The sequence below is a fragment of the Schistocerca piceifrons genome, chromosome 3 (assembly GCF_021461385.2).
Source record: "Schistocerca piceifrons isolate TAMUIC-IGC-003096 chromosome 3, iqSchPice1.1, whole genome shotgun sequence".
Taxonomy (NCBI): Eukaryota; Metazoa; Arthropoda; class Insecta; order Orthoptera; family Acrididae; genus Schistocerca; species Schistocerca piceifrons.
In genome coordinates, this window is record NC_060140.1 from 952,971,120 (window position 1) to 953,259,477 (window position 288,358).

At 43.0% G+C, this 288,358-nt stretch overlaps 1 protein-coding gene across 1 annotated transcript; it reads left to right on the forward strand.

Moving 5' to 3' along the window:
• Nucleotides 1-54,563: 54,563 nt before the first annotated feature.
• Nucleotides 54,564-236,151, forward strand: LOC124789263 (L-ascorbate oxidase-like). Its single transcript, XM_047256560.1, has 11 exons — nt 54,564-54,678; nt 104,912-105,072; nt 114,265-114,475; nt 128,414-128,640; nt 138,953-139,050; nt 139,162-139,352; nt 153,134-153,321; nt 167,192-167,381; nt 191,175-191,378; nt 196,387-196,578; nt 236,012-236,151. The coding sequence occupies exons 1-11, from the start codon at nt 54,564-54,566 to the stop codon at nt 236,149-236,151; spliced, it is 1,917 nt and encodes a 638-aa protein (XP_047112516.1).
• Nucleotides 236,152-288,358: the final 52,207 nt, after the last annotated feature.

Consider the following 288,358-nt stretch of genomic DNA (forward strand, 5'->3'; position numbering starts at 1 on the left):
TACTTTAAAATAACAATACCAGAGAAGGAAAGTTGCTGCTCACCATATAGTGGAGATGCTGAGTTGCGATAGGCACAACAAAAAGATTCACACAATTATAGCTTTCGGCCATTAAGGCCTTTGTCATCAGTAGACATACATACACACACACACACACACACACACACACAAACACAACTTGCACACACACCTGTAGTCTCAGATAACTGAAACCACACTGCGAGCTGCAGCACCAGCGCATGATGGGAGTGGCGACTGGGTGGGGGTAAGGAGGAGGCTGGGGCGGGGTGGGGGAGGGATAGTATGGTGAGAGTGGCACACTGTGAAGTGTTGCAGTTTAGATGGAGGGCAGGAGAGAAAGGTGCAGAGGGGGGAGGAGGTAGTTAGTGGAAAGGAGAGAAATAAAAAGATATGAAAAGACTGGGTGTGGCAGTGAAATGACGGCTGTGTAGTGCTGGTATGGAAACAGGGAGGGGGTGGATGGGTGAGGACAGTGACTAACGAATGCTGAGGCCAGGAGGGTTACGGGATTGTAGGATATATTGCAGGGAAAGTTCCCACCTGAGCAATTCACAAAAGCTGGTGTTGGTGGGAAGGATCCATATGGCACAGGCTGTGAAGCAGTCATTGAGGGATATCAGCATGTTCAGCAACAGGGTGGTTCACTTGTTTTTTGGCCACAGTTTGTCAGTGGCCATTCATGTGGTTGGTTGTCATGCCTACATAGAATGCAGCACAGTGGTTGCAGCTTAGCTTGTAAATCACATGATTGGTTTCACAGGTAGCCCTACCTTTGATGGGATAGGTGATGTTAGTGACTGGACTGGAGTAGGTGGTGGTAGGAGGATGTATGGGACAGGTCTTGCATCTAGGTCTATTACAGGGGTACGAGCCATTAGGTAAGGAATGAGATTTTCACTCTGCAGCGGAGTGTGCGCTGATATGAAACTTCCTGGCAGATTAAAACTGGCAGAAGTAAAGCTGTGAGTACCGGGCGTGAGTTGTGCTTCGGTAGCTCAGATGGTAGAGCACTTGCCCGTGAAAGGCAAAGGTCCCGAGTTCAAGTCTCGGTCGGGCACACAGTTTTAATCTGCCAGGAAGTTTCATTAGGTAAGGGTTTGGGAGCAGGTGTTGTGTAAGGATGGACGAGTATATTGTGTAGGTTTGGTGGACAGTGGAATACCGCGGTAGGAGGGGTGGGAAGGATAGTGGGCAGGACATTTCTCATTTCAGGGCATGACAAGATGTAATTCAGTTACTCCAGTCCCGGGTGGTACTGAGTTATGAGGGTAATGCTCCTCTGTGGCCGGACTGTGGGACTTTGGGAGGTGGTGGGAGACTGGAAAGATAAGGCATGGGAGATTTGTTTTTGTACAAGGATGAGAGGATAATTATGGTCAGTGAAGGCTTCAGTGAGACCCTCGGTATACTTTGAGAGGGACTGCTCGTCACTGCAGATGCAACAACTATGGGTGGCTAGGCTGTACGGAAGGGACTTCTTGGTACGGAATGGGTGGTAGCTGTCAAAGTGGAGGTATTGCTGGTGCTTAGTAGGTTTGATATCGACGGAGGTACTGATGCAGCCATCTCTCAGGTGGAGGTCAACATCTAGGAAGGTGATGTTGGGTTGATTAGGACCAGGTGAAGCAAATGGGGGAGAAGTTGTTGAGGTTCTGGAGGAATGTGAATAAGGTGTCCTCACCTTCAATCCAAATAGCAAAGATGTCATCAATGAATCTGAACCAGGTGAGGGGTTTAGGATTCTGGGTTTTTAGGAAGGATTCCTCTAGATGGCCCATGAATGGGTTAGCATGGGATGGTGCCATGTGGGTGCCCATAGCCATACTGCAGATTTGTTTGTAGGTATGCCTTCAAAGGAGAAGTAATTGTGGGTGAGGATATAGTTGGTAATGGAGAGTAGGAAGGAGGTTGTTGGTTTGAAATCCATAGGGCATCTGGAAAGGTAGTGTCTGATAGTAGTAAAGCCATGGGCATTAGGAATGTTAGTGTACAGGGAGGTGGCATCAATAGTGACGAGCAGGGTACCAACTGGTAAAGGGACAGGAACTGTGGACAGTCGGTTGAGGAAATGGATGGTATCTTTTATATAGGAGGATAGGTTCCGGGTAAGGTTGAAGGTGTTGGTCTACGAGAGCAGAGATTCTCTCAGTGGGACTACAGTAACCGGCCACAATGGGGCGTCCTGGAAAGTTGTGTTTATGGACTTTAGGAAGCATGTAGAAGGTGGGAGTGCTGGGAGTGGTAGGGGTAAGCAGAAAGATGGACTCTGGGGAGAGGTTCTGGGATGGGCTGAAGGATTTGAGTAGTGACTGAAGATCCTGCTGGATCACTGGAATGAGATCACTGTGGCATGGTTTGTAGGTGGAAGGATCTGACAGCTGATGGAGTCCTTCTGCCACGTAATCCTTGCGGTTCAAAACAGCGGTGGTGGAGCCTTTGTCTGCAGGTAGGATTATGAGGTCGGGATCAGTTTTTAGATGGTGGACTGCGGTTCTATCTGCAGATGTAAGGTTAGCTTGCATATTGAGGGATTTGGGGAATGATGGTGAGGTAATGTTCGAGGGTAAGAAATTCTGGGAAATTAACAGGGAGTGGTTTGGAGGCAGTGGGGGTGGATCACAGTTGGATAGAGCAGTGAATTGAGTTAGACAAGGTTCAATATTGGTCTTTGGTTGAGTCTGATTGGTCGGGTTGGTAGCGAAAATACACAATATACTTATCCATCCTTACACAACCCCTGCTCTCAATCCCTTACCTCATGGCTCGTACCCCTGTAATAGACCTAGGTGCAAGACCTGTCCCATACATCCTCGTACCACCACCTACGCCAGTCTGGTCACTAACATCACCTATCCCATCAAAGGTAGGGCTACCTGTGAAACCAGTCATGTGATTTACAAGCTAAGCTGCAACCACTGTGCTGCATTCTATGTACGCATGACAACCAACAAACTGTCTGACCACATGCATGGCCACTGACAAACTGTGACCAAAAAACAAGTGGACCACCCTGCTGCTGACCTTGCTGCCGAACATGATATCCCTCATCTCAATGACTGCTTCACAGCCTGTGCCATATGGGTCCTTCCCACCAACACCAGCTTTTCTGAATTGTGCAGGTGGGAACTTTCCCCCACAACACATCCTACAATCCCGTAACCCTCCTGGCCTCGACATTCATTAGTCACTGTCCTCACCCATCCAACCCCCTCCCTGTTCCCATTCCAGCACTACACAGCCGTCATTTCACCGCCACACCCAGTCTTTTAATTTATTTTTATTTCTCTCTTTTCCATTACTTACCCCTTCCCCCCTCCGCACATTCTCTCCTGCCCTCCGTCTAAACTGCAACACTTCACTGTCCGCCATTCCCACCATACTATCCCTCCCCCTTCCCCCTCCCCCCCCCCCCCAGCCTTCTCCTTACCCCCACCCACTCGCCACTCCCATCATGCACTGGTGCTGCTGCTCGCAGTGTGGTTTCAGTTCTCTGAGACTGCAGATATGTATGCAAGTTGCATTTGCGTTAGTGCATGTGTGTGTGTGTGTGTGTGTGTGTGTGTGTGTGTGTGTGTGTGTGTGTGTGTGTGTGTGTGTGTGTGTACTGCCGACAAAGGCCTTAATGGCCTAAAGCTATAATTGTGTGAATCTTTTTGTTGTGCCTATCGCGACTCAGCTTGCTTTAAAATAATATTTTTTTAAAAATCTATCCAAAAAATTTATACAACATTTTAAACTAGGCAGTCTGAAACGTAGACGATTCACATAGTGAGCTATTTTTTTTAAGACACAAAGTTTCTATTATGGCTATGTGCTTGTGAATGTGTCATATCTTCAAAATAAGGATAATGATATACATGACTATGAAGTGCAAGAAAAGGAAAAGTACTAAATAAGGAAATCTCAAAGTGACAATGAAAGCAACAGGTGATGCAGGCAAAAGTATTTATAATAAGCTGCCCTGCCAAATAAAGGATTTAAGCTCCATAAATTATCTTTATTTCACATAAGAATTATATTAAGTATGAGTGAATGTTTATAATATAGGCCCTAAGTAAACTCAAGAAAACAGTTTCACGAAGAAAATACACAACAATGCGTAAAAATCTCTTTCTATGTTTTTAATTTGACTGTCATTTATTTTTATATTTACTGTAATTATGTGTTAATGTACTACTAAGTGGGACATGAAATTAAAATGTAATATAATTGTGTAATCTGACTGTTTATAAAATTATACAACTCACCCAATATTCTGAGCTAGTTAATTTCAGATGGAACCAGCAGGCTGAGCTGGGTTCTGGATGATCAGGCCATGACTAGCCCAGAGTGTCAACCTGGAAAAATTCTCGGAATTAGAACAGTACATAAACTCATTATAGCTGTTACATCCACTGACTTAAAAAATGATTATGATTAAAAACGTTTCCTCATGTTATTTATTGCAACAATAAAATATGGAATCAACAAAAACACAAGGAAATTAGATGAAAAATTCTTGGAGACACATTAAGTTTTCAGTTTCAGAATCTTTCAGAGTTAAAAAAGAAATTTAATGAGTTAATGATCTCTCACTGATTTCCTTCCTTTTGGCGTAGGATAAATTTATAGAAGAATGGGGGAAAAACCTCATGTGAGAACATCAAAGGAAATTATTTGGACAAGACAAAAAAGATTTGAAGTAAAATCCCTCATTTTCACCAATGTTACTGCTGTAATTTCTCTAGTAATCCTGCCAGACATATCAATGAATGCTGCTGTGTTACACCTGTGTCTGGTAGGGTCACTGTGAATGGTGACTAGCACACAGTATCTCCAACCTGGCAGTCGCAGGGCCCCATCATTCTCTCCAATTTTAGGCCAAGTGGCTGCAACGCTGGTCTCATTTCTGTTTGATAACTAATGTGTAGCTCCCCATGGCCAACTGAAGTACTGATGATGAATCCATGTTATATTGGCTGTACCTGGATATTCTTCAGCTGACTAATTTCTTTATGATGGTTGGGCCTGTTTGGGATTTTTATAATGATGTCCACCTTCTGCTATGAAGTTCTACCTCAGCGGGCTGTAATCCAGTTCAGCCCAGCAATATATTTCATCTTCAGTTATTGTATTAATTCTGATTGTTTTCATTTGTAGTCCTGCATAATTCACTGAGTCAGTAATGATTATGAACTTCTGTATTTCAGTGTACTCAATGAAGTGTCCATAAAAGTCTTTTGTGAGACACTGCGGACTACAAAAGTTTTCAAAGAGAAAATACATTAAATTTACACACAAAAGAAAAGAGCATAATGAAACAGTATGTAAATATATCACGATAAGAGAAACTGAAATAGTTGGGAAAATGGACTCACTCAAATGGGCTACATAACATGGTGAACAAAAATGTAGTAAAACAAATATAATTTTCATGCAAACTGACACTAAAGCAGTGCAATAAAAAAATATATCTTCCTAGGCAAAAATCAAACTTTGTACTACAGTTAGCATTGCCACCTATCCAGTTTTCAGCAGGATTATCCCAGGATTTAAGGTACTGTCCTGGATCCCATGTAAAGGCACTTGGGAAACACTTCTATCCCCCCCCCCCCCCCCTTGCTCTGAATTTGTGAGTCGTGCAAATGGTGTGGGAATATCCACCCCCACTCACTACCTATAATTCAAAATACACATTTGCCTGTTAAATAGGGATTATTGGATAGTTAAGTCGCCATTGCATTTCACACCAAGTTTGAGCAGTTTAGAATTAGAAAGGATCGGAGTTCAGAAAAGATGTGTTGTCCTTTCTCTAATGATGAAGACAGTTCACCAAGTTCACCTGATCTGAAAAAGATAGTTAAAATCTATATGGATTTCAACAAATACTGGATACAGAATGAGATTTTCACTCTGCAGCGGAGTTTGTGCTGATATGAAACTTCCCGGCAGATTAAAACAGTGTGCCGGACCGAGACTCGAACTCGGGACCTTTGCCTTTTGCGGGCAAGTGCTCTACCAACTGAGCTGCCTAAGCACTTTATAATGATACTTGGGTAGCTCAGTTGGTTCTACAGCACATTTTGCCCCTGTCTGAAACTGCTGTTAGGAAACTAGAAAACTGCTCAGTTATTTCTGTTGATTTGTACAAATTTATAAGGGAACTTAGAAGCAAACTAGAGAGAACAGGATAAACAATAACTTCTTAGGAAAGAAAGTTCATGAAATCCTAGAAGAAATAACAAAATCACAGTGGATGAGTTTTGAAAATGACGCACAATTTTTCTAGACACATTGCATTGCTTATTTGTCCGAAAGGTATGACATTTCTGAGAAAAATATGTTTAACCTACTTATAAGTTTTTTCCTTAAAGAACAAGAAGATTTTAGTCTGCAATGGCAGTTAATTTTAAAGGCTACGAACAATCTGAATTTCATTACAGATGATCAGCTATACAATGAATTCTGTATCTCGTTGAATGCATTTGGTGGACTTGGTGAAAGTGGAACAGAAGACCAGATTTGGGTGGATCCCTTTAAGCAGCAGACCACAGTTAATTGTTTAGACTTATATCATATATATTTTCAGTTCCTACCAATAATTCATTTCCTGAAAAAAAAAATCTTCAGTATGACAAGGAAACAGTGATCAGGAGAAAGAAATTAAATGTCCATGGTCTTAGTGAAAAGAGAAGTTCAAATAAAAGAGAACTTTGTGAAAGTTGTGGTGAATTCTTGAATTTTCTGAAAGAGAGACAGGACAATGAAGGGCTACTGAAAACAGCAAAGAGCAATACAAATTATGTATTCAAAAATACAAAATATTGATCATGTTAATGTTGGACATTTTTATCTCTCTTTTTCCTCTGAGCTCTGAATTGAACTTATTGTAGTAGCTGTAAATAGTCATGTAAAAAAACATTTCATTTCTAAATAGCAAATAAGACTGAAAAGGAGAAGATTTCATTTTTCGTTCCTGTGTTAACACAATATTAAAACAAAAATACGATAGAATGGTTATATTACTTATGATATTTGTAATAACTGGAATGAAATGCCATCCACTTACATCAATCAGCATATGAAGTGATTGTGAGAAACAAGTAAGAAAAAGAATGTAGGCTATCAAGATGTTAGGCTTCATGTGATCTTAGTGACCAAATTATTAACAGAAATGCATTATTTAAAAACAAGCTTAAAAGTATTTTAACTGAGAATGAATTTATTTATTATAGGGATTTTTTGATCATGTAGCAGCAGGTGTTCTATGCATTTTTGCTTTGCTTCCTGTTCTAGTTCATTGTCTGTTTAACTCCTTTTGATGATTGTATTTTTCACACAGTGGAATATTGTAGTGGTATTCATATGTAATATCACTATGTGTAATTGTAAATTACCATATGAGCTATTCAACATCTTTATCCAATAATAATTTTAATAGATCTATGGAAATTGTGTATAAATGGATAATCCATAAAAATTGAACTTCTGTTTTCACATTGGCTCATAGCATACAAAGAAGAGAATGTAATAAATAAAATAATGTAAGTTCTTCCTTGTTAAAGCTCCTACTGGAAATAGAACACACTGCAGTGTTATGCTCACTTTAATAAAAAAAACATTATGTCAGCACATGAGAATACTATATACCCATTCCCCGCACCTGCCCCTCCCCTGTCCACCCTACACTGCTTACATCTGCGTGAAATGTTCTTTCAACAGCACCTAATGGTCTGTGGTGGAGGGTAATTTTGGTACAACTATCTGATCTCTCCAATCCTGTTCCACTCATGAATAGTGTGTGGGAAGAAAGATTGTTGGTAAGCCTCTGTATTGGCTCCAATTTCTCAAATTTTCTCCTTGCGGTCAATACGCGAGATGTATGTGGGGGGAAGTAATATTTTGTCTGACTCCACCTGAAAAGTGCTGTCTCGAAATTTCAATAGTAAATCTCTCTGTGATGCATGTCTCTCTTGTAATGTCTGCCAGTGGAGCTTGTTTAGCATCTCTGTAATGCTCTCTCGCCAGGTAAACTATCCTGTGACAAAATACACCACTCTTCGTTGGATCTTCTCTATCTCCTCTGTCAGTCCTACCTGATGGGGATCCCAGACAGATGAACAATACCCAAGAATGGGGCTAACAAGCACCTTACAAGCCACTTCTTCCTTGGATGAGTTACATTTCCTTAAGATTCTTCTGACGAATCTGTGTCTTGTGTCTGCTTTTCCCACTGTCTGTTTTATATGGTCATTCCACTTAAGGTCACTCTAGATAGTTACACCTAGATATTTTATGGCAGATGCTGTCTCCAGCTGTTTTTCATCAATAGTGTAGTTGTACAGTAGTGGATTTCTTTTCCCATGTATGCGCAATATGTTACATTTATTTATGTTCAGTGTCAACTGGCAGAGTCTGCACCATTCGTCAATTCTCTGCAGGTCATTCTGCAAATTCTTACTATCTCCTGGCGTTGCTAGTTTGGTATAAACAATTGCATGATTTGCAAATAGCCTTAAAGAGCATCCAATGCTTTCTACTAAATCATTTATATATATTGTGAATAGCAACGGTCCTATCACACTTCCCTGTGATACTCCGGATACATCATACTGTGAACACTGCATACTACTGCCCACTTTTTAATACAAAATACAAGTGTATTACCACAAAAGGTGCACATTTTCAATCCGGGATGTGATTGTGCTTCATAACAACACTCGACCCCACATACCTGCCTGAACTCAACAAAAAATCAAGAGATTAATCTGCACCATGTTAGAACATCCTCCCTACAGGCTGGATTTATCACCCTGTAATTTTCATTTTTTTGAACCACCAAAGGAAACAGCCAGAGCACATGGATTTGATGACAATGGCACTGTTGAAGTGTTCATGTGCAATTGACTGCTGTCATAGCTACATTCATCTTATGAATATGCGATCAAGAAACTGCCTATCCATTGGAAAAAATGTGTTTCCCATTCAAGCGACTATAAAGAAAAATAAGTTTGTGTGTATGAATTTTTCTGAAGCTTAAGGAAACCTTAGAAAACTCTAGTTTATATTGGATTCACCCTCAGATAGTAAATATATTTTAACCTTGCTGAACTGGCGCTAAGAATCACGTAATTGGACAGTATTAAATGACTGTATGAAAAGTATGCTCAAGCATAGAAAGCTAGGAAAGTTGGTGGGGTAGATATTGGTGAGCTCTGACTTAAATACAGGCTAATGTGGTGATATGCTGCATATACACACAGTCAATGATTAGTGAACCCACAGCTGAATGACTAATTTGCTTACGAGACAATCCTGAAAAACCCAGTCATGGAATTAAATATATTAACTGTTCTTTCACTTTATGTATTTGAAACAATCTTTACTTGGGTATTATAAAAAGGACAGATTGCTTCTTACCACAAAGATGTCACATTGAGTCGGAGACAGCCACAATGAAAAGACTGTTACACACTTAGCACAGAATATGCCTGCAGCAACTGGAGAGAGTGTTCCTGTATTCGTGAGATGTGCTTGCTTGTATGAATGTGTGCATGTGTTTTTTTCTTTTCCGAAGAAGGCTTTGGCTGAAAGCTAAGTATGTATCAGTCTTTTCATTGTGCCTATCTGCAACTCAGTGTGTCATCTTTACAGTGAGTAGCAATCTATCTTTTTCATAATGTTGTTGATATTCCAACCTGAACTACTTAGAATTAGTTCCTCCAATGCTACGTAGGATACTGGGCAACAAGTTTACTCCAGTGAACTTGATCAGCTACCAGGTTTTCAGCTTCCTTCCATTTCATTACATGCATTGAAAATCCCTTGCAAAAGTTCATTTCCAGGAGTCACAAGCTCTTCTTCTTCTACTTCTGTGTGCATTTGTTGTTTTCAACAATCGTTCATAATTGGTGATTCTTCCATTTTTTGTGCATACCACATGCCCTGCGAGCATGTCTTTTTTCAGTAGCAATTTTGTGCAGACTTCTTCACCATTTAAAAGTTTTGATGTAGAAATTTATGGATGTTTTTATACATGAGACATGACTTCATTGGTTTTTTGTTGAAAAGAGAAATAATAAAAGATAAGGAAATGAAACACAATAAGAGTAAATTTAAAAACAATTACAACATGAAGCAAAACAATAATGTTAAAAAGAAGCACTTCACTGTCACCAAAACTGGAAGGACCTTTACTGGGATAGGTAGTCTGTTGTTGAAGGGGGAAAATGTTGGTAGGTGGTATAAGGATGGAGGGTTTATGTGTGGCATTGATGGGATAGGAGTGGCTATTGGGAGATAACAAGGAATGAGTAGATGGGAGCACTGACAAGGCTAAAACTTCATAGGGGAAAGGGGTTACAAAAGAAGGGGAAAAGTTAGAAAGAGGGTAGGAAAATATGGAGAGGGAGGGAGAGGAGGCCCTGATGAGGTGGAACAGTGGCTTTGATTTAAAGTCGGTAAGGTGGGTAAATGTCAGAACAGAGTTCATGATCTGAGAGGGGGAGATGGTTGAAATTTCTTTGAGGGAGTATGTGGAGGGTGTATAGGTGTAGAGATTGTGGGATGTGTTGGTAGAGGTGTGGTAGTGTACTGAGATTGCAAAGAAGAGGGGAAACTTAGGATTATTGGAGTCAAGTCGGTCCACAGTGAAGTTGCTCAGAGGGACTCATCGTGAGTGAGGAGAGGTGTAATTTGATGAGTTGGTAAAGGATCTTTGTAGGGGAAGGTAAACAGGTGTGAAAAATGAAGTGATTGGCATAGCGTTCATGGGTTTGGAGGTGCTTACAGAATTCAGGTGGAGTGAACATCTATGCAACATTTGCATAGCAAAGAATGGGTCAGATCAAGGTTTTCAGGGAGGGTAGGACAGTGGAGGGGTGAATCCCTAGGTTCAGCCAGTTAGTAGTTTCAGTCTATTGTGGGCTTTCTGTTGGATAGTTAGTAGGCAAGGTTTCCACATTAGCTGCTGGTCAATGGTTAGTCCAAGATACTTCAGTTTATCAGTTAATTGAAGAGAACAGTTGTACGTGGTATGGTAGAAGTCATGGAGGATGTGAGTGGTGTGTCCTCTAATTATTACCTGGATTTTGGAATGGCTGATCTTGAGGAGTCATTAGTTACACCAGGAGGTTAACTGATTGAAGTATATTTTGAGGGATTGTTGGGATTTCTGGAGTGTAGACAGAGGGTGAGGAAAGTGGTGCCTTCAACATACTGAAGAAGGCAGGCAGGTGGAGGTCCTTTAGGCATGTCAGTAGTTGGAGCAGATGGAGGGAAGGAGAGATGATGGAGTGTTGGGGCATGCCTGCAGTGGGATTGAAGGTACAGGAATTGGTGTTGTTAAATGTGACAAAGGACCAGCATCAGAGAGGAAGGATGCACTAAGGTAGAAATAATTAATTTGAAGTGCATAAGTCTGGAGTCTGAAAAGGAGACGGTAATGCCACACACACTCATAGGCTTTTTCTACATGGATGGGGACAAAAATAGTGGATTTGTGGGTGTTGAACTGATGGGATAGGATATGTGTGAGGTGCAGGAGCTGGTTGTCAGAGTAGAAGCCAAAAGCCGCACTAATGAGAAAAGGTGGTGTTGCTTCAGGCATTGATGAATGAGTTGGGAGAGGACAAACACTAAGGTGCAGCAGATAGGGTGGTGGGATAAGGTATCAGTAAGGGGTTTTATGGTTTGAGGGAAAGTAGGGTTTTGGAGGCTTTTCACAGTTCGGGGTAATAACCTGTGGAGAGAGGATAGTGATATAAATGGTTGCAAGGCTGACCAGAAAGGAGACAGGGTATTCTTTAAGGCATTGAGAGGTAATGTGGTCATGACCAGGGGATGTGTTGCATTTTCTGAGAAGTACTTGTTTTATTTCACGTCCTGTAACTGGGCTGTTTAATTCTGTTTGTGATATGTTGTTGAAGTGCTGGAAGCTGGAAGGCAGGGGTTGGACAATGATATAATTGGAGTGTAGTGTTGAGTCTGATGTATGTCTGGTGCCAATACAGGCGATTTTTAGCAGTGAGTAAATTCCTATTGTATCTCTGCATTTGCTGGTGGTGTGTGAGTGCATCCTGGGCACTAGTCCTCAGGAAGGAGTGGTATAAGCAATGGGATTCTTGGAAAAGGAGTATGGCCTATGGGGGGAGAGTGGGATGATGAGTATATATATGGCCTCGGTAGGGATGTTGGTGGATACAGAGTTCAGCAATGTCAGGTTGTTGGAAGGTTAGTGGGTGGCTTGCAGGGTAGGTAGCTCTGGATTCCCAGTAGGCTTTCCAGTTGGCAAGGGAGTAGCCATGGATAACTTTTGGATGAAGACTAGGATGGCGTGCATGAGGATGAGACAGTGTGTAGGAGATTGTGAGGGGAACAGGTGGATGGTATGGGTGTAGGTATGAAAGGATGAAAGTACTGAGATTTTGTCGGGACAGGGTGACCATTAAAAGCACTGTGTTGGTGGGTAGGGAGCATATATTGTGGTATAAGATGCTGTATTGCTGTTTCATCTTGATGAAATCATAGGATGTGGTTCGCTTGGGTGGGAGTGTGAAGAGTTTTGAGTGAGAATGCCGAGATGGGTGAAAACAAAATGGACTTTGTTTCGAGAGTAGGTGGCTTGGGTATTGAGGTGGAAAATGTCTTAGTCAGCGAGGGAAATTTCCTGTAGTATGTGTGGTCATTGGAGGTAATGGGTATTTTGGAGGACTGTGGTGAGTAAATCGATGGCATCTTTGGCAGAGGGACATGGCAGAGAGTTACTGGAATGGATAGTGTGATTATTGGGACGGACAGTCATAGTTAATTCTTGTCTGATGGATGAGGGTCTTGCATTGCATTTGGCAGAATAGGTCAAGTGGGTAAAATTGAAAGTAATACAGGTAGGATGGGAGGTGAGGTTTGGACAGCTTTACAGTGAGGACAGGTGAGTGGATTTTTACAATTTGGAATGAGGTGCTCGTAGGGAAACGCATCAAGTTTAAGGTAAAAAAACTTAAGATGTTGTATGGGGCTTCCGCTGGTTATCCTGCTCACATTCCATCGGAAGTCAATTTCTTCCCCAACTTGCTGTAGCATTGAAGGTGTAACTTGCTCAGTGGCGGCAAAAATTCTTGCTCTAAGTTCAGGTAGAGAAGCCGGCACAGGAGGTACAAACACGATATCCTTGACGAATCCCCATAAAAAAATCGAGTAGTGTCAGGTCTGGGGAACGTGGGGGCCATGTAATTGGCATATCATGGCCAATCCATTGACCCGGGAAGCGGTCACTGAGAAGATCCCGGATGTCAGCCAGGTAGCGGGATGGTGCACCATCTTGCATGAAGTAAATATTTCGTTCTTGGTCATTCTCATCGATTTTGGTATGAAAATTGTTGTACCATATCCAGGTACACTATCCTGTTGATGATTCTCTCACAGAAACAAAGGGGCAGTACACTCGGTTCTTACTCAATGCACAAAAAGCTTTCAGTTTATGGCTATCACGAACATGTTGCAGTGTTTGATGTGGATTTTCATGGCCTGAAATCCTAAAATTATGTGTGTTAACCTTGTCAGTTAAGTGAAAAGTCGACTCGTTAGCAAAGATGGTTTTGTCCAAGTAATGTTCATCCTCATGTTACGTATCGATTTAATATGTCCACAGAGAAGTTCTTGTGAGCAATTTTATCAGTGTCTTATTGGTTATACAATCGTCAACCTGTATGATTTCAAACGCAAATGGTTTCTCAACACACGCCAAACAATCGTATATGGGATTTGCAGTTTGCGAGATGCATACTGGGTCTATTTCGTAAGGATGTTGACAAAACGTTGTCTCACTTGCTCAACGACGTCGACAGACGTGCTTGGACGATCTGCTTACCGAACACCCTATTTCTACAAAACATTTATGCCATTCGTAAAATGTAGGCCTACTAGGAGGATGTTTAGCGTACTTGGTACGGAAATTACGCTGAAGTGTTGTTGCCGATTTCGATTCTTCAAACCGAAACACACAGCCAGCACGCTTGGCTCCAGTGAAGGCAGCCATCTTTAACGCATCTGCCGCTAGCGCTCCATACGGTGCGATTCAGCACTAGCGACGTACGCGAGACAAAAATTGATCTATTTCTCTACACATTGACGCTACAATCACCTCCTTAGGTACAATGAATTAATTTATATGAAATTACAAAGTTCCAGAATAGAAGAATAATGTACAAGCACTATTTAATCATTAACAAAGAGGAAATCATAAGTTGTTTGTAACACTTTTGCCACAGTAAATAGTGATGGGGTTGCAGAATCCACAGGTATACATGAGTCGAATAGCAGCAACTTACACGCTTAAGTGATGGAAGTCATGGGACAGCGATATGTGATGGCAGCATTGCGTACACAAGGCAAAAAAGGGCAGTGCATCGGCAAACCTCTCATTTTACTCAGGTGATTCATGTAAAAAGATTTCCCATGTAATTATGGGGATGGGAATTAACAGGCTTTGGATGTGGAATAGTATTTGGAGCTAGATGCAAGGGATATTCCATTTCGGAACTTGTTACGGATTCAATGTTTCGAGATGCACAGTGTCAAGAGTGTACCAAGAATACCGAGTTTCAGGCTTTACCTGCCACCAGTGGCAACATAGTGTCCAACGGCCTTCACTTGACGACTGACAGCAGTGGGGTTTGCGTGGAGTTGTCAGTGCTAACAGACAAGCAACACTGCGTGAAATAACCGCAGAAATCAATGTGGAATGTACGAAGAAGATATTCTTCAAGACAGTGCGAGGAAATTTGGCTTTAACTGGCTATGGCAACAGATGACTGACGACCGACGCGAGGGCCCTAACAGCACAATATCACCTGCAGTATCTCTTCTGGGCTCGTGGGCACATCGTTTGGACTCTAGACGACTGGAAAACTGTGGCCTTGTCAGATGAGTCCTGATTTAAGTTGGTAAGACCTTATGGTACGGTTCGATGGTGGCGCAGACCCTGCGAAGCCCTGGACCCAAATTGTGAACAAGTCACTATGCAAGGTAATGGTGGCTCCATAATAGTGCGGGCTGCGTTTACATGGAATGGACTGGGCCCTCTCGTCCATCTGAACCGATCATTGAACGGAAATGGTTATGTTCTGCTACCCGAAGACTATTTGCAGCCATTTTTATGGACAATAGTGCACCGGGCCATGGATAATGTCTTGAAAAGACAACAGTAATATTAAAACAAAGTTAATGGAACGTCGTCAAATCCAGCTAAGCTGAGGAAATGATGTTAGGAAACGAGATACTTAAAGTAGTAGATGAGATTTGCTATCTGGTATCAAAATAACTGATGATGATGATGATGATGATCAATGTAGGTAGGGTACAGAATGCAGACTTGCAGTAGAAGGAAAAGCATTTCTGTAAAAGAGAAATTTGGTAAAATCGAATATAAATGTAAATGTTAGGATGTGTGTTTTGAAGATATTTGTCTGCAGAGCAGACTTGTGCGGAATTAAAACGTGGATGATAAACGTAAAAAAAAGACGAGAATAGGAGGTTTTGAAATGTGTTGCTACAGAATAATGCAAAGATTAGATTGGTAGATCCAGTAAGTAATGAGGAAGTACTGAACCGAATTGTGGAAAAGAGAAATGTATGTCATAACTTGACTAAAAGAAGAAATCTGTTGATACGACACATCCTTAGGCACCAAGGAATCGTTAATTTTCCTTAATTTTTTCCACCTTCAAAGACTCTTCAGTGCAGGATCTATGAATACGATTCATTTAATGCAATATAATTTTGTTGGGACAGACAGCTTGAAACGTCCCCTTTGAAAAATTATACAAGACTGTGCTTAACCTGACACACAATATTTTTAGCGCAACGCAATCTGACTTTCAAAAACCCCTACAAAAGAATGGCCCTGACTAACATTAACCTATACCTTTCACAAATCTCTTACCTCACCAAAAATCTTCGTTACTCGAACTACTGCAACACAGCGAGTGCCACTACTGCCAGCTAAATAAAAGATTCAAACTACGGAAGGCACTAACTACTGATAGGCATAGTTAGCAAATGAAAGATTTTAATAGAGAACAAACAATGTATTTACCTTAATAGTCATAATTGACATCCAGTCTTACAAATTTCAAAACTCCGCCATCTCTCTCCCCACATCCACCACTGCTGGCAGCTCACCTCCAACTGCGCAACCCTACGCGCTGTTCACATCCAGCTGCCGCTGCCCAACACTACAATGGCAGACAACAATGCAAACTAGCCACAGACTGCACACAGCACAGCCTGTGATTTTCATACAGAGCGCTACGTAACGTTGCCAACAAGAAAACATAAACAGCCTACTTACATAGCCCCCATGCTCCCCACAAAAAAATTTTACAAATTGTTTTGGGCACTGGCCAACACAGATTTGAAAAAAAATTTCATAATTACAGTAAGAAAAATATCAAATGCACACACTTATTAATACAATGTTGGTCAAAAGCTAAAATTTTCTCACAGTCCATAAAGACGGTCCTGATCATTCATCACAGTAAAACTGCAGTGTTTTTTTTTTTCTCAAAGTCTGAGCAGTAAAAGAAAATGCACACGGAAGTAGTGGATTTCCATGCAGCTTGAAGAAGTAGTGTTGTCCTTCCAATGGAAAGACAGTGCTGACTCTCGACATGTAGACAGGTAATGGGCCACAACAGAGCAAACCCACCGCAGAGTCAGTCGAAGTTTTGAAGAATATTGGTAGGTAAGTCATCACAGAGTAGACCCACTGTAGTCCTGGTAGAGATTACAGTATTGATGGGCCACCAGAGGTGCAGACCCAGTGCAGTCCTTGTAGAAATAATGGTATTGGTGGGCCATCAAAGATGCAGACCCACTGTAGTCCTTGTAGAGATGGCCAGCAACCATCTGTTGCGACTGTGCAGGTACACAATCACCATCGAAGAGTCTTGCGGACAATATAGCAAGTCCATAAACCACCACTCGTGCACTCACAAAAAATTTTTTTTGAAATGTCCTTAGAACCAGCAATGCTGTTATCCAGTCCCTTGCTGAATTTTTAACACACGTGCAAACACTAACAGTCCCAACTTCTCACATACTGTGCATATATTATGGCCAACAGAAACATGTGCAGTGAAATGATACTTAATTTGAAGAACTGGTAACAATTACAATTTGATAACATAAAAATACAATAACAAAGGTACAAAATACATCATTAAGGAACATAACAATACAGATAACATTTGTAGTAATAGGGGCTTTACAAAAGAATAGAAATAAACATATACATCAGTGTTACAGGAATTATGACATAAGTACATACACAAAAGATCAGAATAACTTTTGAAACATCAACTTCACACATGAGCATTAAAACAAAACAGAATAAACAATGTCTAAACATCTTTACAAAGAAAATATCATAATATTTGAAAAATTCTACAACATAAATCTTATTAGCTAAACACATAAAGACAGGAAAAAGATAAATACACAAGGGTACATAAACACATAGCGGAATAATACAAAAGGAAAGAACAGGGTTCGTTTTCAGTGTGACATTTGGTACTGCAGTCCAACCCAAAACTTCATTCCATAGATCTTTTGTCTTATTTCAACATTTGTTTCCACCAAAAAAATCCTATTCAAGCATGCTTTCCGTATTTATATGTTCTCATATTTCTTACCTCATTATTTATTTTCCATTATCTTACCTCATCATTTATTTCCAAGAAAATCCTACCTAAACCTGTTGTCCCTAAACCCTACTTTTTTGTTCATATCCTCTTTCAAAATACTTTTTTGGCCAAACTATTTTCTTATAGCTTCTCAATGCATTTCTTCCAATTCATCACAACTTATTCTCTTATATAGTCTACCCCCTCTTAAGCTAACTTAAATCTACTGAGCTCAGATGCTAAACTAAGGGACGAGGCAATGCAGCAGCACAAAACAATTAACACAAACATCAATGACAAAAAATTCAAATTGGCAAAGCAATTGCAATATTACAACTAATATAAGGCACTGTGCAGCAAACAAGAAAAATAAATCCGTAGTAAAACTGGCTTAGCAGAGTAACCCAAAGTCAAATTCAGTAACACTATGCCTGGCAAACAGCAGCAGCAAATGAAATAACTTATATCTAAACATGACATAGCTCAAGCAGAAAAAAATATTACACTAAAGACAACAATGCAGATAAGGGAAAAGTCTATTCAGATCTTAATATCTATGTCATTAAAGTGGTGCACCACAACTTATTCTACAAAATAAATTACCAAGTACTTGAAAAGAAAATTATGAATGCAGTTCCTGTGAAGGTAAATGTCTTTTTGTGCTCCCTCATTTTTTTGAAAAAATTATTATTTACTCGATCTGTAGACAGAAAATATTTGTATTAGTACATCTATAAAATTTTATTTTAACCAATGTTGCAGTGCAGCTAGAAACTAGATATTAAACAAAATGAGTAAATAAATACGTAAAGCAAGCCATATGGCATTTCTCTCAATTAGCAAGACAATAGCCGTGAAATGTTTCTCGTCGTTTCATTAGGCATGTTAGTAAATATCATAAATTAAGAGCTCCACAGTATAATCATATGTTTTCATGTTCGACCGTGTCGTTTTTTGCGATGCTTTCTACAAAGGAGTGTCAATAGCGAGGATAATGGCCTCCCTTTTTTTTTTCACCTGTGCCTCTGAAAGGCACTCACTAATGAATTCTTTCCAGGCGACTGTCGCCCATCTGGGTGCCCACGACGCATTACGTGCAGGTGGTCACTTAACTTTCTTACGGAAATATTTACGACAGCAGTTTCCGCTACAGTGACAGTCTCATATAAAAATATTTCACAGGTCAAGAATTTGCATTACAAGTGTGTAGAAACAAAATCCTATTGATATAACAGAGTCCAAAAAATTTTCGTCGGCATTGTAATACATTCACGCATTTACATACATTTCATAACTCTTAAAGTACGATTCTTGGTTTCCAACAACCTTTTTCACAAACCAGAGTCCCTAACCACTACTCATTATTCCTTACCTTATTCGTCGACACTTCTTCAATATTTCATCATAACAGATACGTAGCATACTCAAATAACTCATATAGCATCAGCTTATTGATCATAAACATACCTCAACAGCATAATACACATAGTCATCGTAATAATTACATTATAACACCTCAGTCAACTCTCAAACTCGTCGTAGCTTCCTCCAATAATTTCAAAACCTAAAAAAATTCTCTGCTCATGTCAAAAGTGTCATCTGCCTCAAACGTACTTTAAAAATCATAATCCCATACCAAATACATCATTCAAAGCTCTCATAGTATCACAATGGTTCCGAAAAAATATGAAGAGTTCACAAAGTACTGACAAAATACAATTTCATAAGTGTGAAGTTATCCAACTGTGTAATTACGTAAACATTTGTCACTGATGTAGTAAAAAAGTTTGTCTCTCTCAGTTAAATGATCAGATAGCTGTGTAATTCTGTGTTAGAGAAATATGGTACCGATGTGTAAAGTTGTGTAAGCAAATACCCAGGCACAGCTCGTGGTTTCTATACGGGGGAAGGCTGTGGCATTTATTGATCAGAGCCGACATAGACCTCGGGTTACGCTACAGATTAGTCTGACATAAACAACTAAGAATTCAGGGGGAGGGGGTGGGCAGATCACGCTCTACCCATAATTTTACGTACTGTATCTTCTATAATCAGGTATTAAATATCATTAGAAGCTAACTTCGTGTTAAAATCTTTGGTTAGTGTTTTTATACGTCATTATTGCATTTTCTGACACTTTGCAGCAAATCATATGAAAAGACGCGTTTCGGAGAGATCTTTAATGCGGGTCTGGAAGCACCAAGTTCTTTCACTTTCATCCTATGGCCGTGTTCCAAGTTTTTACCTATTAATTTGCACACTGAATTCATATTGCGCTTGTTTCACACTCGCAGTATGTTGCAGGTATTCACCAGCAAGTAAAACTCACTAAAATCCTGCAAAATATACTCCGAAAAAGAAACTTGCTAATATCACACGGTATCAACAAAAGCAGTCAGCATCAGCAAGCAAGGAAGGTAAAGTAACGGGACAAATTTCGCGCGTTTTGTCCTCTAACCACTTATGAAACTCTCGCTAGATGGCAGTACTGGTACGTTACTGTAGTGTAGTGCACTCTGGCGGGATATTTGCAAACTTATTCTAAATGTGGATAAAATAGCCAATAGCAGAAACAAAACAACTATGTAAAACATTATCAAAACAATAATACTAAATGTCGATTAATGACGCATCGAAGCGTAGTAGAGATATGCAGAGACAGATATTGGATAGCGAAGTTTCGGCCACTCTACATTCCTTTATTACATCGATAGTAGAACCTGAAAAATATGTGGTGGTTGGTACGACACCCTTAGGCTGCAAGCTCTGAGCCTTCGGGTCGCCCATAAAGAGCAGTACTTTGTAGAAGCCACGCCCCCAAACCGCTACTACATGCAGCTTACGGACGTTTCAAGGCGCAGCCTAAACACTACTAACCATTCGGAAAACATCTATCGATACAAACAGTTCCAAAAATGTTGACCGTCGTTATTTTAATCGGAACGGGAAATATGCGAAATTCGTCCTGATAATTTAAATTATGTAATACGTTCTTGCGAAATTTACTTTAACATATATTTTGGGGCGGCTCCGCCTCAGAGCCTTTAATTACGAGCCGCGCCTGCAAATACCATATTAGCTAGGGCTCCTTGTGCTTGCCAAACACATGGTACACAAAGTAAGCGTGTACCCCCCTGAGGATTAATGTAATTATACCCTCAGGTTCTACAGATTACAGCAATGGAATGAAATGTATCACGGAAAACCTTTGTATCATTGTACTTCAAATATCTTTAAAAATAAATGATTTAAGTGCAAAATTAATCACTCAAATACGCGTCCTGTAGTGCTAAATGTGCGTCTTGTTGCAACATAATCTCTGTGGAAGTGTCGAGTTATCGTCCTCCGAAAGATAAGTTCTGCAGAAGTCAATGTACTTACCTCATGATAAACAAAAGTGAAATGCTTTGCGTATAGATATCTTAGTTATTACGCTTATTGCCGTGATGAGGAAAGTACTGTGCTGTGATGTATTGTTGTGCTACAGAAAAGGCTGTCTCACTGTAGCTATACCACAAAAGTTACTACTAAAACATGTTTTACTTTCCAGAATAATTCAGAAAAAACTGTGCAGATATAAAACAGATACACCGCAAAAGCAACATTGTAAATTGTCACTCATTAGTAGCGTCGTGATAAAATCGTGTAGCTGTCACAGAAACCAAATACGAAGTCATCTTTAATCTCACACAAACTACTTCAAATAAGGAATGTCTTTTCAAGTAAACCAAAATGTTGCATTAAAATCTCATTAGCAGTATATGTTCTAAGTATGTAAGCCTTATAGTCGTTACGTAATCGAGCAACTAACAAGCAAGAATGTACACACACAGTAACACTGTGTCGTCTGTTCACAATAACAATGCATTCGTAATTTCTGTTTAAAAATGTTCCCTAGGTTCTAGACTGGATATTTAACTTCAAACATTGTTGCATGTTAACAGTTTCTAAGTCTAACAAAGCATACTAGTAACGTGAAGTGAAAAATTTTATAGCAAAGACTAAGTTAAAAAGCAGATTATCTCTCAATAAACGGTTTTACAAGTGAAATGTGGTGCAATCCTTTACTCTTCCTACTACTCAGAATTTCAACTTAAGCGCAATTATCATGCAGTATACGTCGGTAAACAATACTGGAATTTTTCTCAAGGTTAGCGTCTATGTTATTTTTCTCTGAGCCAGCCGGTGCAGGTGACTGCCTGTGGTGCGAGTCATTGTCTGTTTCTTTGTTGGCGCGCGTCATTATTGGGATTAGGAGACCTAGCTTCTACAAATTCACCTTGTCGAAAGGGCCCTGCTCTATTTGAATTCCTCCAGTTTTGATGCAATTCAGGTCTGTCGTTACGATCATATCGTCTGTCGTCATGTCGGTAGATTCCATAGTTTCTTTCTTGTCGGTCACGTGGTGGAGAATTTCTCCCTGAATCGTAACTGCGCGCTGGACCGTTGCGTCTAAAGTTATTCTGTCTCCCTTGATAATAATTATTTTGGTTCCCAAATTGTCTGTTTCTCTGATTGTCTCTGTGATAGTCACTACCGCGGAGAGGTGATCTTTCCCTGTAATTAGTACTACTCTGCCAACGGTTGTCATACGGGTGGTATCTGTTTTGGTCACGATATGTGTTGTGAGAATAGCCTTGTCATGTCAAGTTATTATTTCTTTCATCGCGGAATTGTGACAGATGTGACCTGTAATTGTTGTGCTCCTGTTTTCGCGTTCCACGATTGTCAGTGTCAATTTCCAGTTCTTGTAACAGTCCCTGAAAAGCTTCAATGCCGTCTTTGCAAAGTCCTGCTAAAATAATATGTCGTAAATGTTCAGGCAATTTGATTAAGCAAATGCAGATGAGTTCTGAGGGGCTGTATGGGTTTGAAAGATACTGATTCTTATGCAACGTGTCTTCAAAATATTTGACAAGACTGGAAAATTCAGATTGTTCAAAGTGTTTCATCATCATGATGCTACGTTTTACTCGGTCTTGTGTAGCTTGAGACCAATATGCTGAGAGGAAGGCATGGTAAAATTCTCCTTCACTGTGACAATCGTGAATGACCGATCGCATTCTTACAGCTGGTTCATTCTCTAAATAGCCACACAAATTCTAATCTGTGTTCTAACGACCAGTTGGGAGGAAAACAATGAGAGAATTGATGGAGCCATGCTTGTGGATGAATGTCGTTGCCATAATTCTTAAATGTTTTGAATTTACGTGTAGTAATGAACAGCTTATAGTCAAAGTCACCATGTCAGCGAGTCGCATATCGGTCATTGTTACATCGTTTCGGCGGTTCCATTTCAAAATTCGGTGCACCTTGCCAATTTCTTTCATAATTTCCGAAATGCGCTGTGTTATTATTTTGTGGCTGTTCCGTATTTCTATGTCCCTCTTCCCGTATTGGGGTGCGAGTGTCCTCTGAAATATGTAATTCTTGTTTTACTTGTGCCAACTCATCTTGCACTTCGCGGATTTCTCTTTTGTACTGTGTATTGATTTGATTTTGATTTTGTTTGATTTTTCTAATTTCTTCGCACTCTTCAGTGTCAGTCAAGGCTACAGGTGTTGTGTCATTCAGATCATCATCTACCTTTGTAGATAAGTTAGTGAACTGATCTGAAAGTTCGGCTACTTTATCCGATAGTGAAATTATTTCCTCTGTATGTTTTTCTGAACCAAGTTTCAGAGTGTCCATTTGTGTTGAAATCGTATCTACTGTGTCCTTTAAGTTTTCCTGAGTTTTTGCAAGTGGCGTAACCGTATCGGTAGATCCAACTGAGTCAATTTTAGCTTGCAAGGTCTCATGATTTTCATGAACAATAATTTGCAGTTCTTTTATGGCTGCTTCGTGATTCTGTAATGCATTTTCATGCCGCGAAAAAATAGGTTGAAAATGCTCACAAATTTGTATTTTTACGTCATTACCGGCTTTTTGACATTTCGATTCAATGTTATGTAACTCAGTAGTTAAATCTTCATGTGTTTGTTCAAGAGTTTGTTCCAATGAGTCTAACTTTTGAAGCTGTTGCTGTGTTTGTCTCTGGTGTTGTTCCATTGTGTCTAACTTTTGAAGATTTTGTTCCATTGTGTCTAACTGTTGCTGTGTTTGTCTCTGGTGTTGTTCCACTGTGTCTAACTTTTGAAGATTTTGTTCCATTGTGTCTAACTTTTGAAGATTTTGTTCCATTGTGTCTAACTGTTGCTGTGTTTGTCTCTGATTTTGTTTCATTTGCTGCATTAATTGCAATAATAATGTATTAGTGTCTGGAATCTGTTCCTCTATGCTTTTCGGCAGTGCATTTGCACCGGCAACATTTACATTTTGACGAGCAGAAAATGTGTCTTGACTTATTTGAGAAAACGGTGGGGACCCAAAACCTGAGTTTGCAGTATTTGCAATATTGTGTTCTGTCATTTCGGATTCCTGAGGCGAGCTGTTCCCGACCAATCGATCGATAATGCTTCCCTGTTCACTAATTGTTCCACTGTCTACGCCATTATTTGCCGCCCGCTCCATTTCCCTATGCACAATTACCAAATTACCACTTTGAATGTCTTAATTCATTACACAGTGGTGCTGATAAGCTACGCTCGTCATCACTATTATTTCTCAGTTTACTTTGTAGCATAGTGTTACGTTTTTCACACGCCATTATTGTCACAATATTTCACACGATAACACAGAAAAGCACAATTTGAAGAGCAAAAATAAGAGAACACATTAACATAGCACTGAAAATAATATCTAGTTAATTGCAGCTGCGAAATACTTGGTGCAAATCTACATGCATGCCATAACTGTTTTACTGTACAACAATGAAAAACTACAACTACAAAGGAAATTCTCTCTATGATTACGCACTAGCAATAAACAATAGCTACACTAATTACACAAACTACAAGAAAAAATCAGAAGATTCCAGTGAGGTATTCTGGCAGGGTCGCCATATGAAACGTCCCCTTTGAAAAATTATACAAGACTGTGCTTAACCTGACACACAATATTTTTAGCTCAACGCAATCTGACTTTCAAAAACCCCTACAAAAGAATGGCCCTGACTAACATTAACCTATACCTTTCACAAATCACTTACCTCACCAAAAATCTTCGTTACTCGAACTACTGCAACACAGCGAGTGCCACTACTGCCAGCTAAATAAAAGATTCAAACTACGGAAGGCACTAACTACTGATAGGCATAGTTAGCAAATGAAAGATTTTAATAGAGAACAAACAATGTATTTACCTTAATAGTCATAATTGACATCCAGTCTTACAAATTTCAAAACTCCGCCATCTCTCTCCCCACATCCACCACTGCTGGCGGCTCACCTCCAACTGCGCAACGCTACGCGCTGTTCACATCCAGCTGCCGCTGCCCAACACTACAATGGCAGACAACACTGCAAACTAGCCACAGACTGCACACAGAGCGCTATATCGTTGCCAATAAGAAAACATAAACAGCCTACTTACAAGCTGAGAAGCATTTCCTTCACCATGTCTGATCCACGGCAAGGTAGACCTTAATCTAATTGAAAGCGTCACTTCCGTACTGGTAGCTGAATTATTAATTAAAAAATAGAAGCATAAGTAGTGTAGAAGAAATTTGGTGAAATTTAAGAAATTTCCGTATTGTCATTCATGGTGTTAAAGAATCAAATGTACAGTGCTCGTGCAGCCACATAGATTTAGACGTTCACATGGGGTGGAAGGGAGGGGAGGGGGGTAGCGTAAGGAAACAATTGGCCCGTATTGGCATCTAGGGTACGGATTTTTCACTCATTTCAAAATTCTGACGCATTTTTCAGAAATTATTGTCTGTGAGTCTACAAAACCACAGATTTTTCCGAGAGATAGGAGAAATACTGTGAATTTGGCAGTCACTATATAATTTAAGGTTATTCGATAGGTCAAGCTCTTTACGGGAAGATAAGTCACATTCTCGGCGCGGTGGCGATTCCTGCACTATGTTACAGCGAAAGAGGCTGCGAATCTTTACGAAACATTGCCGAAATAGTACCCAGTCTTTCTTCTGTCATTTGCTCAGACAGCCGTTACTGAGCTGCAGAAAATAGTTGAACCGGCAGCCAGCATAGGGTTTGCCGAAAATTGCCTCTGAACACCCCTTTCCTCCCCCACCATCGGTTTGAAGACTTTAATACGTCTTGGCGACATCCATCCCCAAATCCCGCTAGTTCAGCCCCTCCCTCTTCAGCTACACTTGATCAGAATAGTGGCTTACCTTTAGTCCGAGGGCAATCAAGGCCGTAGGGGAGGAATGTATATGGAGTGTATAGACCTACAGCGTACTGCTCATGTCACCAACATCAAAGCTAAATTTTCACATGGTGTTGGTAGGACGATGCATTACATTTTTCGCTAAGACCCAGATTTCGATTGTACACGTATTTGTCTTGTTTTCAAACATTTATTTATTAATAACAGCAATGATGTTGAATTATTGCTGCTATGGCTGCAACCTGAAATAGGTCCATGGAGGAAAAGATCTAATTCATCTAGTGATTAATATAGATACACATTGTGGCAATAACATCGTACAGCAAATTTTTGTAGATGTATAGCCATAAACATTGACGGAAAAAAATCGCAACGTCAAGAAGGAGCTATGCGACATGAAAGAAAGGTGGTAGGTATGTTTCTACATCTGAAAGATGATTTCTGTTCAAATTTCGCGACAGTCGCATAAGAGTGGTGCTATTGTCGCCACTATGAGGACGCACATCAGGTTTGTTTTAAACAGTCGCTGTAATGGCCGTGAACGTTACTTACCTTTGAGATTAGATGTGGTGAGTTGACGTTAGTCAAGAATGCCTTTAAGCCGACAAAGACGCCGTTATCAACATAATGTCGTGTAATAGGGCTACAAGAAGATGGATGTTACTTTTGCGATATTGCAGAAAGACTTGGAAGGAATGTGGACACTGTACATTATTCCTGGCATCGGTTGTCATAGAAATGGCCGGCCGCTGTGGCGGAGCGGTTCTATAATATAGTAATATGTACCTTGTATACCCCAATGAAGGATGTTCGCATGTTAGATATCAAAGTAATTTACCTTCAAAAAAGAGATTACTGGACACCCATCACTCTTCTGAGATACAATAAGCTTAGTGTTTCTTCTGTAGCGCTTGGTTCTTGAGGTACAACGTGTCCTCAAACTCTCCGAATCAGCAATATCAATAATGGAAGTTGTAGAATCTAGTACACTCTTGGATATATTTCTGCTTATCGCCACGTGGACACACAAAGAAATTGTGCCGATGGAGCTTGTCAGCTGACTCGTTACACGTTACTTCGGTTAAATCGTGCTAATTATCTATGGATACTGGAATGAGCGAATAAACTTACTGGCAAGGGGACGTTCAAGTTTTTAACCAAGTGATTACTGTGGTTTTCACTTAAAGCATGCTGTAATCATACCGGTACTTAGTATTTTTAGACCTGAACATACAGTGGTTATGTAGTACATGGAACATTGGTCACAATTTTATTCCATTACGTCTACTATCAGCAATTCCCGAGAGTCAGAGTGGATCATCACAGCTTAATGCACTCCAATATTGCTCATCCAGTGGCAACTCTCATCCTGAACTTGCCAGAATGCCTCTCTCACTGGACTCGCATTCAGGAGGACGACGGTTCAATCCCGCGTCCGGCCATCCTGATTTAGGTTTTCCGTGATTTCCCTAAATCGCTCCAGGCAAATGCCGGGATGGTTCCTCTCAAAGGGCACGGCCGACTTCCTTCCCTGTCCTTCCCTAATCCTATGAGACCGATGACCTCGCTGTCTGGTCTCCTTCCCCAACACAACCAACCAACCAACCAATGCCTCTCTCTAGGCCAACACAACCAGTTTCTCCCAACACCTTCCCCAATGATATTCTCTCAGTAGACGGTACAAACGTTCTTTGTTGCATTTGCTCCTCTGACCAACTTGAAACAGAAGAAAAGGCTCAGCGTGTTCTCGTCTCTCTCTCTCTCTCTCTCTCTGTCTCTCTCTCTCTCTCTCTCTCTCTCTCTCTCTCTCTCTCTCTCTCTCCCCTCACAAACAGCTTTTGTTGAATTTTCGAGAACATACCTTCACCGAAGAGTCAAGCAGTATATTGCTCCCTCCTACGTATATCTCTCGAAGAGACCATGAGGATAAAATCAGAGAGATTAGAGCCCACTCAGAGGCATACCGACAACCTTTCTTTCCACGAACAATAAGAGACTGGAATAGAAGGGAGAACCGATAGAGGTACTCAAGGTACCCTCCGCCACACACCGTCAGGTGGCTTGCGGAGTATCGATGTAGACGTAGAACTTTCTTCAAATATATAGAATCATGGCATATTTTCAAGCAAATCACTTCAAGTATCGAATTACATCATAAGCAATGCTGTTTTATGGGCAACTTGATGCAGTTGCGACTCGTCTCGTCTGAAAATTTGTGCTGGGACAGAATGATTTCGCTCGCTTTGGCGATGTAATTTTCTTAGAGTTCGTTTCACTCTATTGAAACAGCACGAGACAAGTAAAATGTGGGAAAAGAACATGTAAAAATTTGTAACTTTCCGCATCTCATGTATGTCTGGTGTATTTGTGTAGACAGTAAAGTACATATTCAGTATGTTCGGAAGGTGGCGGCAAAAATCATCCATCAGCAAGAGACAACAGCAGAGCGCCAGAACCAGAGACCACGGTGCACCAGCTGATTGCTAGAATGCTAGAAGAACGACCGACGGCTAAGTGTTGCTCATTGTTAATTGTTACAGAATAATGGTGGTGCCGTACATTTGTCTACGTAATGGTTCAGCTATGGTTTTTTGCCCGAGGAAAGGGAGTTACTATCGAGGAGCAGTGAGAGACACTGAAGAGCAACTAAGCTTGTGCGTAGTGGGTCGGAAGGCCTGGACATTTAGTGGCTGTTTGTTCGCTAACTTGAGCCGATGCAGTTACCTATCGATATTAATTCAACCCCCCCATGAACGATGGACCTTGCCGTTGGTGGGGAGGCTTGCGTGCCTCAGCGATGCAGATAGCCGTACCGTAGGTGCAACCACAACGGAGGGGTATCTGTTGAGAGGCCAGACAAACGTGTGGTTCCTGAAGAGCGGCAGCAGCCTTTTCAGTAGTTGCAGGGGCAGCAGTCTGGATGATTGACTGATCTGGCCTTGTAACATTAACCAAAATGGCCTTGCTGTGCTGGTACTGCAAACGGCTGAAAGCAAGGGGAAACTACAGCCGTAATTTTTCCCGAGGACACGCAGCTTTACTGTATGTTAAATCATGATGGTATGCTCTTGGGTAAAATATTCCAGAGGTAAAATAGTCCCCCATTCGGATCTCCGGGTGGGGACTACTCAGGAGGACGTCGTTATCAGGAGAAAGAAAACTGGTGTTCTACGGATCGGAGCGTGGAATGTCAGATCCCTTAATCGGGCAGGTAGGTTAGAAAATTTAAAAAGGGAAATGGATAGGTTGAAGTTAGATATAGTGGGAATTAGTGAAGTTCGGTGGAAGGAGGAACACGAGTTTTCGTCAGGCGAATACAGGGTTATAAATACAAAATCAAATAGGGGTAACGCAGGAGTAGGTTTAATAATGAATAAAAACATAGGAGTGCGGGTAAGCTACTACAAACAGCATAGTGAACGCATTATTGTGGCCAAGATAGACACGAAGCCCACGCCTACTACAGTGGTACAAGTTTATATGCCAACTAGCTCTGCAGATGACGAAGAAATTGAAGAAATGTATGATGAAATAAAAGAAATTAATCAGATAGTGAAGAGAGACGAAAATTTAATAGTCATGGGTGACTGGAATTCGGTAGTAGGAAAAGGGAGAGAAGGAAACGTAGTAGGTGAATATGGATTGGGGCTAAGAAATGAAAGAGGAAGCCGCCTGATAGAATTTTGCACAGAGCACAACTTGCTTCAAGAATCATAAAAGAAGGTTGTATACATGGAAGAAGCCTGGAGATACTGACAGGTTTCAGATAGATTATATAATGGTAAGACAGAGATTTAGGAACCAGCTTTTAAATTGTAAGACATTTCCAGGGGCAGATGTGGACTCTGACCACAATCTATTGGTTATGACCTGTAGATTAAAACTGAAGAAACTGCAAAAAGGTGGGAATTTAAGGAGAGGGGACCTGGATAAACTGAAAGAACCAGAGGTTGTACAGAGTTTCAGGGAGAGCATAAGGGAACAATTGACAGGGATGGGGGAAAGAAATACAGTAGAAGAAGAATGGGTAGCTTTGAGGGATGAAATAGTGAAGGCAGCAGAGGATAAAGTAAGTAAAAAGACGAGGGCTAATAGAAATCCTTGGGTAACAGAAGTAATATTGAATTTAATTGATGAAAGGAGAAAATATAAAAATGCAGTAAATGAAGCAGGGAAAAAGGAATACAAACGTCTCAAAAACGAGATCGACAGGAAGTGCAAAATGGCTAAGCAGGAATGGCTAGAAGACAAATGTAAGGATGTAGAGGCTTATCTCACTAGGGGTAAGATAGATACTGCCTACAGGAAAATTAAAGAGACCTTTGGAGATAAGAGAACCACTTGTATGAACATCAAGAGTTCAGATGGAAACCCAGTTCTAAGCAAAGAAGGGAAAGCAGAAAGGTGGAAGGAGTATATAGAGCGTCTATACAAGGGCGATGTACTTGAGGACAATATTATGGAAATGGAAGAGGATGTAGATGAATATGAAATGGGAGATACGATACTGCGTGAAGAGTTTGACAGAGCACTGAAAGACCTGAGTCGAAACAAGGCCCCGGGAGTAGACAACATTCCATTAGAACTACTGACAGTCTTGGGAGAGCCAGTCCTGACAAAACTCTACCATCTGGTGAGCAAGATGTATGAAACAGGCGAAATACCCTCAGACTTCAAGAAGAATGTAATAATTCCAATCCCAAAGAAAGCAGGTGTTGACAGATGTGAAAATTACCGAACAATCAGTTTAATAAGCCACAGCTGCAAAATACTAACACGAATTCTTTACAGACGAATGGAAAAACTAGTACAAGCCGACCTCGGGGAAGATCAGTTTGGATTCCGTAGAAATACTGGAACACGTGAGGCAATACTGACCGTACGACGTATCTTAGAAGCTAGATTAAGGAAAGGCAAACCTACGTTTCTAGCATTTGTAGACTTTGAGAAAGCTTTTGACAATGTTGATTGGAATACTCTCTTTCAAATTCTAAAGGTGGCAGGGGTAAAATACAGGGAGCGAAAGGCTATTTACAATTTGTACAGAAAGCAGATGGCAGTTATAAGAGTCGAGGGACATGAAAGGGAAGCAGTGGTTGGGAAGGGAGTAAGACAGGGTTGTAGCCTCTCGCCGGTGTTATTCAATCTGTATATTGAGCAAGCAGTAAAGGAAACAAAAGAAAAATTCGGAGTAGGTATTAAAATCCATGGAGAGACAGCAAAGGACTTGGAAGAGCAGTTGAACGGAATGGACAGTGTCTTGAAGGGAGGATATAGGATGAACATCAACAAAAGCAAAACGAGGATAATGGAATGTAGTCGAATTAAGTCGGGTGATGTTGAGGGTATTAGATTAGGAAATGAAACACTTAAAATAGTAAAGGAGTTTTGCTATTTGGGGAGCAAAATAACTTATGATGTTCGAAGTAGAGAGGATATAAAATGTAGACTGGCAATGGCAAGGAAAGCGTTTCTGAAGAAGAGAAATTTGTTAACATCGAGTATAGATTTAAGTGTCAGGAAGTCATTTCTGAAAGTATTTGTATGGAGTGTAGCCATGTATGGAAGTGAAACATGGACGGTAAATAGTTTGGACAAGAAGAGAATAGAAGCTTTCGAAATGTGGTGCTACAGAAGAATGCTGAAGATTAGATGGGTAGATCACATAACTAATGAGGAAGTATTGAATAGGATTGGGGAGAAGAGAAGCTTGTGGCACAACTTGACCAGTAGAAGGGATCGGTTGGTAGGACATGTTCTGAGGCATCAAGGGATCACCAATTTAGTATTGGAGGGCAGTGTAGAGGGTAAAAATCGTAGGGGGAGACCAAGAGATGAATACACTAAGCAGATTCAGAAGGATGTAGGTTGCAGTAGGTACTGGGAGATGAAGAAGCTTGCACAGGATAGAGTAGCATGGAGAGCTGCATCAAACCAGTCTCAGGACTGAAGACCACAACAACAACAACAACAACAACATGTTGTTGTTGTTGTTGGCCACGATTTGTTTTTTACAAATGCGTGGTCTCGATGCCGAGTATGGTCGATGTCGTGAGTGCGGCGAACATATGCGCCTCACAAGTGTATCTTGTCGCCGTACTCACGACTTATTCGTATGGCGGTGCAGCAAACAGCGGTTGTGGCGGTCCATTAGACGAGGGACGTGGTTAGAAAAATCTAAGTTCGCCTTGAGAGACATTATGAAAATCACGTACTGTTGGTGTTTGAGATATCCTGTGTGGCTGTGTGTCCATGAACGTCGTGTGAGTAAGCGTACAGTTGTGGATTGGTACTCTTTTTGTAGGGACGTTTGTGGGGAATACATGAATTACAGAGGGCTGTTGGGGGCCGGGTGTTACGGTCGAAATTGACGAGTCGCATTTTGGCAAAAGGAAATACAACAGGGGGGAACCTCCGGTGGGATTACGGGGTTGGGGGGCTGTAGTTTCAGGTCAAGAGTGTGACGATGTAGTGTTTAGAGTAGTACCCAATCGAAGGAAGGAAGTTTTGGTCAGCTTAATTGAAGATCACGTTGCAGAGGGTTCCACTGTAATTTCAGATGGTTTTTCTTCATATAGGGATTTAGGGGAAAGGGGTTATCAGCATCTCGTAGTTAATCACAATATTGGGTCCATATCATGGTCCACAGGGGCTAGCACAAATAGCATAGATGGTTATTGGTCAGCTGTGAAATCTCTTGTAGGGCAGGGAAACGCCGGATTTCTGCACTTCCAAGTCATTTAGACGAATATTCATGGAGGCGTAGTATTCCCCAAACATCCTGCCAGTTTAAATGTTTTGTTAAACGTGCTGGTCAGATGTGCCGTCTGAAATATATTAGCTAATTTTACATTAGGATGAGGGGTGGGGGGTGGGGGTGGGGTGAATGTGTGTGTCTGTACATGTATGTATGTATGTGTGTGTGTGTGTGTTTTAGTAATGTTTTGTTTGTTGTGTGTTTGGGTATGTGATTTTTGTTGATGTCTTTCTGGGCGAGCTTCGATCCTTTTAAGCAGTTCCCGTGCGGTAAGTTCAGTTTTCCATTTTTTCTGTTATTGGATTGCTGAATTGGACTATTTTGACGTATTTCATTGTGTTACACCACTACGTTTGTTTTCGTGCGCTCCAGTACGTAATAGAACTTTCACAGCTATCGTTCTTCTTTCGTTTCCCAGCACTAGTATCAGTACGATTTTTTCGAATCTGTACTAGCAATATTAAAGACGGAACGCCCGACACAACTAAAATTTGTATCCCGTCCTTCAGTTGACCTTTACACTGACACAACCTATTCGAAAAGAACGACATATGTAACATTTATGAGATTTCCCTATACATGTCAACTGGAGAGCAGGATACAAATGTTATGTATAGCTATATAGCTCGACTAAAGAATAGGATACTATTGTCACTGCTCTGATCAAAACTATAACTTTCGGTCGATACTATTAGCATTGAAGGTGAAAATAAAAAACTGTACCCCATAGTGAAGTACGGGATACAAATTGTATATGTGTAGTCTTATTGCCTCTTCGCGTAGTTCAACTGAGGTACATGTTGCAAATGTAACGTACGTCCATTTCCACGTTTTCGTTAGCAGTGTGAAACGTCCCCTTAGAAAAATTAATGAATTACTGCGCTGATAAACCTCTTAGGTTATTTGCTTTTCAAACAGCTGAGCAAAACTGAACGTACTCAGACATTACTCTCTTTACTTATTCTGATCAACACTAAAGTGACACACAATATTTTAGCGCAACGCAATCTGACTTTCAATAATCCCTACAAAAGAATGGCCCTGACTAACAATAACCTATACCTTTCATGAATCACTTACCTCAAAAAAATCTTCGTTACTCGAACTACTGCAATACAGCGTGCGCCAATACTGCCAGCTGAATAAAAGATTCTAACTACCGAAGGCACTAACTACTGATAGGCATAGTTAGCAAATGAGAGATTTTGATAGAGAGCAAACAATAGTGTTCAAAAGTCATAATATATATATATCAGTTTATGACATCCAGTCTTACAAATTTACTGTCACTGATGGACACACGTCCAGATCATCCGCTCTCAAAACTCCGCCATCTCTCTCCCCACATCGACCACTGCTGGCGGCTCACCTCCAACTGCGCAACGCTACGCGCTGTTAACAGCCAACTGCCCAACACTACAATGGCAAATATTCCAACAATGACAACCAGCCTCAGACTGGACACAGCACAGTCAGTGATTTTCATACAGAGCGCTTCGTGGCGTTACCAATATAAAAACCTAAACAGCCTACTTACAAGTGTACATATATTATATAGGTCAACGGAAATATGGGATACAAATATTATGTACGTAGCTGCTTCTGCCATCAGTAGTGCTACAATCTACTTAAGAACAGACTATTAGTGGTAGCGGAGGCGAAAGAAACAACACATGTAAAATTTGTATCCCGTGCTTCAGTTGACCTATATAGTTCAACTGAACAAATAACGAAAACGAAGAAATCGACGTACGCTAAACTTTGTATCCCGTATTGCATTTAATCAATACAGTTCGAATGAGGTTCGAGATACAACCCATGTATATGTGACATGAAGTATACTATGCTACCAATATTTCAATCAATTTTTTTCCCATTTATTTTCCACAGAAATAATACGATACAAAGAAGCGATATTCTTAACGTGAAAATACTACTTGTCAACCATAATTTTTGCCTCTCGTATTCCTTTGTTTCTCAACACTTGTCAGCTGTTAAATCTGTGTAATAAATGATCTCTGACATCATTGGTCAAAGCCGACGGGTTGTATCCCGTGCTTCACTAGACCCCAAAATTCATACATCTGAAACATATTTGGATATTTGGTGAAGGCAGTACGCACAAGTAAGAATGCAGCAAAACATATCAACCTTTACTGTGATTTTACTAAAAGTTCAATAGGGAAGCGAGTGCATTTAAGGTCTGACACTTCTGTTAAAGAGCAGTCAGACGTGTGTATTGCTAGTAGTGATACTTGGCTGCTCTAAAAGGTTACGAGTGAGAAAATTAAATTATTTCTGTTATAGGAACAGTTATAGAGCGCTACCGCTTACATACATGTTTAGACAAAATAATTTCAGTTTAATTTCGATCAATTTATGGTATTTAATCTTTGATGTTACTGGCAGTGTACCCAATACTCAACTGAATTTTTCCGTTAGCGTGTTGATGTCATTATAGGAGGAACTACCTGTTAAAAGTCACTGCAATTGACCTTAACATAATAATAATACATAACGGAAAGTTATTTAAAAACTATATCGATAACAATTACGCAAATAGTTGCCGTTTGTGTGCTCGGTCGCTCCCCAGAACCCGAACTTCCGTGCATCGAGAACGTTACCACTGCGTTCCTTCACATTATAAATTATAATTCTTAGGACTGTTCAAAAATAACTTTTTTCTCTATTTCTTCTCTTATTGGGACTGGGTTGTGTCTGCTAGCAACAGGGCTAGTTACGTGAAGTCATAGGTGGCAATTTCGGCACAGTGAAGAGAAAGAAGAAAAAGAGTGTTTTCATTCAACCATTACGGAAGAAAGCGTCGCGATCTCTACATTTCAGGAGTGTGTGTTATGGAGCTTTGTTTTATTCACTCTATTCTCGGTTTGATGGCGAAAAGCAACCCAATTGGAGGGGGTGAATGGTAAGGGTCGTAAAATAATTCCTAAAATTGCATACCATGCAACTCTTTAAGATAACACATACAAAATAACTTTAAATATCGCCTTTGCTGTTATCTTTGTCACAAAAAATAGTAACTACTGACAAAAAAGAGTTCTTTTTATATCTTTCAGCAAATTTGGGCTCTTTTATTGTGAGAAAATACAGATGCGTAGCGCGTATTGCTTTATTGAGCGTTTAGTTTTAATAAGAACTCGCCCGTCTGTTTTTTTTACAAAGGTCTTTGAATGACGCCGTCACTTCTATCTTGTACATATTAAAAAAAAAACCTCATAATACGACGGCGGTGAAATTTTTTAGCGCATTTAAAATCTCGATCTTCAGTCGTCATTATGTTCAAAAAAATGGTTCAAATGGCTCTGAGCACTATGGGACTTAACATCTATGGTCATCAGTCCCCTAGAACTTAGAACTACTTAAACCTAACTAACCCTAGGACAGCACACAACACCCAGTCATCACGAGGCTGAGAAAATCCCTAACCCCGCCGGGAATCGAACCCGGGAACCCGGGCGTGGGAAGCGAGAACGCTACCGCACGACCACGAGATGCGGACTGTCATTATGCAGCATGTTCCAGGGTGTAGGGGCCTATGATTATTACAAAGGTGGACAGATAACTACTGTTACGACAGGGAAGTTTCTCCATTTCGATCTAGTAAGAAATTTGTACTACGTAGTCTGTATGTCTGCCACTGGAAGCAAGTGTCTGTTCCACGTCTATTTTCTGCGTCAGTTCATCAACGTATATCCTCTTAATGGTATGGGCGGTAACGGGATAGAATTCAGCTCTATTAACTGTCACTGCATTACCTACTGCCACTGATGACACTTCTGGTTCCGTTATAAAGATGACGACGCAGATTGTACACAACTCCCGAGAAAGAAATAAGTGTGTGGTTCGTGAAGGGAAACGGAACTGTGCCCATTCGATGTAAGCTGTTCATGGCAATATTCACGAAATACGAGACAGATATCCTTTGTAGTTAACATATCTTTTCTGTGGGTATTGCTGTCGTTCATTTACGCATTGCAGGGTATTTCAGCTACTATCATTGTGTAACAGATTCTCGCCGATGACAACCCCCTCTGATATTGCAACTGGCCGGAGACATTTGCAAATAGGTGTCTTATGAACGGTCTTTCTGGGAGAAGAAATGACGTAGAACAGCAAAATAGTGACACAGGTACTTGAGAAAATGGTGCGAAACACCTCCTTAGCATCGAAATTTAACGGGAGCAGTTATTGGTAGACTTTACACCTGTGTGAGAAACTAACTGTTCGTCTACAATCCTCTCTCTTTCACTGGACGATAATTTCTTGGTAGATCGACGGTGTTTGAATAAGATATTTTTCCTGACGCGTAACACCTCTGGTGAAATAGCCGGAATCTGTAACGTTTTTCATGGATGTATCCAGCTCCTCCACAGACGTTCATAAAAGAACGCTACAGAGGCGCCCCACAATTAAGCGACAAATGTGTCACAGTGCGATAACGTAAAATTTTGACGAACAGTTCCTCATACAAATTCAAGGTAGATGTATTAATTCGGCGTTGAACTCTACTTGCAAGTACCTTCCACCCCTCTCGTCTTTTCACTTTCTCCTGTTTCGCAAGACGGTTTTGTAGTGAAACACGCAGCTCATGTCGGCATTGCCGGGACTTCATTTCCAAACAGACAGACAGCAATGACTAGGTGTAAGAACTTGAGATATATATGACAGTACTACCTGTTCCCGAAAGAACAGTTACCGTTGATGACCACGCAGCTTCGCTACAAATGAAATGATAATTAAATGGACACCTTAGCTGCAAACAGGCGTTGATGTACTTCACTGAGATATGCAAGGCTCACGTAATTTTACGGCCTTTTCTTTGATTCTGTTGCCATTATTAACGCGACTTCTGCAAACTCCTTGCTTTTCTTATTATGGGTGGAGGTAATACGGACCAGAACAAGGAAATTTTGTCAAGAAAACATGGGCTCTAGAGTGCAGATCTTAAGAGCTGTGAGTACTAGTTCAGTAGAAGAGATGTGCTTCACACTGACGAAGGTTCTTAACGCATGGACTCTAGAGCCCACGCTTACTGGAATTTTTTTCTTGTTTTGGTCCGTACTACTTCTCAAAATATGGAAGGTAAAGCGCTTGCAGTAGAAGAGATTTGTCTCACAGTATCGAAGAAAAAGGAAGTGCTGATAGCTCTTAAGGTACGCATTTCAGAGCACATGTTTAGTAGACTTTTTCTGCTTCGGATGATCTTTCGAGTCATATCCCTCAATACTGACTATTTCTCCTGAGAGACACTGTATACTATTTCCACTAGTACCACGACTAGTAAAGAAGGTGGAGTTCAGATCAATATTCGATTTGTTACATGCAATTTTTTTTATCGAAGTCAACTATGCATCTATTTTAATTTATTTTACAGGGATGTGTGGGGCAACTTTCAATTTAACTGAATTTTTGTTACTTCTGATGCAAACAAACCAATTTTTTCGTTCACATTTAGAAATTATAATTATACTAGCGACCCACCCCAGCTTCGCAGTGGGGTAGCATTAGGTATCTTTGATCGAGCAACATGTCTGGCGCAGAGGGAATTTTGTTTGCAGGCCACCTGAGTAAAGTTACGATTAAAATTCAGAGAACAGCGTTAGACAACTGAATATTAACTCCGAATTCTAGTGTAACTTAAACGATTTAAGCAGCTCACGCCAAGAGAGTTCTCCAGAGTGACGACTTAACCGACAAACATTATTATAATCAGTCAGTTTGGAGAAAATGTATAAATTATACACACAAACCCTTCCTCGTTAATCACGTTATCTATGAGTAAAAACTGTACCAAATTTCCTGCAGTAGATCCTGAGATGGACCTTCCCCCGTGGCGGGGGACTTAAAGTCATCATAGTTAAGCCAGTCTGCACGAAATATTTATGTGTTATATACACATATTTTGCGCGTGAATCAGTCTGCCTATTAGTGAAAACCATATCAAGATCACTACAATAGTTCCTGAGATGGGTGGCCTTCACATCCAGACAGAAAAACGCGGCGGGGACTTTACAACATGTAGCGAAGTATCTTGCACATACGTGTTATCTTTCATAATATCTTCATTCTGCCTAACACAAATACGGTCATCTTCCATCACTCCACTATACTTCCAATTTATTTTGTATTATTGTCTGAGTTCCCAATTGTACACTTACTCTTGGACATCTCACGAAAATTTGCACTAAACGATCGTAATTTACGAGTGATTTAGTGGTGAACATATCTCGACAATTATAAAACATACAGAAGTAGCTGTTAACCAATTTGCAGATGAAGTATGAAATTTGAATCGTCTAAAAATTGGCCTTTGGGATGTCGCTGTTCAGTCAGAATGGACTCCAAGTAAGAGAATTTCGTTTTCGCCATGATGCTTCAGGAAAATCGTTGTGGCTAGTGCAATTTGTGGTGCTCTTTTAAAGCACTATTTATATTCACTAAATTAATGTAAAAGTTATAAACTTCGGCTTATTCGCTCTTTTTTTTAGTTATGGCAACAACAAACAACCGTCTCCAAGTAAAATTTCTCGGCTAGTCGAAGTTTAAAAATATGCCCAAAATTACAGATAATCTCTTAAAATGAAGAGATAAATTCTGAGCACAGTCTGTATTACTGAAACGGCTAACCGAATTCATGGGGCATGATAGACGGTCTCAGTTGCAAGTTGCCTATCTAGCGCCTTCCTGGAGCAACAAAAAATTTGTTTTCAATACTTCATAAAATTATTTACCAAATTCAATAGCTGTCATAATCCACTCATTACGAAGTATAAGGTGAGGTAAAGTTTCGCGCTCTGGTCCCACCGGGCCAGTTGAACCCGACCGACCGCCGTGCCACCCTCTACCAATGGCGTCGACGATTGCTGTGTGGAGGGGCACGTGGTCATCACACCGCTGTCCCAGCCGTTGTCGGGTTTCTTGAATTTGGAAACGCTACTAATAGGTCGAAGTACTGGGTGCTATTGACAAGGGATTTCAAATTGAGTCCGTATTTCTGGATTTTCAGAAGGCTTTTGACACTGTACCACGCAAGCAACTTCTAGTAAAATTGCGTGCTTATGGAATATCGTCTCAGTTACGTGCTGGATTTATAATTTCCTGGGAGTGGTCGAGCGGTTCTAGGCGCTTCAGTCTGGAACTGTGCGACCGCTACGGTCGCAGGTTCGACTCCTATCTCGGGCATGAATATGTGTGATGTCTTTAGGTTGGTTAGGTTTAAGTAGTTCTAAGTTCTAGGGGACTGATGACCTCAGATGATAAGTCCGACAGTGCTCAGAGCCATTTGTTCATAATTTACTGTCAGAGAGGTCACAGTTCGTAGTAACACACGGAAAGTCATCGAGGAAAACAGAAGTGATTTCTGGCGTTCCCCAAGGCAGCGTTATAGGCTCTCTGTTGTTCCTAATCTATACTAACTACAAACATCAAAAAATGTTTCGCATCACCTCGGTTCCGAGAGTTCCGCAACCTGTACAGAAAATTGGAATAGAGATCAACATAAACATCATTTCTGCCCGTTTCACTGCTCATGAAAACCACACATTCCCTGTTGTGCCACCATACAGCGAGACCTTCAGAGGTGGTGGTCCAGATTGCTGTACACACCAGTACCTCTAATACCCACCAGCACGTCCTCTTGCATTGGTGCATGCCTGTAATCGTCGTGGCATACTATCCACAAGTTCATCAAGGCACTGTTGGTCCAGATTGTCCCACTCCACAACGGCGATTTGGCATAGATCCCTCAGAGTGGTTGGTGGGTCACGTCGTCCATAAAGAGCCTTTTTCAATCTATCCCAGGCATGTTCCGTATGGTTCATGTCTGGAGAACATGCCAGCCGCTCTAGTCGAGCGATGTCGTTATTCTGAAAAAAGTCATTCACAAGATGTGGACGATGGAGGCGTGAATGCCTCGCCAGTATGCTGCCTATACGGTTGCACTATCGGTCGGAGGACGGCATTCACGTATCGTACAGCCGTTACGGCGCCTTCCATGACCACCAGCGGCGTACGTCGACCGCACATAATGCCACCCCAAAACAGCAGGGAACCTCCACCTTGCTGCACTCGCTGGACAGTGTGTCTAAGGCATTCAGCCTGACCGGGTTGCCTCCACACACGTCTCCGACGTTTGTCTGGTTGAAGGCATATGTTACACTGCGGTGAAAAGAACTTGACGCCAGTCCTGAGCAATCCATTTGGCATGTTGTTGGGCCTACCTGTACCGTGCTGCATGGTGTCGTGGTTGCAAAGATGGACCTCGCCATGGACGTCGAGAGTGAAGTTGGGCATCATGCAGCCTATTGCGCACAGTTTGAGTCGTAACACGACGTCCTGTGGCTGCACGAAAAGCATTATTCAACATGGTGGCGATGCTATCAGGGTTGCTCCGAGCCATAATCCGTAGGTAGCGATCATCCACTGCAGTAGTAGCCCTTCGGCGGCCTGAGCGAGGCATGTCATCGACAGTTCCTGTCTCTCTCTCTATCTCCTCCATGTCCGAACAACATCGCTTTGGTTCACTCGGAGACGCCTGGACACTTCCCTTGTTGAGAGCCGTTCCTGGCACAAAATAACAATGCAGACGCGATCGAACCGCGGTATTGACCGTCTCGGCACGTTTGAACTTCAGACAACACGAGCCGTGTACCTCCTTCCTGGCGGAACGACTGGAACTGATCGGCTGTCGGACACCCTCCGTCTAATAGGCGCTGCTCATGCATGGTTGTTTACATCTCTGGGCGGGTTTAGTGACATCTCTGAACAGTCAAAGGGACTGTGTCTGTGATACAATATCCATAGTCAACGTCTATCTTCAGGAGTTGTGGGAACCGGGGTGATGCAAAACTGTTTTTGATGTATCTCTATTGTTCAAGAAATATTCTTTCTGTCTTACAGACATAAACAAAAAGTTACATAATAAAATTCATGCTGGAAATCACATTCATATAGCTTCTGATGAACGCTGAATGGAAAGGATGATACTTTGGTGGTTTATTCTAAGGATTCTTGATTGGCTGATTCCAGCTTCAGTCACAATATTTTTTCTTTTATTTTTCATTCGTGCCTTGTCGCGCAAGTCATCTTCTGATAAAACATTGTTACAGTTTTTTGCTACCGTTTTCCGCAGTATAGGAGGCCGATTGGATGCCTCTAAGCATGTAACTTCATAGCTTTCTTGGCGTTCTTACCTCGTTTCTTCACTGCACAGAATACGTCACAAACGGAAAGCACCTGTAATCCTCACACCACGCAACGGTCAGGACTGGTAGGCAGTGTTCCCGGCATCAGGTCATTCCCTCTTCAACGATGTTTTTGACTTCAGCAGAAGAGAGACATTGTCTTGACAGATACTGTGGAATCTAGGTTCATTAGATTAGATTAGATTTACTTTCATTCCAATTGATCCGTAGTGAGGTGGTCCTCCAGGATGTGGAACATGTCAGAAAAACAACAATACATGACAAATATTTACAACTAAAACAAATAAGCTAATGTACCATTCCACAGGTCCCAAGTGGAATGATCGTCATTTTTTAATGAACACTTAAGAGTCATTTTACAAATACTAATGCACTGAATTTAAAATAAAAAAGTTTTTTATTTATTTATAAGGTAATAAACATGTAATACAACTACTGTAATACTTATTTACAATGAACACATTACTGCACTGAAATGGTGCAGAAGTTAGATTATACTTACACACACACACACACACACACACACACACAAATTTTCAATGAACACATTACTGCACTGAAATTGTGCAGAAGTTATGTTGTACTTATATACAAATCAGTTGGTTGTACTAAGAAATTCATCAATGGAGTAGAAGGAGTTGGCCACCAATAAATCCTTTAGGCTTCTCTTAAACTGAATTTCATTGGTTGTTAAGCTTTTTATGGCTGCTGGCAAGTTATTGAAAATGTGTGTTCCTGAATAATGCACACCTTTTTGTACAAGACTAAGTGACTTTAAATCGTTGTGAAGATTATTCTTGTTTCTAGTATTGATTCCATGAATTGAGCTGTTGGTTTGAAAAAGTGATATATTTTTAATGACAAATTTCATTAAGGAATAAATATATTGGGAAGCAGTAGTTAGTATCCCTAGTTCCCTAAACAGGCTTCTGCAGGATGTTCTTGAGTTCACACCACATATAACTCTTACTGCACGTTTTTGTGCCCGGAAAACTTTAGCTTGGCTTGATGAATTACCGCAAAAAATAATCCCATATGACATTATGGAATGAAAGTAAGCATAGTATGCCAGCTTTTTCATTTTTATATCCCCTGTGTCTGACAAAATTCGCATTGCAAACAGAGATTTGTTAAGACGCTTCAGCAGTTCTGTGGTGTGTTACAGCAGTTCATAAAATAACATAGCTATTTTTTCGAAAATTTTGCAACTGTTATTAAAAAAGAATTATCACGTAACTCCTTTTTCGGAGAGATTTTGAATCCCGTTGAAAAGTTGTCTCACTCCACTAAAAATTACCGTAGTTACCTCGGTATCTCCGTAGAAAAAAAAAAAAATGTACCGGAGTTACCAGTGCAACAGAATACAGATTACTTGGACGTTTGGGTACTGTCATGTTCTGAAAACTTCGATTTGATACCTGGATTACTTAGCGAAATAATTGAGATGTCCACGCTAAGTGGTTCCCTCAGTGTGCATGTACATTTCATTTCACTTACCGTTTGGATGTTTATTACGTCCTTAAATGACGCTTAACCGCTATATTTACGCACTTCGTAATTCTGTGTCAACGTGTACTCAAGTTCTCAGTCGTATTCTGTGTTTAACATTTCTATACTTCTATTTGATTCTGTATTGTCCTCCGCGTACTGGCCGTTCACGATAGTTGTAACCTAAATGGTACCGGAAACTTTGTACCAGATTAAACATGTGGGCCGGACAGACTCGAACGCGGGAACTTTGCCTTTCGTGGACAAGTGATCTACCGGCTTAGCTGCCCAAGCACGACTCCCGACCCCTCCAGACAGCTTCGATTCCGCCACTACCTCGTCTCCCACTTACGTAATTCCTTAGTTATGAACTGCGATATAATTCTACCGTCATTTGAAACCTACAGCCCGGTTCATCTCATTTGTTCACTAACCAGTATCTATTACAATGCACTGTTCTGTGATTTCTCTATGTTTTACTTTTGTCTTCGACGACAGTAATGATCGGTTAACAAAATAAATAAATTAAGACGTTTACAGTTCACGTTTTCATTGCCAGTGGGAAAATAAATTAGAATAAGGCAGACGGTTTGTATGCGATCGAATGCAGTTATCGAAAAAACAAGTAACACCGCGAAAATATAGAAAAAAGGGTAAATGAATTCCTGTGGAAGTTGGTAAGATCTGGGAAAGAGGGATAGGTGAATGAGCCCTGGTGAAATGATAATCTGCAAAGGAAGACAGAAACATCGTTCTGCAACAAGGAGAAGGCTTGCCGGTGTGGCCGAGCGTTTCTAGGCGCTTCAGTTTGGAACTGCAGCGACCGCTACGGTCGCAGGTTCGAATCCTGCTTCGGGCATGGATGTGTGTGATGTTCTTAGGTTAGTTAGGTTTAAGTAGTTCTAAGTATAGGGGACTGATGACCTCAGATGTTAAGTCCCATAGTGCTTAGAGCCATTTGGACCATTTGAACAAGGAGAAGGCTATGTTTCTGCTGACACATTAAAAATAGTTTGTGGTATAGGATATCTAGCAGAATTCTAGAATACATGGAGTGTGGTGAAACGCATGAGCGTGTCAAGGAGGGAATGAAATACACAAACATAGTGCAGGAAGCCAAATACAGGAATGAAGATCTTAATGGCAGCGACGGCGGAGAAGGAAGACTTCGGAGCGGCGTAGCTGCCAGATGACGCAACCCTCCTTTCTGGGGATTAAATGAGAAGAGAACCACTGCCTTGTGGTGGAGGAGAAACTCCAAAGGCTAAGGGAGACAACCCCAACAGAAAATCCTTTCTTGCGTTAGGCCTAGCAAGCCAGTAGGAAAGTCTTCATATATTGCTTTCAAAACACAGACGAGCCTCGGAACGAACCACTCAGGATTTGACCCCACTGCTTCTTCAAGTACTGGTGCAAATGATGGGAGACCTGATGATATTCATCAGTACAAGAAGATGAAACCAACTGGACTAAAAAATAATCTAAATATTGACACCCTTAATATATTAACCCTCAATGGAGAAATGGAAGAAATGACAGATATACTAACAGAGAGGAAGTTAAATATATTGGGATTAAGCGAAACAAAGTGGAAGGGAAAAGGTGAGAAGAATTTGAGAGGAGGAGGAAAACTGTACTGGAGTGGGAATAACAGGTCTGGGAGAAATGGTGTGGCAGTGATGGTGAATAAGAATGTACAAAGCTGTATTGAAAATATGAGATATATATCAGACAGGATCATAATCTTAAACCTCAAGTGGGATGTAGCGAAGAAGAGAAGACGGACTTTGAAAATGTGTTAGAAAACCATGCATAGCGTGTTACAAAAAGGTACGGCCAAACTTTCAGGAAACATTCCTCACACACAAAGAAAGAAAAGATGTTATGTGGACATGTGTCCGGAAACGCTTAATTTCCATGTTAGAGCTCATTTTAGTTTCGTCAGTATGTACTGTACTTCCTCGAGTCACCGCCATGATTTCATACGGGATACTCTACCTGTACTGCTAGAACATGTGCCTTTACAAGTACGACACAACATGTGGTTCATGCACGATGGAGCTCCTGCACATTTCAGTCGAAGTGTTCGTACGCTTCTCAACAACAGATTCGGTGACCGATGGATTGGTAGAGGCGGACCAATTCCATGGCCTCCACGCTCTCCTGACCTCAACCCTCTTGACTTTCATTTATGGGGGCATTTGAAAGCTCTTGTCTACGCAACCCCGGTACCAAATGTAGAGACTCTTCGTGCTCGTATTGTGGACGGCTGTGATACAATACGCCATTCTCCTTTCTTGCGTTAGGCCTAGCAAGCCAGTAGGAAAGTCTTCATATATTGCTTTCAAAACACAGACGAGCCTCGGAACGAACCACTCAGGATTTGACCCCACTGCTTCTTCAAGTACTGGTGCAAATGATGGGAGACCTGATGATATTCATCAGTACAAGAAGATGAAACCAACTGGACTAAAAAATAATCTAAATATTGACACCCTTAATATATTAACCCTCAATGGAGAAATGGAAGAAATGACAGATATACTAACAGAGAGGAAGTTAAATATATTGGGATTAAGCGAAACAAAGTGGAAGGGAAAAAGTGAGAAGAATTTGAGAGGAGGAGGAAAACTGTACTGGAGTGGGAATAACAGGTCTGGAAGAAATGGTGTGGCAGTGATGGTGAATAAGAATGTACAAAGCTGTATTGAAAATATGAGATATATATCAGACAGGATCATAATCTTAAACCTCAAGTGGGATGTAGCGAAGAAGAGAAGACGGACTTTGAAAATGTGTTAGAAAACCATGCATAGCGTGTTACAAAAAGGTACGGCCAAACTTTCAGGAAACATTCCTCACACACAAAGAAAGAAAAGATGTTATGTGGACATGTGTCCGGAAACGCTTAATTTCCATGTTAGAGCTCATTTTAGTTTCGTCAGTATGTACTGTACTTCCTCGAGTCACCGCCATGATTTCATACGGGATACTCTACCTGTACTGCTAGAACATGTGCCTTTACAAGTACGACACAACATGTGGTTCATGCACGATGGAGCTCCTGCACATTTCAGTCGAAGTGTTCGTACGCTTCTCAACAACAGATTCGGTGACCGATGGATTGGTAGAGGCGGACCAATTCCATGGCCTCCACGCTCTCCTGACCGCAACTCTCTTGACTTTCATTTATGGGGGCATTTGAAAGCTCTTGTCTACGCAACCCCGGTACCAAATGTAGAGACTCTTCGTGCTCGTATTGTGGACGGCTGTGATACAATACGCCATTCTCCAGGGCTGCATCAGCGCATCAGGGATTCCATGCGACGGAGGGTGGATGCATGTATCCTCGCTAACGGAGGACATTTTGAACATTTCCTGTAACAAAGTGTTTGAAGTCACGCTGGTACGTTCTGTTGCTGTGTGTTTCCATTCCATGATTAATGTGATTTGAAGAGAAGTAATAAAATGAGCTCTAACATGGAAAGTAAGCGTTTCCGGACATATGTCCACATAAAACATTTTCTTTCTTTGTGTGTGAGGAATGTTTCCTGAAAGTTTGGCCGTACCTTTTTGTAACACCCTGTAGAGAGTGCTAATATAGTGATGGGAGATTTTAATGCACAGGTAGGCAAAGACAGAAAGGGATTTGAGCAAGTATTGGGATGTTTTGGGTATGGAGGCAGAAATGAAGAAGGGGAAAGACTCCTGGATTTGTGCCAGAGGAATGGAATGAAAATAGCAAACAGCTGGTTTATGAAGAGAGAAAGTCATGTTATCACCAGATACAGTTGGGATGGAAGAACCAAGAGTGTAATTGGTAATATTCTAGTAGATAGGGAATGGGGAGAGAAAGTAACAAATGTGAAGGTAATTCCAAGTGTGAGTGCAGATGGAGACCATAGATTACTGGTGGGACAATGGAAAATGAATCAGTGTGTGAAAAATAGAAAACAGAAGAAAGTGATGAGGATACGGGATTGGAAACTGAAGGAGAGTGAAAGTGCTGAGAAGTACAGAGAATTAATCGCACAAAAATTTCCAAAAGAAGTTTTCTGCGATGTAGAAAAAGAATGGAGTTTGTTCAAAGACACTTTAGTCGAAGCAGCACAAAAAGTATGTGGCAGATCATCTGGAAAGGAAAAAATAAGACAGCCAAGTTGGTGGGATGATACCACAATCCAAGCAGTTAGAAGAAAAAATGGAGCATGGAGAAAGTGATAGAAAACTAAAAATGACGAAGACCATAAAAGATATGTAGAGGAAAAGAAGAAGTGCAAAGAAATAGTGGAAACAGCAAAGAAAAAGGCATGGGAAGAGTTTACAAAAAAACTTGAAGAAGATGTGAAGAACAATAAGAAAATGTTCTATAAAATGATGAAAAATAAAAGGAAGGCTTCTGAAGTACCAGTAAAGATGGAAACAGAGGACGGTACCCTTATTGAAGATCCAGGGAATATAAAAGATCTCTGGAAAGAACATTTTAAGAAGCTGTTAAACGCTGAGGAGCAGGTACATGAGGAAACAACAAATAATGGAGAAATTGAGAGAAGTTGGGAAGCAGAATTAGGACAAATTACACGGGAAGAAATGGAAAAACGCTGTGAAGAAGATGAATGGGGGGAAAGCCCCAGGACCTGATGAAGTATCAGTGGACATGATAAGAGCTGCAGGTCCAGTGGGAATGCAGTGGCTGTATAGAGTACCATCAAGTGTGTGGAGAAATAGTACAATACCTGACGACTGGAGAACAGGAGACATTGTTCTTATCTTCAAGAAACGCAATAAAAGACTTTGTAAAAACTACAGAGGAATAACCCTTATGAGTCATACAGCCAAGATTTTTGAAAGAATTTTACTAAATCGAATAAGTGAAAAGATAGAAAAGGAGCTGAGTGAAGAACAGCATGGGTTTAGGAAAGGAAGAAACACAATCGACCTGATATTTTCTATCTGTCAACTGATGGAAAAAAGTTGGGAGTATAACAAAAGGGTGATAATGGTTTTTATAGACATAGAAAAGGCATATGACTCAGTTGACAGGGAAAGACTCTGGGAAGAAAGGAAGAAGATAGATATAGAAGACGAATACATTAATGTTATAAAGAAAATGTACAGAGGACACAGTCGTAGAATTAGAACACCATTGGGGAGCTCTGAATACTTCGAAATAAGACAAGGTTTTAAGCAAGGAAGTAGTCTATCTCCTGCACTTTCTAATGTTGTGATGGAGGGAATGAATAGGGCAGTTAAAGATATAGTAAAAGAAAAAGACAAAAAGATGATTTTTGCAGATGATATGGTAGTATGGGGTGATAAAGAGGTAGATGTACAGTTACAGCTTGATGCGTGGAAGGAAATAATGAAAAGGTATGGATTAAAAATAAATAAAGATAAGAGTGAAGTAATGGTATTTGGAAGAGAGAAAGGAATCAATGGAAATATTACCTTGAATGGAGAACCCCTCAAAGTGGTAGAAAGTTTTACTTACTTAGGGAGTGAAATATCTAGGGATGGAAGAATAACGAACGAAATTAATACGAGGTTACAGAAGGGAGGCAATTTCTACCAAACAATAAAACACCTGATCTGGAATAATGAAGTCTCAGAAAGAGCAAAACTCCTTATGTATAAGAATTATTCCATTCCTATTGTCACCTATGGTGGAGAAACATGGACAATGACAGAAAGGGACTGGAGCAGACTGCAAGCAGGGGAAATGAAATTTCTCAGAGCAGTTAAGGGAAAAACAAGAATGGACAGAGTAAGGAATGTAGAGATTAGAAAGGACCTCAAACAAGAAAGTATGAGAGAAGAAATTGCAAGAAAGAGAGTAAGATGGTATGGGCATGTTAAGAGGATGCATGGGCAGAGACTCCCCAAAATTATGGAAGAACTAAAGATGGATGGAAAAAGACCTAGAGGGCGCCCAAGAACACGGTGGAAAATGGGAGTGAGAATATCTGTAGAAAGGAGAGGTGTGACCTGGCAGCAAGTGGAGGAAGAAAAGTGGTGGGAGGACCGAGCCAAGTGGAGAGGACTCGTCAGCACCCAGACCCGGCAGTAGCTGCAGCGGGATTCGGATATGGATGGATGGATGGATGGATAGCAATTTAAGCGAAACGTAGCCGTAAATTTGTGTTGACTCCTCAGAGTGCTCTGTATGGATTTTGTTATTCATTTCAGATTATCGATTTCGGGACGCCTTGTCCCATCATCAAATGAAGATGAAAAATTATGTTCATCAATCGGAAAATAAGGTATGTCTAATGTGGGAATGTTTTGGCATGTACTGTTTTCAGTTGATGAACCCTCATTTGTTTTCATTGTAATCGGTGTTTCAAACAGATTCAAGATTCTGCCCATTTCACAAGAGTGTATCTTCTACATGAACTAAGCCAGAAAGTTGGAGTTAATTTTAACGTACGCAGCGGTTACCGAGTCGCCAGTTGTAGGTTGTTAGTTGATGTGGTTCCCGGAAAGAGTCACCGTGGTGCAGCTATCTCACTCGCTCGCTCGCTAGCGCGTTCATGACACAGTGTGCAAAACGCCGCAACGTAAGGCTTCTTGCGTCCTGAACTGCACGTCTGTGCCTCAATGATGGTTAGGGCGCAAGGTAAGTACAGATCTCGTATTACACCATTGGTGTCGAACGTCGCCCGGTCTCGCAGTATGTGACTTGTTTTGTTTTGTTTTCGAAAGACTCCGTCCATGTTATCTGCACTTCCGACAACTTTGTACGAACAGCAACACCATGTAGCAATAGGAGTCAAGGCAGTAGCAAAAGTGTAGGAGGATTTGGAATATTATCTGGACTTTTGTCGTGTGTCCAGTGCTGGGCACACTGAACATTTGTGAAAGTTGAATGAAAACTTTGGTGATAAACATAACTGTAAAAAGTTATACCCTTAAAAATCGGATGGTTCCATGTAGTCCTATGCGTCATTTGGAGAAACAGGATAATGAGACATGCGTTAAGTCGTCTGGGAATAACTTACTTGGTACCAGAGGGAGCTGTAGAGGGTGTAACGGTCCAGTTACACACGCTTTTATTTTTATTTTTCGCTAAAATATTAATTTCAAATGTAAAAGCTAGGATTATGAATATCAAACTGTTGCTGAATAGTGGGAGAAGCTTGAGAAGTAGGAAAAAACCTTTCATTCACAATTTTGGAAAAAAATTATTGCATGCACATTGCAAAGAACATCCAAACCGCCAACCAGATTCACTTTCGAAGGGATGCAGTACCCAGGAAACTGATGAGAATGCTGTAGCATGGCATCCACAACCAGCATTTGTTTTTTGAAGAAGCAGCACAGGTATGACATTTTAATAGTTAGTCGTTTTATTGGATTTATAGCTGTGTCACACCTGTTGCAGTTGCCATTAACATTTTTTAAAGACTGTTTGGAAGCTTTTTCCCGAGGCGCAGCGCCAGTGAAGTTTACGAAGAATATGTTGTTGTTGTTGTTGTTGTCTTCAGTCCTGAGACTGGTTTGTTGCAGCTCTCCATGCTACTCTATCCTGTGCAAGCTTCTTCATCTCCCAGTGCCTACTGCAACCTACATCCTTCTGAATCTGTTTAGTGTATTCATCTCTTGGTCTCCCTCTACAATTTTTACCCTCCACGCTGCCCTCCAATACTAAATTGGTGATCCCTTGATGCCTCAGAATACGCCCTACCAAGCGATCCCTTCTTCTAGTCAAGTTGTGCCACAAATTTCTCTTCTCTCCAATTCTATTCAATACCTCCTCATTAGTTATGTGTTCTACCCATCTAATCTTCAGCATTCTTCTGTAGCACCACATTTCGAAAGCTTCTATTCTCTTCTTTTATAAACTATTTATCGTCCACATTTCACTTCCATACATGGCTACACTCCATACAAATACTTTCTGAAACGACCTCCTGACACTTAAATCTATACTCGATGTTAACAAATTTCTCTTCTTCACAAACGCTTTCCTTGCCATTGCCAGTCTACATTTTATATCCTCTCTACTTCGACCATCATCAGTTATTTTACTCCCCAAATAGCAAATCTCATTTGCTACTTTAAGCGTCTCATTTCCTAATCTACTTCATGCAGCATCACCCGATTTAATTCGACTACATTCCATTATCCTCGTTTGCTTTTGTTGATGTTCATCTTATATCCTCCTTTCAAGGTCCTTTGCTGTCTCAGAGAATTACAATGTCATCGGCGAACCTCAAATTTTTTATTTCTTCTCCATGGATTTTAATTCCTACTCCGAATTTTTCTTTTGTTTCCTTTACTGCTTGCTCAATATACAGATTGAATAACATCGGGGAGAGGCTAAAACCCTGTCTCACTCCTTTCCCAACCACTGCTTCCCTTTCATGTCCCTCGACTCTTATAACTGCCATTTGGTTTCTGTACAAATTGTAAATAGCCTTTCGCTCCCTGTATTTTACCCCTGCCAGCTTTAGAATTTGAAAGAGAGTATTCCAGTCAACATTGCCAAAAGCTATCTCTAACAAGGGGAGGCCGCCAATTGTGAAATTCAGATTCGATTCATACTGCGCATAATAAAAGCTCATGGCCAGAGGTGTAATGTGGCAAAGCACCAAGATGCACTTCTCAGCCGTTGCCGAGAAAACCGACAGTTAAAAGAAACTGTTGCGGTGAAATACTCTCTACGATTAATAGTTTTCTACAGCATCGTGGCGCAGCGGTAAGCGCTCGGGTTCGTAATGAAAGTCGTTTGTCGTGCAAAAACTGGCGACTTTGAACATCATTATGTTTTCCGCAAACAAAGTTCTATTTCACAAATGTTATTAATTGTCTTCATAATGTTAACCACGTATAGTTAACGGAAGACGTAGAAACGGTATTCCGAAACGAATACGTGTAGCGTAAGTCAAACGTTCGAATTAGAATAGAGACCCCACGAACACAAATTTGCTGCGGCATGTATGAAATATAAACTCCGTTACTCGCTCGTTACACTTGAAGGACAGATGTTGAATGGGCCGAAACGAGCCGCCGCATAACAGCGTAGTTCCCTGCTAACTTCGAAAGAAGGTAGATGGGGTGCCTAGCGCAACTTATAACATCGTCGAAAATCAGTGCGGACGGGAGAGCTTTGGTACACCCAGTTAAAAAAACGGAAAAATGGAAGCGGTACAATTGGAGAGCGATCCGCCTTCACCAACATGCGTAAGCAATTCAATAATAGTTTATATATTTGAATTACAAAAATCTAATAAAAAAATTGCATGGCGCGAGATTCGATCCGGCGACCTTCGGATTACGAACCCGAGCGCTTACCGCTGCGCCACGACGCTGTAGAAAATTATTAATCGTAGAGAGTATTTCACCGCAACGGTTTCCTTTAACTGTCGATTTTCTCGACAACGGCTGAGAAGTGCATCTTGGTGCTTTGCCACATTACACCTCTGGCCATGAGCTTTTATTATGCGCAGTATGAATCGAATCTGAATTTCACAATTGGCGGCCTCCCCTTGTAAGTCTACAAATGCTAGAAACGTAGGTTTGCCTTTCCTTAATCTATTTTCTCAGATAAGTCGTAGGGTAATATTGTGTCTTAAATCAGTTATCGATAGTTATTTTTCAAGCTAAGTGATGTAGGGATGGTTACTTACTTTCATTCACTTTGAGCAGTGTGTAGTTTTCAAATCACTGCGTGAAGCTAAGAAAAACATTTATTCCTTGTTTTAACATTTTGTTTTCAGTTATTTTGTTAGCGGAGTCCGTAGCGGCGGAATATTTTTTAATTCAGTCACATGCTTAAGCTAGAGCACCAGTTATGAATTCCATATTGGTAACTTAAATCTTCCAGGTGATTTTCATTTAGGCGCCTCAAGACAAAGTATGAAGTGCAGTGTTACGGATCTTCAGCGCTCGGAATTAGAGGCAGTCTTAAATAAAATTTAAATAAATTAAAGCGTCAAATTAACGAAGGGGAATATTGCCCCAGGGAAGTGTGGTAGGTCCGCTGTTGTTTTCTATCTACGTAAATGATCTTTTGGATAGGGTGGATATCAATGTGCGGCTGTTTGCTGATGATGCTGTGGTGTACGGGAAGGTGTCGTCGTTGAGTGACTGTAGGAGGATACAAGATGACTTGGACAGGATTTGTGATTGGTGTAAAGAATGGCAGTTAACTCTAAATATAGATAAATGCAAATTAATGCAGATGAACAGGAACAAGAATCCCGTAATGTTTGAATACTCCATTAGTAGTGTAGCGCTTGACACAGTCGCGTTGATTAAATATTTGGGCGTAACATTGCAGAGCGATATGAAGTGGGACAAGCATGTAATGGCAGTCGTGGGGAAGGCGGATAGTCGTCTCCGGTTCATTGGTAGAATTTTGGGAAGATGAGGTTCATCTGTGAAGGAGACCGCTTATAAAACACTAATACGACCTATTCTTTAGTACTGCTCGAGCGTTTGGGATCCCTATCAGGTCGGATTGAGGGAGGACATGGAAGCAATTCAGAGGCGGGCTGCTAGATTCGTTACTGGTAGGTTTGATCATCACGTGAGTGTTACGGAAATGCTTCAGGAACTCGGGTGCGAGTATCTGGAGGAAAGGAGGCGTTCTTTTCGTGATCGCTACTGAGGAAATTTAGAGGACCAGCATTTGAGGCTGACTGCAGTACAATTTTACTGCCGCCAACTTACATTTCGCGGAAAGACCACAAAGATAAGATAAGAGATATTAGGGCTCGTACAGAGGCATATAGGCAGTCATTTTTCCCTCGTTCTGTTTGGGAGTGGAACAGGGAGAGAAGATGCTAGTTGTGGTACGAGGTACCCTCCGCCACGCACCGTGTGGTGGATTGCGGAGTATGTATGTAGATGTAGAGGTGCGAGTGCTGCTCTGTGATGAAGAGGTTGACACAAGAGAGGAATTCGTGGTGAATCGCATCAGACGAGTCAAAAGACTGATGACACAAAACAAATTTAAAAAAAATCTTGAGTCGATATTATCGTTATGTGCCCTGGCGGTGACTAATTTGTTTGTTCAGTGTGTTTCGTTGTAGTCTCTTGACAGGAACGGGACTTAACGGAGTGGACGTACGATACACGAAGTGGGGAAGAAGGCCACAGCATTGGGGTCTGTGAAATGGAGGTCTAAGTAAAGGGTGCGGTTAACGGTTAGCTGGTGGCAAACCATTAGTAATGTCCCGCTGGGCCGTAGGCCTGTGCGACAGTCCGTGGACGCCGCACCGCGGGATGGCAGCCAACATTGCCGCCCTCGTCTTCATGGTCGCCGCCGCTTCCTGCACTCATGCCTGTAAGTACCACACACACAGTACTAACGCACACGTCCCAGTACTCACCTCCTCACGGATGTTTTCTGGCAGCCTGTCGCCATGTACCTACAATCCACATGAATTACAGACCCATACCACTGGCGTCAATTTGCAGTAAGATTCTAGAACATACACTGTACTGTGTTCGAACATTGGGAAACACATCGAAGAAAACGTTCTACTGACATACAGGGTGGTCCATTGATAGTGACCGGGCGAAATATCTCACGAAATAAGCACCAAACGAAAAAACTACAAAGAACGAAACTCGTCTAGCTTGAAGGGGGAAACCAGATGGCGCTGTGGTTGGCCCGCTAGATAGCGCTGCCATAGGTCAAACGGATATCAACTGCGTTTTTTTTTTAAATAGGAACCCCCATTTTTTATTACATATTCGCGTAGTACGTAAAGAAATATGAATGTTTTAGTTGGACCACTTTTTTCACTTTGTGACAGATGGCGCTGTAATAGTCACAAACGTGTAAGTACGTGGTATCACGTAATACTCCGCCAGTGCGGACGGTATTTGCTTCGTGATACATTACCCGTGTTAAAATGGACCGTTTACCAATTGCGGAAAAGGTCGATATCGTGTTGATGTATGGCAGTTGTGATGAAAATGCCCAATGGGCGTGTGCTGTGTATGCTGCTCGGTATCCTGGACATCATCCAAGTGTCCAGACCGTTTGCTGGATAGTTACGTTATTTAAGGAAACAGGAAGTGTTCAGCCACATGTGAAACGTCAACCACGACCTGCAACAAATGATGATTTCCAAGTAGGTGTTTTAGCTGCTGTCGCGGCTAATCCGCACATCAGTAGCAGACAAATTGCGCGAGAATCGAGAATCTCAAAAACGTCGGTGTTGAGAATGCTACATAAACATCGATTGGACCCGTACCGTATTTCTATGCACCAGGAATTGCATAGCGAAGACTTTGAACGTCGTGTACAGTCCTGCCACTGGACACAAGAGAAATTACGGGACGATGGCAGATTTTTTGCACGCGTTCTATTTAGCGACAAAGCGTCATTCACCAACAGCGGTAACATATACCGGCATAATATGCACTACTGGCAGCGGAAAATCCACGATGGCTGCGACAAGTAGAACACCAGCGACCTTGGCGGGTTAATTATGGGAGGAAGGATAATTGGCCCCCATTTTATAGATGACAATCTAAATGGTGCAATGTATGCTGATTTCCTACATAATGTTCTACCGATGTTGCTACAAGATGTTTCACTGCATGACAGAATGGCGATGTACTTCCAACATGACGGATGTCCGGCACATAGCTCGCGTGCGGTTGAATAGCATATCTCATGACAGGTGGATTGGTCGTCGAAGCACCATACCATGGCCCCCACGTTCATCGGATCTGACGTCCCCGGATTTATTTCTGTGGGGAAAGTTGAAGGATATTTGCTGTCGTGATCCACCGACAACGCCTGGCAACATGAATCAGCGCATTGTCAATGCATGTGCGAACATTACGGAAAGCGAACTACTCGCTGTTGAGAGGAATGTCGTTACACGTATTGCCAAATGCATTGAGGTTGACGGACATCATTTTGAGCATTTATTGCATTAATGTGGTATTTACAGGTAATCACGCTGTAACAGAATGCGTTCACAGAAATGATAAGTTCACAAAGGTACATGTATCACATTGGAACAACCGAAATAAAATGTTCAAACGTACCTACGTTCTGTATTTTAATTTAAAAAACCTACCTGTTACCAACTGTTCGTCTAAAATTGTGAGCCATATGTTTGTGACTATCACAAAGCGAAAAAAGTGGTCCAACTAAAACATTCATATTTCTTTACGTACTACACGAATATGTAATAAAAATGGGGGTTCCTATTTTAAAAAAACGAAGTTGATATCTGATCTATGACAGCGCCATCTAGCGGGCCAACCATAGCGCCATCTGGTTTCCCCCTTCAAGCTAGACAAGTTTCGTTCTTTGTAGTTTTTTCGTTTGACGCTTATTTCGTGAGATATTTGGCCTGGTCTCGATCAATGGACCACCCTGTATAGTCGGCACGGATTCAGGAAATGTTCTTCTTATGAAACGCTACTAGCTCTTTATTCTCATTAACTAATGAGAACTACCAACAGATGATCTCAAACTGATTCCATATTTCTAGTTTTCCAGAAGGATTCTGACAAAGTTCTTTACAAGCGGCTTTTGGTAAAATTGTGTGCCTATGGAGTATCGCTTCAGTTATGCGACTGGATTCGTGATTTCACGTCAGAAAGGTCACAATTCCTAGTAATTGACGGGAAGTCATCGAGTGGAACAGAGGTGACATCTGGCGTTCCCCAAGAAAGTGTGGTAGACACTCTGCTATTTCTAATCTACATAAGTTATTTGGGAGACAATATGAACTGCTATCTTGGATTGTTTGCAGACGAATCTGTCATTTATCGTCTAGTAAAGTCATCCGAAGATTCAGTTCAAATTAGAAAATTATTTAGACAGCATATCTTTGTGGTGCGAAAACTGTCAATTGACCTTGAACAATAAAAAGTGTGAGGTCCTACACAGGAGTATTAAAAAGATCCGTTGCGTTTCTGTTACGCCATACTGTCTATTGACCTTGAACAATAAAAATTGTGAGGTCCTATGCAGGAATATTAAAAAGATCCGTTGCGTTTCTGTTACACCATAGCCACACGAATTTAAAGACTGCCAGTTCAATTAATCTAGGTTTAACGCACTTGTTAACCCTGACAAAAATTGTAACGATGACATAGCGAATGTTATGGTTAAGGAGAAACAAAGACTGAGTTTTATCAGTTGCGAATCCTCTAAAGAGAACACCTACACAATGATTGTACGTCCTCTGTTAGAGTAGTGTTGCGTGGCATGGGACTCTCACGAGATAGGATTGATGGAGGATAGCGAAGAATATAAAACAAGTCCTACTCTTTTTCTGCTATCACGGAATAAGGAGAGAGAGAGTCACGGATATGATACGCGAGTTGGTTCAAAAATGGTTCAAATGGCTCTGAGCACTATGGGACTTAACATCTATGGTCATCAGTCCCCTAGAACTTAGAACTATTTAAACCTAACTAACCTAAGGACAGCACACAACACCCAGTCATCACGAGGCAGAGAAAATCCCTGACCTTGCCGGGAATCGAACCCGGGAACCCGGGCGTGGGAAGCGAGAACGCTACCGCACAACCACGAGATGCGGACCGCGAGTTGGTGTGGCAATGATTAAAATAGAGGCGGTTTTCTTTTCCGCGAGATCTTTTCACAAAATATCGATCACTAACTTTCTTCTCCGAATGCGAACGTGTTTTGTTGATTCCCACTTACATAGGGAGAAGCGGCCATTGTAATAACTCAAGAGATATATATCAGTGGTCGCACGGAAAGGTTTAGATAATCATTTTCTCAAGTACTATTAGAGTGTGGAAAGGTTGAGAAACAGAATGAAAGGCATTCTGTGAACTCTCTCCCAAGGATTTATATATGAATTGCAGATCACTCATGTAGATGTAGATGCAGACAACTGTCGTATTTAAATAGAGCGAATCCGAACTCCAGCGACAAAATTTAGCTTGCTCAGGGATATTTTTTGAGCATTTTGGTTCAAGGGACACGTGCTCATCCGTGTAAGTTACATCTGCATCTACATGAGTACGCGGCAATTCAGACTTAAGTGTTTGGCAGATGGTTCATAGGCCCAATTTCAGACTATTTTTCGGCCGTCCCACTTTCGAATATCACGTGCGAACGCCCAAAATCTTTCACTGCGAGCTCTCAATTATTTTATTACGATGGTCATTTTTCGCTATATAGTTTGGAGTCAACTATTTCCGCATTAGGAGGAGAAAAATGGTTATTGAAATTTCGTGAAAAGACCTCGCCAAACGAAAACGCCTTTGTTTTAATGATTGTTAACCAAACTGCCTTATCATATCCGCTATTTTGCAACAACACAAAACAAGCTGCCCTTTTTTCAACTTATTCGATGCCCTCCGTCAATCCTATTTAGTAAGAATCCAACTCCGCGCAGTAGTATTGCAGAAGAGGACTGACAAGGGTATTCTGCATCTACATCTACACCTACATCTACATCTGTACTCTGCATACTATTGTGAAGTGCATGGCAGAGGGTACGTGCCAGTTATTGGGGCTTTTTCCCGTTCCTTTCGCACATGGGGCACAGGAAGAATGATGGTTCACATGTCTCTGTGCAAACGGTAATTAGTCTATGTATGTGAAATAGAGGACAGAGAAAGAAAAGAAAGGGAAGAGATAAGCGCGAATTCGTGTCTTCCAGCCGCACAGGGAGTTATTGTAATGCAATGGAGAAAGTTGAACATTTGTGCCGGACCGTCCAGCTTACCACACGGTCCAATGCATCATCGATCGTCTTTTAAGCTCCCCCTCCCCCCTATGTTAGTGCGCTGAAACAGACGTCAAGGAGCCGTCGTACTCTTAGAGAAATGAATATATTTTAGTGTTGTCTGTTCTGTGGGACATGTCCGACAGAACAGACACCACCCAAATTTATACATTTCTCTGTTAGTCTAATCTTGTCTTCGCGATACCTATGGAAACGATACGTAGGGGATTGTAGTATATTCCTAGATTCATCACTTAAAAGTTGGTGCCAGAAACTTTCTACGTAGATTCTCACGGGATAGAATGTATCTATCTTCAAGCGTGTACCAGTTCAGTTATTTTAGCATCTTCGTTACACTCTCTAATGGGGTGGAGTAACATGTGAACGTTCGTGCTGTCCTATGCGTCCGGTCAGTATCCTCTGTTAGATTTGTCGCGGGTCCAACACACTTGAACAATATTCCAAAATGAGCAATACGAATATTTTGTATGCTGTCTCCTTTTTAGTTGTTGTTGTTGTTGTGGTCTTCAGTCCTGAGACTGGTTTGATGCAGCTCTACATGCTACTCTATCCTGTGCAAGCTTTTTCATCTCCCAGTACCTACTGCAACCTACATCCTTCTGAATCTGCTTAGTGTATTCATCTCTTGGTCTCCCTCTACGACTTTTACCCTCCACGCTGCCCTCCAATACTAAATTGGTGATCCCTTGATGCCTCAAAACATGTCCTACCAACCGATCCCTTCTTCTAGTCAAGTTGTGCCACAAACTTCTCTTCTCCCCAATCCTATTCAATACCTCCTCATTAGTTACGTGATCTACCCATCTTATCTTCAGCATTCTTCTGTAGCACCACATTTCGAAAGCTTCTATTCTCTTCTTGTCCAAACCAGTTATCGTCCATGTTTCACTTCCATACATGGCTACACTCCATACGAATACTTTCAGAAATGACTTCCTGACACTTAAATCAATACTGGATGTTAACAAATTTCTCTTCTTCAGAAACGCTTTCCTTGCCATTGCCAGCCTACATTTTATATCCTCTCTACTTCGACCATCATCAGTTATTTTGCTCCCCAAATAGCAAAACTCCTTTACTACCTTAAGTGCCTCATTTCCTAATCTAATTCCCTCAGCATCACCCGACTTAATTCGACTACATTCCATTATCCTTGTTTTGCTTTTGTTGATGTTCATCTTATATCCTCCTTTCAAGACACTGTCTATTCCATTCAACTGCTCTTCCAAGTCCTTTGCTGTCTCTGACAGAATTACAATGTCATCGGCGAACCTCAATGTTTTTATTTCTTCTCCATGGATTTTAATACCTACTCCGAATTTTTCTTTTGTTTCCTTTACTGCTTGCTCAATATACAGATTGAACAACATCGGGGAGAAGCTACAACCCTGTCTTACTCCCTTCCCAACCACTGCTTCCCTTTCATGTCCCTCGACTCTTATAAGTACCATCTGGTTTCTGTACAAATTGTAAATAGCCTTTCGCTCCCTGTATTTTACCCCTGCCACCTTCAGAATTTGAAAGAGAGTATTCCAATCAACATTGTCAAAAGCTTTCCCTAAGTCTACAAATGCTAGAAACGTAGGTTTGCCTTTCCTTAATCTTTCTTCTAAGATAAGTCGTAAGGTCAGTATTGCCTCACGTGTTCCAGTGTTTCTACGGAATCCAAACAGATTTTCCCCGAGGTTGGCTTCTACTAGTTTCTCCATTCGTCTGTAAAGAATTCGTGTTAGCATTTTGCAGCTGTGACTTATTAAACTGATAGTTCGGTAATTTTCACATCTGTCAACACCTGCTTCCTTTGGGATTGGAATTATTATATTCTTCTTGAAGTCTGAGGGTATTTCGCCTGTTTCATACATCTTGCTCACCAGATGGTAGAGTTTTGTCAGGACTGGCTCTCCCAAGGCCGTCAGTAGTTCCAATGGAATGTTGTCTACTCCGGGGGCCTTGTTTCGGCTCAGGTCTTTCAGTGCTCTGTCAAACTCTTCACGCAGTATCATATCTCCCATTTCATCTTCATCTACATGCTCTTCCATTTCCATAATATTGTCCTCAAGTACATCGCCCTTGTATAGACCCTCTATATACTGCTTCCACCTTTCCGCTTTCCCTTCTTTGCTTAGAACTGGGTTTCCATCTGAGCTCTTGATATTCATACAAGTCTTTCTCTTATCTCCAAAGGTCTCTTTAATTTTCCTGTAGGCAGTAGCTATCTTACCCCTAGTGAGATAGGCCTCTACATCCTTACATTTGTCCTCTGGCCATCCCTGCTTAGCCATTTTGCACTTCCTGTCGATCTCATTTTTGAGACGTTTGTATTCCTTTTTGCCTGCTTCACTTACTGAATTTTTATATTTTCTCCTTTCATCAATTAAATTCAATATTTCTTCTGTTACCCAAGGATTTCTACTAGCCCTCGTCTTTTTACCTACTTGATCCTCTACTGCCTTCGCTACTTCATCCCTCAAAGCTACCCATTCTTCTTCTAATGTATTTCTTTCCCCCATTCCTGTCAATTGTTCCCTTATGCTCTCCCTGAAGCTCTGTACAACCTCTGGTTCTTTCAGTTTATCCAGGTCCCATCTCCTTAAATTCCCATCTTTTTGCAGTTTCTTCAGTTTTCATCTATAGGTCATAACCAATAGATTGTGGTCAGAGTCCACATCTGCCCCTGGAAATGTCTTACAATTTAAAACCTGGTTCCTAAATCTCTGTCTTACCATTATATAATCTATCTGATACCTTTTAGTATCTCCAGGGTTCTTACATGTATACAACCTTCTTTCATGATTCTTAAACCAAGTGTTTGTTATGATTATGTTGTGCTCTGTGCAAAATTCTACCAGGCGGCTTCCTCCTTGATTTCTTAGCCCCAATCCATATTCACCTACTATGTTTCCTTCTCTCCCTTTTCCTACACTCGAATTACAGTCACCCATGACTATTAAATTTTCGTCTCCCTTCACAATCTTAATTTCTTTTATTTCATCATACATTTCTTCAATTTCTTCGTCATCTGCAGAGCCAGTTGGCATATAAACTTGTACTACTGTAGTAGGTGTGGGCTTCGTATCTATCTTGGCCACAATAATGCGTTCTCCTTTTTAGACTGATTGTATTTCCCTAGTATTCTACCAATAAACTGCAGTCCACATCCTGCATTACCTGCGATTGGGACTATATGATCATTCCATTTCATATTGCTGCAAATCTTTACACCCAGGTATTTGTATTAGTTGACCGATTCCAAATGTGAGTGATTGATGTCTGTTGTGAAGTGCACAGTTTTACCTTTCTGTACATTTAAAGCAAATTTCCAATCTTTGCAACACTTCCAAACTTTATCAGGATGCGTAGTGCAGACAATCTCTGTAGCAGATTTGTTGGATCTTGTAAGTGTTATGCCAATAAAATGGAGTCATTGGCTCGCCTTCCCTATAGCATTTTCTATGTGACAGTTTCACTTTTAAGTTGTTCGTATTTGTAATTCCTAAGTATTTAGATGTATCGACAATCTTCAAATTTGTGTAATTCATCATGTTACGGAAATTTAAAGGATTTTTTTTGTACTCTTGTGACTGACCTCAGACTTTTTATTGCTTACGTTCAGCTGCCAGTTGTAGCGCCACACAGGTATCTTCTCTAAATCACTCTGCAGTTGGTTTTCATCTTATGATGGCTCTACCAGACTAACAAAGCCTTTCTTATTGTCTCGCAAATTGTTTATTGAGATCAGAAACAACAGAGATCCTAGAGCTCTTCCTTGAGGAAGCTCAGATATCACTTAGGTTTCACTAGACGACTTTCCGTCAGTTACTACAGACTGATCTTTCTGACAGGAAATGACAAATCCAATCGCACAACTGAAATTATACTCCGTAGGGACTCAATTCGACTAGAAGCTGCTTATGAGGAACGGTGTCAAAAGCCTTCTGGAATCCTAGAAAAGCGGAATCAACCTGAGATCCCCTGTCAATAGCTTTCATTGCTTTGTGTGAAAAAGAGTCAGCTGTGTTTCACAGGAACGATATTTTCTGAATCTGTGCTGGTCATGTGTCAACAGCAATACTGGAATTACTGCAATTTTGTCATATGATGACATGGTTTGAGACTGTGGCTGTTATTTGAAGACAAATGTTGATGTTGTTCGGACAGCAACCAGCCATAAATTTACTTTCAGTTCCTTTATTCAGTGGGTACCGTACGTTGCTGTCTCAACAACATCAATAATGGAATTACTATTTATTGCGTTTGTTATCTCAATTACCTTTACTTCTGTGAAAGAATCTTCACGACAGTGAAGAAGCCTGTAATATATTATCATGTGATGTGGTTGGTGTCACAGCTGAAAAGACTCAACATAACATCCTTTTTCCGATCTTCCACTGCAGTCACTGAGCCCATACATGAGCTGCACATCCGACCAACACTTCATCAGTAAGCCTCTCTGCAGTGCCGTGTATCACTGTATTTGTGTGGAGCCGTATAAGAAGCGTGAGAACAAATATTTTGGAGCTGCTGCCGGCCGTTTATTAAACACTTCACCTGTTAAGTGCTCTATGTCTCGATTCGTGACGACCCGTTGTTTAAATTACTTCGTATATAAATTACATTGAGGTGACAAAAGTCATGGGATAGCAACATGAAGATACACAGACGACGGTAGTACGCGTCAGCAAGATGTAAAAGGATAGTGCATAGGCGGAGCTGCCATTTGCACTCAGGTCGTTCACGTGAAAATGTTTCCGACGATATTATGGCTGCACAGTGGCAATTAAAAGACTTTGAAGGCCGGCCGCGGTGGTCTTGCGGTTCTAGGCGCTGCAGTCCGGAACGGCGGAACTGCTACGGTCGCAGGTTCGAATCCTGTCTCGGGCATGGATGTGTGTGATGTCTTTAGGTTAGTTAGGTTTAAGTAGTTCTAAGTTCTAGGGGACTGATGACCTCAGATGTTAAGTCCCATAGTGCTTACAGCCGTTTGAACGTTTTTTGAGTTAACGAAAAGGAACATTTGTTAATTCTGTACAAAGGAATCTGAACGTGTCCTTATCGATTCGGAAGTCTTCTAGAATAGTCATGAAAACAGTGGAGCAGTATAATCTCCCAGCGGTGACAATTTGCACCTTCTTCTATTACGCACGTTATTTACGTGGGTTAGTAAAACAGTTCCGAATCCACTGGCTGGCGTGAATAAGAATTACAAACATGTACTCTTACGAAAACTGAATAAAATTTCAACTGCCAAGATCACTACAATTATTTATTCATACTGATGACCGGTTTCGGTAATTCTCTGTTGCCATCATCGGATCTGCAAAAGATGCGACCGCAAATGCTAGGATACAGCAACTTACACTACAGCACATATAATTATATCCAAAATTTGCAATACATGTAATAGCAACATACATACGTTTATATAATTACAGACTCCACTGTTTCAGTACAGTAAGTGGCGCTATACAGTGTATATCCATGCTAGGTATTGTGAGCTATACTAGAAGTCGCCACGTCAATTTTAAAACAACAACTTTGTACGTATATATTACTCCGTCGATTACAATTGCTCACATTCATCACCACTTTACAACTGAGATTCCAGTGTAAACATTCTTAGTGATACCCAAATACATGAGATGACGCAGTCGTAGTACAAATCGATACTATCTTCTCACATATGCCTATATCATTATCATACCAAAAACCCCAGCAGTATTGTAAATTAAAAAAACTGCCCGCAAAACAATGTACAGAAGTGATAAAACGTAATGTATACATAAACCTTTTTATATTATTTCGCAAAATTTTTAAACCTCTTTCATAAACAATTCTTAATAACCCTTATCAAATTTTCCTTTATAAAAAATTACAACCGATACAACCTGTAACCACTTAAAAGCTCTCTGTGTACAGCTAAGGCTAATTTTAGTACATCAAGGAGTAGCTCGGAACGTACAGACACAGATATGACATTTCATCAAGAACACATTCAAGGCATATGTAGCAACGATGGAGCTAATTAATGTTTGTATATTTGTTGTCAATTACGAAGTTTTACATGAGTTTATCCAAGACAACACGTCACTCGATGTCCAAGTGGAATCCTATAACCTGACGCCTATGTCAATTTGATGTCTAGGTGAACACTCTTCCAAGGTTTAATATAAGAAAGGTACAGTTATTACACCATGTGGGATTGCAATCACTCTTAGCTGAGCCCTTAATCTGGCATTACCAGCGTACTCTTAGATATGGTTGTCCTGCAACAAATATGTTCACGTGATAGTCATCTTAGATAACTAATGCAAAATGCCGTCATTTAGCAGAATATGGTCAGTGTCCAATCGTCGCAATTTTAAAAACATTTTACAGTTCATCCTTTATGCATTTTTTCATACAGAATTACATCACATTCCAATCCTTATCTAAAGAGGTCTCACCTACACGTCGAAAGACGTATTGTATAGAAGCTAATAAAAACGGCATATTTGCTAACAAAGATGCAAAATATTCATAGTAGCTCCATTCGTAAACATGTAACACGCCCGGAGTACAAATGGGGGTGGGGACCCTTAAACTGGGGTTGTCGCCTCTGCTTTTCTTGACCGTGCGCCCTGTCCACACCACATACCTGATAATCCCACGGCGGTCGTACTGTTCTGCTCCACACTGCTGCTGGCTTGCCTGAAATTATCTACCGAAATATGCAAGCGAGTAAGGGGAGCCACTCAACGTTAAGCACAACACTGTAACACTGTTCTACGTCTGGTATGAACAACTATTTTGAGACGATTAAAGAAAATCGCAGGTTGCACTGTTTAATTCAGAAGTGTTATCCCAGTTAATGGATGATTAACAGTCCACAATATCATTCGGACGAGCGTACGCGTAACCGACACGACGCGGTTGATTGTTGATGATGCGGAACGCGGTGATTGAACGAAAGTTCTTACGCTCGTCACGCATACACTGATATTTGGTACCAGTCCTTGTCACTAGTAATGATATTTTAACACTGTTCGTAGAGTTAATTTTTCAGTTCTCACTTCTCACTTGCACGAGCGTGCGCGTAACCGTCGCGGCGCGGCTGATTGTTGATGATGCGGAAACGCGAGGATCGAACGCACGTCCTCACGCTCGCTACAAGACACTGGCACTTGACTGCACTCTTGTATGGTAACTAATTTCTACTGATTCACATCAGTTCATTCTGGGAGACCGAACACGGCGCGGATGATTGATACAGTACGGTACGACACGCAACGAGAGGATGCACATATACAAGGTTATTACAAATGATTGAAGTGATTTCACAGCTCTACAATAACTTTATTATTTGAGATATTTTCAGAAAGCTTTGCACACACATACAAAAACTCAAAGTTTTTTTAGGCATTCACAAATGTTCGATATGTGCCCCTTTAGTGATTCGGCAGACATCAAGCCGATAATCAAGTTCCTCCCACACTCGGCGCAGCATCTCCCCATCAATGAGTTCGAAAGCATTGTTGATGCGAGCTAGCAGTTCTGGCACGTTTCTCGGTAGAGGAGGTTTAAACACAATCTTTCACATAACCACACAGAAAGAAATCGCATAGGGTTAAGTCGGGAGAGCGTGGAGGCCATGACATGAATTGGTGATCATGATCTCCATCACGACCGATCCATCGGTTTTCCAATCTCCTGTTTAAGAAATGCGGAACATCATGATGGAAGTGCGGTGGAGCACCATCCTGTTGAAAGATGAAGTCGGTGCTGTCGGTCTCCAGTTGTGACATGAGCCAATTTTCCAGCATGTCCAGATACACGTGTCCTGTAACATTTTTTTCGCAGAAGAAACAGGGGCCGTAAACTTTAAACCGTGAGATTGCACAAAACACGTTAACTTTTGGTGAATTGCGTATTTGCTGCACGAATGCGTGAGGATTCTCTACCGCCCAGATTCGCACATTGTGTCTGTTCACTTCACCATTAAGAAAAAGTGTTGCTTCAGCACTGAAAACAAGTTTCGCACTGAACGGATCCTCTTCCATGAGCCGAAAATTCAAAGCGTTTGACTTTGTCATCGGGTGTCAGGGCTTGTAGCAATTGTAAACGGCAAGGCTTCTGCTTTAGCCTTTTCCGTAAGATTTTCCAACCCGCGGCTGTGGTACGTGTAGCTCCCTGCTTCCTTTATTCGTCGACTTCCGCGGGCTACGCGTGAAACTTGCCCGCACGCGTTCAACCGTTTCTTCGCTCGCTGCAGGCCGACCCGTTGATTTCCCCTTACAGAGGCATCCAGAAGCTTTAAACTGCGCATACCATCGCCGAATGGAGTTAGCAGTTGGTGGATCTTTGTTGAACTTCGTCCTGAAGTGTCGTTGCACTGTTATGACTGACTGATGTGAGTGCATTTCAAGCACGACGTACGCTTTCTCGGCTCCTGTCGCCATTTTGTTTCACTGCGCTCTCGAGCGCTCTGGCGGCAGAAACCTGAAGTGCGGCTTCAGCCGAACAAAACTTTATGAGTTTTTCTACTTATCTGTAGTGTGTCGTGACCATATGTCAATGAATGGAGCTACAGTGAATTTATGAAATCGCTTCAATCATTTGTAATAGCCCTGTACTTTATCAGTAGCACTGCTCATTTTTAAATTACTTCTTGACGTACTTTCCTCTGAATCATTTGCTTATTTTATCACTTTACTGTAATAGCACTTGTAGCAACACTTCAACTTCCATACTAACAATGCCTCTCACATGCAGAGCTACACACTATACAACATAACAGTTCCGTATCCCGCGCTCGACTCTGCAAAAAATGCTTCCCGTAAAGATACTCCGCAACCAAGGCAGCAATATGACAATACGCTTACAAACAGGCACAGTGTATATTTTACAGATGAAAAGTACAGTAATGTATTGATTGTACCGTTGATTTCGAGTAATTTTGATGTAATGAAACTAGCTCACAAAAGGCATTATAAAACATACATAATAATTTATTTTTATTTTATGTAATTTGTTATTAAGAATTGTATTCTTAGAAAAAGATTTATAGCACCACTTATGGTACTGTACTGCAGGAGGAGAAGGTATAATGATGTAAACATGTATATGTTGCAATTCCACATATCGAAAATTTTGGATCTAATTATGTGTACTATTATGTTAGTTGCTGTAGCCTAGCATTTTCCGTCCCGTCTTTCGCAGATTTGATGATGGGAACAGAATTACCGAAACCGGTCATCTGTATGAATAAATTAATGATTTTAACGAGTTCGACAGCTGAAAATTTGTTCGTGGCCGAGCGGTTCTAGGCGCTTCAGTCTGGAACTGCGCGACCACTACGGATGCAGTTTCGAATCCTGCCTCGGGCAAGGATGTGTGTGATGTCCTTAGGTTAGTTAGGTTTAAGTAGTTCTGACTTCCAGGGGACTGATGACCTCAGCTGCTAAGTCCCGTAGTGCTCAGAGCCATTTGAACCATTTGAAAATTTGGTGCGTGTTGATATATGAGTATATTACAGACCACCCCCACGCTGTCCGCCCCTGGTAGCTGAGTGGTCAGCGCGACGGAAGGGCCCGGGTTCGATTCCCGGCTGGCTCGGAGATTTTCTCCGTTCAGGGACTGGGTGTTGTGTTGTCCTAATCATCATCATTTCATCTCCATCGACGCGCAAGTCGCCGAAGTGGCGGCAAATCTAAAGACTTGCACCTGGCGAGCGGTCTAGCCGACGGGAGACCCTAGCCACACGACATTTACCCACACGCTGGCTGTGTGAGAAGTGCATATGTACTCTTATACAATACGCTTCTCCTTGGCTCAAACGACACAAGCGGCTGCTCAGGGCGCCAAGCTAAATGCAGTATTTGTGTAGTAGCAAGAACTACACTACAGTACAAGCAAAAACGTTCGCGAAAACACGAATCCGCAAACGAGCCGAAAACTGGATTACGTAATGTGTGGTTATGCGCGGACACTGACTTCAGTATCAAGAATTGTCTTAGTTAATGAAAATGTATTTGAAATGTAAGCTTTTCTGTTAAATCCGCGTCTTATTGTGCTCAAATTTCACCCAAATTCTACCTTACCTTGCACAATGCAAAAGTTATACATCCATACATATTACAAAAATGTACTTATGTATGTATGCATGTTCCAGACCTCCTCCTAAACCACTGGGTCGATTTCATCCAAACTTGGTACACATATCGCTTACTCTTTGGAAAGAGTCGCAGTGGGAGTAAAAACCGCCTCTCTATCAAAGAGGTGGGGATGAAGAAGTAGCGTAGATTACGACGCGCAAGTAACCAGACTATATTCATTCGATGTTGGAGAATGTGAGCACTTAGTGGCTTGCAACAGACTTTGCACATAATTTCAAAACTCGCTGAGATTCCCCCTTCCAACACGACGAAAGAATAAAAGTTCATTGCTTACTGCATTTCCGCTGTTTATATAGTGAAACTCCCGCATCAGTTATGCCGTCTTAATTTATTACCTTTATAATAATAACTTTATTCGCGAGACGTTTTGCAGACAGCATCCACATATACTACTGAATGTTACAGAAAAATCATACCATTTACGACACATAAGTCAGGGGGTGTGACATCATAGACACTGAATGGGTGAAAAACTGCCACATCGAACATGACGTTTAAATTTTTTACTTATACGCTACTAACTCTATTCGCAGCATATTTTGCAGACAGTATCCACATACTCGCATGGCGCGGAATGTACCTACTCACGTCAAATACTGAGATACGTCGGAAACTGCCGCATCATGCATGATGTTCTAATTTATTACTTCTTTACTACTATCTCCATTCGCAACACATTTTGTAGACAGTGTCCTCATATACCACTGCATGTACTTGCAAAACTATATCACTGCACGGCACAAAGTTCAGGAGACACGTCATAAACATGCGTGGAAACAAAACCGCAGGGCGAATTTCGAAACAGATAAAAGTGAAACATGTGTACAGATACGTGTGCATTTTACCTATTATCTGGAAATAAATCCTGTTGGGGGTAAGAACCAGCAACTTCCTATTGGGGAGGGGGATGTGATAAGGTGGAGAGAGAAGGGGAAGAGCAGATGGGCTAACAGAGAGGGGAAATGAGGAGATGGACACAGGCACGTGGTGGAGAAGGCGGACACTGAAGGGAAAGAGGAGAAACAGAGAGAGGGGGAAGGATAAATATTTGTGTTTTGCTTTCCAGTTGCATGCACAATAATTTTGTCTCTGTCTATCAATTTCCAAATACTTTCACTTCCAATTTTCTAAAATTTGACTACTTAGTGATCTGTGAATTTTAAAATTTTCCCGGCGAGTTGACCTGTTTTCTCCATGTGTATCATGTATCCTACGCATCTAAATCGTTCTCTGTGTTTAAAATGTGAATAAAAAACTGCTGGACGATATATTTTGTATTTTTGTCCCACTTTTTCCGATGGAAAGTTAAATAATTTGTAGCTTACAAAGTTAAGAAGTTTCATCATTAAACTAAAAAAAAACAGAAATTTTTTATGCTCGTTCTTTCCATCTTAATAGATAGCACTTTTTATTGAGCCTAGAAGAATATAATACGTGTAGTTCTTTGAGATTTCTTTAAAATATTTTACAAACCTCAGGTATTACTTTAAATGGATATTAATTTTCTTCTTTTAATATTTAACGCTGGAGTAGGACTCAAAAACTTACTGTTGTTGCGAAGAAATATGTATATAGTACTTACTAGGGTTTGGTACCTCATTCGGTAAAAACGGAACCATTATACGATGACTTCGCTATCCGTCGGTTTGTCTGTTATACTGTTAAAATCCCATTTTCTCACTAACAGTTAAATGTATCAAGTTTAAATTAATGTCACATTAAGATCTATGATCCCTTGGGGATGTAACAAAGTCAAGCTTCTAAGTCAGTGTAACAAAAGATACGGTCATTTATGTCACATGTTTTGACAGTCGAAAACTCACTTATCAAAATCTGTTGTACTTATATCAAATTAAGAAAAACTTTTTTGCCAATCCGTCCGTCTGTTAAGACCCTTTTTCTCGGGAATGAGTTGAAATTTATGTCAACTACTAAGGGTTACGGATACCTTGGCGGTTTAATAAATGTAAGCTCGTAAGTCACTGCAGTCAAAAGATACGGCCATATATGTCACATAATTTGATACTCGAAAACTCACTCATCAGAATCTATAGGGTAAAACTGAAATTTGGCAAAAAGCGGGGCTACACTGTAAAAATAAAGAAAAATTCCAAAAATTGTGAATTTGTAATTATACCACACGGAAAAAAAATAATTTCTCTTTTTTTTGTCAGAATGTCTAGGCGTCTGTTAAGATATTCTTTCCTCAGGAACGGATGGACGTATCAACTTGAAATTTATCCCACACATTAAGCTCTGTGATTCCTTGGTGGTGCAAAAACGTTTATCTTATAAGTCAGTGCAATCAGAAGACACGTCTATTGATCTTACATAATTGAATACCTCCAAACTCACTGATTACAAGCTACAGGGTACTTGCCCCTGGCATAGGATCATGAAATTTGGAAAGAAGCAATATTTCACGGTACAAGTAAATAAAAAAGACAGATCACCCGAAAAAATACTTCTTTCATCAATTGTTAACCGACTACAAAATTAAAACATTCTCGAAAGTCTTGGAATTCGAGGGGCCGATATCTTGCCAATATCCATTTCAATAACAGACAAGAATCTTCGAGATTCTAGAGTCTCAGCACAGGTGGTCTGTCTGTATCCATAATTAAGTTTGTGGCGGAACCTCAGTAGGCGAATCCTACGCGCAACTGGCGGATTTTTTTAAAAAAGAGAAAACAGCCCATTTCCTCAACCACTAGACTCAGATTTATTTTCAAAGGTTTTACCAAGAGGCCAAGGAAAGGTAGGTTATGGCTGACGGAGGAGAAGCGGGGAGAGGGGGGAAGTGGATTGAAAGTTCTCGCACTGGCCCCGCGTCCTTATACGTTCACTGACATCCATAAGGAAATCGTACTCTCTCTTTATCAAAAATGTTGTGAAAGATCTGAAACTCATTTCATCTAGCAAACGAGATCCGACAATTGGTTTACGGATGACATTAGTATAAAACAATTGGCATTCGGGGCTAATATTTTATCGGACTAGAAAAATAAATTGAGACGTGAGACGTTAACACCACAGCGAAAAATAATTTCTGAAATTTGGTTTTGTTATACACAAGTTCATCTAAAGTTAGGGCGGAAGGGCCACAATGCAACACGTACTGTCACATTAGTTCTTCGCTACGCGAGCTGGGGAACGGAACTTTTAATATGCTTTTCACACATGCAAGCAGTTTACATGCTCAGGGGTTGGTTGAATCGTTAAATTTCTTTTTCGTAGATGGCCTTTGTCACATAGGGTAAATGATTTCAACCGGTCTTTGATTGTGCCACATCGCATCTCCAGAAACTATATCAGTACGTTTTCAGCTGTCTAGGGGCTGGATTCTATAAAATCTTTCCTTGGTGGGAGCCCTGCTATAAAATATAAATATATCCTCCAAATTCCATGTTTCAAGGGCCAATAATTTAGGCTAGGTGTCGATTCGGCAAAACAACTTTGAACCGTCCTTTCACCCCCTTTAGGGAACTTTTTTTTCTTTTAGAAAGAAACATTTCACTGCAGCCGGCTGCCTCTGACAAGGAATGTATCCTCCAAATTTCATGTCCCCAAACCAGCAGTTTAGGCTGTGCATTTGAAAGTACCTCATTTCTTAAAGCGGAGATTATTTCTAGATTGATTTTTTCACACTTCTTTTCCCTCTCTCTTCTGTCACAGAAAACGATATTCCGTTTTCGACTGATGCACTTGGGTGCACAGATTTGGATGAACACAGCTACAGTAAGCAACACCGTGTTCTTCAGAGTCTGCCAGAATCAATGTGCAACTACAAAATTGAATGTCGCGTCAGAAAAACCGTGACGGGTCTCCTTTATCCACAAATGATAAACTGTTGCTGTGATTCAGTTGTGCAGCAGGAAAAGGGGTCGTCTTTGTGGGAATTGAGGATGGATGTTGGGCTGTTATGCAGCAGCCATGTTGTTTACTGATAATAGGAGCCAGAATTCCCGTCTTTCTGCGAACACCGTGAGAGGAAGGTACAGAGAATAGTTTGGGACCTGTTTTGGCAATGTTATTTAAATCTTCACATCCACATTAAGTGCAAGTGGACGCCTAAATCACCACTGCGCCAAAGGATAGGCATTAACTCCCGTGGGCAACCTGTGCGAGAATTCCGTGCGACAGGTTTCAGGAGGGAGCAGGTGCCCCCCTCTGGTCCCGCTTGTGCAAGCCTGTGGGTTTATCTTCAAGAGAAGTGCCATACGTTTGGTTGTAGCCACCATTCCTGAACTGTTGAAAGCGAAGGAAGTAACTTCTTACACTTCCTGCTTTCGGTAAATTTCCTCTGGTAAAAACCGGTACGAAAGAGAAGCATTTGAATGAAACATCAAAACACAACGACTTTTAAAATGTTTTATAAATTAATCATCCCACAGAATAATTGCCTTTAGATATTGCGCAGCTCACACCAACAGAACATCAAAAAATCATTGATATGAAAGTCACCCCTGTACTAGCTCTGGACTTTGCACAGTAAAAGAGTGTTGCACAAATCCACGAGCAACGTGATTTTCACACAACGTTTATTATTTGGGGACTTTCAACTCATAATCAATAAATGCTACACATTTTTGTTTAATATCCGAACACAATTCACACTTGAGGCTTTTAGCTATTATAATTTTCTGCTTTATGTATTACGTCTACTAATATTGTGAGGAAGAGATTAAATATGAGGCGTATTCGAAAAAAGGTTTATTTATAAGGGGAAATCAAATGAAAACGAGACGTATGCAAAAAAAAACTAAATTGTTTATTGTTTCAAAAGTAATCGCCGTAACTGTTAATATATTTACCGCACTGTGAGACAAGGCGGCCAATGTGTTAACGGCAAAATGTTTACTAATGCCTATTGAAATTGGAACTTCTGTATTTAAATGAGTGTGGCTGTAATTAAATTGCTGAATGAAACCCACAATATCCTAGCGCAACGCAATCTGACTGCTCAAAAAAAGGATAACCCGACTTCAAATAATTCAAATGAGTGGCCCTGACTAAAAAGAAATCCTAGCAATAACCTACACATTTCATTAAGCATTTACCTCACAAAAATCTTGATAATGCAAGCTGCTGCAATACAGCGAGCGTCGATAAATAAGAGTCTAACTCCTAAAGCCACTATCTACTAATAGGCATGTGATTAGCAAAGGTAATATTTTGTTGCAAATCCAATAATGTATTTTTTACCTTAATAATGTGACATCCAGTTCAAAGGTATATAATCACGAATAAAATCTCCAAGTCGAACATGTACAGATCGTTAGCCTACGCTAACACTTCAGACCTCTACCCTCCATCACTGCTAACTTCTCACAGCTAACATCCGTCACTGCTGGCTGTTCACCTCCAACTGCTTTACAGCACATCCATCACTGCTGGCGACTAACTTCGAACTGCCCAACACTACTGCCGATTAACTTCCAACGAGTCCAACGAGCCACAGAGTCTCTTACAAAGAAATCGCAGTCAGAGATTCAATGCAAAGCGCTACACAGTGCTGCCAACACAGAAGCAGCCCACTTACAAAATTATACCCAGAGGTGCACCCGTTCGTCCGTAGCAAATCGACGTCCACGAATGTCTTTCTTCAGAGCACAAAAAATATGAAAATCACGTGAGGAGAAATAGGAACTGTATGGAGGATGCGGAACAGCTTCCCAGAAGAACTTGTGGGCCAGCGCTTCAATTTTTTCAGTGTCCAAAGTACCGCAGTGCGTTAATAGAAGCGCGCCATCATGTCCATATGGCCCGGAATGTTGACGACCGGCATCCGTCTGTTGCAGGATATGCCCGGGCACATGTTGCCAAGTTTGTTTAGACTACGCTGCAGGAGTTCCGCTGGCTAGTGCGTAAGCATCCTCTACGCAATCGTTTTCTCCCCCCACGCCATTTCAGTATTTTTGACGTCCTGAAAAAGGATTTTCTTCGGATGAATGGGTGCATGCATGGGTCCAAGCATGTTTCCGTACGTAACCGCATACATTTTCCGTGAGGGCATTCAGCGTTTTGTTTCACAGTAAGGTAAATGTATTAACAATTATTGGAAATACTTTTGAAGTAATAAAAATATGTGTGCAAATGTAAACCTTTCCGTGACGGGAATATGCATTTCACCTCATTCAAGAGAAGAAATAAAACATTTATTAAGACAAATTACACATGACGATGAACCCACAGGGTCCGAAATGCATCGTGTAGTTAATAAAACACGAAAAAGTTGTGTCTGGAGGCGTTGTTTAATTCATACCTCCAATGTTTTGAATACAGTCACGTTTTAAGCTCCAAATACGAATAAAATTAAAATAAACAGTTTACTTACCTTTTCTCCATATGTCTCGTTTTCATCTGACGACCCTTTATATAGTTATATGTTGGAGGTTCAGAACAAAGTTGCACGAATCCAGAGTCATCAGAAATCAGTGTTTCAGTTCAGTAGTCGTTTGACCGTGGATAGAAGGAAACAACAGCGGCTTCGAAGATAGTTACTGCCAACAGTTGTGAAGCGCGTGCTGTAACTCCATTTGTACGTGCAAAGTGATACGCGGTTGCTCAAATTCATCGAGAGCTGTGCCTACTCTATTGGCTTGTAGAAACGCTAGATAATGCTGTCGAAATAATAAAATGGCTCTGAGCACTATGTGGCTTAACTTCTGTGGTCATCAGTCGCCTAGAACTTAAAACTAATTAAACCTAACTCTCCTAAGGACATCACGCACATCGATGCCCGAGACAGGATTCGAACCTGCGACCGTAGCGTCGAGATAATAAGATGAAACAAAAAATGATACCGTGTTAAGTTATAAAACGCATAAAAGCAAGCCGACCTGCACAGTTGCATCTTCATAGTTAATGTCGTTTGATAAATAAAACGAGACTTGAAGGTCGAAACATGCTTGGGCAAATTAAAAAAAAAAACCCTAATAGACTGCGTTTTTCTTGGGGGACAGTTTTAAAAATCAAATTACGAGGGCTGTTCGGAAAGTAAGGTCCGATCGGTCGCGAAATGAGAACCACAGTGAAAAACAAAACTTTTTATGCGCAACAGTAGTTAGCCAGCTTCAGGCGATATCTCACACCAGATCCACATACTTGGCGGCAGACACTGTTATTTCAGGCATTTCTACGTGATCACTTTGCTCTCTGAACTGAAAAGAGCGACGCTAAGCGATCGACAGGCACACTGGACACACTGCCCAACACTTCTATGCAAAGTTCCAACATAGCTTTACAAAAAAGATGTCCAGAAATCGATTAGAAAGACAAGTAAGCCATGGGTAAGTAAAGGGATTAAAATCTCATGCAAGAGGAAGACGAAAATTCATATGAAGACCAGAATTACTCAAGATATTACATTACTAACATTCTTAAAAAAAACACTGTAATATTTTAGGGAAAGTCATTATAATGTCCAGAAACACTCACGTCATGAAAAAAATTAATAATCCAAATAGAAGCGTCATAACTACACAGGATATTGTGAAATGTGGGACAGGACAACCAGTCAGTGTACAAGATACCATAACTAAATTAACCATAACCAGTGAAATTAAACGAGAATGTTGTGACTGGTAATTCACAAGTTGTTAGTATTTCTGACAACCATTTTCTAAACGTAGCTTCAAAAAATAGGATTAAATGGTTTGGCTGAAGAAGCAAGAGAATATATCAGAAATGTCACTCCACAAAACTTTAAACAACAAGCAGCAGCACCAAGATCCTTGACTGAAATTAACAGAATTATAAAGATTCTGAAGAAACAAAGCTCATATGGTGCTAACAGAATTGTGAAAAGTCCCGTATTCCCAGATGACAACAGCTGAAACACAGCACTGCACAAATACATTCTTGATATGAAGAACACTCACAACCTATCGCACCCCGACTGGCCCGCTATATCACCTGACTGTAATTCCATACAGCTGCGAATTCCTACCCATGGACTGTGGGACATTTATCGGCCATGGGCAGCATAGCACAGGGCCGTGAGCTCTCATCGAGAGTCCGAGACAAGGTATAAATTATGGGGAGCTTCTGATGCTTCACTCGTCAGTCGTCAAGGTCAACGAGTACTGAATGAAATAAGGGTTGAAATGCTTGGCAGTAATTTTTTATGTTCAAAACAAAAAAAATTAGCAATATCGTGTGCCACCAGACGGCTGGATGTTGTAATGGTTCTTTATTTACGTGACCATTACGGCACTCCAACCCCAATTCTCGATACCAGTAATATCGTACAACTTTTCTGCGAACTAACAGACATATTTTTGCGACAATACTCACATTTGGTTTTATTAATGTTTAGGTGCTCCGATGTATCGATATATTACAGTGATATGGTTTTTGTGTGTATTCATTTCTGTGAGACTGTCATAATCTTTGACTTACTTGTAACCATTTTGGCGCGAATGCTCACAGAGCAGTCTTGGTTTCACTCTGCAGAAGTGAGGTTGTTATTTCGCTTTGTAAAAGAACAGTCAAGTCTTGTGTTTGGTTAAAGTGTAAATTAAATATATGAAGAACGATACAAAACTGTTTTCTTGATGATGTGACAATTAAGAAGAAGTATATGTGAATTTACAAGAAGTTTAATAAAAATGTGGATCGTGAACACCAAATCAAAAATTATTTCTACCATACCATTGTTCTGGGATTGTTTGATCATTAAGAATTTCCTGAAAAACGCATTTGTTCGGTCTTCAAATATTGCTAAAATACAGATCTGGACCTTCTAGCAGTCAAAGTGGAATGACCCTAGAATCAACAAGGTGAGCCATAACAAATTCGGCGAAATCTACGTGGGAATCCATTCAACATTAAGTGCCAACATTAATGACTTTTTTACAGTGACTTCATTATTTCATTCTGATGATACCATCGACAGTCAATAACTTTGTTGTTGCCCGATAAAGCGAACATTTGCTGCATGAGCAACATTATTAATCTGATTTCTAACCTACTTTGGAAGTGGTTGTATTGTTAGAAGGTGTACACCCCTACAGACTGTGTTACAATGCTGGCGTGCGGTCTCGGATGACTGGTCATGGCTTAAACACATGACGTGCCACAATCCGATCGCAAGTGACCGAGTAGGTAATTTTCGGACATAACTGTTCACAAGAATGAATCGCTTCAATTTTGCTCATTTAATATCCTGACAGAAGAAGAAGGAAGGCCGCTTGGTGTTTCACATCCCGTTCAGGATTATGGAAGGCGGAACTTTGCTTGGCTTTCTTACTAATGGAGGGGGCGGAAGAATCGATCCTGGCATTTGCATGGAGCGACCTGTATGACTGCAAAAAATTGATATCTGGATTGCGGAACCGGGTCTCTTGAATGGGAGTTGAGGGCATTAGCGAGTACACCACCCTGCTCAATCTCTGTGAAGATATTGTTGAACTACTACTAACTAAGATGATTCACGGACTTTTCGACAAATTATCCAGGTGACGTAGCCATTTAAACAGTGATTTTCTGAAAAATAAGGACAACATTAAACTGAATGTAAATAGTAATATGAGACAAAATTAACAAGTTTTATTGGAGTTATTGATTCTCTCATGGGTGACAAACAATATCAAATATCTTACTCATCTCTTTTTAAAATTGACCATTCGATTTTGAGTTTTCATCTAGTTGCGACAACTGAGTGAATATAGTAAAAATCTTTTCTTCATGAAAAACATGTAAATACTTTTCATTTCTCCTCCTGTAGTATGTTTTACTAATTAGGCCCACACACACACACACACACACACACACACACACACACACACACACACACACACACACATATATATATATATATATATATATATATATATATATATATATTCGTACTGGTGACTGCGAACGGTGTACTGAACAACATTTTATCAGTTTGTATGTCATTTATAATTCATTTAGTAATTGTCGCTATTACAGGTGTTATATTTTTAGGTTGGTTAGTACCTCCAAGTACATGTGGCAAGAGAAAGCTACTAATGCTTGTTTTCCCATGGGCAGAAGGTCAGGTGTTGAAGTGGGGATGCAAAACGGTGAAGCAATCCTGACAGGCTTGGTCCGCTCAATGGTGCAGCACAACTACGCAGAAAGCATCAGGTCGTAAAGTTTGTGACTTTTTATGGTAAGACTGTTCGAGGCAGAGAAAACAACAACCAACACTGTGATGGGTATACATGTTAAGGCACGACATATAAAAGTAGTCGCACCTATTTCCGTACCACCCTGTATATACCTGTTTATTTGTTTGTGTTTATATTTTTAGCTTGCACAGTTAACTACTGGGCCACTAAATTTTTTTTACAAAATAGATTGTCTGTAAAGCTAAAAAGGTGGGGAGCCAATACCATAGAGAATGTGTGGCAGCATATGGAGCAATGTGCGAAGCATAGCTGCGTACCTCCCAACAGTTTTGGTAGCTGTACGGGATATCACATCGATGCGTGGCTGCAGACAGATATGGCATACATGAGGGAATTTGGCGGTTCTCTTCCTCGCCGAATCGAGGCCATTTTTCGAGGTTAGATCCGGAGTTAAGGGGCTCCGGAAATGCTCAAATCATGAAAAGTTCAATTTTTACTTTTTTGCGTTTTCTGAATCTGCAGACTATTACCTTTTAATAGATATATAATTTATTCAATTCCGAAGACTACAACTATTTTTAAATTTTTTTGAAATGTGTTCTACATGGGCGTGACCCACTGTGGCGCTGTTAAACTGCTGTCAAATGGTGTTATTATTAATGTCCGTGTTCATCAGGTACATTTTAGTGATGTGAGATAAAGTATGTGTTGTTGCTAACCTGTGATGGTTCAATATATATCGCTGGTGTGATTGTTGATTGTTTCATGTTTATTTACTCTGTCGTTATCTCGAAAATATTCGTAATTAATTCTGTTTCTTGAGTCTCTGTTTTGTTGAAGTATAATAATGAGTAAAAGTAAAGTTATTAGGAATCCTCTGAAGGCTTTTAAGAAAAGGAGAAATGTTGGAAAGCCAAAGGTATGTGTTATTACTGTAAACAATAAAGACCATAACCAACTGAGTGAACCTAACCTCTCAAGTACACCTGCCCATAGCAGTGGAAGTGGGAAAGAAAATACTTCACAGAAGAAGCTTGGTTCAATGAGTGAAAACTATGAATGTTTTATGGGCGAATCGGATGTGAATGAAATATTTGATATGTCGGTTCTCAAAGGAATTTTTTCAAACTGTGTGAGATGTATTCATTGTAGTGAAGTTGGTCTGGAACTCTCCATAATAAAGCACGTAGGACTTGCTAGTGAAATACAACTGAAATGTGATAAGTGTTCATACATGACCACCTTTTGGAACAGTGTTGCAGTAACTGCAACTGAAGAAAATGGTAGCAAAATCTACGAACACAACAACGAGCGATGCTTGCTTTAGACAAGGAACGCCTTCGGGCTGCAGACAGGGCTGTAAAGAGTCTAGAAATACAAGCAAGAGTAAACAGGAGGAGGAACAAGAGGAAGCTGGAGGAGGAGTTTGCAGAGGATGAAGATAATCCATCCTATGGACCTGGAATGCACTAAAAAGTTAATCCAATCTTTGTCGCTCGATTCCCAAAACTTTTATTTTCTCATACTAATTACACGTTTTCTAAGGATCTTCCAAACATATTTGTTTCAAACTTTCAGTAAATGTTACACAGTACCTTCTGCATAATTTAACACAGCCTTTTTCCAAAAAACTGTATATTTTTGAATATATAAATAAAAAATTGCAAAAAAATGTTGTGAATTTTCATTACAATTGAAAAAAAAATCATCTTTAATAACTGAACTAAAATTTTGTAAAATCCCTGTGTTAAGTTGTAGCCCATATTCCAATAGATAACCTGTAAAAAGTTCAACTTCCTACCTCAAATACTTTGTGAGGAAAGATGTAATTTACAAGCGTTATTTTAATATTGCAAGTATAGGGCGTTCCGGAGCCCCTTAAACGATGTTAGCGTGATGTGTCTCGCAGGTGAGTCGTCCCTTGTCCAGTGTGCTGAACTGCCAGAGTGGCTGTAGTGCCCGTCAGCTGAGGGCAGAGACAGGAGGCTGGTGTGACGCCTCTCCCCTCCCCTCCCCTGTTGCAGACGACGCCGACGCCGACGCCCAGCCACGCGTGCAGCTGCAGCCGGACGACGCGGCCGACGCCCCCGACTACGCCAGCCTGGTGGGCTCGTGCACCCGACGCTGCCGCCAGGGGGACGGCCGCACCTGCCGCTTCCGCTTCGTCCTCGAGCACTACCACACCATGAACGCGTGAGTCGGCCGCGCAGCTGCCGTGCTCCGTACCCCAGGGGCCGCGCAAAAAAAAAAAACACACTGTCAACCTTCCTCGCGGGCTAAAGCTATGTGCCGGACCACAATATGCATCTACAGTCACATACATTGGAGAGCCAAAGAAACCGGTACACATCGTCTACGACCCCCGACAGCACCCAGAGGCGCCGCAATGCGACGTGGCATGGACTCGACTAATGTCTGGTGTTGGAGGGGAACTGACACCATGAATCCTGCAGGGCTGTCCATAAATCTGTAGAACTGAAGATCTCTACTGAACAGCACGTTGCGAGGCATCCTAGATATGATCAATTATGTTCATGTCTGGGGGGGGGGGGGTTTGGGGGCCAGCGGAAGCGTTTAAACTCAGAACCGTGTTCCTGGAGCCACTATGTAGCAATTCTCGACATGTGAAGTGTCGCATTGTCCTGCTGGAATTGCCCAAGTACGTCGGAATGCATAATGGACGTGAATGGATGTAGGTGATCAGACAGGATGCTTACATACGTGTCATCTGCCCAAGCAAAAAGAAAGCTCAAGACACCCCTCTTTAAAAAAGGCAAAAAATTCGCATCCTCTCAACCCGGATTATGGCAACCTCTGGAAAATGCGGTGGAGAGAATCTGTGCCCCAAAACCTGCAGAATATGCCATGCGTCAATGTCCAACCACCAGGATTCAATTTGCCAAGGAAAACTTGGACGACCCTGAATCGAATTCGGACAAACAACGGCAGATGTGCAGACAGTCTCCACAGGTGGGGTAAAATCACCACCCCGAGATGTGACTGCGGTGCGGACCGGCAGACGATTCGTCACATCGTGGAAGATTGCCCTCTGAGACGTTTTGCAGGAGACCCCAATGAGTTTCTGACCGCGACTGAAAGTGCAATAGACTATGTCACAAATCTGGATGTTTGTTTGTGAACTTTTGTTTGTTATATACACTATTTCTAAACAATTTTATATCTACAACTATATGTTACACACTGTGACTACTCTTTATTTCTGTGTCTTATGATTTTTATGTCTTTTCTATATGATGTGTTATATGCCATAAGCTAAATAAAATAAATCTGCCAAGAGTCGTATCTAGACGTATCAGGGGTCCCATACCACTCCAACTTCACACGCCCCACACCATTACAGAGCCTCCAATAACTTGAACAGTCCCTGCTGACATACAGGGTCCGTGGATTCATGAGGTTGTCTCCATACCCGTAGACGGCCATCCGCTCGATACAATTTGAAACGACACTCGTCCTACCACGCGGCATGTTTTCAGTCATCAAGAGATCACTGTCGGTTTTGACTGGCGCTGGCGAGGCATACAACTTTGTGTCGTGCAGTCATCAGGGGTACAGGAGTTGGCCTTCAGCTCCAAAAGCCCATATCTATGATGCTTCGTTTAATGTTTCTCACACAGACACTTGTTGATGGCCGGACGGAGTGGCCGAGCGGTTCTAGGCGCTACAGACTGGAACCGCGCGACTGCTACGGTCGCAGGTTCGAATCCTGCATCGGGCATGGATGTGTGTGATGTCCTTAGGTTAGTTACGTTTAAATAGTTCTAAGTTCTAGGGGACTGATGACCACAGATGTTAAGTCCCATAGTGCTCAGAGCCATTTGAACGATTTGAACTTGTTGATGGCCCAGCATTGAAATCTGCAGCAATGTGTGGAAGGATTGCACTTCTGCCACATTGAATGATTCTCTTCAGTCGTCGTTGGTCCAATTCTTGTAGGATCTTTTTCCGGCCGCAGAGATGTCGGAGATTTGATGTTTCACAGGATTCCTGCATTCATGGTACACTCGTGAAAAGGTCGTACGGAAAAATCCCCGCTTAGTCGTTATCTTGAACATGCTGTGTCCCATCGCTCGTGCGCCGACTATAACACCACTTTCAAATCCACTTAAATCTTTGACAACCTGCCACTGTAACGGCAGTAACCTATCTAACAACTGCGCCAGACACTTGTTGTCTTATATAGGCGTTGCCGACGGCAGCGCCATATTCTGCCTGTTTACATATATCTCTATTTTAATACTCATGCCTATAGCAGTTTCTTTGGCGCTTCAATGTACATACTGCGCAGTCTGTCCTACTGTCCGTGGCTGACAGTACGTTGTACAAGACTGTAATGTGGGAATTACCTGTGATTAATTTCTACCCCAGAAGAACCCACGACGCAGAGAACACCCGTAAGAAACATTACTGTTAACTATGCGCAACAGAAATGTAAACGCGAGTTAATAAAGTGTGTGTCTCTAGTACTGAATCCCAAGTTCGAGAACTTGTCATAAAACAATAAACAGTGTCTAACATCCTACAGAAAAAGGGAAAATTTAGTTAAGTGATCAAGGTATACTAATTTAAACAGAAGTGATTTATGGCGTTCCCCAAGGCAGTGTTATAGGCCCTTTGGTGTTCCTTATCTATATAAACGATTTGGGAGACAATGTGAGCAGCCGTCTTCTGTTGTTTGCAGATGACGCTGTCGTTTATCGACTAATAAAGTCATCAGAAGATCGACCGGTCGGCGTGGCCGAGCGGTTCTAGGCGCTACAGTCTGGAACCGCCCGACCGCTATGGTCGCAGGTTCGAATCCTGCCTCGGGCATGGATGTGTCTGATGTTCTTAGGTTAGTTAGGTTTAAGTAGTTCTAAGTTCTAGGGGACTGATGACCTGGGAAGTTAAGTCCCATAGTGCTCAAAGCTATTTGCACCATTTTTTTCATCAGAAGATCAAAACAAACTGCAAAACGATTTAGAAAAAATATCTGAATGGTGCGAAAAGTGGCAGTTGACCCTAAATAAAGAAAAGTGTGAGGTCATCCACATGAGTGCTAAAAGGAACTCGTTAAACTTCGGTTACCCGATAAATCAGTCTAATCTAAAAGCCGTAAATTCAACTAAATACCTACATATTACAATTTCGAAGCACATAAATTGGAAGTAACACTTAGAAAATGTTGTGGGGAAAGCTAACCAAAGACTGCGTTTTATTGGTAGGACAGTTAGAAAATCTAACAGACCTACTAAGGAGACTGCTTACACTACGCTTGTCCGCCCTCTTTTAGAATACTGCTGCGCGGTGTGGGATCCTTACCAGATAGGACGGACGGAGTACATCGAAAATGTTCAAAGAAAGGCAGCGAAATATGGGAGAGAGTGTCCTAGAAATGATACAGGATTTGGGCTGGAAATCGTTAAAAGAAAGACTTTTTCGTTGCGATGGAATATTCTCACGAAATTCCAATCACCAACTTTCTCTTCCGAATACGCAAATATTTTGTTTACACCGACCTAAATAGGGAATGAACCCTCTGCCAGGCACTTGAATGTGATTTGCGAAGTGTCCATGAAGATGTAGATGTAGATACACAAAAAGGAAAGTTATTCGTCATATCAATGGTTTTATTGAATAAATCGTGGATGAAATTTGTCATTTAAGCTCAGGAATAAAAAGAACTCATTTGGAGTTGAAATACTCATCATGGAAATCGTATAAGTACTGATGAGGTTGACCAAGTTCACATGAAGGGGTGGAACTCTTTGCACGATACCTTCCCGTTTTTCGAGTATCAACACTGATTGTTTCTGTATTGAGCGGCAGCGAGTGCAAACCACTGAACTATAAGAGTATGGTACCTGCATTAACTAAACAGCTGCAGCTGCAGGTAGAAAGAACGCGTTGCGGAGGCTCATAGAACAGATGTGAAATTCCTAACGGACCGGACAGCAAAGATGTTCACCGCACGCAAGTGCCTCTCTTGAGTAACTCCGTGCTCGACGCCGCAAATCTGCGAGTGTGCGACTAAGGCATCACTGGACGGACTCGGAACGATTGACTCCGCCACGATCACCGCACTCTGCTGGACCGCTGCTCTTTCGATCCTCTCTTTACGCTATCCTTCGACCAACTCTCAACACTGGCGTCCCCGAACGAACTCTGTCCAAAATTCTCTCGAAAAACCCTACTCAAAAATGTTCAAATGTGTGTGAAATCTTATATGACTTAACTGCTAAGGTCATCAGTCCCTAAGCTTACACCCCACTTAAATTATCCTAAGGACAAACACATACACCCATGCCCGAGGGAGGACTCGAACCTCCTCCGGGACCAGCCGCCAGTCCATCACTGCAGCGCCTCAGACCGCTCGGCTAATCCAGCGCGGCAACACTACTCCCCCAGAATACGCTCTACATGGAGCATCACTGAATATCCACAATACCAATTGACACTCTGAAGGCTCTGCCTACGCCAATCGCAGAAAGATACTGTGATGCAGAGCCTCCGTCGATCAGGCGGGCAAATCAGTCCACCTAATAGATTGCCTTGCAGCCAAAAATTACAGACACCAAAGGTGCATCTTCTGACGACACCGTCTAATTTCCAATCACAACGCATATTTTTCGTGTGCGCGGGAAACCGCTTGGCGTGGGAAACTAAAGAGCTCTAAAAAATACACCGGCTGTGCTGGGGACACAGTGTCGGGCACGCAGCAGCGTCGGGCTATTTCAGACTTTGAGGAGAATCGTTAACGTGCAATAACTACTCACAGACCGCTGGAGGCAGCTCTAGCAGTGAAGAGTGTACACAGCGTGTTGGGGGGTTCCAGAAAGTAGTGCAATCGTTCTCGTAAGGTGGTAATGCAGCTATTTATCTGACAATTTTGGTAAACATTTCTGGAAAGCAGTGATCAATAAATTGTTATATTTTGACTAAAGTTCAGTCTTGATCACATCACGTATGTTTTAATGATACAGGTGACCGGTTTCGGTTCTTTCTATAAAACCATCATCAGACCTGTGGATAAATTTTAAGAAATACTAGATACCAATCTTTGAATAAGATGAAAGTGTCTAATGATGTCAAACTTTAACAAGATAAAATAAAATTAATTATACCCTGGCTCCTTTATGACGGTAGGCGGAGCTCTCCTCGCTGCTACGCAGTCAACTCATGGTTATGAGTGCTGAGCACGAGCTTAAATATGCAGAGGCTCCGCCTACTTCCTGTCACACTACTTCACAACTGCCAATCAGCGTTCGTAATATGACGCCATCGTCAAAGTATAAAAGTAGGAAATACACTAATAACATAAAATTGATTCATTTAAATATCTGATTAACAGATAGTAAGTGTGTCTACAGCTTATTTATATTTTGGATAAAAACAGGGAACTACGATGTGTAACAGTTGTGCCCTCTATGGGCAACCTTAATACTATTACAGTGCCAGTTACATCAAAGATGTGAAAGTCCTTGGCGTTGTGGTATATATCGATTATACCGAGTCGCCTACATCACAATTGCATCTTTGTTGGATGCTGCAGTATCGTCTTATTTTAGCTGTAGTTTTTATAGCAATATTCTTTATAGCAGTAGGGTAGCAGCCAAGAGTAAGTTCCACATTATGTATATCTGAACTACAAATTAAATTTTTTAAAATCATCGATCTAATAGTTTTTATAATAAGCAATGTCAATTATATATATATATATATATATATATATATATATATATATATATATATATTATGTTGTACAGCATATTTTACATACATAGCTTTTGCCATGGGTATAACTAGTCTTATATTCTTAAAAAACAAAACAGAAGATGAAACTTCCTGGCAGATTAAAACTGTGTGCCCGACCGAGACTCGAACTCGGGACCTTTGCCTTTCGCGGGCAAGTGCTCTACCAACTGAGCTACCGAAGCACGACTCACGCCCGGTACTCACAGCTGTACTTCTGCCAGTACCTCGTCTCCTACCTTCCAAACTTTACAGGAAGTTTCATACCAGCGCACACTCCGCTGCAGAGTGAAAATCTCATTCTGGAAACATCCCCCAGGCTGTGGCTAAGCCATGTCTCCGCAATATCCTTTCTTCCAGGAGTGCTAGTTCTGCAAGGTTCGCAGGAGAGCTTCTGTAAAGTTTGGAAGGTAGGAGACGAGGTACTGGCAGATGTAAAGCTGTGAGGACGGGGCGTGAGTCGTGCTTCGGTAGCTCAGTTGGTAGAGCACTTGCCCGCGAAAGGCAAAGGTCCCGAGTTCGAGTCTCGGTCGGGCACACAGTTTTAATCTGCCAGGAAGTTTCATATCAGCGCACACTCCGCTGCAGAGTGAAAATCTCATTCTGGAAAAGAGAAGATGCTTTTATTATAAAATTTCGTCAAAAAGGTCGTAATAATATTTTTCGCGAAAATCTAATTGTTCATTGAGCAGCATTGATGATTTGGTTTTCAAATGAGCATATATCTCGATTTCTTCTAGGATTTACAAGTTCTTCATTATGCAAATAAAGGCTTACTTATGAATATCCTAGAAGAAATCGAGATATATGCTCATTTTATAATAAAAGCATCTACTCTTTTGATTTTTAAAAATATAAGACTAGTTATACCCATGGCAAAAGAAACGTATGTAAGTATGCTGCACAACATAAATAAATAAATAAATATATATATATATATATATATATAAATAATTGACATTGCTTATTATAAAAACTATTAGATCGATGATTTTAAAAAATTTAATTTGTAGTTCAGATATACATAATGTGGAACTTACTCTTGGCTGCTACCCTACTGCTATAAAGAATATTGCTATAAAAACTACAGCTAAAATAAGACGATTCTGCAGCATCCAACAAAGATGCAGTTGTGATGTAGGCGACTCGGTATAATCGATATATACCACAACTCCAAGGACTTTCACATCTTTGATGTAACTGGCACTGTAGTAGTATTAAGGTTGCCCATAGAGGGCACAACTGTTACACATCGTAGTTCCCTGTTTTTATCCAAAATATAAATAAGCTGTAGACACACTTACTATCTGTTAATCAGATATTTAAATGAATCAATTTTATGTTATTAGTGTATTTCCTACTTTTATACTTTGACGATGGCGTCATATTATGAACGCTGATTGGCAGTTGTGAAGTAGTGTGACAGGAAGTAGGCGGAGCCTCTGCATATTTAAGCTCGTGCTCAGCACTCATAACCATCAGTTGACTGCGTAGCAGCGAGGAGAGCTCCGCCTACCGTCATAAAGGAGCCAGGGTATAATTAATTTTATTTTATCTTGTTAAAGTTTGACATCATTAGACACTTTCATCTTATTTAAAGATTGGTATCTAGTATTTCTTAAAATTTATCCACAGGTCTGATGATGGTTTTATAGAAAGAACCGAAACCGGTCACCTGTATCATTAAAACATACATGACGTGATCAAGACTGAACTTTAGTCAAAATATATATATCTGACGTCCAAAAGAGCTTTCGGGCGAAGGGTGCAAGCATTCCCGAAACGGCTAAGATTGTAAACTGTTCGAATGCCGCCCTGGTTAAAGTATACTGCGCATGGCAAAGTGGCGCTATCCTAAACTGGTGCCTTGACATCTGTGGTGCACCACCAGCCATAGATGGTTGGGGTGAACGACGACTGCAGAGATGTGTACGGGTGAATACTCAATCGTCGACAACTGACCACCCAGGCGAACCGAGCAGTTACCGACAGCGTCTCCTCAACGTCTGTTCAGCGAACGTTGCTCAATATGGACCTCCGCAGCAGGTGCCTGGTTCGTGCACCCACGCTGATTGTTGTTCGTCGGCAGTGAAGGCTGGAATTTGCGCGCCAGTACCGCAAGTATAAGCGACAGGAGGCCTTTTCAAATGACAAATAATTGTTGGCGGGTACGGCGTGAAACGTCTGAAAGCAAATGTCCTGCAACACTCGTTGGAAGGGTCCAGACCGTAGAAGGGACGTTATGGCCTGGACAACGTTTTTGTGAAATTTCCCGGGTGATCTCGTCATTCTTGAGGCCACAGTGGATCAACACAAGTATGCACCAATCCTTGGGGACCATGTCCTCGCCTACATGCAGTTTGTGATTTTTCTTGGCATGATGGCATCTATCAGCTGGACAACGCAACGTGTCACGCAGCTCTCAGTGTATGTGCGTGATTCGAAGACCAGCAGGATGAGTTTTTCATATTCCCCTGGCCACGATACTCGCAAGTGGTGCGCCGCAAAAGGTAGTCAGTCAGGCTTTTGACAGGTGGTTACTTAAATGTGACTACACAATGTAGATGTCGAGGCAAGCATCATGCAGTCACTGTTGACCCACGTTATACTGTCCTAATGTCTTCCAATTTAGAAAATCGTGCATCAAATGCGTACATACTCATGACTGAATTAATGAAAAATGAAAGAAGGCAAGGAAAAGTTTTGGTAAGCTGTTACGGAACCAAACTGCTGAGGTCACCGGTCCCGAAGCTTACACACTACTTAATCTAACTTACGCTAAGTAGAACACACACACACCCATGCTCAAGGGAGGACTCAAACTTCCGACTGGGAAAGCCGCGCGAACCTTGACAAGACGCCCCAGACCGCTCGGCTACCCCGCGCGGCAAGAAGGCAAGCCTTCATTCGTTTCCGTCTTTCACTTATTTTCCTTCCTGTTCCACTCATAAATAAAATGGTTCAAATGGCTCTGAGCACTATGGGACTCAACATCTGTGGTCGTAAGTCCCCTAGAACTTAGAACTACTTAAACCTAACTAACCTAAGGACATCACACACATCCATGCCCGAGGCAGGATTCGAACCTGCGACCGTAGCAGTCGCGCGGTTCCTGACTGAGCGCCTAGAACCGCTAGACCACCGCGGCCGGCTCATTCATAAATAGAATCAGGGTTAAAAGACTGTCAATATGCCCCCGTATGAGCCCTAATTTCTGTTATGTAATATTTGTAGTCCTTACATGTAATGTAGGTTAGTGGCAGCAGGATCTCTAAATATTCTCAAGAGCGTTGCTTTGGTAGTCCCATTTACGTGACCGAAGAATCTTCATATTACTTACGTGTTGATCGAACCCACAGGTAACAAATCCAGCAGCCCGCCTCTGAATTGCTTCGATGTCTTTACTTTAATCCGACCTGTTTGGGATTCCAAACACTCGAGCAGTAATCAAGGATGGGTAGCACTAGCGTTTTATACGAGTGCGGTCTCCTTAACAGATGAACCGCACTTTCTTGAAACTCTCCCAATAAACCGAAGTCTACCATGCACCTACCTCAGTACGAACCTTAGATGCTCGTTCCATTCCATATTGCTTTGCAACGTTACACCTAGGTATTCAATCGACACGAACATCCCAATTAGCACGCTACTAATACTGAGTTTTTCCTACTCATCTCCATTAACTTACATTTTTCTACATTTAGAACACGCTGTCATTCATCATAACATTTAGAAATTTTGTCTAAGCCATCTTGTCTCCTCCTACAGTCACTCAAGAATAACACCTTCCTGTACACACACAGCGTAATCGACAAACAGCCGCACGTCGCTTCTCGCCCGGGCCCAAGATCATCTAAGCACACTGACCAGAAAGTACAATATGACCACCGACCTACTATCGATATAAACCATTCCAGGCAGTAGCAACGTCACCTGGCGAGCAATGACTGCTAGTCGGACACACGCACGGTGCGTATAGTATCATTGTGCGTGCTCCCCGTGTGTAGAACGGGGAAGGAGCGCGTTCCATCTGAGTCTCACCGAGGGCAGATTGTGATGGCCCAGAGGCTCGGCGCGAGCACTTCGGAATCTGCACGACTTGTCGCTTGTTCCAGTGTTCTGTGGTGAGTGTCTCCAATACGTGGCGAAACCAAAGTGAAACCACGTCCGAAGGCCGTGGGAGTGTAGGGCCACCGCTCGTACATCGTAGGCTGGGCAGATTGGTGAAACAAGAAAGGCGGCGAACTGTGGTGGAACTAACGCCAGCCTTTAATGCTGGGCGGAGTACGAGTGTGTCTGAACTCACTCCTAACGATGAGCCACCGCAGACGATGACCCATGCATTTGCCAATGTTAACCCACGACATCGCCAACTACGACTGAAATGAGCGCGTGACCATCGGCACTGGACGTTGGAGGAGGAGGAGGAGGAGGAGGAGGAGGAGGAGGAGATTAGTGTTTAACGCCCCGTCGACAACGGGGTCAATAGAGACGGAGCGCAAGCTCGGGTTAGGGAAGGATGGGGAAGGAAATCGGCTGAGCCCTTTCAAAGGAACCATCCCGGCATTTGCCTGAAATGATATAGGGAAATCGCGGAAAACCTAAATCAGGATGGCCGGACGCGGGATTGAACCGTCGTCCTTCCGAATGCGAGTCCAGTGTGCTAACCACTGCGCCACCTCGCTCGGTAGGACTTTGGAATAGTGGCAGAGCGTTGCATGGTCTGATGAATTCCGATACCTACTTCGTCATGCCAATGGGAGGGTGTGAATCCGTCGTCTTCTATGGGAACAGCTTCTTGACACCTGTACTGCTGCACGGAGAGAATCTGGCGGCAGCTCCATTATACTCTGGGGAATATTCATGCGCGCATCCATGTGTCGAGTGGAGCTCCTGCAAGGCCAAGGAGTACTGCACACTAGTTGCAGACCGTGTACACCCCTTCATGACGATCATTGTTTCCCGACGGCAGTGCCAGTTTTCAGCAACAGAACGCTCCGTGTCACAAAGCTAGTAGCGTGATGGAGTGGTTCAAGGAGCACTGTGGCGAGTTCCAGTTGATGTGCCAGATCTGAATCCGATCGAACGCATCTGGGATGTGATTTAACGTGGCGTCAGACCTCATCGTCCCCCTCCCCGGAATTTACGGGAATCAGTGACTTGTATGTGCAGATATGGTGCCAGCTCCCTGCAGCGTCCAACCAAGGCCCCACTGCTTCCACGCCACGACGCGTCGCCGCTGTTATCCATACCAAAGTGGACATACCGGCTATTGGGTAGGTGATCATAATATTCTGGTTCATAAGTGTATGTAGAAAATAACAGCGGTCCCACCACACTTCCCTGGGGCACTCCTGGCGATACCCTCACCTCCGATGAACACTCACCATCGAGGACAACGTACTGGGTTCTATTACTAAAGAAGTCTTCGAGCCTCTCACATATTTGGGATACTATTCCGTATGCGCGTACTCCTGTTGACGGTCTGCAGTGGGGCGTCGTGTCAAACATTTCTGAAATCTAGGAATACGGAATCCGCCTCTTGCCCTTCATCCACAGTTTGCAGGATATCATGTGAGAAAAGGGCAGGCTGAGTTTCGCTCAAGCGATGTGTTCTAAACTGTGCTGCTTTGTGGACATAAGCTTTTCCGTCTCAAGGAACTTTATTCAATTAGAACTGAGAACATGGTCAAGAATTCTGCAACAATGTTAAGGATATTGGTCTGAAATTTTGAGGGTTAGTTCTTTCACCCTTCTTATATAGAGGTCCACTTTCGCTTTTTTACAGTCGCTTGGACTTCGCGCTGGGCGAGATATTCGCGATAAATGCCAGCCAAGTAAGGGGCCAGTGCCGTAAAGTAAAACCGAATTGGGATTCCATCCGGACCTGCCGACTTGTTTGTTTTCAACTCTTTCAGTTGCTTCTCTAGGCTAGGGATTCCTATTTCTATGACCTTGTTACGGGAGTCGGGGCGAATGTCAAACGACAGAACGTTTATACGATCTTCCTGCGTGAACTATTTATTAAATGCGAAATTTAAAACTTCAGCTTTCATTTGCCATCTTCTAGTGCCACATCAGATTGGACGAAAGGTAACTTGATAGAAGCCTTCGACTCGCTTAGCTATTTTGCACAGGACCACAATTTGCTCGGGTTTTCGACTAGACCTTTTCCTAAGCTATGCCGGTTGTAGTTGTTGCATGTTTCACGTATCGATCTTTTCACAAATACACGAATCTCTATTAATATTTGCCTGTCGTCATTTGGATGTTTTCTTGTGAACAAAGAGTGCAACTGTCTTTGCTTCCACACGATTTTCCGAATTTTGTTATAAAACCACAGCGCGTCTTGACGACTGCGCTTCAAAGTTATCTTTTATTTTCTCGTTATGATATAACACCTGTAGAAGTGTTCTCAGCCACCAGAAGTGATCTTGATCTCATATCGACATATAGTCATGTCGGAGTTTACTGACTCTCAACGACGACAAATTATTGGTACCTTATTAGTATATCGGTGACTAGTCCCAAAGAATCAAGAATATTTGGAGTTGCTGTATCCAACGCCAACACAGCTTAACAGGTTTAAAGTTATCCAACTCTCAAACACACTCTAGATATTTCATTTTGTATTGCACTCAACACTGAACGTGAGTACTTGCAAGTAATTAGACGGGGTCTTTTAGAATAGGAAACATTTAGTTGAAAATTGATACTTAAATTGCTGAGTTTGAGACGTCCATTATTGACAAACAGTTTTACACAGTGCATTCAAATCGATAATTAAAGTATGGGGTGAATGTCTTGACTCTTTTCTAGTAAGTAATTTTCAAATTTTTTGTACTCTAAATTTCATAAAATAAATATCTTCAACAATCACTATATAAATATGTAAATAAGTATTAATATACTTAATTATTTTGATTGCTGCAAATCACAGACACTTCATTGCTATAGGCACGCTATTTGCTACATTTAGATTTTCTTACAAACCTTGTTAAATGTAAATATATGTAGAACTGTTGCAGATAAGCCCACAGCAAAATAATTGTGGATAAAATAGGTTAAAGAATATTAGCAAAGATACATTTACAAAAGGGCAGACTCCTGTGGCTGGTGACTACTTAAAAATGATGGTTGACCCAGTCACTTTGCAACACACTGAAATCGCCCCCACAGTATTTTGACAACTCGCGAAACCTTAAAGCACGTTCCATGCTCTTCTGATTGCCGTTTAAAGTAGAGGGCAGGTCGTGTGGGAGACACAGATCTGCCTTCAAGTCATCAAAAGAAACACACTCGGTTAAAATACGGTGTACTGACACGTGCGTTCCGCATCTTCGACACACTGATCCGTTCTACCGCCATAAGAGAAAGCCATGTGTCGAGATCCAGCGTCCCACTCTTAGCCCTGTAAGGGCTACTTCTTTACCTCATCGTGGTCGGGGGGAGGTAAAACGCAGTCGCACTGTAGGTTTCCGTGACCGCTGGTTATCGCTCTTCACTTCCAACCACCGAGCCCCCCATTTGACGTGTGACCTTCAGGGTCGGGTACGTGGGGTGGCTGCCCGCAGGGGGCTGAGCAGCGAGCAAGGCGTTGGAGGGATCAAGCGCCCTAGGCAGCCGCATCATTGACAGCAGCAGGAAGCTATGAAAATAGGGCTGCTACCTCAGATACGACGACCATTACACTCATTATTTTAATTATCACTTAGTCACAACAGCCTATCTGCCACATTGCAGCTACAGAAAAAGACAGTTACCACTCATATAAAAACGTTTATTTGATGAAAGAGTGATGAGAAAATATTTGTCATTATTGGTGATAATACGGGTGGTTCTGTAATGGATAGAGATTATTGTGATAAAGACTTCCAGTAATTGAAGTTTCAGGATTTTGTTGGAAATAGGACTGAAGGAATAGTGTAATACCCACGACACGAGGAAGGGCAGCGAGGCTCGTAAATTTTCATCTACATCTACATTCATACTCCGCTAGCCACCCAACGGTGTGTGGCGGAGGGCACTTTACGTGCCACTGTCATTACCTCCCTTTCCTGTTCCAGTCGCGTATGGTTCGCGGGAAGAACGACTGTCTGAAAGCCTCCGTGCGCGCTCTAATCTCTCTAATTTTACATTCGTGATCTCCTCGGGAGGTATAACTAGGGGCAAGCAATATATTTGATACCTCATCCAGAAATGCACGCTCTCGAAACCTGGCGGGCAAGCTACACCGTCACGCAGAGCGCCTCTCTTGCAGAGTCTGCCACTTGAGTTTATTAAACATCTCCGTAACGCTATCACGGTTACCAAATAACCCTGTGACGAAACGCGCCGCTCTTCTTTGGATCTTCTCTATCTCCTCCGTCAACCCGATCTGGTACGGATCACACACTGATGAGCAATACTCAAGTATAGGTCGAACGAGTGTTTTGTAAGCCACCTCCTTTGTTGATGGACTACATTTTCTAAGCACTCTCCCAATGAATCTCATCCTGGTACCCGCCTTACCAACAATTAATTTTATATGATCATTCCACTTCAAATCGTTCCGCACGCATACTCCCAGATATTTTACAGATGTAACTGCTACCAGTGTTTGTTCCGCTATCATATAATCATACAATAAAGGATCCTTCTTTCTGTGTATTCGCAATACATTACATTTGTCTATGTTAAGGGTCAGTCGCCACTCCCTGCACCAAGTGCCTATCCGCTGCAGATCTTCCTGCATTTCGCTACAATTTTCTAATGCTGCAACTTCTCTGTATACTACAGCATCATCCGCGAAAAGCCGCATGGAACTTTCGACACTATCGACACTATCTACTAGGTCAGTCTGTTGCGGATCTATTTCAGCTACCATGTAGCTATCTTCAGTGCTACACGGGTACAAGAACGTAATTAAAATCAGGCATTAAAATACACTGTAGGAAATAAAAGTTACTCCACCCTTTTAGAGATTTTCAGTCCCCTCAATGTTTATTGTTGCAGCAGTGCACATGGAATATATGAAATGATTACATATACTGATCAATAGCGCAAACGGTTCTGAGGTACCTGTTATCGACCAATGCTGAAACATCCACACTAGTACGCCGTGTAACCTCCACGGACGGCAATGCACACGTTGACTCTGGCATCAAGTCGATCGTACAGAAGGCGGACATTGTCCTGAGATACGTTACGCCACGCCTGCTCCACCTTTCGATATAATTACGTCAGTTTTCTGGTTGACGAGTCACACGAGTCACTTCTCGAATATTCCATACGTGCTCGGCTGGGGACACATTTGGAGATCGTGCTGCTGGCCAGGGAAGTTGCCGCATGTCTTGCAGAGCACGTTGCGTTTCACGAGCAGTGTGTGGGCGAGCGTTATCCTGTTGGAGCGACAAATCAACTTCCCTACCTCCCTTTTATTCTGGCGAGTCCGCCTCTCTTCACATCTAGTGGTCAGTTCTGCATTACATAGAGATGTGCGGGTACTTTTGATCGGATAGTGTTTGCGTGGAGCTGTATGAAGACAGCTGTTGTTATCGTGGAAGACAGGTGTGGCCACAGCACACTCATTCTGAGGGTGTTGGTCTCCGAGAGTGCTGAAATAAACAACTTTCTCCACGTTCAGGGTGACCTGTACGAGAGGGCCCAAGTCATGGTACGATAAACACCCCCAAACACCAGAGATCCACCATGACCTCAACTGCACTCTCCCAAAACATGTGAGAACCATCCTGTCCTGAGCTGCACTGTCCATACACTCTAGGTTAATAGCTTCATTGCGTCGTCGTCTGTTTCACGCCTTGCATCATTCGAAGAGGGGCAAAATTGCGACTAGTCGGGCGACACTATACACCGCCAATCAACTACTGTTCATCTTATGCGCTGTTTTTCCTAGCTATTGGCCAATTTTAAACGGCTGTTTTGACAAGACGAGACACTCGTCTCCGGTAACTGTCGATTAGAATCTTTTTACGGGCCGGCCGAAGTGGCCGAGCGGTTCTAGGCGCTTCAGTCTGGAACCACGCGACCGCTACGGTTGCAGGTTCGAATCCTGTCTCGGGCATGGATGTATGTGACGTCCTTAGGTTAGTTAAGTTTAAGTAGTTCTAAGTTCTAGGGGACTGATGACCTCAGATGTTAAGTCCCATAGTGCTCAGAGCCATTTGAACCATTTTCAACCAATTGTTTTTACGAAGATGTTCATTCACAGTGTTACATGGGTGGTGTGGATGGTACACCATTCCTGGCAAACGTGATCGACAGTCCGCGTTGATATACTGTTCGTAATAAAATGGAACGACTTCCTTCAGGTTGTGTTCATGGGCACATTCAAACACGATAGCTCTGTCGATCTGTCACGTCGACCAATCTTTCTGCGCTGATTCCGTACAATCATACCACATCACACGTACACATAATTTTACTGGCAAGATTTGCGACAGCAGTGGGGAGTCACACGAGCGCTTAGTTCCAGTTCTGTACAACATACATCAGTCCAAAGCGACCAGTGACTAAAATTTGGTTCGTTTATTTACAAAGGCGGTGAAAACGTTTCCGTTCAAAATTCACACAAGGCCCTTGCATATACGGGGTGAACATCAATAAAACCGGCAAACGGCGCGGACGGATTGCTGACTGGGAATGGAGGGAAAAAAGGTCGTATGAACACGTGGTCCGGAAATGCAACGTTGCCACGGCAGATGGCGCTGACAAATGACAGTTCCTCTGATCACTTGCCGTGTGTTCCTTGTGTGTTGCAGGTGATAGGGACAGTAGAGGTTGTCATGCAGGACGCGCGTAATCGTACTGTGGCCTGCACCATGTTGGCGGGACACTTACCTGGAGCTTGCGCTAGGGTTCGTCTCGACATCGTGTAGAAGCACGTCCTTCAAATCTGGTGTACGAACAGTCTGCGACCTCCTTGCATGTTCGTCTGTCCGAAAGGACACATGATCACACAGACGCCCAGAAAGGGCTTCAGATGTGTTGCCTGATGTGGTTGTTGTCTGTAAGGGTACTTGTCACGTATAACCGTGCTGCCTCTCGACCATCAGCTTGGCCGTACGCGAACACCACCACGGCTTGTTCCCGACATGAATACCGGACCACTCTGCTACTTACAGCACGCTACGTCCATCACACCGCCAGCAACGTAGAAAGAACACACGGCACGTGGTCAGAAAAACTGTCATTATCAGTTCCATCTACAGTGTATAACTGCCCATGTCGTGTTGTGCCGACTCCGCTGTAGCTTGAATGGATTTTTAAGTTTTTTTTTTTTATATGCCCGACTTCTAATTTCACCGCACAAGTCTCCAGGGTTGAGCAGTTATTGCCCGATGACGACACGCAATACAGTTTGTTAAAGTGGAGTTCGCCGTTATTAATTATGTATTTAGATTTAATTTTATTACTCGTACAGAGACTCAACGTTCCTTTCTTTAACAGCGCGTCACCAAAATAAGTATGGAATGCTAATGTCTTTGCTATACATAATGTCGACTATTGAGTTAAAGTTCGTACCTGTTTTGCCACTTTAGAGAAGAGAAACCTTAAGCGCTTCTCCTTCTATAGTCTCAGTATCAAATGTTCACTAATTTCAATTTACTTCCTATCTCAGTTCAGTATCTAACACAAATTATATATCAATGTCATTTCAGAGATATTACGTAGGTTCCACACTGACGGAATAACACGTAATTGTCATTTAACATCACTTTTATTAATAATCCTTTTCCTTATGACGTAAATGTTAATGAATGATCACTATCTAGGAGGAAAGAGGCATTGATGCTAATCATGAGATAATAGCTTTTAATGAGCCCCAATCGTTAATTAAATAAAAAGTCACGTTCGAGAATGATATGCGAACAACTTTCGTTACGTCCGTTTTCACGTATCTGTCAAAACCAATCCTGTCGCCCACAATTCAAATTAACACTGGCGTTAACCCCTTTTGTCGGAACATCGAATCGTAACTATTATGCGAAAGTTTATTCTAGTCCCCAAATTAATTCCTTTCAGATACGCGCACGACCGAACAGCAGAACGGAACACAAACGACTTGTTTTAACAACCGAACAACGCAACGACGTTACATTACGACAATGTCCGCCAAATGAACATCTTTTTGACTTTATCTTTTCTACTCTGCTTAATTAAATTATTCCTAAGGTACAGAAGGTAGGTGTGAAGCTGCCGCTCGTCGCCGTTCGACAGTCGTTCGGCGGACTCCAGGCAAAGAATCTCGCCAAAGTTTCAGTAGGCGAGTTCCGGGAGAGGAAGGAATTGATGTAGTGGTCTGAGTGAAGCTCTTTCTTGATGTGCGTCTTGGTCGTTGAGGCTCGTGTACAAACAAGCGGTGTCTGGAATCAGTTTCCTGTTTCCTCTTCTCCATTTCTGAAGCTGCTTTCCTGAGAATACCTGGATGCGCTGTACCTTTAATTTGGTACAGTTTATTCGTAGCCAGCCTGTAACAATGTATTCAGTCTCACTCATAGTTGTATCAACCTTTTTGACGTATACGGAATTTTGCCAAACTGGTGCAGAATATTCTGTTTTAAGGGAACCTAGTGACAGGGTACAAGTTCGAAGCGGTTTGGAACATTATTCTCAATGAACAAAATGAGATTTCAGACGACCCTGCGCACCTTGAAAAACGATAGGATGAACGCCAGCGGCAGGTCCTTCCACCACCCGGACGATAAAACGACAACTGCTTTTTTCAAAGCCGGCCATTAGAACAAAACGAGTTAATATCGAAACTAATTCATCTGATAAAGAAGTGTTAGTACCTAACATCCGTAAACAAATAAATAAAGTCAGACCCATAGGGGTCCAAACGATAAATACACGAAACATAAACTGAATGAATCCCATCATTGAAAGACCAATGTTTGGAAAGCCTGGTCTAAACGTCATTTCAGTAAATATAACATCGGATATGATACAGAGATGCTGGCTGTTGATGTCCAGTCAGAGTCACATCCGCGTACACGGTGCCACAAACCTTTTGGGTCAAATCTAAACAGGTGATAGAGGGTCTACAACCGATATATCGTGAAAGGGAACCAATGGTCGGAAATGCATATTTGTTGTGTAATGGACGAACACAGCGTACACCACATAAGAACATTGTAGCTCATAGTAATTGTTCAAAGCGACGACCGCCTGTCGCAGTGCATGTATTGCAACGATGCACGAAGTTCTGCCGCACTCTCTCAAAGATCCTGAGTGTCTGTTGCACACTGGAATAGGTGGCGGGTGATAAGCAGCGTACACCTCCGATCACGAAACACACATACTGTACACAACACAGCTCATAGCACGTTTGTCATGTGATGACTGCAGCCGTCACACCAGCGCATTAACCTGTGCCACATGCACACCACTATCCCTGTTGCCAGTTGTCCATCGCATCACACAGCTTGTGAAGTGTCCATGGTGAGGTGTGTTACTGTGTACAGAGCATGACGCGGAATCAAAGATGGAACATCACTTGTCATGAGAGTTGCCAGACATGCATTTAACATGCGCTCCTGCAGGATGTAGTGCCCGTAAATCAGGAAGAATGTACAGAGAACATTTTCCCAACGGACGTCATCCTAAATGGAAGAAGTTTATCTCTGTGGATAGCAACTTAAGAGAGACGGCGTCGTTCACGCTGTTAGTACTGTGCTATGCATAGCTTGGGAGTAAGTATTTCTAGAAAGGAAAAAAGCAGGAAAAAACATAAAGTGAAGGTGTCATGTGGAATTTTGGATATTTTATAATCATTATTATTGTTATTATTATTTATTTGTATAACATTCTCTATCAAAACCCTACTCTGTTTTAGCTAAGTAATCCTTCAATGTATAAAATGTACTTTTTAGCTGCCTTTTTAAAGTAGTGTATTTTGGCAATTTCTTTAATCTCTTTTGGTAATTTATTGTACAGTTTTATTCCTTGGTAGAACTCTTGTTGCATGGTCATGGACAGAGCTGTTTGTGCAGTAATTACCAATGCTATTTTTGATGCGTACAACTGACTGGTAAATGTATTCACATGGAGCAATTAAAATCCCCAGTGTTCTGAACAGATTTTTGCAATGAACTCGACTAGTATTTTGGGTTATTATTATTATAGCTCTTTTCTGGAGTTTGAAAACTGTATTCATATTTTGTGCATTTGTTCCCCAGAAAAGAACTCCAAAACTAAGAATTGAGTGTACATATGAATAAAATGTAACTAAAAGACACTGCATGTTACACACTGATGACAGGATTCTAAGAGCATAACATGTTGATGACATTCTGTTTGCAAGTACCTTTGTATGTTCACACCGCTTCCACTGGGAATCAATATTCATTCCTAGAAACGTTGCATTTGTTACACAGTCTGTAGATGTACCATCTACTTTTAATTTAATATTGTCATTTTTCCTCTTCAAACTGAAATTCATGGCATTAGTTTTTTTATGTTCAATGTCATTTTATTACTAATTGACCAATCATAAAGTTCCTTGAGAGTTTCATTTGCTTTCTCGGCGAAGAGTTCTCTTGTTTTCTCAGTGATTGCTGTCATCAGCGAAGAGGATTTTTTTCACCATGAGTAATACTACTGGGAAAGTCATTGATGTATATCAGGAACAATATTGGTCCTAATACGCTACCTTGCAGAACCCCTATAGTAATGTATTTTGGTTCTGATAAGTGTTTTACTAAATGTTTAGTATCTGTACTCTTTGTACCCTATCTGTTTGGTATCATCGAAACCAGTCATTAGCTACCCCTCTTATTCCTAATGCTTATAATTTATTTAATAGAATCTTGTGGTCGACTGTATCAAACGCCTTTGAAAGATCCAAAACTATGCCTATGACACATTCATCTTTATCAAGAGCATCAAGTACAAGATCGAACAGTTGCAATGAGCTACGTTGTTGTTATGTGGTGTACGCTATATATGTCCATAACACAATAAATATTGTAAGAGGTCCATGATTAAGGAATTTGTTGCGAGCGCAGTCGAGCAGATGTAATTTCGACGGATTGCTCACGCGCTGCCTGCGATATGTAAGCTATAAGAGAATCGCAGACCAGAGAGCAGTGTCGGCTGCAGTAGGAACTGTGTGGCAGTAGGAGTAAGTAGTAGCTAGCAGTCGTGTGTGTGGAGTTGGCTGGGCCGGTCGTGGGGAGCAATGGCGGTGCCTGAGCGATGTAGTATAAGGTAAAAGCAGCCTCGCGCATATGTAGTATTGTTATAACAAGTTCCATGTAAATGTTTTTTAAAAACAATCTCTTAATAATAATCTTTCTCATAAAAAGTAACTTTTGACAATCATTCATTTTAATTTAAAGAATTTACTAATTTCTCCAATCCTTGGTCATCCCGATTATTAAAAAGAATAATCAGTTGTTTCTTTTTATACATGACAAATCTATCGGCCAGCATTGCACTCGACTGTGCCAGAAAAATTTCCTATAGGAGCAGATATATATGCGTTATCCGGCGACTTAATTGAGGTAAGAATTTTCAATTTATTCAGAATGATCTTTCAGGGCCATGACGCAGCACTGCTGACGTCCAAATTTACCAGTTTAGATTCACAGTCAATTATTGAAAGGTTATAAGTGAGCCATAGTTTTGTTATTGAGAGATTGGTCACATTTTATTATTAATAGGTTACGCAATTTATTTATTTATTTATTTTTACTTTTTATGACAAAGATTATTATTAAGAGATTTTTTTTTAAAACATTTACATGGGACTTGTTATAACAATACTACACATGCGCGAGGCTGGTTTTAACTTATACTACATCGCTCAGGCTCCACCATCGCTCCCCACGACCGGCCCAGCCAACTCCACACACACAACTGATCGCTAGCAACTACTTATTGCTACTGCTACACTGTTCTTACTGCATACAACACTGCTCCCTGGTCTGAGAATCTCTTATAGCTTACATATCGCTGGCAGCGTGTGAGCAATCTATAGAGTAAATATCTCTGGAGTGAGCATTGCGTTCTGCGCATGTTCTCAACATTAAACCAGGATTGTCACGAGATTTCGGGACTTCGCTGTGCGTGAGTGCTTTCTGCAGCGTTTGAAGTTTATAATACCAAGAGTTTTTGTTGTGTTTCACCGTTTGTTGATAGTGTAATAGCGATGGTGAATTACTGTTGTTGCTACGGATGCAAAGAAAAATATGTGAAAGGAGGGATAGTAACTTTTCATGGGTACACTCCATATAGCTCTAATTATAGTTTTCATTTCAGTAAGAGACACTGTATACGTTTAAAAATTTCGAGACGCATTATAATTAAGACTTGATTCTGTAGACCCATTTTTCTACGATTTTATGACTGTATAATAGATTTACGGCTCATACAAAAGCTTACAAACAATCGTTTCCTCTCGTAAATTTGCTACTGGAACAGGAAAGGGAAAGGTTAGTTGTTTCAGTAAATACTATCCTCCATGCATTTATCAGTAGCTTGTCAATTACGTATATAGATTACTCAGTCTAGTATTTATTTAATAAACTGGGAGGAAATACGTAAAATGCGTTAAATAAATACCTCAAAGAGCCACCAGTAAGAAAAATTGTGCTTTAGGTCGCCAAAACGAGAAAATAAATACGCAGAAATACAAGAAAAAAGGACGAATTAGTAGGGATATAATCGCTAATGTGTGGCAAATTCGGTGTTTTTCGGACACTTGCAAAAGTACTAACGTACTGTCAAGTCGTTTTGCAGGACTGTTGTTGTTGTTGTTGTGGTCTTCAGTCCTGAGACTGGTTTGATGCAGCTCTCCATGCTACTCTATCCTGTGCAAGCTTTTTCATCTCCCAGTACCTACTGCAACCTACATCCTTCTGAATCTGCTTAGTGTATTCATCTCTTGGTCTCCCCCTACGATTTTTACCCTCCACGCTGCCCTCCAATACTAAATTGGTGATCCCTTGATGCCTCAGAACATGTCCTACCAACCGAACCCTTCTTCTGGTCACGTTGTGCCACAAACTTCTCTTCTCCCCAATCCTATTCAATACTTCCTCATTTGTTATGTGATCTACCCATCTAATCTTCAGCATTCTTCTGTAGCACCACATTTCAAAAGCTTCTATTGCAGGACTATCACTGCAAAAATGTACTTCAGCCTCGGTAATACTATAAAGTGCAGTATCATACCGAAAACTACCAAAAATCGAGTGCATCTGAACTATGACACCTATCACAAAGAAGCAGAACGCAATATCACTTACCCTTAAAAGTTACGTAGCTGGTTTATTCCCGGTATCAAATGAATACTGTTAAAATGTCTGCGCAACATATATAAATAATCCACGACACGTACGAAAAGAATCCGTCTGTACTAGAGATGTAGTGACATTATAAATATACAGGGCGCTATACGGAGAAACACACGACCTCTCGAGATCACGTGACCAGGCCGGCAATGTATGTTGACAACACAAAATCTGTTCTGCGCATGTGAATGCTCACTCCAGAGATATTTCCTCTATGGAGCAATCCATCGAAATTACATCTGCTCGAGTGCGCTAGCAACAAATTCCTTAATCATGGACCTCTTACAATATGCCTTTCCGAACATTTGCTCTCTATCTCAATATAATCGGCTGTGGAATCACTGTTTGATCCAAAAGGTTTGAGACACCACGTATAAACAACCGAACACTAACTTCAGCCTCAAGGAACAGGCTAACTTTTACTCTGACTCAACAGAGCTGGTAACAGGTGGCTTTAACTTCCACAATACGTGGGACTGTATTAACCACTTGAGCAAGCATTGTACGCCTTGAAAGCGTGTCCTCGTGGGACGCTGACCCCCGTGCGTGCCCACAGTGCGTGCGGCGGCTGCCCCAGCAACCAGACGGCTTGCTTCGCACCGCAGTGCGTCGCTGCAGATGGCGTCGAGCGGGGCTTCATTGCCGTCAACCGACGCCTGCCAGGACCTTCCATACAGGTGAGTCTGGGCGTCCTCCTGTTCTCTCCTCTGAAACACCGTAAACTGTTTTCGGTGAGTTTAATTTGAATATACGAGGGTGAGTCAAATGAAAACCTTCCAATCCCAAAGAAAGCAGGAGTTGACAATTGTGAAAATTATCGAACTATCAGTTTAATAAGTCACGGCTGCAAAATGCTAACGCGAATTCTTTACAGACGAATGGAAAAACTGGTAGAAGCCGACCTCGGGGAAGATCAGTTTGGATTCCGTAGAAATACGGGAACACGTGAGGCAATACTGACCTTACGACTTATCTTAGAAGAAAGATTAAGGAAAGATAAACCTACGTTTCTAGCATTTGTAGACTTAGAGAAAGCTTTTGACAATGTTCACTGGAATACTCTCTTTCAAATTTTAAAGGTGGCAGGGGTAAAATACAGGGAGCGAAAGGCTATTTACAATTTGTACAGAAACCAGATGGCAGTTATAAGAGTCGAGGGACACGAAAGGGAAGCAGTGGTTGGGAAGGGAGTGAGACAGGGTTGCAGCCTCTCCCCGATGTTATTCAATCTGTATATTGAGCAAGCAGTGAAGGAAACAAAAGAAAAATTCGGTGTAGGTATTACAATCTATGGAGAAGAAATAAAAACTTTGAGGTTCGCCGATGACATTGTAATTCTGTCAGAGACAGCAAAGGACTTGAAAGAGCAGTTGAACGGAATGGACAGTGTCTTCAAAGGAGGATATAAGATGAACATCAACAAAAGCAAAACGAGGATAATGGAATGTAGTCGAATTAAGTCGGGTGATGCTGAGGGAATTAGATTATAAAATGAGACACTTAAAGTGGTAAAGGAGTTTTGCTATTTGGGGAGCAAAATAACTGATGATGGTCGAAGTAGAGAAGGTATAAAATGCAGACTGGCAATGGCAAGGAAAGCGTTTCTGAAGAAGAGAAATTTGTTAACATCGAGTGTAGATTTAAATGTCAGGAAGTCGTTTCTGAAAGTATTTGTATGGAGTGTAGCCATGTATGGAAGTGAAACGTGGACGATAAATAGTTTGGACAAGAAGAGAATAGAAGCTTTCGAAATGTGGTGCTACAGAAGAATGCTGAAGATTAGATGGGTGGATCACATAACTAATGAGGAGGTACTGAATAGGATTGGGGAGAAGAGAAGTTTTTGGCACAACTTGACTAAAAGAAGGGATCGGTTGGTAGGACATGTTCTGAGGCATCAAGGGACCACCAATTTAGTATTGGAGGGCAGCGTGGAGGGTAAAAATCTTAGAGGGAGACCAAGAGATGAATACACTAAGCAGCTTCAGAGGGATGTAGGTTGCAGTAGGTACTGGGAGATGAAGAAACTTGCACAGGATAGAGTAGCGTGGAGAGCTGCATCAAACCAGTCTCAGGACTGAAGACCACAACAACAACAACATTATTTATTGTGCAGAAGTGGTACAAAACTGTACCACTTCTCAACATAATCTCCCCCACGCTCAATAGAAGTCTTCCAGCGCTTACAAAGTGCATAAATTCATTTACAAAAAATTCTTTTGGTAGTCCGCGCTACCACTCATGCACCGCGTGCGGTATCTCTTCATCAGAACGGAACTTCTTTCGTCCCATTGCGTCTTTGAGTGACCCAGACATATCGAAATCACTTGGGGCAAGGTCTGGTGAATATGGTGGATGAGGAAGACACTCAAAATGCAAGTCTGTGATTGTTGCAATTGTTGTACGGGCAGTGTGGGGCCTTGCATTGTCAGGTTGCAAAAGGACACCTGCTGACAGCATTCCACGTCGCTTTGATTTGATTACAGGCCGCAGATGATTTTTTTAGGAGATCTGTGTATGATGCACTGGTGACAGTGGTCCTTCTAGGCACGTAATGCTCCAAAATGACGCCTTTTTCGTCCCAAAAGAGAGTCAGAATAACCTTCCCTGCTGGTGGTTCTGTTCGAAACTTCTTTGGTTTTGGTGATGAGGAATGCCGCCATTCCTTGCTCGCTTTCTTCGTTTCCGGTTGGTCTAAGTGAACCCAGTAACGATTCTTGTAAGGAAGCCATGACCTTCTCGTTCAAAGCGCCGAAGAAGTTCTTCAAAAGCACCAACACATCGTTCTCTCATCTCAGGAGTCAGCTGCCGTGGCACCCATCTTGCAGACACTTTGTGAAACTGGAGCACATAATGCACAGTGTGGTGTGCTGACCATGACTTATCTGTAAACATACTGCAATGTTATTCAGTGTCACTCGGCGGTTTTCCTTCACTATGGCTTCAGCTGCTGCAATGTTCTGTGGAGTCACAACTCGCTGTGCCTGACCTGGACGAGGAGCATCTTCCACTGTAGTCACACCATTTGCGAAATTCCTACTTGCTGCTGTGACAAACATGCATCACCGTACTGAACCTTCACTCGTCGATGAATTTCAATAGGTTTCATACCTTCACTACGCAAAAACCGAATAACAGAACGCTGTTCTTCCCTGGTGCAAGTCGCAAGTGGGGAGGCCATCTTTATACTGATACTGCGACGGTATGTGTGCATCTGCACTATACTGCCACCTACAGGCCATTCAGCACGCTGTTTCTAGCATGCTTACCAACTTAAGGATAACAACGCGAAATTTCGATTTTTTATTACAAATTTAGGGTTTTCATTTGACTCACCGTCGTATGTTGGGTCCTTTGTCACTGTACACTGACAAAGGAAGTATACACCAACAGGTGTCGGGCGTGGTGGTCTAGACGTAAGGGGTAAAGGGCGTGTCTGGAAACTGGAAGGTAGCGGGCTCGAATACCAGTCGGAACACGGAATATTCCAGTCAGCCTTTAAAGGTAGCCTTCACCTCTCAATGACGTGGAGATGTTGCGTTAAAGTGTAGGTCTCCTCTCCTCGGTGGGATTGCTTCGGTAGGTTAGGGGCACGCAAGACTGGCTCCAGGCTCTTGAGCCACATGGAAGGGTTATTATATTCAGAAGGGAATGGAATTTACTTGTATGTAGCACGATTGTAGTGTACACTTAGCTGTTACAAGCACTTCTTTAGTACGATGTGCTTCTCAAGCGTTTCCGAGAAATCAGCGGTCAAATTGTGAGTCTCGTGAATACGACACCAGAGTGCTAACCGTCGAGCAGTGAAGTTAGTGCAACTGGTGCTAACAGTATTGCGTTCGAATCTCGTTATTTTACTTTCTCATCTTTCAACAAACATTCGTATTGTTACAAGGAATCCTGTGTTTACGGAAACAGTGAGAATCAAGGTAACAGATTGGTGGAGAGGTATAATTGAGGTATAATAAGGAATCGTGATGGACTGGTTTACTTATCTGTACATTCACGCCCGTGAAGTCATTGGCTTATAAATCTTAGACGTCATTAGTAGGCAGACAGCATTTGATGTATTATCCGTCATGAAAACATGGGAAACGAAGTATAGACTTGCACCACGCACATTTTATCAATGTCACATCACATCCGTAATTTAGTAACGATAGCAGAAAACTCAGTTCAGTAACAATTAAAATGAATGGCAGTTCAGAAGTAGGTTTCGACGTAAACCATCTGTCTTTCAGCATAGATACGAATACCTGAGCTTTAAACTTACGCAATAATAGGTCGGAATAGTAATATAGTTTCCATGAGACGATATTTCACTCTTCCATGTATCACTGTGGAGGCATTGTGAGTTCGCTACAGCTAATTTTTCGTCGACGGTGTTAACAACACTGTTTGGTGGCTGGCCTTTTCATATGGTATTCGACAGGTTCGTATAACTTTTAACCCCGATTTCTGGAAATTGTTGTCAAGCCTTCGTCCTCTTTTCAACTCCACCCTCCCCTTCCCCTCTTCCCTGCCCCCAGTTTCTACCATTGACTACTGATCGTCATCATTAACCAATGACTATCTGTGGCTGCTGATCCTCATTATTGTCCAATGACCACCATCATTGACCAATGATCATCATCACTGACCGCTGACTGTCACTGACCAGTCTAGTGACCATCATTCACCACTGGTCATCGTCATTGACCACTGACCATCATTGACCCATTACGAATCATCATTGGCCACAGAACTATGGGTATAGGTTATGGCTTATGAATCAGGGTTACAGGTTACAGAAGTTATTATTTAAGCAGTGGCACTAAGCAAGCTGCATGTATTTTAATAAGTAATCCAGACAATTTAGATGTGGAAATATTTAATATGAAGTCTTATTATGCTTGAAAAGTGTGAAAAATCTTACACATTTCGAGAAATAATGCAATTTTATTTTGCTTGAATTTTCACAGAGATCTGTAATTATACTTGCATGTTTATTATAAAAATGCAATCTGTGTATGTATGTGTGCGTGCTTTCAAATTGTGTATTTTTATTAGACGATGGTGTTATTTAATAGTTGAATAAAAGAAATACGGTCATAAACTTTTAGAGGTTTAGAAAGCCTTGTCACCGTAGTTTTGATTCGTAAATGTTTCAAACTTAATCGAAAGTTGTTACTGTACACAACCTGTAGCTGATGACAAGCTTAAAGCAAGGGTTGACTTTATTTCGCGTTTATGAAGTTTTGTGGAATAGCATTTAAACTAAAAGTCATCTTTGATAACTGCATAGTACTAATGCGTTAGTTACACTGCAGGTTTCTGGATCATTTGGAATAAAAACAATAACTATTAATCAGTACTGATGATTATATTTTTATAATGTATAACAATTTAGATGTAGAAATATTTAATTTGAAGGTTTATTGTGGCGTACATCAAGGGCAGGCCTAATTAATTACATTCTTACAATGAAACAGGGTATGTGTTTCTTTGTGTGCTTACCTGCTCATCGTAAATTTTAGCTATCACATAATTTTTGCAGTTAAAAGTCTAGTCAGGCAAGTTTCACGAGTCGATTCCTTATGTCTACCTCCAAACGTCAACCGTTATTTTGTCATGTTATTTAGAACTATTTAAGTATGAAAACGGCACTGGGGGGTACTTACTTTAGAGTTGACAACCATGTTTTAGCTGCTGATTTGACGAATATGTGTGTATGTGAAGAATTGCATTGCGATACTCGACATAAAAAATACACTTTTTTGCATTCCTGACGTATTTTCGTAGATATTTCCGACTTGTAAAGAACATTCTGACACTTGGCAAAGATCGTAGCAGAGGAAAATAATTAATGTGTGGCTTCTTAAGCCAAGTGCGGTACTGAGATCGAACACTGTACATCGCCATCTGAGGTGACTTAAAGCAGCAGTTGACTTTATTTCACGTGTTTGACGTTTTGTGGAATAGCATTTAAACTAAAAGTCATCTTTGACAACAGCATATTACTAATCCGTTAATTACACTGCATAAGCAAACATTGGCTCTTAACTGCTTATCGAGAATGTGTCTTACAATCATTGTCATATTACACTGTACAAGCAAACATTGGCTTTTAGCTAGTTACGGGGAGTATGTTATTTACTCGTAGTACTATCCCACAGCGGAAGATATATAGGGTGTCTCTCCTAAGAGCAGTCAGACGTATTTTATCTGGTGTTTTGGCGGATGTCTGAAATTTCGTGCCGGCCGCTGTGGCCGATCGGTTCTAGGCGCTTCAGTCTGGAACAACGCGGCTGCTATCGTCGCAGGTTCGTATCCTGCCTCGCCATGGACGTGTGTGCTGTCCTTAGGTTAGTTAGGTTTAAGTAGTTCTAAGTCTAGGGGACTGATGACCTCGGATGTTAAGTCCGATAGTGGTCAGAGCCATTTGAACCATTTGAAATTCCGTTTTTGCAATTTGTAGCTCGAGTCTGCCCAAATGAATAAGTACAGCTCATCAAATATCGTGCGACGCGCTGTGTCAATGGAAAGCGTAATGGGAAACAAATGAAGCTTGCCCATGACACTGGACGTCTCATCAAATATATGATGAGTAGTATTCATTTGGCCTGACTCCATCTACACATTGTAAAAATGAAATTTCAGACATCTGGCAAAGAACTAGAGAAACTGCCTGTGAGGACTGTTAGGAGAGGCACCCGATGTAGCTTTCAGTGAAATTTTGACAAATTTTCGTTATTTCGTGCAGTCCAGATAATTCTCAAAGTATGTGACATATTTATTGATAAATAATTCAGGTCGTTGAGCTGCTTTTGAGCACAACCAGATAGGCCCCACTGTAATTGCGCCTTTCATTTTAATGGTGGATAAAATACTAAGCTCTGATTGCAGGAGAGCAGAGAAAGGTGTGTGACGTAGTTTTTGATAAATAATTCAGATCATATGAATAATTTTGAGCACTCTACAGATAGTGCACCACAGTAGTTGGCTCTTCCATTTTAGTGGTGGGTAAAACAGTAGGCTATGATTGAAGGGCCGGCCGCGGTGGACGAGCGGTTGTAGGCGCTTCAGTCCAGAACCGCGCGACTGCTACAGTCGCAGGATCGAATCCTGCATCGGGCATGGATGTGTGTGACGTCCTTAGGTTAGTTAGGTTTAAGTAGTTCTAAGTTCTAGGGGACTGATGACTCAGATGTTAAGTCCCATAGTGCTCAGAGCCATTTGAACCTTTTTTTTGTGATTGAAGGACGGCAGAGAGAGGTGTGTGGTTTATTTTTCTGATAAATAACACAGATCGTTCAGATACGTTTGAGGACTGCCCGGATGGGGTTCCTTCGTAACTGGGTCTTTAGTTTTAATGATGGTCTAAGTACTAGGCTCTCATTGAAGTAGAGGAGAGAGGGGTGGTACACTATGCAGGTTGTGTCGTGTGTGTGTGTGTGTGTGTGTGTGTGTGTGTGTGTGTGTGTGTGCGTGTGTGTATGTTCGTGGTAAATATCTTTGCCATTTTTCATGAAGATGTCATTTTTATGCATCATTATGACACTCCTCTGTAGTTGGCTGGAGAGGAGGAGGGGGCATGGATGAAGGGAGCATGGATTTTTTATTGTCACACTAGCACAATTGAACTATTTCTAACAGCTTCGATTTTTCATTGGTTGTTTTATTTTATTGCTGGAGCGAGGTGTGGGAGGGGAGCATGGGAGAGGAGAGGAGGGGGAGGGGATGGGAGAGGGGGAGGGGGAGGTGTGGAGGGGAAGGGAGGGTAGGGGAGGAGAAAGACTTCATGATGTGCCAGATAAGTGGGTGTAGCTCATGGAGAGGTCAGTGACCTGGATAGCCTGATCTAAATAAAGTAGGCCAGAACTTACAAGACAAACAAAGTGTACCAGTATCCCCGTAGCCTAGCTACTGATGTACCTACGTGTCTCCTGAATGCGAACTGATGTTTCCCCTAGTAGGATTCTAACTATAGTTCTGCTCTTCTGTGGATGCTACTGCATTTATACACTCCTGGAAATGGAAAAAAGAACACGTTGACACCGGTGTGTCAGACCCACCATACTTGCTCCGGACACTGAAAGAGGGCTGTACAAGCAATGATCACACGCACGGCACAGCGGACACACCAGGAACCGCGGTGTTGGCCGTCGAATGGCGCTAGCTGCGCAGCATTTGTGCACCGCCGCCGTCAGTGTCAGCCAGTTTGCCGTGGCATACGGAGCTCCATCGCCGTCTTTAACACTGGTAGCATGCCGCGACAGCGTGGACGTGAACCGTATGTGCAGTTGACGGACTTTGAGCGAGGGCGTATAGTGGGCATGCGGGAGGCCGAGTGGACGTACCGCCGAATTGCTCAACACGTGGGGCGTGAGGTCTCCACAGTACATCGATGTTGTCGCCAGTGGTCGGCGGAAGGTGCACGTGCCCGTCGACCTGGGACCGGACCGCAGCGACGCACGGATGCACGCCAAGACCGTAGGATCCTACGCAGTGCCGTAGGGGACCGCACCGCCACTTCCCAGCAAATTAGGGACACTGTTGCTCCTGGGGTATCGGCGAGGACCATTCGCAACCGTCTCCATGAAGCTGGGCTACGGTCCCGCACACCGTTAGGCCGTCTTCCGCTCACGCCCCAACATCGTGCAGCCCGCCTCCAGTGGTGTCGCGACAGGCGTGAATGGAGGGACGAATGGAGACGTGTCGTCTTCAGCGATGAGAGTCGCTTCTGCCTTGGTGACAATGATGGTCGTATGCGTGTTTGGCGCCGTGCAGGTGAGCGCCACAATCAGGACTGCATACGACCGAGGCACACAGGGCCAACACCCGGCATCATGGTGTGGGGAGCGATCTCCTACACTGGCCGTACACCACTGGTGATCGTCGAGGGGACACTGAATAGTGCACGGTACAGCCAAACCGTCATCGAACCCATCGTTCTACCATTCCTAGACCGGCAAGGGAACTTGCTTTTCCAACAGGACAATGCACGTCCGCATGTATCCCGTGCCACCCAACGTGCTCTAGAAGGTGTAAGTCAACTACCCTGGCCAGCAAGATCTCCGGATCTGTCCCCCATTGAGCATGTTTGGGACTGGATGAAGCGTCGTCTCACGCGGTCTGCACGTCCAGCACGAACGCTGGTCCAACTGAGGCGCCAGGTGGAAATGACATGGCAAGCCGTTCCACAGGACTACATCCAGCATCTCTACGATCGTCTCCATGGGAGAATAGCAGCCTGCATTGCTGCGAAAGGTGGATATACACCGTACTAGTGCCGACATTGTGCATGCTCTGTTGCCTGTGTCTATGTGCCTGTGGTTCTGTCAGTGTGATCATGTGATGTATCTGACCCCAGGAATGTGTCAATAAAGTTTCCCCTTCCTGGGACAATGAATTCACGGTGTTCTTATTTCAATCTCCAGGAGTGTATTTTGAAATTCGGCATGTTTGTCTTTGGCAGTTAACAACATTGACTTGTTGAAAGTTCCTGGCAGATTAAAACTGTGTGCCGGACCGAGGCTCGAACTCGGGACCTCGCCTTTCGCGGGCAAGTGCTCTACCAACTGAGCTATCCAAGCTACAACTGGGTGGGTAGTTCAGTTGGCAGGGCACTTGCCCGCGAAAGGCGAGGTCCCGAGTTCGAGCCTCGGTCCGGCACACAGTTTTAATCTGCCAGGAAGTTTCATACCAGCGCACACTCCGCTCTAGAGTGAAAATTTCATTCTGGAACAGTCATTTGTTGATCTAATGGTTCTGTGATGTTCACATCTGTCACCAGCTGAGTTCTCTGTTGCCACTGCATTTATTGTATATTTTGAAGTTGTGTACGCTGAGCGCCACATAAAGAGCGGCTGTTCCGCGTGCGTGGTCAGGTGTGCGAGGGGGACCGCGTGGTGGTGGACGTGGAGAACCGGCTGGCGGGCCACAGCACGGCCCTGCACTGGCACGGCGCGCTGCAGCGCCTCTCCCCACACATGGACGGCGCCCCCGGCGTGACGCAGTGCGCCATCCCGGCCGCCACCTCCTTCCGCTACGACTTCGTCGCCGACACGCCCGGCACGCACTTCTGGCACTCACACGACGGTGCGTACCGCTGCCTGCCTGCCCGCCTGCCTGCCTGCTTGCCTTCCTGCACACACTCAGCACACTGTGCGGGGTGGTCGCGCAAACACTTGTCAGCAGGAGATAAGAAGTTCTCGTTTAACTTAACACGTCAAATTCCAATAAAATCCCGAGGTTTCCATGACTGCCTCTCCCACCCCCCCCCATTTTCGTTTTTTCCTCTCCTCCCTCCTTGTTTTTCCCCCTACTCCAGGTCCCCCCCCCCCCCATCTGCCTTGGATCAGTACCGCTGCCTGGCTGCCCGCCTGCTTGCCTTCCTGCACACACTCAGCACACTGTGCGGGGTGGTCGCGCAAACACTTGTCACCACGGGATAAAAAGTTCTCGTTTAACTTAACACGTCAAATTCCAATAAAATCCCGAGGTTTCCATGACTGCCTCTCCCCCCCCCCTCCCCTTTTCGTTTTTTCCTCTCCTCCCACCTTGTTTTTCCCCCTACTCCAGGTTCCCCCCCCCCCCCCCCCATCTGCCTTGGATCGGGAGTGCCATCTTTGTTGCCGCCTTTTTCGTGCAGTGTTTTACGGTGTGTTTTTCCAGTGCGTGCTCCGTGTTGTGTCTTTTGGGAGGTGTAGCGAACAGCCATCATACTGTCGCTGGGTGTGCTTTTTTTTAATCTCTTGCGAACAGAACCCAGACTGTCGCCATGTTTTTTACTTGTGTGTCTACTACGTTACTTGTCTGATTCCTGTGTATTTTATCAACATTACCAACCCTCTTTTGCTTTCTGTTTTAACTTTCCGCATATTTACGCCATTTTACACTTTAAATCACCATTTTATCGCCTGTTTTTCCCTTGTTTCTTTCTCCTTCCTTTTTTAAACAAAAGTCTGTAGGCTGTAGAGCAGCGTAGTAAGCTGCTGCCAGCCCGCCCCCTTCTGGGGGAATTGAAAATCAATAAAGAAAAAAAAATGACTGCCTCAATCTCCAAGATCCTACTTTCCCTCAAACTGCACAAACGCCGTACTGATACCTTCTCTCAGCCCACCCCCCTCCCCCCTCCATATCCCTCATCTCAGTCTTCAGCAAGACTGAATCCATCCTCCCGCAACCAAGTATCAACTTTTAAATCAACACCACCTTTTCCTCATTAACCAGTCCGACTTCCGTCCCAATTTCTCCTCTGATGACCAGCTGTTGCACCTCATCCATCTCCCACCAACTCCCATTAATCCTCTATTTTTTCTCCCTCGACCTAGAGAAAGCTTACAACCGTGTATGGCGTGCCACTCTCCTTTTAAAACTCCAGACATACACACTCCCAGTTAACTATGTCTGCCTTATTGTATCCTTTCTACCCAATCGTCATCCTTTGTCAGTATCAACAGTAACAATTCCTGTATCTACCATCCCATTGCAGGAGTGACCCATGGCTGTGTCCTCGGTCCTCTCATTTATCTCCTCTACACTGCTGATATGCCGAAATCACCCCCTGCAGTCCAACTCCCTCGGCCTGCCGGTGATTTATCTCCTCTACACTGCTGGTATGCCCAAACCACCCCGTTCAGTCCACCTCCTTCAGTATGTTGATGAGACCGAAGCCCTCGCCCTCTGGGCTACACTCAGAAAATCAAACGATCCCTCCAAATCCACCTCAGTCACTGTTAAAAAATATATCAGCTCAACCACTTGTTTATAGTGTAAAACACTAAGATTGGCGCGTTTCGGAAGTCAAGCTTTCATCATCAGAATAATAAAAAGTAAAAGAACCTGTTAAAACTCGCTAAAATGGAACATGCACCAGGCACAATAAAATTGATAATAAAATTAAAACATCGTTGCTACTTCCCTTGTTGCAGCCGTGTCTTCCAAGGTGCATCTCCACGTAGTCCTCAAAATAGAAAATGGTGTCGCCTATGGTGTTCAACATATAACCACATGGCTCTCTCCTCTATCGTCGTAAACCGCCCGTGCGTCTTCGTTGATACCACACACCACGTAGCCAAACACGACACCGAAACGCGAGTGAGCTCACGCGCAAGTAAACAAGGAAGTCACAGAGATGTCTATACAAACAGATAACGTATACATGTTCCAAGGACCTCAGGAAATGATGGTATGATGCCAATTGCAAAAATTTAGTTACTAAAAGAAACCAGTAAAACGTTTGAAAAAGTTATTTGTATCACCAGTTAGCTGTTCATTCAGTGTGTTCTGATTATCCACGCTATGTATCGTAATGTCCAGCTCTTCTAGTAGATCCAGCTTTTTGCCTTTGTTCTGTCTATGTAAAATAACGAGATCCTGATCTATTCTCAACATGGGGTGTCCCGTTTCCCAAATATGCGTGGCTACAGCTGACTTTTCGAAATTATTGAGCCGGAAAGCATCGCCATGTTCGCCGGCCGGGATGGCCGAGCGGTTCTAGGCGCTACAGTCTGGAACCGCGCGACCGCTACGGTCGCAGGTTCGAATCCTGCCTCGGGCATGGATGTTTGTGATGTCCTTAGGTTAGTTAGGTTTAAGTAGTTCTAAGTTCTAGGGGACTGATGACCTCAGAAGTTAAGTCCCATAGTGCTCAGAGCCATTTGAACCATTTGAACCATCGCCATGTTCTTTGTAACGTACTTTAAAGGACCTGCCAGTTTGGCCTACATGGCTTGCCTTGCACAAAGAACGGCTGCAACAAGGGAAGTAGCCACGATGTTTTAATTTTATTATCAATTTTATTGTGCTTGGTGCATGTTCCGTTTTAGCGAGTTTTAACAGGTTCTTTTACTTTTTATTATTGTGATGATGGAAGCTTGACTTCCGAAACGCGTCAATATTAGTGTTTTATACTATAAACAAGTGGTTGAGCCGATATATTTTTTAACATTGACATTCACAACCACGACCTCTCATCCAGTAAGGATGAAATAAAAAAACCACCTCAGTCAGGTTACCTCCTGCTTAAGTAATGGTTCTTCAAGATCAACCGCTCGAAACCCAAGGCAGTAATTACAGGATGAACTAGTTTCACCTTCCGTTTCCATCACTTATACCTTACAATTTATGACCGTTCTATCCGGTAAACTACCACATTAAAATAACCCTCAACTGGCAACTAACGTGGTGACCTTTATCTACTAGCCACCCAACAGAAGGCCAGCATCAGGCTACAACTACTAACAGGCCATTACACCTCTCCACTAATCGCCACAAGTACAAAACCGTGACCAAAGCCATCCTCTGCCACGCAAATGTTGCATGGATATCAGCCCTGTCAAAGTCCTATAAGTCTCTCCAAGTCCTTACCTATTGCCTCCACAGCTCTCCTACCTAAAAGACCCCTATCTTCTTAGCCACACCCCTCCACTCTATGGAATACCCTCTTTGAATTTCTAAAGGTGGTAGCGGTAAAACACAGGGAGCGGAAGGCTATTTACAGAAACCAGGTGGCAGTTATATGAGTCGAAGGGCACGAAGAGGAAGTAGTGGTTGAGAAGGGACTGACAGAGGGTTCCAGCCTATCCCCGATGTTATTCAGTCTGTATATTGAGCAAGCAGTGAAGGAAACGAAAGAAAAATTTAGAGTAGGATTTAAAGTCCAGGGAAAACAAATAAAAACTTCATGGTTTGACGACGACATTGAAATTCTGTCACAGACACGAAAGGACTTGGAAGAGCAGTTGAACGGGATGGACAGTGTCTTGAAACGAGGATATAGGATGAACATCAACGAAAGATAGGATGAGGAGGGAGAAGGGGGTTGGGGAAAGGGAGCTGGCTGTTGGCAAGAGATCTGCTAGGAAAAGAAGATTTTCAGATAGTTTTACTATTGGTGTTTACAATAGATATGACCAACTGTCAGAGTCTAGTGGAGAGGAATCTCTAGTTGCTGCAGATGTAGGAAGTATGCAGCAGACCTCAGCAGTTACGGTGACTAGGACAGTTGCAAAGTCTAAGAGACAGAAGAAGGTTCTGCTGTTAGGTAGTTCTCATGGCAGAGGTGTAAGCCAGCAGTTGCAGGAAGTGCTGGGGAGTGAGTACCAGGTCACCAGCATTGTGAAGCCTAATGCAGGATTGGCTCAGGTGACTGTTAACATAGGGGGGTTATGTAGGGATTTTACTAAAGAGGATCAGGTAGTGATTGTGGGTGGGGCTGGTAATAGTATTGATAGGGATGGGGAGTATAACATAGATGGTGACCTGGAAAAGATAGCCACTCACACTGGCAACACGAATGTGCATTTCGTGGAACTGTTTCAGCGTCACGATCGGCCTCATCTTAATACAGCCGTCAGGCGTAATAACATGAGACTTGGGGGTGCGCTGATGACAGAAAGCATGGGTCACATTTCAGTGGTGTCGGTGGAGTCTATCAGCAGGGCGGGTTTCACTAGACACGGCCTGCACCTCAACAGGTATGGAAAGGGGAGGTTGGCAAAGCCTATACGTGACAGCATAGGTGGGGGTGGTGGGATCACTCATGGGAAAATTCCTGTAGTAGTGGGTGTTAGAGCTGCACCTTTTTTAGATTGAAGTCAGCTGATAGGTATTCCTGCTTAAGGCAAGTCTCTCTAACAAAGGAACCACTTTTGACAAAGCTTAGGTGTCCGAGTAATGAGGGAATTAATATATGTCATCAAAATATACAAGGTATTAGAGATAAAGTTAGTGAACTGCTTATAGATGTTGACTCTGAAATTATTGGTATATCTGAACACTTCTTAAATAAGGAGATAATTCAGAGGCTTGCTTTACCAGGATACAGGTTGGCTGGCAGCTTTTCGAGGAGCTCTTTGCGGTGTGGGGGAGTAGCCATGTATGTGAAAAACGGCCTGCCATTTGAGTCAATTGATGTTTCAAAGTACTGCACTGAAAAGGTGTTTGAATGTTGTGCAGGTGTGGTTAAATTTAACGGAGCTAAACTTCTAACTGTTGTTATTTATAGATCCCCAGACTCCGATTTCACAACATTTTTGCTAAAGCTAGAGGAGGTTCTTGGTTCACTTTGTAGGAAATACAAAAAGTTAGTTATATGTGGTGACTTCAATATTAATTGTATAAGTGATTGTGCAAGGAAGAGGATGCTGGTAGACCTCCTTAATTCATATAATCTTATGCAAACCGTATTCTTTCCAACGAGAGTGCAAGGGAACAATAGAGCAACCATAGACAACATTTTTGTTCATTCCTCATTACTAGAAGGGCGTTCTGTTAGCAAAAAGGTGAATGGACTTTCAGATCATGATGCACAAATTTTAACTCTAAAAGATTTTTGTGCTGCATCACGTGTTAAATATAGTCATCAGCTGTTTAGGAAATCTGATCCAGTTGCTGTAGAGACCTTTGTAAACCTCATAAAGGAACAAGAGTGGCAAGATGTTTATAGCGCTGATACAGTAGACGATAAATATAATGCTTTTCTCAAGACTTTTCTCATGCTCTTTGAAAGTTGCTTTCCGTTAGAACGTTTAAAACAGGGTACTAGCACAAACAGGCAGCCTGGGTGGCTGACTAGAGGGATAAGAATATCTTGTAGAACAAAGTGGCAGTTATATCAAAACGTTAGAAACAGTCAAAATCTAAATGCAGCAGCCCATGACAAACAGTATTGTAAGGTGCTTAAAAATGTTATTAGGAAGCCAAAAAGTATGTGGTATGCAGATAGAATAGCTAAGTCTCAGGATAAAGTTAAAACCATATGGTCAGTCGTAAAGGAAGTGGCTGGTCTGCAGAGATAGGTAGAGGATATAGAATCAGTGCGTAGTGGGAATGCCCGTGATACTGATAAGTCGCATATATGTATAGTATTTAATAATCACTTTCTGAATATAGCAGGTGAACTAAATAGAAACCTAGTCCCAACAGGGAATCATATAGCGCTCTTAGAAAAAAGTGTTCCAAGACTGTTACCTGAAATGCTCCTCCATGATACTGACAAGAGGGAGATTGAGTTAATAATTAAATCACTAAAGACCAAGAACTCTCATGGATATGACGGGGTATCTAGCAGAATACTGAAGTATTGTTCTATGTATGTTAGCCCAGTACTTAGCCATATCTGTAACTTTTCCTTTAGGAGTAGTCGGTAGTGAAGCCACTTTATAAAAAGGGAGACATTGATAATGTTGGCAATTGTAGACCTATTTCTATGCCATCGGTGTTTGCTAAAGTTATCGAGAAGGTTGTATATACAAGGTTACTGGAGCATTTAAATTCACATAATTTGCTGTCAAATGTTCAGTTTGGTTTTAGAAATGGTTTAACAACTGAAAATGCTATATTCTCTTTTCTCTGTGAGGTTTTGGATGGATTAAATAAAAGGTTGCGAACGCTAGGTGTTTTCTTTGATTTAACGAAGGCTTTTGACTGTGTTGACCACAAAATATTACTGCAGAAGTTAGACCATTATGGAGTAAGGGGAGTAGCTTACAATTGGTTTGCCTCTTACTTTAAGAACAGAAAGCAGAAGGTAATTCTCCGCAATATTGAGAGTGTTAGTGATGTTCAGTCCCAATGGGGCACTGTTAAGTGGGGTGTTCCCCAAGGGTCGGTGCTGGGGCCACTGCTGTTTCTTATTTATATAAATGATATGCCTTCTAGTATTACAGGTGATTCAAAAATATTTCTGTTTGCTGAAGACACCAGCTTGGTAGTGAAGGATCTTGTGTGTAATATTGAAACATTATCAAATAATGTAGTTCATGAAATAAGTTCGTGGCTTGTGGAAAATAATTTGATGCTAAATCACAGTAAGACTCAGTTTTTACAGTTTCTAACTCACAATTCAACAAGAACCGATATTTTGATCAGACAGAATGGTCATATTATAAGCGAGACGGAACAGTTCAAGTTCCTAGGCGTTCGGATAGATAGTAAGCTGTTGTGGAAAGCCCATGTCCAGGATCTTGTTCAGAAACTAAATGCTGCTTTATTTAGCATTAGAACAGTATCTGAAATAAGTGACACTTCAACACGAAAAGTAGTCTACTTCGCATATTTTCATACGCTTATGTCGTATGGTATTATTTTTTGAGGTAATTCTTCTGATTCAAAAAGGGTATTTTTGGCTCAAAAACGGGCTGTTCGAGTTATATGTGGTGTAAGTTCGAGATCCTCTTGTCGACCCCTATTCAATAGTCTGGGAATTCTGACATTGCCCTCACAGTATATATTTTCATTAATGTCGTTTGTTGTTAGCAATATTATCCTATTCCCAAGAGTTAGCAGCTTTCACTCAGTTAATACTAGGCAGAAATCCAACCTGCATGTGGAATGCACTTCCTTGACTCTTGTGCAGAAAGGAGTGCAGTATTCTGCTGCATCCATTTTCAATAAGCTACCACAAGAACTCAAAAATCTTAGCAGTAGCCCAAACTCTTTTAAGTCTAAACTGAAGAGTTTCCTCATGGCTCACTCCTTCTATTCTGTCGAGGAGCTCCTGGAAGAGCTAAAAAATTAAGCAAATTCCAGTGTTACATTGTTGATTTTCTTTATTTAAACTTACGACTTGTCACCTGAATATGTTTTTTATATTTCATTTTATCTGTTTCTAATATCGTGTTGTAATTTCATGTATTGACTCGTTCCATGACCATGGAGACTTCTCCTTAATGTGGTCACACGGAACAATAAATAAATAAATAATAAAAAAATGCAAAACGAGGATAATGGAATGTAGACGAACTGAATCAGGTGAAGCTGAGGCAATTAGATTAAGAAATGAGACACTTAAAGTAGTAGATGCGTTTTGCTATTTGGGGAGGAAAATAACTGATAATAGCCGATGCAGAGAGGATACAGAATGTAGACAGCCAATGGCATGAAAATCGTTTCTGAAGAAGAGAAATTTGTTAAAATCGAGTAGAGATTTAAGTGTCAGGAAGTCGTTTCTGAAAGTAGTTGTATGGATTCTAGTCAAGTAAGGAAGTGAAACATGGACGATAAACAGTTTACGCAAGAAGAGAATAGAAGCTTTTGAAATGTGGTGCTGCAGAAGAATGCTGAAGATTAAATGGTGAACACGTAACTAATGAGGAGGTACAGAATAGAATTGGGGAGAAAAGAAAATTGTGGCGCAATCTGACTAGAAGATGGGTTCGGTTGCTAGGACACCTTCTGAGACATCAAGGGATGAACAATTTAGTACTGGTGGGAAGATTGGGGGGGGGGGGGGGTAAAAATCGCAGAGGAAGACAAAGAGATGAATACAGTAAGCAGATTCAGAGGGATGTAGGTTGCAGTAGTTACTCGGAGATGAAGAAGCTTGCACAGGATAGAGCAGCATGGAGAGCTACATCAAACCAGTCTCAGGACTGAAGAAAACAACAACAACAGCACGACAGCGTTTTAATTTTTTAAATTCGGCGATAATCATGCCAAATATTGAAAATCAAATTTTCTATTGCCTCTGCAATCCTAACTGGATATCGGTTCCGGGTTCTGGCATAGAATTTTAGTCGTACAGATAGCAGCATTCGGCTTCTGCACGAGATCTTGAACGTAATACTTGCAAAGAAAAACTTTCTATTTACCCTCAGTCCTAAGAATTAAAATGGTCGACTTTGCTGATTGTTTGACCACTTCTGGATAGTAAAATGTCATTTTATAAGAGATCCGTGTCAGAAACTACACGCTTTCGTTTTACTGCAGTTAAGCATTAATCTGCTCTCTGAAAACCACGTGCTGATGTTAGCAACTAAATTATTAACAACATCATTTACATTACGCTCCAGTTATTTCGCATTAAGACATTTGTTATCTGGAAAGAGCAAAAATTTTGACCCATGGTGAGCAGAAAATCATTGAAACATTTCAAACAAAGCAGTGTACCCATAACAGAATCCTGTGGCGCCATCCCACATTACATGACTCCAGACAGATTGAGATCTCGTCCCTGTTTGTTGACACCAGAGAATAAGCTTCTGATTGGTATTTTGCAGGTGTGAAGTGAACCATTGTTGAACTTTTCTTCTACTCCCATCATGTAAAGTCTCCTTTACACTGTAGCGTATGGAAGTGAACAGAAGAGAATACACATTCATAGACAGTTCGCCCATGTTCACTTTCATCTGTGGACAAGCCTTTACAGCAGTGACTAGAGGGAACGGAAGTGGACCCGAGATAAAGAGCATAGTCTACGAAAGGTGCGTTAATGTTTTTATCTTTCTTGGCGGTAATAATCATCACAAAGACACAACGCTATGTAGTTAGAACCACGATACAGAAGGGGAGAAATTTTGCGTGGCGAGAGCACTATTTTTGGGAAAGTAAGTACAATTACGTAGGAAAGGAAGAATGTACGTGTCTCAGTAAACGTGGAATGTGTGCACTTACCATAACGCTGAACTGCAGCTCCAGCTTTTCTTAGTATTATTCCAAACCTGCGCACATATGTCGGCTGACGTTCTTCGCTGGCTTCTCATTACAACTGAGGAGGATATTTAAAAACAGAGGACTAATTACCGCCGACTAACATAACCCGAAGAAAGGCTAGCATTTGCACTGTGGTTATCAGCAATCGGAAACACATTAGTGAGTGTGAGTGTTTCGCATTTCAATAGGTGCTATATGTCAGATAGTTTTCCATGTCTGCAGTTACATATGTGAAGCATTTCAAGTATCTTATTGAAGTAAGTGTGAGGAAGATAATGTCATTAATGTACGATTAACGAAATAGAAGTATACATGTGACCTGTTACATTGGTTGTGTGATTTGTTTCAGGGCAAACCATTTCTATTTATTATCAAAAATTTCTAACATAAGAATGATACATCAGTCATATAATTACATATACCACGAATGTAATCAACGAAAGCGATAAAGTCTTTCGCATATTTTTAATTTTAATCGCCGTAATGGATTCGCTTATTTACTATCAAGAAAGTTTACTGTGCTTCTCCTTTTTAATACAGAGAATTTCACTCTGTTCTCTCTTTATACAAGTATCTAATTACTTTCTCTCGTCCACAGAGAACTTTTGAGTAGTTCGGCAATTTTCTGTTGATCAATTTTTTTTTCCTTCAGCATTTCTGCTCTGGATCTCTTGGATCCTAGACGTATATGTATATCCTTCCGTCACCAACATTACATTCTCTATGAACCACTCCAGCACTCACACAACTCATGTCAACAACAATAAAAAAAAGTGTGATATCTTATGGGACTTAACTGCTACGGTCATCAGTCCCTTAACCAAAATTATCCTAAGGACAAACACAGACACCCACGCCCGAGGGAGGACTTGAACCTCCGCCGGGACCTGCCGAACAACAATAAAAGTACGAGTACGTAATATAAAAGATAACAGAGGAAAGATATATACTTTCTAGCACCGAAGTGAAGGGGATGCGAACTTCCTTTGATGGTTCTACATCTACATCTACATAGATACTCCGCAATCCCACCGTACAGTGCATGGCGGAGGTTACCGTGTACCACTACTAGATATTCCCTTTCCTGTTCCACTTGCAAACAGAGCGAGGGGAAAACGGCCTCTCTGTACGCCTCCGCATGATCCTTACTATCTTGAATATTATGTTCGTGGTCCTTACGCGCGATGCAAGTTGCCAGCAGTAGAATCGTTCGGAAGTTAGCTTCAAATGCCGGTTCTCTACATTTTCTCAACAGTGTTTTCCGAAAAGAACGTCGCCTTCCCTTCAGGGATTCCCATTTCAGTTCCCGAAGCATCTCCGTAACACTTAACGTGTTGTTCGAACCTACCGGTAGCAAATTTAGCAGCCCGCCTCTGGATTGCTTCGATGATTTGCTTGTGTCCGAGCTAGTACGGATCCCAAACACTCGAACACTACGGTCTCCTTTGCAAGGGAACCACTGTTTCTTAAAATTCCCTCACTAAGCCGATGTCGATCATACGCCTTCTCGCTCTGCAACGTACCTTCCAGACATTGACTGTGTCAAGCAGTACGTTAGTAATGCTGTAACCTAACGTTGCAGGTTTGTTCTTCCTGTTAATCCGCATTAACTTACAGTTTTCAACATTTGGAGCTAGCTGTCATTCATCACACCAACTGGAAATTTTGTCTAAGTCGTCTTGTATCTTCCTACAGTCACTCAACTTCGACACCTTCCCATATACCACAGCATCATCATCATCGCAGATTGCTGGCCACCTTGTCCGCCAAATCATTTATGTATATACAGAGAACAACAACGGTTCCGTCACACCTCCCTGGACACTTCTCACGATACCCTTATCTCTGGTGACACTCACTGTCGAGGACAACGTACTTGAGAAGTCTTCGAGCCACTCACATATCTGGGAACCTATTCCATACGCTCGTACCTTCCTTATAAGCTTGCAGTTCAGATGCTTTTCGCAAATCTGTAAATATGGCATCTGCCTTTTGCTCGTCAGCTACAGTTCGCAGTATATCATGCGAGAAAAGGGCAAGCTGAGTTTCGAGCGATACTTTCCTAAACTATACTGAACTTCGCAGTCTCAAGAAAATTTATTATATTGTAACTGAGAATATGCTCAAGGATTCTCCAGCAAATCGAAGTTACAGATATTGGTTTGTAATTGTACCGGTCCGTTTTTTTTATCCTTATCACATACTGGAGTCCCCTTTGTTTTTTTTTTTCCAGTCTCTTGGGACTTTGTGTTGGGAGAGAAATTCGTGATAAATGCAAGCTGGGTAAGCGGCCAATGTAGTTGAGTACTCCACTCGGACCTGGTGCTGTATTGGCTTTCAAATCTTTCAGTTGTTTTTCTATGCCAGGGATACTCAAAAATGTGTATCAAGTCTTACGGGACTTAACCGCTAAGGTCATCAGTCGCTAAGCTTACACACTACTTAACCTAAGTTATCCTAAGGAATACACAAACACCCATGCCCGAGGGAGGACTCGAACCTCCGCCGGGACCAGCCGCACAGTCTGTGACTGCAGCGCCCCAGTCCGCTCGGCTAATCCCGCGCGGCCCAGGGATGCTTATCACTATGTTATCCATGTGGGGGTCTGTCCGATGGTCAAATGACGGTATGTTTTTACTGTTCTCCTGTGTGAGCGATTTCTTGAATGTGAAATTTAAAACTTGGGCTTTCGGTAAAAGACCGACCACGGACGGAACACGACCGAACAGAAGGGAATGCGAACCGAACACGACCAAATGCCTCTTGCTCACGCACACTTAGCGTTTACAACAAAAATAATTTTTGTTCGCTTGTGTTCGCGTGTGGTAGACGAAACATAAGATGAGTAACATGTGTTTTTGCGTGGGATCCGCCTTTAGCAAACCATATTTTTTTTGGTCCCAGACTTGTTTCACTACATTTGCAGCATCATTAGCGGCTTTTTTTATTATTTTGGCTGTTAAACGTAAGGAGTGTTCTTTACTGTTTAAATATATATAAATATTAGTTTCTGAATCGTAAGTACAGGTTTTTGAAGAGTGCTCTTATGCGTATGTCATTGTTAAAGCAAACACAGACAAAACAGCTTCAACATCAAGATGATTACACACTACTGGCCATTAAAATTGCTACACCAAGAAGAAATGCAGATGATAAACGGGTGTTAATTAGACAAATATATTACACTAGAACTGACATGTGATTTTCACGCAATTTGGGTGCATAGATCCTGAGAAGTCAGTACCCAGAACAACCACCTCTGGCCATAATAACGGCCTTGATACGCCTGGGCATTGAGTCAAACAGAGCTTGGATGGCGTGTACAGGTACAGCTGTCCATGCAGCTTCAACACGATAGCACAGTTCATCAAGAGTAGTGATTGGCGTATTGTGACGAGCCAGTTGCTCGGCTATCATTGACCAGACGTTTTCAGTTGGTGAGATATCTGGAGAATGTGCTGGCCAGGGCAGCAGTCGAACATTTTCTGTATCCAGAAAGGCCCGTACAGGATCTGCAACATGCGGTCGTGCATTATCCTGCTGAAATGTCGGGTTTCGCAGGGATCGAATAAAGGGTAGAGCCATGGGTCGTAAAACATCTGAAATGTAACGTCCACTGTTCAAAGTGCCATCAATGCGAACAAGAAGTGACCGAGACGTGTAACCAATGGGACCCCATACCATCACGCCGGGTGATACGCCAGTATGCCGATGACGAATACACGCTTTCACTGTGTGTTCACCGCGATGTCGGCAAACACGGATGCGACCATCATGATGCTGTAAACAGAACCTGGATTCATCCGAAAAAATGACATTTTGCCATTCGTGCACCCAGGTTCGTCGTTGAGTACACCATCGCAGGCGATCCTGTCTGTGATGCAGCGTCAAGGGTAACCACAGACATGGTCTCCGACCTGGTAGTCCATGCTGCTGCAAACGCCGCCGAACTGTTTGTCCAGATGGTTGTTGTGTTGCAAACGTCCCCATCTGTTGACTCAGGGATCGAGACGTGGCTGCACGATCCGTTACAGCCATGGAGATAAGATGCCTGTCATCTCGAGTGCCAGTGATACGAGGCCGTTGGGATCCAGCACGGCCTTCCGTATTACCCACCTGAACCCACCGATTCCAGATTCTGCTAACAGTCATTGGATGTCGACCAACGCGAGCAGCAATGTCGCGATACGATAAACCGCAATCGCGATTGGCTACAATCCAACCTTTATCAAAGTCGGAAACGTGATGGTATGCATTTCTCCTCCTTACACGAGGCATCACAACAACGTTTCACCAGGCAACGCCGGTCAACTGCTGTTTGTGTATGAGAAATCGGTTGGAAACTTTCCTCATGTCGGCACGTTGTAGGTGTCGCCACTGGCGCCAACCTTGTACGAATGCTCTGAAAAGCTAATCATTTGGATATCACAGCATCTTCTTCCTGTCGGTTAAATTTCGCGTCTGTAGCACGTCATCTTCGTGGTGTAGCAATTTTAATGGCCAGTAGTGTAAGACGAGCGACTCAGAACAGTGCTTGAGACAGTGTTGCGGAGGCAGTGCTTTCCAGCGGCACTGGTGGAGGTGTTGTGTGCTGCGCAGGCATGCAGAAGCTGGAGGGCGTGGTTGGCGCGCTGGTGGTGCGGCAGGCGCGGTCGCGCGACCCCTGGCTGTCGGCGCGGCTGTACGACCACGACCTGCCGGCGCACGTGGTGGTCGTGACCGACTGGCTGCGCACCGCCGCCGACCACCGCCTGCCGGGGCTCCGGAAGCGGCGCGCCGGCCAGAACCCGGACGCCTTCCTCATCAACGGACGCGGCATCGTCACGGTCAGTGCCAAACGTGATGGGAAAGGACTTTTTTGCGGTCCAATCACTGACATTTTTCTTGCAGCTCGTTTTTCAAACGGTCCAATAATGATGAATAATACGCACCTGTAATGCTCCTCGGCCACACACCATCAGCTGGCTTAGATTTAGAAACGTCCTCTCCGTCCCTGCCGCAGAGCTTCCGTAGCGTAGCACCGAGTCCTACTGTAGGCTGTAGCCAGAATCCTAACAGTCTTGGCGATGTACACCGCATGAGACAAATTATGAGGGGCGTTTGAAAAGTCTGTGCAAAAATAAAAACTACTTACGTGTTTGGGGTAAACCCTTTTTATTTTTCGACATAGTCTCCGTTTAGATTTATAGACTTCGTCCATCGTTGTTCTAACTTGAGCCGGCCGGTGAGGCCGAGCGATTCTAGGCGCTTCAGTCTGGCGCGACCGCTACGGTCGCAGGTTCGAATCCTGCCTCAGGCATGGATGTGTGTGTTGTCCTTAGGTTAGTTAGGTTTAAGTAGTTCTAAGTTCTAGGGGACTGATGACCTCAGATGTTAAGTCCCATAGTGCTCAGAGCCATTTGAACCATTTTTTTGTTCTAACTTGTTGATCCCTTCCGAATAACAAGAACTGTCCAAGACTGCAAAATAGCTATTAATTGCTGCAATGACCTCCTCAATTGAAAAAAAACTTTGTTCCGCACAGCCATTTCTTCAAATTGGGGAACAAACAGTAGTCCTATGGAGCCAAGTCTGGAGAGTAGTGGGGGATGTGAAACGAGTTGGAATCCTATTTCCATTAATTTTGCGACCACAACTGCCGAGGTGTGTGCTGGTGCACTGTCGTGATGGAAAAGGACTTTTTTGCGGTCCAATCGCCCTTGTTTTTCTTGCAGCTCGCTTTTCAAACGGTGCAATAACGGTGAAGAATATGCACCTGTGATAGTTTTACTCTTTTCCAGATAGTGGATGAGGATTATCCCTTGCGAATCCAAAAAGACGGTCGCCATAACCTTTCCGGCCGAAGGAATGGTCTTCGCCTTTCTTGGTGCAGATTCTCCCTTGGTAACGCATTGTTTAGGTTGCTGTTTGGTCTCAGGAGTATAGTAATGTATCCATGTTTCATCCACAGTGACCAAACGACGCTTCAAGTCCTGCGGATTCTACCTGAACAGCTGCAAACCATCCTTGCAGCACTTCACACGATTCCGATTTTGGTCAAGCTTTCTCATGTCCAAATGTTTATGCAAAATATTATGTACCCGTTCATTCGAGATGCCCACAGCACTATCAATCTCACGCACCTTAACTCTTCTGCCATCCATTACCGTATCATGGCTTTTGTCAATGATTTCTGGAGTCGTAACCTCCACAGGGCGTCCAGAATTTTCGGCATCACTTCTGCCTATATGGCCACTCCGAAAATTTTGAAACCACCTCCACTAACTGTTCTAATCGAAGGTGCAGAGTCACTGCAATGTTTATCAAGTTCCTCTTTAGTCTGCTGAGACGTTTTGCCTTTCATAAAGTAGTGTTTCATCACCACACGAAATTCTTCTTCGTCCATTTTTTGACAATCACTCGACTTCCTTGATGTACAAGAATGCCAAACACAAAGAAATAGATCAATATGGCTGGAACTTTGTGTGCGTTTTTTCCAAAGATGCTACTAACTAAAAATGACACAGATACGCACCAGTGGTGTCATCTCTCGGACTTTGCACGGACTTTTCAAACGCCCCTCGTACATGATGTACTGCTCCACAGATTTAATCCGAATCGTTTGTTGATTGATCCAGCTTTTTATTCTACACTGCTACACACATAAAAACAGTTTACAATGGGTATTCAATAAGTGATGCAACACATTGTTTTTATCGGCCAATTTCGATTGAAAAAATACGGAATTTATTTTGGAACATCGCGAAATATTCTCACTTCAGCCCCTATGGTCTGTAACGGAGATGCGTTCCAAGCAGAGAACTGTCATTCAGTTTCTTTTGACGGAAAAGCCGAGGATCGCAGATTTTAACAGGCGCTTGCAGAATGTCTACAGAGAACTGGAAGTGAACAAAAGCACGGTGATTCGTTGGGCAAGGCATATGCGATCGTCTCAACAAGGTCGCGCCTACTCGTCCCATCTCACGCGTGCCGTTCGGTCGCAGACAGCTGTGGCTCCTACAGAGTTGGAACGTCAGGGCAGAGTGTTCGTCGCAACAAAAACGCAAACGAACTTCTCTATGACAACGCAAGACCGCACAGAAGTCTGCGCACCCGAGAGCAGTTCACAAAACTTCACTGGACTGTTCTTCCTCATCCACCATAAGGCCTGGACCACGCAACTTCCGACTTCCATCTGTTTGGCACTAGAAGGACGCGCTCCGAGGGAAGCAGTGCGTGGGCGATGGGGAGGTTATTGATTCAGCAACACAGTGGCTCCGACATCGGCCAGCACGCTGGTACCATGTGGGAGTACAGGCTGTCGCAGTAAGGCGGCGTAAGGCCGTCGCTGAACGGGGATTACGTTGAGAAAAGTAGGATTTTGTAACGAAAAGATTGGGGAATAATATGGTGTGTTGGAGCCCTGAATAAGACAATACTGCTCTCAGAAATAAAGTGTTGCATTACTTTTTGAATCCCCCACGTAAGTAAGGGTTGGTAGCTTGGTATTGACCTGCGAGAGAGGGTTAAACACTTCACTATGGCATAGTTAATAATTAATGCGCTACACCAGTCCAACTACTTTCAGAAACTTCCTGGCAGATTAAATCTGTGTGCCGGACCGAGAGTCAAACTCGGGACCTTTGCCTTTCGTGGGCAAGTGCTCTGCCAGCTGAGCTACCGAAGCACGACTCACTCCCCGTCCTCACAGCTTTACTTCTGCCAGTATCTCGTCTCCTACCATCCAAACGTCACAGAAGCTCTTCTGCGAACCTTGCAGAACTAGCACTCCTGGAAGAAAGGATATTGCGGAGACATGGCTCAGCCACAGCAAAGGTCCCGAGTTCGAGTCTCGGTCCGGCACACATATTCAATCTGCCAGGAAGTTTCGTATCAGAGCACACTCCGCTGCAAAGTGAAAATTTCATTCTGGATACTTTCAGAAAGATTTCGAGACCCGAGCATTGTATTGGAATATAATCGGCGCTAACAGTTTAGTACACTGTCTCAAATTGGCTCCTAAAAGCTCCCACCGATAATCACCCCAACAACAAATGAGTAACATACTTCAAAGTCTGTCGGAAATAACCACACAAAAATATCATTCTCAAATTTTGTCGGGTACTTTATTGGTTTATACGAAACCCCGACAAATCCACCTCATTCGCTAGAACGCTATCGTCCAGCTAACTACAGGCTTCGCAGCCTGATACAAGTACTCTGCGAATCTAGCATGTGTGCGGTCACCTAAAGTCAACTCTCTTCTAGAACACCGGAAAGTTCAACTGCAAATCCGTGACCGCGTTCGGAACGCACTTTCGAACTCTTTCAGTTTCACGTACCGCAAGAAATAACTCTATTGATCATGGAAGATACACTTTGCCAGCTTCTGAAGGCTCTACGAAAATACGGCCTCCATCCTCTACGACACACGACTTCTACAACCCGACAGGTTCCTCGATTTCGCCAGCTCGAGAGCGCCCCACGAAATTATTCAACATTTGGGCATTCCAGCCAATCCGAATCTGGCGCATTCTCATTGGCCATTTCCTGTTCCCGCCTACAGTGCTTCTGTAATGTGCTGCTCCCTGTTGAGCACTTTCAGAAGTTTTCCTGCTAGTCTTGGAAAACGCCGGACATCATGGCAAATGTCACTCGACCTTAGGTCAGCCAGCCTCGCATGCCAAGATCGCCCCCACTTAGGAGGATTAAAGATAGACCGACACATCAATTCGACGCTGTAGAAACACACTCCCCCTCCCCCCTCCTCACAAACCGGCCATTTCATAGACAATAGCCACAGGAATAGCACACAGGTATTGTCCGCAAATGGCATATTACAAGTACTGAGCCCTCAGTATACGTTTCTGCAGCTTTCATTTGCAGGCTGATTACTTCTACAGCGAATACTTCACCCGGGACCGGAATGTGCACTATTTTTAAACATCCCGTCAGATTAAAACTGCACACCGAATCAGGGCTTCTATGCGGAACCGTGCCTTTCGTGAACAATCCTCTAACCGACTGAACTATCCAGGCATGAACAACAAGTTCCGCTAACAGGCCAATAATTAGAACTTTTAGCAATGAAAAACTTTCTGATTGCTCGTATCGATGGGATTGAAATTAGGCGGTGGGACGAACTATGTTTTATTTATCAATTCTTATGGCAGCTACTGTCAGCGCACAGATTAAAGGAGTCACGTTTACTCGTTGACCTCAAATGGTTCAAATGGCTCTGAGCACTATGAGACTTAACAGCTGAGGTCATCAGTCCCCTAGAACTTAGAACTACTTAAATCTAACTAATCTAAGGACATCACACACATCCATGCCCGAGGCAGGATTCGAACCTGCGACCGTAGCGGTCGCGCGGTTCCAGACTGAAGCGCCTAGAACAGCTCGGCCACTTCGGCCGGCCGTTGACCTCAAGTTTTGGTGTTGTTAAGTAGATGAATTCCACTATACGTTTTCTGTCTGCTTAGACCTATAGTGTAAAGTGGCAATTAGCAACGTTGTTTGCAGATACATCGGCTGACGAAAGAATGAAGCAGCCAGAAGCTGACGAGGAAACGAAAATTCACGGGTTGAAAGGCTATCTGATGTTATTTATGGATTCTTCTGTTACTTCTTGGTAGAACAACTCCATACTTAAGTTTGAATAACAAGTAAACAGTTTTTGTTTTAGCGATTTTCGTTTATTTCGAACCAGTTTTCGGCTTATTAGGCCATCTTTAGGAAACAATACTCTAGTGCCTGGAAGGGACATTGGTTTTTAGGTAACCAAACATTATAGATGAAGATGCAATCACCGGCATAGCGTGTTGTGCAACGAACTTGTTTCTTAATGTTGAAATTACATTTTACACAATGGACACTGTTCAGTCCAATAAATAATTAAATTTTACAATATTAAAGGTTAAATGGTTTTTATTTTATGAGATAATGGTAAAATGAATACATTTAATTTATGTTGTGCAACAAACCTCTTTTTTTTTTTTTTTTTTTTTTTTTTTTACACCAAACTAGGCAATGGACATTATTATACATAATAATTAGAATACATCACCTTACGTTATTACAAAATATATGGTTATGATGCTGTAACTGAGCACTCGCAGCTTATGTTGAGAAACAAACATATTTTACATTGTACGAGTAAATAGTATTTTTATTCAGTGGACTATATTGAACATAGTACATCATTGAAATATACAGTATAGAAGTATTACACGTTATATTGCAAAAGTTTATGGGCTAAGGAATAGGAAAGTGTACTAGTATGTGTCATTGTGGCGGTTTGTGGGTATGTGACTAGTTGATAGCGTCATGTGAAGCTTAAAAGTGAGGATGTGATCAGCTGTAGTTGATCATTTAGAGCCAGCTGGAGATTTTGGGGTGTGACTATTTATCTCAAGTGCTTTTAGCACGCTTAGTTTTCTTCCTTTGTTGGCTACATGTAGTACTTCTGTGTGGATTTGGTATTTGCGTCCTTCCTTCAGCACATGGTTGGCAAAGATGGAGTCTGACTTACGCAATCTCCAGCTACATTCTTGTTCAATGAGCCTAGCTGTTATGGCCCTGCATGCCTGACCAACATACAGTTTGTTGCAGCCATTACAAGTGATTTTATAAACACCACTGTTACTTAATAACTCTGTTTTGTCCTTGCTGTTGAACAGGATATGGACTGTAGTGCCTCTTACATAAAATGATGTTTTGTAGTTGCACGATATGAGGGTTCGGCTAATTTGTCAGGCAGATTTCCTAAATGTGGGGTGTTACAGCAGCTGCTTTTAGAGACGACTGTTGCCGCAGAGTGCGCATACACACAGGGTAACAGTAGAACAAAGACAGTGTACTTGTTATTCAACCTTAGATATCTGATGTTATACCAGCGATTACAAAATCAGTCAAATTCACGAATAATTTGACAGTATAGGCCGACTTATCAGTATAACATTGTACCCTACTATGACCTGGATACATGTAATGATTCGACTGGAAAGGGTGGACTAAAGCCGTTATATGGACCTCAGAATCAAGCTGGCGCTCAACTGTACATGGTGCTTGGCATCTCGGGCACTGGCACTGAGAAAGGGCTGACACACGAGCTGGTCCCATACATGTTGTATCATGGACAGATCTGGGAATTTTGTTGGCCACTGGAGTACCTCTCCATCAAGCAGACAGTTGATGGGGAAACGTTCCATGTGTGGACCAGTTTTGCGTTGTTGAAAAAGGGAACCACGATACTGTTGCTTGAGAGGTGACACAGGAGAATGCAGAGTGTCAGTGACACACTCTTGTATGCCGTCAGTGTCCCCTTAATTACCAACAGCTGTAACCTGTGGGCATACCCAGTGGCTCCCTACACCATGATGGCAGGAGTAACACTGTTCTACATCTCAAAATATTTCAAGAATGGAATATCTCCGCATGTCGCTCGCTATGCTCGCCAATGTTGGTCATCTTTGGTGGTACACAGCTGCAATTCATCACTGAATACAGTGCGATGCCGTTCATGAGCAGTCTATGCTTCCCATTCAAGACACCACATCAAATGCAGCTGTTTTTGTTGAGGTGTTAACAGCAGTCTGTTCGTGGGACGGTAATTTCCCAGCCTGGTTGCTGCTAGTCTTTGACCCATGGTTGAGGGTGACACAGATTGTTCAAAAGAGTCCACTACTTGTTCCCAGATGGCATGCACAGATGTGAAGGCAGTACAATATGCCTGATGCACAGCATGCTAATCCTCCCTTGTGGTGCTCAGACGTGGTTTACCATAACCTTGACAATGAGTAAGCCTACCTCCACGTTCCCATGCAGTCCAACATCGGGCGACTATCATGTACTATTTCCCTACAAATCTGGGTACTGCATGATTTCACCAGCCAGCCAAATGGAGACACATGATGAGGCACCTTTTTAACTCTGTCAGCTCTCTGCGCGGAAACATGCAGAGGTCGTGGCCATTCTGAAATCCGGCAAGGACCCACGCCAGGCATCGAGCTACCGACCCATCAGCCTGCTCCCATCCCTCTCGAAAGTTTTCGAGAGGCTGTACGCGAGAAGACTGATGCGACACATTACCCAGGAGGGCATCATCTCGGATGAGCAGTTCGGGTTCCGAGAAGAACATGCCACTTCCCACCAGCTCTTGCGGGTGGTAGAACCGGCGATGAGGGCACTGGACACAAGGGAATTCTTTGGGGCAGTGTTCCTCGACGTCTCCCGAGCGTTTGACTCGGTGTGGCACGACGGTCTCGAGTTCAAACTTTTTGAACAAGGGATACGGACGTCCCACATGACGCTGCTGTGGTCGTACCTATCTGAACGAACCTTCCACGTGAGGGCTGACGACGGTACGTCCACAGACCGGCAGATACGTGCAGGGGTGCCGCAGGGGTCGGTTCTCGGCCCCTCGCCGTACTCCCTGTACACTGCCGACGCGCCGAAAGTGGCAGGAGTCGAACTGGCGCTGTACGCTCATGATACGGCCCTGTTCACTCGCAGCATGAACGACCGAGTGCTGAGAAACCGCCTCCAAAGCGGGTGCGACGCCTTGGGCTCACGGGGAACAAAGTGGCGGCTGAAATTCAACGCCACCAAGAGCCACGCAGTCGTCTTCACCCGAAGACTTCTGCCACCAGGGCTTACGCCGGTCGAAATCCTGGGAGAACCTATCCCGTGGAGTGGGACGGCGAAATACCTAGGGGTTACCCTAGACCGCAGGCTCACCTGGAAGCATCACATCCGTGATGTGAAAGGGAGAGCAATAGGACGCCTTCGCGCCATGTATCCGCTGCTAAACCCGCAGTCGTCATTGCCACCGCAGCACGGCATCACGCTTTACCTAACATTGGTTCGCCCACTGTTAGAGTATGCGGCCGTGGTCTGGGGGAAAGCCGCAGATGCTCACATTGTGACTCTGCAGCGGATACAGAACCGCGCCCTGAAGACTGCTATGCATCTTCCGAGGCGCTTCTCGACGCGCCAACTCCGCAAGGACACCGGGATCCTGCCTCCCCGAGACAGGTTCCGCGCCATCGCCAGGAAGTTCTACGAGAAGACGGGACGCTCCCGCAGCCGGCTTATCCGTGGACTGGGCCAACAACCTCATCACAGGCCAACCATGCGTTGGCCTCGTCACTCCAGCGTCAGGTGCTGATAACGCTGTCTCACGGGAGTACACGGAATTTCCGAGTCCTTAATCACTGAACATCTGGCACTCTTCACTCCCCTTATACAACTTACCAGGCCTGTTAACAACAATAAACATGAACAACAGTAATACATCCTAGTCGCCATTCTGCCTCTCAGAGAAAATTTGCAACTCTGATGATGCACACTGACGTCACAGAAGTCATGGGATACGACCTAACATTGTGTCGGATCTTCTTTTGCTCGGTGTTCTGCAGCAACTCGGCGTGGGGTGTTGTGTAGCAACTCGAGGTGGCATGGACTCCCCAAGCCGTTGGAAGTCCTCTGCAGAAATACTGAACCGTGCTGCTTCTATCGCCATCCATAGTTGAGGAACTGTTGCTGGTGCAGGTTTTTGTGCACGAACTCAACTATCGATTATGTCCCATAAATAGTTGGATGGGTTTCGTGTCAGACAATCTGGGTGGCCAGATCACGTCCAGAATATTCTTCAATCCAACTGCGAACAACTGTCGCCCTATCCACGACGTGCTGCCATCCATAACATTCAATTGTTTTTTGGGAGCCTGAAGTCCATGAATGACTGCAAATCGTCTGCAGCTGCCAGAACTTAACCATTTCTAGTCGCTGCACAGGGTAGCCGTGTGATCTGAAGTGTCTTCTCACGGTTTGGACGGCTCCCTCCATGTGAGGTTCGATCCGCCTCGGGCATGGGTGTGTGTGTCGTCCTTAGCGTAGGTAAGGTTAAGTTAGATTATGTTGTGTGTAAGCCTAGGGATCGATGACCTTAGCAGTCTGGTCCCATAGGAACTTACCACAAATTTCCAAATTTTTCCATTTTCAATTGGAGCAGAGGACCCAGTCTATTCAATGTAGACACAGCCCACACGTTTATCGAACCACCAGCAGCCGGCACAGTGCCTTGTTGACAACTTGGATCCATGGATTTGTGGGGCCTCCGCCACACTTGAACCTTACCGTTAGCTATTACAAAGTGAAATGGGACTCATCTGACCAGGCCATGGTTTTCCAGTCGACTACGGTGCAACCGATACGGTCACGTGCACAGGAGATGTGCTGCAGGTAATGTGCTGCCAGCAAAGGCACTCGCGTCGGTTGTCTGCTATCATAAACCATTAATGTCAATTTCACCGTACTGTCCTAACGGATACGTGTTTCGTACTCCCAGATTGGTTTCTGCTGTTGTTTAACGCAGTGTTGCTTGTCTATTAGCACTGACAACTCTACCCAAACGCCACTACTCTCGATAGATAAGTAAACACTGTCGGCCACTGCATTTTCTGTGGTCAGAGGTAATGGCTCAAATGTATTCTCCGCACACTCTTAACACTGTGGATCTCGCAATATTGAATTCCCTACCGATTTTTTAAATGTCCAGCTCCAACTACCATTCCGCATTGGAAGTCTGTTAATTCGCGTCATGTGGCCATAACCATGTCGGAAACTTTTTCACTTGAACCACTGGAGTACAACTGTCAGCTCCGCCAATGCACTGCCCTTTTGTACCTCGTGTATATGACACTCGCCAAGGGGCCCGGGTTCGATTCCCGGTTGGGTCGGAGATTTTCTCCGCTCAGGGACTGGGTGTTGTGTTGTACTCATTATCATTTCATCATCATCAGTGGAAGGCAACGGGAAACCACCACTGGAATCACTTCCCTAGACGCTCATGCGGTATACCTCTCTGACGAGGCTTCCCCCATGACAAGACCTGCCACAACGCTGAAAACAATGTAGTTACATGACACTACCGCCATCTGTATATGTGCATATCGCTCTCCCATAATGTCGCCTCACTGTACGTCCCCACCAATGGTGTGTGTGTGAAGTTAAATCAACTTCCGATCAGGCATACTCTGTGCTTTGCTACTTTTGGCAAGCAGTGTAGATACGTACAACGAAAAACAGAAATATTAGTCCAGAAGGTAGCTGCGAAGTGTGGCTGATGTGTGGAGTGCTGTCGCCGATGTGCAGGACTCTGTGCCGGGCCCGTCGCTGGCTTCGCTGGTGCGGCCGCTGGAGCCGTGGCTGGTGGAGGCCGCCCTGGCCGCCGTGCCGCCCGGGCGCCAGCGGCACGACCACGACCACGACCACGATCACGACCTCGACCACGACCACGACCACGACCACGACCACGACCTCGACCCGCTGCAGGCGGAGCCGCGCCGCCCCCGGCTGTCGAGGCCGTGGCCGCAGGCGCCGCTGGCGCGCCTCCACGTGGCGGCGGGCCGGCGCTACCGCCTGAGGCTCATTGCCGCCACCTGCCTCGTCTGCCCCTTCCGCTTCAGCGTCCAGCACCACCGGCTCTCCGTCATCGCAGCCGACGGCGCGCCCGTCCACCCGCGCACCGTCGACGGCGTCGTCATGTGGCCAGGTCAGTGATCCCTTAGGTATTCAGAGCTCTCCGACAGCTGTTTTGTATCTCAGTTGGTTGGAAACTAGCTGCCAGCATGCTCTATGCGTGCTCGAACTGGATCTTCAAGTGTGTGTCTTAGCTACGAGGGTCACTCCAAAAGAAATTCACACCATTTTTTTTAAATCCATCTTTTATTCTACATGTTTGAAAGTTTTACAGTGTGTAGATACATCCTTTAGGAACAATGTTTTCATTTGTCCACATAATTTCCATCCCACTCAACTGCCTTACGCCATCTTGAAACCATCGCCTATGTAACCGCAATGTAAAATTCTGGACCAACCTGTTGGAGCCACTGTTTGGCAGCGTGAACAAGGGAGTCATCATCTTCAAACCTAGTTCCACAAAGAGAGTCTTTCAGTTTCCCAAAGAGATGATAATCACATGGGGCCAGGTCAGGACTGTAAGGCGCGTGTTTCAGTGTTGTCCATCCGAGTTTTGCGATCACTTCCACAGTTTTTTGACTGACATGTGGCCGTGTATTGTCGTGCAACAGCGAAACATCCTGCTTTTGCCGATGTGGTCGAACACGTCTCAGTCGAGCTTGAAGTTTCTTCAGTGTTATCACATATGCATCAGAATTTATGGTGGCCCCACTTGGCATGGTGTCCACAAGCAAGAGTCCTTCGGAATCGAAAAACACCGTAGCCATAACTTTTCCAGCAGAAGGTGTGGTTTTGAATTTTTTTTTTCTTGGGTGAATTTGCATGATGCCACTACATTGATTGCCTCTTCATCTCTGCTGAAAAATGATGCAGTCATGTTTCGTCACCTCTCACAATTCTTCTCAGAAATTCATCTTCACCATTCTCGTTGTTGTTGTTGTGGTCTTCAGTCCTGAGACTGGTTTGATGCAGCTCTCCATGCTACTCTATCCTGTGCAAGCTTCTTCATCTCCCAGTACCTACTGCAACCTACATCCTTCTGAATCTGCTTAGTGTATTCATCTCTTGGTCTCCCTCTACGATTTTTACCCTCCACGCTGCCCTCCAATGCTAAATTTGTGATCCCTTGATGCCTCAAAACATGTCCTACCGACCGATCCCTTCTTCTAGTCAAGTTGTGCCACAAATTTCTCTTCTCCCCAATCCTATTCAACACCTCCTCATTAGTTATGTGATCTACCCATCTAATCTTCAGCATTCTTCTGTAGCACCACATTTCGAAAGCTTCTATTCTCTTCTTGTCCAAACTAGTTATCGTCCATGTTTCACTTCCATACATGGCTACACTCCACACAAATACCTTCAGAAACGACTTCCTGACACTTAAGTCTATACTCGACATTAACAAATTTCTCTTCTTCAGTAACGATTTCCTTGCCATTGCCAGTCTACATTTTATATCCTCTCTACTTCGACCATCATCAGTTATTTTGCTCCCCAAATAGCAAAACTCCTTTGCTACTTTAAGTGTCTCATTTCCTAATCTAATCTCTCGTCTGGAGATTGTTTCCTGCAATGCGTGTTACGCATCCTAAGAGCACTGATGTGAAGTTGGTTGCTGGCACCACAGGCGTTAAGCTTTGGTACAGGCTATTATCTGATGCCCACTGCTATCCTAACCGATGATATTGTTGGGTCAACATGGGAACACACATAAATTGTGTTCTATGTAGCTCCATGTTCAACAACATGCAGTCAACTAAGTGATGCAAAACACTTGTGCCTGCACCAGAACTGCACTCAATCGTCAAAACGACCACAAATCACTGCCTATCCTTCTTCACAGAGCTGACGAACGTCCGACCTCCATCATCCCATGTAGGCTTTCACGGCCGGCGTCTTTATCAGTAAACACTTCCGGGCTAAGTTGCCGTGGTCGATCTGTAGACCTCCATGTTCTATGATGAGGCAGTGATGTTCAACGGTTTTTCGCCTATTCGTGTTTTCATATTCTTCACAAATCCCCAGAGATGCTCACAACAGTAACACTGGTACACCTAAACAACTTCGCCGTTTCTGATAAGCTCATTTCCAGGCAATGGATCATAACAAGTTACCCTTTGACAAACTCGCTTGTGTGAGCTGACTTCCCCGTTTGCTGCCCATCGCTAGAATGTTTTTCCATTTGTCTCTGCTCCACTTACTGTCCACATCACGCCCTGGAAAAATAACTAGGCGACGTTCAATCTCACAGCAAGCAGCAGTCATAATACTTTTGCTCATTACTGTATATTCATACAGCATATAAAAAGGTGACAGCTAGTACTAGAAATACCGTTTACTTTTCGTCTCCTTTATACCTAATAGAAATTCTTCTTGGACATTGTGCTGCGTAGAGTCAGTGATTCTGTATGAATTTTCGGCAAAGAGAGCAAATGCATCTAGCAGGTGACTACAGAGAAATAATGGGCTCATTCAGATTCACAGCACCAGGCAGTGGCTGGTAGGAGAACCATAATTACAAAGCTAATTAACACTAGCTAAGGGATAAGACAAAGATGCTGTATTTTCCCAGTACTCTTCAATATATAAATAGATGAAATGATCAGAAAATGAAATACTGTGAATACAAAAGGAGTATTTTTAGCTTGTGGCACTAAATGCAGTCCTATTTGCAGATGGCCTAACACTGATTGCAGAGAATGAAGATGACTCTCAGATGGGAGTCTATTAGCTTCAGCAGGTAGTCTCAGAATACAGCCTGAAATTGTCTGTAGATAAATGCAACCAGTAAGATCAGAAGGTGTCTTTGATACTAAAATATCAGAGCAAGTGAAACATTTTAAGTACCCAGGATTTGACGTCACACAGGAATACAACCCTGATTTCGATAAATAATTAAATGAATTTACCTCCATTTGACTAACAGCTGCCAAAAATTTGCGGAATAAAGCCAGGAAAGAAACCCAACCGACGATTTACAAAACCATAGCACTACCAATCCTTAGTTACAGAAGTGAAACTTAGGTGACAGCAAGACATCAAGAAAGTAAAATACAGGGAATTGAGGTTTCTAAAAAGAATGGAAGGATATACAAGAGAACATGATAAAAGAACTGAGGGTATAAGGAAAGACTTAGAAATATATGCCATAAAAAAAGAGTAGGAGAAAATGGAAAGAACAGGTAGATTGTATGAGCGGAGAAAGACACCCGGTAAAAGCTCTCATTTATAAATGCACTGGAAGAAGCAATGTGGGAAGGCTGTACAAGAGATGGAATACTGTAACAGCAATTTGCCTAATACATAAAATGAAGAAGAAGAAGCAGAAGGAGAAGAAAATTGAGAACATATAGTAATGACTATGTGATTTTCAGATATGTCAGCCTTACTACCGTAGTGTCAAGTAATTTTCTTAATACATTCCTTCTGATTATATGTAAAGACATACTAACAGAAATGCATGACAGCAAGACAGAGGGAAGCTAATCTGAAGAAGACGTTGACAGGTCTAAAAAATAAAGTGGTCTCAAAATGTGTGGCTGTGAAAATTAAACTAACTTTTGAAAAACAACACTTGTGAAGGAACAATATGAAATAATATGTGTGAGGAAGGAGATCCCTGAGAAAATTAATTGTAAAAAAAATATTTAATAAGTAAGCATATCACACACATTTATAACTGGACGAAGTGCTGTCCCTATTTCAAGCAAAATTTATCCTGTAGATGACTGCAGATTGTATGTGCTATGCTAGAGAAATAGTTAAAACTACATAGCACAAGAAACTAATAATACTGATGAATAAGAAACGTTGTCATGTAGGATGTAAAATGGAATGCACTAGCAACAGAAATTTTAAATTATTTAGAAGAATACAAAACCTGTCTTAATCGGCTTCTTTACAGAGCCAGAGATGAAATAATTAAATAATGGCCTGAAGTTCAACTTAAGCTCCAAAGCAGTGCAGTTAAAAGAGTAGGCCTAGATATGGCTCAAACACCATCATAGAAACGTAATAAAACAATGTATACAATCAGTGGAATAATTTTGGAACAAATTAATCGTAACAATAAGACAATAGGTGAAAATAATAAAGAAACAAATTTGGTTTGTGATATAAGGAATGAACTAGAAATACATGAGGCAGTAACAGTGAAGGCCAATAAGGCAACACCATGTTAATTATGAATGAGAGCCAATATGATAGGAAAATCCATGGATTATTTAAGGAAAATAAAATCATTTAAATGAAACAAGACAAAAAACATCAACTAACAAATTAAATGACTTAACATTCCAAGGGCATTAAAATGCAGTTTTATTTCTGTGTAAGGACGCCAGGTAGTGTGTAATAATGAATCCTAGGGTGCACTCACGGCACATACTTAAAAACAGAAAGAGGATTTTCCAATTCGATCAATCATAAATTGTATTAACAGCACAGTTTAGATACGGGGAAAGAAAATAAACACCGTAACGAAGTTTTTGCACTTACGAGACGAAATCTATTGTTCCCAATGTCCAAGACAAGCTGTTCACATTTCGATAAACAGTAAATTCGTATCATTCAGTATTTCCAGCTTCTATACAAATGATTCAACTAGAGAGACTATCAGTCTCATAAAAGACAATTTAATTAAATATAAGAAATCAAACAAGGCTGAAAAACATAAGTTGATGGAAGGTAGAAGGATATGTGATAATAATGTTAAACTTGCTGACAAAAGTTGTGCAATAATTAGGCACTATGTCCCCTGCACATACCGATAGGTTCAGTCATACTAGGCAATGTTGACAGCTATTTAAAATACTATCTGTTTTAGAGTGGACAGTGGCAATCAACTCATGAAGAACAATGTTCTGTGCAATGTATGATAAGTTTTGTATTTGCTAATATATGCCACTAAAGCAACAGTGATATTCAAATGTTTGAGAGTATGGAGTCTACTTCACAAGCATATGTAAATGACGGATGTATACTGTATACACCCACACAGGATAACTTTATAAACTTACAAAGATTTGAGTAAGTATTTGAAAATGGCACTCTGCCGAACTCAGCTGTCTGTGTGAAAATAATTAAATGAATGTGAGCAAAAAAATGAAATGATCGTATGGCATAGCTGGCCATGAGGGGAAGTTCGGCCGGCGAGTCTTATTTCAGTCGACGCCACATTGGGCTACTCGCGTGTCGGTGATGAAGACGAAATGACGATGATGCGGATAACACATCACCCAGTCCACGAGCGGAGTCGAACCCGGGCCCACTGCACGGGAGGCAAGCACGTTACCAGACAGTTTTTCTTTGGTCTCATTTTGTTCTAGATTTTTCGTTGAATTTGTTCGGGGCGGACGTCCGATGACAACCGTTCAGGTTGTTCGTTGATCCGCTCACTCAGTTTTTTTGGTTACAGAGGGTAGCTAAACCCTCTGACCGAACAAGCTGAGCTACCGCGCCTGCTATCAGCCAAATAGGCGGATAATGTGATCAAAATAAAGATGGAATACTTCTTTAACAGCTTTGTGTCTGCGGCACACAATATGAAAGAATTACATCGATTTGAAGTTATGTAATGATGAGGGGTGTTTGTTGTGCAAGAAGAACACTGAGAACAGCAATGGGAATCAAACTGATGAAGCAAACAGAGTGTCTGAAAATCACATTGCATATGTAGACATATCTTTCGTAATTGGACACAGGAAGAACTGACGTGGTCAAACAGCCCAATGTTATGCACATTGTATGCGAGCAGTCATCGTTATCTGGCGTCCCTGGGAATTATCACTGTCTGTGCCATGTGAATCTACATCATTGTAGTAAAGATTCAGCAGATCTAATGACTGAACAAGTTTTTGTTTTATTTTAGGTGGAGAGATTTCTCTAAACTTTTAAATTAGCCACGAGGGAAATTCCATACTTGCTGTGACAGTTTTGTTATTTCCGATTTAAATGCTAATACAAGATCATGTAGAGTTCAGTATGTTTTTGATAGAGCAACTTGACTCCGTCAAGTAGTGTGGGAGGAACTGTTCCACGGAAATGTTCACTGATGAACTCTTGGTGGTACAGACGATGACCTATTACTTCTTAAGGATTAGTTTAAGATCTAGTTTTTTTTTAACTCATCGTGATATTGAACAGATGTCGTCACTCAAACTTTATGCGGCAGCAGCAATGACTCTGAGCACTATGGGACTCAACTTCTGAGGTCATCAGTCCCCTAGAACTTAGAACTAACCTAAGGACATCACACACACCCGTGCCCGAGGCAGGATTCGAACCGGCGACCGCAGCGGTCGCGCGGTTCCAGACTGTAGCGCCTAGAACCGCTCGGCCACACCGGCCGGCTAGCAGCAATGTTCGTAGTGGTGGAACTTAAGACATATTAGAAGGATGCAAAGCAAATGAAATATCAAAAGGAGCACATGATTGCTGGGAAGCTGCGCTATGTGTGTACTTTATTCAACGATTAATTTCGATACCACTATGATATTAGTGTTACAGGCTGGCTGTAGTTGGCCAGTATGGCTCAGTTACGTTGGAACATATGATGCCAGTGCTATCGGATCTAGTCGTCCAATAAAGTAAAGTCGTACTGCGGTTACCGGAGATCATGTCCTCCTTATTGAAATAGTTATAAACTCTGGGTCACACCTGTAAAAGAATGAAACAAGCAGTTAATCCTAATAAACATAAGTCCTGAAGCCATCTGTTTCCCCCTTGTACGACATATGCTTAAGTGCGGACATGGCAGTGTTATAACACTGTTAATGTCTACGACATGTGTGTTTCGAAACACCGCAAGTAAGGCATAAATTAAAAAGTGATAAACTGCCACATCCTTATTTCAACATCATTCCGGACACCTTAGTACTTTTAAACGCGTTTCGATAGTGAGCTTGTCAGTCGTGGCTCAGCAGCACTATGATCTCCAAGGTCCCCCGACTTGAACACCTTGGACTTTTTGTGTGAGGATATTTAAAAGCTTTCATACGTTCCATTGCTGTTGATAGTGTCGATAAACTCCTAGACTGACTGTAGATGGTTGTCAGTGCATTTGGAACATGTCAGGGATTTTTGAACATGTTGAAGCATCGATAAGGAGATATGCGGAAGCGTGCCTTCATATGAAGATTAGCCACATGGAGTACTTGATGTAGTATGTCTGTCGTCAAGTGCACATCTCAGTTCGGATCCTCAGAGGCTCTGTTATAAGCCGTCCGCGTACCAGTCGCAATATTCGTATTGGGGAAACCACCGGTTTCTGGGTCTGTTGGGGTTGGGTTGTTTGGGGAAGGAGACCAGACAGTGAGGTCATCGGTCTCATCGGATTAGGGAAGGACGGGGAAGGAAGTCGGCCGTGCCCTTTCAAAGGAACCATCGCGGCATTTGCCTGGAGCGATTTAGGGAAATCACGGAAAAGCTAAATCAGGATGGCCGGACGCGGGATTGAACCGTTGTCCCCCCGAATGGGAGTCCAGTGTCTAACCACTGTCTGGGTCTGTGTTCACTGGGGTTGTTTGCTTGTTCCATTGTCCTCTGCTCGCCACTTTACTTTGTACCTATGATAGTCTAACTCACTATCATTTTTGCTCAGCGAGAAAAACAACAGAGCAATAAATGAATCGTAGAGAAACCTTGAGATCACACATTACCATGATGAGTTGTGCAACCTAAACACAACTCGCTGATACCTTTCCGTGAAGAGGCTATCGAACCACAGCACGTTTGAAAAATTAAGCTGTTTCATTTTCTTATATAACATTAAGAAAACAATAGTAGAAAAACAATGAAATTTTCATTCTGCAGCGGAATGAGCGCTAAATGAAACATCCTGGCAGATTAAAACTGTGTACCGTTCCGAGACTCGAACTTAAGATCTTTGCCTCTCGCGAGCAAGTGTTCTACCGAATTAGCTACTTAAGCAGGACTCATACCCCCCCCCCCCCCCCACTCTGACTCCCCCCCCCCCCCGATCCCACCCTCCCACAGAGATATACTTCTGCCAGTGAAAACTATTTCGAAAAAATTGTCACATACACTCCTGGAAATGGAAAAAAGAACACATTGACACCGGTGCGTCAGACCCACCATACTTGCTCCGGACACTGCGAGAGGGCTGTACAAGCAATGATCACACGCACGGCACAGTGGACACACCAGGAACCGCGGTGTTGGCCGTCGAATGGCGCTAGCTGCGCAGCATTTGTGCACCGCCGCAGTCAGTGTCAGCCAGTTTGCCGTGACATACGGAGCTCCATCGCAGTCTTTAACACTGGTAGCATGCCGCGACAGCGTGGACGTGAACCGTATGTGCAGCTGACGGACTTTGAGCGAGGGCGTATAGCGTCCGCATGTATCCCGTGCCACCCAACGTGCTCTAGAAGGTGTAAGTCAACTACCCTGGCCAGCAAGATCTCCGGATCTCTCCCCCATTGAGCATGTTTGGGACTGGATGAAGCGTCGTCTCACGCGGTCTGCACGTCCAGCACGAACGCTGGTCCAACTGACGCGCCAGGTGGAAATGGCATGGCAAGCCGTTCCACAGGACTACATCCAGCATCTCTACGATCGTCTCCATGGGAGAATAGCAGCCTGCATTGCTGCGAAAGGTGGATATACACTGTACTAGTGCCGACACTGTGCATGCTCTGTTGCCTGTGTCTATGTGCCTGTGGTTCTGTCAGTGTGATCATGTGATGTATCTGACCCCAGGAATGTGTCAATAAAGTTTCCCCTTCCTGGGACAATGAATTCACGGTGTTCTTATTTCAATTTCCAGGAGTGTATTTTATGAAATGATTTTTCTAAAAGTCAAAAATAAAATACCTTAGAGAAACATTTGAGGCACCATTGAATGACGCTCGAAATCATGTACAGCAGACCGCGCGGGATTAGCCGAGCGGTGTAAAGCGCTGCAGTCATGGACTGTGCGGCTGGTCCCGGCGGAGGTTCGAGTCCTCCCTCGGGCATGGGTGTGTGTGTTTGTCCTTAGGATAATTTAGGTTAAGTAGTGTGTAAGCTTAGGGACTGATCACCTTAGCAGTTAAGTGCCGTAAGATTTCACACACACATGTACAGCAGATGAGGTGCGTCAAATGTTTTCTAATCTATTTTCTTTCTTACTTTTGGACAAATCATTTCACAAAACATTTGACTTAATTTTTTAAAATTTTTCCTTTTCAACTTTTGTTCAGAAAGCTTTGAATTTAATAAGTTTAAACATCTATAGGTGTTCTATTATTGTTAACGGTATATAGGTCAAGAGAAAGCAGAGAAGTCCCAATTAGTGCAGTAACTTGGTATTTATTTTATTTTCCAACTCGAAAGAATAAATACCACAGTTGTTGCACCAATGTAACATGTTATTCATAAAATGGGTAATCCTTAAAGAGATGAACTTTTTATTATTTCATTTGCATAGTTAGCAGAAAGTGTGTGTGTAATATTTCAGTATTCCTTCAAGTCAGTAATTACGTTTTCGTTAATTACTCTGATTACTGTAAAGCAATGAATTAAAAAAAAGTAGACCACACGCTGGGTAATTTGATAACCCAATTGCGCATTTTGTTGTCTTCGTTTGGCTACGAAAATTCTGACAAAATCCCTTTGTGTAGTGGCTAGGGAGCCTTCTTTTGTCTCCACTCAGAAATTTGTCCAAAAATTGTTACCTAAATAAGGCGGTGCTTGAATAGTTGCTTCATGTCCATCCACGGCGTGTTTTCTGCCGCCAGTCAAGCTGATTAATGCAGTTGCTGCACTGTAGTACAGGGTGAGCGTGAAGTCTTACCTTGATTATAAAAATTTATAACAGAATAACCGTTTGACACAATAGTGTACATTTGATGCCGTTACATAGGTTAGTATTACTAGTATTTTTAAAGACCAGTTACGTTAATAAAGCTCATCGTGTGCTCCCTTGGTAGCTCGGAGAATGTCGGGGCGGTATTCCAGTTCCCGCCAGGTGTTTCGTAACATGTGTTCTGTCACAGTACCCACAGCAGCTTGTATCCTAGCCCTCAGTTCGTCGAAGTCAGCAACTGGTGTGACGACTGTCCTTCATATAGCCCCAGAAGAAAAATCAAGGGTGTAGTGTCTGGAGAGGGGAGTAATGTCCGGATCGGTGGATTGGAAGGAACGGTCCAACAGCCTGGCCACCCCGCTCTCCAGACATTACGGCCCTTGTTGACTTTTTTTTCTGGGGCTATATCAAGGACAGAGTCTTCGTCACACTGTAACGCTACAATGCAGTCCTTGCTATGAATTTTTTCGCTTACTTAACACATGAAATTGTTTGTATACGATGTATTGTCTAGTGTAAACATGTATTGTAAATACTATGTTTAAATTGTGTAATATTTAACACTGGCGAGTCAGGGCATATTTAGTTAACGTTGAAGTCAGAGAGATTGTTTTGTCGTGCCGCTGGGCGCGGGAGCGCGCCAGCGGGCAGTAGCAGCAGTGACGCCGTGCTCGGAGTAAGACGTACAGCCGAGTGCTGCTAGTCCTAGCTGTGTTACATCTAACGGCTAGTGTGTGGATCTAAGTACGACGGGAAAGTAATGGTCGGCATATCTGGAAGCATGGCCGGGCAAGTTATTATGGATTAATGGGCACAGTACTGAAGAAACGAGGACTTAAATGTGAAGCGCACTGTGGGCCCAAGTCGCACCAGTAAAAGCCCGCTGCCACATTGTGTCGCCGCCGTGGACTTCCGTCGATCCACCGACAACGAGGGAAGTAAGATCCACGTAATTTTCGTAGGATGAAATTGTAGAAGGCTTGCCAGTGACTGAGATTTTCTCTGAAGTTGAACAATTAGTAACAAGCAGTTTATAATCGAAGTGTTGCAGTTACATTCCACCCGACAATAACACCAAGTAGGTCCCTTCCTATCCTTGCCTTATTGAACCGAATGTGTCACGCCATTATCAAGAGAAAATACGTTAATTATCAAATTATTTACATAGACGGCGAAGAGTCAATTTCAGAATGGTTATGGTAGTTAATTGTTGCACTTAATAAGCTTACACCAACCGTAGTAACTTAATAATAGACTGCAGTAATAAATTTGATTATTAAGATTTATCTCAATGCATATTCAGCTGAAGTTAGTTCAAGTATATTTCATGAAACTATAAAGCTTATTCCACCTGACAGTCCCCCAATTAATGAATTATTATCATTCAAAACATAGTTAATCAATTATTGGCAATATATTTCATTACGAGCAAATTAAACTGTGCAAAGTACCTAATTTTAAAGACAGAAAGACAGTCCATTATTCAAAATCTCGATAGATAATTATCTGTGTTGTCAGCATTGGACTTAGCTGACAAGTTATGAACAAAATAATTATCAAAATACTTATTGAAAGTTAACCATTAATGTTTAAGTGTAGTTAGATTGTTATAACATTGTTTTATACGACTACTGAGCCTGACACAGCACTTACGTAGAAGTTCCCGTTCCACCTGCTGCGCTACAAACAGGTAAACGTTATTTCTGACACAATTATTCACGTACTGTACTTAACAGTACTGTCGCTCATGAGTTGAGCTGGCGACAGATTTTTTAATTGCTTTTACAACTTAATCATTTCTTTCGGAAAAATTTCCACTGGCAAAATTTATTTCCAAATTATTTCCATTATTTCATTTACCGATCGCTATTGGATGAAATTACTCATTGAATAACGATCAAGTTATAACGTCTCCTGTTTCCCGCGGAATAATCATTATTTACTTCGGATTCGGATGCCTTATCCCGACGCGGGTCAAAATTCATAATTCACGGTCATTGTCAACTAGTAATTTCGCAAATCCCGGGAAACAGGGGGGGGTGTTATAACACCAGTTGCTGACGTCGACGAACTGAAGGTTAGTATACAAGCTGCTGTGGGTACTGTGACAGAACACATGTTACGAAACACCTGGCGGGAACTGCTCCCTTGGTAGCTCGGAGAATGTCGAGGCGGTACCTTGGCGTTCTCCAGGCTACCTACGGAGCACACGTTGGATTTACTAACGTAAGTCGTCTTAAAAAAAAAAAACTAGTAACACTAACCTATATAACGGCATCAAATGTAAATTATTATGTCAAACGGTTGTTGTTGTTGTTGTTGTGGTCTTCAGTCCTGAGACTGGTTTGATGCAGCTCTCCATGCTACTCTATCCTGTGCAAGCTTCTTCATCTCCCAGTACCTACTGCAACCTACATCCTTCTGAATCTGCTTAGTGTATTCATCTCTTGGTCTCCCTCTACGATTTTTACCCTCCACGCTGCCCTCCAGTGCTAAATTTGTGATTCCTTGATGCCTCAAAACATGTCCTACCAACTGATCCCTTCTTCTAGTCAAGTTGTGCCACAAACGTCTCTTCTCCCCAATCCTATTCAATACCTCCTCATTAGTTACGTGATCTACCCAACTTATCTTCAGCATTCTTCTGTAGCACCACATTTCGAAAGCTTCTATTCTCTTCTTGTCCAAACTGGTTATCGTCCATGTTTCACTTCCATACATGGCTACACTCCATACAAATACTTTCAGAAACGACTTCCTGACACTTAAATCTATACTCGATGTTAACAAATTTCTCTTCTTCAGAAACGATTTCCTTGCCAATGCCAGTCTACATTTTATATCCTCTCTACTTCGACCATCATCAGTTATTTTGCTCCCCAAATATCAAAACTCATTTAGTACTTTAAACGTCTCATTTCCTAATCTAATCCCCTCAGCATCACCCGATTTAATTTGACTACATTCCATTATCCTTGTTTTGCTTTTGTTGATGTTCATCTTATATCCTCCTTTCAAGACACTGTCCATTCCGTTCAACTGCTCTTCCAAGTCCTTTGCTGTCTCTGACAGAATTACAATGTCCTCGGCGAACCTCAAAGTTTTTATTTCCTCTCCATGGATTTTAATACCTACTCCGAATTTTTCTTTTGTTTCCTTTACTGCTCGCTCAATATACAGATTGAAGAGCATCGGGGAGATGCTGCAACCCTGTCTCACTCCTTTCCCAACCACTGCTTCCCTTTGATGCCCCTCGACTCTTATAACTGCCATCTGGTTTCTGTACAAATTGTAAATAGCCTTTCGCTCCCTGTATTTTACCCCTGCCACCTTCAGAATTTGAAAGAGAGTATTCCAGTTAACATTGTCAAAAGCTTTCTCTAAGTCTACAAATGCCACAAACGTAGGTTTGCCTTTTCTTAATCTTTCTTCAAAGATAAGTCGTAAGGTTTGTATTGCCTCACGTGTTCCAATATTTCTACGGAATCCGAACTGATCTTCCCCGAGGTCCGCTTCTACCAGCTTTTCCATTCGTCTGTAAAGAATTCGTGTTAGTATTTTGCAGCTGTGACTTATTAAACTGATAGTTCGGTAATTTTCACATCTGTCAACACCTACTTTCTTTGGGATTGGAATTATTATATTCTTCTTGAAGTCTGTGGGTATTTCGCCTGTCTCATACATCTTGCTCACCAGATGGTAGAGTTTTGTCAGGACTGGCTCTCCCAAGGCCGTCAGTAGTTCCAATGGAATGTTGTCTACTCCCGGGGCCTTGTTTCGACTCAGGTCTTTCAGTGCTCTGTCAAACTCTTCACGCAGTATCTTATCTCCCATTTCATCTTCATCTACATCCTCTTCCATTTCCATAATATTGTCCTCAAGTACATCGCCCTTGTATAAACCCTCTATATACTCCTTCCACCTTTCTGCCTTCCCTTCTTTATTCTGTAATAAATTGTTATAATCAGGGCAAGACTTTGTGCTCATGCTGTATTTGACAGGTGAGACACGGAAGGCGCCGTGATGTTGAGTGTGCGTGCGTGTTGCAGGGGAGCGGTACGACGTGGTGCTGGAGGCTTCGCAGCCGCCGGCCGCCTACTGGGCGCACGTGCAGGGCCTGGGGCCGTGCGCGCCGCTGCGGCTCTACCAGCTGGCCACGCTGCAGTACGAGGGCGCCGGCTCCCGCCCTCTCACCAGGGACCCTGGCTACGCAGGGTTCGCCGCCGCCGATGCCTACGTGAGTACCTGCGCCTCGACTGCCATCGTATAAACAGTCGTGCGGTGCCCCGTATCCCTATACAATGATAAGCCAAAACGTGACCACTGACCACCTCGACGATGGTGGCGTTGCGGGCACACGACGCGGTAACAAAAGTATGTAAGTGCGGCAGACACGGACGGGGTGTCACTCTAGCGAAGATGTGAGGTGCGACTGGGAAGTCCACTGAGATAAGCGACTGTCACAAAGGGCAGGTTACTACTACGCAGAGCCATTGAACGAGTAAGTGGAAAACTGTGAAGTTGGTCGAATGTTCACGTGCTACTGTCGTGAGTATCTACGGAAAGATGTAGAGGGACAGTGCAACTACCATTACGCAGTAAATAGTTGGATGCACGACTCTTCACAGAACGTGGAGTTCGGAGGCTTGTCTGCCCTGTAAAGTACGATATATGCTGATCTGTGGGCGAAGGAGCCTGCCGTTGTGGCCGAGCGGTTCTAGGCGCTACAGTCTGGAACCACGCGACCGCTACGGTCGCAGGTTCGGATCCTGCCTCGGGCATGGATGTGTGTGATGTCCTTAGGTTAGTTTAGGTTTAACTAGTTCTATGTTCTAGGGGATTGATGACCTCAGCAGTTAAGTCCCATACTGCTCAGAGCCATTTGAACCTTTTTTTTCTTTTGTGGCCGAAACAGCACAATGTTGGTGCAGGCTCAAGTGATTTGGGTACACCCTTCACCATACGAGGTGCAATCAAGTTCTGACGCCTCCAATTTTTTTTTCTCCGGACTGGAAAGAGATAGAAACATGCGCATTGTTTTAAAATGAGGCCGCGTTCATTGTCAATGGGTCCCAGAGATGGCAGCACCGTACAGCAGATGGAATTTTACCGCCAGCGGCGAGAGTGAGAACTGTTTTAAATACTTAAAATGGTGACGTTTTCCTTACTTGAACAGCGTGCAATCATTCGTTTTCTGAATTTGCGTGGTGTGAAACCAATTGAAATTCATCGACAGTTGTAGGAGACATGTGGTGACGGAGTTATGGATGTGTCGAAAGTGCGTTCGTGGGTGCGACAGTTTAATGAAGGCAGAACATCGTGTGACAACAAACCGAAACAACCTCAGGCTCGCACAAGCCGGTCTGACGACACGATCGAGAAAGTGGAGAGAATTGTTTTGGGGGATCGCCGAATGACTGTTGAACAGATCGCCTCCAGAGTTGGCATTTCTGTGGGTTCTGTGCACACAATCCTGCATGACGACCTGAAAATGCGAAAAGTGTCATCCAGGTGGGTGCCACGAATGCTGACGGACGACCACACGGCTGCCCGTGTGGCACGTTGCCGAGCAATGTTGACGCACAACGACAGCACGCATGGGACTTTCTTTTCGTCGATTGTGACAATGGATGAGATGTGGATGCCATTTTTCAATCCAGAAACAAAGCGCCAGTCAGCTCAATGGAAGCACACAGATTCACCGCCACCAAAAAAATTTTGGGTAACCGCCAGTGCTGAAAAAATGATGGCGTCCACGTTCTGGGGCAGCGAGGGCGTAATCCTTACCCATTGCGTTTCAAAGGGCACTACGGTAACAGGTGCATCCTACGAAAATGTTTTCAAGAACTAATTCCTTCCTGCACTGTAACAAAAACGTCCGGGAAGGGCTGCGCGTGTGCTGTTTCACCGAGACAACGCACCCGCACATCGAGCTAACGTTATGTAACAGTTTCTTCGTGATAACAACTTTGAAGTGATTCCTCATGCTCCCTACTCACCTGACCTGGCTCCTAGTTACTTTTGGCTTTTTGCAACAATGAAAGACACTCTCCGTGGCCGCACATTCACCAGCCGTGCTGCTATTGCCTCAGCGATTTTCCAGTGGTCAAAACAGACTCCTAAAGAAGCCTTCGCCGCTGCCATGGAATCATGGCGTCAGCGTTGTGAAAAATGTGTACGTCTGCAGGGCGATTACGTCGAGAAGTAACGCCAGTTTCATCGATTTCGGGTGAGTAGTTAATTAGAAAAAAAATCGGAGGCCTTAGAACTTGAATGTACCTCGTATAACGTTGAACATGGGACTTCACAGCATGCTAGCCCTACCTGTTCACACGTTGATCCAATGAGATCGGCAGTTACGATTGCAATGCGCACGGGGACCATCGGGATTCGACTTCGATCAATGCAAACGTGTCGACTCTTAGGGTGAACACTGTACCGAAGGTGAGGGGTGAAAATGGGAAAATCCATTGAGATAAGCGACTGTCACAAAGGGAAGATTATTACTACACATAGCCTGTGAGCGAGTATCTCGAAAAAGGCGAAGCTGGCCGAACGTTCACGTCCTACTGTCGTGAGCATCTATGGAAAGAGGTAGAAGGACAGTGAAACTACCACTGGGTTGGTTGGTTGTTTTGGGGAAGGAGACCAGACAGCGAGGTCACCGGTCTCATCGGATTAGGGAAGGACAGGGAAGGAAGTCGGCCGTGCCCTTTGAAAGGAACCATCCCGGCATTTGCCTGGAGCGATTTAGGGAAATCACGGAAAACCTAAATCAGGATGGCCGGACGCGGGAATGAACCGTCGTCCTCCCGAATGCGAGTCCAGTGTCTAACCACTGCGCCACCTCGCTCGGTGGTAAACTACCACTGGGCGCTGAGTGGTTGGACACCCACGACTCTCCACAGAACGAGGATTCGGAGGCTTGTCTCTTCTGTAAAGTGGGCTAGATGGTGATCAGTCGCATCTCTGCCGAAAGAGCACAATGCTGGTGCCCGCACAAGTGTTTCAGAGCACACCGTTCACCGTAAACTGCTGAACATGGACCTCCGCAGCAGACCATCCCGACGTGTTGACATTGAAACTGAAACATCCGCTTAGAAAAATTAAGAACGACAATGATGGTAAACCTCTACGTTATTTGATTTTCAAAGAGCTGAGCAAAACTGAACGTAGTCAGACATTTCGCTCTTTACTTATTCTGATCAACACTAAACTGACACACAATACTTTTAGCGCAACGCAATCTGACTTTGAATAATCCCTACAAAAGAATGGCCCTGAATAACAATAACGTATACCTCTCATGAATCATTTACCTCACAAAAATCTTCGTTACTCGAACTACTGCAATACAGCGAGCGCCAATACCGCCAGCTAAGTAAAAGATTCTAACTACTGAAGGCACTAACTACTGATAGGCATAGTTAGCAAATGAAAGATTTTGATGCAGAACAAACACTGTATTTACCTTAATAGTGTTCAAAAGTCATAATACACTCCTGGAAATGGAAAAAAGAACACATTGACACCGGTATGTCAGACCCACCATACTTGCTCCGGACACTGCGAGAGGGCTGTACAAGCAATGATCACACGCACGGCACAGCGGACACACCAGGAACCGCGGTGTTGGCCGTCGAATGGCGCTAGTTGCGCAGCATTTGTGCAGCGCCGCCGTCAGTGTCAGCCAGTTTGCCGTGGCATACGGAGCTCCATCGCAGTCTTTAACACTGGTAGCATGCCGCGACAGCGTGGACGTGAACCGTATGTGCAGTTGACGGACATTGAGCGAGGGCGTATAGTGGGCATGCGGGAGGCCGGGTGGACGTACCGCCGAATTGCTCAACACGTGGGGCGTGAGGTCTCCACAGTACATCGATGTTGTCGCCAGTGCTCGGCGGAAGGTGCACGTGCCCGTCGACCTGGGACCGGACCGCAGCGACGCACGGATGCACGCCAAGACCGTAGGATCCTACGCAGTGCCGTAGGGGACCGCACCGCCACTTCCCAGCAAATTAGGGACACTGTTGCTCCTGGGGTATCGGCGAGGACCATTCGCAACCGTCTCCATGAAGCTGGGCTACGGTCCCGCACACCGTTAGGCCGTCTTCCGCTCACGCCCCAACATCGTGCAGCCCGCCTCCAGTGGTGTCGCGACAGGCGTGAATGGAGGGACGAATGGAGACGTGTCGTCTTCAGCGATGAGAGTCGCTTCTGCCTTGGTGCCAATGATGGTCGTATGCGTGTTTGGCGCCGTGCAGGTGAGCGCCACAATCAGGACTGCATATGACCGAGGCACACAGGGCCAACACCCGGCATCATGGTGTGGGGAGCGATCTCCTACACTGGCCGTACACCACTGGTGATCGTCGAGGGGACACTGAATAGTGCACGGTACATCCAAACCGTCATCGAACCCATCGTTCTACCATTCCTAGACCGGCAAGGGAACTTGCTGTTCCAACAGGGCAATGCACGTCCGCATGTATCCCGTGCCACCCAACGTGCTCTAGAAGGTGTAAGTCAACTACCCTGGCCAGCAAGATCACCGGATCTGTCCCCCATTGAGCATGTTTGGGACTGGATGAAGCGTCGTCTCACGCGGTCTGCACGTCCAGCACGAACGCTGGTCCAACTGAGGCGCCAGGTGGAAATGGCATGGCAAGCCGTTCCACAGGACTACATCCAGCATCTCTACGATCGTCTCCATGGGAGAATAGCAGCCTGCATTGCTGCGAAAGGTGGATATACACTGTACTAGTGCCGACATTGTGCATGCTCTGTTGCCTGTGTCTATGTGCCTGTGGTTCTGTCAGTGTGATCATGTGATGTATCTAACCCCAGGAATGTGTCAATAAAGTTTCCCCTTTCTGGGACAATGAATTCACGGTGTTCTTATTTCAATTTCCAGGAGTGTATATATATCAGTTCATGACATCCAGTATTACAAATTTACTCTCTCTGATGGACACACGTCCAGATCATCCGCTCACAAGACTCCGCCATCTCTCTCCCCACATGCACCACTGCTGGCGGCTCACCTCCAACTGCGCAACGCTACGCGCTGTTCACATCCAACTGCCCAACACTACAATAGCGAATATTCCAACAATGCCAACCAGCCACAGACTTCACAAAGCACAGCCAGTGATTTTCATATAGAGCGCTACGTGGCGTTACCAACATAAAAACCTAAACAAGCTACTTACAACCTGCTCACTCGACGACATCGTCAGTTACGATTGCAATTGGTACGGGAACATGGGGACTCGACAGTCAATGAATCGAAACGTGTCGGCTCTTCGAGTGAATCACAATTTTACTACACTGGGTCGATGATCGTCTCCACAAACACCGTGATCGATGTGAACGACGGTTGGAAATGTGTCGCGCGCCACGATCGCAGGGTGGTTGGAGCATTATTATGCTGTGGGAGACGTTGTCCTGCGCTTGCATGGGAGCTATGTTAGTAATCGATGACATGCCGATAGCTGTTAACCACATCTACATCTACATCTACATTTATACTCCGCAAGCCACCCAACGGTGTGTAGCGGAGGGCACTTAAAGTGCCACTGTCATTACCTCCGTTTCCTGTTCCAGTCGCGTATGGTTCGCGGGAAGAACGACTGTCTGAAAGCCTCCGTGCGCGCTCTAATCTCTCTAATTTTACATTCGTGATCTCCTCGGGAGGTATAAGTAGGGGGAAGCAATATATTCGATACCTCATCCAGAAACGCACCCTCTCGAAACCTGGCGAGCAAGCTACACCGCGATGCAGAGCGCCTCTCTTGCAGAGTCTGCCACTTGAGTTTGCTAAACATCTCCGTAACGCTATCACGCCAAATAACCAAATAACCCTGTGACGAAACGCGCCGCTCTTCTTTGGATCTTCTCTGTCTCCCCTGTCGACCCGACCTGGTACAGATCCCACACTGATGAGCAATACTCAAGTATAGGTCGAACGAGTGTTTTGTAAGCCACCTCCTTTGTTGATTGACTACATTTTCTAAGCACTCTCCCAATGAATCTCAACCTGGTGCCCGCCTTACCAACAATTAATTTTATATGATCATTCCACTTCAAATCGTTCCGCACGCATACTCCCAGATATTTTACAGAAGTAACTGCTACCAGTGTTTGTTCCGCTATCATATAATCATACAATAAAGGCTCCTTCCTTCTATGTATTCGCAATACATTACATTTGTCTATGTTAAGGGTCAGTTGCCACTCCCTGCACCAAGTGCCTATCCGCTGCAGATCTTCCTGCATTTCGCTACAATTTTCTAATGCTGCAACTTCTCTGTATACTACAGCATCATCCGCGAAAAGCCGCGTGGAACTTCCGACACTATCTACTAGGTCATTTATATATATTGTGAAAAGCAATGGTCCCATAACACTCCCCTGTGGCACGCCAGAGGTTACTTTAACGTCTGTAGACGACTCTCCATTGAGAACAACATGCTGTGTTCTGTTTGCTAAAAACTCTTCAATGCAGCCACACAGCTGGTCTGATATTCCGTAGGCTCTTACTTTGTTTATCAGGCGACAGTGCGGAACTGTATCGAACGCCTTCCGGAAGTCAAGAAAAATAGCATCTACCTGGGAGTCTGTATCTAATATTTTCTGGGTCTCATGAACAAATAAAGCGAGGTGGGTCTCAGACGATCGCTGTTTCCGGAATCCATGTTGATTCCTACATAGTAGATTCTGGGTTTCCAAAAACGACATGATACTCGAGCAAAAAACATGTTCTAAAATTCTACAACAGATCGACGTCAGAGATATAGGTCTATAGTTTTGCGCATCTGCGTCCCTTCACGCTTGACGTCTTCCCCGACGGCGATGTCATCTTTCAGCAGTATAACTGCCCGAGTCTCGCAGCCAGAACCCTGTTACAGTGGTTTGAGGAGCGTTACACGGGGTGTTCAAAAAGTCTCTCCGCAGTGCCGTATGATTGTTAGCCGCGCGTGCCGTATGCCGCAGTGAATATACCGAAATGAAACTCAGTGAAATACAGGCTATTAATTTATTGAACATTCATTTTTACTTACAGATTTTCACATTAAATGTTGAAAGTGTCCCCCCTGTTACTGAATACTCAATGCAGTTCGTCTAATCATGTTTCCAAACATAAGCTGTAACATTTCTTCTGTAACAGTAGCAGTGAAAGTGGATATTGCAGTTTTCAATTCATCAATAGATTTCAAAAGACAGTTTTTATAGACAGTTGCTTTCGCTGCACGCCAGAAGAAAAAGTCAGGTGGTGTTAGGTCAGGCGATCGTGGAGGCCAAAGTCCGTGTGAAATTATGCCATCACCAAAAACATCAGCAAGCAGTGACATTGAAACGCGAGCTTTATGGGCGGCTGCACCATCTTGTTCAAAATAGCTGTTCAGTATTTGACTTAACACAAGTTCTCCTATGAATGGGTACAGATTATCCGTGCAGTATCGTTGCGCCTTTATTGTTTCGTTGAAAAGTATGGGACCCACAATCCGACGTCTAGAAATTGCAATCCAAACTCCCATTTTCACAGAATGAAGTGGTTTCTCACGAATACACAATGGATTTGCAGTACTCCACATACGAGAATTTTGCGAGTTCATGTACCCGGATAAATGAAACCATGCCTCATCAGTGAAAAATGTTTCATTAAGAATATCCCTTCAATTTTGTTGAACGAAATCTTTGAACCATTGACAATAATGCATTTTCTTACCATGATCAGTATTCATCAGTTCTTGAACGGCTGTCACTTTGTATGGGAAAAGTTCTAATTTTTTCCTTACAGCTGTGTGGGCCGTTCCGACACTATCATCGATTTCCTGGCCGAGTTTTCTTACTGACTTGTTCGGACTCATGGACATTTTATCGGAAATGTCGAGTAGTTTATCCTCAGACAAAACGCTAGAACGACCACATCTCGGTGCACCTGTCACTGAACCCGTACTTCGAAATGTGTTAATCAGATCTCGCACAGTATCGCGATGTGTGAGTGTTGTCTCCGGGAAAACTGAATTAAATGTCTGACGAACTGAAACTGTGTATTTACCGCCAGCTTTGAACAGTTGTTCGACTAAAAACACACGTTCTTCAATGGTTACCATTTTAACAGCGACAAAAACGAAACAAACGAACAAAGGAACTAAACTTAAACGTTCACGTCAACACGTAACGACACACACCAGCGATATATACTGACGCTGCCTAAGATAAACGAAACAGTGGAATGTTGTGAGAGTCCACTTGAAGGGAAGTAACCCAGGCAGGTGAACAATCATACGGCACGCGCGGCTAACAATCATACGGCACTGCGGGGAGACTTTCTGAACACCCCGTAGTGCACTCAGGTTGATGTCTCGGCGACCAAGTTCAACTGACGTAAATGCTACGGAACCCGTCTGGCTCGTTATCGGTCGCCATCACCGAGTACGCAAATCAGCGGCCCGTTATTTAAGCGAATTACATGAGCTCTGCGTAGACATCTAATGCCACATACCTCCACAAACCTAGCAACAAACAAACGCATCCATCACAAGCAGAACCAGTGATTTCTTTTCCTCGGAAGACGGACAAACGAGCTATCAAAGAGGTGGTCATAATGTTTTTCTTCATCAGTGAATCATTCAGGCCCACTTGAATTAACTGGCAAGATGTGAGCATACGTGAAGGGTCCCTGCACATATCAATGACATACTGTGTCCACTTGCCTTTAAACATCATTTTATACCCATTTCTCTACGCGACGCATGGTAAATGCGCTCCATATTAGTATGCCAAAAGAACTGTGCTAATACCAATTACAGAGAGAGGTATATATCATCATGCCCACCCGGTTAGCCGAGCGCTGTAACGCACGCCTTTTCGCAGTGGGAGGCAGAGCCTCGTCCCCGGCACGAATCCACCCGGCGGACTTGTGTCAAGGTTCCATGAGCCGACCAGTCTGTGGAAGGTTTTTAGGCGGTTTTCCATCTGCCTCAGCGAATGCGGGCTGGTTCCCCTTATTACGCCTCAGCTACACTATGTCGGCGATTGCTGCACAAACAAGTTCTCCATGTACGTGTATACCACCATAACTCTACCACGCAAACATAGGGGTTACACTAGTCTGGTGTGAGACGTTCCCTGGGAGCCGAACTGCACAATAACCATGGGTTCGGTGTGAGGCAGCGGAGGGGTGAAGTGGACTGCGGTAGTCGTCGTGGGGTTGTGGACCACTGCGGCTGCGGTGGGGACGGAGCCTCTCCGTCGTTTCTAGGTCCCCGGTTAACATACAATGCAATACAATACAATATATCATCGCTCCAAACCCTAGTGTCACTACATTTCTCTGTTCCGGATCCACAAGAATGAGCTGCTGTTCCTCCACAGACGTTCAGTGACCCCAGCAGAGTTCAAGCGGTCATAAATGCGAAGGTTGCAAACCCGACATATTAATTTCCACTAATAGGTTTACGGATACTTTTGGTCAGATGTTGCACACCATTTTTTCTCAGTAATATACACGTGAGTGCTACAGTTTTCATTAAACGTCATCACGATAATGGAAAATTCAGAATTAAAAAAAAAAACTCTGGCATCGACAAAATTTCGAAGGTTTATTTGCCAGCCATTTTGCTACAAGGGCCCTAACACATTTCGCAAATCATGCATTTATACACCACTGGCCATTAACATTGCTACATCAAGAAGAAATGCAAATGATAGACGAGTATTCATTGGACAAATATATTATTCTACAACTGACATGTGATTACATTTTCACACAATTTGGGTGCATAGAGCCTGAGAAATCAGTTCCCAGAACAACCACCTCTGGTCATAATAACGGCCTTGATACGCCTGGGCATTGAGTCAAACAGAGCTTGGATGGCGTGTACAGGTACAGCTGCCGATGCAGCTTCAACACGATACCACAGTTCATCAAGAGTAGTGACTGGCGTACTGTGACGAGCCAGTTGCTCGACCACCATTGACCAGACGTTTTCAATTGGTGAGAGATCTGGAGAATGTGCTGGCCAGCAGTCGAACATTTTCTGTATCCAGAAAGGCCCGTACAGGACCTGCAAGATGCGGTCGTGCATTATCCTGCTGAAAAGTAGGGTTTCGCAGGGGTCGAATGAAGGGTAGAGACACGTGTCGTAACACATCTGAAATGTAACGTCCACTGTTCAAAGTGCCGTCAATGCGAACAAGGGGTGACCGAGACGTGTAACCAATTGCACCCCATACCATCACGCCGGGTGATACGCCAGTATGGCGATGACGAATACACGATTTCAATGTGCGTTCACCGCGGTGTCACCAAACACGGATGCGACCATCATGATGCTATAAACGGAACCTGGATTGATCCGAAAAAACGACGTTTTGCCATTCGTGCACCCAGGTTCGTCGTTGAGTACACCATCGCAGGCGCCCCTGTCTGTGATGCAGCGTCAAGGGTAACCGCAGCCGTGGTCTCCGAGCTGATAGTCCATGCTGCTGCAAACGTCGTCGAACTGTTCGTGCAGATGGTTGTTCTCTTGCAAACGTCCCCATCTGCCATCTGTTGACTCAGGGATCGAGACGTGCCTGCACGATCCGTTTCAGCCATGTGGATAAGATGCCTGTCATCTCGACTGCTAGTGATACGAGGCCGTTGGGATCCAGCACGGCGTTCCGTGTTACCCTCCTCAGCTCACGGATTCCATATTCTGCTAACAGTCATTGGATCTCGACCAACGCGAGCAGCAATGTCGCGATACGATAAACCGCAGTCTCGACAGGCTACAATCCGACCTTTATCAAAGTCGGAAACGTGATGGTACGCATTTCTCCTCCTTACACGAGGCATCACAACAACGTTTCACCAAGCAACGCCGGTCAGCTGCTGTTTGTGTATGAGAAATCGGTTGGAAACTTTCCTCATGTCAGCACGTTGTAGGTGTCGCCACCGGCGCCAACCTTGTGTGAATGCTCTGAAAAGCTAATCATTTGCTTAGCACAGCATCTTCTTCCTGTCGGTTAAATTTCGCGTCTGTAGCATGTCATCTTCATGGTGTAGCAATTTTAATGGCCAATAGTGTATATTATGACTTTTGAAAGCTATTAAGGTAAATACATTGTTTCTTTCCTATGAAAATCTTTCATTTACTAACTGTGCCTATCAGTAGTTAGTGCCTTCAGTAGCTACAATCTCTTATTTAGCTGGCAGTATTGGCGCTCGCTGTATTGCAGTAGTTCGAGTAACGAAGATTTTTGTGAGGTAAGTGATTCATGGATAGTATAGGTTATTGATAGTCAGGGCCATTCTTTTGTACGGATTATTGAAAGTCAGATTGCGTTGCACTAAAAATATTGTGTGTCAGTTTAGTGTTGATCAGAATAAGTAAAGTGAGAAATGTCTGAGTACGTTCAGTTCTGATCAGCTGTTTTAAAATCATGTAACGTAGAAGTTTACCAGCACAGTCAGTTTTAATTTTTGAAGGTGAAGTTTCAACTTGCTCAGTTTGTGATGCTCTTTCTCTTGAATATATCATCCAATTTTTCTGAAATTTAAAAAAAAACGAGACGCGAACTGTTTTATAATCTACCAATAACACATATCAAAACAAAACTGTATCATTCTAGATGCCACTGAAGATGTCTTAAAGTAAAAAAATGCGAAGCGCGTCTGGAGGAAATAAAATAGAGTGTAGCAAGAAAAGGTGGTTTGTAATTACGAAACAGATATTGCAATCATTTCTTTGTATGTACATGTACATCAGATCTACGGATTTGTGTCCCACTCAGATAATCTGCGATGCGTCGTTTTTTATTTTATTTATTTATTTATGCATTTATTTTACCTGGCAAGATTACACCTAACCAGGCATACTCAAATTGAACGAATTTCAGTTTGTACAGAACATTAAGGACATATAACGTGTTATACAGTATTAATGTTAAAGAAGAAAAAATAGAGATTATTACAGCAGTACAATAATAATTATAACAATCAAAAAATAATTATAACTGTCAAGAATAATAATAATAATAATAATAGTAATGACTATGTATATGAAAGTAAACAAATTTTTCTTTTATGAATGTCAGTCCTATTGCTAGTTGGGTACCATTGAGGAGTATTTGAGGGACTGTTTCGCGAAAGTACCGGCTGATATAAGAATGACCTGGGATTTCTTGGGGTTTGGTTTCAGACCTAGGTTCTGTGCCCATCGAGAAACAGAGCAAAGATCTGCGTTCATACTCGCTACTGCGTCAGCAATGTTCTTGGGGCTTGCACTTATGTACAGTTGGATGTCGTCGGCATAGAGATGGTAGTTGCAGGAGTGAATCACTGAAGAAATATCATTAATGTACACTGAGAAGTCCCAATGGGACGTTCCCCAAGGGTCGGTGCTGGGGCCGCTGCTGTTTCTTATTTATATAAATGATATGCCTTCTAGTATTACAGGTGATTCAAAAATATTTCTGTTTGCTGATGAGACCAGCTTGGTATTGAAGGATCTTGTGTGTAATATTGAAACAGTATCAAATAATGTAGTTCATGAAATAAGTTCGTGGCTTGTGGAAAATAATTTGATGCTAAATCACAGTAAGACTCAGTTTTTACAGTTTCTAGCTCACCATTCAACAAGAACCGATATTTTGATCAGACAGAGTGGGCATAATATAAGCGAGACGGAACAGTTCAAGTTCTTAGGCGTTCGGATAGATAGTAAGCTGTTGTGGAAAGCCTATGTTCAGGATCTTGTTCAGAAACTAAATGCTGCTTTATTTACCATTGCCGGCCGCGGTTGTCTAGCGGTTCTAGGCGCTCAGTCCGGAACCACGCGACTGCTACGCTCGCAGGTTCGAATCCTGCCTCGGGCATGGATGTGTGTCATGTCCTTAGGTTAGTTAGCTTTAAGTAGTTCTAGGTTCTAGGGGACTGATGACCACAGATGTTGAGTCCCATAGTGCTCAGAGCCATTTGAATCATTTTTTTATTTACCATTAGAACAGTATCTGAAATAAGTGACAGTTCAACACGAAAAGTAGTCCACTTCGCATATTTTCATATGCTTGTGTCATATGGTATTATTTTTTGGGGTAATTCTTCTGATTCAAAAAGGGTATTTTTGGCTCAAAAACGGGCTGTTCGAGCTATATGTGGTGTAAGTTCGAGAACCTCTTGTCGACCCCTATTCAATAGTCTGGGAATTCTGACATTGCTCTCACAGTACATATTTTCTTTAATGTCGTTTGTTGTTAGCAATATTAGCTTATTCCCAAGAGTTAGCAGCTTTCACTCAGTTAATACTAGGCAGAAATCAAATCTGCATGTGGAATGCACTTCCTTGATTCTTGTACAGAGAGGAGTGCACTATTCTGCTGCATCCATTTTCAATAAGCTACCACAAGTACTCAAAAATCTTAGCAGTAGCCCAATCGCTTTTAAGTCTAAACTGAAAAGTTTCCTCATGGCTCACACCTTCTATTCTGTCGAGGAGCTCCTGGAAGAGCTGAAAAATTAAGCAAATTCCAGTGTTACATTGTTGATTTTCTTTATTTAAACTTACGACTTGTCGCCTGAATATGTTTCTTATATTTCATTTTATCTGTTTGTACTATCGTGTTATAATTTCATATATTGAGTCGTTGCGTGACCATGGAGACTTGTCCTTAATTTCGTCCGACGGAACAATAAATAAATAAATAAAATAATGGACCAAGGACGGAGCCTTGGGGAAATCCAGAGCGCACGTTTTTCCAGGATGACTTCTCTGACCCACAAATGACTTGTTGACATCTGTTTTTGAGGTGGCTGTCGAACCAGTGTATTGCGCTTTTTGAGAAATTCAGCTGTTTCATTTTAATTAGTAATATATCAAAGTCAACTGTATGAGAAGCCTTGCTAAAGTCAAGCAGTGTTAGGATGGTAGCTTCACGTCTGTGCATAGCATGTTTACTTTGATTAATGTAGTTGCTGTACTTTGGTGCTTTCGGAGGCCTGACTGATATTTATCATGGGTGTTATGAGTTTTGGTCTTGGAGTGTAATTTGTTTCTGTTGACTTTATCAAAAGCTCCTTCGTAGTCGACGTGTGTGGTGTTGTTGGTTGCCGGCAGGACCTGAACCCGCTGCACGGTGCGTGCGGCCGCGGGCTGTGCGTGAGCGCGTTGCGTGCGGCGGAGGCGGCGCCGGCACGCATGCTGCCCTTCGACACGCCCCCGCACCTGCGGCTCGCCGTCTCCTTCGGCTTCCACTTCTTCTCGGCGGGCCGGCTGTTCGCGCCGGGCGTCTACCGCCGCTACTTCCGTGAGTCGGCGCCTCCATTACGCTCCTAATGTGACGGCGGCAGCCCGCCATTAGCGTCGGCGGCGAAGGCGGACCGCTCACGCGCACGCGCGCCTCAGCCATCCGCGTTCAGACGCACGCGCTACTCGCCGCAGCTGCTGGAGATCGCTTCTTGCCTTATGATGGATTACTCCGTCTCTCACCGTAGCCGCAAAGGAACGCTCCGTTACGTAGCAGGCAGTCCGCACGACCGACAGAACCGATCGACCGCTTGCGGCGTAACGCGTTCTTTCGCACATCGACGGCGGTTCTGCAACATAAATTGTCCACCTACCTCGATACTGCTGCAGATCTGCACACGTAACTCCTGACTGCAGCTACTTAAGAGATCTCAGAAAAGCAGTGTTGAAGAAACTGAGATTTCAGAACTATACGTCGGAGGCCGCTATAAGTACAAAAAGCTGAAAATAGTCTTCTGAACTCGAAAGAATATATCGGAAATGGGTTGCTGTTCAAATTTCTAAGTTCAAAGGTCCTTCTAAACTTGCATAACGATTTTTTTATTGCTATTAAGCATTATCATCAGCCCACATGTGTTCAGATAATTGAAGTTCCTGTTCACAGTCCTCGTCACAATCAAACAGCCAGAACTTTTCCCATCCAATTCCGAAATCATTTACGAGAGTAACACAATGAATAAACTGCTATTTACTTTTGTACTCGGCATTCAGTGGTTGTCTTTAAGTAAAGTTTTTGCTCGCCATAAACAATCAGTAAAAAAATTTACTTAGTACCGCCACGCTTTTAGTTCAAACTTTACACACACGGTTTCCTCCAGAACAAAATATCTCTCGACTCTTAAAATCTCACAAATAGTTAATGGTAAACACCAGCTACCTTTATCCCTGTACCGAAACGAGGAAGTCACAATATCACTTCATTTTACACATAATGCGTTTGGACATTTTCAGCACGACCGGCTCCTTCGAAGGTAGTCCACCACTTCCTTCTCTCTCTGCCTCTACAAGCACCACTGTCTCATGCGTTAGGTGGCAAACCGTCTCACTTCTCATTGGCTGTACAGAATTACGGTCAATCAGAACTGACTTTCAGGGCGCGACTTGCGCCAAAATCTAGCAAGAACCAACCACTGCTCTCAGCTCACTGACGTCATTAAAATAAGCAGCTGAAAACTAGAATGAGATTTTCACTCTGCAGCGGAGTGTGCGCTGATATGAAACTGCCAGGAAGTTTCAGCTGAAAACTCTCTCGTTAAACAAATAAAATGAAATAAACTTTAAGCTGTACTTTACGTCTGTAATTGAACTATATGGTCGCGAACGTTCTGACCGTCTCTTACATATTCAAACATGCTTGGACATCCGTCATCCACTAGTAGGGGAACCACTGGTGGATTCGTTCGCACGATACAAAGCTGGAACACTTGCAAGTTCCTATAGAGAATTACAAACTGAAAATTCAATATTGGCGAATGGCCCACATACACTCACACAAGTACTCTCTTTCACACTCACCCTAACACAAAACATAAATATCTACTTGAAATTCTTACAGTTATTACTACAGCAAAATTACGAAAGGTTTTCTAAAATGAGGACTTTCCAAATTTGAATCTAATCACTGATGGTGAACTATTAACATATATACAGGGTGAGTCACCTAACGTTACCGCTGGATATATTTCGTAAACCACATCAAATACTGACGAATCGATTCCACAGACCGAACGTGAGGAGAGGGGCTAGTGTAATTGTTTAATACAAACCATACAAAAATGCACGGAAGTATGTTTTTTAACACAAACCTACGTTTTTTTAAATGGAACCACGTTAGTTTTGTTAGCACATCTGAACATATAAACGAATACGTAATCAGTGCCGTTTGTTGCATTGTAAAATGTTAATTACAGCCGGAGATATTGTAACCTAAAGTTGACGCTTGAGTACCACTCCTCCGCTGTTCGATCGTGTGTATCGGAGAGCACCGAATTACGTAGGGATCCAAAGGGAACGGTGATGGACCTTAGGTACAGAAGAGACAGGAACAGCACATTACGTCCACATGCTAACACCTTTTTATTGGTCTTTTTCACTGACGCACGTGTATATTACCATGAGGGGTGAGGTACACGTACACACATGGTTTCCGTTTTCAATTACGGAATGGAATAGAGTGTGTCCCGACATGTCAGGCCAATAGATGTTCAATGTGGTGGCCATCATTTGCTGCACACAAATGCAATCTCTGGCGTAATGAATGTCGAACACGCCGCAGCACATCTGGTGTAATGTCGCCGCAGGCTGCCACAATACGTTGTTTCATATCCTCTGGGGTTGTAGGCACAGCACGGTACACATTCTCCTTTAACGTACCCCACAGAAAGAAGTCCAGAGGTGTAAGATCAGGAGAACGGGCTGGCCAATTTATGCGTCCACGTCCTATGAATCGCCCGTCGAACATCCTGTCAAGGGTCAGCCTAGTGTTAATTGCGGAATGTGCAGGTGCACCATCATGCTGATACCACATACGTCGACGCGTTTCCAGTGGGACATTTTCGACCAACGTTGGCAGATCATTCTGTAGAAACGCGATGTATGTTGCAGTGCTCTCCGATACACACGATTGAACAGCGGAGGAGTGGTACTCGAGCATCAACTTTAGGTTACAATATCTCCGGATGTAATTAACATTTTACAATGAAACAAACGGCACTGATTACGTATTCGTTTATATGTTCAGATGTGCTAACAAAACTAACGGGGTTACATTTAAAAAAACGTAGGTTTGTGTTAAAAAAACATACTCCGTGCATTTTTGTATGGTTTGTATTAACCAATTACACTAGCCCCACTCCTCACGTTCGGTCTGTGGAATCGGTTCGTCAGTATTTGATGTGGTTTACGAAATATATCCAGCGGTAACGTTAGGTGACTCACCCTATATATATATATACAGGGTGTTTCAAAAATGACCGATATATTTGAAACGGCAATAAAAACTAAACGAGCAGCGATAGAAATACACCGTATGTTGCAATATGCTTGGGACAACAGTACATTTTCAGGCGGACAAACTTTCGAAATTACAGTAGTTACAATTTTCAACAACAGATGGCGCTGCAAGTGATGTGAAAGATATAGAAGACAACGCAGTCTGTGGGTGCGCCATTCTGTACGTCGTCTTTCTGCTGTAAGCGCGTGCTGTTCACAACGTGCAAGTGTGCTGTAGACAACATGGTTTATTCCTTAGAACAGAGGATTTTTCTGGTGTTGGAATTCCACCGCCTAGAACACAGTGTTGCTGCAACAAGACGAAGTTTTCAACGGAGGTTTAATGTAACCAAAGGACCGAAAAGCGATACAATAAAGGATCTGTTTGAAAAATTTCAACGGACTGGGAACGTGACGGATGAACGTGCTGGAGAGGTAGGGCCACCGCATACGGCAACCACAGAGGGCAACGCGCAGCTAGTGCAGCAGGTGATCCAACAGCGGCCTCGGGTTTCAGTTCGCTGTGTTGCAGCTGCGGTCCAAATGACGGCAACGTCCACGTATCGTCTCATGCGCCAGAGTTTACACCTCTATCCGTACAAAATTCAAACGCGGCAACCCCTCAGCGCCGCTGCCATTGCTGCACGAGAGACATTCGCTAACGATATAGTGCACAGGATTGATGACGGCGATATGCATGTGGGCAGCATTTGGTTTACTGACGAAGCTCATTTTTACCTGGACGGCTTCGTCAATAAACAGAACTGGCGCATATGGGGAACCAAAAAGCGCCATGTTGCAGTCCCATCGTCCCTGCATCCTCAAAAAGTACAGGTCTGGGCCGCCATTTCTTCCAAAGGAATCATTGGCCCATTTTTCAGATCCGAAACGATTACTGCATCACGCTATCTGGACATTCTTCGTGAATGTGTGGCGGTACAAACTGCCTTAGACGACACTGCGAATACCTCGTGGTTTATGCAAGATGGTGCCCGGCCACATCGCACGGCCGACGTCTTTAATTTCCTGAATGAATATTTCGATGATCGTGTGATTGCTTTGGGCTATCCGAAACATACAGGAGGGGGCGTGGATTGGCCTCCCTATTCGCCAGACATGAACCCCTGTGACTTCTTTCTGTGGGGACACTTGAAAGACCAGGTGTACCGCCAGAATCTAGCAACAATTGAACAGCTGAAGCAGTACATCTCATCTGCATGTGAAGCCATTCCGCCAGACACGTTGTCAAAGGTTTCGGGTAATTTCATTCAGAGACTACGCCATATTATTGCTACGCATGGTGGATATGTGGAAAATATCGTACTATAGAGTTTCCCAGACCGCAGCGCCATCTGTTGTTGAAAATTGTAACTACTGTAATTTCGAAAGTTTGTCTGCCTGAAAATGTACTGTTGTCCCAAGCATATTGCAACAAACGGTGTATTTCTATCGCTGCTCGTTTAGTTTTTATTGCCGTTTCAAATATACCGGTCATTTTTGAAACACCCTGTATGTATATATATATATATATATATATATATATATATATATATATTGATTTTGTTTTTTAAGTGTCGGATAATTCGTTTTCTACTAACATTTTTTTTTTTTGTAACTTCCAAATTATGACAGTTATTGACTTCAGATTTTGACAGATTGTTCCTTTAGACAACAGACGGTTATGTACATAATATGAAATTCCTCAAGCTATATCTAGATCAGTTATTAATTTCTATAGTTCCAGGCAATGTAAGTACTCTGTAAGCACCTCTCCGCTACTTTCACACGCTGCAGTCGTGCCATATGGTCATGAAGCACGTCTGCAGGGCACAGCTCGCCCGTTGCAGATCGTGTAAGATTCTGACTGCTTACACTGGAGCCCACATACATTCATACAAGAAAGCTGTAATAGACAAATTGGCGATCGCGCCCTAGCTGCGATGCCCCACTCTGGATGCGCATATTTACGACTACAAGCAGCAGCATCGATCGAGTTGCTTGGGTGTCCTCGGCTGCGAAACTACGATAGTCAAAATAAATGTTGCATATTGTCGAATCTTTACTATAGAACTTTGTGGTCGAGAAAATGTCGCAAGTAATGTAGAGTAATGAAATTTGGGGAATACATTTGTCTAGGAAACATGTTTAAGTGATTAACATTGCAAGCTCACCAGTTAACGTAACTGAGAGATAAGCCACTGCAAATGTGAAATGCTGGTACATTACTAACCGATGAAACAGCCAGAATGTTGAATACAAGCCTGCAAACGTGCAAGCATTGTTTTGTGCGGGTGCTGGACGTCTGTTTGTGGCATGGAATTCCATGCCTGTTCGGCTTCTTTGGTCAGTACAAGTACGGTTAACCAGTTAATGCTGTTTGTGGGTGCCGCTGCAGTTTTCGTCTGTTGATGTCCCACACATGCTCGATTGGAGAGAGACCTGGTGACGATCACGTCAAGGCAACGTGTCGCCACTCTGTAGAGTATTTGGGTTACAACAGCGGTATGCGAGCGAACGTTAACCTGTTGGAAAACACCCCCTGGAATGCTGGTCATGAATGGCAGTAGAGCAGGTCGAAGCTCCGGACTGATGTATAAATTTGCAGTCAGAGTGCATGGGATGACCACGAGAGTACTGCTGCCGTCATACGAAATCGCAACCTGGAGCGCAACTCCAGGTGAAGTCCAGTGTGTCTAAAGTGCGCTTCATTTACGACGGAGGCCGAGTTTAGGTACGTTCTGCGCATCTGACGTCACAAAATGGTTCAAATGGCTCCGAGCACTATGGGACTTAACATCTGTGGTCATCAGTCCCCTAGAACTTAGAACTACTTAAACATAACTAATCTAAGGACATCACACACATCCATGCCCGAGGCAGGATTCGAACCTGCGACCGTAGCAGCAGGGCGGCTCCGGACTGAGCGCCTAGAACCGCTAGACCACTGCGGCCGGCTGACGTTGCAAAACAGTCAGCCAATGAACAGAGAACGGCGTTGTCAGAGCTCGACTGCAGTGCAGAGCACGGACGAGTGTCTTCAGTTTTAGAAACGTTCAGTCATAAACAAAGTAATTGAACAAAAGCAATGTCTTGATAGCAGACTTTCTTTTATAGAAAGTTTGGAAAAAGCATTCTTTATACCAACTGCTTCATATCCTGTTAAATAATTAAACCAAACAAGCAATAAGCCTCCTAAATCAGGCGATAGCAAGGAAAGGTGTTTGTATCATTCTCACTAACCGCTTTTTCGCAATAAAGAACAGCGGTAATTGTTTATTTCCTATTGTACTTCGACGAAACGTGAGTAATTCATAGTCATACCAACAGTGTTTGTCGGTAGTATGCGTCATTCTTTAAAATCCTACAGGAAGAGCAGTGTTAGTGTAATGTTAAAGTGTTTGGGTGCTAAGCGAAAGGTGCTGAGTTCAAACCTTGTACAGAGCTTAATATTTTCCTTACTTAAAAACAGTATCGAAGTGTCTTACTTCATGAATTTTATTCGTCTGAATGTAATTTATTGAAATTTCTAGTGGCAACTAAAATCGACCATACGAAAAGTATACGCTATGGACTTTTACCTCTGCAAACTCTTCAAAATTTCGTGCAGTGGTTTACTACAATTAATGCTGCACAATAACTGCATTGAACATCGAAACAAAATTAAGTCACTTATGGGGGGAAGGTATCAGCCAAGAAGATGTGTAAAAGTCGAATTTTTGGACCGAATAGTTTTTGTGAAATCGAATGATGAAGTGTGTCAGAGCAGTCGAAACACCACGTGTGTGCACAGGCGAGCAGTGCAGTGACGACAAAATCTCGCGCACAGCGCGGAATGCGGGCAGCACGTCTCTGTAGCAGCGAAAGGGTTAATGCGGCCGTGGTGGCTTTACTTCATAAACAGCGCGCTCCCCCCTAAACGTAAGTTTGCTTGGCGTTTGCAACTGGCAACGCAGCAATCTCCCGCGTCTGGGCGGGCATGCGCGAACCGCCAAGATAAAAGAATTGAACTATAGCACGCGAACAAGCAGGCTGCATGCTCTCAACTGGTTTCCTTCTGAGCAACACACGACCATCATTGACACCGATGCTTCCTTTAGAAAACACAACAGACCTCCAGCCGGGCCTCCAATCAGCCCTCGCTTGACACCACAGAAGTCTCAAATGGCGGCGTCTGGCTTGGAGTTGTCCTTTAAGTAACCGATTTGTAGCAGTTCGTTGTGTCACCATGGTGCCAACTACTACTCAGGCTGGTGCTGCAGATGCAGTTGTGATACGCCACAGCCATAGGCCGAACGCAATGGTCTCCCTCTCGGTACTGCCACGTTGCCGTCGGGAGCCCTGTCTTCTTGCGACCGTACAATCTCGTGACCACGGCTGCCAGCATTTGTGCACAGCGGCTACATTCCTGGCAAGTCTTTCTGCAGTGTCGCGAGAGGAACATCCAGCTCCTCGTTGCCCTGCTAAACGACCTTGTTCAACCTCAGTGAGGTTTTGAAACTTACTCGGAGATTAAAACTGTGTGCCGGGCCGAGACTCGAACTCGAGACCTTTGCCGTTTGGGGACAGGTGCTCTACCATCTGAGCTACCCAAGCACGACTCACGACCCGTCATCATAGCTTCAATTCCGCCGGTACCTTGTCTTCTAGAGCACTTCCCCGCAGAAGGCAAAGGTCCCGAGTTCGAGTCTCGGTCCGGCACACATTTTTAATCTGCCAGTAAGTGTAATATCAGCGCACACTCCGCTGCAGAGTGGAAACTTCATTCAGTGAGGTTTTGATAATTGCGTCTTTGTTGTCATAAAGGCGTTTTTGACCACGTCCAGTCTCAAAGCTAACTTACGCTCACTCCCTTAGAAGCGCCACTCTTATATGACTGGCGCGAAATTTGAATACACATCATCTTTCAGATGTAGAAACACGCATACAAGTTTCGTTTATGTCGCACAACTCGTTCTTGCTGTTGCGATTTCTTTTCCTTCATGATACCAATACAAAAAATGTCTCCGAGCACTATGGGCCTTAACTTCTGATGTCATCAGTCGCCTAGAACTTAGAACTACTTACACCTAACTAACCTAAGGACATCACACACATCCATGCCCGAGGCAGGATTCGAACCTGCGACCGTAGATATCAATACACCGGTTTCTTTGTAACGTAATTCTGCAGGAAATAGTCAATTTTTCTACCGTTAGGGAGCAGTATGTGCAGTCTATGGCAACTGTGTCGCCTGTAAATACTGCAGTACTTGTGCTGTGTGTCATTACGAGATTTCTGCTGCTTCAGGGAGGTTCGCACAACAATAACGTGCGATGATAGGCTCATTCTAGTCATAGTAATGGGGCAGGGAATGAGACAGACGAGCGTCGCAGCGGATGTCGCTGTGAAGCAACCCAGAATCTACTCTGTAGGAATCAACATGGATTCCGGAAACAGCGATCGTGTGAGACCCAACTCGCTTCATTTGTTCACGAGACCCAGAAAATATTAGATACAGGCTCCCATTTAGATGCTATTTTCCTTGACTTCCGGAAGGCGTTCGATACAGTTCCGCACTGTCGCCTGATAAACAAAGTAAGAGCCTACGGAATATCAGACCAGCTGTGTGGCTGGATTGAAGAGTTTTTAGCAAACAGAACACAGCATGTTGTTATCAATGGAGAGACGTCTACAGACGTTAAAGTAACCTCTGGCGTGCCACAGGGGAGTGCTATGGGACCATTGCTTTTCACAATATATATAAATGATCTGGTAGGTAGTGTCGGAAGTTGCATGCGGCTTTTCGCGGATGATACTGTAGTATACAGAGTAGTTGCAGCATTAGAAAATTGCAGCGAAATGCAGAAAGAGATGCAGCCGATAGGCACTTGGTGTAGAGAGTGGCAACTGACCCTTAACATAGACAAACGTAATGTACTGCGAATACATAGAAAGAAGAATCCTTTATTGTATGATTATATGATAGCGGAACAAACACCGGTAGCAGTTACTGCTGTGAAATATCTCGGAGTATGCGTGCGGAACGATTTGAAGTGGAATGATCATATAAAATTAATTGTTGGTAAGGCGGGTACCAGGTTGAGATTCATTGGGAGAGTCCTTAGAAAATGTAGTCCATCAACAAAGGAGGTGGCTTACAAAACACTCGTTCGAGCTATGCCTGAGTATTGCTCATCAGTGTGGGATCCGTACCAGATCGGGTTGACGGAGGAGATAGAGAAGATCCAAAGAAGAGCGGCGCGTTTTGTCACAGGGTTACTTGGTAACAGTGGTAGCGTTACGGAGATGTTTAGCAAACTCAAGTGGCAGACTCTGCAAGACAGGCGCTCTGCATTGTGGCGTAGCTTGGTGTCCAGGTTTCGAGAGGGTGTGTTTCTGGATCGCACGGAGGCTTTCAGAAAGTCGTTCTTCCCGCGAACCATACGCGACTGGAACAGGAAAGGGAGGTAATGACAGTGGCGCGTAAAATGCCCTCTGCCACACACCGTTGGGTATCTTGTGGAGTATAAATGTAGATGTAGATGTCTCTAGAATCTGGAACAAGTTTCTAATGACAGAATCAGTTCAGGATCGTCACAGAAGCAGCCACAGAAGAAAACCAACAGGTGTGTAGGCCAGGTATATGCGTATAACAGCAAGCAGAAACCCTGAGCATAATGCTACACGTCTACGGTGACAGTTGCAAGCAGGCACAGGAATGCAGTGGTCACTGCAAACGCTCCGTGAGCGGGTAATATATGTCACAAGAGCCGGAGAGGGGCTTGCATGAGAACGAAACATCTTTGTGGACTAGGCAGCAGTGGGACACAACGCTCTTTTCTGATGATACCCGTATCAGTCTCCAGCCAGATAATCGTGTGTCGAGACAATGAGGACAACGTCTAGGCGCCGACTGTATTGTAGACCGCCACACTTATCAAGACAGTTCAGTCATTTTTTTTTTGGGGCGGAATCATGTGTGGCTGCAGGACATCCCTTGTGCCAGGCCATGGGAGAATGACCGCTATGAAGTATAGGGTCGACATCCTTGCACGCACTGTGGCTGCATTTGGTAAACATACAATGCATTCCCCCCCCCCCCCTCTGCCCATTGTCACAATCTTGTGAACACCTGTCTATTCGAGGATAGAATCACTCGAATTGAACGGGCAGTCTCTGTATTCTCCAGACCTCAGCTGCATTGATAATGCATGGGCCATTCCGTAACGAGCGGTTTACGATCGTCATGTCCCATCAGAAACCACAGAACATCATAGAAAAAAATATCTCTGAGCACTATGGGACTAAACTTCTGAGGTCATCAGTCCCCTAGAACTTAGAACTACTTAAACCTAACCAACCTAAGGACATCACACACATCCACGCCCGAGGCAGGATTCGAACCTGCGACCGTAGCGGTCTCGCGGTTCCAGACTGTAGCGCCCAGAACCGCTCGGCCACCCCGGCCGGCGAACATCATAGAGACCGCTGTGGAGGAATGCAGCTGTATCCCACATGGCTATCTGGACAATTTGGTAAGGAGTTGCCAAACAGCATTCAGAGGTGTCTGCACTTAATAAGGGGGCTAATTTGGTTAATGAAGAATATATTATGCAAGATGACAGTGAGAAGAAACCGTAGTGTTTGCCGTGGAATCTTTTGGAGTTTGTGTTTTTGCTTTTTTGTTAGTGTTTATCAACTGAAAATTTGTTTATCTTCTTTATTTTTGTTTTCTTTTAACTGTACCTGACAGAACAAAATCCGTTTTCTCTCCTGTTATATCCAGTACTGACAATGAAACAATAAGCAACACTTATTGTGACTACTGTATGGTAACTGGCGCACAGAACTATTCCATAAGGGAGGTTTCAGGGGATGTGTTATAACACAGCTGGATCGCCGGCCTAAGTTTAAATATTGTAAATGACCGTGTAATCAGCAGCTGACCTAACCTCACTGTGTTAGTCTCAACTAACTTACATCTGTTAGTCGAGAGTGGTTAATTCATGTATGGCATACTAAAAAGAAAAAAATTAAATTTGTTGCTTAACTCAAAATCAATTAAGATGTCGTCAGTAACTCCCGCTGTAGGCTTACCAATACGTGCAAAAATCAGGACCAATAAAACTGAATAGCCGGCCAGGGTGGCCGTGCGGTTCTAAGCGCTACAGTCTGGAACGGCGCGACAGCTACGGTCGTAGGTTCGAATCCTGCCTCGGGCATGGATGTGTGTGATGTCCTTAGGTTGGTTAGGTTGAAATAGTTCTAAGTTCCAGGGGACTGATGACCTCAGAAGTTAAGTCCCATAGTGCTCAGAGCCATTTGAACAATTTGAACCTAAAATTGAATAAATTTCAATGTTTGACATTAAATATGGTTTTCACAAGTATATATTGCCAATGTGGCTGAATAATAGTTACTCATGGACCCAGAAGTGCACTCAGTCGCTCGAAATACACTAGAAGTCAACCGACAAATTTTTCAGAAGTTGTTCGGGGATACCTTTGGTATTTTGGTATAACGGACCCACCATCCCAGGCGGCTCGTTTCACGGCTGTTGCTTTTCGTTTGGTTTCTTGACCCAGTTAGCTTTGTACTGAAAATGGCGCACAACAGTGCAAATGTCTACGGCATGCGCTGTGTGTCTTGCTTCTGTTCGCTCACGTTCATGATGATGACAACAGTAGTAGCCAAAAGTACTCTTCGCCTCCAAGCTTATATACACTACTGCTCGGTTCTGACTTGAGTTTGTTCTTCGGGCAGTGTTAAACAGTGATACACGGTTATATGGATAGGTTTACTGATGAAGATTCAAATGGTTCAAATGGCTCTGAGCACTATGGGACTTAACTACTGTGGTCATCAGTCCCCCAGAACTTAGAACTACTTAAACCTAACTAACCTAAGGACATTCACACACATCCATCCCCGAGGCAGTACTCGAACCTGCGACCGTAGTAGCAGCGCGGTTCCGGACTGAAGCGCCTGGAACCGCTCGGTCACAGCGGCCGGCATTGATGAAGAGTTGACCGACATGCGCGTCGTGTATGAATTCACAGCATGCAAGGGAACAGCGGTACAACGACGCCATGCTAAGCTGTTCCCACAGTGGCGGCAACCACACCACAGTACAGTCTTCCGTCTGATGATTGTTGCATAACTGTGTGTTGTGTGTAGTGTGTGTAGTTTTCCGCATAGCATACTACAGGCTTCTTCACTGTTGTGAAGGTATTTTCACAGCAAAAGGGGTGATTGCTGTAACAAACCGAATAAATCATAATTTCATTCTTGCCCGGAGACAGCGGGTCCCTCAATTCAAAATACTCAGAAGGTATCTCTGAGCAACCTCGGGTAGTTCGTTGGTGGTATTCTGTTTAACCCTGTATGCTGTCACGCTAAAGCCAAGCAATTGGCTTAATGTTGTAAGCAAACCATCCCCAAACGCGTGTACACCAGGTGTCAAGTGCGACTACCACGCGGGCTGCGGTTCCCTGCCAATCAGAGCAAAGCAGATTTATACCAGGTTCCTGCGGACCGTATAATAACGGTTTGCAAATCTCCTCACTTCAGAAACCTGTTTATTTATTACGTGAAAAACCAGAGTGTGCGAAATATGACCTATGCCACCAATCTTAAATTATCGAATTTTGTGACCCATTACCTTGGAAACTTTTTAAGACACCAACTTACAATTTTCCATAATTATTGAATGCACCTTTCTATATACACTGAACTAGAATTATTACTAAAATTGTATTGTGGGGCATGTTTTCTTTTCTTTTCAAACACTCAAATTTTTGACAGAATTTTGTAAATAAACGAACATAAAAACAAAACAACTCAGGATATTTTAATTATTCTAGTTCCATATGTGTTGAACCCCACACTTGGCATCCTGTGAAAATTTCATGTCTCTATCATCAGTACTTTTTTAGGAAACGGGTCATTTATTGCAAAAAATGTAGTTCAGAGATACTGAGGTTTAAAACATTTTTTATAACAGATTCTTGTACGGACTTTCATTTCTGCGTCTTTTACGCACTAGAATTGCACTGGCTCATAGTTTGTGTCTTCTACAGTGTCACAATAGCCCAGTGCTTGCCTCCTCCTTTTCTTTCTTTCTTCTTTTCTCATTTGCTGAGCAGCTAACTCTGCTTCACGTACAGGAGACTCATTCAGTTCCTGCAGTTCTTTAGCTGTGTTCCGTCCAAATCTACCCCTAACTTCTCTTTCATAGAAGGTGGACATAAAGCTTGACATGGCTTTTCATCGGTTGATATTCAGTGAAAGAAACTGCAGGTCTCACGTATCTGTTACCCGCAAATTTGCGTTTCTTGAAGTTACTTTTATACTTAGTCATTTTATTTACGTATAAAAAGCAATAGAAGTTAGCTTACTGCAAAAATTGCCGATAATCACACTACTTGCAACGAAAACTAGTATCAGAAACAAAGGACTGATTTGTTTATTCGTAATGGCAACTTCTGAGACGTATCAGTAGGCACGAAACAAAGCAATTTACAGCCTTTTAGACTGTGTAGTTCCCAAGATATGACTGTTCAACTGTGGCAGTATATGCGTAGCTGCGAAAATTGACATTCACATGTCAACATTCCAAATATTATTTGAAGGTCTCGCAATTGTCTGATTTTAATGTATTATATACCAAAATGTTCAGGAAAGTGCAAAGTATACTATGGAGTAGAAAACAGAAAATGTCAGATTTCAACGAATTTCACGTGCATTGAATGAGTGGGAGCGTGTGCGACTAACATTTTACAAAAAAACGTAGTGAAAGATGTGGAGTAAACACTAAACACTACAGTTCTATCTGGTACTGTTGCAGTGACAATGATGTCGTAGATAGACAAATTACAATATTACGAGAAAAAAGGTACTACATTACTTCTGCGGTTGGCAGAGTGGTTTAATATAGTACAGTTTTTTTTTTTTCAAAAATCTCCGCTTCGACTTTATCACACCTCACTGTAGGACTTCGATATAGTATACCGATGATGATGTGAGACGGTGGTATTTGAGAATTCTGCATTGAAAGTAATAGCTCCAGATCCGTTATACATCTGTTGCAGATGTCGTCGTGAGCTGGATTCGTAGGACTCCAGTTCCAGAGTGTGCACAATTTGATATACGCGGCACTGACGTATTTACAGGGTATATTTTATTACACAGTATCCTATTCTGTAACGCTCATGAAACAGTTTCAGTTCAACGATTAACACGACACAGTTTAAGCGTTATTCACATCAAAGCACAGTCTTGGAAATATTCAAATGCAATGTCGTGCACACGCAGTATTTCACCAGTGACGCGCCAATTTGCGTCCACTGCACGCCATGCATAAAGCACTGTGCACAGTTCACAGTTTACTCAGTAGAAATTACTGTCTGCCTACAGTTCGCATCGATACGATGCACGTATTAATTTAAATGTTTTATGCATGTCCTCACACATGAAAGCCAGCACACCAGCCATGTCGTCACATCAACAACCAGCATCTGTTATTTATTCGTTGCCGTCACAGCATTTCATTGTTAGTTTCGATAGGCGAAAACAGCCTCTCTTAAAGCAAAGATATATAGACACGTCGAAACACATGTTCTTGTCACATCTGAATATACTGACAGTACGTAAATATAAAAATGACCGCACAAACCAGGAACTAACACTCAGGTTACCATATGACCTTGACACCTAGTATAATAAAATAATACTCTACGAAACTCTTGCCCCACAGGAATAGTAAGCTTTACAAAAGGGGTACAAACAAACATACAAAATCAGAGAGCCTTAACCCAACACACAGCCTCAAATATCAATATTTCGACCCATGAGATCAAAATTTTACTATGAAGGACACATAAGTATCATGTCAAATAACTCCAAGATGCTACTCCAGGCGGGTGTAAAAATGAATGTGCGGTACGGAAAATACTGAACGCAATAATCAAGATTCGGCCCTGTCTGACTACCCCCTGAAGCAGATCTTAGGACCTCTTAATGGTGATATTATTTCCTCCTACTTGCTCTTTAACGTATGAATTACAACATAAACTAAATGAATGATGAAGGGAATTAGTAACTAAAAATGATAAATGCTGTTTCTGCTTATACATTTATTGTAGGTTAAAACCCCTTTATAATTAAAAATGTTTATATATCAACTCCAATCGCCATAAAGCGATACAAATGAATTTTCTAACTAATATAATGGATCAATTACCCAAATACGCCCCCTTTTATAGCTACGCGATCTAATCTAATATAAATAACGCGACATGACTGACATCATCTACGTACCAAACACCAGAAGACACATCTTTCAAAGATGATCTACAATGGTGTGCAACCTCAGAGGAAATAAAATTTACGTGATCACAGCTCTTTAGCTTTGTAGCACTAATAAGCCGAAGCAGTTAGCAATATATACGGTGCGTCGGAGTGATGGTTCGCGTTCACGTCTGCGACGACGGAAGAACTCCAGCCACAAAATATAAAAAAACATTCAAACACTAGGACGGCAGAAGACGGTCCTCTGACTAGTATAATCTAATACTGTCTTCTCCTCTCTGTGTTCTGCAGACGAGAAACACGAACTCCCAGCCACAAGGACGGAGTTCAGATAACGTCTCAACTTGAGTATACGCAGAAGAAGTGCTCCCAGTCACTGAACACTGCGTACTCAACGACGACTTCCAGCCCGGAGGCGAAGTCCAGAATCGTATAAGTTCGCAACAGTACAGTGCCTAACCGTTCTAACTGTAAAATCTCCTCAGAGCAAAGACAGCAAGTCCGTCTGTACCAAGAAAAGCTGATACTGAGCGACCATCAAAACACGGGCCCTCTAAATGGAAGAGCCTTTCTCTCCATCGCTGGCTTCCCAGTAAAACTCGGCTCCCCTTCCTCGTAAAAGCAGAGGGCGAATCATATACTCGAAACCACGGAATATTCTCCCTCTCTACAGATTCTTCCGAACGCCGACCAACCATATTTTAGTCTTCTGTCGTCCAGCGCGGAAAGTTGGCGAGGAAATACCTAAACATTTTTAATAAATAAAACTGCCTTTTCCTCCTGCTGAAATACCTATACTCATACAATGGTACACTTCTCAGAGTAAAAATCTTCAGAAATAACCCAGCCTTCGTGATCTCCAAGGGTAATGCTTCCTCGTTCCTCTCTGCTGCGGCCAAGACTTTCAGAGTTTCCAAAGTATTATCCGGTTATCCTTCCGGCCCCACTACAACACCGCCGTATTGTGCTTCAGCGCTCAGGTGCCCCGACCGTCCGTCTTGGGCTCCTTCCTGTGTTAAGCAGGACCAACACGACTGTGCGGGCTTTTCCCCCCCAGGGCTTGAGTTCTGCCTGCCATTTCATCTCCACTGGCGTTGCAACGTCGACTAGTATAGGCAATCATTCATTATGCCGTTTTGATAATAAAGACACTCCATTACCTTTCACGCAATAAGCGTTAACAACTATTTACAAGGTGGACGTGACAAGGTCAGTCTTCTTTAAATATTCATATATACTATGTACAACCTATCAAATGATACCTAATTCCGGTTGTAAATCACGCTTGAGTGCTTGTAAGGTGCGAAATTATAGCCACCTTACATAACAAAACACACACATCAACAACAGCATACAAGGGGCAGCCAACCAAGGATCTTGTTCCAGAACCTGTATGTAAAATACGCCCAATCGAGGCTGACACCTTAAACACCACACAGGCAACACAAGCAGGTAGACACCATCTCATCCTAGAGTAACGCATAAACCAAATGTACTGACCATGACGCTACATCAATAACAGGTGAACTTACACCTAAAATACAACCAATCAGGTACAGCACTGCTCTATAAATTCCCTTCCTAACACCATCCTTGCCGTGTTGTACCAACGTAGACCTTTGGTTACTTATGTTAAGCAGCACAGGCTCCAGGTCTGCACAGCAGTAGGGCGCAACTCACTAAAGCAGACTGTCTTCCACTTGTCGTAACAAAATCCACACTTGAGCTAGCACTTCCACACTCCCAGCTGCACCGTGTCGTCTGGACGCACAAAGGCCAAAACTGTCCCTGCTCCAGCTGTAATGTTGCATGGTGTTGACAGTAAGTCCTTTATCTCAAACGCCTTGCTATTCTGGTACACTTCGAGCTCCATCTCCAGGTGGCTGCTCTCGAGCTCCCACTTGTTGGCTGTTTTCACTTTCGCTGGCCGATCCCATCTCTGCCGTTCCAAAAAAGGGTCCCTCACTATGAAGGGGACAGTGCCCATCCATCCTTCATCCATATAGAATGGTGCTGATTCCAGCACTTCCTGAGACAGCCACACTGGTGCTCAAACAAGCATGGCCATCATGCACGGTCCCAGTGCTACACCGAAGACTTGTCGGCCACTGCCCACGGCAGCCCAGCTCTGGCTTCCAATCGAAGTAACCACTTTAGTTCCATACATCTTACTCCCGTACACCTAGGTCTACGAGAGAGTGAGGCCACGGCGCACACGTGACAGCAGGTGACACTGCAGGTTCTATGAGTGCCAACAATCATCTGTGGCAGGAAGAGAGTAGCTATTTCGGACGAGTTCAATAATTCTTAAGTGTGCATTTAAATGTATGCTGTCGATACCACAAGAGAAAGTTAAAACCTTTAGCGGGTACCTTTTCACTGACATATTGATTTGCAATGTGCCCTGCATCAATCCAAGCGTACACTAAGCATAGCGCACAAGACGATTAGTATGACGTCACAAGTTCGTTGCGGGGCCCGTATTTCTCGTGGGCCCCGCCAATCAGCTCTGAGTGCACACAGCTGTGCCGCAGTGCTCTCCAGCTCGCAGTAACACACGTTCTCAGTCGCAGATGCAGCTGGGATTTCAAACGTGGTGTGAAGTTGCTAATTCACAGCAAATGTTTTAAGTTGTGACTGTCTTTGCCACAGCTATTTATAGTATAACATCAACAGTTAAAAGTCCTGTCCAGCGTTGTTTGTTTGTGGGCGACTTCCCTGTCTTTTGTTACTCCTCCACCATTGCAACAACTCCTCAGTTGGAGCTGAGCATTAGACTGTTGGAGTAATGGGTGTAGAAGAGAGATTTTAATTTCTCAACCTAGAAGTCTGTGTGTGAATTCTTTTTAACTGTTCACGTCATGCTTTTAACTTTTCTGAGTTGAGGATGAAAGACACTGTTCTTAATTTTAAAGAGACTGTGAGGTTTCTCGTTTGATTTCAAATGCCACACCTTAGTGACCTGAAAACGGGACCCCTCAAAGCCCTAAACATTTTAAAATGTGTTACACATAATGCATGGGGAGCAGATCGAACCAGTTTGCCCCAGTTTTACAGAGTCTTTCTGCGATCTTGGCTAGTTTGTGGCTGTGCATTGTAGGGGTCTCCAAGATCCTGTTAATTAAATAGAAGCGGCCTTTAGAGCCAACCCCATGCTGAGCCTCTGCACTGACGCTGGTGAGCTGCTGTTGAACAGCAGGCGTTGACTCATTGTGTTGCGACAGGCCTGTAAGGTACTAACCATCTCATAGATGCCTGCATACCATACTATTGACTGTCCACCAGCGACAGCAAGCAATGAAGTCCTGTGAGATATGTGTGGAGGAGTGCCTTTTAGGGACAGATGTGGATGACTGTAAAGTTTTACACTGATCTTGCAGCAGACACCTTGGCTCCTAAATTACTTTATATTTCACAAATTTTAAAGAAGATTGTAATCCTGATTTTACCTTTCAATCTATGTTTTATAACGTGTTAGACAGGCATCACGGTTGTAAAGTGCTGTACACTCATCGTTCAAAGCAAGGAGATTCGCTTGGGTGTTCAGTAGTGTCTATCGATATGCGTTCAGGATTCGTCTTCTCAGTGGGTACACTGTACTTACCTCAGAGCTTCATGTGATGCCGAAGGCACTGGCGCAGATCAGGTGTCTTCAGAGCAAAATGTTTCTTCTCTGCTCTGATTTCCTTAGTGCCCAAAAAGCGTTGTAACGTATGTACCCACCTAGAAAATGATACAAACAATTCTGGACAATGTGCTCCTTCCTGAACAGCAAGCGAAGAATGTGTCATTCTGTTGGGCACCAGGGCATGTGGGAATTTGGGGAAATGAACAAACAGACCAAGAGGCCTGCAGGGAACATGACGTGACACAACCGGTCATTCCTATGTGACTGTGGCAGGAGTAGTAGCTGGCACTGAGGGATAATAAGTTTCAGCCAGTGAAGCTGTCTATCTGGCCGTGGTGTTCCTCATGTCAGTCGGTCCAGCGGGATGAAATGCTCTTGACCCACCTCTGAATTGGGTATTGTTTGCTAATGCTTTGCTTCATATCCTGGCAAGAGGACCCTGCAGTCTGTGACACCTGTGGGGTGCAAATCACTATATGCCACGTTTTACCTAAGTGAACGGAGTTTATATTGCGATGAGAGGGCAGAAGTAAAATTTAGGTGCAGATCTGCGCTCTGATTTTGTTGACAATGAGACGAGTGGGGTAAAGAGCTTAAAATTTGTAAGAATTCAGTAATTAGTTTTGGTAGCCACACGATACCAACAATTACTCACCCCCAAGAGACAACACTTTAATAATGTGAACACTGCCTCTGATCTTCATAATGGTGCCACATCGGCCAGGAAGAGAGATCAAAGTTTCTTCAGGTGTGCCACATCCAAATGAATCCACTCGTTGATCATTAGATCCAATAGAGCTACGACAATTCGGAGATGTTGATTCCTGTGTGCTACCCACTGTTCCAAACAGTTTTCTAAGGCATTAAACGGAGATGATAAAGAGGGCAAGTACAAATGCGAAAGGATGCCTGAGTGTCGATTAGACCAGAAACGTATGCATGAGGCCTTGTCAATACAGCCCTTACCATCTTGGAAGATGGACATATACACAGCATATTCATCATGAAGATGTGCAGAAACGAGAACACGTGATTGGCGAGAATGTTGAAATAAACATAATTAAACTAAGCTTAAAAGTCATATGGCATTATTGGCTGGAATATCCCATAGAGTACGTTCAGCCACCTGTCGGAAAGGATGGCCTTCCTCAGGATACAGTGACCTCTTTCCTTGCGGTCATGTGAGAGCTGCGTCATAAGTGTATTTCATGAGTGTAGGCGAGTGTTATGGGTGCATATGTAGTAAACGATGATGATAATCTGGGAAGGGTGAGGGTGAAACCTGGTACCCACTGCTCTCGTATGGCACTAAGGGGGCTAACGAGTTTAATGCCTCCATCCAACAGACGCATCACTATCAACAGTGACACCTACCCTCACTTCATGCGATACTGAGGAGCAGTTTAGAATTAAATCCAGGTGGTGCTCTGGAATTTTACGACACCAATTCACTTCCCCCTTCCAGCCAAACACTGACACTGAAAATTTCATCCCTCACCAAGATTCGAGTCACCTTACCTCTGTGTCAAGCACCACCACACAGGTGTGCGTTAGTGACTTCGGCTGCACAGGCGGGTAGTAAACATCGTCGTTTATGAATGGGTAGACCCATGTCTTGGAACGACAAATATTACAAAATTTCAAAGAACCATTTCCGGTCTACGTTACAATATCCACACACTGTGCGATGAACGCCTTATTGGACTGTCAGTGCCCTCGACACCTTACGTCATTTAAAGAGAGGCAAAATAGTGGCTCTTCGTACCGCAGTTCGTGCTCCCAGCCAGACACTATACTGTTACTGTCAGTTTGCTGCTGCCAGTCTTCTGTGAGCTATACCACTCCATACGTCGATACATGGAATTCCCTTTGCAGTGTTTCCATTAAAACTGATTGAGATGCACATGCATTCACCGACAACAGACAGTCCTGTCGGGTTTGAAACCGATTATGATTGACTAGATATGACATTCGTGTCTGGTACCTGTAGGTTAGGATTGCTTTACGAACAGTGTTTCATCTGCCACGTTACGTAGCCTGTGTGATGCACTATTTCTTGTAGACATATAGGTCAGACCACATTGATACACCAGTAAATTAGGCATCTTCATGCACAGTGTGATCATGTGCTCATTTGTGCCATTCTGACATGTTCCTGTATCGACCCATTTTACTGTGCTGATTGCATACATCCAACTGCCACATACACACCACTTCATTGCCGTGTCTTAGATCAGTGGTGAAAATTCATTTGAGGCCTGGTGCAATATCTGCACCATTTACAGTGTTCCAAAGTGACCAGTGCTTGTTTTACTTCTTTTTTTTATTCTTACCTCATTTCTTTCGTCGCAGAAGGGCGAAGGTCTGCTGGCAGCAGAACAATACTCTGATCTTTCAAGTAAGACACAGGAAAACGCATGATATTAAAAAACAAGAGTTGCCAGAAAACTGGTTGTATGGTTGGTTTGGGGGAGGGGACCAAACACTGAGGTCATTGGTCCCATCGGATTAGGGAAGGATGGGGAAGGAAATCGACCGTGCCCTTTAAAAGGAACCATACCAGCATTTGCCTGAAGCGATTTAGGAAAATCACGGAAACCCTACATCAGGATGGCTGGGCACGGGGTTGAACCGTTGTCCTCCCGAATGTGAGTCTAGTGTTGCCAGAAAGTTAAGGTAAACAGAGCTACAGCCGCCTGACAGGAGGGACCCTTATTTAGGAGAAGTAATCGGGAGAGGGAAGACGGATTGGTCTTTGGGGCAGTGAAAATGTTTATGCAGTTACCTGATTGAGTTGGGTTGGGTTTTGGGATAGGTATAGTGCATGAGAAAAAAGTGAATCACCCAGAAGAGGAGGAGGAAACAGAGTGAAATTTCATGACTCAGGCCTAGATACATGAACCGTATCATCTTCTATGGCAACTGGCCAACAACTATTATAACTGATCCTCATTATCTAGGATTCTGACTTTGGGCGGAGTTGACATCTAAGGTGGTCCTAGACAAGTTCTAGATGGGCCAGATAGGGGATCTTGATGACCATGAGAGTACCTCAGTATCGCACAGATAGTTCATAGAGACCCGAGCTGTGTGTGGATGGGCGTTGTCCTGTTCAAAAATGGCGCTGTGGTAATGTGACTTGAGAAATATGAGAAATAACACATGAGAACGCTGGATGTCCGTTACGCACCGTTGGGCTATTAGAGTGACCTCAGTGACTACCATCTGCGACCTGAAGTCACACCTGATGGCTCCCCACACCGTGACGCCGGGAGTAACGTCAATGCGCCTCTCGAAAGCATTGGAAAGATGGGGCTTATACCGTGCTCACTGCCATTCTCGTTCTCGGTGATAGTGAAGAACGGTCATTCATCACTGAACACAACAGTCTATGGTACCCGGTCACCACACTACTGTAAATGCCTTATGTAATGTGATGTTAGTGGCAGTGGTAATTCGTTAGTCTGGATAGTGCCACTTTTTGACCAATAATGTAAGATGACACAAAATGTTGCGCGAAGTCCATTACTTGTTCTCGGGTGGTATACGCGGATGTGAAGGAGTTATAACGTGTTTGGTGCATGATATGGCGATATTCGCTTGTGGAGGTCAGACGTGTTCGACTGGAACCTTGACGACAAGTATACCTGTCCTTATGTTCCCATCCAGTCGAGCGGCTGCCGCATCTGAATACCCCACAACTCTGGATATTACATGATTCGAACAATCAGCGAAATACAGGTTCAACTGAAGCCCCTTTCGAGCTCTGTCAGTGCTGATAAAGTTGTCTGAATCTAGTACACAATATATCCGCGTTGTCGACAGTGATCACCAACGTCTGACGCTTTTCTCATCCATTAAGTACTCTACCTGTCCCAGTAGAACATGAACAATGTTAATACAGTCTGGTGCCCGATTTACCTTTCACAGAAAAATGCTACTCTAACTATTCACTTACCCGCCGATGGTCTGAATGTGTATGAAATTAGTTAAGTCACATTGACATTCAGTAATGTCTTCTGGGTGCTTCACTTTTTTTTGTACCAAGGGAGATGGTGCAGTGGTTATCATACTGGACTCGCATTTTGAGGAAGACTGTTCAAACCCACGTATGGCCATTCTGTTTTAGGTTTTCTGTGATTTCCCTAAACCGCTTCAGGTAAATGCCAGTATGGTTCCTTTGAAAGGGCATGGCCAACCTCCTTCCCCCATCCTTCCTTAATCTGATGGGACTGATGACCTCGTTGTTTGGTGCCGCCCCCCCCCCCCCCCAAAAATCAAGCAACTAACCAACTTATTTTGTCATATAGTAATGATGTGGGAGGATGGCTCGTAGGAAAACTGGGGATTCGGGATACAAAGACTTTGGATGGGTGCAAAGCCGATGTCAAGAGGAAGAAAAGTCTTTTTTTTTTAAATCCTTTCATTGTCCACTCCAAGGGGTTTGAGACCTGTGCCATTAAAGAGCTGCAGTTTTATTCAGCCAGTTATCAGACAAGCTGATGGTGGGGCAGGTGAGGTATTCAAATTGGAAATAGATGGGAGGGGATTACCAGTTCCAGCGTTTGTCTTAGAATCAGGGAAAACCTCCCAAAAACGCTTGCGCTGAAGTAGTGATTGCTTCTAGGATGTCGCCCTTCATTGAGAAAGTTGTCTCAGCTAAAAATTAAGATGTTGTTTGTACGTGAAGTGTATATATGTTGTATATGGATGTGTTAATGAACGGAGTAAAGAATTGTGGGGCAAAGAATTAGAAGGGTGTTCTTTGAACGAAGTGACTGCTGTTCCGGACGAGAGAGTCCGTAATGTGGCTGTAAATGTTTACGGAGGTTAGCCCGTTGGGCGGCAGCACTGTGCTGAGGTGTTTGCCTGCCTGCCTGCCCGCAGAGCCGCCGCTGCCTGTGCTGGTGGCGGGCACCATGAACAACGTGTCGTTCGTGACGCCGGCCAGCCCGTTGCTCACCCAGCTGGACGACCTGCCCCGGGGCGCCCTCTGCTCTGGGGTGGGCGAGGGCCGCAGCTTCGCAGAGTGCACACACGTCCTCCGCCTGCCGCTCGGCGCCACCGTCGACCTGCTGCTCATCGACCAGTGTGAGTTCCTTTGTTTTTACTGCCTCCCTACTGCACTCCGTGATTCTTGCAACATTACATTTATAGCTTGCGTAGTGTCCAGTTTTCGTCCACAGCGCCGGGCGGGATCATTCGTTTGCCTGGCAGGGGACACCGACAAGTGTTTGCCACCTTTCGGCCGTTCGGCGAAGACAAATTCAAGGCTCACACCCTGCAATCTTTCTCAAACGATTTCACAGAAATTATTGAATAAAAAAGTTTCGTCTTTGCTTTACTTGTAGCTTTATATGTCAAGTTCAATATGATGTGTCCATTATTTCGTTAATGGTCATAGCTATTGTAATATTTGCGTGGAAGTACGACAATTCGCGAAATTCTTAACAATTTTCAATGAAAAATAGGAGTCGCTATGATTTCTCGCTTGGGGCATGTTACATAATATGTTGCTGTGTATGAAATTTAGCTAACACGTTGAATTTTTCTTTCGACTTGGTCGGAGGTCTCTGTCTGCTACCAATCGCGAAAACTGATCTGACGTAGCGCACTCATTTGCGATCGAGCCGCGCCAGCAGTAAGGCCAGTGTGAAATACCCACAACAGTCCTCATACTTCATAATCAGTTTCAGATATCGAAATGAGATTTCGGCAAAAGATAGCACATAAAAAGGGAGAGTATTTTGCCGTGTGGTTACTTAAAACGTCATTACCTACCGTGTTATTCTACTAACTGCAGACTTTTTCAATGAAATAATGTAGTTTTTAAGCGCCATCGATAGACGGTGAAACGAGAAATGCTATGTGTTTTGGAACAAATTAAGTGAAATCACTACATTTTTATTTCGTACCGAGGATGTGCTTTTTCATAAGATGCTGACGTTACTTCTACCCAGATCCTCACTTAATAAACCATTTTTTCAGCAATCTGTCGCAGTTGTGTCCGTACAACATGTTAGTGAGTTGAGCCCGTGCAAAACGGAAATGAGAGAAAATTCGCCACTTGTGACACTTCTGTGAATTTTTGGTGGAATTCCTTTTAGATACTAACCAAAGCAGAGGTATCACATCTTTCTGAATGGTCACTATGCAAGTGTGGGCGTGAAGGGGGCTCGCTGAATATTTACATTAAAAGTGAGGGTAAGGTCGAGTTTAGAACGACACTTCCCCTCCAGCACTCAGCATTTCCCCTACAGCGCCTGCCTGCAGCCCCCACCACTACCTCTCTCCCCATGCATGCCCTACCATGTCCACGTCTACTGGCGACAGCACACTGCACACACTTTTATACCATCGTAGATGATAGAGCTCTATCTTGTCGTTTAAATGTGCCAGACGCAATGCAATACCTCATTAATTTAAGTAACAAGTTCACGTATCTGCTGACATTAGCAGCAGTGACCATTTCAAACACCATTCTGATTCTTTGGATCATATTTTTTTCTGGCTGCGTTGAAAAAGCCAGGCATTTTTCCTTGTCCTGTGCCAATCTGTTCATCTCAGAGTAGCTCATACCCCAAACGTTCTACATTACTTATTTATTACATTATTAGTTTTCCTCAGCAATTTCTGCCCTCTGGAGTTGCCTGTAGTTCCATGGAACAATAATGGAGTTCGCTCAGGAGCGTGTGTCTCAGGTAATTTACGCACACCGACCCACACTAGAGACAGCATACTGTCCATTTTTCGTATACACTAAAACTCTGTAACATATAATATTAGATTATTACGAGAGCTATTCACTCTTTTCGCATCCAAGTGCACAGTGAGTGGGCTGCCCAACGTCTAGAACAATAGTCTCCCAACAAGTATGAGAGCCCGCTGAGAGATTTCCCTGATGACATGCAGTCGACATAACACAACTGACATGCGTTTCCTTCTCCTTGACAATTCTCGACCGCACTTTACAGGGGCAATTAGGATCCTCCTGCAGCATTTTGGATGAGAAATCTTTGATCACCCACAATACAGTTCGTAATTGGCTCCTCCTGACTCTCACCCCTGATCGCATAAACCTTTGGTTACGATGACAACATTTTGGCACAGGCAACCAGCTGCAGACCAGCAGGCAGTTGACGAGGGCATTAGAAACTTGAGGCGTAGCTCCCTGCTGCAAAGAAAGCATTTTTCATTTTTACACTGTTTTCCATTTCGCCAACGATCGGACCTTACTTTCCGAATAGCCCTCGTAGCTGATAATTCTTCTCGCCTTGAAGTTATTTACCTCCTCTTTTTCTTCGAAGACAATGTTGCGGCGTCCAGCTTGTTTTGCTTAAATTTATTACTTGTTCGAACTATTACAGGTAACGGTAAAGGAGACACGCAGATGAGCTGAAATAAGTAACTAGTAAAAGAATTAATGTAATTCACATTATTAGTGAACTAAACAGAAATCCGCGTCCTCTCTCTATTATGGACGGGAAAAGACAGACAGTACCAGATCGACGAAACACTCAATAGGAGTTTTGAGAAACAAACGAAAATTAATGTTGCTGCAGGCATACCGCGTTTTAATCTTTGCCCTAAACTACCTACGCGAATGAATGGGTAAAAATAGAACAAAAATAAAGATGTACCCGTATAGGTAAAGCAGCATAAGTTACAGTACACTGCTTTCCTGTTGCGACACTAGCGTGCGCTTTCAGGACGACTGTGAAGCGTCCTCGTGAGCGGGAATGTCTCCAATTTTACTTTCAGTGACCCATGGCGACGTATACAGTAGGAGGAAACAAAGTGCTGGCTGACCTCTTTGTCGTAATTCTAATAGTAAACTATACCTTCATGGACAACGCCTCTGCCATAGCGTCTGCTACTGCAGGTGGATTAGTATCTCTGTGACGCTTTTCCAGTCGTTATATGAACCTGTGACGAAATGTGCTTCTCTTCTTTGGATCTTTTCTATTTCCTCTATCAATCCTATTTGATGAATGGTATGCATAAGGCGTTCAACAGCGAGCTAATACTCACCTAAAAGAGTACAAGTGTGGATATCAGTTGTGAGAAGCATGCAACAAAACGTAAATTAAAAAATTGAACACGCAGCATTCCTGAGACTCTCTCACTCACATTGTCACACAAAGCAGCAAAATACGGATGGCTCACGGCAGTGTGTGAGTAAAATACATGCACTGTAACCACACATCTAAAATAACAGAACAAGGAACTGTGCTTACACCATCAACTGAAAAATAAATGATGAAGCAAAGAGACTAGAAACACATTAAAACCTTCCACCTGAGAAGACCAGACATCACACAGAATTTTAAAACATGAGTCACATTTGATTCATCACCACCTAAAACAGAGGGCAGGTTCACTGAAAAATGCAGCCCTCATGGATACTTACAAAACGCATTCACTTAAAAGCACTGCATACCGATGGATCTTCCTGCAGAAGGAGAAACCCATGCGTCAGAGGACAGTGTCCTGTCCAGAGGCGCATTAGTAGTACTTGCTGCCGTCGCAGTGGCCGTAACAAGGAACGCCACGGTCGTGTCGTTGGTTTCTTCGGCCTCGCCCTGTTCTTCTCCAACCCTAACCAGTCCGTGTCCCACAGACGCACAATGTTGAGTCTAAACAACGAGGTAACTGCACGTACAGGAGCAGCACATTTATAAATTGGTAATATCAAACAGGCATCCTTGGCTGCCACATCTGCTGCTTCATTACCCTGAATGCCCTTGCGCCATGATATCCAGTAGAATGACACACTCTTTCCCTGCCTGTGCAAGTGGAAATGCGGTGTTATAATCCTCTGAAGATACTTTTCGCCTGGATACATGTGGTAGGTAGCCTAAGAGCACTTACAGATGAGGAATTTGGTAGCAGGTAGGCACAGGATCTTCTCCAGTGCCCTCAGCATCGCATTTATTTCAGCGTCATACACTGTACGTGTACCAGGTAAGAGAATCTTGACGACACTGTCTGGAAATAGCACAGCACATCCGACGGAATTATCCTGTTTAGACCACACAGTCACAGTGCTCGGATAAAATCCTGTAAAACATTGATTTATAAGCAAAGGTAAAAATCTTCTGGCACATTGAGTGACCTAAATTAATCCTGAGTCTCCGTACTAGTCGGGGCAGTGAACGGCTCCAACCGCGATCAAGCATCAAGTACCACTAAGTCCTGCTGCACGTGAATGCCGAATAACTTCGTTGCTCCTGGCGTATTTCTAAATAGTTGGTCCATTGGAGGGCGAGCGACAGTATCAAATGCCGCTGATTGTGGCGTCGATAGCAGACTGTTCACATAATTCACCATGAGGACCCACCGCCGGATAAAAAAAAAGTCCTGTGGCTACGGCCTGTCGTCGGGTAGGCCGGCTGCCTTATGTAAGTTTTTTTAAGTTAACATAACTTCGGCGACTTGCGAGTCAATGACGATGATGTGAAGATTAAAACAACACAACACCCAGTCCTGGAGCGGAGAAAATCTCCGACCCAGCCGGGAATTGAACCAGGTCCCCACACACGGCATTTCGCCGCGCTAACCACTCGGCTACGGAGGCAGACCGCAGCCGAATGACAAGTGGTCGTTCACCAGGCACAACGCACGGGCTAGGAATTGGACTCATACTGTACTTTACTATCACCTGTTTCTACTGTTTTGTGGCAAAACCTTGAAAAATTTCCGTTTGTTGCTCTGATTTTGGACACTAGTGTACATTCCCCAGCATTAAATAACGTCAGGAGACTTCTAGCAGGTTGATCCTTAGGTGTAGTGTCTATCGCTAGTCATGAGATGTGGCAGATGAAACTTAACATATGAATGAAAGGAGGAAAGTAGGAAGCTTGTAACCTTTCGGTGTCATGGGTGGTGTAGTACTTCATGTGGGCCCTTCTTTCAGGTCTATGACTAAATAAAATTTATCGAAATTGTTAATTTGCGTAATAAAAGAAACTGTAATGACGTAAATGATTAAAAAGTAATAAAAATACTGTCGAGTTTGGAACAACAATCCTCGTAAACTGCTAATTTCTCAAATCGAGAATGTACCACTAGTGCTTCAAGGGGCTGACGCGTGTTGCAGCGCCGGTGATGGGTGGCCTGAGCCACCCGTTCCACGTGCACGGGCTGCGCGCCTGGGTGCTGGAGGAGGGCGTCGGGCCCCCGCCGGCTGCAGAGCAGTGGCTGCCTCGCAACGGCGCGCCCCCCTCCAAGGACACGGTGGCCGTGCCCGCCGGTGGCTACGTGCGCCTGCGCCTGCTCGCCGACAACCCGGGTGAGTAACGCTAGGAGGCAGAACAGCCGCCGCTGCAGGGAAGCGAAGGGCAGCGTGCTACTGTGGGCTGGTGCAGTGGTCGGCACGAGACTGGACGGTTCAAGAGTCGTCTCATATGCCTACAGCACTACCAGTTTCTATTTTCAATCTAGAGCATTATGGAGTGTCTTCCGAAAGCAAATTCTCGCCAGTCGTTACAAAAAACAAAAAAAAACAAAAAAAAATTGAAGTGAATGTTACAGATATTTTCAACGGATTGGAAATAACAACTAGCCAGTTGCGAAGTGCTTTTTAAGACAAAGTTCTACATTACAGACCTACTACCTTTAAATCACGTATTTAAAATGGTGATTATGTGCACTCGAGGTATGAATTTAAAAAACGCCTTCAGTCACAATTTGTCGTGTCTTATTCAGTACACGATGAAGCGAAATGCAGGAAGATCCACAGCGGATAGGCACTTGGTGCAGGGAGTGGCAACTGACCCTTAACATAGACAAATGTAACGTTTTGCGAATACATAGGAAGAAGAATCCTTTATTGTATGATTATATGATAGCGGAACAAACACTGGTAGCAGTTACTTCTGTGAAATATCTGGGAGTATGCGTGCGGAACGATTTGAAGTGGAATGATCATATAAAATTAATTGTTGGTAAGGCGGGTACCAGGTTGAGATTCATTGGGAGAGTGCTTAGAAAATGTAGTCCATCAACAAAGGAGGTGGCTTACAAAACACTCGTTCGACCTATACTTGAGTATTGCTCATCAGTGTGGGATCCGTACCAGGTTGCGTTGATGGAGCACAGAGAAGATCCAAAGAAGAGGGGCGCGTTTCGTCACAGGGTTATCTGGTAAGTGTGATAGCGTTACGGAGATGTTTAGCAAACTCAAGTGGCAGACTCTGCAAGAGAGGCGCTCTGCATCGCGGTGTAGCTTGCTCGCCAGGTTTCGAGAGGGTGCATTTCTGGATGAGGTATCGAATATATTTCTTCCCCCTACTTATACCTCCCGAGGAGATCACGAATGTAAAATTAGAGAGATTCGAGCACGCACCGAGGCTTTCCGGCAGTCGTTCTTCCCGCGGCCCATACACGACTGGAACTGGAAAGGGAGGTAATGACAGTGGCACATAAAGTGCCCTCCGCCACACACCGTTGGGTGACTTGCGGAGTATAAATGTATATGTAGATTTAGATGCATTTCTGACCCTGTGGGTCCATCTTCAGGTGTAATTCGTCTTAATACATGCTTTATTTGTTCTCTTGGATGAGATGAAATGCATATTGCTGTCACGAAAAGGTTTATTGTTAGGTTTTTGAAGTTTCTCCCTGTTTTCAAGAACATGTACATGCTTTCATGCTCAGCCACTTTGAAAAATCAGACATTGCACAACATATGTTGGAAACGAAGCATGTCATCAAAAATCTAGAAAACAATTTGGTAGTATTACATAATGAAGCCAGTGGTAAGACCCTAAATCTGTTACAACAACTGGAGATATGCCCCCACAAAATCAAAAAACCAGAATCGATGTTAAATGAATAAACAGATTTCACAAGCCACAGCTATTTCAGTAATTTCAAAGATCTGTTCCAAAATGATTTCCTGCATGTGTCAATGTTTCCTGCGTATGTCAATTGTTCAATAATTGTATCTTTAGCACTATGAAAAATTCGTCTTTCACCACAGCATGTACAAAAACATGTGTGAAGTATTTACAAACATGTGTTTGCGAATGTGCCTCTTGGATGAAGTGATATGCTTGAAAACGATGGAGAAAACAATTATGCTGTTACTAAAACGTTAAAAACGCTTTTCTTGGATTATTTGGTAAGTATACACTATTCATCTTTTCCACTATTTGGCACATATTTTCCGGATCTGACTTATGAAATTCGTAACCGAACATCAAACATTTTCGTGACAGGAATATGCATTTCATCTCATCCGAGAGAACAAATAAAGCATGTATTAAGACGAATTACACCTGAAGATGGACCGAAATGCATCGTGCACTGAATAAAACACGGAAAGATGTGACTGAAGGCTTTTTTTTTTTTTTTTTAATTCATACTTCGAGTGTATTGAGTACAGTCACGTTTGAAGCTGAAAAATATGGATAAAATGAAAGTGATTAAGTGGATGATACGCAGATATACTAGACAGATTCAACGACTCCCACAGTGGATGATGATAATATGTGATTCTACGTACAATATCTTCCGAAGAGGACAGTTTTAAAACTGTCGGAACCATTGCAAAGGTATAATAAACCAGTATTCTGCAACTGTTTGGCTGTTATTTCCATTGAAGCTCTTGCATGCACAGCTGCTGAAGCGCTGCCCAGTTCGAAACGTTACAAGAAATTTTTAAGAAGAACATATTTTTAGTTCAACCTGTCAAAAAACAAGACGCATTAACAATTTGGACAGAATGCAATGAATGAATATCATTTAAGTTTACAGCATGTAACTAAATTCCCTTTACAGACTTTGTGAACTTTTACTGGGGACCAAAATGGTCAAGTTTAGCATAGGAAATCATGCCCGGAAACGAACCCTTTTCCCGCTACATGCACAATACAACACACGTTTCTCTCTGTCTCCTGCTGTTTGTCGCCTGGCACCATTTACAAGCAGCGACGAGTCAATGGAGATGCAGTATCTACATCTACATGGATACTCTGCAGATCACATTTAAGTGCCTGGCAAAGCGTTCATCGAACCACCTTCACAATAATTATCTCTCATTCCAATCTCGAACAGCATGCGGAAGAAACGGACACCTATATGTATCCATGCGCGCTCCGACCTCCCTAATTTTATTATGATGATCGTTTCTCCCTATGTAGATCGGTGTCAACAAACTATTTTCGCACTCGGAGGAGAAAGTTACTGATTGAAATTTCGTGAGAAGATTCCACTGCCAGGGTCCTCCAGCATGCGCCGCAGGCGTAACCCGTGCCAGCAGGTCTTCCTCGGTTGCTGCGAGGGACTCGTAAATCGAGGATTTCATGTGACATCGCAGGTAGCAGTCTCGCGAGTTCAAGTCGGGAGAACGTTAAGGCCAAGAGATCGGGCTAGCACGACCTGTCCGCAGTCGCCCAAATCGCTGGTCCAGATCATCAAAAAAATGTTCAAACGTGTGTGAAATCTTATGGGACTTAACTACTAAGGTCATCAGTCCCTAAGCTTACACACTACTTAACCTAAATTATACTAAGGACAAGCACACACACTCATGCCCGAGGGAGGACTCGAACCTCCACCGGGACCAGCATCACAGTCCATGACTGCAGCGCCTTAGACCGCACGGCTAATCCCACGCAGCCCAGATCATCTCGCATGTGAAATATGATGTGTGCTCCATCGAGCTGGAACCACATGTTTTGACCCAAGTCCATAGCTCGGTATGGGACATTATGTGATCGGTGCATGACACACGAAATACTCTAGTCAGTAGCTCCGAAAATGTGGATGATTTGAAGCTGTGGTGTCATATTTTCCGTGTGGCTAGAAAACTACGTTTCTGGACGTGAGTTCCTGTGCTAAATTTAATCGTCTTGGCCCACACTACAAGTTCTCAAACTCTTTGAAGGGAATGCATGGAATACACAGGGTGTAACGTAAAGGTATCGCTAAACTTCCAGCAAACATCCCTCACACGCAGAGGAAGAAAACGCGTTGTACGAAAATGGGTCTCGAAACACTCCATTTCCGTGTTGGAGCTCAGTTTCTACAACTCTTCGACAATCACGAGAAACACACAGGAAAAGGATGTACCAGCACAGTATGAAATATTTGATACGCCCTCCATCAACATGGATACACGCATCAACTCGAAGCTCCGTACACAAGGGCTTCCTAATGACCTACGAAATTAATAGCAACTGAGGATTTTCCTAAAAAAGATTCACAGGTTATGAGCCCAGAATCGCCGACCCACAGTAACAGGAAGTGAGGGGTACCAACTAAATAACAAGACAGGATGGAAGATCATTCGAAACGACGCTGAGAAACTACGGAAAATTTTTCCCGTTTGCATACTGCGAAGAATCTCTAAGTACTATGTGACTTTGTAACCTCCCCCTCACTTATCGACCTTAATGACAGTAAAAAATTAAATCGCCTGTACCTAATGGAAATTTGGGAAAAGCCATCGTCACCGAAGTTAATCTGTCGGTAAAGAGGGAGGAAAGGGTTACATCTAAATGGAAGGAAAAATGCAAATGAAATTGGTGGAAATTAATTTTGACAAAAGGGTAAAATTAATAAACAAAGTAAATGTGCGGTCGTTACGTTAACAATTAATTGGTGTTAATTAGATATTTGAGATTTGGGGAAAATTACGGTCGCCAGTCCTATGGACAACTACTTTAATAACTGAAAACGAAAGATTAATGCACATATAATTAGCACTAAAGGCGTGTCAACTGAAGGTTGACACGTGTTGTGTGAAAACTGAATGTTTGTCAGAAGTAATAAATTTCGCTACACTCTGACTTAATTTAGCAAAAGAATTAATAATACTGGACAATTGAGAGTTAATTTAGTGACTGAAATTAATAGTGAACTTTGTTTCTGAAGCACTACGAAATTCAATAAAATAAGGTTAGTCTTGGGCTACCTCAGCAATCATTTCAAAAACTACATGAATCTACGCAATTTAGAAATAAGAGATCTAACTTTCAACTTGAATTAAATGATTCTGAACAATTAACAATAGTAAAATTTAGTTCGTACCAAGCTGAGCTGCAGTCACAGGTAAGCTAAAATATGGTAACAAAACTCGCACTCTTAATTTGTGCTTGTGTAATCTAAATATTATAGCCAGCTATGAATACCTCAACTAAACTTTGAAATTAAAGCAGTGAAATCGAATGATGCTGGCGTTTGAATTTCAACGACACTTGGGTTCATTCTGGAAAAGGAAGGGACCCTGCTTGGTAATCAAATTGGGACAATGAGCAACAAAGGTTCATGCTACGTTGCTGTAATTTTGTGATTTGAACAGTTTGAAAAGCTGAGGTCTGCCATACAGTTCTAAAACTTTACGTGCTTCCAGTCTTCCTTGTTGGTTGATTGAAGGTTTGAAGCCGTCGATCGAGGAGGTGGCGACAGTCACTCATCGTCGGCCTTCGCTGTTGCAGAAGCTGGATGTAGGCGCGCCTTCTTCTTGACACTGTCCCCAGGCGAAACGGGCTCTTGAGGTGCGCCAGCTAATGCTTCCCGTCCGCGACACCGTGTCAGAAACTATCATAGCAAGTCGAGCGCAATTACATGCTGCCAAACCCCGAAAGCGCGGCAACTGGCGGGAGCGTCACACAACACACCTGCTCCACCGCCCTACTCCAGCCAGACCCTCCTCTGCCCGCACTCCATGCGGCAGAGTTAACACTACCAAAGATCCTAAACACTTTGGTCCTCCACACGACCTATCGATGTAATCGTTCGATAGCATAGTTTTCCCTAGGCCAGACTCAGCGCAAAAATACAAATAATATTTACAAAACAAACCAATTATACAGGGCTATTACAAATGATTGAAGCGATTTCATAAATTCACTGTAGCTCCATTCATTGACATATGGTCACGACACACTACAGATACGTAGAAAAACTCATAAAGTTTTGTTCGACCGAAGCCGCACTTCAGGTTTCTGCTGCCAGAGCGCTCGAGAGCGCAGTGAGACAAAATGGCGACAGGAGCCGAGAAAGCGTTTGTCGTGCTTGAAATGCACTCACATCAGTCAGTCATAACAGTGCAACGACACTTCAGGACGAAGTTCAACAAAGATCCACCAATGGCTAACTCCATTCGGCGATGGTATGCGCAGTTTAAAGCTTCTGGATGCCTCTGTAAGGGGAAATCAACGGGTCGGCCTGCAGTGAGCGAAGAAACGGTTGAACGCGTGCGGGCAAGTTTCACGCGGAGCCCGCGGAAGTCGACGAATAAAGCAAGCAGGGAGCTAAACGAATCACAGCCGACAGTTTGGAAAATATTACGGAAAAGGCTAAAGCAGAAGCCTTACCGTTTACAATTGCTACAAGCCCTGACACCCGATGACAAAGTCAAACGCTTTGAATTTTCGGCGCGGTTGCAACAGCTCATGGAAGAGGATGCGTTCAGTGCGAAACTTGTTTTCAGTGATGAAGGAACATTTTTTCTTAATGGTGAAGTGAACAGACACAATGTGCGAATCTGGGCGGTAGAGAATCCTCACGCATTCGTGCAGCAAATTCGCAATTCACCGAAAGTTAACGTGTTTTGTACAATCTCACGGTTTAAAGTTTACAGCCCCTTTTTCTTTTGCGAAAAAAACGTTACAGGACACGTGTATCTGGACATGCTGGAAAATTGGCTCATGCCACAACTGGAGACCGACAGCGTCGACTTCATCTTTCAACAGGATGGTGCCCCACCGCACTTCCATCATGATGTTCGAAATTTCTTAAACAGGAGATTGGAAAACCGATGGATCGGTCTTGGTGGAGATCATGATCAGCAATTCATGTCACGGCCTCCACGCACTCCCGACTTAACCCCATGCGATTTCTTTCTGTGGGGTTATGTGAAAGATTCAGTGTTTAAACCCCCTCTTCCAAGAAACGTGCCAGAACTGCGAGCTCGCATCAACGATGCTTTCGAACTCATTGATGGGGGCATGCTGCGCCGAGTGTGGGAGGAACTTGATTATCGGCTTGATGTCTGCCGAATCACTAAAGGGGCACATATCGAACATTTGTGAATGCCTAAAAAAACTTTTTGAGTTTTTGTATGTGTGTGCAAAGCATTGTGAAAATATCTCAAATAACAAAGTTATCGTAGAGCTGTGAACTCGCTTCAATCATTTGTAATAAGCCTGTACATCGGCATATATATATATATATATATATATATATATATATATATATATATATATATATATATATATATATAGTAAAACAATTACAATATATAAAGACACAGAAATGTCATATCTTCAGGTAACAAAATAAGAGAAAAAAATTATAGTAAATAGATGGAAATAGGAGGATATGCATTTCCGGCGTTACAACTTAATATCTGAGGTTACCAGTCCCCTAGAACTTAGAACTACTTAAACCTAACTAACCTAAGGACAACACACACTTGCATACCTGTGGCAGGATTCGAACCTGCGACCGTAGCAGTTGCGCGGTTCCGGACTGAAGCGCCTAGAACGGCTCGGCCACAGCGGCCGGCGCTGGGAAGAGGATTCGTAAGCCATATGTGGGTACCTCATTATCGGTAACGCAAGTGTGAATGAATACGGCTCTTTGGGCAGCAGAGTGTGCTCCAACGTGGCGCAGCGAATGTCTTTGTCGTTTTTAGTTCGCTGTGAACACCTATCCAGTGTGCATGCATCAAATTTTAACGCTGGGGGTCGCGGTTCTGACATCCGCTGCAGAGGCGTCAAATGATGGTGTGAGGTGCGGATAGGGAGGCTGCAACGACCTTTTCCCTGGTGTGACGTGTCCACGGTGGCGTTAGGTAGAATTATGGTGAAACTGCTATCACAGTGACATCTTTAACCAACTTTACACCTGACCTCAGCTTCTGAGCCGCGGCCTTTTTTTTTATTTCTGTACGTGTTGTTTGGAGCATCGCCGAGCCCGAGTATGACGTCACAGGGAGCCACGCTTTTGCACTACTACAGAGGAAGGTTGCTGGCACCTTCGAGCCAAATTTCAAACTTCAGTGTCGCAATGGGAAAAGACGTCTGGGTTTCAAAAAAGTGGCCCTTTTATTCCCCTGCTGAGTGCAGTATCCAACTTATGACTTTTTGAAATGATACTGGGACTGTATGGATACACTGTACAAGGTCGTCGACGACTGCCAAAAAGTATTAATTGCAGTCCAAATCAGAAGTTCGCAGGGAGAACGGGTGTCGTCGAATATCGAGACTGCAACTGTGTTGTCGTACAATATTGATACCGCACCAGGCAGAAAGCATCCCGAGGTAGATCAGATTAGATTAATACTTGTTCCATAGACCATGAATACGACACTTCGTAATGATGTGGAACGTGTCAGGTTAATAAAAAGTGTCTGTACAAGATATTACATTACACAAAATATTGCATGACACTAATGTTCAAGTTGTTTTTTTTTAATTTTTTCCCCCTTAATTTATATCTAAAAATTCAGCCAATGAGTAGAAGGAGTTGTCATCTAGAAATTATTTTAATTTATTTTTAAATGTTAGTTGGCTATCTGTCAGGCTTTTGATGCTGTTTGGTAGGTAACCAAAGACTTTTGTGGCAGCATAATTTACCCCTTTCTGTGCCAAAGTCAGATTTAACCCTGCATAGTGAAGATCATCCTTTATCCTGGTGTTATAACTATGCACGCTATTACTTTTGAACTGGGTTGGATTATTAACAACAAATTTCATAAGTGAATATATATACTGTGAGGTTGCTGTGAGGATCCCTAGATCCTTAAATAGATGTCTGCAGGATGACCGTGGGTGGGCTCCAGCAATTATTCTGATTACACGTTTTTGAGCAATGAATACTTTTCTACTCAACGATGAACTACCCCAGAATATGATGCCATACGAAAGCAGAGAATGAAAATAGGCATAGTAAGCTAATTTACTGAGATTCTTCTTACCGAAATTTGCAATAACCCTAATAGCATACGTAGCTGAACTCAGACGTTTCAGCAGACCATCAATGTGTTGCTTCCAGTTTAGCTTCTCATCAATGGACACACCTAAAAATTTTGAAAATTCTACCGTAGCTACAGACTTCTGTTCAAAGTCTATATTTATTACTGGAGTTGTGCCATTTACTGTACAGAACTGTATATGCTGTGTTTTATCAAAATTTAAAGAGAGTCCGTTTGCTGAGAACCACTTAATGATTTTGTGAAAAACATCATTTACAATTACATCACTTAGTTCTTGGTTTTTGGATGTTATTACTATACTTTTATCATCAGCAAAGAGAACTAACTTTGCATCTTCATCAATGTGGAATGGTAAGTCATTAATGTATATCAAGAACAGTAAAGGACCTAAGACCGATCCCCGTGGGACCCCGTACTTGATAGCCCCCCAGTTTGAGGAATCAGCTGTTGTTTTAACATTACATGAACCACTTATTTCAACTTTCTGCATTCTTCCAGTTAAGTATGAATTAAAGCATTTGTGCACTGCCCCCCCCCCTCAAACCATAATGATTTAGCTTATCTAAAAGAATTCCATGATTTACACAATCAAACGCCTTTGAGAGATCACAAAAAAACCAATGGGTGATGTCCGGTTATTCAGAGCATTTAATATTTAATCAGTGAAAGCGTATATAGCATTTTCTGTTGAAAAGCCTTTCTGAAAACCAAACTGACATTTTGTTAGCACTTTATTTTTACAAATATGGGAGGCTACTCTTGAATACATTACTTTCTCAAAAAGTTTTGATAGAGCTGTCAGAAGAGAGATTGGGCGGTAGTTGTTGACATAAGACGTATCCCCCTTTTTATGCAATGGTTTTACAATGGCATATTTCAGTCTATCGTGGAAAACCCCCTGCTCCAAAGAGCTATTACATACATGGCTGAGAATCCTACTTATCTGTGGGGAACAAGCTTTAAGTACCTTGCTGGCAGCAAACCTCGTGAAGGCCTCGCAAAAGTGGCTGGCTTGAACCCACACCGCGCGGGATTAGCCGAGCGGTCTAAGGCGCTGCAGTCATCGATTGTTCAAATGGCTCTGAGCACTATGCGACTTAACTTCTGAGGTCATCAGTCGCCTAGAACTTAGAACTAATTAAACCTAACTAACCTAAGGACATCACACACATCCATGCCCGAGGCAGGATTCGAACCTGCGACCGGAGCGGTCACGCGGTTCCAGACTGAAGCGCCTTTAACCGCACGGCCACACCGGCCGGCCTCATCGATTGTACGGCTTGTCCCGGCGGAGGTTCGAGTCCTCCCTCGGGCATGGGTGTGTGTCTTTGTCCTTAGGATAATTTAGGTTGTGTGTAAGCTTAGGGACTGATGACCTTAGCAGTTAAGTCCCATAAGATTTCACACACATTTGAACCCACACCTCCTGCTGAATGCGCGATGAACGTCTCTACCGAGACGACTCAAAAAAACTCGCAGCACCGATCTCGCTCAGTCTGATAACGGAGTCCCAGCAGCCATATCCGTTGTTTCACTGTAATGTGATTACTTATGACGGTTAGGTCCTGACTAACGGATTTCTGGAATACAATTGGACTTGCTGTATTTAAGTTACGTAAACATCAGTGTCATTCAGATTACGTCTACTTCTAAATATTTCTGCTTTCTGTCAAAGCACCCACTCCCACTCATTCCTCGGCACCCACCTCTGGCGGGTCCAACAGGAAGCTGTTTAGGATGTAGGGCTGCAGCGGTCCGGATGTAGCTGTCTGGTGTCTTAATGGCCGATCAGCGGCTACGGGCGTGGTACTGCTAGGAGCGCCCTGTTTCTGGCATTAAATAGAACATACAGCGCCATTTAATTCAGTCGACTAATCATATTTCCATTTCACTGAATCGACTATACTTACTTCCGCGATGTCTTTCACGCTGGATCCGCTCGACTCAGCACAAAGAATCAAAGAGGTCCTGAAACCATTCCCGGGAATCTCCCACCACGCGATTTGTATTCCAGTCCACAAGCGTACCCACAAAGGTTACTGGATGACCGTGTCGAGGAGGAGATTGGTTTTTAAAGTCCCGTCGACAACGAGGTCATTAGAGGCGGAGCACAAGCTGGGATTAGGGAAGGATGGGGAAGGAAATCGGTCGTGTCCTTTCAAAGGAACCACCCCGGGCTTTTACCTGAAGTGATTTAGGAAAATCACGAGAAACCTAAGTCAGGATGGCCCGACGCGGGTTTCAACAGTCCTCCTCCCGAATAACTTGACGGGCAGTGTGTGAGGCGACGTTTCGACCAACAAAACAGCGGTATCTGATATATGCGAAGCCAGAAGATGATGGGTACGAAACTCATTGAATCGTTGCAACAAGACGACGCCACCTCTCGGCTGATAACACGAGAAGAATTCATCAGCGGTATCTGATTTTCTTCGAAGAAGGCTCGCTCATATCAATTCTGTATTTCTCAGTTATGTACTTTTCCTGGGAGTCTAGTTGGTTGGTTGATTAGGGGAAGGCAACTAAACAGCGAGGTCATCGGTCCAATGGGAGTAGGGAAGGATGGGGAAGGAAGTCGGCCGTGCTCTTTCAGAGCAAGCATTCCGGCATTTAGCTGATGCGATTTAAGGAAATAATTGAAAACCTAAATGAGGATGGCCGGATGCGGGTTTGAACCGTTGTCCTCCCGAATGCGAGTCCAGTGTGCTAACCACTGCGCCACCTCGCTCTGCCGGAGTGCTAGTACAGAATGGTGTGCAGCACTTCCTTGGAGTCTGGAATGTAGGAGAGAGCTACTAGCAGAGCCAAAGCAGTGATACCAACCGTCGTTGGTACCTGGATAGCTATTTAGTAAGCTGTTTTACTCATTTAACTGTTGACTTATTCACTGAGGTTTCTGTAAGACCAGAGTGCACCGTGTGAGCATCAGAAAAGCCGTGAATAGGCCCCGCCACTATAGCGACTCAAAAAAGCTCTTTAGAGAGCAGAAAGATGAAAACCAAAAGAACGACGAAAAACTGCAGGAAGGAAATGGTGAAGAAACCACAGCCTACGAGGACAAATTTAGGGGACACATGGATGACACTGTAGGAGGAAAGCGGTAAAAAAGCGGTTGAAATTTCTGGTTACGACATATACGTAGACCATAATTCGCTGTCGACATATGGGAAAGTAAGTGTTGGTTGTCAATATGGTAGGTACCAGAAAGCCGTTTACAACATTGCATACCGGGAATTCAAATGGTTCAAATGGCTCTGAGCACTATGGGACTTAACTTCTGAGGTCATCAGTCCCCTAGAACTTAGAACTACTTAAACCTAACTAATTATAAGGACATCACACACATCCATGCCTGAGGCAGGATTCGAACCTGCGACCGTAGCTGTCGCGCGGTTCCAGATTGTAGCGCCTAGAACCGCTCTGCCACCCCGGCCGGCATAGCGGGAATTGTTGTGTGGTTCAATACAGCTATAGGTTTCACATTTCTGCTGCTGAGGACGGCTTGGAACCAGGATAAACTTGTCCTATTCTTCTTTTTCTTCTTCTTAGAGGTTATCTACCGCTGAAGCCGTTTCTCCGCCTCCAGTAGCCATCTTCTTCTGTGCTGCCTTTCCTCAACGTTCGTATTCCTTGCTTCCATTGCCTGCTCCACATCATCTTGCCAGCTCCCATCCACACTTACAATTGGTTCTCCATGCCCTGTCTTCCTATTCACATGGCCAAACCACATCAGCTATTTTTGCTTGATGTGACCTCTATCCATTTTTATTCTCTGTCGGATTACGTCATATATTATCCTATCCATCCAACTACAACTTGACCCTCGTCTTTCGTCATCCACCTCAATTGCAAGCAGTTTAGTCATACTTTTTGCTAACGTCCCAGGCTTCTGCTCCATATAAAACTACACTTTACACTATAGTCTTACACACTCTCTTCTCCGTTGTTCTTATCTTTTTGTTCCACAGAAAAGGATTCATTGTCTTTGTTACAGCTATTAATCCTACTAGTGATTTCATCGGTACTTGCACGTTGTTTATTAACTAACACGCCAAGGTACCTTGCCGTTTCCACACTTACAACTGGTTCTCCATCTACCTCCAAATTATTTGCTGTTCGACTTCCAGTGGTCAAGTGCTCACACTTCTTCATGTTCATTTTCACGCCAGCCTTATTGTACTCCCCTTTAAACTTTCTTATCACATGGCTCAGATCATCCTCATCTTCTGCTAGGACAGTCTGCTTATCTGCAGGCTACAGACCGCATACCTTGCTATCCTTTCCTGCCACTCCCATAACCTGCCTTTTTCCATGCCAGGTCTGCTGGAGTGCAGCTAGACACAGCTTAAACAGGATCGGTGACGCTCACGTCCATGCCGCATACCCTTATTCGCCTAGAATTCTCTCTATCTGCCTCTCTTTATTTTATTGTTTTCAAGTTTCTTCACCTATTCAGAACACGAGGTGAATAAAAAAGTGATAATTCAGCTGGCACGAATTTCGGCTGCGAAAGGCAACGTTTTGCTTTGGCATACAGTTTTAATGCTTCGTGATAGCTCTCATTTCTCTGCAAAGGGGGGGTACGGTATACATAATGTACTGTTAGGATGACACAGTATATGTCGGATAACCCTGTATATCAAAGAACGTGCCCTACATCCTGAACACTTTCCATTATTCGGGTTTGAGTTACAGGTTTGTCTTATATGTTACCCTTTATTTCTCTTCTTCGTTATTATTTACAGAGTCTTCGTTCAGGAGCATGGTCGACTGGAAAATCGTAAACGAGAATATCAGGATGGTTCAAATGGTTCAAATTGCTCTGAGCACTATAGGACTTAACAGCTGAGGTCATCAGTCCCCTAGAACTTAGAACTACTTAAACCTAACTAACCTAAGAACCTCACACACATCCATGCCCGAGGCTGGATTCGAACCTGCGACCGCAGCGGTCGCGTGGTTCCAGACTGAAGCGCCTAGAACCGCTCGGCCACTACGGCCGGCATATCAGGATGTATCCAACATTTGTTTGACGAGTAATTTTGTTGGCCATCCTATGGTAGGAACATTTTACTCTTGAATGCAGCAGTCGTGCAGCGGGAAGTGAATAACTAAGCTTGAACATCTTCATCTTCACATGATTCTTTCAGCAAAAAAAGAAAGTCTGAGAAATGCTAGACCATGGGTTAGAATGCAACCTCATTGTTGATAGTTTGATATACGAGGCAGAGAAACATACCCATCTTCTGGAAACAATGCTCCCCGCTTTTATCTGATGAATTTTGGTTATTCTTGGAAAACTCGTGTTGATCTACGGGAATACGGTGTAAACATAGATACTTTCAGCATTCGAGTCTACCCTTGCATTCAAACGAATTTTCAGGATCTTAGGAATTTAACTACCAACTTTATAACTATAAATGTTTCGATATTGAAAGCAGATGTTATTTTCAGAGAATTTTGTATGCTATTACTATGATGTAATGTCTGCAAAGGTAGCCGAAATCAGTAAAATTAGTTTGCATACACACTACAAGGTGACAGTGAAGACTGTACCGGAGTGTGAAACTGGTTGGGTGGGTGTTACGAGACTGAACTGCGAGGCCATCAGCCCCTCCGAGGCAGAAGTGAGACAGTTTGACAGTAAAATGAGTTAGAACGCAGCGTGTCATTCTCAGTGGAGAGAAGTCTTCCGAAGTAACAGTGATTTCAGGTGTGCCGCAGGGGAGTGTCGTAGGACCGTTCCTATTCACAATATACATAAATGACCTTGTGAATAACATCGGAAGCTCACTGAGGCTTTTTGCGGATGATGCTGTGGTATATCGAGAGGTTGTAACAATGGAAAATTGTACTGAAATGCGGGAGGATCTGCAAGGAATTGACGCATGGTGCAGGGAATGGCAATTGAATCTCAGTGTAGACAAGTGTAATGTGCCGCGAATACATAGAAAGAAAGATCCTTTATCATTTAGCTACAATATAGCAGGTCAGCAACTGGAACCAGTTAATTCCATAAATTATCTGGGAGTAGGCATTAGGAGTGATTCAAAATGGAATGATCATATAAAGTTGATCGTTGGTAAAGCAGATGCCAGACTGAGATTCATTGGAAGAATCCTCAGGAAATGCAGTCCGAAAACAAAGGCAGTAGGTTACAGTACACTCGTTCGCCCACTGCTTGAATACTGCTCACCCGTGTGGGATCCGTGCCAGATAGGGTTGATAGAAGAGATAGAGAAGATCCAACGGAGAGCAGCGCGCTTCGTTACAGGATCATTTAGTAATCGCCGAAGCGTTGCTGAGATGATAGATAAACTCCAGAGGAAGACTCTGCAGGAGAGACGCTCAGTAGCTCGGTACGGACTTTTGTTGAAATTTCGAGAACATACTTTCACCGAAGAGTCAAGCAGTATATTGCTCCCTCCTACATACATCTCGCGAAGAGACCATGATGATGAAATGAGAGAGATTAGAGGCCACACAGAGGCATACCCACAATCTTTCTTTCCGCTAGTAATACGAGACTGGAATAGAAGGGAGAACCGATAGAGGTACTCAAGGTACCCTCCGCCACACACCGTCAGGTGGCTTGCGGAGTATGGATGTAGATGTAGAATAATAATGTTACGAAGCTGATAAAATTCGGCACCTGTGCAAGTCAGAAGTAATTAAAAAACGGTGGTTAATTAACTGTCGCGTAGACCAACGGATTTCCAGAACATGATAACACGGCATGTTCAATATGTTCATACTTTTTTTATTCGAAGATGAATTTCTAAGAACACCTTGTGAAACCTTTGGAATGCAGCTTGTAGTCAATGACGAAAAAAATTAAGTAATCGACCTATAATTTCAGTACCAAAGTTAAAGCAAAAAGTAAATGAGTTAAGAAAAATTCCTGAGTTGTTTGTTGCAGCTCGAATAAACGATTATGGTCCAGAAGGATGGTGAGATAGAAAGGAAGAGAATTTTAAATGAAAATGTAAATAAGGCAAATACAGAGAAAAAACTGCTCGTATTTTAATCACGCACAAATTGATTATTTAAATTGCGTTTCATCGTTAAACTGTGACCAGAAGCCAGAAAACGAGTTCAACAAGCAGACGTACTTACGCAATACCATAAAGTTTAGCGTGAAACACGAAAACGAGAAAGGAACCGAATAAAAAGTTAGGGCAAGTTTTGTACGGAGAAGAATCCTACACAACGGCGAATCAACCGGCCCGTGTAAAACACAGCCGAGTAAAATAATTACAAGCGGGCTCAAGTTTACGAGCAGTATTAGTGTGTACAGACGCTCGCCCGGAATGAAAAACGATGGAATCAGACAGAATATTAATAAGAAATATGAAATAACTGTACGAGTTTAAAAGTTCGTTTTATGTAGACATTGCCGCAACCGGTTTGGAGTGAGAGCCCCCAACAGCGGCCGGGTTCCCGCTCTGCCCCGCACACCCCGTGTGTCTGCGGCTGCTTCGAGCTGTCACTGGCTTAACGCGTTGATAGCCTACTGTGCGTCCAGTCGCTCGAATCAGTCTGAGATATGTCGCCGGGACGCTATTCCGTACGTGCGAAATTACAGCCAGAGAACTGTAATTTAGCTGTGGAATAACAAAATGGGCGCAATTTTCTTAAGAGTGTACAGGTGCCGGACAAAAAAACATGGAAACGATGTGAGAAATACATTCTTGAACATAAACACAGTTGCTAGCCTAGCTTGCAGGTTGCGTATTTAGGTGACTACGGACGGCGCCTGTGAAATGTCCTCAATACTTTGAGAGTATCTGTCGTAGTCAAAATAGAGTGTTCTGTGTAGTTGTAAGCGCTTTATGTCATGGCTATTGAATTCGAAAGTGCAAAAATAGCTGATGCTGCTATTGTGTGTGCTTCCGTAACAAAGGGAGCCAAAGAGTTTGGTGTTGCAAGAGGCACCAACTATGTAAGCGCATGTAGTAAAATCGGACAAACACTGTCCGCTGCTTTGATTTTATGCATACTGGATGAGAAGTCGCGGTTGTGAATGTCAATGTTAAAAAATATATCGGCTCAACCACTTGTTTATAGCGTAAAACACTAAGATTGCCGCGTTTTGGAAGTCAAGCTTTCATCATCAGAATAATAAAAAGTAAAAGAACCTGTTAAAACTCGCTAAAATGGAACATGCACCAGGCACAATAAAATTGATAATAAAATTAAAACATCGTGGCTACTTCCCTTGTTGCAGTCGTCTCTTCCAAGGTGCATCTCCACATAGTCCTCAAAATACAAAATGGTGTCGCCTATGGTGTTCAACATCTAACCACATGGCTCTCTCCTCTTTCGTCGTAAACCGCCCGTGCGTCTTCGTTGATACCACACATCACGTAGCCAAACACGACACTGAAACGCGAGTGAGCCCACGCGCAAGAAAACAAGCAAGTCACAGAGATGTGTATACAAACAGATACCGTATACATTCAAGGACCTCATGAAATGATGGTATCGTACCAATTGCTAAAAATGTAGTTACTAAAAGAAACCAGTGAAATGTCTGAAAAAGTTATTTGTATCACCAGTTAGCTGTTCATTCAATGTGTTCTGATTATCCACGCTATGTATCGTAATGTCCAGCTGTTCTAGTAGATCCAGCTTTTTGCCTTTGTTCTGTCTATGTAAAATAACGAGATCCTGATCTATTCCCAACATGAGGTGTCCCGTTCCCCAAATATGCGTGGCTGCAGCTGAGTTTTCGAAATTATTAAGCCGGAAAGCATCACTATGTTCTTTGTAACGTACTTTAAAGGACCTACCAGTTTGGCCTACATAGCTTACCTTGCACGTGTTACACTGAATTTTATAGACCCCAGCTCTCTCATATTTATCGCTTTCCTGTTGCAAATTATTTCTTAGTTTAAACCGCAGCGTATTATTGGTCTGAAAAGCGGTATCAACTTTAAAACGTTTTAAATGTTAGCCACCTTTTGCGAAATATCACCGAAGTATGGTATTGTGACTCTCGTAGTATTATTTGCGGTATTCTTCCTTGCATTCGCGCGCTGTTCCTGTCGTATTAATTTATTGACAACGTTTTGGTGATATCCGTTAGCTCTGGCTAGTTGTTTCACGATGTTCAGCTCACTCATTCCGTCTTCTTCATTCATAGGCACTCTAAACACTCTATCTGTCAAAGATCTAAAAGCAGAAAGTTTCTGGCTATTAGGATGGCAGGAATTATTTTGTATCAACATATCAGTTGTGGTTGTTGTTGTTGTCGTCTTCAGTCCTGAGACTGGTTTCATGCAGCTCTCCATGCTACTCTATCCTGTGCAAGCTTCTTCATCTCCCAGTAACTACTGCAACATACATCCTTCTGAATCTGCTTAATGTATTCATCTCTTGGTCTCCCTCTACGATTTTTACCCTCCACGCTGCCCTCCAATACTAAATTTCTGATCCCTTGATGCCTCATAACATGTCCTACCAACCGATCCCTTCTTCTAGTCAAGTTGTGCCACAAACTTCTCTTCTCCCCAATCCTATTCAATACCTCCTCATTAGTTATGTGATCTACCCATCTAATCTTCAGCATTCTTCTGTAGCACCACATTTCAAAAGCTTCTATTCTTTTCTTGTCCAAACTAGTTATCGTCCATGTTTCACTTCCATACATGGCTACACTCCATACAAATACTTTCAGAAACGACTTCCTGACACTTAAATCTATACTCGATGTTAACAAATTTCTCTTCTTCAGAAACGCTTTCCTTGCCATTGCCAATCTATATTTTATGTCCTCTCTACTTCGACCATCATCAGTTATTTTGCTCCCCAAATAGCAAAACTCCTTTACTACTTTAAGTGTCTCATTTCCTAATCTAATTCCTTCAGCATCACCCGACTTAATTTGACTACATTCCATTATCCTCGTATTGCTTTTGTTGATGTTCGTCTGATATCCTCCTCTCAAGACACTATCCATTCCGTTCAACTGCTCTTCCAAGTCCTTTGCTGTCTGACAGAATTACAATGTAATCGGCAAACCTCAAAGTTTTTACTTCTTCTCCATGGATTTTAATACTTACTCCGAATTTTTCTTTTGTTTCCTTCACTGCTTGCTCAATATACAGATTAAATAACATCGGGGATAGGCTACAACCCTGTTTCACTCCCTTCCCAACCACTGCTTCCCTTTCGTGTCCCTCGACTCTTATAACTGCCATCTGGTTTCTGTACAAATTGTAAATAGCCTTTCGCTCCCTGTGTACTACCCCTGCCACCTTCAGAATTTGAAAGAGGGTGTTCCAGTCAACATTGTCAAAAGCTTTCTCTAAGTCTACAAATGCTAGAACCGTAGGTTTGCCTTTCCTTAAACAAACTTCTATGTCAGGTCAGTATTGCCTCACGTGTTCCAATATTTCTACGGAATCCAAACTGATCTTCCCCGAGGTCGGATTCTACCAGTTTTTCCATTCGTGTGTAAAGAATTCGCATTAGTATTTTGCAGCCGTGACTTATTAAACTAATAGTTCGGTAATTTTCACATCTGTGAACACCTGCTTTCTTTGGGATTGGAATTATTATATTCTTCTTGAAGCCTGAGGGTATTTCGCCTGTCTCATATATCTTGCTCACCAGATGGTAGAGTTTTGTGAGGACTTGCTCTCCCAAGGCTGTCAGTAGTTCTAATGGAATGTTGTCTACTCCCGGGGCCTTGTTTCGACTCAGGTCTTTCAGTGCACTGTCAAACTCTTCAAAAATGGCTCTGAGCACTATGGGACTTAACTTCTGAGGTCATCAGTCCCCTAGAACTTAGAACTTAGACTAACTAACCTAAGGACATCACACACATCCATGCTCGAGGCAGGATTCGAACCTGCGACCGTAGCGGTTGCGCGGCTCCAGACTGTAGCGCCTAGAACCACTCGGCCACCTCAGCCGGCTCAAACTCTTCACGCAGTATCATATCTCCCATTTCATCTTCATCTACATACTCTTCCCTTTCCATAATATCGTCCTCAAGTACATCGCCCTTGTATAGACCCTCTATATACTCCTTCCACCTTTCTCCTTTCCCTTCTTTGCTTAGAACTGGGTTTCCATCTGAGCTCTTGATATTCATACAAGTGGTTCTCTTTTCTCCAAAGGTCTCTTTAATTTTCCTGTAGGCAGTATCTATCTTACCTCTGGTGAGACAAGCCTCTACATCCTTACATTTGTCCTCTAGCCATCCCCGCTTAGCCATTTTACACTTCCTGTCGTTGTCATTTTTGAGAAGTTTGTATTCCTTTTTGCGTGCTTCATTTACTGCATTCCTATATTTTCTCCTTTCACCAATTAAGTTCAATATTTCTTCTGTTACCCAAGGATTTCTAGCAGCCCTCGTATTTTTACCTACTTTATCCTCTGCTGCTTTCACTACTTCATCTCTCAAAGCTACCCATTCTTCTTCTACTCTATTTCTTTCCCCCATTCCTGTCAATTGTTCCCTTATGCTCTCCCTGAAACTCTGTACAACTTCTGGTTCTTTCAGTTTATCCAGGTCCCATCTCCTTAAATTCCCACCCTTTTGCAGTTTCTTCAGTTTTAATCCACAGTTCATAACCAATAGATTGTGGTCAGAGTCCACATCTGCCCCTGGAAATGTCTTACAATTTAAAACCTGGTTCCTAAATCTCTGTCTTACCATTATATAATCTGTCTGATACCTTTTAGTATCTCCAGGGTTCTTCCATGTATACAACATTCTTTTATGATTCTTGAACCAAGTGTTAGCTACGATTATGTTGTGCAGTGTGCAAAATTCTACCGATATATTTTTTAACAAAACCTGTCCGCTACGTTAGAACCCGGACGAAAGTGAAAGACGGTCATTGTAGAGGATTGTGACGAAAAGTGAAAGGGCGACAGCTGCAAAAGTCATTGCAGAACTGAATGCCGCACTGGCGAACACCGTCAGCAGCAAAAGAACAAGAAGGAAGCTCCAGAAGCTGGAAATTTCAGGACGAGCTCGGATTCCAAAACCACTCGTCAGTGATTCCATGGCATTTTGCAGGAAAACGAAATGCTGAATCCATAAAACCTGGACTATAGAGCAATGGAAGAAAGTCATTTGTTCGGATCGTAAGGCGCCAGGGGAAAATGTGGTATTTATGTCCTACACAAGTGCTTCCTAACACTGGAACGGGGCCTGGACATTTAACGACCGCGTCCCTACACCCCACTTACATGGTTTTCCCACGGTGGTTGCTCTTCTGTTCTTGCACTGCCTGCATCGATGTGTCCTGTAATAATTATTATCTAACAGGGTACAGAGCCGCTTACGCAAATAATGCCAACTTACTCTGCTAGATTGCAGCCTATGCCCGATGTTATACAATCTGTATATTGAGCAAGCAGTAAAGGAAACAAAAGAAAATTTCGGTGTAGGAATTAAAATCCATGGAGAAGAAATAAAATCTTTGAGGTTCGCCGATGGCATTGAAATTCTGTCATAGACAGCGAAGGACCTGGAAGAGCAGTTGAACGGAATGGACAGTGTCTTGAAAGGAGGATATAAGATGAACATCAAGAAAAGCAAAACGAGGATAATGGAATGTAGTCGAATTAAATCGGGTGATGCTGAGAGAATTAGATTAGGAAAAATGGTTCAAATGGCTCTGAGCACTATGGGACTTAACATCTGTGGTCATCAGTCCCCTAGAACGTAGAACTACTTAAACCTAACCAACCTAAGGACATCACACACATCCATGCCCGAGCCAGGATTCGAACCTGCGACCGTAGCGGTCACGCGGTTCCAGACTGAAGCGCCTAGAACCGCTCGGCCACACAGGCCGGTGTAGATTAGCAAATGAGACACTTAAAGTAGTAAATGAGTTTTGCTATTTGGGGAGCAAAATAACAGATGATGGTCGAAGTAGAGAGGATATAAAATGTAGACTGACAATGTCAAGGAAAGCGTTTCTGAAGAAGAAAAATTTGTTCACATCGAGTATAGATTTAAATGTCAGGAAGTCGTTTCTGAAAGCATTTGTGTGGAGTGTAGCCATGTATGGCTCTGAGCACTATGGGACTCAACTGCTAAGGTCAATAGTCCCCTAGAACCTAGAACTAGTTAAACCTAACTAACCTAAGAACATCACAAACATCCATGCCCGAGGCAGGATTCGAACCTGCGACCGTAGCGGTCTTGCGGTTCCAGACTGCAGCGCCTTTAACCGCACGGCCACTTCGGCCGGCTAGCCATGTATGGAAGTGAAGCATGGACGATAAATAGTTTGGACAAGAAGAGAATAGAAGCTTTCGAAATGTGATGCTACAGAAGAATGCTGAAGATTAGATGGGTAGATCACATATCTAATGAGGAGGTATTGACTAGAATTGGGGAGAAGAGGACCTTTTGGCACAACTTGACTAGAAGAAGGGATCGATTGATAGGACATGTTCTGAGGCATCAAGGGATCACCGATTTAGTACTGGAGGGCAGCGTGGAGGGTAAAAATCGTAGAGGGAGGCCAAGAGATGAATACACTAAACAGATTCAGAAGGATGTAGGTTGCAGTAGGTACTGGGAGATGAAGAAGCTTGCACAGGATAGAGTAGCATGGAGAGCTGCATCAAGCCAGTCTCTGGACTGAAGACTACAACAACAACAACAACAACAGTCTGGTAGAATTCGGAATACTCTGTCAAATACACACACACACAAGATCCAGGCAAATGCCGGGATGGTTCCTTTGAAAGGGCACGGCCGACTTCCTTCCCTGTCCTTCCCTAGTCCGATGAGACCGATGACCTCGTAGTTTGGTCTCTTCCTCCAAACAACCCCCTCCCCCCCCCCCCCCCCCCCCCCGACACACGCACAAGATTGAGCAGTATTGTTCACCATTAACAGTATTCCACTCTCGACGTGGTCAGTATTTCCATTTCAATCGCGCAAATCCTTGTGACGTACTAAAATTGTTGTTGAATGGTATTAACCAGCTCAAATACGTGCAACGCGGAACACACGTAAACATTCGCTGTTCACAAGTAGCTTTATAATTGGACGAAAACCACAGCTAATGCAGCCAGAACTAAACATTTCCTTCGTCCATTATACGAGCGTTGAAGTGACCGAATGGCGACGCGGATGTTTCAAAAGTAGGTGTGCGATATCCGAAACTGGAAACTGCCTACGCTGGTGATATTTAAACAATCCATCTACACATCTTTCTCTCACTTGGAACTTGTAATTAGAGTCACTCCAGTGCACGTTATATTCCAGTATGCGTCCCGATGTTTTTGGTCATTGACCTCCCTAAACGACACACGAGAACGAAAGTTGTCACCTTTTAGGTAAAAATTTATAATGAAATGAACACACATTCTTATTTACTAAATTACAATTAAATCAATACAATGAAATGAATACCCTTAGCTGCATACAGGCGTTAATATACGTCAACGGGGACAGTTGAAAATGTGTGTCCCGACCGGGACTCGAACCCGGGATCTGCTGCTCACATGGCAGACACTCTTATCCATCTGAACCACCGAGAACACAGAGGATAGGGCGACTGCAGGGACTTATCTCTGACACGCCTCCCGAGAGACCCACGTTCTCGGCATATTGTCCCGCACTATATTGGTAGTGCCCCTGCCCATTACACTCATTACTCGCGGCTTCACCGATTCCCGCAAGAGTTCGGCAAATGTTTGTGCATCCGCACAGAAGATGGTCAAGGACATGTCAGAGAGAACAGATACCGTCCTCATATATATATTCTTAATTTCATGACATTAACTTGAGGAACGCGTGGTGCAGCCACGGACATCAACACTGCACGAAGGCTGTGTTCCAAGAGTAACTAAGTTACAACTGCTAACGCGCTCAACCATCGCCAGAGAGGTGACGATCGATAGGTCAGCGATACAAACGTATGCTTGCAGTATGTGTCTCGTTTCACACTGTTTCCAATTTCTGGCGGAGTTTACGTCCCAAGTGTCAAATGAGGCCGGCCGAAGTGGCCGTGCGGTTAAAGGCGCTGCAGTCTGGAACCGCAAGACCGCTACGGTCGCAGGTTCGAATCCTGCCTCGGGCATGGATGTTTGTGATGTCCTTAGGTTAGTTAGGTTTAACTAGTTCTAAGTTCTAGGGGACTAATGACCTCAGCAGTTGAGTCCCATAGTGCTCAGAGCCATTTGAACCATTTTTTTTGTCAAATGAGGTGGGGGTTCGGTGATGGTTTGGGCAGCGATATGGTGTTATTCCAGCGGCCTGCAAGGTCGCATTTAGCGCCGAGGACTAAGTGACCATTTTGACTGGTCACGTCCATCCTATGGTACGGTGTTTGTCCCCCCAGTGGTAACACTGTGTTACAAGACGACAGGGCCCCTTTTCACACAGCTCGCATCGTCTAAGACTCGTTTTGTGAGGACGATGACGAATTGTTGCATATTCCCTGGCCGTCACAGTCACCAGATCTCAATCCTGTTGAGCCGTTATGATCTACTTCAGAGAGAAGGGTGCTCCATATTGTGGTTGGCAGGAGAGCCAACACCGTGTTACTAGAGGAGGCCGAAAGGCACGCGTTTTAGCTCACGCAGGCTGGCGTGAGGTCTGGAACATGACAAGGAAATTATAATTTAGAAAAACGGACGTAGCTGGTGGAACACTTAACTTTAATCCATTAATGATGAACGTCGGTCTTGACGGTACATGATTCACAATATCAATAGTAACTGATAATGGCGCCTTGCTAGGAGGTAGCAAATGACGTAGCTGAAGGCTATGCTAAACTATCGTCTCGGCAAATGAGAACGTAAGTGGGCAGTGAACCATCGCTAACAAAGTCGGCTGTACAACTGGGGCGAGTGCTAGGAAGTCTCTAGACCTGCCGTGTGGCGGCGCTCGGTCTACAATCACTGATAGTGGCGACACACAGGTCCGACGTATACTAACGGACCGCGGCCTATTTAAAGGCTACCACCTAGCAAGTGTGGTGTCTGGCGGTGACACCACATTCCTCCCCCGCAAATCGGCGGACGGTTGTGGCATAAGGCTTCCGCCCGCCGTGGAGAGGAGGCCATGTTGACGTATGCGACGAGGTGGGGAGCCTAACAGGCGAGGCTGTGCCACCCGCACCCGGCCATTCGGTCCGAGGGGAGCTAGGAAACGCCTGAAAACCTGCTCCAGGGTGCACGCCAACATGCGGTGTATGCGTCCGTAGAGAGACAGGAGGGGCCGAAGGGTCGACCTCCATCGGGCCGGGGGCACCCGACGGGCAAAGACGACATATGGTCCGCAGCGGGCAAGAGTTGCATGTCGGAGGACAACTGGTCACGGGAAGCGATCGGCGGCGCGTGACCCAGGGAGGCGCCCGGCGGTTGCAGCGACGCGTCCACTGCGGGCGTCGCCGGCGGGAGAACAGGCGGCGGCGGCGGCGGCGGCGGCGCGTCGCCATGTGGCAAAATGGAAGGCAGCGTCGGTAACACCCGGGGATGAGGCGAGCCAGTAGATGGGTCCCCAGGGCGCTGACCGGACGGCACCGTCGCTGAAAGCAAACGGGGAGCGGCAGAACCCGTGCGACGACAGAGGCGCAGCTGATTGAGATGCCGACGCACCTCACCAGAGGCCCCAAAACCAAATACATAGCGCGGCCGAGGCAGCGAAGAATGCGTCCTGCGAGCCAACGCCGTGAACCTCGATAGTGACGATAGTAGACAACGTCGCCTGGGGCAAAAGCAGGTGTCTACCGCTGCACAGGTACCTGATGCGGCGGATGCAGCAAAGACATCAAGGTTCGATGAGGACGACCGTGGAGCAACTCAGCCGGCGAGCGACCATCTCGGGCTGAGAGCGATACGAGTACAAAAAGATCAATAACGCGTCCTCCCGAGAATGCGATGCTTTCAGCTTCAACATCTGTGACTTGAAAGTCCTGACCAATCGTTCAGCGGCACCGTTTGACTGTGACGAAAACGGCGCGGACGTCTGATGTTGAATATCATTGGCCTTGCAGAATGACTGAAATTCTGCGGACATGAATTGTGGGCCATTGTCGGAAACAATAGTCAGTGGAAGACGTTCAATGCAAATGATAGCAGATAACGCTTGGATGGTGGCAGATGACGTCGTGGAAGACATCTGGACAACAAAAGGAAAATTACTGGATGAATCTACCAGAACCAACCATCGAGCATTCCAGAATGGACCAGCAAAATCGATGTGCAAGCGTTGCCAAGGGGAAGTGGCTTTTGGCCATGCAAAGAATTTCCGCGGTGGTGCTGATTGTTGTTCGGCACACACCATGCAAGAAGAGCACATATTCGTAATCGCGGCATCGATTCCGAACCAAGTACAGTGCTGACGAGCAAGTTGTTTCGTTCTCACTATACCCCAATGTCCTTGGTGGAGAAGCCGTAAGACAGAGGACTGTAACGATCGTGGGACCACGACCCTGGACTGATCATTATCAGAACGCAACAGCAAAACACCACATCGAACAAAAAGTCTCTCCTTGTGAGCAAAAAATCGGCGAACCAACGGGTCCCCGATCCGTGACTTTGACAAGGGCCATTGCGTAGCAGCAAAACGCAGAACGGTAGCAAGGACAGGGTCGGCAGCTGTGGCTGTAGCTACACGATGAAAATCAATCGGAAACGATTCGATCACGTCATCGGTTTCCGAATCAATGAACATGCAAGCAAGTGCGGAAGAATCGAATGCTCTATCCTCAGCAAAAGGCAAACGGGACAACGCATCAGCGTTTCCGTGCTTAGCAGTGGACCGATACAAGATATCGTAGCACTACTGCGAGAGGAAAATAGACTAGCGAATGAATTTCTGCGCTGTATGTGGAGGTACAGGCTTGTTCGGATGAAAAAGCGATGTCAAAGGTTTGTGGTCTGTGATGATGGTAAAGTGACGACCATACAGGAAATCATGAAACTTTGTAACACCAAATACGAAAGCCAATGCTTCTATCTCGATCTGTGAATAATTTCTTTGCGCAGACGAGAGCAATTTGGACGCAAAGGCCATAGGACGATCGTGTGAGCCATCTTTGTGCGCAAGCACAGCACCGATCCCAAAATCCGATGCATCCACCATCAACAAAAGGGGCTTCTGGGGATCGAATGGCAGAAGGCAAGTATTGGAAAGCAACGCTGATTTCAACTGGCGAAAGGCGCGTTCGCATTCCGTCGTCCAGACGAACGGTACACCTTTACGGCGTAAGCGATGAAGCGGAGCTGAAATGGAAGAGGCATGTGGCACATATCTGTTATAGTAATTTATTTTTCCCAGCACACTCTGTAGCTGCTTCAAATTCTGCGGCGAAGGCAAGTCTTGTATGGCATGAAGGTGCGTGGGACTGGGATGTATGCCTTGGGCATTGAGTACATGTCCCGGGTATGGCAAATCACGAGCAAAAAACACACATTTGTCCTTCCGCAAGCGAAGACTATTTTGTCGCAAGACCTGAAATAATGTTCTGAGATTGGCTAAATGTTCTTCTTCCGTCTTTCCAGAGATCACAATATCGTGCAGATAGTTTGCTGCAGTAGGGACCGACGCACAAACAGTTTGTAGATGTTGCGGGGCAGATGCACACCCGAATGGCAGTCTTTTGAATCGGTACAAACCAAGATGCGTGTTAACCACCAAAACGCGCTGGGATTCTTCGTCCACCGGTATTTGCAAGTACGTAGCTGCTAGGTTCAACTTCGAAAAATATTTACCCGGGCACAGTTTGTCAAAAAGATCTTCCGGGCAGGGTAGAGGAAAAGTTGCAATCACTAGTTGTGGATTCACTGTTGCCTTGACGTCCACACAAAGTCTCAATTTTCCGGAAGGTTTTGGCAACATTACTAAGGGTGATGCCCAGAGAGAAGCCTGCACACGTTCAATTACACCTTGTGATTTCAAATCGTGTGATGTTTTTGCGACCTCATCACGCAATGCATGGGGAACAGTGCACGCTCTGTAAAATTTCGGTTGCACGTTTACTTTCAATTCCAAATGTGCTTTATAGTTCTTAGCGCAGCCAAGGCCCGGTGCAAAAATGTCTGCAAATTCTTCATAGAGACAAGAAACACTGTTGGAACGCACAGTCTGGTTCACTGATAGGACCTGATTTACTATAGACAAGTTAAACAACTGAAATAAATCGAAACCAAACAAGTTCACTGCAGAAGAAGAACGAAGGCCATAAAATGAGACAAGTTTTGTTTGTTCTTTGTATGTTGCAAGAAGGCTGCACTGTCCTAACACAGGGATCTCTTGACCTGAATAGCTAGTTAACTTAACATTTGCGGCACGCAACGGAGGTGTGCCCAGCAGTTTGTAAGTGTCTTGATTCATCAGTGAAACTCCAGCTCTGGTATCTAGCTGGAATGGTATCACTTTGCCGTTAATGTCCAAGTCCACAAAAAGTTCATTGTCCTGCTGACGACAAGAGCGACTGTCTCGTGCAACGTGAACTGACACTGGTACAGAAGCACTTGCTACTTGACGTGATTTCCGTCGATGTCGACGCACACTTTTTGTGGGACGAACACAGTCACTGTTAGAGAGAATGGCACTGGGCGGAGTGGAATGAACTACACGAATTTCCATGGGCAAAGTTTCGCGAGCCTGAGTATCCTTGGTTCGAATCCAGCGCAAAGCAAAGGGCCTGGAATGGTTGTGAATTTCCGATCTGAGCTTTTTCTGGCAAACATTCTGAACATGTCCTTTTTTATTACAATATAAACAAATAGCTTGGCGTGACGGGCAATTCTCACGCGAATGCCTAGTAGCGCACCGCGGGCAGGATTTGAGTACTGCATTTGTTTGCCGGCGCGGCACACGTGGCTGAGAGCCTGGCGGCAGTGGCGCGGCTGGGCGCGAGGGCTGTTTACTGCTCCGTGCAGCTTGTGCAGCTCGGCCGAGGGCTGTTTACTGCTCCGTGCAGCTCGCCCCGTGGGCCAGTTAACCTGACACATGGCTGGTGAAGTTTCAAATGATTCCTGAGCAAAGTCAAGTGTGCCCTGCCGATCCAATATGTCCATCACTTGTTGAAGGGAGGGATTGACTAGTTTCAAAATCTGTTCCCTTATACGAACATCAGAAACGTTCTGTGCAATTGCATCACGTACCATAGTATCTGAATAAGGGAGTCCATATTGACACTCAAAAGCACAATCCCTAGTAAGGCCTTGCAAGGTTGCAACCCACTCCCGATTAGTCTGACCTGCCGTATGTTTTGTACGAAAGAAGGTATACCGTTTCACAACTACATTGACTGATTCTTTGAAATATGCATCTAATGCAGACAAAATTTCTTCGTAGGACAGACTTGCTACGTCGCGTCGGGGAAATAATTTGACTATCACACGGTACGTGTTCACCCTGGCTGATGATAACAGAAAAGGCTGCCGCTCGTTACCTTGAATTCTGTAGGCGGCGAGATGGAATCCAAATTGGCGTGACCACTCCATCCAGCTTTCCAGTGCAGCTTCAAAAGGTCGAAAAGTTGGTGCAGCTGCATGTTGTGGCTGCGTTAGCGGTGGAGCGGCTGCTGCCGCATCGTTTTGCATCGCACGTTGACCCTGGACGAGCTGTCCAAGGGTATCCAATAAGGCCTGCGTCTGCTGATTCTGTAAGCGATAAAATTTGGACAGCACATCTGGAGATTGTGGCGAAGCCACTACACAGGTAAATCAGGGCAATATCGATAAGAACGCGGTTTTGCCTCGTCGCCAATGTTGTGGTTGGCAGGAGACCCAACACCGTGTTACTAGAGGAGGCCGAAAGGCACGCGTTTTAGCTCACGCAGGCTGGCGTGAGGTCTGGAACATGACAAGGAAATTATAATTTAGAAAAACGGACGTAGCTGGTGCAATACTTAACCTTAATCCATTAATGATGAACGTCGGTCTTGACGGTACATGATTCACAATATCAATAGTAACTGATAATGGCGCCTTGCTAGGTCGCAGCAAATGACGTAGCTGAGGGCTATGCTAAACTATCGTCTCGGCAAATGAGAACGTAAGTAGGCAGTGAACCATCGCTAACAAAGTCGGCTGTACAACTGGGGGGAGTGCTAGGGAGTCCCTCTAGACCTGCCGTGTGGCGGCGCTCGGTCTGCAATCACTGATAGTGGCGACACGCGGGTCCGACGTATACTAACGGACCGCGGCCGATTTAAAGGCTACCACCTAGCAAGTGTGGTGTCTGGCGGTGACACCACACTCCACATCCGTCATCGTTACCTAAACTTCTCTCTTTTTTGCAGAAGAAAGATATTTCCTTGAATGCCACACAGGACCTGTATTTATCAATTTCGAGACGACTGGAAGCCGTTTTTAATGCCAACAGGTTTCCTGCATCGTGTTAGGCACGATTAATTGTTGTGTTTTTAGTGTTTCGGTACTTTTCTCCAACCCCTGCATGTATACTCTTACAAGTATGAGATTTTCGCTCTGCAGTGGAGTATGTGGTGATATGAAACTTCCTCGCAGATTAAAACTGTGTGCCAGACCGAGACTCGAACACGGGACCTTTTCCTTTCGTGGGCAAGTGCTCTACCATCTAAGCTACCGAAGCACGACTCACGCACCCTCCTCATATCTTCAGTTCTGCCAGTACCATGTCTACTACCTTCCAAACTTCACAGAAGCTCTCCTCCGTACCTTGCAGAACTAGCACTCCTGAAAGAAAGGGCAATGCGGAGACATGGCTTAGCCACAGCCTGGGGAATGTTTCCAGAATGAGATTTTCACTCTGCAGCGGAGTGTGCGCTGATATGAAACTTCCTGACAGATTAAAACTGTGTGCCTTTGGCGGGCAGCTGCTGTACCATATTTTCTTTCGATATAGTTCGTTGCGTTTGGTCTAGGCAGACGCCACAAGACACCCGTTCAAGTTGAACGTGGTTCCTTTACCCAGTTTTTTTTTTTTTTTTTTTTTTTTTTTTGTTAAGAGGGCAAATATCGCTCTGACCGAACACGCTGAGCTACCATGCCGGCAACCATCTGAGCTACCGGAGCACGACAAACGACCCATTTGGAGGAGGGGGCGTGCTTGGGTCGCTCAGATGGCAGAGCAGTTGCTCGCGGAAGGCAAACGTCCCAAGTTAGAGTCTGGGTTCGGCACACAGTTTTAATCTGTCAGAAAGCTTTACTCGTTAGGTTTTGAGACGTGGTGCTGCTAAAGAAGAAGAAGAAGAAGCTGTTGAATCACGGAGCTACAGAAGAATGCTGTAGACTGCACTGGTAGACCGAAAAATTGAGAAGATATTGAATCAAATTAGGGCGAAAAATGAATTTGTAGCACAATTTGACCAAAACATATTATCGGTTGGTTGGAGACAACTCGAACTATGATGGAATGAAGTGTGAGGGTTGAAAATTGTAGACGAAGATTTAGTCATGAATATAACAAGCAGGTTCAAATGGATGTACGCTGCAGGAGAGGCTGGCTCGACACAGAGTAGCGAGCAGGGCTGCATCAGACCAGACTGAGGACAGAGGCTCCATAACGTGCGGGTCTTTGGTTCACTGGTAAATTGCCAGGCTATGGGTCCAAATAGTCTTGGGTTCGAGCCTCGGTCACTCCAAAGATTTGTATCCGTCATTTATCGCTTCTTTCCTCTGATGTTTGAAATGTGGAAATGATAAGTAACGCCACGACCCAGAGTCCACGTTAAGCTGTAGATTCACCTGTGACTGACTGGGTAATTCAGTTCAGAGGTTGCAGGGAGATAACGGCGTACAATCTCCATTAGGACCACGCCTAGTAAACCACTGTGGCGTTGAAAACATCCTTTGGATTAGTCACAGCTTTACTTTTCATTAGAATCAATAATAATGTCATATTGGTTAGTTTTCGATCTCCTGTTTGTCATAATTAAAAAATACACTTCACAGTAGCCGCCATAATTCAATAATTGTTAATATCTTCTGTGGTGAAGGGCAGCAGTTGCATTCTATAGCTGACAAATAATAGAAAATCAACAACCCTGCCCCCACCCTCACCCCAGTTCTTCAAAGAATCGAATTCCCACGAATAAAATGTCTCATTAGCTTACAAATGGTTGAAATGGCTCTGAGCACTATGGGACTGAACATCGGAGGTTATCAGTCCCCTAGAACTTAGAACTACTTAAGCCTAACTAACCCAAGGACATCACACACATCCATGCCCGAGGCTGGATTGGAACCTGCGACCGTAGTAGCACCGCGGTTCTGGACTGAAGCGCCTAGAACCGCTCGGCCACCGCGGCCGGCCATTAGCTTACAAATGAGTTAATGTGTTAACCACTGGACTTAAGTATGTAAGCGAGAAAAGATTTGGAAGAGGTTTCAATCTATGAAGTTCGCTGAAAGTCGTTAAATTCTCTCATAATCAAATACTGGATGAATTAAGTCTGGGTAAATTCTGCGTTGTCAGTTATGCTGCCTCAAGATAAACGCACACTTTCTAACTCAAATACTTGTACCGTGTCTAACCTTTGGCATAGAATTATACCATTTAATGAGTAGATTATGCCAGCATTTAAAATTTTTAAATTAGGTCAATAATTATATGGCATATTGAAAATCAAGTTTCTGTTGAACTGGAAGCCGTACAAAAGGCAAGGGAAAATTTAGACAGAGCCGTCTAGTGACATAGATTGTTTCTTAAAAGTACAGAAAATTAAGTGGATAAGAGCAGAGCTGAGCGTCTCTGGAAGAATGTCAGGCATAAAGCAGTCAGTAAGAAGAAGTGAATAAGAACCCAGAAATACCTTTCGTGCGTCCACGTTTCTGGGAAATATTTCAACACATGTCTTAGTAAGATGCTCCGAGCCACGAGTTTTCTACTCGTTGTGTACGCCGGGAATCGAACTCGAGTATTATCAGCGCCTTGCTGGCTACAGTATCTCTGTGTCTGATGAGGGGGTGGGGGGGGGGGGGGGAAGGGGGAGGGGGGGAAAGGGGGGTGGGCAGTGCGAACCTAACAAGGCGCCCCAGACCGTGCGGCTACTGTGTGCACCTCAGTGGACCTGACCTGTGATAAAAATGTCATCTATCTTAAAGTGATACACTACACATAAAACTGTATCTGAAATTTCAGCATCACAACTGACCCATAGCAAATACCGCATTGTAACTACGAATATTCTTGAAATAATTCTTTGATTTCTCTTCAATTATCCGATTATTTGAGGTCCTTGATACATTGCATTGAAAAATAAATTTCGTGTTAACGATGGCAAAATCTCTTTTCCCTTATGACAATATAGTGTGAATGCCATTATATCGCATAACCTCAGGCACGAGTGATTTTCAAGTACAAAATCTCCACAGTAAATTCATCAAACCGCAATTGTAAGCCTCAAAACAATTTGGAATTATGTTCAGTGCACATTTAAATGTATCTTTCAAAACAAAAATAGTATTATCGTCATTAACGTTCACATTATTCCCTGTACTTTGTCGACGCAAAAACTGTCTTTCTAACTCTTCGTCTTTGAGTCCAGTTCGTTGCTGTTCTTCTTCGAGGCATAGCCAAAAACGAATCTAGTTACTGAACAATAAGGAAAGTTGTGGTTATTCAAAATGACGAAGCTGAAAATCAGGAACACTTCAAATTTTGTTGTGACGACGGCAAACGAACACAGTTAGTTCTGTTTACTATGAGACAAAAGAAAGTCCAAAAACGACGCTAATAAACAACGTTTGTTGCCCCCCAACGGTTCCGTTATTACGCTCGCTGACAACGTAAACGACCTACCATTTGTGGCATTGTAGCTGCGCGGTATGCGTGTGTTACTGCAAATGAACCCTTTGCAACATTTAAACATGAACGACCATAGAATGTGATTTCACGGAACGTTGTTACCTTCGTGTGTCGTTTCTACGATAGCATCTGATCGGTACGCTAGGTAGAAGGTGGTAGCAATGTGAGAGACAGAGGAAAACTTTTCTCGTATGCATACGTCTCTTTTCTTTCACCTCTCCTGATTTTTTTTGTGCACATCTATGGCAAAGTTCCTTTCGAATTATATAAGTTTCATTGGCCTCCTTGAATAATTAATTTAAAAAACAGTACCTTAATTCTCGTTGTTCATGTATTCCAATCATGATCGTTCAATAAAAAATGGTTCTGAGCACTATGCGACTTAACTTCTGAGGTCATCAGTCGCCTAGAAGTTAGAACTAATTAAACCTAACTAAGCTAAGGACATCACACACATCCACGCCCGAGGCAGGATTCGAACCTGCGACCGTAGCGGGCACGCGGTTCCAGAGTGAAGCGTCTAAACCGCACGGCCACACCGGCTGGCGATCGTTCAATAGAACAGCTGCATTATCGTTATGAATGTCCTCATTCCTATTACTTTCTTCACGAAGACTGTATCTGTCTAATTCTGAGTCTTCCACTCTGAACCATTAGCATTATCCTTCTAGGCACATCCTGAAACAAATATAGTTTCCGTATAATAAGGGAAGTCAGAAGCCATAGTTATTCAAAATAAAGAAATTAAAAATTAGGAACTTACTTCAAATTTTCAGATAACGGCGGCAAATGATCACAAAATCATTCTTACCGGAAAGTAAGCGAAATAACGGCGCCAATACACAACTTTATTTACAGGCGTCGTTAGCGCGATACTTTGATTTTAACTGCTGACCTCATCATCGGCATAGCAGTTGTCACATAGAAGCTGCCCGTATGCATTTGTTACTTTCGTGTGTCATCTCTACAATAGCAGCTGATCGACACGCTGGGCAGCATTTCAATTTTCGATGCTCATGTATTGGAGATTTTAAGGCTTGATAGAGAAGATATCATCAGACTTATGAAGTTGAAAGCATCTACTTCCTTTTACCTCTCTTAACGGCTATGTACACATATGTTTTTTTCTTTGTGCACATCAACGACATAGTACCTTTCGAATTAGATAAGTTTCATTGGCCTGCTTGTATAATTAATATTAAAAATCAGTACTTCAATTTTCGTATACACATATTAATATTATGATACGCGTATCGTCTGTTCTTTTGGACACGTCCGGTGCGTATCATCATTGTCCCCTTGCAGGAATACATGAGACTACGGGCAACGGGGAACGTGAATGGGATCACCTCAGAGATGAGCAGCACTTCGGAATTTGGGTCGGTCGGGAAGCATGTCAAGATGACCAGGGTAGTCAAAGCTACCATTCGCAAGAAGCGGAGCATCCAAGTACAGTTCAACCTTATATTCATAACGAAATGGAAAGCTGTGTAACATTGCCGCTTTGGTCGTTGAAATAATTCGACAGCTACACTCTAAAATCGGTGTCGGACCAGGACTCGAACTCAGATACTTTGCTTTTTGGGGACGTGTCCAGATGGCCGAGTCTGTCAAGTCGACTGTTCGCAACAAGAAGAGAATCCGGGTTTGAGTCCTGGACAGGCAGCTTCTAATGTGACAACGTGCCGTCTAGTGAATGCCAGGCATAGCCAATGCGCAATGGTAGAGAAAGTGGACGCTTATGCCATCTGTGGGTCAGATTCGAAGGCAAAGCAGAAGTGCATCCACCTGGTGGCAGCTAAATGAAAGAACGCTATGTGGGAGACAGTGTCTGGCTTGTGCTGCACTCTGACAGCGAAGTAACAGAAGAATTAAACTAAATAATATTGTTACGTTTAGTAAAAATATAAATGTAATAGAGGTGCATTCAAGTTCTAAGGCCTCCGACTTTTTTTCTCCGGATTGGAAAGAGATAGAAACATGTGCATTGTTTTAAAATGAGGCCGCATTCATTGTCAATACGTCCCAGAGATGGCAGCACCGTACGGCAGATGGAATTTTACCGCCAGCGGCGAGAATGAGAACTGTTTTAAATACTTAAAATGGCGACGTTTTCCTTACTTGAACAGCGCGCAATGGTTCGTTTTCTGAATTTGCGTGGTGTGAAACCAATTGAAATTCATCAACAGTTGAAGGAGACATGTGGTGATGGAGTTATGAATGTGTCGAAAGTGTGTTCGTGGGTGCAACAGTTTAATGAAGGCAGAACATCGTGTGACAACAAACCGAAACAACCTTGGGCTCGCACAAGCCGGTCTGACGACACGATCGAGAAAGTGGAGAGAATTGTTTTGGGGGATCGCCGAATGACTGTTGAACAGATCGCCTCCAGAGTTGGCATTTCTGTGGGTTCTGTGCACACAATCCTGCATGACGACCTGAAAATGCGAAAAGTGTCATCCCGGTGGGTGCTACAAATGCTGACAGACAACACATGGCTGCATGTGTGGCATGTTGCCGAGCAATGTTGACGTGCAACGACAGCACGAATGGGACTTTCTTTTCGTCGGTTGTGACAATGGATGAGACGTGGATGCCATTTTTCAATCCAGAAATAAAGCCAGCCAGTCAGCTCAATGGAAGCACACAGATTGACCGCCACCAAAAAATTTCGGGTAACCGCCAGTGCTGAAAAAATGATGGTGTCCATGTTCTGGGACAGCGAGAGCGTAATCCTTACCCATTGCGTTCCAAAGGGCACTACCGTAACAGGTGCATCCCACGAAAATGTTTTGAAGAACAAATTCCTTCCTGCACTGCAACAAAAACGTCCGGGAAGGGCTGCGCGTGTGCTGTTTCACCAAGACAACGCACCCGCACATCGAGCTAACGTTACGCAACAGTTTCTTCGTGATAACAACTTTGAAGTGATTCCTCATGCTCCCTACTCACCTGACCTGGCTCCTAGTGACTTTTGGCTTTTTCCAACAATGAAAGACACTCTCCGTGGCCGCACATTCACCAGCCGTGCTGCTATTGCCTCAGCGATTTTCCAGTGGTCAAAACAGACTCCTAAAGAAGCCTTCGCCGCTGCCATGGAATCATGGCGTCAGCGTTGTGAAAAATGTGTATGTCTGCAGGGCGATTACGTCGAGAAGTAACCCCAGTTTCATCGATTTCGGGTAAGTAGTTAATTAGAAAAAAATCGGAGGCCTTAGAACTTGAATGCACCTCGTATTACTTTAATATAATTGAATATTGTGATGCTGTGGTATGTTTAATTGTAAATAGAGAACTTGACGTAATGTAAAATAATGTTTAGGTGTGGCGGGAATCCCCGAGAATGAGAACAGCGAACAGGTTGGCGCGTAATATTGGCGGTAGAAGTAAGTTGGCGTAGCTCTGAGGCAGAACAAGTGTTAAGTGGCGTAAAAGTGACTGCCAGTGTGTGCTACGGCAACGTTGCCAACAGACCATTTAGAAGTGAGCTGAAAACAGATATGGACTTCGTTTATCGTATGGCTACAAGCTAAATGGACACTAAGGCTTGTAAGACGCAGTACTTCGACAGAGATGGGCTGTGAGCGGCAGATAAGTACGGTTTCCCGCTCTGGGGTACATGGCACTGCATGGTGCAATGCTGTGTTAATTGCGATGAGTTGCTTGTGCCAACGGCGAGGTGTGAAGGGACCAGTAGCCGCATCCAACGGCGTGTTGTGATCTCAATAACTGATGAGGTCAGTTGGTGAGCTCACTTCGGTAGCAACAAATTAGAAGTTATCTTACAGGATTTAACATTTTTAAATGTTCGGGTAATAAGTTGCCGTCTCTTTATCTAAGAATAGATGATGAATGCAGCTAGCCGCTATCTCTGTGTAATGTCTTATCTGTATAAACGTGTATCTGTTGCCTTTAAGATCCCTTCACCTTCACACTTAAATCTATACAGTAAAGTAAGGCTCTCCCAGTTCTTGGCTGATCCGTGATAAGACAGGCGAAAAATTTGACTAATGGAGGATTATTAGTATTATCTCTATTTTCATTCGCTCTCTCTCTTTCTCTCCTTTATCTATGTACAGTTTTAATATAATATTTCATTTCGTGAAATCAGCCAAATAGGATCTTTGGTGGTATCCTTCGTCTTGGTAATCAGCGGCTGGCTTGCTGTAAGAGATCTTTACATTTATTATTACTGTTAAACACTGCAGTCAGTTGGGACAATCAATCGTTTGGACAATTCGTTCCTTTTACGAAAGATTGCGAATTCCAGATGTGTACGAAGCCTTTTTGGACGATTTAACACAGACTCAGTGATTGCAGGCTCTCTTCGACACAGCTGAAACTTCCCCACTAATTACAGGGCCAACGTGATCATCAAATGATTCTGAAAAAAACTCCAGAACAAAAAAGTCACAAACCTTATTTATGGAGGAAATTGTGTATTAAATCCATCTCCATTACATGTCCAGATCTCCGGTGATTCCACGCCTTAATTATTTTCCTTTTGCAGTCTCTTTCTCTTCAAACAAACCGCTAGCGGCACAAATGTTAATTGGCTCGCTTTAGCGAGAAGAAAAGCTGAATATGTATCTCTCAGAAACACGTCAATCCCTCAACAGATACTCCAGAAGCTGTCCTAGTTACCACTCTTAACAACCATGGAGAATGCATATATGCATCTCTGTTATTTCAAAGAATAAACGCACTAGAAAACACTTTGGCGTCGTCGAGCTGTCGCCGCATATATTACGAGAAAATCAGATCAGATAACTTTTCCAAAGTGAATGAATGTAGATGGTTTGATTGAAAATGATTAATTGGTGCGTGGTAGAGGGTATTTTCTGTGGGGACATTATAAGGAGTATTATTATGAACAGTGGTTGTTATACCAATGCCATTACCAGTTCATTTACATTTTGTGAATCAGTCTGTGTAATAGTGAAACCAAGTTCTGTGCAGTGTGTAACGTTCGGAAGCAATAATAATTTTGTGGTTTAAATTGCAATCCCCGAGTGTAATCAATTATTTAAAGGAAATAGCTCATTATTACCCCATGTCCAGTGATTTCTATGTGCTGCAACATCAGTGAAAAGTCATGGTGCGTGAGTATCGGGGTAGATACATTATAAGAGAAAATAGTCGGAGTTAACGCCGAAATTGGCAACAGACAGCGCTTCATGCAACGGATGGAAGATTCCAGGTACTGTACCACCTTAATTACTATCCATCTGGATGTGGTGGCTTTTCAGTACACTTCCATAGTCAAAAATTACTCGCTTCCGTCCGAGCAACGTGATTCTCAATTAGTGTTTTCAGTAACTATATTGACAAGCAGAGCTACATTGTTCTTTAATTAAGCGCTCAACGAAATTCCTGCCGCCGCAGTAGACATTGTGCCTTCAGCACAATGCGAGCTCAATAACTTTAAATTCAGTAATTACAATTTGTGTAGTTTACATTAACCTAAAACAAGTTCAAGTATTTATCATGTGTGTTTGTTGTGAAACGATTTCAGACTGTGGTATTGTTTTAAATGAATAACGTCCTCCTGCTAGGCAATATTAAACATACAGAATTAAGTGCTCCCTGTTGAGTCACTTCAAAGAGATTATCAGTGCTACTAATAATCAAATATAGACGTAAAAATAAGTTTGTAACGCGCCATTATTATTATTTATTCCAAAACTTCCGTGTAGTAATTGGATCACCATAGGGTGTCTATTCAAACCTATTACACGCGAGAGCCGCTTTCCGGAAGTCCGATGCTGCATGGTCTAATAGTAATACAGTAAATTCGGGTAGTGGCATCGCAAGCTATTGAATTATTTTAATGCCCAAATGATCGATGTCATACAAATTTCCCTGTAATTACTGAATATGTCTTATAGCGCTGCTCACTTATGAGTCTTTAACTAATTTATACTTATCAGACACTCGTCTGACACTGCATGTCCGTTCTGTTGTGTGCGCGCAGCATTAGCTTAGCCACTGTGGAACGCCTGCAAGCCGGCTGAAGTGACGAGACTTGTGGCTGTTTTCCAGGCTTCTGGCTGATGCACTGCCACTTCGTGTACCACCAGCTGAGCGGCATGGAGCTGGTGCTGCAGGTGGGCGAGCTGGAGGACATGGCTCCGCCCCCGCGGGGATTCCCCACCTGCGGGGACTACCTGCCGCCCCTGTGACGGCGACAGCGACAGCGACAGCGCGACAGCGACAGCGACAGCGACGGGCCGCCGCTGTCCCGCCACATCTCACCACGCACTGACAACTCACCCACGCACATCTGCACTCTGTATCGCCAGTGATCTGGAAATAGGGCTGTCGTGGCTGATACCACCTTCAAGCAAAGAAAACAAAACGCATAAAGTGTCTCAACGGAAAGGCTTTAGTTGTTATTTATTCTTATGAATATTAAATCTTTTCTTTATATTAATATTGTGGCTTTTTATTGGATGACAGACCACGTCTACGAGGTGTGTGGAAAAAGTAAAGGGATTGATTTTGTTACCGAACAAAGTTGTTTTTTCGAACAATATCGTCTCGTAAATAAAACCGCCTTTTCTTGCTGCAACTAACCGGCCGGCTGCTGGTACAGTTGCAGGTTCGAATCCTGCCTCGGGCATCGATCTGTGTGAGGTCCTTAGGTTAGTTAGGTTTAAGTAGTTCGAAGTCTAGGGGTCTGCTGACCTCAGATGTTAAGTCCCATAGTGCTCAGAGCCATTTGAGTCTTGCTGCAACTTAACTTATTTTTACCAGACCCGTTTCGCCTTTTTCTTACTTTTGATGCATCTTCAGTGGGATCTAACACGATACAGTTTTATTATTTTTAGATAGTCGATCAGTTCACGTCCCGTTTTTTATGTAAATAAGTAATTACTTACAATTTGTTGGGACCTGCGTTTCCTCTCATCTGGTCTGGAGTTCGCACCACCACTTAATTTGCAAAACATAAGCAGAATTTTATGTTCTGTACTTTTTCTTTCATACTTTTTCACCACGTTTCTTTTTCTTCTTTATGGTGCACTATTATTACTTTGCTACTAGTTATAGCTATTTGTTCGAAAACTGCACTTTTAAAGACGTAAATATTGTGAATTCATTTTTTATTTCCTCCTGTTTGGCTTGTTTACCTATATGTTGCCAATCTAGGGGAGTGTATGTTGAAATCTGATGTCTATTCATGATGCTTATCTCTCTCTCTCTCTCTCTCTCTCTCTCTCTCTCTGTGTGTGTGTGTGTGTGTGTGTGTGTGTGTGTGTGTGGTTTGGGTTGCAGAGAGTTGAATATGAATGTAATAGCTGTCAGAGAGTGGCTGAAAGCTTTGGTGGTCAGCTGATGTGAGTTTTGGTTTACATGTTCTGTGGAGGGACTCATGGAAAAGTGAGTGAAAAGGTGTTGGGTGGTATTATTATTACTATTATTATGATAATAATTCTCTTTTGGAGTGTCATTCTATTACTTTATCTATTAGTGTACACAATAAATTGTTTGGCATGTGTACTTGGTCACTTAGCATGGTTTTCTTTCCTGCTCTGGTTTTCTGTATACGGTATCGTTCAATGTAGATGCCACTGAGGATGCCTTAGAGGAAGAAAAAGACGAAACGCGTCTGGAAGAAATAAATTAAGTTGCAGCAACGAAACACGGTATTATTTACAAAACAAATATTTCTGAATCTGCTGCAGAGGATGGCCACGCAAACAAACTTGTTAACAATATTGTCCCGTTCAAAGTAGCATCCTTCGGCAGCTATACAACGGCGGAGCGGTTGTTCCCGATATTGGTAGCAGCGGTGAAAGACTTCAACTGGTAAGGCCTTTAACAAATCGGTCACATCCTTTTGAATGTTCTCCAGAGTCCCAAAACGACCTTCTTTTAAAACATTTTTCAATTTCAGGAAAAGAAAAAACTTACAAGGACTCAGGTCAGGTGAACACCTTTTGAGATCAAAAATTCCGTGATGGAAGTGGGCGTGTGACACGGGGAGCTGTCATAATGTAGCGTCCACTTGTCTGTAGTGTCCGGCCTCACTCGATTCATCCCTTTCCTGAGTCTCTTGTAAGGACATCTTTGTAAAACACTTGATTAACAGTTTGTCCTGGGGGAACAAAATTTTTATACAAGTTCCCCTACCGTCAAACATTTTCAACGTTTTCTCGGCCTTCCAAAAATTATTTGTGCTGGCGAAAAACTTGTGCTGTTCATAAGGCCTGTTTCAGTTTTTCAAAGGTCACACTCGCGGATTCTCCAAGTTTAACATAAAACCTGATGGCATGACGTTGCTCTAAGTTCCGCTGTTCACTTTTGTAACACACAACAAAAACATAACTTTACTGATGGCGCTCTCAAAAATCACATGGTGGCTGTACCGAGCTGAAACTCGGACTGAGCATGTGGAAAGGATGAAGACACAAGGTGTACACACACAGAACAACGCAGCGTTGCCAGATTGCTCGCAGTGTCATCTGTTCAAATGGTTCAAATGGCTCTGAGAATTATGGGACTTAACTTCTGAGGTCATCAGTCCCCTAGAACTTAGAACTACTTAAACCTAACTAACCTAAGAACATCACACACATCCATGCTCGAGGCAGGATTCGAACCTCCGACCGTAGCGGTCACGCGGTTCCAGACTGTAGCGCCTTGAACCGCTCGGTCACTCCGGCCGGCCCGGGAATCTAATCCAAGATCTTAGGGTTGACAATCTGTCGCGCTGACCACTTTTTTTTTCATTTTGTTCGTTGTTGATCGTTGTGTTTGGTCGTTGCGGACGTCACATGACATCCGTTAAAGTTGCTGGGTTGATCCTTCCACTCAGTTTTTTATTACAGAGGCCAACCAGCTCTCTGACCGAACACGCTACCGGGGGCGCAGAGCTCTTACACTCAGCTCCAACACCATATAAGGTGTCGTCTTCTTTCAAAATGTACTAAAATGTGGTTTAAGTAGAAGCAAATTACTTAGCACATTACACTTTGGATCGATAACAGTTGCTCGACTGAGAAAACCATTTGAACATTTACTCACAACATCAAAAAAAGTTTTGCATCACCCTGGTTCCCAGAACTCCTGAAGATAGACATTCAGTGTGGATATTGTATCACAGACATAGTCCCTTTGACTGTTCAGAGATGTCACTAAACCCGCCCAAAGATGTAAACAATCATGCCTGAGTAGCGCCTATTAGTGGGGGTTGGACAGCCGATCAGTTCCAGTCATTCCACCAGGAAGGAGGTACACGGGTTGTCAGTAGTCCAGCCACGCCTAGACGGTCAATACCGCGGTACGACCGCGTTCGCATTGTTACTTTCTGCCTGGAAGGGCTCTCAACAAGGAAAGTGTCCACGCGTCTCGAAGTGAACCAAAGATATGTTGTTCGGACATGGAGGAGATACAAAGAGACACGAACTGTCGGTGACATGCGTCGCCCAGGGCTGCCGGCGTGGCCGAGCGGTTCTAGGCGCTTCAGTCGGGAACCGCGCGACCGCTACGGTGGTTGTTGTTGTGGTCTTCAGTCCTAAGACTGGTTTGATGCAGCTCTCCATGCTACCTTATCCTGTGCAAGTTTCTCCATCTCCCAGTACTTACTGCAACCCACATCCTTCTGAATCTGCTTAGTGTATTCATCTCTTGGTCTCCCTCTACGATTTTTATCCTCCACACTGCCCTCCAATGCTAAATTTGTGATCCCTTGATGCCTCAGAACATGTCCTACTAACCGGTCCCTTCTTTTTGTCAAGTTGTGTCACATATTCATACAGTAAAGCTGCATGCCCTCGGGAAAAATTACGGCCGCAGTTTCCCCTTGCTTTCAGCCGTTCGCAGTACCAGAACAGCGAGGCCGTTTTGGTTAATGTTGCAAGGCCAGGTCAGATCAGTCAATCATCCAGACTTTTGCCCCTGCAACTACTGAAAAGGCTGCTGCGCCTCTTCAGGAACCACACGTTTGTCTGGCCTCTCAACAGATACCGCTCCATCGTGGTTGCACCTACGGTACGGCCATCTGTATCGCTGAGGCACGCAAGCCTCCCCACCAACGGCAAGGTCCACGGTTCATGGGGAAGGACCAGCAGGTTCGAATCCTGCCTCGGGCACGGATGTGTGTGATGTCCTTTGGTTAGTTAGGTTTAAGTAGTTCAAAGTTCTAGGGGACTGATGACCACAGATGTTCAGTCCCATAGTGCTCAGAGCCATTTGAACCTTCTGCCAAGCACCATACAGTGGCTTTCGGAGTTGTATAGAGATGTGGAGGTAGATGTAGAACAGCGGAAAAGTTGACTCGCGACGTGCTGTTATGTTTACCACACACCTGTCTGTAAGACACGGTGGCGTACGCCGCATCTAGCCACGTCATTCGTGCATCATACACGTCACATCTTCAGATGGGATAGCCCTTCCCGTGACCTTTGACCAGTCTATTCGTAAGTAGTTATATAAACAAAATGTTGCTTATTACCACGATAAAAATACTTTTACGATGGCGCGAAATGACACGGCCGTCAGCGACCGAGGAAACTAGGTAATGCGGGTGGGCGTCGGCTGGGGGCCCAATTACCGGCTGTTTGTGGCGAGCGGTTCCTGCCGCCATAAGTCAATCCTGCTCGCCGATCAGATTGAGCACGTAACGGAGTGCGGTCTGCGCTCGTAACTGCGCCTGGGGAACCACCTGCAATCTCGGGGCGCGGAAGGTCAGCGCCGGCCGGGGAGAAAACGCACCACGCAGGCGTGTCCGCAACCAGGTGGCCGGTATGTGGGCGAGAACCAACGGCTCGTAAATGACACAGTCTGCGGTCTTATCAGGGGGACCACTAGAGCCGCAATGGGCTTCATTAAGCGGATGTCGATCGAGGAAGAAACTCCCGGAAAAAGAAACGCAAACTGACGTTCTCTCCCTGTCTAATTTATTCGCTAATGGGTTTAGTTATAACGGCACCACCCTTTGGTTCGAGAGGCTACGGGATGAACAAGCAACTGATGATGATATTATAAACATTGATGAGAAACAGTGGGAGGAATGAAATAAATAATAGTGGGAAGTGGACGTAGCCGAATGCAAAGCGATAAACTGCTGACCTCATGTTTCGCCTCTTCATTCTTCAGTTGGGAATATTTGAGTGGGAGGAACCTGCAATCTCAGCAAACCTTCCGAAAACTTTAGTTGGAACTAGTGGACTGAAGCTGCACTATGGGACTTAACATCTGAGGTCATCAGTCCCCTAGAGCTTAGAGCTACTTACACCTAACTAACCTAAGGACATCACACACATCCATGCCCGAGGCAGGATTCGAACCTGCGACCGTAGCGGTCGCGCGGTTCCAGACTGAAGCGCCTAGAACCGCTCGGCCACACCGGCTGGATAGTCAGTTAGTGTGTGACTGTACAATCAGTAGGTGGTAAGCGGGCGATGGGATATACCAATGCAGAAAAAGTCGACATGCTCATGGTGTATGGAGAGTGTAGGAAGAATGTAGTTCGTTCTTGAACAATGTGTGCGCCACGATATCCGAATAGACGTCAACAATCTCGGTAATTATTTATCAACCTCTGCAACCAGTTTCGCGGAAGTGGTAGTGTAACACCTAAGCAAAGTAACAGAAGTCTTACGTTGTTTGCAGATGACTCTGTCGTTTATCGACTAATAAAGTCATCAGAAGATCAAAACAAACTGCAAAACGATTTAGAAAAAATATCTGAATGGTGCGAAAAGTGGCAGTTGACCCTGAATAACGAAAAGTGTGAGGTCATCCACATGAGTGCTAAAAGGAACTTGTTAAGCTTCGGTTATACGATACATCAATCTAATCTAAAAGCCGTAAATTCAACTAAATATCTGGGTATTACAATTACGAACAACTAAAATTGGAAGGGAACACACAGAAAAAGTTGTGGGGAAGGCTAACCAAAGACTGCGTTTTACTGGCAGGACACTTAGAAAATGTAACAGACCTACTAAGGAGACTGTCTACACTACGCTTGTCCGTCCTCTTTTAGAATACTGCTGCGAGGTATGGGATCCTTACCAGACAGGACTGACGGAGTACACCGAAAAAGTTCAAAGAAAGGCAGCACGCTTTGTATTATGCCGAAATATGGCAGAGAATGTCACAGAAATGATACAGGATTTGGGCTGGAAATCGTTAAATGAAAGGCGTTTTTCGTTGCGATGGAATGTTCTCACGAAATTCCAATCACCAACTTTCTCCTCCTAATGCGAAAATATTTTTTTCACACCGACCTACATAGGGAGGAACGATCACCACAATAAAATAAGGGAAATCAGATTCCGTACGGAAAGATATCGGTGTTCATTCTTTCCGCGCGCTATACGAGAATGGAATAATAGAGAATTGTGAAAGTGGTTCGATGAACCCTCTGCCAGGCACTTAAATGTGATATGCAGAGTATCCATGTAGATGTAGATGTAGTGATGAAGCCACATTTACCAACCATGGACAGGTGAACCGCCGAAACATACACAATTGCTCTGTTGACAACGACCATTGGTCTCGTCAGGTGAAACGCCAGCGTCAGTGACGTGTAAAAAGTGTAGTGTGGGATAGCGAACCATCAGCTCATAGGCACGGTTTTCATAGACGGAACACGTAACTCGCATAAGGATCGCAGCCTCCCAACAAACCATCTCCCACAGATGCTAGACGGAGTAGGGAGAACCTGTGGTACCAATGTGATGCCTGTCTGGTCCATATTGCACGAAGTACTACATGTCTTCACGAATTGTTTCCAAATCGTTGGATTGGACGCAGAGAACCTACACTTTGGCAGTCCCGTTTCCCAGATTCGACACCTGTATACTTTTTCCTGTGCTGAAAGCTGCTGGACGCTGTCTACAAGGACGTACTAACTGCACACTATGATGTACAAAGACGTATTACTGCAGCTTGCTCGGACATCTCCACTGAAATCCTAGCACGTGCGAGGCAGCCATTCAATACCAGACTAGAAGCGTCTGTTGTCGTTGCCGGTGGTCATTTGGAACACAACTGTGATAATTGTCTCGTTACTGGTCAGAATCTGCATAACTAGAGTATGCACTTGTGTTGTGCTAGCACAGTTATTGTACAAGTTTCGGTAAGGGAACTTTTCTAAGTACGACCTCTCATAGGCGACTCGCAGTAGAGTCCAACAACAAACACCACTGACATCGTAATTTATCCTACCTCTAAGTTTATCAATGTCAACAGACATTTTCCCATTGAAACAAGTGTACGTTTGCGCAAAAAATACACTTTCTAAGTATTATTACAACCGGTTGATTGGCTAACAATACGAGACCCTGAGTACCAATCCTTTGTGTGAAAACCTCACATCAATCAATAACACTTTCCATTTCCGCAATATTTGTGGTGCAAGTTTTACGTGATTCACTCTGTATGTTGTTCCCAAATTTCTCTTAAAACTCGTAGGACGTGTAGATTGTGCTTTGAGGTACTGATCTGAGTAGGGAGCATGTATTCGAGATGCTGCAGGAAGCATTGTGTAAAAACAATATGATTCACTCTCTGTCGATACTTATGTTTAAGAACAATACTTATTTTCTATGACTCTAATCATTAATACATTTGAATTCAAGAAACCAATGCGGTAACATTTTTCATTCCTTAATGCTGATGAAGTTATGGAACTATGTCTAAAGATAGAGTGAATATGAAAAGTGACTTGTGAATGCTGCACGTCTCTTGTATTTTAGCAATGGGAATTGTTACCACATTACAATTAGGTGTCACAATCAAAGTAAGTTAATATCATTATTTTAACCAGAAAGCTTGGGAAAGGGGAGGGAATTGTTTCAAAGATTTGTTTCTGTAGCGCCGAAACGATATGTTTCGCCGAAAATGGTTTTCTGCTAATAGCGCGTCGCCCTCTACACGTTACAGGGGTTTGCAAGGCGAATTTACAAACAGTCTGTAGGCCTCACTATGCAACTTGGATGCTACGAAGGTTGTCAGAAAATGGCTCCGCGAGACTTGAACAATTCGACATAGTTTCGCTCTACTCTGCTACACATTACCGATGCTGAAATATCAATACTCAATAATAAACCATGACCGTCTTCGAATAATTCTAATGGATGCTTCGTGCAGATGGTATACACTTCTATTGTAGTATGCTGTAGATTACCCTATTAATATGAAAAAAAAGATATGAAATCGTAATGAAACTGTGACTGTTTGTTGCTATTCATCCGTAGTATTTCACCGTTCACTGCTCATAATTGATGAATGTAAGTCACAAAATACGCGAAGTCAGTGTTCTGGTAGATGTTAATGGCGTACTGCGGTGACATGATAAAGCCAGTAAGTCGCTGGATGAGATAGTTTAATATCTGGAAGCTTCCATTGATTGAATCAGCGGCATCTGTAACTGTGCACTGAGATTTCGAGCAAATGTCGTGAAATCTGAGATATTTCTTTGGCGATAGCACGGTATTTGTCACTAAAATGGAAAGTTTTTTCCTCGAAATAACAGTTTCACGACTATACTTCCTTATTTTTTTGTTCGCTATTTGTTTCGGAGTCGTAGCTCCGATTAAAAGAAATAAATAATAAACGTAGCTTCGGAGCTTTAATTCGAAGGAAAAATACGTTATTAGCTACGGAAAAAAACCGTTAAAAATAAAAAGTCCTTATATAATAATGGAAGAGATCACGGAAAAAGGAGACGGTAGTGTAGCGACAATCTAAGGTCTCAACCCTCTAGAAGAAAGTGTCATCCTATCTTTACCAATGGATTGTGGTCACACTCAAATACGCATTCATCGTTCAAAAATATTATAAGCCTCTCTGTCACTCGTGTTAACAAACAGATAAAGGAAACGAAGAGGCGAAGAGGGATGTGGGATTTCATTATCAAACCTTCCAAATAAGTTATAGCGACGAAATACAACAAACAGAATGTAGATCTGAACAAAAGTACGCATTTACTCTTTCCCGACAGAAGAAAATCATTAACCACAACGGAGTTAAATTAGCTATTCGTAGGTTTTGATTTAAGCGCCTATGGGATGATGCATGCACGTCAAATAGGTTAGCTCACAACGGACGTTATTCAACGATTTGAATAAACAAGACCGCTGCGACTGTTAGAATTTTTCTGAAGCTCGGGAATTTCTAAAACGGTCTTGTAGCCGTGCTAGGTTATATCGCGTCGTTTTAAGAAAGCAATTCCAGAAATTTACATTTCTACACCACCGTTCAGATACTGCCAACCAAACAAAAAGTGAGTATGGAACGGGAGAAACTGAGCTGTGTAACCAAAACAAGAGCTTCATTTACAAAAAGCACAGAAAGCCACGGAAAATCTCAATTGCTTTACTGTGGCGTCTGAAGACTGCGTACGTATGAAAATACAGCGAGGTATAGTCTCCCTAACGTTGATGCATTATACATAGGTGTTGTTGTTGTTGTTGTGGTCTTCAGTCCTGAGACTGGTTTGATGCAGCTCTCCATGCTACTCTATCCTGTGCAAGCTTCTTCATCTCCCAGTACCTACTGCAACCTACATCCTTCTGAATCTGCTTAGTGTATTCATCTCTTGGTCTCCCTCTACGATTTTTACCCTCCACGCTGCCCTCCAATGCTAAATTTGTGATCCCTTGATGCCTCAAAATATGTCCTACCAACCGATCCCTTCTTCTAGTCAAGTTGTGCCACAAACTTCTCTTCTCCCCAATCCTATTCAATACCTCCTCATTAGTTACGTGATCTACCCACGTTATCTTCAGCATTCTTCTGTAGCACCACATTTCGAAAGCTTCTATTCTCTTCGTGTCCAAACTAGTTATCGTCCATGTTTCACTTCCATATATGGCTACACTCCATACAAATACTTTCAGAAACGACTTCCTGACACTTAAATCTATACTCGATGTTAACAAATTTCTCTTCTTCAGAAACGATTTCCTTGCCATTGCCAGTCTACATTTTATATCCTCTCTACTTCGACCATCATCAGTTATTTTACTCCCTAAATACCAAAACTCCTTTACTACTTTAAGTGTCTCATTTCCTAATCTAATCCCCTCAACATCACCCGATTTAATTTGACTACATTCCATTATCCTCGTTTTGCTTTTGTTGATGTTCATCTTATATCCTCCTTTCAAGACAAATTGAATGACATCGGGGAGAGGCTACAACCCTGTCTCACTCCTTTCCCAACCACTGCTTCCCTTTCATACCCCTCGACTCTTATAACTGCCATCTGGTTTCTGTACAAATTGTAAATAGCCTTTCGCTCCCTGTATTTTACCCCTGCCACCTTCAGAATTTGAAAGAGAGTATTCCAGTTAACGTTGTCAAAAGCTTTCTCTAAGTCTACAAATGCTAGAAACGTAGGTTTGCCTTTTCTTAATCTTTCTTCTAAGATAAGTCGTAAGGTTAGTATTGCCTCACGTGTTCCAACATTTCTACGGAATCCAAACTGATCTTCCCCGGGGTCCGCTTCTACCAGTTTTTCCATTCGTCTGTAAAGAATTCGCGTTAGTATTTTGCAGCTGTGACTTATTAAACTGATAGTTCGGTAATTTTCACATCTGTCAACACCTACTTTCTTTGGGATTGGAATTATTATATTCTTCTTGAAGTCTGTGGGTATTTCGCCTGTCTCATACATCTTGCTCACCAGATGGTAGAGTTTTGTCATGACTGGCTCTCCCAAGGCCATCAGTAGTTCTAATGGAATGTTGTCTACTCCCGGGGCCTTGTTTCGACTCAGGTCTTTCAGTGCTCTGTCAAACTCTTCACGCAGTATCTTATCTCCCATTTCATCTTCATCTACATCCTCTTCCATTTCCATAATATTGCCCTCAAGTACATCGCCCTTGTATAAACCCTCTATATACTCCTTCCACCTTTCTGCCTTCCCTTCTTTGCTTAGAACTGGGTTGCCATCTGAGCTCTTGATATTCATACAAGTCGTTCTCTTCTCTCCAAAGGTCTCTTTAATTTTCCTGTAGGCAATATCTATCTTACCCCTAGTGAGACAACCCTCTACGTCCTTACATTTGTCCTCTAGCCATCCCTGCTTAGCCATTTTGCACTTCCTGTCGATCTCATTTTTGAGACGTTTGTATTCCTTTTTGCCTGCTTCATTTACTGCATTTTTATATTTTCTCCTTTCATCAATTAAATTCAATATTTCTTCTGTTACCCAAGGATTTCTCCTAGCCCTCGTCTTTTTTCCTACTTGATCCTCTGCTGCCTTCACTACTTCATCCCTCAGAGCTACCCATTCTTCTTCTACTGTATTTCTTTCCCCCATTCCTGTCAATTGTTCCCTTATGCTATCCCTGAAACTCTCTACAACCTCTGGTTCTTTCAGTTTATCCAGGTCCCATCTCCTTAAATTCCCACCTTTTTGCAGTTTCTTCAGTTTCAATCTGCAATTCATAACCAATAGATTGTGGTCAGAATCCACATCTGCCCCTGGAAATGTCTTACAATTTAAAACCTGGTTCCTAAATCTCTGTCTTACCATTATATAATCTATCTGATACCTTTTAGTTTCTCCAGGATTCTTCCAGGTATACAACCTTCTTTTATGATTCTTGAACCAAGTGTTAGCTATGATTAAGTTATGCTCTGTGCAAAACTCTACAAGGCGGCTTCCTCTTTCATTTCTTCCCCCCAATCCATATTCACCTACTATGTTTCCTTCTCTCCCTTTTCCTACTGACGAATTCCAGTCAGCCATGACTATTACATTTTCGTCTCCCTTCACTACCTGAATAATTTCTTTTATCTCGTCATACATTTCATCAATTTCTTCATCATCTGCAGAGCTTGTTGGCATATAAACTTGTACTACTGTAGTAGGCATGGGCTTTGTGTCTATCTTGGCCACAGTAATGCGTTCACTATGCTGTTTGTAGTAGCTAACCCGCACTCCTATTTTTTATTCATTATTAAACCTACTCCTGCATTACCACTATTTGATTTTGTATTTATAACCCTGTAATCACCTGACCAAAAGTCTTGCTCCTCTTGCCACCGAACTTCACTAATTCCCACTATATCTAACTTTAACCTATCCATTTCCCTTTTTAAATTTTCTAACCTACCTGCCCGATTAAGGGATCTGACATTCCACGCTCCGATCCGTTGAATGCCAGTTTTCTTTCTCCTGATAACGACGTCCTCTTAAGTAGTCCCCGCCCGGAGATCCGAATGGGGGACTATTTTACCTCCGGAATATTTTACCCAAGAGGACGCCATCATCATTTAATCATACAGTAAAGCTGCATGTCCTCGGGAAAAATTACGGCTGCAGTTTCCTTTTGCTTTCAGCCGTTCGCAGTACCAGCACAGCAAGGCCCTTTTGGTTAATGTTACAAGGCCAGATCAGTCAATCATCCAGACTGTTGCCCCTGCAACTACTGAAAAGGCTGCTGCCCCTCTTCAGGAACCACACGTTTGTCTGGCCTCTCAACAGATACCCCTCCGTTGTGGTTGCACCTACGGTACGGCTATCTGTATCGCTGAGGCACGAAAGCCTCCCCACCAACGGCAAGGTCCATGGTTCATGGGGGGGGGGGGGTGTATATAGGTAAGACGTGTATATTTCTATTGTCTATTGTCAGACCACAATTTATGAAAGATGTTTATATTTTATTAATAGGATTAAGTAGGAATAATTAATATTTGTCGTGTTGGAAATAATTGTGGTAGCAGGGAATGTCTGCACCAAAGTATTGTTGGCAGGAGAGACTACACATTGATATAATTTTTAAAAAAATGGCGGGAGAGACCGCGTATGGACACATTTTAAGAAAAGAGCGGGAAGGACGCGCATTGATACACTTTGTAATGGTAGCAGGGATTGTCTGCACCAGAAAGCATTGTTGGCGGGAGAGACCGCACTTTAGCGTTCGTAGGGAGTCAGTGGTAAGCGAGATGTGAGGCGAGTCGGTAGCAGGTCTGAAACGAGAGGTTGAGAGGAGCGGTGTGCCTGCCAGCCACCAGCTGTGATTTACAAGAGATTATAAACGGATGTACAGAGACATCAGCTAACTATTATCATAAGAGGAACTAATATTATTGAATTATTTTTTTGAGTAACTCAAGAGTACTGAAGGTATGGCTCTGAGCACTATGGGACTTAACATCTATGGTCATCAGTCCCCTAGAACTTAGAACTACTTAAACCTAACTAACCTAAGGACAGCACACAACACCCTGCCATCACGAGGCAGAGAAAATCCCTGACCCCGCCGGGAATCGAACCCGGGAACCCGGGCGCGGGAAGCGAGAACGCTACCGCACGACCACGAGATGCGGGCTACTGAAGGTATGTTTGCGCAATGTTAGTTGTAAGATTATTGTAAAAAGTAAGTACCATTTGAACGTTTGCAAAATCATTTCATTCAGAATATAATTAATTTTTGCCAGCCATATTGCATTACTGATTATAATTCATCCCAAAAAAACATCAACGTAAAACTTTGCAAAATTATATTGTTGTCTAGAAAAAGTTTAACTATGAATTACGTAACTTCAGTCAAATTAATTAAAGAATAACGTCAGCTTTGCTATTAAAGAATAACGTCAGCTTTGGTAATAAATACAGCCACTTATTATGAAAGCCCACCAGCAGCTAATAGAGTATAGTAAAACAGAGTAAGTATATTCATGTCGCAGTTCGATGTAGCAGTCAGATGGCGATCCAGTAACAGTAAAAAAGGTGAGGAACATTTTTGGGTTATTGCAGGTAACGACTGAGGGCCACGACGACGACACATTCTATGTTTCGTCGAAATAATCAGAAAATCACTTTTAATAAGCAGCATTTAAATTTGAATGCGAAGACTGAGAAAGAGAATTAATTTCAAAGGGAAGATTTCATTTGTTATTATTAAGCGACAGATAGAAATCCTAAGGGAAGGTGTCATAGGTTATTGTAGAAGAGAAGCTTGCGTAACAAAAGAGATATAGAGGAGACGGGCAGGTTTCAATAGGGACTGCAGAAAGTAAGTTAGACATGTCGTCCCAGGCTAAGACCATTCGGCAACAAGACTGGCGCGTTGTAAGAAAGCGTACGTGTTCTCGATTTCCTGCACACACAGTTCTCTGCTGCGGTATGAATAACAGGTGCATCGCAGTGTGCGGGTGTAAAGGCGCGGTAGCTGGAAAATGTACTTCAGAGTTGAAGTACGCGTGGCAATACGACTCTTGTGGGCAAAACGTCTGAACTGCACAACGGTTCACAATGAAATTATCGTGATATATGGACCAAATGCAACGTCACGTCCAGGCGTACTGAAACAGTCCATGTGAACAATGCCGCGCAGACGAAGGTGAAGCTGGTCAGGAAGTCCAGATCTTGCTCCATGTGACTCCCATCTTTTAGGCACACTGAAATAACTTCTGGGGGGGGGGGGCGGGAAGAGGTTTTCCAACGATGAGGACTTTCACTCAGCAGTTCTCGAGAGCTCCCTGGCCAAAGAGCGGATTTCTATAGTTGAGGAATTGAAGGACTGGTAGAAAGTTCCGATCGTTATTTACGGACACTTGGCGTCTATATTGAACAATAGTGACATTTATCCGTGTCACTTTGAACCCTGGCCTGGCCACCATAGTAATGTGTAACTTACATTTAAAATTCCCCTCGAAATACATATTTTATGGCAACCAGTTATCCAACAGCAGCCTCTACTTCTGCCCACTGGTGATACTTGGCTACGTTTCGTGTATTTGTGGCAGCAGGCAGTAGCAGAAAATGATGGGACGAGGTCGCCTCTTCTCTGTAAAAAAAAAACCGGCCAGTGCGGTTCTAGGCGCTTCAGTTTGGAACCGCGTGACCGCTACGGTCGCAGGTTCGAATTCTGCCTCGGGCATGGATGTGTGTGATGTCCTTAGGTTAGTTAGGTTTAAGTAGTTCTAAGTTCTAGGGGACTGATGACCACAGATGTTAAGTCCCATAGTGCTCAGAGCCATCTGAACCATTTTTTTTCTCTGTAAAAAGTTGTTACAGTCCCTAGACTTACTCATCAAGAAAGCTTGGCAGAAGTGGTACTATAATTGGGCAGCATAAAACAGAAATGTCTTGTTTCATAGTAGCTACAATGGGAAAATCGAGACAGTGAATTAATTGAGAAGATCATTTATTCTAGAGTAGTATCCCACATGAGCAACAGTAATGTCCTAAGCAAAGACAGTTTGGTTTTAAGAAGAGTTGCTCGACAGAGAACGCAGATTACAAGCTCTCTCGCCAAATTTTACTTGAATTAAGTAACCAAACAGCAGTGGTGGTATTTCCTGTGACCTATGTAAGGCATTTGATTGTGTCAATCATAATATTCTCCTAGATAAACTGAGGTTCTATGGAATTGGTGGTAATGTCTTATCCAACCAAAAGAATGGAGCAAATTGTAGTCAGTTATTCAACCAAAGTAACCAGGACAGATTCTTCTTGCTGGGGAGAAATTACTTTTGGATTTCTCCAAGGCTCGGCAACGGACTTGCCGCAGTGGATACACCGGTTCCCGTGAGATCACCGAAGTTATGCGCTGTCGGGCGTGGCCGGCACTTGGATGGGTGACCATCCAGGCCGCCATGCGCTGTTGCCATTTTTCGGGGTGCACTCAGCCTCGTGATGCCAATTGAGGAGCTACTCGACCGAATAGTAGCGGCTCCGATCAAAGAAAACCATCGTAACGACCGGGAAAGCTGTCAGGTGACCACACGCCCCTCCTATCCGCATCCTTAACTGAGGATGACACGGCGGTCGGATGGTAACGATGGGCCACGGGCCACTCGGGGCCTGAAGACGGAGTGCTTTCTCCAAGGCTCAGTAATGGATCCACTGTTGTTCCTCATATATGTAAACGACGTTTTGCTTAATGTATAACTAACAGAATTTGATCTTTTTGCGGAAGACGCTGGTATTATGATCAATCGAAGCATACATACAGCAACAGAAGATAATGTTCTTAAATGTATCATCGAGTAGTTTCCTTGAATATCTCACTCTCAACTTCAAAAAGACGCAAGATATTTAGTTCTGCAATCCAGAGGTGCTACACCATTGTACGTCTAACACATGGGGAAGTATATGTGAAAACTTCAAAATTTTTAGTTGTATATATTGATGAGAATTCAAACTGAAAGAAAAAAAAAGTTTTGTAAGAACCAAAACAACTTATTTTAGCCATATTTGCACTTAAAACTATTGCAAATCTTTGGGTTAGACACGTCACTAAGTATTTCATTCAATAATAACATATCTTAAAAAAAGAAGGTCTTCATTGTTCAAATTCGTGCTGTGAGAATAATATGTGGTGCTCAGTCACGATCATCTGTTTAGGGAATTAGGAATTTTGAATGCTGGTTCACAGTCTAGTTTTTCCCCATGAAGTTTCTTGTAAATAATCCACTGCAGATTAAAAAACACAATGGTGTACATTATTAAAATACCTGTAGAAAAAACAAGATTCATTACTCCACAAAATGGGATGCACAACGCTGCAACCAAAATTTTTGTTCATTTAGCCAGTCATCCAAAATGTCAGGCAGACAGTAAAGTCCGATTTGAAAACAAATTGAAAAAGTTTCTCCTTAACAGCCACTTCTGTTCTGTGGAATAACTATTAATGTAATGTATGAAAGATGGTGGGTAGAAATTACTAACTCAAATCTGGACATCTAAAAAACTGTAAATGGTCGCCATGTAGCCATATTTACAAATCAATATGTGATGTGAATTTAAAATAATTCTTTTCTCATCATCACGATGTATAGTATAAATGATGCATGGGACAAGATACTAACTAATAAACAAACATACTTCTAATAAAACCTGTTAACTCACTTTTCAATAGCGTTTTTATTATGCAAATATACGTTTCGAAGTCACAACTCGATCATGAAGGCTTCAGTTGGTATGTAGGGAATTTTCATTGCGTTGAAAACATGACAGAAAAACGTATCTGCGGATTTTGTTAGCTTCTTTTGCAAGTGACATCACAATGAAATTTCTCGTATGTTTTTCACACTGTTGTAGCAATATACACTGTTTTCAAAGATGACACTTCAAGAAGTTGTCTGCGAGATGTGACTATGTCAGTGCTCGAGGCCTGATGTGGAAAAGTTTTCTGTTAAATATTTCTTGTTTTCTGAAATCGAAGCAAATGGTGAATCATCTTTTTTTGTCAAGCAGTCAATTCTCTACAAGCCTTTAGTTTGTTATTTGGAATACTAAATCTGTTTACATTTCTACAGTTATTTTACAAAAAAAAAAATGTCACTTTATCGGTATTGCTCCAAGGGCTGGGGTAATATCGTGCACTATGTGAGGTGTTACAGTATAATATATAAAGCGGCAAAAACTGGGAAAAAATGAAACAACTAAACAAATTAGAACTTAAGAATTTATTTAGAACACAAAAATGAAACTATTTATTGAAGAAAAGACAGAGACCATAACATTAAAAATTCTTTTACGAGGAAATTTAGACCGGCTGGTATTTAGTGCCTAGTCTAAACGGCAATAGTTGCAAATATATTTTTCAGCAGTGTCACATCCACTACACACGCAATGCACCCACCTAGTCCAAAACACACACGCAAACCACAGTTCTCTGTTTCCCACAAGCTCTCCACAGAGCAGACAAACGGCATCCTTACCAACAAATGTTCCCCTGTCTCTTTTGACAGAAGTTCCTCCAAATTTTTAGGGCCAGTGTCATCCGTCTCGTTGTCACTGCAGAGTTTGGGTAGGGGTAGGTCTAAATCATCTTCTGACGAAGACTCAGAAGGTATAGTCCAACGATATTTCTTAATGTCAGTCTCCTTAAGCCTTATCTTAGATGGAAATCTGCTGTACTTGCCCTTTCCTTTGGTTTTTAATTTTTATTTTCCTATACATAAATCTTTTTCTTCTTTCTTCCTTAATTTTACTTCCTTAACTTCTACAACTTTATTTTAACATCGTTTCATTAGCAGTCAAAGAGAAAATTGAGGGATGCTGTTTTCTAGCGCTTTTCTTCAATTTCAGAGGGCCTGGTAATGAAGGTATATCTTCCAACTGTAAACTAACTGCAGGCTGAATTTATGTGTCTTCGTCTAGCAGGCTGAATTTATAAGTCTTCGTCTACATCGTCCAGTACATCAGTCGCTGTCTTTGAAGTTCAAGGATCAAATTTCTCATTACTTTTACCATTTTAGCACCGTCATCGTAGATAGTTGGTAGGCAAGAATTTGCCTCTTCTTCTGTACGCAAAATCACGAAGTCGTCATTACTAAATTTGCAGGATCTACAGGGAAAGTTCCTGTTTTACTGAATCGACACATGAAAGCATTAAGAAAAATGGAAAGTGGCAGAAATGTACGGTGTTTATGTTCAGTGCTGGAAGTATGGAGGAAGATTCTTGCCTCTTGGACTCACGCTTCTGCTGAATATGTGCTGGAGACAAAGAGGAATACCTGTGAATTGGCTAAAAGCGAAGATCATTCCTATTTACACGAAAGGTGACAGGACTGAGTGTGAAAATTACAGGGGCACCAGTTCACCGGACAGTTGCCTATAAAATATACTTCAGAATAGTCTTTAGTCTTAGGGGCGTAGCACACACTATCATCATCAACGAACAGATGGAGATTACTTGGGGTCGTTCTACGCTAGATTCCATTTTGGTAGTGAAACTAATGATTCAGAAAAGATGGGAATTCCGCCTGGAAACTTATATCGCGTCCATCGATTTTCTAAAGACATTTGACAGCCTGAGTGGAGAGGTCCTCTGCAAAATTTTGATCATAGAAGGTTTACCAGATGAACTAAGGAAAGCGATCAGAAGTCTATTTACAACATACTTCGTTTACTGATACAGCGAAACAACTAACAACACCTGTAAAAACAAATATAGGGGTTAGACAAGGTAGAAGTCATTCCAAGACACTTTTTAATAGCTACGTGTACGAGTTCACAGTAGGATGGAAATATTTTCAAGTGTAGTATAATGCTCTCATCATAGTATAGATTAAGTAGAATTTTATATGGAGGCGGCGTTATTACTATGTAACGGACAGGCGGCTATACATTTCAAGAAATGTACCAGAAGAATATGGGCTGATACTATACCCACGTAAATCAAAAGCAACGGCATTTCAGAGGGAAAACCCGTTAAGATCCAAAACTGAGATAAACGGCAAAATAATGAAGCGGGTATCCACTTTTAACTACATTGGATTTGAAATATCCCGACATAGGAACAAAACTTTGCAAATTTAAGCGTATATGTGAAGCAATTTGTAGAACTCTGAAATATAAAATCAGAAAGAAAATTGAACTGAAACCTTACAAAAGCTATCGGTACGGTAGTATAATATGAAAGTGAGACGGAGATGCTCTAGGAGAAAGACAAAAGGAGAATTGCGTCAGTTGAGACGAAGTTTCTCAGGCCAGTCAAATACTGGAGAATGGTGGGCAATATACGAAACACATAAATAAGAAATGATAATTAAATGGACACCATAGCTGCAAACAGGCGTTGATGTACTTCATTGGGGACATGAAAATGTGTGCCCTGACTGGGACTCGAACCCGGGACCTCCTGCTTACATGGCAGACGCTCTATCCATCTGGGCCACCGCGGGCACAGAGAATAGTGCGTCTGCAGGGACTTATCCCTTGCACGCTCCCCGTGAGACCCACATTCCGAACATGTCCAAACCACTACATTCGTAGTGCGCCTAATAGATGTTTGCCCATCATACTCAACATCTATCATACCCAATGAAGTACATCAACGCCTGTTTGCAGCTATGGTGTCCATTTAATTATCATTTCATTTCTAGCAAAGCTGCATGGTCATCAACGGTAACTGTTCTTTCTGGAACAGATACTACCGTCATATATAGTTAAATAACACCAAAGCTACATATTTCAGACTTGTAAAGCAAAATTAAACATATAAAGTCAGCTGATGTAACAATGTAAAAACAAGGTAGAAAGATAGTCTGTCTAAAATTGCCATTCATCACAAGTCGAATGGATAGCAAAGCGTCGGACGTCTGAGGACAAGATGGTTCCTGGAACAGGCAGTGTACCCTACTCCATGAAGAAAAAATTATGATGGTGAGCTCGAGACCGAAAAGCTCGAGTTTTAGAGACGAAAGAAATTACGATATGATTTCCTTTATGCCAGGACAAGGATCTATGACAGAAAGAAGAAAGGGAAGTTGCAATTCAGCTTCCCGTCGGCCGCGTCGTCATTGAATGAAGATAGTCTCAGCGGACCAAGTATGAGGGAAGAGAAATGTTGCTATTCTCCTCAGATATTCGGGGAGACCATGCAGTCTGAGTACGCAGGCGGATGTTTGGGCTCCGTTCCCGAATACGAGTCCAGTGTCCGAATCATGTTGCAACCGCGGACTGGCTATGATCTAAATTCAAACTCACTCTCAAAGAGCTATCACGCGGATCAGTTACTGAGCTATTATAAGCGGCGAGCAGCTGTTGAGAAATACTGAGAGCGAACCCTGCGCTCGCCTTCTCTCTCGAGCATCGGTGTTGAAGGGCAAATGACTGCGTCTGCCGCTCGGTCATCACATAATAGCCTCTTAAAAATGCTCATTTTGCCAAAGAATAGTTATGGGTAAGTTATATGTTACTCCCAGAATTCCCATCTACTTTAGTAATCGCTTGTGAACTTTGTACAAAATATGAAAGAAGAAAAAAAAGTATCTTACGAAATTGAAATTTCTTCAGTGGCAGTGAAGGCAATGAAATGATTTTGCTGTCAAATCGCAGATTATAGGACATTTTTGTCTGAGAGAAAAGCATCAGGTAGAGAATAACTCAGCTTAAAATATGCTCCTCCACAAAAGAATTGATTGGTGTGTCCCAGAGTTGAACTATGATCCTTATACTGTTCATACCTAATATGGGAATAAATGCGAGTATAATATGGACAGTGGGTGAACAAGGATGTAGACACTGATATCATTTGAATGGGAAGTTACATAAGCATGATCAAATCGAAATGAACAATCAGAGTACAATGTGAAGTGGTACTAAGAGAAATAGGAGACGTGGGACGTCTCTGTGAAACTCGCACTAAAGGAAATGACAGTTTGGTTCATCGTGTGGTACGGCATCAAACGTTATGACTCGATCACATCCGCGGTGGTGAAACTTACTTTTGTACGGTTCTCTACCATACTGAATTTGATGCATCATCTCTTAAGACATCAAAATGTAGATATCTTAAGGTTCCTGCGAGTGACATAGGGAAAAAGCGTCAAGGGCAGCAAGATATAGAAGACGTTAAACAGATTATAAAAAAATACAGTAGCTGTGACGTAGAAGTTGAAATACGCAGTTCATACCATATTTCCAATATTACTTCTTAATTCTATAAGACATTTCTAAAAATGATTCTATACATTACTGTCGTTCAATTTATCGGAGTATACGAAGGTTGTCCAGAAAGTAAGCTCCGATCGGTCGCAAAATGGAAACCACCGGTAAAATCCGGTAAAGCTTTGCACAGATGTGTCGGGCAGTGTCTCTAGTACGGCCGTCGATCGTGTCGCGTCGCTCTTTTCAGTTTTGAGTGAACAGTGAGCACGTAAAGATGCGTGGGGAAGAGCGTCTCCCGCCAAGCACGAGGACCTGGTTAGAGATTTCGCCTGCGTCATGCAGCCCACATAACACAACTGTCGAGCAGTTCCTTCTTCATGCTAATTCTCCGCCGCACACTGCAGGGACAATGAAGCCGCTCCTCCAGCGTTTCCGATGAGAAGTGTTTGATCACACACAGTACAGTCCGTAATTGGCTCCCCCGAAGTCTCATCTCTGCTGACAACAACCGCTGGCTATGAAGACAAAATTTTTCCACAGACAACGAGCTGCAGACCAGTGCAGATAACTGGCTGAAAAGCACAGGCAGCTGCTTTCTATGACGAGGATATGGGAAAGGTGATACAACACTACGACAACACTAGAAGTTGGAGCGGCGACTATGTAGAGAAGTAGGTGGAAGGTGTACCTAACTGTTGCAAATAAAACTTGTCTGGTTTTTCACTGTGGTTTCCATTTCGCGACTGATCGGAACTTACTTTCTGGACAACCCTCGTATAATGTGTGCCCAAATGAAAAGAAGACTACAGTTATACGTAGTCTTGATTTGTGACTCTGTAATGGAACGCCATACGATATATGTGATGAAAAAATGCTTTAAAATAATGTTTTAAGACGTCTAAATTAATGGAAAACACCCCAGGAAGGTCACAGTACCGGATCCTCCTTTCTTACAAACCAACGACTGTTTACAGATAAAGAAGTTTTAATAACAATCTTATACACTGATATACACTGACATTGTACGAGGGCGGTTCAGAAAGTAACCTCCGATTGGTCACAGTGCAGGTTGTGGGGGGAGTAGCGACGCCATCTGTGCGTTCACGCACTCAACAGGTCAGTCGGCATCAAGCCGTGGTCGAGTGAACGTCGTACCTGCGCTAGTTTAGTTTTTGTGGCAGTTTGAAATGTGTGCTGCAATAGAAAACCCCGCCAAATGTGAAGTGCGTGCTGTCATAAGGTTTTTTATAGCCAAAGGATATTCTGCAGCAGCTATTCATCGCGAGCTTTGTGCCGTGTACGGACCAAGAGTTATGAGTGAAGGAGTTGTCCGTGAATGGGTACGTTTATTTAAAAGTGGACGAGAAAACGTTCATGATGAAGAGAGGAGTGGTAGACCATCATTGGTGACTGACGAACTCGTTCAGACAGTTGATGCAAAAGTTCGTGAAACTCGACGTTTCTCAATGTCGGAGTTGTCTACTGGTTTTCCACAGATTTCTAAGACTCTCTTGTACGAGATAGTGACAGCAAGATTGGGTTACCGTAAGTTCTGTGCACGATGGGTGCCCAAAATTCTTACCGACCACCACAAAACTCAAAGAATGGCCTTTGCATTAGACTTTCTGTCACGTTATGAGGACGAAGGAGAACCATTGTTAAACAGAATCGTGACCGGTGACGAAACCTGGATTAAGTACGTGAACCCTGAGACAAAAGAACAATCAAAGATGTGGGCACATTCAAATTCGCCTACCAAACCAAGAAAAGCCTCGCAAGATTTTTCTGCCAGAAAACTGATGGCAACGGTGTTTTGGGATGCCAAAGGGGTGTTGTTGGTTGAATTCATGGAACGTGGTACGACCATTAATCAAGACGTGTACTGTGAAACAATAAAGAAGTTACGACGGGCTATACAGAACAAACGCCGTGGTATGCTGACTTCCGGTATCGTTTTTTTGCACGATAACGCCCGTCCTCACTCTGCTCGCAGAACAACGGCCCTTCTTGAGTCCTTCAAGTGGGACGTTATCAACCATCCACCTTACAGCCCAGACCTGGCGCCAAGTGATTATCACCTCTTCATGCATTTGAAGAAATGGCTCGGGTCACAGCGGTTTGATGACGACGAAGAGCTCAAAGATGCGGTCACAGGCTGGCTCCAGGCACAAGCGGGTGATTTTTATGCAGAAGGAATTTCAAAGCCTGTGAAGAGAAACGATAAGTGCCTCAATCGCTATGGAGACTATGTAGAAAAATAGTGCAAAGATGTAGTTGTAAGATGTATATATTAAAATATTTTTATTTAACTTGGTGTATTTTTTTAAATCAACCGGAGGTTACTTTCTGAACGGCCCTCGTAATTCTGTCAGAGACAGCAAAGGACTTGGAAGAGCAGTTGAACGGAATGGACAGTGTTTTGAAAGGAGGGTATAAGATGAACATCAACAAAAGCAAAATGACGATAATGGAATGTAGTCGAATTAAATTAGGTGATGCTGAGGGAATTAGATTAGGAAATGAGACACTTAAAGTAGTAAAGGAGTTTTGCTATTTGGGGAGCAAAATAACTGATGATGGTCGAAGTAGAGAGGATATAAAATGTAGACTGGCAATGGCAAGGAAAGCGTTTCTTAAGAAGAGAAATTTGTTAACATCGAATATAGATTTAAGTGTCAGGCAGTCGTTTCAGAAAGTATTTGTGCGGAGTGTAGCCATGTATGGAAGTGAAACATGGACGATAAATAGTTTGGACAAGAAGAGAATAGAAGCTTTCGAAATGTGGTGCTACAGAAGAATGCTGAAGATTAGATGGGTAGATCACATAACTAATGAGGAGGTCTTGAATAGAATTGGGGAGGAGTCTGTGGCACAACGTGACTAGAAGAAGGGACCGTTTGGTAGGACATGTTCTGAGGCATCAAGGGAGCACAAATTTAGCATTGGAGGGCAACGTGGAGGGTAAAAATCGTAGAGGGAGACCTAGAGATAAATACACTAAGCAGATTCAGAAGGATGTAGACTGCAGTAGGTACTGGGAGATGAAGAAGCTTGCACAGGATAGAGTAGCATGGAGAGCTGCATCAAACCAGTTTCAGGACTGATGACCACAACAACAACAACAACACTGATAAGGCAAAATGTTATGACAACTGCCTACCGCGACCTTGGATGCCGGCTGGTGGCGTTTTCGGGCACGTGACGCGGTAACGAAAGTGTGCAAGCGAAGCGGACACGGACGGGGGATTACCCTAGCAAAGATATGGGCTGCGAATGGGGAAATCCATTGAGATAAGCGACTTTGGCAAAGGGGAGATTATTGTTACGCAGAGCCTGTGAATGAGTATCTCCAAAACGGTGATGTTGGTCGAACGTCCACGCTCTATTGTCGAGAGCATCTACGGAAAGAGGTAGAAGGAATTTCAAATTACCGCTAGGCTGTAAATTGTTGGAAGTCTGCTACTCTTCACAGAACGTAGGGTTCGGACGCTTGTCTGCCCTGTAAAGTAAGATAATTGGTGATCTGTGGCATCTCTGCTGAAGCAGCACAGTGCTGGTGTAAGTGTTCCGGGGACTCCGTTCACCGTACATTGTTGAACATGAAGCTCCGCAGCAACCACCCCTACGAGTTGACGCGTTGACATCATCAGTTACGATTGCAGTCGGAACGGGACCATCGGGAATCGACCGTCGATCAATGTAAATCTTTCGGCTCTTCGGGTGATCCTCAGTTTTGCTATACTAGGTCGATGGCCTTCAGAAAAGCCGTCATCGAGGTGAACGGCGGCTAGAAACGTGTAGTGCACCACGGATGCAGGCTGGTCGGAGCAGTATTATACTATGGGAGACATTCCCCTTAACTTGTATGAGATCTGTGGTAGTAATCGAAGACACACTTGACGTCTTCCTCGACGGCGATGTCATCTTTCAGCAGTACAACCATGTTAAGGGGAGCCGGAGCTGGTCAGATACAAAAAATTACGATTTTTTTTTTTTGCTACCGAAAATTAATTGGAACATTCGTCTTTAATGTAAACTTTGAATTATTGTTCTACTCGCCCTAGAAGTGGAGTTATTACCATTTTCCCCCACGCCTGCAGAGGAAATGGGCGGCCGATGAATGCATCTAACACCCTCTCGTGACTTCCTGGCGAACTGCTTGGGATTTTCTCGGCCTGTTACGCATACAGCGCCTTATGTTACGCATACAGCGAGTGTGCAAGGGTTGGCTACATTGTTTTCTGTGACAAATGAAGCGCGAAGAGCGCGGAACATCGTCTCTTTGCTGTTTACCGTTTCGAATTAGTTCAGTGTTGCGCCTGTTGTGGGTAGTATTATACTTCTTGTGTAAAGCGTTGTTCTGGTTACGATGCCACGTTTTAGTAAGAGGAAGAACGTAGGGAAAAGAAAATTAACACTAATACCAAGTTGCGATACTACAATTACTGAAACAGTGCGTTCTTCTACTAAGCAACACATGGCCAGCCATAGTCCTGTGACATCTTCTAGCACATACTACCTTGGAGATGGTGACTCCAAAGGTTTCAAGACTATAGAGGAACTGAAACCATATGGAAATGAATTTGTAGTTGAAAAGTTGGAATGCAATGGGCATGTCCAAAAGCGTATGGGTGCACAGCTTTGAAGGCTCAAACAAACTTTGGGTTCAAGTAAGCTCAGTGATGGAAAGACAATAGGAGGGAGAGGCAGGCTTACTGATGAGGTGATTGAACGTCTACAGAGATACTATGGGTATGCTATAAGGCAAAATACTAGTAATGTTAGTGATGTGCGAAAAGCAGTGTGGGCATTGTTCCTTCATACTGCCTCTTCCAATGAATACCCTCGACACAGCCTGTGCCCAAAAGATTCCTGGTGCAAATATAATGCAAAAAAGGACTATGACCACAAACATGGTTTGCCAGCAGCTGTGATAAATGCAATAAAACCAATTTTTCATGATTTAGCACAGCCAGAATTGTTACACAAATGTCTACACGGAAAGACGAAAAATCCTAATGAGAGCGTAAACAATTTGATTTGGAAAGTGATTCCTAAAAGGGTGTTTGTAAGCATAAAAACACTGCACTTTGGCATTTATGATGCAATAGCAACCTACAACCAAGATAACAGTGTGAAGTGTGAAGTTCTGAAGGCATTAGGATTTATAGCTGGGGTGAACACTGTACGAGCACTAAGAAATATTGACAGAGAAAGGATAAGAGGAGCAGAAAGAAGAGAAAGGCATATGAAGTATGATGGAACGACAGGCCAGAAAAGAAGACAGAAGAGGAAGCTTTTGGAGGATGAAGAAGAAGACCCTGATAATCCATCCTATAGTGCAGAAATGTATTGAGAAACTTCGATAGCCATTTCCCGTAAATTAGAATTATTCGAATATAAGGAACATTTTCTCAAAATCCACTCAAGCTAGAGAGATGAAACTTTTATACAGCACTCCTAGTGGTCAAACTTACATTGTAACACAGCCATTTGGCAATGTTCTGTAGTTTCATTTCAGTTTAATTATAAAGCAATTATTTGTAAAAAAAATTGGGTCATTAATAAAAGAAATAATTGGAAGGAAACTAGAAAAGATACTCCAAAATATCTCTGTCATAACTGCAATATTAAACAACTCTATATGTAAAAAAAAATTCAAATTTTTCTATTTGGTAGTTTATTCGTAAATGTTCCTCAAACTTAGTGATTTTAATATGGACAGCATAGGCACCTCCGGCTCCCCTTAAGCAGCCAAAACCGTACTACAGTGGTTTGAGGAGCGTTATACTGAATTCACGCTGATGTCTCGGTGGCCAAATTCGCCTGATGTAAATCCCAAGTAGAATATGTAGGTAGCTATCGGGCAGCGTCCCCATGTACCCAAATCAGCGACCTGGAACCCATGTGGGTCACTATAGGGAGACATTTCGTACGCAAATCAACGGCCCATTATTTACACGAATTACAGGACTTGGGCGTGTACATTTAATGCCACACTCCTCCACAAATGTGTTAACAAATTGTTGGATTCGTGATACGCAGAATCTGTGATGTATTTCGTTCCGAAGACTGACAAACAAGCTATTAAGCAGGTGGTCATAATGTTTGGCTCAGCAGTGTAATTACTGTTCCTGAGTAACTATAAAACGATAAATAATTGCCGTCGACAGTGATACTTTGATCACAGCGCGTAGGAAGGGAGTGGATCGCTTTATTGTTGAAGGTCGTGGTTGCTGACAGATCCAGGTTTCCAAAGTGCACTGCACTTCCCTGTCGTAAGTGAAACTCTGACGTTTCATTTACTGTTTTAAGGAGCCGTACATATGTGAACCGTATGGGGAGATATCAGGGCAGTAAGGAGAATATTCCAGGACGTCCCATCGAAATTTCTGAAGGAACTCTTGGGTCTAACGATATCCTGGAGAAGTACAACCCCATTCGAGAGCTTGCCCCTGCTCTTGTTCTTAATGGCCTGTTTGAGCCTCAGGAATATGTTTGAATACTGCTCAGCGTTAACTGTCACATCCCTCGGTAAGTGAGCACAGATCCGCCTTCGGACACTGTACTCTTCTGGACGAGTGGATCCGGGATGTGGCCACTCCGTGCTCACCCGTTTGCAGGTACGGTCGAAGCGATGACCCGGCGGTTCGTCATATGCCACAGTTTGAGCAACGAAATCCGTTCCGTGCTCCACATATTTCAACAGGTGGAGACAAACACCCAATCTTGACTTCTTCTGAAATATGCACACCACTGAGACGCAGTGCTATATTTAGTGTCCACAACAGAATTAGTAACACTGTAATTGACTAGCTGTGAACCTGAAGGTGAGGAATTGAGCTAATATCATCATTTACAGGAACTAATTGTGATAATGAAGTCAAGATTTAAATAACACTATGGTTTATTACTAAAGGCATATAAATTTTAGCGCTTTAAGTTACGTTGTGCAAGACGCGACCGTTGGCTGCGACTGCGACGCTGCCCCCTCCTTTTTTCCCACCCTGGCAGACGGCGACACGGCCGCAACACGACTGGAGTCGTCGCCGTTTCCCAAGCTCCGGTCGGCGGCGGCGGATTCAAATACATAAGAAAAATAAGAATTCCGATTTTCTTGCTGTAAAAAATACTGTATGTTAATGCAACAAAGTTACATCGGCTCCCAGAGTTAGTTTTTCGATACAGATTCTCCTTTTACTTTAAAAAATTGAAAAGTATCTCTTCCGGTTTTGCGTGTTTTTTTCGCTGTATATTACTTCTCAATCAATTGTGAGGAAAGTAAAAGGCACAAAAAATTGATGTTTGCTTATCTTACAGTTTCACATCACAGATTGATAATGAGGTGTCTATTTTTCCGATATTCGTCACAGTTATCCCGATACTTAATTTACAAGTAACCTACTGCATAAAATTTGAATTGTGTACAGTGAAAAATGTGGTCGCTGGCTACTTTACGTATGGTTCACGTTAGGTCATACATCGTTGCCGATGAAAAGAAGCTAACATATCGAAATTATTTTTTAAGTTGAGATCAGATTGATATCGATCTCCGTTTCCGAGATTTGGGCTCATATATCTCCGGGAGCGTCGCGACTAGCCGCCAGTTCTGTCGACGCGCAACGAGAATCGTGTGGTCATCACACGATAGAGAATGCATTTGTTTTGTTTCGCTGACACATTTGGACCTAATGAAACCATTTTATGTCATATTCCTCCAGTATGAGTTACTAATATTTCTCCATATGCTCTTGACAATTTCATTTAAAATGCCACGAAACGTAGGTTTCTTAAAGCCAAGTGATCAAGCAGAACCCATTTTCTTGGTTTTGCTGAGGCATCTGAACCCGTTCCAAGCTTTCTTTCTCGTTTATTTCTCTGATACGAGTCCCGAATATTCCTCCATCTGTTTTTGCACATTTCACCTAAAATTCCAATGAAAGATAAGTTTATTAACAATAAGCGCACGCTAGCTTCATTGCATTGTTTCAAGTTCTTGACAACAAGATAGGGTTACACCTTAAACATCTCTAGAATTTTGATTCTGAACGTCTACAGTATACACTGGCACAAATGTGGAAGAAATAATGTCCATGCTTGTTCACAAAATTTCCCCAAATTATACTTGTCAGTTTCTCCCATGCAGAAACTTTTGGAACAAGCTAAGGCAACTTTCATAGCCGACTGAATCTTTATTCCCATCGAAATGAACTTCCATATTCTTGTATTCTGACAGTATACATCGTTATGGATGACATCAACATTTAATCTTGCCAAGCTGCACTCAAAAGATGACTCCAGGACTTACAAAAGACGAATTTCAATTGTGAACTGTGTCAGACCAGAAGGGCCTTGTAAAACAGTAGTGCACTTTTGGCACAAGTTTTTTGAACACCATCTTCTACCAATGAATTGAAGTGAATGTGACTGCGCAATCTGTTGAGAAACGCCTTCCTCAAAAACGAACATCTATTGATTACAGAAAGCTGTACAACAATCTGGTGGTGGTTTTTCACAACTAGAAGGTATCATCAAGACACCAATCTACCGTTTACTTTCAAAGTGAAGGTATTGTAAAATGTAACTTTCTCGTTGTACTTTAGATTGTTCATTTTATAATGTATTTGCCGTTTTCAATTTTTATCGTCACAAAAAAGAGTAATGCGAAAATTGACCTTCAAGTTCATTTTCATCATTCTAATTCTACATCTGCATGGATTATACTGATTTTCATAACAGGCCTGAAAAATTTGCATTAATGGGAAAATATTATATATTTCACTCACCTGCCAGTTTCAACTGTGCACCAATTTCTTCCCAAATTCTGTCTCTGAACATAGTGTCTCTATATTTAGGGTTCTTCAAATCGTAAAGGCAAGGCTGTTGCGAGACCAGCTCACAGAGCATCACATCCTGTGAGTGGCTCATTTCAGTTTTCCTTGACTGGCTCGACATCTTTCTCGCAGCCGTACGTCTTTGTGTCGTGCGACTTCCGTCGCAACACTGCTCACTGGTGCAGTGCTGCGACAGCTGCCGCAACAGTCGCGCGTCGCATCCCAAACTCGAACTGCGCATGCGCCAGCGGACAACTTCTGACGTCACGTAGCGACCCGTCGCAGTCGCTAGTGTGCGTCGCGTCTTGGACAACGTACCTTTAAATCACAATTATGCTGAAGTATACAAGAACGTCACAAAAACGTTCCCTACTACGTGTGTTGCTAGCTAACTCTCTGAGTTCGTAAAGTTGCTGAAGGAGGTGAAGTTGCACCAACTCCCGGCTCTAGTTCTTGAAACAGGCGCAGTAGCGTGACTGTGATGATCCCAGTGACACTTTGTCTGGAATCAACACCCAAGAATGTTACAGATCTTGAAGAAGTGCTGATGCATGAGCCAGTGTCAGCTATCGTGCAATTGTACTACCGTACCCTCAGTTTCCCTAATATGCCTCAGCTGTAACCGATTCCTGTCGTAATCTTCACTCAAATGTGAACAGAGTGAAGACACAGAGAATCCACGACTTGAGGACGCAGCCGCAGTCCAACCTCTGTCTCCTATACGTGACTTTAGCCACATCAATTTCCACGCCTCGAAGTCATTCTCTCTAATTCGCATGCTCTCCCCCTTCTGCGTCCACATCTCCCCAGTGACTTCTCATTCCACATCGCTAAAAACACTATGTGTACACTAATCTTCTAAAAAGTTGGATTCTCTGCCTCATGATGACTGGGTGTTGTGTGATGTCCTTAGGTTAGTTAGGTTTAAGTAGTTCTAAGTTCTAGGGGACTGATGACCATAGATGTTAAGTCCCATAGTGCTCAGAGCCATTTGAACCATTTTTAAAAAGTTGGAAGTGCTGCCGAATGGTGTAACAGGCAAGATTTTACTTTGCGCTCAAAAACGCTGAGACGCCAGCAAGCTAATGAATCATATTTAATCCCCTGTTTTCTAAAAAAGAAAAAAAAAAAGAAAAAGCTTCCTGCCGAGTGTTACCTCCTCGTGGTCTCACAACCTATACTCCAGTTGTACTCGTATATTGCAATTGGTGCTCATTCTGCCATCAGCTGGCTTCGGATTACAGGTTCCGCAAACAGGTATAAAAGTTTGCTATGAGACTGCTCCAGCATCTGTTCTTAAAGTAGGTCATACCTGTTTCGAGTTTTTTTTTTTTTTAGGAAAGCCAGGAGACTTTATATCACTCTGAAACCTCCTAGCGTCTGTCGCCCACTGACAGAATTCTGTCTTTTGGAACGAAGACCTTTCTACGAGGGTCGTTTTCTAAGTAAGGGCCGTTTTTATTTTTAAAAAAAGATACAAATACTTTTGTAAAAAAACTTTTATTTTCTGATTCTACACACTTTTACCTATTTTTCTACATAGTTGCCTTGTTTATTTAAGCACTTGTCGTACCGTACAACTAAGTTTTTAATTCCCTCTTCAAAGAATTCGTCCGCCTGCTCCGACAACCAAGAGTTCACGGCCGCTTTCACTTCATCGTCGTCATTGAAGCGCTGCCCGCCAAGACGGTGTTTCAGGTACCGGAAAAGGTGAAAATCGCTAGGAGCAAGGTCGGGGCTGTATGGTTCATGGTCCAAAACTTCCCAGCCAAAAGAATCAATCAAATCCCGAGTCTTTTGAGAGGTGTGAGGCCTAGCGTTATCGTGCAGGAGCAAAACTCCTTTTGTCAGCATGCCGCGCCTTTTGTTTTGAATTGCTCTGCGGAGCTTGTTTAGAGTTGCACAGTAGGCATCTGAGTTGATTGTTGTTCCTCGTGGCATAAAGCCCACTAGCAAAACACCGCGCCGGTCCCAGAACACAGTTGCCATAATCTTGCGCTTTGACAGCGTCTGTTTGGCTTTGACCTTGACGCGTGAGGTTGTGTGTCGCCATTCCATCGATTGTCGCTCGCTTTCGGGAGTGATATGGGATACCCATGTTTCATCTACAGTGACAATTTGACTCAACATGTCATCCCCTTCTTCCTCGTAACGAATCAAAAAATCTTCTGTCCTCACGAATCTTTGTTTCGACTGCAGCCACCAAATCAATCAGTGATCACAGAGGGCCGGCCTGAGCGTTCTTCGTCATGGACGTTTTGACGGCCGTTTTTAAACTCTCTAACCCATTGACGCACTTTACCTTCACTCATTGCAGTCACGCCATAAACTTCTGTTAACTGACGATGAATTTCTGCAGCTGATAGGCTTCTCGCGGTCACAAAACGTATCACTGACCGTATCTCACACGCGGCGGGCGATTCAACAATCGTAAACATTATAAAGTAGCACAGCGATGCGTACACGTCAGCTACAAACCTGCAACTTGCATCAGTGTGAACGGGAAGGATGCCGGCAAGTGGCGCGGTGGCTTGTTGCGGCGTCCGCGCGAACTACGGGACTATACTCGCGAACGGCCCTTACTTAAAAAACAACCCTCGTATCTCGGCCACCACACGAACTTGGTCGCCTGCACTCTGCACGCCAAAGCGACATGCATCCCGTTCCCAGTTTGTGGGAAGGTCAGCACGTCTCCGGCTCCCCAAGGTTCGTTCTACCAAGCCTCACACTGTGACACTTACCTCACGTCCAAACACTCCTCGCTTCTATAGTAAGCCCAGAAACCTATAGGAAGTACCCAGCACTTAGATAACAAGAAAATTAAGAAGAGGAAGTGAATTAGCACATACCGTTACTATGATAATATGCATCCCATTACGAAAATTCCATTCCCTTCCATTTGCGTAGTTAAATGTGACCAAAGAATGAAAAAAGGCTATGCGAATGGCTTGCCGCATTTCAAACTGCTCACAACAGGTGACTGCGTGCTACGTTCCCATATACTCAGTAAGTGCAACATTTTTGACATGAATGAAGTGATATGTGAATTTGAAAATGATATATAATCAAAAAGTGTAAGGCATTTTCAATCATTAAAAGGTTTGGCTAAGAGATTTTGAAAGTTGGAGTGCAACATAACTACTACATCTCATATTGGATTTATAGATCATTAATATTTACTACCCAAAGAACCAAACTCATCTATTACTTTTATTGTCACTTCTGCTCATCTAATTCCGTTAGCATCGCCTTATTTAGTTCGACTACATTCCACTGCTCTTGTTCTCCTTTTGTTAATGTTCGACTTCTATCTTCCTTTCAAGACATTGTCCATTCCGTTCACCCGTTGTTCCAATTCCTTTGCTACCTCTGACAGAATAACATCATCAGCAAACCTCAATTTTTTTACGTCTTCTTCCTGAACCTTAACTTCTTCTAAAATTTTTTCTTTGGTTTACATTTTTGCTTGCTCAATGTAAAGATTCAATAACATCGGGGAAAGACAACATCCTCATTTCTCAACCACTGCTTCCCTCTCTTGCCTTTCGACTGATAGTTGTGGTCTAATTTCTGTGCAATTTGTAAACAGCCTTCCGGTGTTTTACCCCTGCTATGTTAAGAATTTCAAATAGTGTATTCCAGTCAACACTGTCAAATGCTTCCCTCTAAGTCTACAAATGCTGTAACCTATCTTCTAAGATGAGTCGTAGTGTCAGTATTGCTTCACTTGTTCCTTCATTTCTCTGAAATCGAAACTGATTTTCCCCGAGGTCAGCTTCTACCAGCTTTTCCGTTCTTCTGTGAAGAATTCGAGATAGTATATTACAACCATGACTTATTAAACTGACAGTCCAGTAATAATCACACCTGTAAGTACAGATTTCTTTGGAGATGGAATAATTACAGTTGTCTTGAATGTATGAAGGTATTTCGCCTGTCTCATGCATCTTGCGCAACATGTGGAATAGTTTTGTGGCTGGCTCTCGCAAGGATGCCAGTAGTTCTGACGGAATGTCGCCTATCCCAGGGGCCTTGTTTCGACTTGTTTCAAATTCTTCTTGCAGTATCATATTCCCCATCTAATCTTTATCTAAGCACTCTTCCGTTTCTATTCCCTTCAAGTTCATCTCCCCTGTATAGATCCACTATATACTCCTTCCATCTCTCAGCTTTCCCTTCTTTGCTTAGGACTCTTTTCTGAGCTCTTGTATTCATACATCCGCTTCTCTTTTCTTCAAAGGTCTCTTGAATTTCCCTTTAAGCGCTATGTGTCATTCCTATTGGTTATACAAGGATTTGTAGCCTTGCATTTGTCCTTTAAATGTTTCTGTTTAGACATTTTTCACATTCTGGCAATCTCATTCATAGACGCCTGTATTCCATTTTATTTGCTTCATTTGCTGCATATTTATGTTTTCTCCTTTCATGAATTAAAACCAACATCTCTTGTGATATGTAAGGATTTATACTAGACTTCGTCTTTTTACCTATGTGATCTTCTGCAGACTTCATTATTTCTTCTCTGAAAGCTACCAATTCGCTTTCTACTGAATTATTTCCCCTGTTTCAGCCAATCGTCGCCTAAAGCTCCATCTGAAACTTGTAACAACCTGTAGTGGTTAATAAAAAAGAGAAAGAGAAGAAAAGAAAAGGTTGAAAATGCGGGAACGAGTGTAGCGGGGCGAAATTCAAAGTCGCGCTACATCGCCCCCTCGACTGTCATGCTAAAACATTTAGCGTAGCAGGCTAGCAAACAATATAATAGATATACCTAAATGTCAATATATACATATTTTCATAGGAAAGGCCACGTGCATTCATAGGGGATAATCTTTGTCAATACTTACTTTCTAAATCTATATACGAAATACAATTGTTACAGTTTTGATCTTTTTTACAAAATTAATATACATATATTTACATAGAGTTTGTTTGAGCAAGCTGCTCGCCAGCGCAGTTAATGTTGTGCGCTTCCAGCGTTGGTTTCCCAATGCATCTCTGGCAGCATGTAGTCTTTGCGCATGCCCATTAGCATCACTGAATTTCGTGTGCGGCAGTTTCAAAATCCCTGTTTTATGACAGTCTTGCACAGTATTCATTTTCACATAGTGTTCATTACAAGTTGTTATTCCAGCATAAATGGCATGCTAAGTTCGGTGACATCATAAGATTCAGCGTGTGCGTGATCTGAAGCAATGACCATGTCTTCTGTTGCGACACAACACTCCAGGTCCTTGTGCGTTTTCATGACTATTGTTCCCTGGGCATATATGGTCGATGTAGTTTTTAGCCTCCACATTGCCTACGACAGGTGCTGAGTTTTTTTTTTGTCTCCAAAGCATCTGAAGGCCGGCCAGGAACAACGGCGTCGATGTTCGCAAGGGTAGGTTTTTCACCACGTTGTTTACACTCGCCAACAAACGTTCATTTGCAGTGTGAAAATCCTCATTATCGTCGAAGTAAATTGCAGTTTATATCGGTTTACAAACAGTTGTATGGTTTGTGCCCCATAAGTTTCACAAATTTCGTAGTTTATAATGTACACAGTTTACCACAGTTTGCAACACTTTTTTTGCCATATTTACATTTTAATAAAGTTCACTGTGTCCCAGCTTGTTTACATAGTTAATTATGAAAGCTTACATTTCGTGCTCACATTTAAAAATATGTTGACAATATGCAAAGTTTTAACACATATACAAATACATATAAATTTACAGGATATGCATGTGAAATATTTACACTAAAAATTATACTAAATCCCATTGGCTTTCTTTTATTGGGATATTAATTTTTTTTATTCAGGCTTGGGCGTGCCAAGGGATATCAGACTTAATATTTAAAGCACGGGCTTTCCTTCATTTATTATTTCTTTCTTTCTTTTGATTCCATATCTTGGCTAGTGGTTGACTAGGCTTGTAATGCCATCAATATTCATGTCTTTTTATTCATAGTTGAAAGTTTACTGTCACGCAATATATTCTTATATTCCATAAACAAACAATACCCAGCTGCAGGAGGTGGTAGAATAATGGAGAAAGAAATAAAGATAGACTGGAAGAAACTATTCACTACCTATAAACTACCAAATCCTACAGCTACTACATAAAAGAAAAACATAATACATTATAACGTTTGCATCACCTTCAAGGGGTGTGTGAAAGGAGGTGCTTGCAATTTACCAAATCATGGGTAAATGTAAGTGTCCTTACGTCAAGTCTGTGTAGTGTAACATCATGACAGATTCTCTGTTTGTGTTCTGACTGTTCATATGACTAAGTGTATTATACATTAACAAATCCTTGCATGAGTAAATCACATAGCTGCTCAGTACTTCCTCGATATCTCCACTTCTTGTGGATACCGTCTATACAAATGGAAAATATATCTCACAGAGAATGTATCTCTCATAATGTGTATTACATAATAACATATCAAATTTCCTCTCAAGAGTTCAACCAAGAACTTTCTTCTACTTTAGTGAAGGTTAAACATCATGTATGTGGTGTATATATATCATTTCTTTCTATAAAACATAAATAAAGAACATAGTATTATAATTGACAGTAAAATGTCTCTTTCTCAGTGTCCGTTGCTCGACGTCGGCTGCACAGATGGTCACTGCTCCTTTGCACTTACCTTGCATTACCTGAAAAGTCAAATGTTGTCTTCAACGTAGATGTAATTTTGTCATCTGTTAGCTTAAGTGGAGGTGTTGTACGAGTCGCAAAAACGGCCTTAATAACTCTCCTATCTTTTGCTTTCTCAGGGTTTTCTGTTGTGTGTAAGTATAATAAAGGCTAACATGGCACTAAATTTCACTTTCGTAAAAAAAATTTTTATACAAATGAATTCACATGAGGGCTGTGTAAAAACTATATTTCAACTTAAGTTCCTTAAAATATCATTCTCCTGTCCGAACACGAACTATAAATGTTTTCTTCCATACAGTGGCTTAACAAAGCTTATCGAAAGGTTACCAAGTTACACTTCTGAAATAAATTAAAGCTAATGTGTTTCCAAGTTACATTCTTATTAGACTTCTTTCAACAGCTGTAATCATCATTATGTTCACTCTGCTTTTCTTGCATTTCTTCATTTTCAAGGGCACTGTAAATAGATTCACATTTAACGTCTTGTATTCACATGTTCTAACTCATCACAAATGTTTTCTTTCAAACTGAAATTCTTATGTAATCTTAAAGATGTAGACTATTTACTCACTTCTCTATGTAGCACAATATTACCAAAACATTCTCACTCATTCCTTACTCACATATTCATCATAATATATATATCTTTATACATTAAACATATTACTCATCAAACATTAATATATCACATACGTGGGGCCATTTGGCACTTTCATTCTCATAAAACTCCAATAATATTTTCCTCAAATAATCTGTCTCCATCAACTACTTCACAGTAACTTACCTTCATATATTAACTTAAATATTAACTCATTCATACTGATCATTCATTCTTACATCCTCATTCATTCTGCTACATACCTATGTCATTACTGATCGCAATAGCTATTGTCTCCTGTCATTAGAGTGCCTTGAAATAACTAACTAGTTGTTGATTCACCTTATAATTTACGATTAACAACCAATGTAACCTGCGTAGACCTCATTCCTATATGAATATCTTTTCTCATTCAGTAAGTGTACTCACCTGGGTTTACATTCTCTTCATAATTATGTGTACAAGTGTAACTGCAGTATATAATTTCCATAAATTAACGTTTGTGTTCATAGGCTGTATAACTTAATGTTCGTGTATTCAATACAAATATTTATGATCTCGTTTTCACAGCGACTTGTTCGTGTTGAAATTAGTTGTCATTATATTATGTTGTTTTAGTGCACAAAGGGTTTCAAATGTCTGTGGGGATGCAGCCCCATCAGCTTGTGAGATAAGGGGTAGTCTAGGGAGTAACAACCTGGGTGAGGTATGCTTGCTATTCTGAAAGGGCCTGAGTATAATAGCTCCTGCTCAATCTCCTGATAGTCTAAATCTTCAAGTGTTAAATTACATACACTAACTATGGTAGGATATACCAATTGAAATTGACTTGCTTCGTAATGTTTTTCTCGTGGTTCAATCGTCTTGTTAAGTTCAACATTAATTAGTTGTTCTCCTACAGATAATTGACATATTTCATTACTTAAATCTATGATTGCTTTGTGTTCATTCAAGAAATCCATCCCTAGGATGCAGTGTACGATAAGCTTGTCTACAATCAGAAAATTACACTTGAACTGTGTATTGGTAAACGTGAAGTTAACTAGGGCTTGCATGCGTATGTTCTTAGATTTAGTACATGTGGCAGTAACCACGTGGCAATTCTGTACGGGTAAAGTGGATATCAGTATTTTAAACATAGCTGCGCAACAGCAACGGTTCCACGTAATAAGATTAAAAACAGCCGACCAGTTGCAAAGGATAAAGTAATCTTTACCTAGGTTTCGACAGATTTAAATCTATCTTCTTCAGAAGGCGGCAGTATTACATTAATATGGAATGATGTGTCATTGTCGTTTTTACAAATATCTGCATAGATCCATTAGTCCAAATAAAATATAGCCCTGAAAATAGGGTTTGTCAAGTAAATAAAAATATAGCCCTGAAAATAGGGTTTGTCAAGTAAATAAAAATTAGGGCATGGAAGTTGCAGAGCTCACAAGTGAGCTTCCGTGCACTAATTTTTATTTACTTGACAAACCCTATTTTCAGGGCTATATTTTATTTGGACTAATGGATCTATGCAGATATTTGTAAAAACGACAATGACATATCATTCCATATTAATGTAATACTGCCGCCTTCTGAAGAAGATAGATTTAAATCTGTCGAAACCTAGGTAAAGATTACTTTATCCATTGCAACTGGTCGGCTGTTTTTAATCTTATAAAGTAGATATGTTTATAATTTGTTTCAATTCATTATAGAATGAGGTTGACATCACATTTGCAGCAGCACCAGTATCGAATAAAATTTGTACATCATAACCGTTAAACTTAACCCATGCCTCAGCTTGTATGAATTGTTTAACACAACTGTCTGATTTAATGTTTTTCTCGTCGGTTAATTCCTGTTCTGCTGTCATTTTGTCATCGTACCTGAGGAAACAAACCGTCTCAGCTGTTGCGCTCTTACAACACCTCACGACCGAAGCACGAGCGCTTAGCTCGGTCGTCGACTGTTTTCCGTCGTCTGCTGTGTTTGGTCGGGTTCATTGACCAGCTCCACTATGTTTACATTCCGGCCGGTTGGCGCCCACGCGTCAGCCGATGGCGCGGCGCAATTGTTATTGCTACTTCGTGGCGGGGAGTGCATAACTGTACTGGGGAACGGCGGCGGATTCCGTGGAGGGTCATGATTTGTCATACGTGAATTTTGTGTGTTCCACATATTCTGTCGGTGATTGTTGGGATTGTTGTTGTTTTGGTGGTAATTATGTCTGTTATATGTCATGTTCCTGTCAAAGTAGCCCGGGTTGTACTGGTTATTCTCACGTCTCCTATTGCTGTTGTTGTTGTACTGTCTGTGATTTTCATTTTGCATGTAGTTACCATTTTGCTATGGGTGATAATTATTGTTCTTGTTGTTATTCCAGGAATTTCTGCGGTTGTTCCTACCGTCATACTCGTTTCCTTTTGAATGTGTTTCGCGCGCAGGCATCGTATTGTGTCGCGGCGCGGACGGGTGGTTCCACCAACCACCGTCCCTACGGTACCTTTGGGGTGGGTGCTGATTTTGGTTACTAATATGAGTAATATTTGAATGGCGTGAATCGCCTCTGTAAACTACGTCCATTTGATCTAAGAAGTTTAAGAAAGTCTTAACGTCATTCTCCGGTACTCCTATTAATCTGTCTCGGTATGGAAAGGGTAAGTGGCTCTTTGAAGTGTCAAATATCGCTGGCAAGTCGGCTGCTTTGGACCAGTACAGTGTCTTGTCTAGGTACCTCTCAAAGTATTGTCTTAATGTCTCTTGTTTAGGGTCATAGGTCTCGGGGTTGCACACTCTCTCCTTAGACTCTGTTGCTCATTCTCGGACCAGAATTCGTCCAAGAAGGCTTGTTCGAACTGTTCAAACGTAAGGCACCGCCGTTTCATAGCGGCACCCCACTTAGCTGCTCGTCCTCTCATGAGATTGGTGACGTATCTGATTTTATCGACTTCTGACCAACTACGTGGAAAAACACCGTCAAATGATCTAATAAACACAATAGGGTGGACTTTGTGCATGTCCTCACTGGAAAAGTCTGGAAATACCCATGCCTTACAAACGTGTCATCGGCCATGCCGGTTGGCGTAACTGTATTGACGTATGTGTTTTGTCTCGTTTTTAAAATGTGTCTTTGTTTTTCAAATTATGTCCTGTGTAATTGTTTCAAGTTTTTTGTCCAGATAATCGTCACACAATTTACATTTATGTACAATTCTTTCGGCCACATTGGTGTCGTTGTTTAGTGACGCGAGGTCCGCTCGATTTTCTAATTTTTCTGTCTTTTCTTTGAGGCGGGTTTGTTCAAGAACTACCATTGTGAGCTGTTGGGTAATATTTCCCACTTCTTCAGTCAGCTTTTCTTGGGTGGAGCTAGCTGAAGTGTGGGCCTGAGCTAACTCTTTCACACGAGGGTTCACTTCCTGCTGCACATTAACTATTTGAGTTAACTGATTCTCACATCGGGTGATATTGTTTTTTGTTTCATGTGTGAATGTAACCAAAGTTTCTTCCTGTTTAGTGACTCGGTCGGACAATGTCTCAAATCGCTGGCTGAGCTGTTGAGTGGTGTTATTTAATTCTGTCATCTGTTTTGTCGTTCGTTCAAAATTTTCGGTCATAGTATGGTTTAATATGTCAATTTTCTGACTAACGTCTCGTTTCATGTCTGCAAATAACTCTAATAGTCGGTCCAGTTTGTCGGTTTCCTGTGTCCGATTTGTGTCACATTGCTGAATTTGTCTCATATTCGGTTCTGACATTGATGTTAACAATGGCGCTGACGGTCTAGTCTCGCGCCCATTACACATTTCGTCATTTAAAGTCGCCATCTGTGTATTATCACAAATGTTGCGAGTTTGAGCCAAAATCATTGCATTGATCTGTGAACTCGTCCATGGAGGGAAACGCGGACTTTCTTGTTGGTTGAACGATGAATCTACTTCACTTAACTCATCTGCCGAAACTATCTCAACCTTACCACGTTCCATTGTAATAGGATGTATAATAGTAAGTCAAAAAGGGAATAATATAAGTCTGATTAATAAAGATTTGACTCAAATTTAGGTTGAAATATTTTCTCGTCAATGTAAATGATTGCTCTATTGTAAACAATGGTTGAGAAAGATGTAGCAGAGCGGACAAACTTTTTCGTAACAAATGACTGTTTGGCGGTCAAATTCACGATCTTCATACGCTACAACAATACTATAATTACCACAAACTATAATAGAGGTAGATAATTTTGGAAAAATCTAGAAGAAAACTACAGGATGTGTGGAAAGGGAAAAATTGATTCTGCAGTTGGCTATTGAATACTTGAATGAAACATAATTGTGTGACTCACCATTAAATTTTCTGTCCTGCAGCGGCTGGTCAATCACTTCTGCCTAAATCGTATTCGTCAAAATACGGATTTTCTTAATACATCTCCATCGGATAATCACCAAAAGGTCTCAAAATAACAGTTTTGCATCAATATAGGCCATGCAAAGAAAAACAGATTGAATTAGTTACAAAAATTCTTTACAATATTGTTGTATAATCATTTGCTTAGGTACAATAAAGTTGGTCTTTTAGTTACTATTTAAATTTCAGGATTCTTGGTTATTCTCTGTTGGGAAAAAATAAAAATTAAAGTTTCAAATTTGCTCAAAAACGACACATCCGAAAATTGCGTCCTGTCACGGTCGCCAGTTGTGAAAAGAGAAGAAAAGAAAAGGTTGAAAATGTGGGAAGAAATCGTGAGTAAAAAGGGGGTTTTTAAAATCGTTAATGACCATGAAAAAAGGGAAAGAAAGAAATGCAAATCGGACTTCGTATTACAGAAAAGCTATCGGACTTCGTGATTCGAAAAAGCTATTGTCGGGGTGGTCCTTGTGGCGTTTTTGAGCAAAAGTTAAACCAATTTCAACTACAAAAATGATTGAAAAAGGACAGAGAATAACAAAATGTAACTGACACGGTGAAATGGCGTAGATAAGAGTTCATCCTTTACCATGTTAACATGTCTTCTTTCGTGTGGCGTCCAGGTCTTCAAAAATCTCTTACTTCATTTCTGCGTGAAAAGTCTGCTCCGAAGTCTTGCAATAAGTTTCATCGTCCAGGAATTTCTAATGTATACAAAACCGTCTTGATATTAAATGCAAATTATTTTACGTTGCTTCCCTCCTCCAAATGTCATAACAACTTCCACAATATGTCTACACATTAATAAGTTTTTTTCGGCTTCATCAGATCACGTCTGCATTAAGCTTCCGCTCTCGAGAGACAATAGACGGATAGAAAAAAAAAGAGTTACAATTTTAGTATTTTCTCTGCCGTCGAGCGCTCATACCGCTGCGACGGTATAATTTATGTCTGAGGGAACGAGTGTAGCGGGGCGAAATTCAAAGTCCCACTACAAACCTGTGATTCTTTCAACATAGTCAGGTCCTATGTCCTTAATTTCCCACCTTTTCCCAGTTTCTTCAAATTTAATCTGTATTCTACAATCAATAAATTGTTGTCAGAGTACACATATGCCGCTGGAAATGCCTTACAGTTTAATTTCTGGTTCCGAAATCCCTGATTTGCCATTACTTAATCAATCTGGAATCTTCCCGATTGGGTTCTGCACATCTGAATGCACTCCATTGATAATCCTACTCTATGATGCCGGCCAAAGATCACCTTACATTCTTTATTATGCAACTACAACACGGCAGGAACAAAATGTGAACAGATCGCAAAAGAAAATATTTTCTGTTTCTGCGCAAACATATACACTAAGTGATCAAAAGTACCCGGACACTCCCAAAACACACATTTTTCATATTAGGTGCATTGTGCTGACACCTGCTGTCAGGTACTACATATCAGCGACCTCAGTAGTCATTAGACATCGTAAGAGAGTAGAATGGGGCGCTCCGCGGAACTCACGGACTTCGAACGTGGTCAGGTGATTGGGTGTCACTTGTGTCAAACGTCTGTGCGCGAGATTTCCACACTCCTAAAGATCCCTAGGTCCACTGTTTCCTATGTGATAGTGAAGTGGAAATGCGAAGGGAGGCGTACAACACAAAAGCGTACAGGCCGGCCTCGTCTGCCGGCTGGTGTGGCCGTGCGGTTCTAGGCGCTTCAGTCTGGAACCGCGTGACCGCTACGGTCGCAAGTTCGAATCCTGTCTCGGGCATGGATGTGTGTGATGTCCTTAGGTTAGTTAGGTTTAAGTAGTTCTACGTTCTAGGGGACTGATGACCTCAAATGTTAAGTCCCATAGTGCTCAGAGCCATTTGAACCATCGACCTCGTCTGTTGACTGACAGAGACCGCCGACAGTTGAAGAGGGTCGTAATGTGTAGTAGGCAGGCATCCCTCCAGACCATCACAGAGGAATTCCAAACTGCATCAGGATCCACTGCAAGTAATGTGACAGTTAGGCGGGAGGCGAGAAAACTTCGATTTCATGGGCGAGCGGCTGCTCATAAGCCACATATCACGCTGGGAAATGCCAAACGACACCCCACTTGGTGTAAGGAGCGTAAACATTGGACGATTGAACAGTGGAAAAACGTGTGGAGTGACGAATCACGGTACACAATGTGGCGATCCGATGGCAGGGTGTGGGTATGGCGAATGCCCGGTGAACATCATCTGCCAGCGTGCGTAGTGCGAACAGTAAAATTGGGGGGGCCGTGGTGTTATGATGTGGTCGTGTTTTTCATGGAGGGGACTTGCACCCCTTGTTGTCTTGCGTGGCACTATCACAGCACAGGCCTACATTGATGTTTTAAACACCTTCTTGCTTTCCACTGTTGAAGAGCAACTCGGGGATGGCGATTGCATCCTTCAACATGATCGAGCACCTGTTCATAATGCACGGCCTGTGGTGGAGCGGTTACACGACATAACATCTCTGGCCTGCACATAGTCCTGACCTGAATACTATAGAACACCTTTGGGATGTTTTCGAACTCCGACTTTGTGCCAGTTATGACCGACCGACGTCGATACCTCTCCTCAGTGCAGCACTCCGTGAAGAATGGGCTGCCATTTCCGAAGAAACCTTCCAGCACCTGATTGAACGTATGCCTGCGAGAGTGGAAGCTGTCATCAAGGCGGGCCAACACCATTCTTAAATTCCAGCGTTACCGACTCCACGATCTTGTAAGTCATTTTCAGCCAGGTGTCCGGATTCTTTCGATCACATACTGTATGTTTTGTCGAATATTCCAAATACCTGGAGGAAAAAAACTATCAAAAATTACGCGAGTAATGGTGCCACTTCTGCTGTATCATAGTAAACTTCGGATGTTATTGGACATTGAGAGACCGATTATAAAACTGATACTGCTTCATTTTCGCTTATGATTCTCTCACAAATCATTTAAGTACATGTCATTAGTAAAATGAAATATCCCAAACAATGCAGCAGTTTCTCGAATGAAACTGGCACCGTTTGATCAGAAATACCAGTAGTGATGAACCGCACATGACTCTTTTAGTACAAAATAATTTTAACATCTTCGAGAGTATCACTTGCCTCGTCTAAAGCGAAATACTGCTTTGTATACATGGTAACTAAAATCATTCATTGCGTATCTGCATTTTGTATACGAGGTGCATTCAAGTTCTAAGGCCTCCGATTTTTTTTCTCCGGACTGGAAAGAGATAGAAACATGTGCATTGTTTTAAAATGAGGCCGTTTTCATTGTCAATACGTCCCAGAGATGGCAGCACCATACAGCAGATGGAATTTTACCGCCAGCGGCGAGAATGAGAACTGTTTTAAATACTTAAAATGGCGACGTTTTCCTTACTTGAACAGCGTGCAATCATTCGTTTTCTGAATTTGCGTGGTGTGAAACCAATTGAAATTCATCGACAGTTGAAGGAGACATGTGGTCATGGAGTTATGGATGTGTCGAACGTGCGTTCGTGGGTGCGACAGTTTAATGAAGGCAGAACATCGTGTGACAACAAACAGAAACAACCTCGGGCTCGCACAAGCCAGTCTGACGACATGATCGAGAAAGTGGAGAGAATTGTTTTGGGGGATCGCCGAATGACTGTTGAACAGATCGCCTCCAGAGTTGGCATTTCTGTGGGTTCTGTCCACACAATCCTGCATGACGACCTGAAAATGCGAAAAGTGTCATCCAGTTGGGTGCCACGAATGCTGACGGACGACCACACGGCTGCCCGTGTGGCATGTTGCCGAGCAATGTTGACGCGCAACGACAGCATGAATGGGACTTTCTTTTCGTCGGTTGTGACAATGGGTGAGACGTGGATGCCATTTTTCAATCCAGAAACAAAGCGCCAGTCAGCTCAATGGAAGCACACAGATTCACAGCCACCAAAAAAATTTCGGGTAACCGCCAGTGCTGAAAAAATGATGGTGTCCATGTTCTGGGACAGCGAGGGCGTAATCCTTACCCATTGCGTTCCAAAGGGCACTACGGTAACAGGTGCATCCTACGAAAATGTTTTGAAGAACAAATTCCTTCCTGCACTGCAACAAAAACGTCCGAGAAGGGCTGCGCGTGTGCTGTTTCACCGAGACAACGCACCCGCACATCGAGCTAACGTTACGCAACAGTTTCTTCGTGATAACAACTTTGAAGTGATTCCTCATGCTCCCTACTCACCTGACCTGGCTCCTAGTGACTTTTGGCTTTTTCCAACAATGAAAGACTCTCTCCGTGGCCGTACATTCACCAGCCGTGCTGCTATTGCCTCAGCGATTTTCCAGTGGTCAAAACAGACTCCTAAAGAAGCCTTCGCCGCTGCCATGGAATCATGGCGTCAGCGTTGTGAAAAATGTGTACGTCTGCAGGGCGATTACGTCGAGAAGTAACGCCAGTTTCATCGATTTCGGGTGAGTAGTTAATCAGAAAAAAAATCGGAGGCCCTAGAACATGAATGCACCTCGTATTATTCAGAGAAGGCCAGCTCGTTATGTATTGTAGCAAAAATGGGAGAGGCTGTCAAGGGTAAGATCAACGCGTTGGGTTTGTAATCTTCAAATGAAAGGCGTTTTCGTTGTGGCGAGATCTTTCCACGAAATTTCTGTCACTAGGTTTCTCCCCTGAATGTGAAATTAATTTGTCGATCCCCGCTTATATGAACTATATGAAAAAAAACCTAAATTAGTTATAAACCACGTCGTGCAGACTCTTTATTCAACATGTAAACTTTACTACAGATATTCGGATTTAGGTCATGACGTGTTTGACACGCCTGACATCATTGGCGATGATGTGGCCCAGACGTATAGTGGTATTCTGCATGGCCCGCTGAAGTTTCTGAACATCGATGTCGATGACCTCATGAATGTCTGTTTTCAGTTCAGCGATAGTTTTTGGGTGTTTGCTGTACACCTTGTCTTTAATATATCCCCACATAAAGGAGCCGCATGCGTTTAGATCCGGAGAATATGACGGCCAATCGTGGCCCATTACAGAGGCCTTCGGTTACCCCAGAGCCAGAATGCGGTTCCCAAAGTGCTCCTCCAGGACATCAAACACTCTCCTGCTTCTATGGGGTCGAACTCTGTCTCGCATGAACCACATCTTATCGAAATCGGGGTCACCTTCGATAATGGGGATGAAGTCACCTCCCAAAACTTTCACGTACCGTTCGGTAGTCACCGTGTTATCAACGAATATCGCACCGATTATTCCGTGACTCGGCACTGCACACCGCACAGTCACCCACTAAGGGTGGAGAGACTTCTTGATCGCGAAATGCGGATTCTCAGTCCCCCAGGGCGCCAATTTTGCTTATTGAGGAAGCCATCCAAATGAAAGTGGGCTTCATCGATAATCCAAACCATGTGCGCATACTGATTCCCATCATGCCCCGCGCCCAACCGTGAAGTTTGAACGTCCTAACGGAAACCGTTCAGAAGTTATGACGGTTTTATTTCATGTAGGTCAATAAATGTCACTTTGTATGACCAGTGAAATAAAGTAAGACGAATCAGAGCTCTCAAGGAAAGATTGAGGTGATAATTTTACTCACGTGCAATTCGAGAGTAGGACCTTCCGCGAAAGACGCAGAGGACACTTCACGAAATCGGCGAAAGGCCTTCTCGGAGTGCGAGGGAGGATGGTGGCAGATCTGAAGGCCCCATTTTCAGCCTGGAAAAAACCTTCAAAAACCGCTTTTAAACTGATCATATTGTGTAATGTAGTACGTAGGAATAACTTTAGAAAACCATCTTTAGCAAATTGGCGGCACTGTGAAATGAAAGTCAATTTTTTCGACAAAAAAGTCGTTATAAAAATGTGCACCAAACATGTAAACTAAAATACAGGACAAAAATTGTATGTACAATAGTGGAAAAAAACCCGATTCACAAGTTATAGAAAGATAAAATGCAATTGCATGTATATTTCATGAGTTACAGCTCCCACCAACTGAAAAAGGTGTTGTTTTGAAAAACCAAGCATGTAAAGTTCCAACTTGTGTTTTTTTAATATTGTAAATGAATAAACCTTTAATCGGCAATGCCAGCACCGTACAATAGGCCTTTTTTTCGCCGATGTCGAAGCACTCTCATTTTGACGAAATTATATCGATTAAATGGCTTCCGCTGACCAAACGAAGTGCTTTCTGCAACCCTTTATATCCGTATAAGTACGTTTGTTTCTAATTTTCAAACACTCACGTTTTACGTCGTATAAAAAGCAAGCGAAATGGCAATTTAAGTAGACGCGAGACAAGCGCATGCTTCCACGCTGTTTACTACGAGGGTTGGATCTTAAATAATGGGAACTATTTATTCACAACAGATACAAAAGAGTTACATGTTTGCATCTGTTACTGTCCTTCAGAGTAGTCACCAGCGTTGTGTAGAACCCGTTGCCAGCGATGTGGAAGGCGTAGTATACCGTTAGCAGAGCCTGTTCTGTTGATGGTGCGAATGGAGCGGTCTACTGCCTGTCGATTCTCTGGAACAGTTCTGAAGCGAATGCCACGAAGTGGTTCCTTCATCTTCGGAATCAAATCAAACTCACAAGGACTTAAGTCCGGGGAGTTTGATACATGGTACAGTACTTCCCAGTCCCATCGACCGAACTGGGCAGCACAGCTTGCGCTGTATGCGGCCGCGCATTGTCGTGCAAAATGATGGGTGGGTTGCGCAGAAAGTGTCGCCGCTTCTTTCGCAAAGCTGGTCGCAGGTGACGCTCCAAAAACGAACAGTAATACTGTGCATTAACGGTCTGCCGTGGAGGAACGTAATGCGCTAGGATAACTCCATCACAGTTGTACACGAGAATCACCATAACTTTCACCAGACTGGGGCTCTGACGCACTTTCGCGGCGGCCCATAATGACGCCATTCGTTGGATTGGTGTTTCAGTTTTGGCTTCGTGGCATTCGATTCAGAACTGTTCCAGAGATTCGACAGGCAGTAGACCGCTCCATTCGCACCATCAACAGAACAGGCTCTGCTAACGGTATACTACGCCTTCCACATCGGAGGCAACGGCTTCTACACAACGCTGGTGACTACTTTGAAGCACAGTAACAGGTAAAAACATGTAACTGTTTTGTATCGGTTGTAAATAAATAGTTGTCACTATTTAAGTTCCAACCCTTGTACGACGGAATCATGCTGCAAACAGAAATCTTGCAACAATATTATGAAAAGGATTGTTGCTACTCACCATATGGCGGAGATGGTGAGTCGCAGATAGGCACAACAAAGAGGCTATCATAATGTGAGCGTTCGGCCAACAAGTGGCCCATTCCAGCGGTAACCAACCATCGGTTGCATTCGAGCGCTCGGATGCGCCACACCCCTATGCAGTAAATCGCGGTTTTTAAGATACTTTAACATTTATGGCACACTTTATATGAATGAATCTTAAGAGTAGATTCTCCAAGGAACATTTTGCACCGGCCGCCGTGGCCGAGCGGTTCTAGGCGCTTCAGTCTGGAACCGCGCGACCGCTACGGTTGCAGGTTCGAATCCTGCCTCGGGCATGGATGTGTGTGATGTCCTTAGGTTAGTTAGGTTTAAGTAGTTCTAAGTTCTAGGGGACTTATGACCTCAGATGTTAAGTCCCATAGTGCTCAGAGCCATTTGAACCATTTGAACATTTTGCACTGAGGTGAGAAAAGTCATGGAACAATGATATGCACATATACAGATAGCGGTAGCATCGCGTGCACAAGGTATAAAAGGGCAGCGCGTTTGCGGAGCAGTCATTTGTATTCAGGTGATTCTTGTGTGAGGGTTTCATACAAGATCATGGCAGGACGACACGAATCAACAGACTTTGAACGCGGAATGTTAAGTAGTTGGAGCTACACGGTTGGGACATTCCATTTCGGAAATCGTTAGGGAATTCAACACTCCGTATGTATTGTTTCTTACTGCTTCGTCAGGTAGTATTAAGAGCGTGCCGAGGATATCATATTTCAGGTATTACCTCTCACCATGTACAAAGCAGTGGCTGATAGCCTTCACTTAACGACCAAGGGCAGCAGCATTTGCGTAGAGTTGTCAGTGCTAACAGACAAGCAACACTTTGTGAAATAACCGCAGAAATCAATGTGAGATGTACTACGAACGTATCAGGTGGGACAGTGCGGCGAAATTAGGCATCAATGGGCTATGGGGGCAGACGACCGACGCGAGTGGCTTTGCTTGTCAACACGACATCGCCAGCAGCGCGTCTCCTCGGCTCGTCACCATAACGGTTGGACGCTAGACGACTGGAAAACCGTTTAGTTGGCCTGAGCTGGGGTTCGAGTGTGGCGCAGAACCCACGAAGACATGCACCCAACGTGTCAACAAGGCACTGTGCAAGCTGGTGGTGGCTATATTTGTATGGAACAGACTGGATAGTCTCGTTCAATTGAACCGATCTTTGACTGTAAAGGTCCTGTTCGATTACTTGGATTTGCAACCCAGACAACGATGGAATTTTTATCGATGACAATTCTTCGCGATTGGTTTGAAGAACATTTTGGACAATGCGAGCGAAGTATTTTCCCACCCAGATGGCCCGAAATATTTCCCATCGAACATTTATGGGACATAATCGGGAGGATTGGATTCCGTAGAAATGTTGGAACACATGAGGCAATACTGACCCTACGACTTTTCTTAGAAGATAGATTAAGGAAAGGCAATCCTACGTTTCTAGCATTTGTAGACTTAGAGAAAGCTTTTGTCAGTGTTGACTGGAATACTCTCTTTCATATTCTGAAGGTGGCAGAGGTAAAATACAGGGAGCGAAAGGATATTTACAATTTGTACAGAAACCAGATGGCAGTTATAAGAGTCGACGGGCACGAAAGGGAAGCAGTGGTTGGTAAAGGAGTGAGACAGGGTTGTAGCGTCTCCCCGTTCTTATTCAATCTGTATATTGAGTAAGCAGTGAAGGAAACAAAGTAGGTATTAAAATCCATGGAGAAGAATTAAAACTTTGAGATTCGCGGATGACATTGTAATTCTGTCAGAGACAGCAAAGGACTTGGAAGAGCAGTTGAACGCAATGGACAGTGTCTTGAAAGGACGATATAAGACGAACATCAACAAAAGCAAAACGAGGATAATGGGATGTAGTCGAATTAAACTGGGTGATACTGCGGGAGTTAGATTAGGAAATGAGACGCTTAAAGTAGTAAATGAGCTTTGCTATTGGGGGAGCAAAATAACTCCGATGGTCGAAGTAGAGAGGATATAAAATGTAGACTGGCAATGGCAAGGAAAGCGTTTCTGAGGAAGAGAAATTTGTTAACATCGAGTATAGATTTAAATGTCAAGTAGTCGTTCCTGAAAGTATTTGTATGGAGTGTAGCCATGTATGGAAGTGAAACATGGACGACAAATAGTTTAGACAAAAACAGAATAGAAGCTTTCGAAATGTGGTGCTACAGAAGAATGCTGAAGATTAGATGGGTAGATCACATAACTAATGAGGAGGTACTGCTTGGCTGGTCGGATTAGGGAAGGATGGGGAAGGAAGTCGGTCGTGCCCTTTCACAGGAACCATCCCGGCATTTGCCTGGACTGATTTAGGGAAATCACGGAAAACCTAAATCAGGATGGCCGGACGCGGGATTGAACCGTCGTTCTCCCGAATGCGAGTCCAGAGTCAAGAGGTACTGAATAGGTTTGGGGAGAAGAGAAGTTTGCGGCACAAATTGACTAGAAGAAGGGATCGGTTGGTAGGACATGTTCTGAGGCATCAAAGGATCACAAATTTAGCATTGGAGGGCAGCGTGGAGGGTAAAAATCATAGAGGGAGGCCAAGAGATGAATACACTAAACAGATTCAGAAGGATGTAGGCTGCAGTAGGTACTGGGAGTTGCAAAACTAGCATACATCAGCGCATACTCCGCTGTAGAGCGAAAATTTCATTCTAGAAACATCCCCCAGGGTGTGGCTAAGCCATGTCTCCGCAGTATCCTTTCTTCCAGGAGTGCTAGTTCTGCAAGGTTCGCAGGAGAGCTTCTGTAAAGTTTGGAAGGTAGGAGACGAGGTACTGGCGGAAGTAAAGCTGTGAGGACGGGGCGTGAGTCGTGCTTGGATACCTCAGTTGGTAGAGCACTTGCCCATGAAAGGCAAAGGTCCCGAGTTCGAGTCTCGGTCCGCCACACAGTTTTAATCTGCCACGAAGTTTCAAGTTGTACCCTTGTCTATGCTCTTAGGTGTGAACGCCACAGTTGTCATGTAGATGTAGAAGTGAGGGTCACAAAACTCTAATATTGCCAGGCGAAGTAAATGCGTAAGCGAAGAAGTAAATGAACAAGCAGTCTTGGAGCCTATTACCGGTGGCGTGATCGCAGGTCCTCCGGCCTCAGGTGAGGCAGCTACAGTATGTGGGGCCGCTCGGCGATACAAATAGAACACGTGGCTGGCGCGTGCTGGGATCCGGCCAATCCCAGGAGCCAGCATCCGCAGCCACAATGCCGGTGTAAATAGGGACCTGGCCGCTCAGATACCCCCCCCCCCCCCTTCCCCCTCACCACAGCCTCTGCGGGCACAAACGGGTC

What these genes read in the sequence shown, in the direction of transcription:
- LOC124789263 (XM_047256560.1), top strand. Translation starts at nt 54,564, where the DNA reads ATGTCCCGCTGGGCCGTAGGCCTGTGCGACAGTCCGTGGACGCCGCAC. An exon ending in CGCTTCCTGCACTCATGCCT is followed by an intron (nt 54,679 to 104,911) that starts GTAAGTACCACA and finishes ACGCCTTGAAAG; the next exon opens with CGTGTCCTCGTGGGACGCTG. An exon ending in CTTCTGGCACTCACACGACG is followed by an intron (nt 114,476 to 128,413) that starts GTGCGTACCGCT and finishes TGTGCTGCGCAG; the next exon opens with GCATGCAGAAGCTGGAGGGC.